The sequence below is a fragment of the Bos grunniens genome, chromosome 4, assembly GCF_055505025.1.
Source record: "Bos grunniens cultivar Pamir isolate PY7600 chromosome 4, Bosgru_T2T1.0, whole genome shotgun sequence".
Classification (NCBI taxonomy): domain Eukaryota; kingdom Metazoa; phylum Chordata; class Mammalia; order Artiodactyla; family Bovidae; genus Bos; species Bos grunniens.
The window spans coordinates 2,736,140-3,019,192 of record NC_141168.1 but is presented as its reverse complement, the minus strand read 5'-3'; the positions used below and the strand labels follow the sequence as shown (position 1 = coordinate 3,019,192).

Genomic DNA, 283,053 nt, shown 5'->3' with positions numbered 1-283,053 from the left:
GACAGGGAGGCCTGGCGTGCTGCGATTCATGGGGTCTCGAAGAGACACGACTGAGCAACTAAACTGACTGGACTGAACTGAACTCATTTTATTGACTCCTCCCAATAACCCCTAGAGTCATGTACTATTACCATCCCCGTTTGAAAGTGAGGCACAGGGAGGTGATGACTCTTGAGGTCACAGAGCTGAAAGCCGGTGGAGATGGATTAAAATCCAAGCAGTCTGGATCCAGAATCTCTCATTTTAACCTGATGTTCTTTGTTACAGAAATAATTCTTCATTTTTAAAAACATATCTAACTGTGCTTCCCTGGTGGCTCAGAGGGTAAAGAATCTGCCCACAATGCAGGAGGCCTGGGCTTGATCCCTGAGTTGGGAAGATCCCCTGGAGAAGGAAATGACAATCCACTCCAGTATTCTTGCCTGGAGAATTCTATGGACAGAGGAGCCTGGAGGGTTACAGTCCATGGGGTCACACGGAGTAGATACGACTGAGCGACTAACCTGTAAATACCTGTACAGGAACGGGTTACCACAATGCCTGTGTTTTGCTTTTGAGCAGAGATCTCACTAGCCTGAGGTGAACGACTCAGGGTCCACTCCATGAGGGTGGGGGTGGTGGGTCTGGAGCTGGACTGTTGACTTTGGGCTTCCCAGTCTCCTCTCAGACCCCTCGCCTTCCCCCAGCCTGGACCTAGCTCTCCTCAAGGTCCCAAAGCCCTCAGCCCTCAGCAGAGGTGCTGTGGACCAGCTGCAGCTCCTGGGAGCAGAGGAAAGCCCGTCCCAAAGGAGTGAGCCTCCAGCTGCCAAACTCCAGGCCCTGGAGCACCAGGAGAGGACATGGCACAGGAGAAGGGCTTTCCCACCTCCTCACCCTCAGAGCCCGGGGTGGGCTGCTCCTGGCTGCGACTGAGGACAGCCAAGCCCCAGATGGCCTGGGTGCATTGGGTCAGCATGACTGGGAAGGCCGCAGGGCCCATGTCCTGCTGGAGAACACCTCTTCTTGGCCATGGTGTCTGAATGCATTCATGTGCAAAGTCCTTGATGCGAAGCGCTGACTCATCGGAAAAGCCCCTGATGCTGGGAAAGACTCAGGGCAGGAGGAGAAGGGCGCGACAGAGGATGAGATGGTTGGATGGCCTCACCCGCTAAATGGGCATGAGTTTGAGCAAACTCGGGGAGATAGGGAAGGACAGGGAAGCCTGGTGCACTGCAGTCCACGGGGTCGCAGAGTCAAACACGACGACCAAACAGCAACAAATGCAGAGTCCCTGCGGTTGTGCACGTGGGTTTCTTCGGGCTGTTGCGTCCCGTCTCTCCTCCCCCACCAGCCTCGCCCTGGACTCTGCCCCAGGTGGGTGTGCTCACACCTGACCCAGGGTCCAAGGAGCCTTGGGGAAATCAGAGTCCTAAAGATGCAGGTACTGGATTTGAAAAGATTAAGAAAGAAACCCAGGCCAGCTCTGCCGTTTGAACACAGCTCTTGAGTGTGGGTCCCGGCAGCCTGGCAGTTCTAGATGGCTTCAGGACGCATGGGAGCATTCGTGAGCCTGTCTGCCTTTGGGTGAGTCCTTGCCTTGCAGACCAGCCTCCTCTAACAAGGACTTCCTGTCCCCTAGGCGAACTCAAGGGAGAAGGAGATGGCACCCCACTCCAGTACTCTTGCCTGGAAAATCCCATGAACGGAGGAGCCTGGTAGGCTGCAGTCCATGGGGTCGCTAAGAGTCGGACACGACTGAGCAACTTCACTTTCACTTTTCACTTTCATGCATTGGAGAAGGAAATGGCAACCCGCTCCAGTGTTCTTGCCTGGAGAATCCCAGGGACAGGGGAGGCTGGTGGGCTGCCGTCTCTGGGGTCACACAGAGTCGGACATGACTGACGCGACTTAGCAGCAGTAGCAGCAGCAGGCGAATCTCATAAGCCTGATGGACTGAGGAGCTGGTCTTTCTGAGAAACTGGCCACTGAGATTTGCTCTGCTCGGCTGGTCTCCAGGACCCCGGATCTCTCTAAATCTCAGCCTGGATGAGGCCCGTTTGATTTGCTGTGCTTTCAGGCATCCCTCACCTGCATCCGTTCAGCCTTGACTGCACACGGGTGCCCTTGGAGACGAGAGGCTCCGATGTCCGAGCTCCATCCCACATGCCCAGTGGCGCTCCGGGGCCCAGCAGCTGCCCTCAGCCACAATGGGGCCTCCTTACAGCCACGTGAACTCGGGATGCTGCTTCTCATTCTGGGGGCCCAGGGAGAACTGCTGGAAGGCCCCGAGCACCAACCCTCCCCTGCCCTGTCACCTGCCCAAGGAGTCCCAGCAGGGCACGTGCAGAGAAGATTGCTCAGCCAGCATCTCCCCTCGAACCTGTACCTGGAACCGAGGTTGGAGCCACTGGCCTGGGCAGCCCACCCACCAGTGCCCGCGTTCCGGAGAGGGGCTCGTCACTTGCTAAGCTGCATCGCCTGGGGAGAGGTGAAATTTCTCACCTGATCTGCATCCTCTCGCGACCGCCCTCAGCAGTGACGCAGCCCCTCCTCCTCCAGGCCTCAGCCACCAGCAGGAAGGAAGGAGGCGATTCTGGGCTTTATGCGCCGTTCCGCGTTGCATTCGTTCCTGCTCTAACAAATGACTTATCACAGACGTCGTGGCGTGAAGCAACAGATTTCTCATCTTATAGTTCTGCAGGTCACTTTCAACACGGGTCTCACTGGGCTGGTGGTCAGTGGGGCCCACCTTGTTCCTCCTGAAGGCTCTGGGGAGAAGCCAAGTCCTGCCTCTTCCAACACTGATGTTAAAGCTCCATTACTCTGGCCACTTGATGCGAAGAGCCAAGTCACTGGAAATGACCCTGATGCTGGGAAAGATTGAAGGCGGGAGGAGAAGGGGTCGACAGATAACGAGATGGTTGGATTGCATCACCGACTCAACAGACATGAGTTCGATCAAGTTCCGGGACAGAGTGAAGAACAAGGAAGCCTGGCGTGCTGCAGTCCATGAGGTCACAGAGTCGGACATGACCGAGCGACTGAACACCAACCACAGGGCCCCATGCCCTGCAGCGCCATGACCCTGCCTCTGTCTTCAAAGCCAGCAGCGCTGCCTTGCTGTGACCTTCCCCCAAGGTCACATCGCCCTCTGTCTGTAGCGGGCGAGGCTCTGCCCTGGAAGGGACCTGGGGCCTAGATGGGTCTGGATGGGGCTTGACCAAGTTACTTGTCCCTCTGGGCACTCTGCATCCTCCAAGCAGGCGTGATCTGGGCACCTCGAACCTCTGTCTTTCTCAGGACGCAGGGGACGTCCCCCGGAGTTAGGAGCTGGCTGAGCTCAGGGATCGTGGCTTCGACTTAAGAGGTTTATTCATTCCACAGATGCTCCGGGGGCGCTCGCCTGTGCCAGTGCCAAGGTGGGTGCCAGGGTGCAGCCTGCCCTCGCAGGCGGAACCAGTGAGCGACAGGCATCCACCCTTGGTGAGAGCTGAGTCCTGTGGGCACACTTGGCACGCGTCCTCCATTCACTTATCTGCATGGCAGGTGTCCCTTGGGGCCTCCTCTGTCCTGGGCACGGTGAACGTAGCAGCAAGCGAGACACAAGTCCAGTGGAGCTCAGCTCCTCTGATGACGATGGGTGATGACGACCGGCCTTCTCCTAGCGTTGCCTGTCCACCCCAGCCACGGATTCATCGGTGCCTGGGCGGGACATGAAAAACCCAGGACCAACTTAACTGCCTGACTAGTTCTGAAGGGTACAACCAATCACAGGCGAGGCTGAGTCGAAACCTAGGAATGAACACTTAGAAATAAATAAAAATGTAGCCTCTCTCCCCCTCCTTTCCCTGCTTCCACCTAAAACCTTTGTGTTTCTGAAGACATGGAAACATTTCGGATTTCACCAATTCAAATTTTAATTAACTTCAGTGTTTAATGCGTGGTGGTTCTACATTGTGTAAGGACCTTTTAAAAATTTATTTATGTATTTATTTTCGGCTTTGCTGGGAGCGGGCTTTGTTTCTTTACCGCAGGCGGGGGCTGCCCTGCAGTTGTGAATCGTGGACTCTCACTGCGGTGGCCTCTCTCGGGGACCAGGACTCCAGGGCACGGGGGTTTCGGTAGCTGCGGCTCGTGGGCTCTGGAGCACAGGCTCAGTAGCTGTAGTGCACAGGCCCACTTGCTCCGCCGCATGTGGGATCTTCCTGACTCAGGGATCGAACCCATGTCTCCTGCATTGGCAGGCAGATTTTCTACCACTGAGCCCACCAGCTAAGCCCTGCGTCTGGGCCTTTAACCGCCCTAAAATGATCTCCAAAGTTATGCTCTTTGTAATGAAGAGTCCGGGTGCTGTTAGAGTGTGTGAGCAAAGAAGGAGGGGCAGGCGTCCAGACGGCCGGCGTGTCTGCCCTGGGCACTGCGGCTCCTCCACGTGGGGGAGGGGCCAGCCCCTCGCTGCCTGGGGGCCGCCTCTGGACAGGCTGGACGGACGGTTGGGGTCACTCCAGTGGGAGAGGAAGCCAGACGTCCACGGGGCGTCAAGGCCAAGGGGATGAGAACTGTCCCAGGGTTTGGGGCGAGAACGGCCTTCCTCTCAAGCCTGCGACCTTGAGATTCTCTGAGGATCTGCCGGGAAGTGTCCTTCTTTACTGAAATGCAAAATATGGTAATTTTATGGCCACCTTATAAATAACACAGTGTCACCATCCTAGCGCAACGAACACAGATTTACTCGGTCTGAAGGAAGCATCAACAAAAGAAATGGGACGTCTGACCTTTTTCTCCAAATTTCTACTTCCCATACCCAACTAAACTGGCTTTTTTAAAATGCAGTTTTATGCAGAATTTCTGGAAATTCACAATCTCAATTGAATCCAGTCTCCTGATACATGTTTCAGAACCTTTTTCCTCTGTGGCTCTCTCTCTCTCTCTCTTTTTCTTAATTCTCTGACAACACAACTGTTATTTTTTCAATGGCAAAGGTTAGGTTGGTATGAGGAAATGCAGAAAATGCAAAAGCGAGCTGACTTTCCCTGACCCCCACCCGCCCAGGACACGAGGGGCCTCTCGGCTGGCACACGCTCTCCACCAGCACGACATGTACAGGGGCTCCTGCTGCTGTTTACTTTTATAAAACCGGGGTTAGTGGATCAGTTTGCTAGGGCTGGCAAGGCACTGGGCCGTCCCCCAGGCTCGGGAGCTGGAAGCCAAGATCTCGGTGTGAGCAGGGCTGCGTGCTCCTGAGGCCTCTATGCTCCACCCGGGGCGTGGTCCTCCCCACCCCTCACACCTCTGTCCCTCAGCGCCTTCTGCGCCCTCGTCTCTCGGTGTAAAGACACCAGTCGTCGTGGGTGCAGGCCCGTCCTAGAGACCTCACTGTAACTGCATTACGCCTTTAAAGGTCTTCCTTCCAAGTACAGTCACGTTCTGAGGTTCTGGGGCTCAGATGTCTGGCTGGGGCCACAGCAGCTGGCTCTCTGACCGGACCCCAGCCCACACCTGCCACAAGCTCACCCGTGTCCGCCCCGGTATGGGCCTCCAGACGCAGCACCGAGCCCAGCTCCCTGGGGTTGAGCCAGCAGGCACTGGCCCCTGTTTACGCAGAAGTGACCTGCTACAGTCCATGGGGTCGAGAAGAGCCGGACACAACTAAGCGACCTTCACTTTCACTTTTCACTTTCATGCATTGGAGAAGGAAATGGCAACCCACTCCAGTGTTCTTGCCTGGAGAATCCCAGGGATGAGGAGCCTGGTGGGCTGCTGTCTCTGGGGTCACACAGAGTCGGACACGACTGAAGTGACTTAGCAGCTTAGCAGCCTCCAGGGTACGCGTGTTTTCAAGTCTTTTGTTAAAGGTGCCAGATAGCTTACCCCAAACGTCAAGTCACCTGCCCTAAACTGTCCGAGAGAACCCAGTCCCCACATTCTCATCAGACATGCTTGAGGTTCTGCCCCATCCTTTTAAAATTCTCATTAAGGAAAATCTCAAACACACGGCAAAGTCCAGAGAATAGAACAATGAATCAAAATACGCTCACCCCCCACCCCAGCTTTAACGACCCCCTCATGGAGCGCTGCTTTGTCATGTCAAAGGGGCTTGCGTAACTCAATGAAGCTATGAGCCATGCCATCGGAGGATGAGACGGTTGGATGGCTTCGCCAATTCAATGGACATGAACTTGGGCAAACTCTGGGAGATGGTGAAGGACAGGGAGCCTGGCGTGCTGCAGTCATGGGGTCACAGAGTCAGATATGACTCGACAACTGAAAAACAACAAGACTTGAACAACCCTCCAGTCTCCACTGGTTGTATTCTGTCCGTCTCCCCTGCCATGTTTGTGGTTGGAATACGTTTAGAACAAATTTCAGTCATCAAGGCTTCACACCCAGATGCAGCCATACGCATCTAATGGGCAAAGACATCTCAGCAACATCACTATCCCGTTATCACGCCTAACAAGCTAAGGCGAGTTCCTTCCTACCAGCGAGTGTAGAACGGCTCTTCTCAGCTGATGCCAGTCAGTCTGCTGGGCCAAAAGCTGCATATCATCATTTTTCTCAGAGTCAGAAAGTCTTCTCGGCAGGCTGACGGGCGCCCAGCAGTGGGTCCCCTCTCTGCTGCCTGGGGGTCAGGGTTAGAATTTGCTCCCACTGCCTCTGGGAAGCATTTAAGTGTTGTCACTCAGTCGTGTCTGACTCTTTGTGACCACAAAAGCCTGTAGCCCACCAGGCTCCTCTGTCCGTGGGATTCTCCAGGCAAGAATACTAGAGTGTAGCCATCCCTTTCTCCAGGGGATCTTCCCCACCCAGGGATCGAACTCAGGTCTCCTGCGTTGCAGGCAGGTTCTTGACCATCTGAGCCACCAGGGAGCCTCCCTTAACCCCCAGCCCAGCCCCTGCTTGTCACTGTTCTGCTTAGAAATCAGCGCCTCGGTCTGCCCAGGGCCCGCAGTCCTGACTTGCCCCCCAAAACCCCGCTGCTCCCGAGAACTGCCCCTTCCCCCCACCCCTGGGCGTGTTCCCCTCCGCCTTTGCATTCAGCCCCCAGTCCTCGCCCCTATCGTTCTGACCTCGTCCTTACAGCCCTGGCCCCAGCCCCTGGCTGTGTGGAGATGAAGCTTACAGTGCCAGACACTTCTTAGCGTCCAGCCTGGGGAAGCGGGTGGACAGAGAGGCAGAGCTCGGACACAGCCTGCCCGAGCCTGGCCGTCCCGAGGGGGACTCTGGGGCCTGTGAGAGGTGTGCACGTGGGCTTTGGCGCCACCAGCAGCCCCCTGGGGAAGGGCGAGTGGTGAGGCTGACCCTAGAGGAGGTGAATCAGCGGGTGCCCAAGGGCCCTTTGAGGCCTGCAGGCGCCTCCTCCCGCCCCGCCCTGGGAGATGTGTAGTAAGCGCCTCGTCTTCACTAGGATTTGCAAGCTGCTCTGAATCGGGCTTCCCTGGGAGCTCAGACGGTAGAGTGTCTGCCTGCAGTGGGGGAGACCTGGGTTCCATCCCTGGGTCAGGAAGATCCCCTGGAGAAGGAAATGGAAACCCACTCCAGTACTCTTGCCTGGAAAATCCCATGGGTGGAGGAGCCTGGTGGGCTACAGTCCATGAGGTCGCAAAGAGTCAGACACGACTGAGTGACTTCACTTTCACTTCTCTGAATTTTAGGTTGAACGAGCTCTGTGTTACAAACCAGTACCTAATGGCTCGAGGCTTTGTTCTCCATGCTCTGCCCGTGAGCCCGTGAGCCACGGGGCCAGTCCTCTGACCTGTCGGGATTTGGGGGTCTCCTCCTCTGAACAGGCAGCGTCGGCTCAGTGGTCCTCGAGGGTCACTGCCGTCTGGCCTGTGGTGGAGGAGGACAGGCTTGTCTCCCAAAGCCTGAGTCACCCCCGGGACCATCTCAGATGTCCTGTGCCTGGGAGGGATGCGGGTAAGGCCCTGGGACCATCTGACACGGCCGCCCCTCTACCAGTAGCCCGGGCCCACCCAGGGGCTCCACGGGCTTGGGCTCTGGGACACACAGTCCCTGCTCGGATGCTGCCCGTAGGCCCGTCCTGGTGAAAGGCCAGCCTCGGCTCCGTGAGCGTTGGAGGGGGCAGTTGGTCTGTGCCCTTGGGGTCCCCCAGGAGACGCGTCTCCCAATCCCGTTGGGGCTGATAGACCAGCAGGAGCCGATCCTCACCCTCAGCATCTCGAGGGGGCTCACGAGGGCCCCTCGCTCTTATGTCCATGGATATATGCTCACATACATGCACACACACACACACCCACGGGCACACACACGCTCAGATCCTCAAGAGCCAAACAAGCAAAGCAACTCAAGACGAGTGCTTTCCAGAGAGACCAGGGTTCACGCCTGGAGTTGGCAGGGAGTCCAAAAGCCGAGATGGACTGATGGCCTCTGCCGCCTTAGCAGGGTCTCTAGGAGTGCAGCAAACCAAGACAGGGGATGTTTTGCAGCAAATGCTACTGTATTTTTTTAAGGCATTTTTTTCCCTATAAGGCCTCCAGTTTAATGCATATCCAGGGCTTACCTGAAGCGCAGCAGGCTCAGGGCTGAGGGCTTTGTGACGGACTTGCTACTCCTCTGAGAAGGGGCCGAAATCCCGGCTGTGAGAGCTTGATGGATGGGTTTATCAGCGCTGGGCTCTGGGGCTCCTGGGGATGGACGGGAGCTCCGAGAAGCCGGGAGAGGCTTGGGAGAATTAGCCACAGGAAGACAGGCCACGGAGGGGTTTAGAAGCAAAGCATCACGGATGGAGGGCGCCTTGTTTCAGCGAAGGCGCAGGAGGCTGGAGGCTTCCCAGGGGAGGGGGAGAATCCCCGGGCCCCTGCGGACCCCTGATCACAGGGACCCCCAGCTGCTAGCGTCCTCACTGAGGTCAAGGACGTCCATGGTCACATAGAGACCCCGCGTGCGCCTCTCTGGCGCGTTCTCAGGGCGCATCTCACATTGAGCACAGCAAGTGGCCCAGGCTCAGCTCAGGTCCCTGACGGGGGGCCTTCATCCCTGGTCCTCTTCTAGGCCCCTGGTCCCCGTCCCCATTCTGCCCAGGACTCCGCCAACCCTAGAAAGCACAGCATTCTCCACACCTCCTCTCTGTGGGTCTCTGAGCCCATTGGCTCTGGTTTGAGATGCTGTGTCCCTAGTACTGACTATGTTCCAAACCAGTACTCTCGCTGGGAAGCCTAACCCCCAGGATGATGGTGTTAGACCAGGGGCCTCAGGGAGGTGACCAGGGTGGAGCCCAGAGGAACTGAACCTGTTTCTGTAAAAGGGACCCTGATCCTTCACCCCTCCCACCAGGTCAGAGGCCTGGAAGAGGGGCCTCCCCAGACCCCGCCGTGTGGCACCCCACTCTCACGCCTCCAGCCTCCAGAACCATGAGAGAGAAACTTGTGCTGTGTGGAAGCCACCTGGCCTGTGGGGGTTTGTCCTAACATTTCTCAGCAAGACCTTCTCCGATCCACCGCCCACCATGCGTCCCTAGCATCTCAGGTCACTTCAGGACACAGGGTGGAGTCAGAATGGAAAGTGCAGGATGAAGACTGAGGCAGGCGCGCTTCTCCTGATGCAGGGGAATCTGTGCTACGTTCAGGCTTCAGGGGGTTTTGAGACAGACAGAGAGATGGGAACCCAGAGCTCCAGAGCAAGAAGGACCTGCATTGACTTCTACTCCCTGGTTCCCTGGTAGCTCAGGTGGTAAGAATCCGCAATTAATGCAGGAGACCTGGGTTTGATCCCTGGGTTGGGAAGATCCCCTGGAGGAGGGCATGGCTACCCGCTCCAGTATTCTTGCCCGGAGAATCCCATGGACGGAGGAGCCTGGCGGGCTACAGTCCAGGGAGTTGCACAGAGTCAGACATGACTGAGCGACTAAGCACGACCCTGGTTGTGTAACAGTAGCTGAGTCATTTACATCTCCTTGTCTGTAAATCCAGGACACCAGCAGAGTGGCCCTAAGGCTTAAACATTTTACGTAAGATGGTGCTGTTGTCTAGTACAACTAAATGCTCAGTGAGCGTCATTGGAACAGCCATTATGACCGCTCCATCATTGTGGATCTCAGAGCTGTGGCCCTCAGAGCTGTGAGACAGTACATTTCTGTTATTCTAAGCTACAGAGTCCGATGATCAAACCAGTCCATCTTAAAGGAAATCAACCCTGAATACGCACTGGAAGGACTGATGCTGAAGCTGAAACTCCAATATACTTTGGCCACCTGATGCAAAGAACTGACTCACTGGAAAAGACCCTGATGCTGGGAAAGATTGAAGGTGGGAAGAGAAGGGGGCGACAGAGGATGAGATGGTTGGATGGCATCACCGACTCAATGGACCTGAGTTTGAGAAAGCTCTGGAAGATAGTAGAGGACAGGGGAGCCTGGTGTGCTACAAGCCACAGGGTCACAGAGAACTGGACACGACTGAGCTACGGAACAGCAGCAGCAAGCTGTGGCCCTTGTTACAGCAGTCTCAGGAGGCTATGAAGAACAGTCAGGGAGCAACTTTGAAACCCAAGGCCCAGCCCAGAAATGCAGCTTTCCTGGCTTCAGGGTGAGGGCAGGACCCTAGGCTTTCACAATTCTGCAGTGGAGTTCCGCTTTGGGGGAAGCACTCTGGCAGGCTGTGTGCTCAGTGAGAGGACCCGCTATGATGGAAGACTCCTGGGGAGGGAGGCAGTGTCCGCGGTGTGAGCTGCAGCCTCACCCTGGTCTCAGTCTACCTGACCCCTGGCCTGGACCCCATCCCTCGGCCCAAGTACTTTTGACCACCTTGAGGCCTCCCTGAATGCTGGGTCTTCCCATGCCTCCCTCTGTCTCCATCCCTACAGTGCCTGCTTGAGCCAGATCTCAGCGAGGCGGAGGGTGCCTCTGTGCCTAAGACTGAAAATTAATTAAATTCAAGGCTTCGGGTTATATAAAACAAATTAGGTCTCCACATCGCCAGTGTAAGCCCCCAAAACTTGGCACTAAGTTTACTTAGGATGTGAGTAAAATAACATATACCTTAAAAAAAAAAAAAGAAAGAAAGAAAAGCAAGTGTGTGTAAAAGATTACGTGAATGGATTCGACTTTAGGAACTAGGTCAAAAATGAGGTTTTTGCCCTGTGCGTGGGAGAACGCAGCGGCAGTTGAATTATTCATGCAACGTAAGCCGTGCTGTTTTAAACTAGACAATTGAACGCTGGTTTGGAAGGTCATTAACACCCAGGAAAAATGCAAATGGTTTCTCCATCTTTTTAATTGTCATAGCGAGAAAAGCTCTACCCCATGGAAATGAGATGGGAGCAGGTCTCCTCCCTGGTGGGGAGACGGCAACCCCCCCACCCCGGCTCCAGATCTTCTAGGAGGCAGACCCATTCCCCTGGGCACCTGCTCTCCACAGAGACCCCTGGATGGGTGAGGAAGCAAATTGAGGTGCTATTTAAAGCCACATTCTCATACGTGAATAATCAAGAGCCTTTTTATTGGAGAGAGTGGAATTGGGGGCAATGCTCAATTAGCCTAGAAACTATCCCTTCCGCCCAGCCACCTGTGGACGGGAGCTGTCTCAGGCGGAACCACGGTGCCAGAGGGACTCTCCCCAAACCTTGTCTCGGGAGCACTAGGGATGTGGGGATTTGCCCAGAGTGCTCGGTCACTGACTGGCGGTCAGAGTGGCAGCCCTTCTAGCGCCCGGCCAGGCCCTAGTCCCCAGGAAGCACAGAATCCAAGAGCTTACATGCGGAGTATGTACGATTAGGAAGTGCAGCTTGAGAAAAATGACTTCTCCTTTGCACTCTGATCTTCAGGAGGTTCTGAGTATGCACCACTGTCAGTTTTTGTTTTCTAAATCCTTCGGGCGAGTGGGCCGTGGGCATTGAGGATGCCCCCTGGCTGATCAACATTGCAGAGGGCACCCAGGGGCTTGGGCTCCTCCACTGGGTACCTGCAGGCTCTGCGGCAGCCGGCAATGCGGAGAGACCCTGCTCTCCTGAAACCCACGGTCCGGTCGAGCAGGCAGACACACACGGGACGTGAGGCCAGGGAAATAGGGTGCCCACTGATGCCCCTGAGGTGAACGCAGAGGGGAGGGGAGGACTGGGCATCGCTGCTCCCTGGTTGACAGGTCCACGCCTCATTTGGTCTGGATCCAGAGAGTCAAATCTTAGTGAGTGTGGGAGGAGCCACCCAGCTGGTTGAAAATGCAGCTTCCAGAGTCACAGCCTGGACTGCAGAGAGCTGCTTCTGACTCAGGAGGACGCGATGAGACCAAGGCTCTGCTCAGTGGAGAACCTCCCAGGCGATCTTGCATTGTAGAAACCCCTCCTCCCCGCAGTCCAGAGAGAATCCAGCCTAATATCCGGGGACGCCGGGGTGGCTCCGACACTAACCTGTCACTCTGACGCGTGTAGGACGTGTGGTTCTCGGAACACCCGTGCTGGACCCCGAGACTGGCTGTGTGAGACAGCACGGCCCCCTAAGACGTCCACCCCAAATCCCCGGGAGCTGAGAACGTGTTACAGTCACAGACTGAATGTGTGTCCCGCCGACCTCCAGATTCACCTGGAATCTAACTGCCAAGGTGCTGGTGTCAGGAGGTGGGGCCCTCATGCTGGGATCAGCGCCCTCATAAGAGACCCCAGAAACTCCCTGCCGCTTTCCCAAGTGAGGACATGGCGAGAAGTGGCCGTCTGTGAGCCCGAAAGCAGATTCCCACCAGACCCGAAATCTGCTGGGCCCTGGATCTCACATGCCCAGCCTCCAGACTGAAGGATAAACGGTGTTTCAGCCGCTCTGTGTTCAATGTTTTATTACAGCGGCCAGGATGGACTTAGGACAGTTCATTGACCCGGGCTCCTAGGCGGTCAGCCCCTCTGCCCACTTAGGGACGAGCAGCAGGCATCGGGCGGATGGGGACAGAGCTGAGGGACCCTTCCAAGGTCCCCAGGTTCACAAGTCCCGTGCTGCCCCCTCTTCCTAGGACCCTCATGTCTATGAGTCAGTCCTTTGTGTGGAGCTGTTAACTCTTCCCCTGTGAAATCGAGAGGCCCGTGGGGCAGGGGGAGTGGGTAGGCATTGACCAAGTGGAGACCGTCTTAGCCCAGGATGAGAGGGGCAGGGAGGTGTCCACGGGACCCAGAGCCCCGAGAGTGGGGCCGGGGCACTGGAGGGGCAGGCTGTGCACCCCAGTGTGAACGCCGACACCCCGTTTCATCTCGGGCGGGTGGGGCCAGCACCCCAGTGGTAGGCTGGGCCGCCCCGTCTGGGCCACACAGGGCATGCTTGTTTTCTTCGTCGCACACCCATAGGGTCACCCGGGAAGACTCGCCGGCTGGTTCTCGTTCCCGTTCATCCTCTGCCCACCGCGGGGCCACAGTCCGTGTCACGCACCAGAGGGCCCATGGCTGATGATGTGCTACTGCAAGGGAGAGACCGCCCAGCCCACCCTTCCGGAGCTTCACCCTCGCCAGAGGAGCCAGACCTCGGTGGGCCTCCGTCATCAGGGACCTTAGTTGAAATGAAGGTTTCCAGCCCTTCCTGGTGGCTCAGAGGTAAAGAATCTGCCTCCCAGGGCAGGGGACCATGAGTTGCTGCTCCAGGAAGATCCTACACGCCATGGAGCCACTGAGCCCATGCTCCAGAACTACTGAGCCGGTGTTCTAGAGCCTGGGAGCCCCAACTATGAAGCCTGCATGCCCTAGAGCCTGCTGCTGCTAAGTCGCTTCAGTCGTGTCCGACTCTGTGTGACCCCAGAGACGGCAGCCCACCAGGCTCCCCTGTCTCTGGGATTCTCCAGGCAAGAACACTGGAGTGGGTTGCCATTTCCTTCTCCAATGCAGGAAAGTGAAAAGTGAAAGTGTAGTTGCTCAGTCATGTCCGACTCTTAGCGACACCATGGACTGCAGCCTACCAGGCTCCTCCGTCCATGGGATTTGACAGCCAAGAGTACTGGATTGGGTTGCCATTGCCTTCTCTGGCCCTAGAGCCTGGGAGCCCCCCAATGAGAGAAGCTGCTGCAAGAAGCCTGCACACCGCAGCAAGAGAGTAGTCCCTGCTCTCCACCACTAGAGAAAAATCCCTCGCAGCAATGGAAACCCAACACGACCAAAAGTAAATAAATAACTTTGTTGTTGTTGTTGTTAAAGAAGGTTTCCAGGTCTCTTGCCCAGAAAGTGGGGCTCAGGCTGGGGTCCAGGAGCCTGCGTTTTAATTCCCTTCCTGCAGATCTGATCACACCACCCTGAGCCTGAATGCTGGGTTTTGGGGGTCACTTCGTGAGGCTCCAGGACCTGGTCTGAAAACACCATCCCCCTCGGGGGGGCATGGTGGGGAGTGTTGTAGAGGTGATCACCACCTACAATCAGGTGACGTTAAGTGAAGGAGATGACCCTCCATAATGCAGATGGGCCTCACCTGGCCAGCTCAAGGCCTCAAGAGCAAAGGTGGAGGTCTCCTGGAGGAGAAGCAACCTTGCTGGAGACCACGGCCTCTGCTCCCACCCGAGCGTCCAGCCTGCAGCAGCCCCCAGGATCCTGGATGTGGCAGCCTCAGTCTGCAAACCAGCGTCTTAGTGCATTCTCTTTGGAGAGCGCTGATGGGTACAGAAGCCCAGGGGCTACTGGGCATTTCAACAGATCATTCCACAGAAGGTTCTAGAACAGCCCCAAGGACCCAGCAATTGCTCCACAGTCGTGACCTGTCCCCACTGCCATGTGCTGGGGACAAGCTGTCATGGCCTGTCTCCTTGGGACATCTCCCTGAGATGGTCCACACCCCTGCCACCATACCGGGGTCTGTGGGCCCAACGCAGACACCAAGCGGGTGTCTCTGAAGGTGAGTGACCATAAGCATGGTTGAGGACTCGGAGGTCCCGGGGGGCTGGAGCACAGGGCGAAGAGACCCCGAGGAGAGGGTGGGGAGAGCCCCCAGCCCCCTAACTGGCTCCCACCCCTCACCATCCCCATCGTCACCTTGACCTCCCCGTCCACCGCCGAGGACCTAGAGGAACTTGGATTCTCGTGGGTGAGGCTGCAAGAAGACAAGTCTGCAAGCTGGAAAGTGTCTGGAGTGTTCAGAGTGCCCCGAGCGGCTGCAGGGCAGCATAAGCAGGACACACGCAGCCTGAGCGGGCGGGAGAGGCCCAGGGCCAGGCAGAGAGGGGCCTGAGTGCCCCCGGCCTGGATGCCCGTGATCTGAGCCCTGCGTGGGGGCCGCACCTCCATCCGAGAACCACTCCTCCGTCCCCAGGGGACCCCAGGCCAGCCTCTGTGCGCCGGCTGCCCCGCGATGAGTGGAGAGAGTGACAGAGGTCGCCAACTCCAAAACCAGAACCAAAAGTCACTTGTGCAACTTATTTGGTGGCAAAACGCGATCTGAACGGACGTGCGGTTTCTCACGGCTGCTCTCCCACGGCCATGACTCCTGCGATGCTCTCACTGTGGAGACAGTCGTGTGTCTGAGTATGGGAGTCGTCAGCACCCACGGGGCTAGGTCACACATACTGCACACGCCCTGTCACCTTCCGAAGTCAAAGGAGCTCTGGATCAAGACTGTATATCCACCTCTGGAAGCCTCAGTCGAAAGCACTCATTCACAAAACCCCTCTGGGCACACAGCAGTTCTCAGAGTGTTGTCTGCAGATCCCCAAGACCCCTAACCCACGTTACAGTTGTGCTGAGCTATCGTTTTTCTTCGTCACCCCCCAGACACTGGCGCGAGGTGCACAAGCACGGGCGCCCCCGAGGCTGAGTCCCCCCGCCCCCGCCGCAGGCCACGGCCCCAGCAGCCACGCACGCAGAGCTGGGCTTAAAGGAGGGCGGTTTCACTGAACAATGTCCCTGAAGAAGCGTGGACGGTATGAGCTTTGCTAAGGCTTGGCCCCTGAGTACCCATCCTTTGAATGTTCCGGGAGAAGGAACCGGGGGCTTGTGTCCACAGTGCTGCACCCGCAAGGGTGGGAGCTAAGGGGAGTCCCTGTGGGTGAGCTCTGAGCAACCGGCCCTCTGCCGTGGGATTCTGTCCTGTGCAAAACACACCTGGCAGACACGCCGTAGCTGTTCAGACGTTTTCTCGAAAGTAAATGAAGGGAGCCTGTCACACCTACAAGGAAACAAGTGGCTGCGGCCGGGGATAAAGTTTGAGTTTTCAAGTGAAAAGGAAAACATGTGTCTGCTACTGTAAGCCAGACAACCTCCGGGTATTTAAAGACCTTTCTGATGAGCTCAGAGGTGATATTAACAAATGCGATTTTGTGATATTGTTTAAGAAAATCTGTCAACCCTTGGGAGAACGGCATAACCCCAAGAAGCACTATTTTCCAAATGACCAATGAATGATGTGGATAAAAGATCCATTCAACGCGTAAGATAGCTCCACGGATTTTAATGTAACAGAGTATGCAGCAATGGTTGATACGGTTTCAGATTCCGTATTGCAACTAACCCTCCAGAAATGTCTACCTGTTGAATTTTGTCTAATATTTAGGAAGAAAATCCACAGTCATATGACAAGGGTAATAATAAAACATTTCTCCATTCCCAGCTACATGTCTCTGAGAAGCATTTCCTTCATACATTGAACCAAAATACTGGACTGCACGGCAGAAATGAGGGTCCAGCCACCTTTAACCTTCAAGCCAGAGATTAAAGAATTACGTAAAAATGTGAAACACGACTCTTCTGATTAATTTTGCTTTGTTTGACGAAATATCGCTCAGTTGTGTCTGACTCTTTGCAACTCCATGGACTGTAGCCCACCAGGCTCCTCTGTCCATGGGATTCTCCACGCAAGAATACTGGAATGGGTTGCCATGCCCTCCTCCAGAGAATCTTCCCAATCCAGGGATCAAACCCTGTCTCCTGCATTGCAGGCAGATTCTTTACCGTCTGAGCTATCGGGGAGTCATTGAGGAAATATAGTAAGCAGTCATTAAAATATATGATTTGAGTACACATAAAGTGGGTTTTATTGTCATTATACATGAGTCAGTCACCAACAGGCACATCCCAAATACATACAGCTCCTAAGGTCTCACGACTGGAAGTAGCCATGTGTGCTGTGGAAAATATACCTGGGGGAGCAGCTACTGTAGAGACGTGGTTTCATGCTAAGGACATCTGTATCCAAGGGTCTGGGAAGGAATTCCACAGAAGGGAGAGCAAGGACGGGGGTGGGGGGGGGGCAGGGACCCCCCGAGGCAGGAAGGGCTTGGCGGCAGGCAGAGTCAGGGTGCCTGAGCTTGCTGAGTGAGGCCAGCCTTATCACCTCAGGGATAGAGGTGGCCAGGGCAGGTCACACAGGGCCCTGAGGTGTGTTTCAGGATCGAGTCTAATTCTCAGCATTCTTGGCAACCACTGGTGTGGATGAAGTGTGAAGAGAGAAGAGACTGAGGGGCCAACCAGACCAACCAGCTCTCCAGGAGGGGTAGAAGGGGCCACGGAGGGAGAGAGAGAGGTGGAGGTGGGTAACTGTGGGGTGGACGCGGGAGGCAGAGCCCGAAGCCCAGCTGAAGACCAGGGTGTGGCCTGTGAGGGACCAGGAGCCCAGACCATCCTCCAGGGTCTTGGCCAGAGCGATGGGGGGTGGGGGGGCGTGGGGATGGGAGCTGAGGACTAGAGGGGAAGGTTGAGTCAGAAATGCCAATTAGACCTGGGGTGGAGGCGGCCAGAGGGCAATCAGGTGTCAGGGTCTCTTGCTCAGAGCTGGAGAGGAATGATGCTACCTTAAGCAGGGAAGGAAATATCCCTTTACACTTGGCTCTGGTAGCTTTGGGAAGTTCCCAAACGTCAAGGTCCTCTGGTGGCTGGGGGCAGTTCACCCCAGGGCGAATTTATTCTGGGGAATCTGTGGAGGCGGGTGGAAGCAGAGGGGGGCCTTCTGGAGGTCCTCCTGAGCAGGTAACCAAGAGGGGCCAGGCGGGGGCAGGCCTGATAGAGGAGCGTGCATTCCCCGGGTGGAAGCGGAGAGGGCCGACATGGTGCAGAGAGAACGTGCCCTCTGCCCCTACGCAGAGGGCCTTGTCACGGTTGGGGGACGGGGGCGGTGCACAGTCATGAGAGTGAGCCCTCCCCTCTTGTCTCCTGGTTCTCTTCCTGCGGCTGTGCATCCCGACATCCCGGCTCCCCTGCGCGTTTCCTTTTCGGACCTTTTGGTCTTCATTGTGACCACGCCCTCCTCCCCGATCCCGTTTTCTTAGATGTCTGGATCCCCTGCTTCCGCCAGTCCCTCTCTGGGCGCCGAGGGTGAGCGGGACCACCAGGCTTAATCCCTCCTAACCTCTGACCTTTCCCTCCCTTTAAGCAAACTTCCCTGGCACCCCTACCCTATGCCCCAGCCTCCCCTCCCCCTTCACTGCTCTCCAGAAAAAAAGAGCGCGCGTATTTTGGACCCTCGAGGCTGGCAGCGCACGCGGAGATGGAGCGTCCTTAAGGCGCGCGCACCTGGAGCAGCGGGGCCCGCCAGCTGGGAAAGGGTGCGGGGGGCGGGCGGCTTTACCCTCCGCTTCCTCTCTGGGAGGCTTTCCCCCGGCGCCTCCACCCGCGAGCGGAGAGACCCGGCTCCTCTGCAGGGCACTGGCGCGCGCGCGGGTGCCCCCCAGCCCCCAACAGCGGGAACCGGAGGGAGGCATCTGAAGACTTTGGATGGGAGAAGGCAGTGAGGAAACCTTTCGAACCACACAGCCGCTTAGGGAAGCGGGTGTGGCCAAACCTGCGAGGCCGTTTGGGGACGAGACAACGCCCAGGGGCTCCGGGGGACGCGAAGGGCGCGCGCGGGGGGGGGGGGGGGTGCTGGAGACGGCCGGAAGCTCGGGTCACCCGGGTCAGGGCTGCCTGTGAGCGTCTCGCGGGTGGGAGGGCTGGGGGAAACGCAATTTCAGACCCTGCCACCCTGGAGCGCCACCCTTTCACTGAGTCCGGACGAGCGGCTTTGAAGTCGCTGCCTGGCTCGCCCCTCCAGCGTCCCCGCCGAGCGCAGCGCGGGACTGCCGAGTCCCGGCCGTGCCGGCTTTGTCGCTAAGCACTATTGCAGCGGCTCACTGGACCACGTCGGTGGGGTGACCGCAGCCCTCTGATCTGTGAGCTGCGAAGCGCTCTGCGGTTCATTCACAAATCCGCGCCGGGCCGGCCCTCGGGGTGCCCCAACCCGGGGCCCGGAACTGCGGGAGAGCTGGGCGCCGCGGAGGGGGCCGCGCTCCAGCCGCGCGCCCTTCGCCTCCTTGCGGGCGCTGGGTCTCGCAAGGCTCGAAATTGAGAGTCTGGAGGTACAGGCTGTCACCTCGGTGGAAAGTTCGTGGCCTAGAAATCTTCCTCGTGGGCCCGGGCTCGGACTCCTGGGACCGGAGCCCAGACTGTCGACTGGCCCGGGGTCCCCTCCTGGCCAGAAGGTTGGAGCCTGGCTCAGGGACATCCATCCCCAGGGGCCCGCTCGAGCCCGAGAGCGCGCGTGTAGACCGTCCCAGGTCCCCGGGCAGGCCTGGCGCCGGAGCCACAGCGCCCCCTCCCTCCCTCTCGGGGCGAAGCGGGGCACCCGGCCGGTCTCTAGGAATCACTCCTAAACCTAAGCGGGTTCGCAGCTTACTCAGATGTACAAGGGGAGGGAAACCCTCTGAGAAAACCGCCCTCGGGCCCCCCCCCCCCGGGGGCTCTTGCACTCCAAACTCCAGCGAGGAATCCCCTCACCCAACCCGAAGGCGCAGTGAGACAGGGAAGCGAGTTGGAGACGAGTGGAACCGCGGCCCCAGCAGAGGCTGCCAGTTCTGGAAGCCGGAGACCGGGTCACACCCGAGCGAGCAAAGGTCACACCCGCCCCCCGATCCGCACAGCCGACTACCGCCCCCGAAGGGAAAAGTTCGGCGCGCTTGCAAGGGAAGCCACGGCCCGCTGGCGGAGAAGCTGGGTGCTGGCCGAGACCCGTCTACGCGATACAGGGTGGGGCGGGGAGCGCGGAGCCCCTCCCCCTGGCCCGCTCTGGGGAGCAGCGAGGACCGCAACGGGTGCTGGGGGCGCTCCTGCCCCGCCACCCGGGGGTCCAGCAAGGTGGCCCTGATGAGCGCGGCGCCTGGGTTCCCGGGGAGGGGGCTCTGCTCGCGCCCGAGCTGTGACGGGCGTGCGACTTTCTCTTGGCTCCACTTCGTGCTTTCTAAGAGTTGGTTTGCCCCGAGGATAGGAAATTTCCGCCGTAGCGGAAAGGCTGGGGCCGGCCTTCGGCCTAGTCTCACGGAGCCTGGCAGCTGCTCACCTCTGGGTTGCTTCTCCATCCGAAATCCATTCTGCCCTCCGACTTCGGAGAATGTCCCCGAATCGAGGTTTCCTGGCGGTCGAGTCTTGCTTTCACATTCTACCTTCAAGGCTGAGCTTTGCCTGGCTGCTTTGCACGAGCTGCAGCTGAACTTGCATCTGCAAAATAAAAAAGAAAAGCGTCGCCCTGAAGGTGTCGTTTGTTCCGGGCGGCCCGCGCTTTACCCGCCGGCCCCTCAGATCCTCGCCCCAGGGGCCCCAACATCTGAAATCCAGAGGCTGCCCCTGCCCGCCACAGTTAGCCCTGGCCCTGCGAAGGGAGAGCTGAGCCCGGTAGTTAATTAGGACAGCTCGCCTCTCTGGCTCCCAGTAGCTCGGGAGGTGAGAATCCCCAGGAATGTAGGGGCATTAGCTACACACATGGGAAATTCGCCTGCACGTCTGCCTCTCCGACCAGCCTGTGTTTATGCTCCAGCTGGGACTGAGTTCCTGAACTTTGCCGCCTTCACAGAGGCTGCTGTGTCTTAGGGGATTAACTGATAGGAGACACACAAAACCCTGACAACTCCGTAACAGAAAATGCAACGAAGAGCTGCCTGCAGAAAACTAGGAGATTTTAAAAGAGGGACTGAGGAGAGAAAAGTTTTGGGAGGGAGGAGAAAGAGCACTTCCTTACTGTGTCTTGACTTTGAAATATCGCTTTGGTGGGCTTTGGCTTGAGTGGGTGAGGTGGGCTGCAATGAGGCACAGAAGCAGGAACAAAGGCTGAGGGTCCCGCAGAGGGCAGTTCCCCGGCCCTGGGTCCTGACAGAAACAGTTGGAGCTGCCGGGAGGGAGCCAGCGAGCACTTACCAGGTGGTGGCCACGCCCTGGTGCTCCTCAAAGGCCACCAACCCCCCAAGAGTGTTCTCCTGTCCTGGAATGTACGGGGGACACACCCTCCATGCTCTAGCACTTTCTGCTGAAGTGAAAGTCTTCACTTCATGACTGAGGCCCCCAATTGCAGAGCCTTGCGAGACCCAGGCCCCGTGAGGAGAAACGACCAGCTTTGCTCAACTCAGTGGAATTGATCAGTAATTGAATCCAATGTAGGGAATGTTTTCAGTTCATTCACACTTTAGTTTCAGTCTTTTACATCAAGCTATAAATTTTAATATTTCTATTTGATAAAGGAAAAAAATAATTTCATGACTAACTTGAACATAGGTTTAAAAAGACCTGTCTCCTCAATATGTATATAACTCTCCACATGGAGGGCTCCCCTGGAAGCTCTATTCAATTGCTGACATTTGGAGATGATGGTTTAGATATTTTCTTGCTGATATAAAACCTGGACTAATGAGTTATTTGTGTCCCTAGCTGTCGGTAGGTTGGCTGGACCGGATCCAGGTCATTTAAGTTAAACCTAAATTTGTCTAAAATTCTGGAACTCTCTAGCCACTCAAATCCTGCTTCCAAAAATAGTGTGAAGTCAGCATCTGTGAGTTTACACTCTCTGTGACTTTCTGTGGCTTTTAGGGCAAGAACAAGAAGAAAAGAAACCTCTCTCGCTCCGTGAAGGAGGCAGCTATTCCCAGAGTGCCTTCTGAAGGTCTTGTTTTCCTTGCAAAGATCAAAAGGAAGACAGTGGGTAGATACTATAATTTCTTCCACTATTTGTACATAACTGTAAGGTTGGAGAGGGTGGCTGATTATCTTCACGACTTATTATCCGTTTATATATCTTTACTTCTCGCTTTTGTGTGCTTAGCCAGCTCTTTGAATCCCAACCAAGCCCACTTATTCACTTCTGGATTATTTGGACTGTGTCACTTTCTTCTGGGTTGCCGCAATTCCGAGGGGACATTTTCTTTACCATGGAGGCCTGAGGTCAAGGGAGCAGTCCGCACGACTCCCAGCCATGACCCTGCACAGACTACTCCGTCAGCTTGGTGAGGGAAGTGAGTGGAAGTGGGCCCAGCTTCCAGAGGCGTCTGCCTTTTACTGGGATGGAGAACAGTGGTGAAAGGGGCCCCTGGGGTGCACGGTGATTCCTAAGCAATCCTAGAGCCGGTTGTTAGAGAAGAGTTGCCTGGCTCTAGAGAAAGCCAGTGGAGGGTGTGCCAAGGCAGAGGAATGAGTTGGGGTGTGGGTTTCCTAGCACAAGTGGGGCGATCCTACGATTTCCCTTTAGAAGCCTTTCTTTTTCCTGAGAAGTCAGGTTAGGGGTGATTTCTGCACCTTAGTCTCCAGCTCAGAACTGCCCACCCTCCGCCTGTCTCCCCAGCCCTCCGCCTATCTCCCCACCACTCTGCCCGTCTTCCTAGCCCTCTGCCCATTGCTGCAGCCCTCCGCCCGTCTCCCCAGCTCTCGCAGGCTGGCACTCAGGCTAAGCATCCGAAGTAGGCCCTCTCCCTGTGGCCTGGATAGGACAGCACCCACTTCTCGCCCCCAGCTCCCAGCGCCCTTTAGCCAAGCCCAAGCCGCTTCTTCTCCGGCTCTGGCGTCAGGGTCCAGAGAAGCAGTGCGGCTGGCTGCCCACCCTCTTTCTGAGCCAAGCCTCCGCGGGCGCCGACCCACCCACCAGGCTCTCTCGGGAGCTTGCCGCCCCAGGCAGGGAGAGGCGCCGGAGCCGGAGCGCAGGAGCGGGTGCGTCCCATCCCTCACGACTCTGCAGGCCCCTTCCAGACCCTCTGGCTGCTACGCTTAACCCTTTCCAGGGCTCCTCGGCGAGGTCCCTACCCAGGCCCCCAAGTTCGCCCCATGCGTCTGCAGGCCTGCGCGGTGGCTGGGAGGTAAGACACCCGCGCTTCCTCTGCGCCCCCCTCCCCCGGCCCCGCCCGACCACCCCCTCTCCTCCGCCTGCCCCATCATTTAGGCCTTTGTCTGCAGGCCGGGGTTTCGGCTGCAGCTGCAGGAGCCGAGGGCCTAAGGGGGCTCTCCGCCAGGTCGAGCCCTTTCTCCCGGATCGGCCCTAATTCCCGGCCAGGCGCCGGGATCGGCCGCGCGGAGCTGGCTCTCGGCCACGGGCGCGCGGCTCCCCGGCCTGATTCTGCAAGGGGTGAGATTTCGCTCTCTGGAATTGTTGGGCACCTCCACCAACCGAGCGACAGGGACCCTGAGAACCAACGCCGCTCATATTACATTGGTTATTATTTATTTTTTCAGTGTCCCCACGCCCACCCAGAGAAGTGTGGGGAGTGAGGGGACAGGACAGAGGCCGGAAAATTCAGCCTCCTCTGGCGTCGTTTTAAGAAAAAACCGGGAGGCTCCGATCTGCAGCCAGCGTCCCCAGGATCTGCTGCGGCCGCAGATTTCGTCTGGCTCGCGTCGGAGCTGAGGACACACCGGGTCGGGAGCCGCGTCTCCCCTTGATGTGCTCCGAGGTCCGCCTTTGTGCCGCGAGCCTGGGGAGGGCAGGGGGCCGGTTCTCCGGAAGCGGGGATGGGGGCGGGGGGGTGCTGCCGACCGTCTTCTCGGTCTGGCGGGAGGAGATAGGATCGCGGATCCCGGGCCGATCGCGGCCTCACCAGGTTGGGGAGAAGCAGATGTCCAGCGCCGGGTCGCCTGGTCAGGCGGAGAAGCTTCCCGCTGCGGGGCGGCCGCCGTGTGGGTAGAGAAGCCGAGCGGCATTGCGGGCTGGGCCCAGGGCCCGCACCTCGGGGAGCGGACACTTGGAAATGTGCCTTGCCCCTCTGCCCCGCCTGGGCGCCCCCCGGCGGGAGGTGGCGGGGGCGGGGTGGGGGTGGGGGGTGTTGTCCCACATCCTGCGGGGCCTGTCCGGCTTCAAGCATGTCTTAGAGCTTTCAGAAACGGCTGGTGCGATATTTGTAAGACTTAGGATTCCCTCCGCCCTGAGCAAATTAACTTTATGCAGCCTCCACCCAGATTCTCCCATCCTCCACGCTGTACCTTTGCATGGTGCCCACCCTCGAGGGGAGCTCTTTTGTGGAATTATGTTGAGGTTTGGGCTGGCTTTATGTGGCCCGATACCCTCTAATGACTTCTTCCTTCCCTTCTCTTTCGGTCTCCTGCAGGCCTCCCCTCTAATCACTGGAGGAGGGCAGCAGGCCATCACTCAGGAATTGTCCTGCTTCCTCAGACCAGCCTCACCTGAGGCCTGGAGACCAGTGTCCGCAGGTTGCTGCCCCCCTCTCCACAGCCCCCCAATGAGTGGGGTTAGCCTGGAGATGGTGCTGCTTTTGCACAGTTCATGCTGCCGCCAGCAGTTTGCATCTGGACCACCGCTCAGTTAATGCCACGGCACTCAGAGGCAAAAGTGCCCATGACATTAGGGAGTTTTTCTCAGGAGCCAGCCTAAGTGCTTTTCAGGGAACAGGTGGAGAAATTAACCTGGGGTGGCTTTGCAGGAGCCAGCCAGCCCTGGGCCCTCCCCCTACCCATTCTGTGATCAGGAGACCCCAAATAATTGGACATTTCCTGATGATTAAGGGTCCCCAGAGTTGCAGGAAAACTCCCCTGCAACCCTAAACGTGTGTAAATAGAGTGTTGCCATAACCTCACCAGCCTCATCTTCCCAGGAGCAGGCAGACTATGGATTTCATTTTTTGAGACACAGGGAGGGCCACTGGCAGGAGTGTGCCTAGCCAGGTAATTTGGTGAAGATCCCTCCCCTGGATCGGGGGAGGGAGAGGGAGGTGAGTCACCCCAGTGTAAAGGGTTTCCCCATCCTGACAGTCTCATCGGGGACCAATGAACCTCCCCACCTGCCTCCAGAGCCTGCCCACACCCAGCCACTACCTGCATTTAACGGCCAGGTGACCCAGCCCAGTACCTCTTTCTACCCACTTCATGCCTCTCCTCCATGGGTTAAATTCCCCCAGAAGCACCTTGTAACTGTTGCTTCTAGTTCAACCCAGGCCTCACCCTGGAGCCCGCAGTGGGTGGACCGATCTGGGGTAGAGAGACGATGGGACCCTCGTGGGGACCAAAGGAAAAGCTAAGCAAGTCAAGCCTTCAAGCCTCAAGGTGGCCTGGCGGTCACATTGCCAGGAGGGCTGCTGGACCAGACCTGCTCCATCCTCCCAGCCTGACAGCCTCCTGCTGGCTGCAGGCCCAGGGTCACCGAAAGCAGGCCTCTGTTGCTGGGCACCCTGAAGCCACATGGGCTCTCCCTTTCTCCCCATCCTTCCCATACCCCCTCCAATGTACTTTTGCCGTGCCAGTGCTCCAGCAAGCACCCTGTGAGTTGCCCTTTCGGATGTTTCTCGAACTTCAAAAATTTCCATGAAAGTGCCTTGTAAATGATGGACAAGCGTGTCTCAGGTCACAATGGGTGTTTGGTGGCGTGTCTGCAGCTGGAGGCAAGGACAGAGGAGTGAACAGGAAGGAGCCACAAGTAGGAGGAGGGAGAAGAGGAAACAGAAATTCCAGTTGGACTTTCTGACAGCAGCTGGAAAGGAAGCTTAGAAAGGATCTTGGAAGGAGGGGAGAGGAGAAGGGAAACAAATTGGGGCCCCACCCCCCATTTGATTTCTAATTTCCCTTTCATATGGGCCCTCCAGAAAAACTAATTTAAAAGATTTTAAGACGAGAAAAAGAAGTGATTGTCCTGTAGTCCCTCGGACCTTCGGTGGGGTAAAAACCTGGGGTGGGAGATGAGAGGGGGTACTTAGGAGGAGGCAGCCGCTGCGGAGTAGTTTGTTCCACGTGGTTTTGAAGGCTTGGCTGAACCATCCCCTTCCCTTCTCCTTCCAGAAAGAAGATTCGGTTATAATGCGCAATGCTCCTTTATTCTCTTTCCCCAACACGGAGTTCCACATCGCGTTCCTGAGCTCTTCCGGGTCTGCATGCACGTTTCAGGAGGATCCGTGGCCGGGGTGGGATCCGACCGCATGCACGCGGCTCCTTGCACACGCGCGCACACACGCACGCGCACACTTACAGTGAGTGTCTGCAGAAAGGGGCCTGCGCGTCAGCTCTGCGTTAAAGACGGGAAGCTGCCCGGGTTACCAAAGTCAAATGTAAGTGACAATTCCCCACTCCAGCAAGGCAGACTACCAGAAGTCTCTTTGTATTTCGGCAGCTCATTTAATGTTATTTATGCATTTTGTGCAAGGAATTGTGGGATTTTTTCCCCCACGGTAAACAACATGGAAATGTTAAATTAAAAAAAAAAAAGCACCCTTCCAGCGCTTGTCCCCGTCCGCGTGTGGGCGACCCGGCGGAGCTGTCGCGGGCGTTTCTCAGATCGCCGAGAAGCCGCGGGGAAAACGCGCGCGCGCGCGCGCGCGCGCAGAGGACGCGGCGGCGGTCTCGCGGGTCCAGGCTCCGCACCCGGAGCGCAGGGACGCGGCCCCTTTAAGGGGGGGGCGGGGCGGCGGGAGGCCGCTGTCACCGAGCTGGTCACGTGGGCGCGCGGCGCCACGACCATTGGCCCGAGGCACGTGTCCAGGAGACCGGCCCGCGACGTCACTCGAGGGGGCTCGGTTAAAAATAAGAACAAAAATCCAGAGTCCGAGTGTCTCGGGTTGCGCCGAGTGGCCTGGAAATTTCCTGGCCGCGCGGAGGCCTAGGCGCGAGGGCGCGCGGACGGCGAGGGAACGCGGGCGGCCCAGCCCGGTCCGGCCCGGCCCGGCCCGGCCCGCCGCTCACCCATGCGACTCGGGCCGCGGGGCTCGGCGGGGCTCGGCGGGGGCGCCCCGGCCCGCGGCGGGGCGGTGGCCGCGCGCAGGGGCCCGGAGGCCGGCCGAGCGCATCGCGGGCCCTTGGGCCTCCATGTGCGTGCTGGCGGCGGCGGGCGCGCTGACCGCTCGCGCCCCGCACCCTAGAGGGCCGGCTGGGGCGCGCGGGCGGGGGCGGCCGGGCGGCGGCGGCGGCGGCGGCGTTGGCCCGAGCAGGCTCCGGCGGGCGTGAGCGCAGGCGAGCGCGCTGCCTGCATGCGCGGAGCTCCAGCCCCGGGCGGCCGGGCGGCGGCGGCGCCGGAGCCGGAGGCAGCCGGACGTCGAGAGGCGCGCGGAACCCCGAGGCGCCCCGGGTCCGCGCCGGACCCTTGTGACCGTCTAGCTCCTGGGTGCGCTGCGAAGACTCGGACCGCACTGTTTTGAATCTCCCGGCGTCTGGGCGCGGGGCGACTCTTGGTATTTTCTAACTCAACTCGTGGATCGGAACGTGGCTTCGGCTCTGAGCGCGGCTGGAGACGTGTAGGACGTCAGCCCTGGCTGCGGCCGCCGCGCTCGCCCTCGGGAGAGTCGGCGGGGAAGGGACACCGGCCGGCCTCGGGAGTCTCCGCGTGCGGAGCGGAGGAGCGGAAGGCTGACTGGTCTCCCCGGAGAACCGACTCGGGATTTGTTGCGAGCAGCATGGAGGAGAATGACCCCAAGCCCAGCGAAGCGGCGGCGGCGGAGGGGCAGCAGCCGCCGGAATCCAGCCCCAGCGGCGGCGCCGGCAGCCCGGGCGACCCGGACACTGGCCGCCGGCGGGCTCTGATGCTGCCTGCGGTTCTGCAGGCGCCGGGCAACTACCAGCACCCACACCGCATCACCAACTTCTTCATCGACAACATCCTGCGGCCCGAGTTTGGCCGTAGAAAGGACGCGGGGACGTGCTGTCCCGGAACCGGAGGAGGCAGAGGCGCCGGGGCAGGCGGCGAAGGCGGCGTGGAGGGAGGCGGCGGCGCGGGCGGCGCGGAGCAGCTCCTGGGGTCGGGCCGGGAGCCCCGGCAGAACGCGCCCGGGGCGCCTGGGGCGGGCGGGCCGCTGCCCGGCGGTGGCGGTAGCGACTCTCCGGGTGACGGCGAAGGCGGCTCCAAGGCGCTCTCACTGCACAGCGGCGCCAAGAAAGGCGGAGACCCCGGGGGTCCCCTAGACGGGGCGCTCAAGGCCCGCGGCTTGGGCGGCGGCGACCTGTCGGTGAGCTCAGACTCGGACAGTTCGCAGGCCAGCGCCAACCTGGGCGCGCAGCCCATGCTCTGGCCGGCTTGGGTATACTGCACGCGCTACTCGGACCGACCTTCTTCAGGTGAGCCCTGGGGACCCGTGTCCCGGCCCGCCGTGGGGAGGCCCGCGGGGTTGCGGGGGCAATGCTGGGGCGGGAACTTACCGGGAGGAAGAAGACACAAGCATCCCTCGCCCCCAACACAAAGACGCGCACACAGCGACATTGTGTGCGGCCGACGCTGACCCGGGCCACGGCCAGGCGGAGAGAGGGGCAGGGTTGATTCACTCGGGGCTACAGATTTCTTAGAACGGCGAGCAATACCAGGACCTCTCTTCTCCCTTGCTTTTGGGGGCCTCTCCTAGCCCCTAGCGTATCCCTGCCTTGGCCGGAGTTTATTTGGTGGGAACGGGGATGGCTGGAAAACAGGCCCGGAAGCGCACACCCTCGCTTGTTCTTCCAACTCGGTCCAGACCCGGACCTACGCCCAGCCCGCCCCGATCGATACCTAGACTCATCCTGCCACCCCAGTTTCCCAGAGGTGTCCGGGGAAGAAAGCGAGGCTCGGCTGGTCGTCCTCAGCTGAGGTTGAGCAGAGGCTGGTGGAGGGATCCGCAGAGGGAAGGAAGGCAGACAGAGGAGCCCTACGCCCTGTGCCTCGTTTTATTTGCCAAGAGGTGCGCACACAGCTTGGAGGAGGAAAGCCTGCTGTTCCCAGATAGACTGGACCTTTACCGAGTTTCCTGGGTAGGAAAGGAGCAGATTTCAGAGGAAGTGCGCGGGGGAGCTGGTGAGGGTGTGCAGAGCTTCTGGGCGTCTTTTTCATAGACCCGGGATTTTTAAAAGCTGAGTCCACGTCCCTATAGAAGCATGAGCCGCAGTAAATGAGGGTCTGCGGCTGCGAACCGCCATTAAGCGCAGACTCCGTTTGTCCCCGAGCCGGCCGCGCAGACCGGACCCCCCTTTTCCCCCGAACCCTCAACGGTTTTGCGGGGGTCTTTTACACAGTTCACAGCGCGACTAAGTCACCCCCTGGTCGCCTGCCCGCAGAAACGGTCTGTGTGTATCTCTGATGAAACCCCAATTTCTCCAGCTAGATCTGAAATTTGCTCCATTGTTCTCGCCTCTCTCCTTTGTTAATATTTAATTAACATATAGGCTCACAATGCGGCCGGCGAGGAGCCGAGGCCCGGCTTTGTGCGGCGCGGGAGTCGCGGCCGCGCCAGGCCCCAGAGGCCGGGGGAAGCCCGGAGGTCGGGCCTGGCTCAGTGGCTGGTTTTCCTGGACTTTAGAAAAAAAAGCCCCGTAAGATAAGATGTGTGTTTCCGGGCGTTTACGAAAGCAGCGACGCAGAGTTTTGTTTTGTTTTGTTTTGTTTGCGGAGATTTGGTCTTTCCGAGACTCTTTTAAGTGTTTGCGTTTTGAACGAAAATCAAGAAGGAAAAGGAACTAAAATCTCTGATTTTAGGGAGATTTCCTTTCCATAAAGTGGCCCGGGCCTTTTGTGGGCTGATTGGCGTGTGGGAGCGCCCCGGGACCGGGGGAGTTTGGGGGTGGGAACAACGGGCGGGCTGCGCCGCGCGAGGCCGCGGTGGGGGCCTCCGCCGGGCCTGTAGAGGCCTCGCAGGGCCGCCCTCTGCCCGCCTCGCGCGGCGCCCCCGGGACGCGGGCAGCCGCCCCGAATCCGCACCCTCCGGGAAAAAGCCAGGCTGCAGCAGGCGAGGAGCCGGCCACCTCGGCGTGTGAGCGAGTGTGGGCGCGGTGGGGGCGGGGGGCGCGATGCGCCCGGGTGGATGTGTGCCTGAGTGTGCTTCCAATCTTGAAGACTCGGGGCTTGAGCCGAACAGTCCGGTGCCCGCTCTCCACCGGGCTCTGCCCTCCTTTTCCCATCGTGGCTCCTGGAGACAGCGCAAGGCTCGGTGGGCTGAGGAGGGGGTTCCCCGGGCCTCCTGGGTCTGCGGACCGCCCCAGATCCCTAGCTAGGGAAGGCCTGGGTGATGATCCACCCTCCTGGTCAGAGTGCCCCCTATCCAACCCCCACCCCATCTTTCCCCTGGGCTTCATCCCGAAGAGTCCGGTAGGGCGAGAGGTGGGGACCTGGGTGTTCTAGCCTTCTCCAGCCTCTCAGCCAGGGCTCCTCGGAAGAAGCAGGAGCCAGCCCCCAGCATGACTTCACACACTTCACAGACCTGCAGCCACCACCCCCTCCTGCAAAGGCCTCTTCCCTCTCTGACCCCCTTGCCCCATCTGACATTCGGAAACCCAGAAAAAGGCAACACTTGGTTGCCTTTCTCAGGCCCTTTCCGTTGCCGGGGCCCTAGGATCCCCAGCGCCACCGTCCAACACCAACCTCACGTCCTGTGGGGCGGTGAGAAGTGTGAACCTTCTGCCCAAGGTCAGCAGGGTCCCCCGTGGCCTCCTCAGCTCCTGGGCTGGCAGCAGCGTGTCCCCTCTCCTGGACAGGGGGCTGAGGGGAGACCTGGTGGGGTGAAGGGTGGGAAGCTCCTGCTCCTTCCCCTTAAAGGAAAGGATAGACGTGGGCCCACAGGGCCGGCTGGGGGAGGCAGACCCCTCCTGTTCTCAGCACCCACCTGAGGCTGGCTCCCGGGCCCTGGACCAGTGGGGAGACCCCCCTGCACCCGCGGGGCTCTTCCTGCTACTCTGACTGCCCCAACCCCTCCTCCAGTCTGTCCCGCTCATCTCTCTCCCTGCAGCCACCCCATCCTGTCCCCATTCGTGGACAGAACCTCAGGAAAGACTTGAAAAGGCCTGGCCACAGAGTTTTGGGGTTTTTGCTGTCCTGACTTTTCCGTTAAGCCTGCCCTTTACCCCCAACCCCCAAGCCCACCGCTCCTGCAGACTTCCTGGCCCCCCTCCCCGCCCCCTCCACAAGAGCTCCGCCCTGGCCCACCCCAAACCCAGCCCTGCTTTCCTCCAGCCGCCACTGGCTGGGGCAGCCTCCTGTGCGGGGTGGCAGCCCCCCCACCTCCAGCGTGCAGGCCGCCAGAGCCCTCCTAACCCGCGCTCTCTGTGTCCACTGTGCCCCCCCCCAGGTCCCAGATCTCGCAAACCAAAGAAGAAGAACCCCAACAAAGAAGACAAGCGGCCCCGCACGGCCTTCACGGCAGAGCAGCTGCAGCGGCTCAAGGCCGAGTTCCAGACCAACAGGTACCTGACGGAGCAGCGGCGCCAGAGCCTGGCGCAGGAGCTCAGCCTCAACGAGTCGCAGATCAAGATCTGGTTCCAGAACAAGCGCGCCAAGATCAAGAAGGCCACGGGCAGCAAGAACACGCTGGCCGTGCACCTCATGGCGCAGGGCCTGTACAACCACTCCACCACAGCCAAGGAGGGCAAGTCGGACAGCGAGTAGGGCAGGCGGGCGGGTGCCCCGTCCCAGCCCACCCTGGCTACATGATGCAATAATTTAAAATCAGAAATCAAGGGCCAGTGTATAAAGATTATACCAGCATTAATAGTGAAGATATCGTGTATTAGCTATGGTTCTGCAATATTCTATGTATATATAATTTACAGGAGGTGTAAAATCCAAAATATCTGACTATAAAATATTTTTTGAGTTTTTTTATGTTTATGAGATTATGCTAACTTTATGTTGGGTTTTGTTTTTGTTTTTTGCAAAGGGGGCTACTTAGGGTTTCATCTTTTTTAATCCCCTAAGTTCCATTATGGGACATCGGACACTTTTTTTTTTAATTTCAAAAGAAGAAAAAATTAAAACAACTTGCTGAAGTCCAAAGATTTTTATTGCTGCATTTCACACGACTGTGAACCGAATAAATAGCTCCTACTTGGTCCTGAGTTCTTCCACTTTGTTTGTGTGGGCTTGATGAGGCCGGCAGGAGGGTCCGCATGCCCAGGCCCGCCACTGCCACCGCAGGGAAGGGGCGGCTGGGCCTTGGTCCGGTGCCCTGCTCCCCGGGGCTGCCTGGGCCGGGCGCGCCAGCTCCCCTCCTCCCCTCTTCCTGCCTTCCCTCCCTGTCTCCTCCTCGCTGAGGCCTGGCCCGTGCCTCCCTGCATCCTTCCGTCTGCATCTGCGTCGTTGTCCCCTGTCCAGCCGCCTGCCTCCAGCGCCAGACTGTCCCACCTCCGGCTCCGCTCCTCCGAGGCTCAGGGCGCCTGTGGCTGGAGGCCCACAGGCTTCGGGGCCGCCGTGTCCCTCCAGACCTGGGCCCAGAAGCTCTCCTGCGGCTCCATCAGCTGCCCAGGCAATGCCCAGGGGGCCCCAGAAACGCAGCCAAGGTCTGCTGGGCTTGCCTCCGGGGCTGTGGAGTCCTGGAGAAGGAGCTGGCGGTTCCCCTCTTTCCTTTTTCTTCACTTTCTTTTCTTTTTTTCTGTTTTTAAAGTGGCCGCTTCTGCTATAGAGAGCATTCTTTCATGGTAAATATGTGTGTGCATGTGTACATATATCTGTGTGTGTGCTTATATACACACAGACGTGTAAGAGTCCACAGTTCTAGAACATGTGGCTACCTTGACTTTTAAAGGAACTCAGAATTCTCCAGGATCTAGAGGAAAGAAGAAAATGTGTAAATAATCATTTCTTATCTCTTTTTGTCTTTTCTTGTTTTTTTTTTTTTTAAATATACATTTTATTTTTTGAAGTGTGGTACAGTGTAAATGAAATATATTCAATATATCCCCACCAAGTACATATATATAAACGAACACATTATCTATATCTTTATCTGTAGCTCCACACTGTCTTCTGTTTATTGTATGGAAAAAGAATTGTGTCCAAATGTCCGTCTGTGCCGGGACAGCCTAGGGGGGTCCCTCGGGCCCTGCCCTGAGGACTGAGGGTGAACTTCTCTCTTTGCCTTAAACCTCTTTATTTCACTGCGATAATAGTTTCAGTTTGTACATACTAGCGTAAACCTGTTTTTTTTTTTTTTAAGGAAAAAAAAAACTATAAAAGCAAAAGTTGTAATTTAAAATTCTGTGAATAACCATCTGCTGCTTAGGAAACTCAATGAAATGATATGCCTTTTTAGCAGGAAGCAAAGTTTTGGGGTTTTTATTTTTTTATTTTTATTTTTTAGTTTATTACACATGTGCATTTTACAGTCCCAGTAGCAAATATTTATAATCTTATAAGAAATGAATGTTTCTATTTACGACTGTGGTTATCAAAATTGTGAACATTTCCCCTGCATTTTTGTGTGTTGAAATTCTTGAAAGTTACATTAAATAAAAAAAAACACTTTATTGTAAAATATCAGTTGTCCAAGATGGAATGAGTAGGGTTTTTTTTTTAAGTGTGTTTCTGAGCCCAGCTGACCTGCCGTGGTGCTCAGATGCTCAGATCTCTCCCTCCACGGCGGGTGTGCACACGCCTACCTTTGTAGCCAGAGGCATAATTTTTTTTTTAATAATGAAGACACTTTGGATGTCTCCTGTATGAGTACAGAACAACCAAAGGAATTTAAGTACACGTTTCTTTACCAGAAGGAAGTGTTCCAAAGTCCGGTGCTTTTTCTTTGAATAAATATTTAAAATCCTGCAGAACACAACAGGTCTCTGGCCCTGGCTGCTCCTGGACAGAGGCACTCAGCCCCTGGGGAGAGGAGCTCTCACTTGACCTGTGGCAAAGAGGCTCTCCTCCTGTATGTTGGGTTGTTGTCTTTTTCCCCAGAGCACGGACTGACGGACTGACGGCATCCCAAAAGGACCGGAAGTGGATGGGAGTTTTGACCTTGGGACCTGCAACTCACCTGGCCTCAGAGGACAGCCGACGTGGCCCTGTGAACCCCACTGCTCTATTTCCAAACTCTCTTGGCTACAGTTTTCTTCTCCCAGTAAAAGGAGCTCAGAGACTAGAGAGGGTCGTCTGTTCCCAAGGCGACCGACCTTTTAGGCATTTCCGTTCCACACAGGATTCCCAAGGGGAAGGACGCTGGGCCTCCAGGCAGGAGCTGAGCTGCTCCCGGGTTCTGCAAGGACACGTTCTGGGGTCTTGCTGCAGAGGCTCTGGAGCCTGGTCCCACTGCCTGGTCCCAGGAGCATTAATGGGGCAGGACCACGTCTTCCTTAGCCACCACTGTGCCCCTGTGCAGAGCTGGGGGTTCCTAAAGACAAAACCACACTAGCCCAACTTCTGTTACCTGATTGGCCTCTCCTTCCTTTTAATAAAAAGGTCACATAGCCACATGCAGCAATCATTTTTAGTTTTTGTCTTTCGTCCCACTGGCAAATCATAGGGCTGTTAAGGGGCAATGTATGGTTTTGTAAGGTAATGAGCTCCCCATCCTCAGAGGTGTGCAAGCAGACACTAGGCCTACAGTGGCATAAGTTTTGCTTTTGCTTTTTTCCCCCTCTTCCAGTAAGAAATTGGACTAAATGAACTCTCAGACCTTCCAAACGCTGAGATTCTGGTTTTGCTCCTATGTTTATTACATGTTTTTAAATTCTCTCATAACTCATGGAGAGCCACTTCGGTGCACACCAGCCACTTTCACTAGGAGCTGGGCTTCCCTGGTTGCACAGTGGTAAACAATCTGCCTGCCAATGCAAGACAAGAGACACAGGTTCCATCCCTGGGTGGGGAAGATCCCGTGGAGAAGGGAATGGCTACCCACTCCAGTATTCTTGCCTGGAGAATCCCATGGACAGAGGAGCCTGGCGGGCTACAGTCCGTGGGGTCGCAGAGAGTTGGACACAACAAAGCGACTGAGCACAGACAGTGGAGACCAGAGTCAGGCTGCAGGGCAGGCGATGCCCCTTTGTGAAGTCCAGCCACCACTGAGTTCCCCCTGGGCCCCCACAGCTCTGCCCAGCTCAGATCTGGATCCAGACTGCAGTACCGGTGACGCCCCACCTGGACCCCACCAGACTGTCACCCCCGCAGCAGGCAGGGTTCCTTTAGGAAGGAAGTCCTTGCGGCTTGCAGCTGCATGGCCCCCACCCTCCGGTTGGCTGTGTCCCCAGGCCTCCTTAGCTGCGCAGAGACTAGGCTGAGGCCTGAGAGCTGAGCATGGACGGTCACAGCCCCCCAGGCCAGTGGAACATGCTCCCCCAAAGGTGCAGGACCAAACACCCAGCAGGATTCCTTGGTGTTTAGACAGCCCTTCCTCCAGCTGCCCAGTGGGGTCGAATAAGTGAGCCTCCACCCTCAGGATGGAGTCAGAATCTGAGGGTCAACACCCGCCCAGCGAAGGTCGCAGGAAGTGGACTGCCAAGGGCTTTCTTTAGGGGGCAAAAGTGTGCGCCACCAGTCTGATCTCCGAGAAGGTTCATCGTTCCTGTTTTCCCTTTGTTGAAAAGGGCAAATTGCTGGGGTTTCTGGACCGCTTGGCACAAGTGTGCCCTGGCATGTGACGCATACGGCAAACATCACACACTATATATGCAAATACGCCTGCCGGCCGCGCGGGGCCGGATGCGAGGCCGTGTTTGCTCGCTCCGTCTCGGCTAAAAGTCATTCTGTCTCCCGCTGGTTTAATATCCGACCTCTCCGGTCTCTGCCGGCCCGGGGAAGCTCCCCAAGAGCCCCCAGGAAGGGCCCGGCTTTGCCAAAACCTGCCGCTCGCCAGGCCGGGCTGCCATGCCCCGGGAGATTAATAGCGACTGGCGCCCAAGGCCTCCGGGGAGACTGACCCCCAACCGGCACCCCGCGCCGCCTCCAGGCACCCACTGCAGCCCTGCGCCGGGCCTCGGGGTGGGAACCCCATTTCTGCTCGCTTCTCTCTCCTATCAGGGCCGAGGGCGAGGCCTCTGGCTTCAAGAGCAGGCGGGCGGGGTGGGCTGGGTGGTGGGCGAGGGGCAGCCGAAGGCAGGCCTAGCTTTGCGCTGAGTCCCGCGACCCCGTGGGCCGCCCTTTGCTGGGGGGAGACCCGCGCGCGCGCGCGCGGTGCCTGCGCCTTGAGCTCCAGGGCGCACGACGGGAGCGGGGCTGCGCAAGCCCGAGTAGGTCATTCATACTTTCATTATTAATCTCAGATAGTTCATTCTGTTTATGCTCTCCGCTCAGAGCAAATAAAAAGCCATTCTTGAAATCGCCTGAAATGTAATAATAGTCATTAAAGTGACTCCTCATTATGAGATTTAATCGAGTGGTCCGCTGCACGCCTGGCCTGGCTGCTGAGGCTGACGAGGATCGCGTTATTATTATTGTTGTTATTGTTGTTGTTAGCCTCCTGCTTAGCCATCGGGGTGACTGACTACCTCGTCATCTTAGGCCAGCCCAGGGGCAGTGGGGAGCCCCAAGAGTCTCTGGAACAGGTGTGGCCCAGCTTGCTGCCCTGCCGAGCTGGGCCCCAGCCCTCGCCAGGCCCCGGCAGCGCCTCTGGGCGGAGGGAGGGAGTCCCCAGACCCCCTAGGCGCCCCGCATCCCAGGGAACGCTAGGACCAGAGCCCCAGCCTCGCCCCATTGGCGGTCCCTCCCCACCCCTCCTTCCAGGGCCGAGCCTAGAGCTTTGCCCAGAACAAAGAGTGGCGGAGACCTGCCTCCTCGGCCGCCTTTTCGCCCCCTCAGGCTGGAAGGCGTCCCAGAGAGCCCCCACCCCCAGCCCAGTCTCCCCGGAGACACCCGGGGAGGGAAGAAGAGCACGGGGCCTCAGTGGACCGCGTCCGCAGAGGGGGCCCGAGTGGGGAGCGCGGCCGGGAGGGGCCCGCCCCAGCCCCCGCCCGGGGGTCCTCCGTGGGGCAGAGGGCGGGTGGGGGTCACCGCGGGCGCGGACCGTCTGGAGGGCTGGGCCGGGCGGGCGCGCGGCCCCATCTGTCGCGCTGAGAAACTTGGCCGCGCGGTCCGAGCGCGCGGCCTGAGCCTTTCAGCCGGCGCGTTCGGGGTTCGCTCCTCCCGCCAAGTCCTTTGTCTGCGAGAGGACTGTCAGGCTCTGCGCCGGGCTTTGCCCTCCGCCTCCCCCGGCCTACCCCCTCCGCTAACTGCCCTTTCTCCCCCCTCCCTGCTTTTCTCTCCTCTCTGGATGGGTAATCACAGGCTCCAGCTGCCAGGCGTGCCTCGAGGAGTTGCTGCCCGTTTCGGGGGTCTGCCGCCCCTCGCAGCTCCCTCTAACTTCGCCAGGACTCCGGCCCGGGCTCTCCGGCCTCATGGAGCCGCCGTGGTGGGTCCGTCCGAGTTTCCCCTTTAGGCCACAACTTTCTCCCGAGGATTTTGATTCACACTTCCCCCCAACAAAATGTGAATCCGGAAAGCTGCGTTTCTTTGGGTTCAGAAAGTGGGGGGACACGGCAGGGTCAGCAGCCTTTTGCAGAATTTACTCCTGTGGAGTGAGAAAGGTACCTGGATAAGTAATTCAGAGGCTGTCAGTTTTAAGTCTCAGATTGTGCCCCGCCCCCAGTGCCAAAACTTCTGGGTTAAATTGGGCAGATTTCAGTCTCTAGGAGGAACGACTGACATGTTGATTTCCAAACACCTGTTTCTTAGGGCTTCCCTGGTGGCTCAGTGGTAAAGAATCTGCCTGCCAGTGCAGAAGTTACAATAGACACAGGTTTGATCCCTGGGTCAGGAAGATCTCCTGGAGAAGGAAATGGCAGCCCACTCCAGTATTCTTGCCTGGAGAATCCCATGGACAGAGGAGCCTGGTGGGCTACAGTCCACGGGTGGCAAAGAGTCGGACACGACTTAGCTACTGAGCAACAGCAAATTTGTTTGGCTCAAGACTGAAGCCCGCTAAGAAAGCATTAGGCTGAGTTTCCCGACATGTGCAGGCTCAGCATATGAAGTTCCATATTTTTTCATGCAAATACTTATACAACAGCACTTCTTCTCACTGAAAGAAACTTGGGGCAAGGGAAGGGCTGAGTTTTGTGAACAGGCAGTCCTGTGCCCTGAAGCCCAATCATTCATGTCTCAGGCAGAAAGAATTGCTACCTAACAGGCTCCCTGCAAGGGGGTGTTTATGAGGAAAAGAACAGAAGCCTGTGGCACAGAACAGCGCTTGCTAGGTGGGCAGTCACACTCTCCTCCTTTAGGGGAAACTTGTACTCAGCTCCCTGGGCCTGACTTTGGTAACGCCGCCGGCACTTCTGCCATGCCAGGCGGCCTCTACATAACGGCTGAGGGGAAGGGGGAGATGATGAAATATTCACGTGGCTGTCAAAAGCGGAACAGAGATGGGAGCACTCCTACCAGAGAGCCGCAGGAGTCCCGTCAGCACTTTCTAGAATCAGGAGCCCCTTCTCCTTCCAAACACAGCTAGGTGTGCCCTTTGTGATCACAGGGCTCAAAAGCATAGGCAGTCCCATTCGTATCAGGCTCTTTCCCCCAGGCTTTCCCCACAAAATGAGCAAGATACTGTGCCTTGGGTTCCTACGGAGGCTCAGCAACTTCACACACCACTCCCTTCTCCATTCCAATTGATAATCACCACACGGAGCAGTGAGCCTCAGTCACCAGGAGACATGGGTGGACGCGGTGCCTAGGAGGTGGGTGCCCAGTGAGACGGCAGGGGCTGGGAGGAGGCCTGGGAGTCCCCCCTGCACCCCACCCCACCCGCGCATCACAGCCACCCCAACGACCACTCTTCCTCCCAGAGCCAGCCGCCTGCTCCTGGTGCAATGAGCTGTTTTGTCTAAATAGTGAAGGGTCTAAGTACCCCCTTTGAAATTAATTGCTGTTCCTACAGCTAAAAGCATAACAGGCTTTGATTACATGCTAACCAGAATGAAACATAATCCTGAGCTAATTATGTGGAGATAATTTTATAATTATATCATTCAGTTGAAGAAGTGATATGTTGTTAACCTCCCATTTCAACAAGACTGATGATTTAAAATAAAGATGGTCCTAAATTTGGACCTTTAAAAAAAAGTATCAGGGCTGCCTCTTGGTTTTTGCACATGGAGAAAGTGAGTTTCAACTCAGTCTACCTAGGGTTTGCACCTGCGTGCACCCCCACCCGGGGCGGGGCGGGGGGAACCCTGGGAGACCTCGGACAAAGGGGGCTGTCCAAGGAGGCGAGGTGGCCTAGGGCCAATCTGCTCTCAAAGGCTCAGGAAGCCCATCTGCATTTCTATTCTGTCCGGCTGGCTTGGGGAAGAAACACCCAAAGACTGGCGACCCCGGAGAGTGCAGAGTCTCAGAGACACTGTCCAGTGGGGTGTCAACAGAGCCTGGCAGCCTGGGGTGAAGGTCAAAAGCCAGCCATGCCTGCAGGGGGTTTACTTCCTCTCCCAACACGAGTGCCTGCAGGGGTGCCCCTGACCGAAGCCTGGCCAGGGTCCCCTCCCCCTGCCCGCCCCCGCACAAGCCTCCTGGGAGGCCCTTGTGGCCCAGGGCGGGAGGTATTAGGAGGTGCCCCCCTGGGGCCTCAAGGCCTGTCCTGCGGTCAGGCTGGCCTTCCCGGCAGTTCCGGGGAATTCGCCAAGGGCTGGAGGGCCAGAACTCGGCATCTGCATGCAGAGTTCAACTCTGATTCCTTCGAGGTGGTCAGAGGTCAGCCAGACACGGCCCTTTGGGGCACTGAGAGTGCCCTCGAATTTTTTTTTCTTTTTGGTGGTTGCACAGGGCCTCAAAGTGGGCGATTCCTTGGTGACATGTCAGCTCGCCGAGAAGAAGGCGGCTTTTACGCAGCAAAGGGAGCGCCCCGGTGGATTTCGAGCCCCAGGGGAGAATGAATGTAATACAGACCCACAGAGCCACAAGCCCACAGCCCCGGACGCCACGCGTGGGGGTAACAACGGCTCTTGTGCCTGGAACCCCGCGAGGCGCCCAGCCCAGCTCAGAGCTGGCTGGGTGGATGCACATTTCCACACAGGTGAGGGCGCCGGGACAAGCCCAGGCCGGGCCGGGTGGCTGCCTCCGCACCGCGAGGTGCGGCTCCCTCCCTTCCCCCTACAGGGGCGTTTCATTTGCACCTTTAAAAAAAAAAAAAAATGCTTCCTAGTCAAACTTGAATATGCAATGAGGCGCCGGAGCTTTGTGGCGGAAATATAATTAAACTGGTGCAAGATGTAAAAGATGAAGACTGAGGATGACATCAGGCCGATTTCACACTTGGCAGTCGGATAGCTGGGCCCAAGCCGCGCTCTCGCCACGCAAGGCAGATCAAAGTACCCTGCCACCGCTCCGAAGGGGAAAGGGGACTTAAGTATGCTAATCCCCAGGACAAATATATTTTAATCTTGTTAGAATACAAGTTAATGCTGCAGCTCAGTGGCTGAACTTGGTCAGACTGTAGAGATCCATTTTTATTTTAGCTATGAATGAGGTAGACCTCCTGGTTTATTCATAGGTAGTAAAAAGTACATTTACAAAACGAACCCCTCTTCGGGCGAGACTGCGTGGTCACCCCCACCTTGAGCTTTCTTTGCCGGGAGGGCGGGGAAATTCCGGAGGCTCCCGGATGGAGGTGGGATGATCCCTGATAACCATTCGGCTCTCCCCCATCCCTCCCTGCATCCACACCAGAGCCTCCTGCCCAGGAAAGGAACTCAGCTCATTTGACGGAGAAGGAACAGGGAGACTCTGGAATTAATTAAAAGATTCTCCAAAGCAATGTGCTTCCCTTTAGGCCTGGGGTCTGACAACCAAACCAATTCCTTTCCATCAGCCCTCTCCCTTTAATTTTTACAACGTCAGTTTTCATTACTATTAATTATTTGCCGAGCTCCGACTGTACATTCGCTACTGCCCTGGTTAGCAGCAAGGCTGCAGGTTCCTGACTGCCTAAGTTCCAGTTTCTGCTCCACATCTGAGCTGTGCAGGCGTGCGTGTGTAAGATGTGCGGTGGGGTGAGAAGGAGGGGTGTCAGCCTGTAGGGCCGAGTCAAATAAAACTGTCCTGGCAAAACTTGGAGATTATCGCAGGCGTATCTGTGCCTCTGACTGCGTGCATGAGACAGACAGAGCTTGAGCGCTCGCCAGCGAGCCCACCACGAGGTCGCAGAAGGTTGAGCTCCCCCAAGGAGTCTGCCTGCCAGGTATTGCCTGTGGCAGCCATCTGCAAGGCTCTCTCAGTCTTTCTGCTCCAGTGTGTGTTAGAATCCCCTCTGCCTCAGAGCTGGCCTTGCAGCCCTGTATTCGGAAGACCCTCCTCGGCCCTCCGGACCCCAGCGGAGATGGCTGGCCGCCAACTAGGGGATGGGCAGCCTCCACCCCCCAAACTGCCCCCTGGTTTCCAGGACTAAGGAATGTCCCTTTCCGCAGTGATTCTCTCAAGGCCCCTTCAGGTTAGGAGGCTAGTGGCCTGCACTGCAGCTACTATAAGCCCACAGCTGGCATGTGGTGGGAACAGCACCACATGTACAGCCAGCAGCCAGGGCTCCCCGGGAGACCCTGCCAAGCATCTCCCCCACCGGCTCTCTCAGGTCCTGTGTGCGTGTCCTTCGGCCGGTGGCTTCCTTAGGAGACATCCCAGCTCTTCCTCAGGGTTTCCTATCCCAGCAGACAGGTGACCTAGACTTTTGGCCCATTGTGTCCTTCTGTCTTAAATCATGACTGTACCTAGTGTTGCTGGAAAGAAAGTGTTAGTTGCTCAGTCATGTCCAACTCTTGCGACCGCATGGACTGTAACCTGCCAGGCTCCTCTGTCCATGGGATTCTTAAGGCAAGAATACTGGAGTGGGTTGCTGGGCCCTCCTCCAGGGGATCTTCCCAACCCAGGGATTCAACCCGGATCTCCCGCATTGCAGGCGGGTTCTTTACCATCTGAGCCACCAGGGAAGCCCTTGTGCTTACTGAAGTCCCTGTCAGGGCCTGGCTTCCTGCGGCTGCCCCAACCAAGCATCGCAAACTGGGGTTTTTTGTCTCAGTCCTGGAGAATGGAAGTCAGGAGTCGGTGGCAGGTGCCAGCAGGGCTGCTCCCTCCTGGGGCTCCAGGACGGTGTGTCCCTCACCTCTGCCAGCCTCGGTACATCAGCCCCTGGTGTCCTTGGCTTGTGGGCGCATCGCCCCAGCCCCTGTGCTCACGCGGCTTTCTCCCCACGTGCCAGTCTGAGTCCAGATCCCCCTTTTACAAAGACACCAGGGACATCAGATTGAGGGCCCACCCGAATTCAGCACGACTTCACCTTCATGTCCATCTGCAACCGTGCTACTTTCAAATAAGGTCATGTTCACAGGTTCATGAATGGACGTGACTCTGGGGGACACTCTTCAGCCCAGTCCAGCCAGTACTCCTCAAGTAACGTGGATTCTCTTAAACCATCTCCCAGTAAAGCCCTGCAGTGGACTCCGCTTTTCCCACCATGGAAAGGCCAGGAGACTGAGTCGTGGAGCTCTCCCTGGCGGCGAGCGCGAGGTGGGTCTGGGTGAGTCCTCGTCCTCCAGTCACTGGTCCTCAGCTTCCTCTGCTGGCCCGTGGCATCCGTGACATAGCCCCCCGACTTTAGAATCCGTGTGACCCAGCGAGACGCTGTCCCTCCTGTAGAACCATCCATGCAGAGGTTCTCAGTCCCCTGTGGGAGCTGCACTGCGCTGCTGTTGAGTCACCCAGTCACGTCTGACTCTCTGCGACCCCATAGACTGTGGGCTCCTCTGCCCAGGGGATTCTCCAGGCAGGAACACAGGAGTGAGTTTCCATCCCCTTCTCCAGGGCGTAGCATGCAGTTATCCTGCTGAGAGTGTTCCTTTCCCCTCTCAGCCTCCGTCTCCTCCTCTGAAACCTGGAGGGAAGGAAGCAGAGAAGCTGCCTGCGGGCTTTCGGGAGGCCCCCCCTGAGCCGCCCTGGGAGGCCTTCAGGATGCTGCCTGGAGCGAGGGCATGACATGCAGGGTCCTGATGGAGATGTCGAGGGGGTCCTGCAGGGGGCCCTGAGGTGTTGGGTCCTGCTGGGCATCCACGGGCACTGAGTCTCGCTGGGCATCCACGGGCACTGAGTCTCGCTGGGCATCCACGGGCACTGAGTCTCGCTGGGTGCCCAGGACCCCGGTTAACATGGAGCTGTTATCACGGCTGATGTTTCTACCATCTTGCCGACTCCTGGGGAGTGAGTCTAGTTCACTGCAGTGGGTCCACGGGGTCAGGACTGAGCTTCTCAAACCGGAAGCACGGGCACTGTTGGTGAGGCTGCAGAACGCCAGCGCTGGGACAGGAAAGGAGGGGGCACATTGCCGTCATGTGACAAGCCCAGCACCCTGTGCTCTAGATTCTGCTTCCAGCGGAGAATAGACACCTGTTTGATGGGAACCCTTGAGGGAAGCTTTAGATGGAGGCCCCTCATCCTGCACTTTCTTGGAGGACTGGCCGTGCAACGTGAAGCCATGAAGGCAGGCAGAGCGCCCTCCCTGAGCACGGCTCACCCGGGTCCACCCTCTGGCCTCCCCGGGACCTGCCAAGCCCTGAGCCTGACCACCCATCTATCTCAGCACGAACACTCCTGGGAGCTCTCTGCGGTCCTGTCCCACAGCCCCGGGAGCACAGTCCTGTTCCTGGGAAAGCATCCGTGAGGCCCGGAGGGCATAGGTCACCCTCCCAAAGCCGCCACTTTGGCAACAGCAGAGCTGAGGCTTTGGGTCCAGCAGTGATCGCGTTTTTCAAGCGGGTCCCGGGCAGGCAGAGGCACGGCTGGCTGCTCCCAAGGAGGGAGCCTTGGCGGTGGATGCCTGGCACCAGGGCACAGGATGATTGTCGGGAGTGGGGCTGTGGGGCGACGGCTCCCCAAACACTCTGTGCACACCCACGCATCTCCCAGCCTCTTGGTGGGCAGGTCAGGGACAGTGGAGCAGCTCTGGCCAATGGTCCTGGGGCAAAGTGACCCACTTGGACTTCAGGTCCAAGGCTTGTGACCCCCCTATCCTTCCTTTCCCATCTCTGCAGCTCTCGATACCTCAGGATAGACAGTGAGCTCACAGGGCAGCGAGCCCACATCCACCTGGACCCCTGAATGACCGTGGATCACAGCTCACCTACTCACCTTGGACCCAGAGAGTTAGGCCAACAGGACAGTGAGGCATGCAGCTAATTTGTCAGAGCAGCACAGGCCAGTGGCCGAACGGAAACCCTGTGTGTCTGATCAGCGACAGCAGCCCATCCTTCCCGACCCTGGGGCTGGCCAGTGCTGAGAACAGGGGCGGCCCCGCTGCCTGTGACCCTTCACCTCTGGGTCCTCACCCTTTCCCGCTCCTTTCAAGTGCAAACCTTGCCAGCCCCTGGGATGCTAAAGGATGTGTGTCCATCATTTTAACTGTTTAATAGCTACAGTTTGGGCTTCCCTGGTGGCTCAAGCCGTAAAGAATCCGCCTGCAATGCAGGAGACCTGGGTCCAACCCCTGGGTTAGGAAAATCCCTTGGAGGATCTGAAAGGGCAGGAGGGCCCACATGGACATCTACTTGGAGAGCTGAGAAGGCAAAGCTAAGAATGAGGCTAAAGATACTGTGATGTAACGTCTCTGGTGCAGAGGCTTATCTACTACTAGGTTCAAAGCTGCTGAGCCACGCCACACTCCCCGTAGGACGTTCTCATGTAACACCGTTCAGATGTATTGATATCGGCACTATTCTTACAATCTTCGTGTAGTGAATATTCAAGGCTAATGTCAGTATTGCTATTCCCAACCCTCTTTTGTGATCACTCTGGGTCACACTGTCCAACTCAAGTAAATTTGCATTCTCATCTCTACTATCTCAGGAAGAGAAAGTTTGAGTGAACTTGTATGAGCCCCCACTCCGAAATATAAAGTGTGTACACCCTACTGAATATGGAAAGCAATGGGAGTCATTTCCTTCTTGTTTTTCAGAGGGCATCCATTGACCTACATGTGTAATTTTGTGTTATTTGCTAGCGCAGAGCTAGAAGAGTGGTACAGACACAGGGTGCCATGTACAGTTGAGTAGGTTGCTCACTGCACAAGGACAGACTCTGAGGCGGTGGGGTTAAAACTCAACCTGTATTCTGTTTGCCAAGCTCTCTGTCCTAGCATAGAGCTGCATCCACCTCAAGAAAGGGGTGCCTTTTTCTAAATTGCAAAAAGGTGCCACCCACTCATCAAGGCTTCTACTCAGTGGGGGAAATTTTCTTTGATCTTCGCAAACAGCAGTGGCACCCGGGTAGAAAAAGAAGAGGTAAAGGAAACATCATCCTGCAGGTCAAGACAGGAGTGCCAGCACCTTAAGTTTATCTCAGCACAAACAAGGCAAGACTCAGAGACAAAACGGTAGCAACAGGAAGCACTGGCTAGGTCTGTCGGCAGTTAGGACTGCTTCTCAGTAAATACTCACCTCTCCTCCCCTTCCTCTTTGCATTGAGCGCATGCCCACTGCTTCGATGTTGAGCTTTGGATGTGAACTGTTTGCAGAGTGCTGGCTTACTTCAGCTCCTGGAATCTCAGGGGGCCTGGACTCCAGATGAACCCGTGTGACGCGGACCTGGACCCACCCACCCACACACAGCCACCCAGCTGAGCCCATCCCTGGGCAGCTGAACTGCTGCTGAGTCACAGGTAGAGGAGCAGAAGGATACACGCTTTCTCCTGTGAGCCGCTGAGTCCTGCAGAGTTCTGGGGTGCTGTGAGAACTGCACAGAAAATAGCCCATGAAAACAGCCCCTTTCAAGTCCCTTCCTTGCCCACATCTGAGATTTGGGGACCATTTCTGGAGGGTTTTCACTGATCTCCCTGTTCCGGTGTTTATTTCATATTCCATGCAAGGCGTGTGCCTGAGCTGTACTTAAATTCTTGGCCCTTGGTTAGACCATCAGTCCTTCCAGCGTCAGTCTTCCTAACATCATTGGAAGGACTGATGCTGAATGTGAAGCTCCAATCCTTTGACCACCTGATGCAAAGATCTGACTCATTTGAAAAGACCCTGATGCTGGCAAAGATTGAGGGCAGGAGGAGAAGGAGACAACAAAGGATGAGATGGCTGGATGGCATCACCGACTCGAAGGACATGAGTTTGAGTAAACTCCGGGAGTTGGTGATGGACAGGGAGGCCTGGCGTGCTGCAGTCCATGGGGTCGCAAAGAGTTGGACATGACTGAGCTACTGAACTGAACTGAACGTTTACATTCTGCCACTCAGAGTCACCAGGCATCTCACCACCCCTCACCCACTACAAAGTCCATCCGTTCTGTTTAGCATGTTCTCTGTGGGCTGGCTAAAGCCGATGTGGTCTCTGAGAACACCTGTCAAGACGCGACTCCCACAGTCACAGCAGCGACTCCCATGTCCTAAGGGTGAGCCCCCGGCAGGGGAACCCACTCTGTGAAAGCCCCTTGTGTTTTGGTGGTGACACTTTGCTGTGACCCTTGTTATCTGTCTCAGCCTCAGCTGCGCTCTGCGGGTGCTGCTTCCTAAGGTGGGAGCCAACGGTTCCCCCAGGTCGTAGCTGCTTTGGAGCATCCGCACACCCTCTCCTCAATGTGGGCCCTTCCAAAGGGCCAGCCGGGCTCCAGAGCTCCCCGGGGTCGTCTGGCTCACTGTGGCAGCTGCCCCACAGCCCAGCCGCTCCCTAGCCTCGTGCCATTTAAACCCCGGAGCTGGAAGACTCTCACCTGGCTCAGCGGCGCTGCCTGGGGAGCCCCACCTGTGACAGCCTTCAAGGATGATTGGGTTTTCCGCTTCCTAATTCAAGCCTCTCTCCAATACAAGAATACAGTCTCTCGGAAAACTTAAAAATACCCTAGAGACAGAGAAAACACCAGCGTTTTCACTGGGGGCCTGATAGCCTTCTGTCTGGCATGTGAGCTGAGCGGTGGGCGGGGGTGGCCGCAGGCATCTTGAGGGGTGAGCGGAGAAGCGTCCTGCATCCCACGTATGTGGAGGGGCTGACCCAGGTGTGCACGTGCGAGTCTGCACACCCACATTGGTATGGTGCCTGCGCATGCTTGTGACTGAGATGCATACTCATGTGTGTGTGAGTGTGCAGCGTACAAGGGAGCCCCGTGTGTGTGCACACCTGCATGCAGCCCATGCAACGGATGTGACACTTTGTGTGTGCACATGTGAACCTGTGTGTGCCCGCCCACGTGTAGCTGCAGGTGCTTGTGGGTGCACACCCACTTGTGCACACTCACATGTATACCTGATTGTGTGTGTGTTATGTGAGTCGTGTCTATGTGGGGGGCAGCCTCTACCTGTTACTGGGTTTGATGCCAACTGCTAATTGCTTGCAGGCCTGAAATCAAGCCGTGATGGAGTGAATTGGAGGTCAGAGTCTTTTCCTGCTGGCTTTTGAGGACTGACTGGGCATCTGCTCAGAGCATTAGAGGTTAGAGCCTCGCTGTCAGCAGGATGTGGAGAGCTCCCTGCTTCCAGGACTCAAATCAGGGCCGGATTGTCATCAGAGGCATGGCTGGGGCTGGGGGTGTCAGGCCTGCGGACAGGAACCAGGCTTCCTAGGCAGAACGGGGTCATGGGGACACCTGGGACCCTCTGACCAGTCTGATGCCCCTGCCATGGGCCTGGGAAGAGAGTCCAGACTCTGCAGTAAGATAAGCAGTCCTGCTCCCAGCTCTGGGCCTCAATTCCGGGAAAGAGAAGGAACCAAATCAGGATACGATTCCAAAGACCATCACTTTTTTTTCCCTCTCCTATGAAAATTCTGAGTGTCCTTGTTGGTCTAGCTACTCTCAAGACCAACAGGAGGCCTTTTAAACATCCAGATGTGAGGGCCATAGCGTGATGGTCACTGACCTTTACTATTTGTTCACTGAGATAGCCCACAAGGGGAAAATAAGATGATGAATAAAGTAAGGTTTTTAAATGCACTGATCACAACAGCATCTCAGATATCGTTATAAACATGAGACCCTCATTCACCTAGCCTGTCAGTTCAGTTCGGTCACTCAGTTGTATCCAACTTTGCAACCCTATGGACCGCAGCATGCCAGGCTTCCCTGTCCATCACCAACTCCCGGAACTTGCTCAAACTCGTGTCCATCAAGTTGGTGATGTCATCCAACCATCTCATCCTCTGTCTTCCCCTTCTCCTCCCGCCTTCAATCTTTCCCAGCATCAGGGTCTTTTCTAATGAGTCAGCTATTTGCATCAGGTGGCCAAAGTATTGGAGCTTCAGCTTTAGCATCAGTCCTTCCAATGAATATTCAAGGTTGATTTCATTTAGGATTGACTGGTTGGATCTCTTTGCTGTCCAAGGGACTCTCAAGAGTCTTCTCTGACACCATAGTTCAAAAGCATCAATTCTTCAGCACTCAGTTTTCTTGATGGTCCAACTCTCACATCTGTACATGATTACTGGAAAAACCAAACCTTTGTCGGCGAAGTAATGTCTCTGCTTTTTAATATGCTGTCTAGGTTGGTCATAGCTTTTCTTCCAAAGAGCAAGCGTCTTTTAACTCCATGGCTGCAGTCACCATCTGCAGCGATTTTGGAGCCCAAGAAAGAAAGTCTGTCACTGTTTCCCCACCTATTTGCCATGAAGTGATTAAAAAGGATGCCATGGTCTTAATTTTTTGAACAGCCTGTCAGCATTGTTTAATGTAAAATGGATTTATAGCTGTGTCATGATGCTTTCAGTCACAAAAACAGGAAAAAAAAAATTGGCTTAAACAAGCCCCAAAGTCCAACAGTAAGATGGCTTCAGGTAAGACTTGAGCAAGACTCACCAATGTCACCAGGACTGGCTTTCTTTGTCTCGCCCTTTGACTTCCAGGTTGTTGGCTTCATCCTAATGCTTCCTTTCTGCATGGATACGATTTGACTTCTGGCCAAAATGGGGGTCTCAAGCTTCCTGGCTCACACCCAGAGGACTCCCGCCCCTGGGTCCCACACTTAGAGAGAGGGAAGGTCCTTCCCAGAGGCTCCCAGTGAGCATGTCCTGATGCCCCACTGGCTCACATCAGGGTCTGTGCTTTTCCTGAGCCAATGACCAGGTGACGTGGTGACTGACCTGCTCCGTCAGAGCCCTCCCTGGAGCTGGGGGTGGGCTCCAGGTGACTGACCTGCTCAATCACCCTGTGACTGACCTGCTCCGTCAGAGCCCTCCCTGGAGCTGGGGGTGGGCTCCAGGTGACTGACTTGCTCAGTCACCCTGGAGCTGGGGGTGGGCCAGCCCCTTCCAGGAGGCACCCACGGAAACCCAGGGTCCTGGGTGGAAGGAAGTGTGTGGGCAGCGGATGCAGGAGGGGCCCATCTGAGGATCTGAGGTGAGGCTGCAGGCAGGCCACTGTCCCGGTTCTTCCAAGCCGTTTTGTCCCCATCCCCCCCTCCACCGCAGACCTGGCTCAGACCAGCCAGGTTAGTGCTGAATTAGAGCTTGTCAGCTGTTCCTCTTGGGACATGCTCATGTCCAGATAGGAGCTTCCCAGCTGGCTCAAGTGGTAAAAGAACCCGCCTGCCGATGCAGGAGACGTAAGAGACATGGGTTTGATCCCCGGGTCGGGAAGATCCCCTGGAGGAGGGCATGGCAACCCACTCCAGTATTCTTGCCTGAAGAATCCAGGGACAGAGGAGCCTGGCGGACTATAGTCCACGGGGTCACAAAGAGTCAGACATGATTGAAGCCACTTAGCACAGTGTCCAGATAACTCCTGCAGGGTTTCTGGTCTCCACCTGGCCAGCCCCCACACCATGTCCATTGTGACCCCCACTCGAGGTCAGGACCCCCTCTTTACACTGCAAAGCATGATGCCTCCTGCTACGACACAGACTGAGCTATGCCCTGGGCTCCGTTCACGCAACTCTGCTGGCCCGACAGTAACTTTCAGGGTCTCCCGTATTCCTTGCTTCAGCCACCAGCTCCTTCTTTAGCTGCGACCCAGGGGGTCACTTGCCTTGTTGTGGGTCCCTTGGGGCCCCCTTCTCCTTTCAGGGGAGCACAGCCCCTTTGCCGTCTGGACCCCCGGCCACCAGGGCCAACACCGGCCTCTGAGCACAGGTGTGATGGAGACCAGCCCACCTGTGAGAGCCAGCCACCTGGAGCCGCTCCGCCGTGACCCCTGGGGTGTCCTCGGCTTCAGTAAGCCGGTGGCTCCTTAGCTGTCCCTGCGGCCAGCTGTCCCTTTCCCTCAGCACAGTGGGGCTTCCTGCAAAGTCCCCTCCTGCCCTGGGGCTGGCACTTTCCCCATGGGCTGGTCTACCTCTTGGCAAGCCCCTTCCCTGCCCCCTCCATCACCCCTACCCCCCTGCTGGGTTGTCTGTCTTCTAAGGTCACAATTACTCTGAGAAGTTCAGGGACTCCCCGGAACCCTGACCTGACTGGTGTCCACCACACTCATCAGGGCACCACTCCCGTCTCTCCGAGACGCCTTCCCAGGCTGCTGTCTGCTCCAGGCATGTCGGGGGGAGCCCTAGATGGGGGTCAAGGAGGGGTCTTCTGAGGCTATCCGTCACAAGCCAGGTGCTGTGACCCAGAGACCCTGCTCCTGGGGTCCCAGGCCTGCGGGGGGGAGCGTGCTGCTCCATGGGTCCCCGTCACTGAGGCCGGGGCAGACCCGGGAGCTTTCAGCCCTCAGCAGAGGGTGCTGGGTGACCTCTGCAAATTAATTTCTTGGCTGCCACTGTGAATTCCCAGGGGGTGTGTCTGCACATCTGAGAGAACTCGGAGCACAGCTGCCTGTAATCTGACAGGCTGAACGGGGGCCAGGGCGGACGGGGAGACCCGGCAACGGGAGGTCTCCCCTTGGGGGGACGGCGCTGTCCTCTCCCCCCAAGGCGGGCTCTGGGGAGGCCGCAGGCAGGGCCCCGCCACTGCCCAGTATGGGAGCCGGTGGTCTTCGGGTCTGTGCCTCGGTTTCCCCATTGATGGTGCTCTCTTCATCCGTTCTGGGATGGCGACTGCATGCCCAGGCCCGACACCCTGCGTGCCTGCTGTGCCCGGAACCTCTGCCCTGAGAGGCAGTCTGGGCCTGCCTGTTGTGCCCACATAGCTCTTCACGCCGGCTCAAAGGAACTCACACCCCTCTTCCTCCTTTCCAGCCCGACCCATCCCTTTCATCTGGGTCAGTGATTCCCGGCCTTTTCAGGCAAAAAGATCTCTTTTTAACATCCGAAGATTAGATCTGCAGGCTAAGGGTTGTTACGGTGGTGGTGCTTTCTGAGAAAACGTAGACAGAAAAACACCTTTCAGCTCCGTGGGCTTTTTTAAAACCAATTTTATGTTTATTTATGTCTGGTTGTCCTGGGCCTTCGCTGCCGTGTGAGCTTTTCTCTAGTTGCCGTCCGCGGGCTTCTCATTGTGAGGGCTTCTCCTGGCGCAGAGTTCAGGCTCCAGGGCACATGGGCTTCGGTGGTCATGGCTCCAGGGTTCTAGAGCTCCGCTCAGTAGATGCGGGTCACGGGCTTAGTTGTTCCGAGGCATGTGGGATCTTCCTGGACCAGGGATCGAACCCATGTCCTCTGCACTAGCAAGCGGATTCTTCACCACCAACCCACCAGGGAAGCCCTCCATTGGGCTTTTAAATGACATTTTATCAACCACGTCAGTAGCCGCATGTATCTCAGGCATAATTTATATATGTGTACATATGTATCCGCTCAAAAATACATCCATTACATGTATACACTCCCCCAAGCGTATCCACCCTGTGAGAACAGAGCGTTACAAGGAGGCCCCCAAGCACAGGGTATTCTGCACAGGACGCTGAAGGCACTTCTCTGGAGACCCTTATGCTGCCAGCAGGGCCTAGATCCCCGGGCAGCTCTGTCCCCAGGGGCCGTGCAGAGACCTAGGCTGCTTCCCAGCGCAGTCCAGGAGGGCTTTCCATGCCGGCTGACGTGGAAGCCACTCGCCCACATGTCTGTCCAGCCTTTGAAAAGTGGCCAGGGCAGTGGAGGACCTGAATTTTAATTTTATTTAATTGTAATTAATTTAAGGGAACTCTCCCCAGGGCTCTTGGCTGCTGCGCTGGGCAGTACCCTCTGTACTGGGCACTGCCCTCGCCGGGGCGCCTCCCCGCTATCCCCCTGGTCCAGACTGCGCAACGATGCTGGAGGTGGCGGGACAGCCTGCAGGAGGCGGCCGGAGGCTTCCAGCTCACAGTCCCTCAGAGCATTTCCTCTCACGGGGGTTGGGGGGTGGGGGGAGGGCGGGGCAGCCACTCGCTGGGGTCGGAGGTGGGGCTGTGAAGGGAGAAGGAATTCCAGGGACGGTTGTGGGTCTCGCTGTGCTACTAACACCGGATCTGGATCCGTAGCGTGTATTTTGTCGTAGAACTAACTGGCGAAGGACGGGTTGGAGGCCCCTTGCAGTCACGTCATCCCCCTGGGTGGTTCGGCGACCTGGCTCAGCCCCCAGCTCAGGTCCTTCCCTGCCCACACGATGCAGCCAGCCTGAGCTCTGAGCCAGGCTGGGGTCCCAGCCTGCCCATCACTGGCCTGTCCACGACCTCCTCAGCTGGGCTCCCTGCTCCCCGGGGTCCAGCTGCCCTGGCTGCTGCAGCCGCAGGTCACACTCTGCCCAGCAGCATGACGCTCCCATCTGATGGTGCGTCCATCATCCGGGGGCACTCTGATGATTCTGGCCTCACTTCACCTCCCCGGCATCCCTGAGAGGGACAAAGGGGCCTCCCCGCTGGCCTGAGGGGACACTGAGGAGGGGTACAGCCCCACCCCGACCCCGGCCTGACGCGCAAAGCCCTGGGCAGGACGGGGAGGGCCGCTGGACGGACAGACAGCCCCTACGGGGTCAGAACGCACAGGCATGCGTTCCTGCAATGGAAGTTGCCTGGGACTCGGGCGTGCAACCCCAGCCCACAGTCCCCTGTCCCTTTGTGTTTCTGTCCTGCCCCCGGAGACCACCCCACTGCTGGGATCCTGGGCAGGGAAGCCGTGTGGGAACTCGTGCGCATGGAAGTGGGGTCAGAGATGCGGGGAGCGGGGGAGGCAGGCGTGCTCAGGGGAAGTTGGAACTGCCTGCCGGGCCAAGAGGTCGGCCACAGAAAGTGATGCTGAAGGTGGTGGCAGGGCCTGATGGCGGGGGCGGTGTCAGGGACAGTGGTGAGAGGTCCCTGGAGCAGATAAAGGGTGGCCTGCAGGGGGGTGGCCTCCAAGGGGCCGGGAGAGAAGAGATGAGGCCTGAACCCAGGTGTCGGGGGGCGAATGCCAAGAGAGGAGCCCAAGAGGCAGCAGGGTCAGCGGGCACAGTGGTGCTGGGGGCAGCCTGGCTCCTGTTTGGGCCTTTATCTCTCCACTGCCACCCCGCCCAGGCCCCGGAGTGTCCTCCCTGGAGCGGGCAGAGGGGCCCCATCCAGCAGCCCTCCCCTTGCCCCACCCAGCACAGGCCAGGAGGTCCGAGGTTCCAGGCAGGCATCGCCGCAGGGCAAGGACCACGCTCTCTGGCTGAGTGTCGCTGTGTTCTCAGCCAGCCCTTGTATCCTCAGCCTGGGTCAGCCGCCAAGTCCTGGGAAGGAGGGATGCTTCCAAACGGGAAACATGAGCTCAGGACACCCGCCCCCCACCGCTCCCCCAGGGTCCTTCCCTGCCTCCCTGCCCCCACTCCCACTCCAGGAATGGTCCTGAGCACCGCTGACCAGGACTTCATGGTTCAGAAGCCACCAGAAGGCAAAGGGCGAAGGGGCCACTGGCGGCCCCCGCCCCCGGCACGCCTGGCTGCCTCGCTCTGTGTGCGCGGTGGGAAGGGCTGGCCCGCGGAGGGATGGGGGGCGCACCCTGGGGAGAGATGGGCAGCTGCTCCTTTACATTTCTAATCAGGACCCGGAGCCAGGATGCACCCTGCCCCGGCCCACAGGGCTCAGCGGGGACCGGAGGCTACAGGGGGCTCACGCATCAGGAGGCTGACGTCCCCGGAAGGGGGACTGTCAGGAGTGTTAGTGGAAAGGGCAGCCGGCCCGAGCCAGGCCTGAAACTGTGGCATCAGGACGGCTCCGTGGCATGAAGGAGGTATTTCCAGTTGCCTGCTATTTTTTTTTTTTTTTAGCAACACTAGAGGGTGGCACTGGAGGTAAAGAGCCCGCCTGCCAATGCAGGAGACATAAAAGATGCGGGTTTGATCCCTGGCTCCTGAAGATCCCCTGGAGGAGGAAATGGCAACCCACTCCAGTGTTCTTGCCCGGAGAATCCCATGGACAGAGGAGCCTGGTGGGCTAGAGTCACAGAGTCGGACGCGACCTAATCGACTCAGTACACAGAGAGCAAAGAGCTGTTTCTCCACCGGCAGGCCCCAGAGCCCAGCACGCCGGGGGAGGGCCACCTAAGCACCTGGACTCAGGGTTGGGTGTCCACAACCTTCTTCCTCCCCCCACCCCGGAGACTGGCTGCTCGTTCTGGCCCCTCCTCTAACAAGGAGGGGAAGTCTTGGCCGGGGGCTGATCTGCGGCGTCGCTTTCCGGTCCCTTCCGACGTTGCCATGGCGGGCCTCAGGCATCCACAGGCTCGCAGGAAACGGGGCTGTGGCCTCTATAGGGCAGGAGAGAACGCGCTGACATGGAAGACGGAAATTTTTTTTTTTTTTTAATGTGCAAACAGTCTGGGGAACCCACAGCAACAAAGGGAAAAAAGAGGAGACAACCCAACAAAGCCTGGAAGGGCAGAGGGGGCTGAGAGGGGGCGCAGGGAGAGGAGCGCGCCGCCGATTAGCATCTGAGCCGGAGGCCAGGGCCGGGCGGGGGAGGCCTTGCTAGGCCTGGGGGCTCCCGGGACGTGGGGGTAGACCCTGGACCGAGGACGGGTCGCCCGATGTGGGGACGTGGGGACAGAAACACGGCTGAGACGAGCAGGCCGAAGAGGCCAGGAAGAGGACTGCAAACTGCTGCGACGGCAAGTACTTCCGTGCATCACCGTGGGCGGAGGCGTCCGGAAATTCACAGAACCGCGGGGCGGAGCCACCGTCCAGCCGGGCCTTTGCGCCCCGGGACCGGACAGCATAAGGCGACTCGCAGGCCGAGGTCCCCTGGGTTCCACCCTGTGTTGCAAGCTCTCTCCCCCAGCACCCCTAACCTGCCTCTTGTTTATTATGTGTTTGTTTTGACCGAGAGGGAATTGGCAGGTAACGTTATGCTCATCTCGGGTGTACAGTGTAAAGACTCGATATTCACGCACATCGCAAAAGAGCGTGGTGCTTGCCTTCATGACCAGAGCGAACAACGCTGCCTAGGGGGAATCGACTGAGAGAACAAGCCTAAGAATCCTCATCACGATGGGAAAAAAACGTGGCAACAACGGGAGGCGGTGGGTTTACTAGACTTATCATGGCGAGCATTTCACAGTATAGTCAGCCTGCTATTCAGACAGAGTCACACCCGAATACGGGCATCCAGACACCCCAGAGAGGCAGGAAGAATGTCGAGAGAGCGAGAGGAGTCAACACTGGAGAGAAACACCCGAGAAGCAAGAAGGGGCCGAACTTGGGCTGAGAGAGGATGGGGGGCAGCTGGAGGCAGGCTAGGAGCCTTCCTGGTCCATGAAGCCTGGAGGACCCCGGGGCAGGAGTTGGGCGGGAGGTGGTAGGTTTGGGGCAGGGGCAGTATGGCGACAGCTGAAGCAGCAGAGATGCCTGCCAGGGGCAGGCAGCACAGGGGAGGATGCCCCCAAGGAAGTGGCAGACGGGCGTCAGCTCCCTCCCTGAGAGCTCGCTGGGATGCTCAGAGCATCCCGGGCAATGGAGGTGAGACCATCCATCAGTCAGTAACTCTGCAGCCCTGGGAAGTAGGAACATGTGACTGGAAGGGACACTCGGGGTGAGGGGGGGAGTCCCACTATTGACAGATGAAAAGAGAGAACATCCAATTGCCCGCTTTCCTTTCAGATGATCAGTTAGGTGAAGAAATACCATGTACTATCCCACTCTTCTTTTCCCCCGTTTTTAAATTTGGGGCTGTGCTGGGTGTTCATGACTGCTGCAGGCTTTTCTCGAGCTGTGGCGAGTGGGAGCTACTCTTCCCGTTGCGGTGCACAGGGCTCTCATTCTGGTGGCTTCTCGTCGTGCAGCACGGACTCTCGTGCGTGGGAGCATCCGGAGTTGTAGCTCCTGGGCTCAGTGGTTCGGCTCCCAGGCTCTGGAGCACAGACTCAGTAGTCGTGCTGCTGGCGCTTAGTTGAGTGGCATGGGGGATCGTCCCGGACCAGGGACGGAACCCAGGTCCTCTGCCTTGGCAGGTGGATTCTCATCCACTGCACCACCAGAAAGGCCCCCATTCTTTCTGGTATTTATTACTGGAAATGTATGAGATTAGTCTATTTGAGGGGCCCGCTTTCCCCCAGAGCACTTCATTTTGTAAAGAATTCTGGCAACACAAGACCCAAAGACCTTACAGTCACATCTCCCTTTGCCACCAAAGTATAAGTGGAGCTTACCGTTGACTTATTTGTAAATACTTCCGTTAAGTCTGAACGCTGGTCTGAAGGATTTCTTCAAGCAGCCTCGTTACTGATTTGAGTGCTCCCGAAAGAAAGCACAGGTGGTTGGCTTTTGTGCGGTGTTTCTCACGTGAAATGAATCTTCTAATCCCCCCTGGATGGAACAAGTCTCTTTACAGGGTTCGGATTCGGGTTTTGTATCATCCATAAAATTTTTCGTATGAGATGAGATGGTTGGCTTCACCGACTCAACAGACGTGAGTCTGAGCAAACTCCAGGAGATGGTGAAGGACAGGGAGGCCTGATGTACTGCGGTTCATGGGTTCACAGAGAGTCAGACACGACTGAGTGACTGAACAATAAAGTGCTTTTGAGACCATTTTGTGCCTTTACTAACAGTAGTAAATGCAGCTGACTGGTCTTTGGGAGAGCATTCCAGGATGAAACCTGGGGTCACTTTAGGACTGGCAGGTAAGAAGGGGAGAGGCTGAGCCAGACCAGCAGGTCAGCACCTCTGGCAGGAGCCCAAGGGTGGGGCTCTAACTTGCTGTGTGGCCTTGGACCAAACAGTTAGCCACTTCATTCCTCATCTGTCCTCTCAACAAGATTGCTTATTTCTGTTTCCTTTAGGGCAGGAGTTACTCACCTGGGTTCTGTGAATTTGGGTGGGAAAAACCCATCCTTGTTCTCATCTGTCAACTAAAACGGGCCAGTTCGTTTCATCATGAAATAGGCATAGTGATGCTATGGCAAGGACTGCGTCACCTGTGACACTGGGGTATAAACCACAGATACTGCGGTACTGTGCTACAGTTGTTACAGGTAACAATACAGTTTCTGCTCTGTGTCTGCTGCTTCAAAACCGGTGATGAGACCTCGTTAGTTAACCTATCAGTAAAGAAACATACATCACAAGTGTATTTTAAAACTATTTTAAATCTAATTGGTTTCCTAGAGGTCTTGTGTATTTCGCTTTATGCATTTAAACATCTTTGCCTAATGAGGGTTCCCAGGGCTCCCATGGCATTTAAAAAAAGGTTAATAAGCTCTGCCTAGAGGGGTACTGAGGGGGTTGAATGTTGGCTACAGGAGAAGCAGCTCTTTAGGGCAGAAGAGGGGAAAGTTGAGTTCACCGGCAGTGTTCCTATTGCAGCGGTGAACTCAAGGAAGGGACTCCGAGGGGTGAAGGGCTGACCTGGGGTGACTTTGTGACCTGCCTGTGTTCAGAGAAGCGGGTTCCTGCAGGGCGGTGTCTGGGCCACTCCTCCCGGGTCTGGCTGATCTGGCACTGGTGAGCACCACATCATCCAGCAGTACCCAGCCAGGTCGGCAACCTGAACAGGATGGCACGGCCCTGCTCGCCACCCATGCCGACACCCACCCACCTACCTACCTCTCACTGGCACCACGTCCCTGCTGTGGTCCTGAGGAGAGATGTCGCCCGAGGACAAGCCGGCGGGGCTGCCCCCACGGTGCTGCTCGTGCCGATGACCCGGCGGGGCCGCCCAGGGGCCCCGGACCTGCTTCCCGGGTCTGACACTGGGGCACTCCAGGGAGGCACGCTGGCCCTGCGGTAGGGACAGCTGGGCCTCTGACCCGGTCGCATGTCTCTCCAGACACTGGTTTATTTGCCTTATTTCTTGGCTGCTCTGTTCGACCCGTGGGATATCACTTCCCTGACCAGGGACTGAACCCACGCCTCGTGCAGTGGAAGCTGAGAGTCCTAACCACTGGGCCACCAAGGAGGTCCTAGATCCTGGTTGTTTCAGCTTCAAGTGAAGGCGGTAACTGTATTTCTGAACCACCAGTGCCCATGGAAGGGTCTGGAAGCATCACCAGGACTGCAGTTATCAGAGCAGCGGAGAGCTCCCGGGGCCAGACGGGGTGGGGTGTGGCAGGGCTCATCTGAACCCTGGGTGACTGGCTCCAGCCCACAGCTTGGGGACCTCGCCAGGCGGGCCTGGGTTGGTCCAGGTTCCGTTGTCTTTGGAGTGAAGATGCAGGAATTTGCCAAGCAGGTCACGGCCCTTCTAGATGCCAGATCTCCCCAGGAGGACAGCACCGTCCTGGACTCCAAAGGCATCGTGGATACCAGAGACTCAAGGCTCCGTAAGGCCTCCCTGGACCACGAGGAACCTGGTCCAGGCTGATGGGGACGTGCCCACCTCGCAAGGGACACACAGAGACCCCGGTGATTCACATGTGCTAATGCCGGAAATCCTGCTTCCAGAAATTCATCCACAGGAAATTTCCTTGAATATGCTCAAGACGCAGCTACCAGGTGGCTCAGTGGTAAAGCATCAACCTGCCAATGCAGGAGAGGCAGGAGATGTGGGTTCGACCTCTGAGTTGGTCAGATTCCCTGGAGAGGGACATGGCACCCCACTCCAGTATTCTTGCCTGGAGAATTCCATGGACAGGAGAGCCTGGCAGGCTACAGTCCACAGGGTCATAGAGTCAGACACACGCAGATACCAAAACTCACCTCCATCTTTTTCATGATGATAAAAATACTAAAAATAATCTAAATAACCCAATACAGGAGACTAAACGAATGTGTCATGTGTGATAACACGAGGTAACACTTGGCAGCCGTCAGAGTCATGGTGTTAAAGGGGATGAGACGACAGGGAAGGAGCTCACCGCACGTTGAGGGCAAAGGCTACTCACAAGCAGGAGGGACGATGTCTAATTCACACACGTGTACACACACGTGTGCAAAGACATATATGTGTGAGATGAACAGCTAGCTGAGTGATGAAGCTGAGAAAAGTTTTATTTTCTTATTTTTTAAATCTATATTTTCTAAATACATGTATTTCTTTTTACTTATAAGAAAGAACATAGGGTTTTTTTGTGTGATTCATTTTGTTTTGTCTGGATTTTTTTTTCTTGGCCACATGGCATGAGGGATCTTAGTTCCCTCAATCAGGGATCCAACCTGCACCCCTTTCTGGGGAAGGATGGTGTCCGAACTGCCGGACCGCCAGGGAAGTCCCTGTTTTGTCTGCTTTAAAAAAAGGAAAGCTAAGTTAAAGAGGCAGAAATGCCCTTCTCTGCAGTTTCCCTGGTCGGGGCAGACGGAGGCGGCCCTGGGCACCCACCTGCCCCAGCCCTGCCTGCTCTGGTCTGAACCATACTTTCTGAACCTTCAGAGGACCGAGGACTCCCACAGCGTGCGCCCTGTGGACCCCAGAAAGGGAGACCCAGTGCGGGGCAGGAGGCTTAGGTGGTCTTGAATGTGGTCTCCCAGATGAGCAGAAGACCAGCAACGTCCACTCGGGGGCTCAGGAGCATGGAGATGGGGCCAGCAGATAGAGCAGCTGAGCAAGGCTGGAGGTCCACCCTGCCACCTCCGGATAAGGGAGGGTTCCCGGCCGGGGGGGGGGGGGCGGTCGCCAGGATGCAAGCTGGCCCAGGGGCGTCACCTGACACAGACTCTAAGGGGATCCGCGAGTGCCCATCTCCTCCCGGACACCTTCTGCTCTGCAAGAACCTAAGGTAATAAATAAAACAGAGTGCCCTCTCCCTTACTGAAATTTACCCAAACTAGATGAAGCAGCTCCACCATCAGAGCATGGCATGGCACTCAAGCAGTGCCCACAGCCCCGGCATACCCCAGGAGGTCGCAGTTCTATGAAAGCCCGGAGGGCAGGTTCCTGAAGCTGCCCAGCCCCACATGGCCCTGGGGTGCACAGCAGGGACCCTGGGGCCAGAACGGGGCCCCACGCTTCCTGCCAGTCCCCCTGCAAAACCAAGAGCAGACTGAGGTGGGGCTGGCCTCTGTCCCTTAGCTGAGGATTGCGGAGGCCCCTGTACCAAGGTGTCCCCGAGGGGGTGGGGCAAGAACACCTTCATCCTCGGCATCTGGCACCGGGCGGGCTCCAGCTTCCTCCTTCACGGCTCTGCTTCTTCAGCCTCACATGCTCTCATACCAGACCCCTTCTCTCAACCCTAGCAAAGGCCACGGGCCGGGGAACATACCTTCCAAGTCCGAAAGCTGTCCTTGGCCGTGTTTACCGCAGGCGTTCCCCAGCCTCCAGCCAAGTCTTCACCCTCTCTGCACCCGCTGACCCCCTCCAAGGGGCTGGTCGCCCCGGAAGAGGTGGTCCTCGCGGGGGGACCACAGAGCCCAACCCAGGTCCACCCGAGGGGACATCAGCTCTCACGCTGAAGACCCCGGCATGGTTTCCCTCCACACATGCCCCTCCTCCCATGTCAGGTTCCGGTTCTACAGGGCGTGGAGGGCGCGGTGCCCACGGTCACGGATGCGTTTCCCTGGACTCCTCTAGGTGCCCACTCCACTCAGGGGCCCGCTGGACCCAGGACAGTGACGAGCAGGGCAAGGCCAGGTGTGCGGAGAGCGGGTAGGGGTCGTGATGGGGCTGGCTGCCGCACAGGGACCCCACGCGGGACAGGGCGCCAGGCGTCTGGTGCGGTGCCAGCTGACAAAGCCACCTGGAGTGAGGGCCCGGGTCTGCGGGTGGACAAGGGGACATCCAGGACGGGCTGGGGCATTGCTCACTCAGGATCTGACCAGGAAGCTCCATTTCTCAGCCAAGCAAGAGCAGGGCCGCGAGCCAGGCTGGCTCCCAGGTTCAGACCAATGAGAACGAGCTGAAGAAGCTGGTGGGCCCCCCTCCACTCCCACGGCTTTCCCGCAGCGTCACGGGCTGGCCAGCTGAGGAGCCTGCTCCCCGGGGCCTCGGGTCAAGGACAGTTGGGCTTAGGGGCTGGGGCTGCTCAGGGCAAGGACGCATGAGCCCCCAGAGGGACCGCTCCCCCTGGTCCTGCTCCCCTCGCCTGCCTGGGTGCCCCCTCAGTGCCAGGGCCTGGGGGGCCCTACCTGGGCCACGTGATGACCTTGCCCGGAGGGAAGGGGGTCTCTGGTCCCACTGCCGTCCCGAGCTACAGGGTGACTGCGGGCCCTCAGCAATCGTGGGAACGCAGGAGAGAGCTTCCACCACTGGGTATGTTGTCGGGCACCAAGGCTCCCTTGGACCTGACCCGAGGCCGAGGAGAAGGAAAAGGCTTTCTGAGCGAGCAGCAAGTATTCCTTTCTCAAGGCTGAAGGTCTCACACACCCTTAGTTCATACGGACAGTCGGCAGCAGCTCGTCCTTGGGTTTTATAAAACACAAACGCTGCTTCAGACGCTTCTCTTCCTGCGAAAGGACCTTGCGTGGCACCGGGAGGAGGTGCGAGGCCGGATGAGCCTCCTGTGGTTTGACAGGCAAGAATGCACGAGCCCGTGCACAGCTGGCCCACACCCTGGAGGTTTTCACCCTCAGAACTGGTCCAGGTTTTAGCGCCCACAAAGTGTACAAAAGGCAGCTAATTTGCAACATCTCCTATTCACCATTTGGGGGTATTGCTTAAGAAAACCTACTCAAGTGACCCTTTAATCTTAGGGCATTAATATTTAATCACAGCTTTGATTGCATATAAGGGCAGTTCGCGGGTGTATTTTCACCTAAAGGTCTAATAATTTAATAACACTTATTGAAGCTGCATTTGTATGAGATCTTGCTGTGTTTTAATACCATGTTGCTTTAAGTGGGGTCCATTTTTAATGGGGACCAAATAGTCTATTTTTTGGTTCTCTGCTTTCTTCTACAAACCACAGGGCATGAAGGTGCTTAATCAACGTCCTTTGATGAAGAACAACAAAGCCATAAAGATCATTTCTACCAGACAGCGGAGCTCACCTGACTGAAGTCTTCTCTCTCTGTGGACAGTGGTGTCCCCCCAGCGTTATCGGCTCTGTCAGATCACACAGCAGAGAAATCCCCACTGGTCAGAGAGCAGCTTGGGGCAAACCCCTAACACGGAATGTCGGGAGGACATCAGCACTCTTCAGGTGCCAACTTCTCTGCTCACAAAGTTTGAGACCGATATTAACATTTTTACTTATCGCTTAGAGGATCTTTCTGACTCCCAGGCAGGCCCTTAATTAGCTGACATTGGGCTTCCAATGTTTCATTACATACCCTGCATTCCTTAGATGTTGGTTTAGTAACAATCCCTAAAGGAGAAAGAAGTCGCTAGAATCTCTGCTCTAAGGAAAGATCTGTGTGCCTCCGAGGTACACCACAGATCGACCAAGTCCGCAGTTACGGAAACTTGGACCTACACTGTAGTTCAACAGAACACGACTCCGTCTAATCGAATGGCTTACCCTGCTGGGTCAGGCTTCTGCTTTGGGCTATTGTGTTTGGGGGACGGTATACAATTTTGACCCAAGGTTCCTTGAAATTTTGTTCCATGATACTAAGCCATATTATAGTAAGATTCAAATACATTTTCCATGTAACATTGTGGCTTATTTTGTTTCTTAGTAACTTTTCCCTCCTTTTTATTTTTTAAATTATGAAAGTATAATAACACACTTACAAGAGGCTTAGGAAATAAGAACCAAGTTACGTATTGTGGCTCACTGTTCAGTCGCTAAGTTATGTCTGACTCTTTGCGACCTCACGGACTGCAGCACACCAGGCTCCCAGTCCTTCACGCATAGTTCCACTATGTATTACTGTTATTTAATAAATGAAGATTTTTAGCTGGAGTTTCAGTATCAAACTCTCAGAAAGTAACAGAATGAATACGCAGAAAAGTAGGAGGATAGAGTAGACCTGAAAAGCACCATGAGCCAATTCAACATAATTAAGATTTATATAATTTTCACACACTAGGACATGAACTCTATTCCAGTTCTCATAGACTGTAAACTAGGAGGCACTGAAACATATCCAGGGACATAAACCGTGGTGCAAAAATCCGATGGTCTCCAGGTACTGAAACCATACAGTCTGTCCTCTTTCGGCACTGCACGCCTCCCGCTAACCTTGTAACAGATCAAACGTGTCTCACGAACACTTTGCTGTTGTGGGGCAGAACATTTTCTATGTGTGTTATAGTACAGGCTACCTTTTTTCTTTCTTGAAAATCAAGATGGGCGTATAGGAATGATTTTTTTTTTTTTAAGGAATTAAAGACATTTCTGGACACTTTTTCTCTGGGATCACCCGGGTGCAGTCCAAGCTGTAGCTGGCCTCTCTGAGCCCTGACTTGGTTCCTATCTATGTACGTGGGTTTGTAGGCTGCATCTACGAGCCTAGGTTTCTACCCACCCAGCCACCTTCCGAGTCCCCCCAGGACTGGCAAGGGCAGAGAGCTGTATCTGATGCTTTAGACTCCACTTCCACAAACTGTCCTTATGAAGCAAAGCTTGGTCTTTCAGATGATGGTCCTACAGACAAACGAGCCAACATTCTATTCAGTGTAATCATCATCTGTTTGAGCAGGGCGAGTCCTGAAAACAGATGACAAGGGTGGCTCCTTCCTCCCCAGCAAATACATGTTTCAGGCAGGAGGTGCCAAGCAGGACCCCCGGAGAAGCATGTCATCTCCTGCCTCTTTTTCTGGGTAATTCATGGGCAACGAGTTTCTACGACTTTCATATTTCAATTTCATTTGTTGCGTTTGACCTTTCATTTATTTAAGTCCTTGCTCTAAAAGCAAATAATCTGAGGAATTTAAGAAACTTATAAAGGGGGATTAAATTGTAGGCTAAAGATCACAATAAAAAATGCACATATCTAATGGGTATCCTTTTTATCATGACTATATAATACTGTTAATTGCATTCTGGTATAAACCCATGGAATATGCTATGGACTGGGTGTCAAGATTAAAGATTACCTCAAAGATTTGCCTTAGAGTTTAACACAGGATACACAATCTCATCAAAGGCTGGCTTTTTCTCATATTCATTACAACATGAATTTTAAGATAGATTGATATACAGTTTAAAATATTTATTTAGATCATACTATTACATATGTGAATAAATGTCAACCAAGCAGAGAAAGAGGTATAAAAAATATAACCAGCTATTGACTCTCTTTTTTTAGGGCTTGTCTTAGTAAATCAAGTATCGATTGCTCCCATTTGGGACTCTGCTCTATTCCACTCTCCACTCCTCAGTGAAATAGATTCATTGGTCTTGGCTTATTCTTTGCAAATAGTAATCCATGTACCAAAATATAAGCTGTGCATCTCAGCCCATGTGGTCCTTCTCTTATGAGAAGAGGCTCACAGACGTCTTCCACGGAGACCCAAAGAAACCATCTCATACAAGTGCAATTTGAAACCATCCACCTCAAACACATCTTCTCTCCTCATTATTTTAATAAGTAATGTAAACCTCCCCCAACATTTTCTCTGGGAATTTCTTCTCAGTATTTGGTTGCTTTTCAGGGGCTCTGAGAAACTTTTCTGTTACACCCTAGGTGTTGTTTGCTTTTTCCTTTTTTTCTGGCTTTTTGCTTTTGTTTTGGTTTTTGGTCAATAAAAGTCATTAAAAGGCAGAAACGTGGTTGGAGGGAAGACGGAGCCAGCGGCTCCTCTCTCATTATTTTTCATTAGCAAAAGCGGCACAGCCTCACCACGACCCAGAGGGAAACCTAAGAGTCATCACAGCCGTAAGAAACGCAGTGACTCATATCCAGGACTCAAATGTAGTTTTAATCAGCAATCACAAACGTTTACATGAGTTTAACAAGTTTGATCTGGAAAGAAAAATATCTAAGTCATGAGATACTGAAAATCTTGTTAAGAGACAAGATTATTTTTACTAGGAAATAAGAAAAAAACTGAATAGCCATATTGAGCAAAACCTGAGATATTCACCATCAGAGGCGAAGCGTGTGGTTCTCGTCACAGCAGAAGCATCAACAACCACGAGAAACACCATCAGTGGAGGGAAGGCAGGCCTCCCCACGGCCGCTCAGGGTGGAAACCAAAGCCCACACTCTCTTAAATTCTATGACTGGCACGGGCACTGTCTGTGTGTGAGGGTTTGCCAGCAACACCCCCCCCACACACACACAAGTGTTACGGTTTCAACAGGGACTTCCTGCCAGTGTCTCTGTCGTGTTCCCGTGAAGAAACAGTTTAGTGTGTTTACCAAGGAAGTCAAAGGTAGGAAAACATTTATGGCTTATTATCTGATACGTGAACGAAACTTGAATAGGTGAGTTTACTAAAGTTTTAGGCACCATGTTTTAAGGCAGCTTTCCCATCATCCTGAAAAATGACACGAATGATTCTTAAATCCCATTTCCATTTGTTGTCAGCTGCAGGCGGTACAGACGCATCGGGTTATAATATGTAGGCTCCACACACTACTGAATCCGCTAAGAAATCAGAAACTTTCTCAGTGAATGAATGACGTTAACACAGAAGCCTGACTTTTAACACAAGTTGAGGTGGGAAAGGGAGAAAGGAAACCTCCTTCTCTTCAGGTTGGCCAATTTTTCTAAACTTACAAATTGTTTTCTCCCAAAGTGTCAGCTGAACGGTTTAAGTAATGTGCTTTCTAGGTAACCATGTAACACATGGCAACTAGTTTCTGCTTTTGGAGGCGGAACATCAACCCACTTCGTAAATTTCTCAGCAATAACAACGAGAATTTCTTCTTTAAAACGTGTGTGTGAAGCATGCCCTGACATTTTAAACAATTAAAGTTTTATTCCACTAAATGTAAATTTAACAGAGACAGTGAAATCTCCAAGAAATTAGATTCCCAAAGACAATGAAATCTCTAAGAGTGAGATTACTACACTCCATTATTAAGGTGGTCAAAAGGCAATTTTCTGTAAGTTTCCACCTTTCCTTCCATCTCCACACCTACAAAAACATCCATAGACAGAACAATAGTTGGTGAAGGCAATGGCATCCCATTTCAGTACTCTTGCCTGGAAAACCCCATGGACATAGGAGCCTGGTAGGCTGCAGTCCATGGGGTCGCGAAGAATTGGACACGACTGAGCGACTTCACTTTGACTTTTCACTTTCATTCATTGGAGAAGGAAATGGCAACCCACTCCAGTATTCTTGCCTAGAGAATCCCAGGGACAGGGGAGCCTGGTGGGCTGCCGTCTATGGGGTCGCACAGAGTCGGACACAACTGTAAGCGACTCAGCAGCAGCAGCAGCAGTAAAATCTACATGCTAAATGTTAGGTGAAAATCTTTAAAAAACAAAGCATGACAGGAGAGTCTGCAGCAAAATAAACGTGTCTATTGGTGTCAGCTTTTAAGAATACATGATAATAAATACATGAATAATAAATCAACTTTCTAAATCATTTCAATTCAGAAGGCGTGCGTTAGAAAGGCCAATATAATTGTTCACTATAAAAGTGTTCACTGCTTTTTATGCATTTGGTTAAATTTTAGGAATTAGAAAGTATTTAAACTTAAGGTTTCTAGAAATTTAAATTTCATTCCTGACATAAAGTGAATTCGTTTCTTTCGGTGATAGCCATACAGCCCAGGAAAATTAGCCTGGAACTTGGCAATGCATTTTCTTAATTTCATGACTAATCAAGTACTTGTGAAATCAAACCAAGTCCTTATCAAACAGGACACTATACTTCTATCTATATGTGCATGGACTATGCAGCACATGTTACTAAATCCTTATTTCATTTATGAAATGTCTTCACGTTTGTCCTATTACTAAACTAGATGCTTTCCTGCCAAGCCTGTTTGTAAATACCAAAATCCACAAAGGTAACTGTGTCATGTACTATGCCTGGAGAAGGAAGTGGGACTTGCAAGATGCCAAAGAAGGGATATTCAATAAAGTATCAAACACAAGGCCCTGCAGTATGAAAAAGAGACACAGCGCTTCTTCTCGTGAAGAAACATGAAGACAGAAACGCGGACATTGACCTTGGGGCTGTGACGTGACTCCTCTCTGCTAGCAGCGCGGGTGTTCCTAGAGTTCAGTATGGTTAGTGGGAGTTTCACACAGACCTGGGGGAAAAAATTAGATGGCATCACTCTCACATTTAACATCAGCCCATAGGTCGCGTACTTTCTGCAAAAGCACATTCTTGTGGAAGCACATTGAAAAAAAACTTTCTTACGGACATTTTCAAACACAGACAAGTAGAGGGAAGAAGGCAGTTTATTCTGCAGAGGGAAGAAGGCAGTTTATTCTGCAGAGAGAAGAAGGCAGTTTATTCTGCAGAGGGAAGAAGGCAGTTTATTCTGCTGCAGACTGCTCAACCACTGCTATTCCAATGGCACTGCCAGCCTTTTTTCCTGTAGCATTTTGAAACAAAGCCCATGGGTTGTGTCCTCCTGCCTGTGGCCATGGGAGTATTTAAGGAAAACTTGAGACAGGGAATCAGTGCGCTGGGCACTTAACCCAAGGTGCGGAGAGGCTTGGATCCCTAGCACATCTCCCACTGGAAGCAATGAATGCCAGCTCTCTAGACTCGGTTATGGATTATTCTAGCTACATAATTTATTTAAAATAGGAAATAGGCTAGCCTTTGTGTTGGTTTGTATCATGTATTACCCTTGAAAGTAATTATTTTTAATATCAGAATTTACTACCCTCTTTAATGCTTGAAAGTCTATATAGAAAGGTCAAAATGCTTTTACTTTAAATGCAGGCTAACCATTTCAGAACACTTGAGACCTTATTCCTTAGGCAGCCATTCAAAATGTTCATGTCACAAATTCTTATTGGTCTCGTTTTTTTAAATGTTAAGATTTGATACCAAAGCAGAAGTGATGTGTATATAAAACATATTTATGTATTTATATTTATAAACTCACTCTTCCTAATGAATACCTCCACAAACCAAAGAATCCATTCATCCATAATCTAGAGTGACATGTCTAACCTTGAGTGAAATATAGCCATCTTTTTAATCATGACCTTGTATCTTATTAAGATTTTAAAATACCATTTTTACTTCAAGACATTAAAATGACAATCTGGAGAAGCCTGGGTCATGTGCTACAAAACATTCAACTAGGAAAGTCTAATGAACTCTTATTTCCTGCCTAGGAAAGAAAGGAGATACGTAAGAAATAACCTATTACCACTACTGCTGTCTCACGCCCCTAAAACAGAGTGCACTTGATAATTTTTCTTCTCACCACTGAATAAGACTACAGTGGTGTCTGCAGGCCCACCTGCAAACCCACAGCACTTCACTGACATGCTTCCCACTCATCGAAAAGGTAACACATTTATGAAAATCTCACAGAAGTATTATTTTTAAAGCCAAACATAGTCATCTTAACTTTAACATATGTTTTCTCCATTATTCCCCATTTATTTGTGTACAGGGGTGGGCCTTAGACTCCTATATTTTAAACAATCATACGTGTGTTAATTAACTAGATGGATGCACATATCAAATCACCATGATGTACACTCTAAATGCCTTACAGAAATTTCCCAGGTCATTTATACCTCTAAAGCTGAAATGCTGAAGTCTGTGAATGTGCACTGATCTGCTCCCGTGCTAACTATTAAAAATAAAGTGAAAAGGTCTACCTTACCTAGAAAAAAAGCAAAATTCTCTCTCTCACACACAAATATATAAGGTGTATATAAAGTATATTAACCTTCCAACCAAACTTCTAGTTCTAAAAATATCTATCTTTGAAAAGATTATTAATCTCCCTAAAAGCAATGTAGACAATTTACGAGCCCTCAGTGTAGTGTTTGTTCATAGTATACAGGTAAAGTATTGGTCAATGTAGTTTCATAACCTCCGGTACACACACACACGCACACACACACACGGTCATCTCTTTAAAGCATCATTTAAATGTGCAGACGGATCGCAGTGAAGCTGTGGCAGAACAGGATAAAACAAAGCCTCATCTTTTCAGAACAGAGGCTGACCCTCATGCTGTCACAGGAAACTTACTGTACTTGTATTTCAGAATACATTAAAAGCATCTGGAGTTTCTCTATGATACGAGAGCCTCACCTTTTACACAGATTTCTAAAGCCATCCCGATATGTTAAAACATACTATTTCTTTGTTGGCTGCATCATGAATTAGGATTATTCTCATTACTGTGTCACTTCAGCTTTTTCCTGACAATAATTTTTAAGTTTGGAAAACCCCTGACCTTGTTATGTGGTTTACTTACTTCAATGATGCGGGGGGTGGGGGGCAGTTAGGAGGGGCGGGGACTCTTGCCTCTTTTTAGAATTAATGGATTCCTAGTTTTTATCCATAAATTGTTTAGAGTACCCGTAAGTATGTCTCACAGAGAAACAGCCCGAAGACGCTCACCCCCTTCACTAGGAAGCGGCCATGTGGCGGGGAAGCCTCTGGAGTGGCTCCCTTGCCTTGGCAATAGGTCTGGAGCGCTGATACTTACGTTTACAATGTAAACACTTCATCAGTCTTTTAAAAATCGACACTGTTAAGAATGACTTGATTGTGTTTTATTCTACACTAGTAATACTGCACATATCTTAAGTTTACGCTTTATACTGTATTTTCTTTAGGATAATATTAATTTTTATTTCCAATTATAATCATACGGAAGGAATGAAAAGAGATAGTTACTGTAATTGAAATTAAGCCAAACTGCTGCACTTGGAAACAGTGTTTCCTCAGAATCTTATTATTTGAAGCAACTCCTGCCATAAAGAGTTGGCAAAACTTTCTAGAGACTTCCATAATATCTGAGCGGGTATTCACATAGCAAAGACGATTATGACAAGCCCAAACCCTTTGAGGGAAAACAGAGAAACAAACATTCCCAATCTTGTTCATCACGTTTTTGTTTACATCCTAACAGACACATTCATCTCTGAATTGCTTGAAAACCTTCAAAAGCAATTTCTTTGGGAAACTGTGATGATGTGAAGTTCACTTCAATTATGTGATGTTCACCATTTACAACAGTACATATCCAAAATCAGTGGGAAAAGCTCTGCAATTCCTGGCTATATCCTGAGTATATCATTTCACCATGCTCTGCAAACTCCCAACCAAACTGGATTTTAAACAGAGAGCAACCCCATCAGCTACTCAGTAAGAAAACTTGGCCATGTTAATGGAAATCTACTACTTTCTTCTTCAATAACTTCGAATGACAAATATTTATCTTCAGATCGCAGTAACTATTATTTTTAGGACTTTGGCACTAAATTTGATCCTATGGATGCAGGTATATTATATTTTATTATAAACAATTGCTGCTAAACATCTGAAGCTTCCATAATTGCATAAAAGTATTTCCCCAGCTTTCAATCGTCTCCATATATGACGCTCACTTTTTCAAAGATATCTGAAAACAATGTGCAACCTGTCCTACAACCTTATAAACCTATTTTAAAGTATCAAAATGACACAGGCTAAAAGGCTTGTGTTTAAGCAGGGGGGGTCAGGGTGATCCTGTGTTTCAACTCTGTATATAGGAAATAATGTTTGGGTACTGTTTTCTAGCTTCTGGTCGTGTGTATGTATGTGTACACACATACGAATCAAATATTATTTTCCACACCAGAAAAAAAATGTTTTAAGAAGTAGATATTTGGGGAAAGGAACTTGAAAAAAAAAATTCCAGCACCAAATAAACCAACAGGAAAACATTACAAATTTCTTATTAAAGAGACCCCACTCTCTGTTGGGGCAGGTGAGCAGACAAGTCATTAAGAAATCCTTCCCTGGTCCAGGGTGGAGAACCCAGCTCTACAAGTTTAAAAGGAGAAGTGCTCCAGATCCCGGCAGGGCTGACCAAGCCTCTGCTCCTTCCCGGCTGGAAGTCAAGCATGTTTGAATTCACTTAAAAACGTCGAGGCGCAGAAGTGCAAGCAACAAGGCCTCGCAGCCCTGCAGTTTGCTTGTCTGCTTCCACTCACACGGAGTCCTCTATGATTCAGCAGAGACTGGCCGGTGGCAGGGAGACAGAGGCTCGGTTTGAAAAAAATAAAAAAAAGCTGCTGAGCGGGAGAGGGGTGGGCCTGGGAGAGGGCACATGCCACATCAGACACAGTACCTGACTTTTCACCGCACAGCGTGTCAGCGAGCTGGTGTGCCTCCTGGGTGATAAGTGAAAGTATTTCATCTTCGAACTCTTCTATTATAGTCTCACACTGCAGGAACAGAACAACAACAAACGTGGGTAGATGTGCGCTCACAGGACACCTTGCTAGGAAGGGCTTGTCATCGTTTTATTAGCTAAAAACATCATGTTACCAAGGTGGGCCATTTTTATTAGCCCTTTTGGTTTAAGACATCATTGCATCGGATTAACCCTCTCCCTAGAATGCTAATTGCAGCTGGCTGATTAGTCATGTTGAAAGACGAGGGTAAGGCAGGAAAATGGTTGTTCTTATTTGTTCCTCTTCCTCAAACTGGAATGGAATTCAAGGAACAGGATTGGGGGCGCTCCTACTTATGGAGCTGAAAAGTGTTCACTTTTTTGGTGGGTTTTTGTTGTTATTTTGTTTTTTTGGAAACGTTAAAGAACATGGCTCCTTTAAATGGTTAAACCAGTTTCCTTTATATTTAACATAACAATCCATTTTGCGGTTCTAAAGCAGGATCTGAAATGTGAAAACAATTAAGCTTTCTCAGCAATGAAAACACAAACGCATCTTCCTTTGCACTCCGGATAACAGTTAGAGATCCATCTATAAATTCACTTCGCTCCCCCCACCCTCTGCCCCCAAATCTGACATTTCTGAAAAGAGGGTGCTCAAATGTACCCATGCTTCTGAAACCCTTAAATTCTGACTGGAGTATGTGTCTGCCTTGGGGAAACACAAGCTTACACTCTTAGGAACCGTAATGCTAAACGGTGTTCACTGGAGACTTGGAACTCATTTTCCAAGTTCATTAAGTGAGACTCAAAAAAATTTTAAATGGCATTTAAAAATATTTACCTTCCACTATCACGTGCTTATGGAAGGCCTGTGAAATATAAGCACACTTCCTCTCTGCAGTCCCCCTGCTACAGTATCTTCAGCCCTGAATTATTGCCTTGGCTTTTTAATTAAAACGAAATCTTCCAAAGTCAGCTGCAGCCCTTCTATCAGGGGGTCGGCATGTCTGACATTTTGGCCACCGCGTGAATCACAGACATTTCTTAAACAGGCTTTCCCATCACTGGGTCTGACTCAACAGCATAAGTAAAGTGAAATCTCTTGCCATATATTTGGTAGGCACATTCTGAGTCAGAGGCCACCGTTAAAGTAAAATAAACATCATGAAGGGAGGAAATGTGCCACAAGGCCCACGATCATACCTAAGCCTTTGTTTAACCGAGTCTGTGCTAAAGTAGTTGAATTAACTCCGGAGGAGAAAGAATTCTCCCTCTCCTGTGAAGCCCGAGGAGAAAAAAGTGATGTGCGTCACTCTCCCTCCATCGAGTGGCTATCCGTATTTGAAAACAGCACTCATTTCATTTAGGTTTTAATCTCAGAACCACAGCCCCTGATGCCTGACACGGGAGCCTGTATGAGAGCTGCCCGCCCATGGGACCGACTGAGTCGCCTTCCCCACCGTCCCCGGGAGCAAAGCGACCTGCAAACGGTGCCTGCAAGTCACCGGGACTTGTAACACACTTTCTGGAAAATATCACTTAAGGGTCTCCACGAGATGAAAATACCACGGCCACCCAGTGTGCGAAAGGCAAGTCACTGAGCGCCTGGTTAACACCGAGAAAGCAGCAGAACAGCAACGCTAACAGACAACATTTTAATGGGCCTGTCTGGAAACTCAACAAAATCCCAAACAGCAAGAAATTCCTTTAAAGTACCAAAAACACGTTCACGGAGCATAGAATTCCTCTGCGGAAAAAGAGCTTACCGCGAATTTCAACGGTCTGTAAGCATCTGAATAAAAATAGAATTTTTTAAATTCTTTGTATATTTTGTCTCCTTTCCTCGGAGCAAATCTCTTGAAAGTCTTCTCCTTCGTCACGGGGTCTTCTTCGAGTCTGTAGTCATTCATCCGCTCGCACACTTTGTCCAGGAGGTCTGTGAGGAATGCCTCCGACTGGGCTAAGGGAATCTATGAAGAAAAAAACAAAAACAAAAAAGGCAGGAAACTTGACTTAGTGTTACTTAAGAGCCATTGCCCTGAATGCACGTGGCAGCACCCCACCCCCACCCCTCACGCGTGCAAAAGTCTTCCTGTCCGATAACTGCCAGTTATATTATTTACAGCATTTAAGAGGTTAGCTTAAATTCCTGTTTTTAACAGGTGCCTATGTTTGGAAGTGATCAGAAGAAAAACTTCTCTTCAAACTAGCAACTATCCTTCCACAGGAGATAATTTCTGAAAATCACGGAACATGCAGAAGAAGGCTCTGAGCCACAGAGAAGGGCTGTTATTATCTATTTACTTGCGAGAAACCGACAGACAGGAGCCGGAGCGCGGGCGGTCTCTACGGCCGCGCACCCCTCGAGCTGGGCCCAGGCCCGGGCTCGCGCTCCGCAGCCGCCTGGCCCCTCGGCGGCCGCCGGGGTCCTGGGCAGGGCCGGGGGCCGCGTGGCGGGGAGAAGCCGGGCGGACGGCGTGTCGCCGCTCGCCGGGCGCGGCCGCGGGCGCGTCGTCTTTGGAGCAGCCGGTGTGGGGTTCCGCGCGCCCCTCTCCCTCGGCGAGGATTCAGGGGACCCTGTGACCACCACGTCCGCCCCGCGCGGGGGTCAAAGAGCACCCCGCGCCCTTGGTAACAGGGACAAAAAAAGGAAAAAACCCTACTCGGGGGCCGTCTAGACAGGTCAAGGTGCAGGAGGCCGCGTCCCCGCGGCTCCTTCCGGAAGGGGGCGGGGACCTGCCAAGGGCGCCGCGGGCGCGCCGCGGCCCCGGCCTCCGCGGGCCTTTCTGCCTCTCCACCCTCTGCTGATCAAAGTAGGAAGTTTGCCTGACAACCGGGGTGAAAGGGGCCGGATCACAAATGAACTCGATTTCGGCGCTGTGCATATACCGCGCCTCCATTGTCCCCCTTTGAGACGCAGTGTGAACCCTTCCGGTGCCGGCGACCGCGCGGCGCTCACGGGCGCGCTCCGGGCGCACAAAGGCCCCGCGCCCCGCCCGCCGCCCGCGCCCCGCGCCCCTGAGCGCAAACCTGCTTGCAGCCCCGACCGCGCCGGCGGCCCTGCGCTCACCCCCGGTCCCAGCAAGGAGCCAACTCTGTGCGCAGGGACAGGGCACGGCGGGAACGTTCCACCGCCCCCAGCACGGGCGTGGGGGTGAAATTTCCCACCTTCTCCCCGCGAACCTGGAGACCGACTCCGAGCTGCTTTCAAGGCCCCTGCGGTCAACTTGGCAATTAAGTCGTTTGTTAAACTGGAGTCTACTGCAACATCCTTTATTCGCTAAAATATCGGTTTTTTTAAAGGAGTGATTTTTTTTCATGTCTACGATCAGAAGGCCCTTTAAAAAGTAGCTGAAAGTGCACAATAAAAACACAATAAATACAATGGAATCACACTTCTAATTGTGCCATGTAAGCCTCATAAGTTGTAAACACAACCAAAAACATAGGTTAACCAACCAAATCTATTTTATGGACTTACGGAGACGAAAGATTATACGTGTTGGGACTTAAAAGCTAGAAAAGAGAAGTCAGTTCTTAAATTACAATTAGTCAAGCAGATCGTGAACAGAATGAGTATGGTCTTCACTTTGCCAGGCGAGGGCTGCTGTGTCTCTCCTGGTCTGGTCCATATGAAGAGGCTCCTAGCACTTCCTGGATGTCAACAAAGCGGCGCTTTAACCTCCAAGTGAAGAGCTGGCGCTTTCATTTAGAAACCTGTCATCGAGAATGCCTTCTCTCTGCCCCTCCCTAGCCCTCTCCCCAGTCCCCAGTCTCAGCGTTGGGGAGACGCTGTCACTGAGAGAGAGGTTCTGCGTGCTGGAGGGTGCTGCTGGAACCCCGGACGAATACGCCACACTAGTTCCCGTGGCGCCGAGACCACTTTCGAAATCCTTTTTTACAACAGACCTGATATTCTGAGCGGCGTACGAAAACCCTGGGTATATAAGATCTGAACAAATCAGAACGTTAATAACGTGAGACCTTCCACAACTTACTTTTGAGAGCCATTTTATTTCCCGGTTGGCGCTTTTTAAAACAAAACAAAACAAAAAACCATCGCCACGTGATAACTTTCTACGAAACAGGATTGTTTTTCTTGTTTTGAAAGTGGGATTTTGTATGTCTGAATAGAGTAGTATTGCACCAATTTTAACACAAATATGTGATATGCAGGGATCAACACGTGAGTTTTGTGGATTTCATACGCCTTTGAAGGCTAACTGGCTTTTTGATGTAATTAGCTGGCTCTTTCTTTAATAGAAAGAGCAGGACATGTTGCTGGCAGAGAGCTCAGAAAATGCCGTTTTACAGTCTTCACTGAGAGTAAGAAAGAAAAACACACACAGCAGGAGACTAGTAGAGTTCGTTCCACAGGAATATTTTTTTAAAAATTGACCTAAAATCCCAATCAAAGCATCTGATTTTGCGAGAAAATTTTAAAGAAAAAGATGCTTATGCATGGCAGCTCTTTATACGTTTATTAAAATGCACACAATTAGGGTTTAACATGATTCCACTTTTAAAATGCACACAATTAGGGTTTTAAATGATTCCACTTAGCTGAACTACTTTCACTAAATTTAAAGACTGTTCGGGGAATAATTGAGGCTTTTTCTCCCCTCAAAGTGTTTTGATTTTAAGAGTGCAATAAGTATTGAGACAAGTGGAATAAAACCGAGGCTTTCTTTCTATACTATGAAGATTTTGAATAGTACTTGTCAATAAAGCAACTTCTATTGTAGTCTTAGGGGAGCATTGCCTCCGTCCTGGAAGGAGGGTCTCAGAGATACTAACCTCATTAAAATATGAATGAAAAAGGCCGCCATCATTGTATCGGGAGAAAACTGATTCACCAGCCATTACTTTTACACATGGACTCGTTTGGTGTAAGTTACGAATACAAAAACAATCCGTTATGATTTCCTTGCTGTCTCAGTGCACTCTCAGAGTAAAATTCTAACTTTTCTCTTTCTGAAACCTAGCTCTCTTTTTTTTTTTTTTTTTTTACCTTTAGGCCTCTTCTGACCATGCGCTTGTTCTGTGAGCAATGACATGGGGATGGGAGGAGGTACTCATATTCCAACTTGAAAACAGAAAAGGGTAGCTGAAAGTTTGGGCTTCAGTTTCTCTAGAAAGCTGGAGTTCGGGAATTACTCCAGCCCGTTATGACAGCACTTTAGTAACAGTCAATTCCAGGGTGCTCTCCGTGTTGGTCCATTGCTATGTCCCTGCTAATCTTGTAGCAAATGTCTTGCTTGGTAGCTATCACAATCAGGCAGCGATACGATTACGTTACAGTCCACAGTCGGACGTGAACACTGTCCTTGTGGCATGCCGTCTCCTTCATAACAGCCTGACAATCTCAGATAAATCTTACTTATCTGGATGCTTATTTCGGAATGTCCCTGAGATAGGAAACCAGCACTTAACCTGCTTAGTTTCACATTGTTGCAAAGGTTTCTTTCTGGAGGTGTCGTTAATGTAAAAAATTTAATTGCATTATAGCAAATATTACATCTACTTTAATCACTAACTTTTCATCCATAAAAATACTGAAATCACTTCTGATATTAGTTAAAAGTCAATATTTAGAAGTGAAAATTCAAACCCCCTTTGCTTTAGGCTACAACAGGGAGACCATGAATTCAGAAACTCTTATAAGTTGATGAGATATATAATTAGCTTTTATGTTAATTGACTGCTATGAGTTTGTTGTGTGACACTTCTTCATATAATATGCAAATAGCATTGACGGTTTAGTTTTATTGGACAATATAATTAGAAATCTAAAGAAGCTCATTTCGATGAAGAATAACAAAGGTTGATAAATTTTCCAGTGTTCTGTATATCAGAAAAAAATGAATCCCATCTGGACTTAATCAATAAGAGAGATTTTAAGCAGCCTTTGTTCAGAGAGCCAAAGCCAGCCAACATATAACAGAATTAATATTAGCTTTTTCAGCTACATAAATTTGATGTTAAAACAGGTGAATTTGTGCAATCAATAAAACCTTGGGGGCAAAAATACAAAGACTGCAGCACAATTTACCACAAATGACACAATAAATTTATGAAAACAACATCAAAATTTTGCCTCCTTTAATCTGAATACTGAGAAAAAGTCATTATTTGAAATAAATATTTTGCAAGTGTTTCCTATTTTTATTCCTGGACGTATTATGTCAACATAAAGTATATCCTCAGATTGTGAGAAGAATAGAAATAATAAAATAATAATGTGATTTTGGGGCAAATTTTTCCTAGAATTCAAAACTATTAAAATTTCAATCACATTTTTAAAAAATTCTGGAGCCTGTTTTCAGCTAAACGATGTAGAAAACTTGAAAGTATAGAAAAATTGCATAATGGATCACTGTTAATGAACTCCAAATGGGGGTCATTGAACCTAATTTGACTTCCTAAAGTTAAAAAATACATACTTTCTTTTCATAATTAAATAGAAAATTGGCACTGCCATTTGATTTCTCACCTTAAAAAGTATTCTATTAGTCTTGTAAGAAAGTTTGCTTTTCAAACATTTTTAGGTGAACTGAAATACAACTATCCATGTGAAAAATGTTACAATTTCTCAATCGTTGTTAAAAATCACTCTAAGAGAGGATTTAGGGCGACCTTTTCACGCTGCTTCTGAGCTTTGACCTCTGCCGGCTTACCCCGGAAGGATTTTGCAGATTAGAAAAAAAGGAAGAGAAGACAGTGGCAGTGCTTAAAAGGGCAAAGGCAGTAAGAACCGCAGCGGATGGAGGTGATGGGAATGTGTTCACTCAGCCAACAGTATTTATTCAACTCCATGTCCGTATCAGGCAAACTTACCTCTCTAATTCAGGCTTTTTAAAGGGGACTTTCTTGTGATTCTGAATAAAAATTCAAAGAAATACTTGAAAAAGACTGCCTGGAAGAGAGCCAGTAAATCCCAGTGATGATAATATGACTCCTTGTCTATCAACTTAGCTAAAGATCACATAAATACATATCCGCGTCCTTATGTTACAATTTTCCGCCCCTCACCTCCCAAATCTGCCAGTCTTTCACTGTCTTGCTTCTGAAAACACAATAGGTATCCATTTCTGACCATTTCTGCAAACTGCTTTCCTGGACTAGAAGTGAAAAGTCACCCACGGGAACTCTGCCGTGGCACTTGCCGGTTGCGTCACCCTGTGAGATCTCGTCTGAAAGTCTCAGCTCTCAGAGGCAAAGGACGGAGACTAGGGTCAGTGCAGAAACTCGAGGTGTTTCGTCTCCCTCACTGCGGAGACACGCGCACACAGACGTCCCGCTGGCCACAAAGGAATCCCTTTCTTTAAAAATAGTTTTAAATAGAAAAAGTAACATATTCACCTGATTTTTTTTTAATCGGAAAGGAACAAAAGCATAGAGTAAAAAGTAAGACTGACACCTCCCCCAGAACGCCTCCCCAAGACCCTAAAGCCCAGCTCTCCATCCTCCAGAAACAGTCTTGGTGCGCGGCTGCGTGTATGTGAGTGAATGCGTGTGCATGTGTGTATGTATGTGTGTGCAGGTCTGTATGTCTGTGTGCCTGTGTGTCCTTGGGTGCCTGTGTGTCCCCGTGTGTCTATGTGTGCTTGTGTGTATGTGCGTGTGGGTCTTATGTGCATGTGTCTGTGTGTCTGAGTATATCTGTGTGTGCATGTGTATGTGTGCATGAGTGTCTCTGTGTGTGTCCATGTGCATGTGTGTATATGTGAGTGAATATGTGTGCATATGTGTGCATGTGTGTATGTGTCTATACGCATATGTGCATGCAGGTCTGTACGTATGTGTGTCTGTGTGTGTCCTTGGGTGCCTGTGTCTACACATGTCTATGTGTGCGTGTGCACATGTGCCTGTGTGTCCCTGTGTATCTATATGTGCCTGTGTGCCTGTGTGTATGTGTCTGTGTGTCCATGTGTGTCTATGTGTGCATGTGTGTGTGTGTGTGTGGGTCTGTATGTGTCTGTATGTCCGAGTGTATGTGTGTGTGCATGTGTGTGTGTGCATGTGGGTCTGTAGGTGTCTGTGTGTCCGAGTGTATCTGTGTGTGCATGTGTGTGTGTGCATGTGGGTCTGTATGTGTCTGTGTGTGTCCATGTGTGCACGTGTATATGTGCGTGTGGGTCTGTATGTGTCTGTGTGTCCGAGTGTATCTGTGTGTGCATGTGTGTGTGTGCATGTGGGTCTGTGTGTGCATGAGTGTCTCCGTGTGTGTCCAAGTGCATGTGTGTATATGTGAGTGTCCATGTGTGCACTTCTGAGCATCTTCCTCTTTGTACAAGGTCCAAGCCCAGCACAGCCCCTGGCTTTCTCACTTGGGGATTAAAGGGCTTGGGCACATCCAGAAGGCTGAGGACGGTCTCCCCTTGGACCTTGGATAAAGGACACTCACAGCGAGGCGGCTAAACTTAAATCCATGCAGATTCAAAGATGCCCCATGTCCTGAGGACCGGTTCAAAGGGAGCTCCTGGCCAGTGTGAGCTACGGCAGAATCCCTCTGGATTGTTTGTTAAACATCAGTCTGGGGACACGTCTTACCTTATTTTATCCTGAAACAATAGTTTTGAGGGGGTGAGGTGAGTGTTTCGCCCCCTTTCCTGGCTGAGTAGCCCTGGCCCGGAGACTTCCTTCCACGGCCGTGTTGCGGCCAGGCCATCATGCTGAGGACTCAGCCATGCAGACACTGGGGCAGGAAGGCCTTGGAGACTCCCTCCCAGGTGGGGAGACTGAGGCTCCGACAGGGGCGACTTGCCAGGGCCCCACGGGCAGAGCCGTTTCAGTTGGCACACCGTTCTGCGGCCCACGAAGCGGGCAGCAGGGCCATCCCCCAGCTCCCCTAGACCTCAGGTGGTGGAGCCGGTAAAGAGGTAATTAAGGTAAAACCCTGATGCTGGGAAGGATTGAGGACAGGAGGAGAAGTGGGCAGCAGAGGATGAGCTGGTTGGCTGGCATCACCGATGTGGGGGACGTGAATGAGTTCGAACAAACTCTAGGAGATGGTGGAGGGCAGGGAAGCCTGGAGTGCTGCTCCATGGGGTCACAAAGAGTCAGACATGACTGAGCGACTGAACAACAACACAGCTAAGCTAAGGTCACCAGTTCCGAGGGCCCTGACCTGATCTGACCAGCGTCCTTCTGAGACGGGTTCAGGACACAGACACGCGCAGAGGGACAGCTTGTGAGGGCACGGCGGGGCGGGGGTGGGGGAGATGGCATCGACCAGACAGGAGAGAGGCCTCGGGAGGAGCCGGCCCTGCCCACACCTGGGTGGGGAGTCCCAGCCCCGGACTGCAGACAATATCTTTCTGCTGTTTAAGCCGTCTGGTCCGTGGGACTTCGGCTGCCAAGCTCCTAACACAGTCCCAGACCGTATTCAGCCCCGGCCTGAAGTCTTGCAAGTGCAGCCCACGCCCAAGAGGTGACCGGGGCTGCTCAAGGGCCTGCTGTCACGAGGGGACACAGAGCAACACGAGACGCAGGCTGGCGCCTTGGTGCACGTGTGCTGTGATCCCGTCCGAGCCAGGGCGACCCTGCACAGGCACCCTCAGACACCTCCACCCTGGTCGGCACTGCCTACAGCCTACGGAGGCCGGACCACACGCTGGCCCCCTCGCTCGCCAGAGGCCTGGCCTATAAACCTGGGAGGAAAGCCCCAGCTGCTCTCGTGTGTCTGACCAGGGCAAGCAACTGGTAGGAAGACCCTTCGAGAGTTCGGCTTGACACACAGATGTAAAAGGACATGATGTCTTTCCCTCTGATGGACGCCGACTGTTTTAGCATGTGGATTACCTCACAAGTGAAGCGGACTGAAGGAACGCAGACCGATCTCGGCAGCCTCCTTACCGGTGGGCTAGTAGACAGTGCTGGGACTCTGACGCAGCGCCTTGAAAAGCCAGCCTGAGGACGTCTCACCGTTCTCACCCCTTCCCGTCCTCTCAGAATCAGAGAGCTGCCAGCCACGGGCATCCAAACCCATGGCACGCAAAGCGTGGACCGAGGCCCAGCAGTCTTGGCCTCAGGACCCCGTGCCCCTACCTCAGACCCGCCGCCACTCTCCCCGTCCCTGGGCTCCTCAGGTGCTGCGTGCACAGGGAGGGGCCTCACAGTCTAGGATCCTGCTGACGCTCGGGACGGTGGCGGCAAGAGGGGGCTGCCCGCTCTGATTTTCTATTTTCTGCTTCTGTGCTCTGCCTAAGAAAGAGCAGAGACTGGAGGAAGGGCCATTTGTACAGAGAGACTGAGTCAAAGGCTTGTCCTTAGAGATGCGTGTGGGGTGACCTGCAAAGAGGCCTGGGTCCTCAGCCCGGACAGCACCTCTGGGTGGACCTCATTACCCCATTACCATGATGAGCGCTGAGCTGAGTGAGACAGCAGGTGACAAGTGAGCAGACCCAGACCCAGGGCCCTGATCTTTCATCCACAAGCAGAGAAAACTGAAGGGGCCAAGGAGGTTACGGTGAGGGGCACAGCCTTCCTGGACACCTGTCTTGAGGGGCGATTACAAGGCTGAACACTGAAAACAAAACTGAGCTCATTCTCTGTGGCATTAGTTTTCTCTCCTGTGGTTCTGGCCTTCCCTCTGTTCTGCAAACCCACACCAGGCGGGGGTGTGATCCCCGGTGTGACTTTGCTGGGAGGTCCTGGTGCCGGGAGGAGCATCCCAAGCTGGGAGTCCATGTTAGGGCACACCCTCCTGCCCCAGCCGGGCGCCCAGGCCATGGAGTAAAAAACAGTAGAACAGAAAAGGGTCATGTTTTTTCTGATGCGCCAAACTCAGGTCACCCAACGCTAGCAGCGTTAAAACAGCTTTAACACGACATTTGAGATCCTGCATCTCCTCCTGGCTCGGAAGTGCCTTTGTCTCAGAAACCAAAAAAAAAAAAAAAGCTTGGGGACTTCCCTAGCTTCCTGCTGAGCTATTTCAAGTCCTAAAAGATGATGCTGTGAAAGTGCTGCACTCAATACGCCAGCAAATCTGGAAAACTCAGCAGTGGCCACAGGACTGGAAAAGGGCAGTTTCATTCCAATCCCAAAGAAAGGCGATGCCAAAGAATGCTCAAACTACCGCACAATCGCACTCATTGTACACACTAGCAAACTAATGCTCAAAATTCTGTAAGCTAGGCTTCAACAGTACATGACCCGAGAACTTCCAGATGTTCAAGCTGGATTTAGAAAAGGCAGAGGAACCAGAAATCAAATTGCCAACATCCATTGGATCATATTAAAAGCAAGAGAATTCCAGAAAAACATCTGCTTTATTTACTATGTCAAAGCCTTTGACTGTGTGGATCACAACAAATTGTGGGAAATTCTTAAACAGATGGGAATACCAGACCATATTACCTGCCTCCTGAGAAATCTGTATGCAGGTCAGGAAGCAACAGTTAGAAACAGACATGGAACAACAGACTGGTTCCAAATTGATAAAGGAGTACATCAAGGCTGTTTATTGTCACCCTATTTATTTAACTTATATGCAGAGTAATCTGGACTGCATGAAGCATAAGCTGGAATCAAGATTGCCGGGAGAAATATCAATAACCTCAGATATGCAGATGACACCACCCTTATGGCAGGAAGCGAAGAAGAACTAAAGAGCCTCTTAATGAAAGTGAAAGAGAAGAGTGAAAAAGCTGGTTTAAAACTCAACATTCAAAAAATGAAGACTATGGCATCCAGTCCCATAATTTCATGGCAAATAGATGGGGAAACAATCGAAACAGTGAGAGACTTTATTTTCTTGGACTCCAGAATCACTGCAGCCATGAAATTAAAAGACGCTTGCTCCTTGGAAGAAAAGCTAGGACAAACCTAGACAGCACATTAAAAACAGAGACATCACTTTGCCGACAAAGGTCCTTCTAGTCAAAGCTGTGGTTTTTCCAGTAGTCGAGTATGGATGTGAGAGTTGGACCTAAAGAAAGCTGAGTGCCAGAGAATTGATGCTTTTGAACTGTGGTGTTGGAGAAGACTTGAGAGTCCTTTGAACTGCAAGATCAAACCAGTCAATCATAAAGGAAATTAGTCCTAAATATTCATTGGAAGGACTGATGCTAAAGTTGGAACTCCAATCCTTTGGCCACCTGATGTGAAGAACTGACTCATTGGAAAAGACCCTGATGCTGGGAAAGATTGAAGACAGGAGGAGAAGGGGACAACAGAGGATGACATGGTTGGATGGTATCACCGACTTGATGGACATGAGTTTGGGTAAACTCCGGGAGTTGGTGATGAACAGGGAGGCCTGGCGTCCATGGGGTCCCAGTGTCAGCCAGGACTGAGCTACTGAACTGAGCTGGCATCCTGGTGATTAAGACTCCAAGCTTCTCAGTGCAGGGGGAACGGGTTTGGTCTCTGATTGGGAACTAAGATCCCACATGCTGCACAGCAATGCCAAAAACAGAAAAAAGAGGCACCCAGTTCTGAGCCAGTCAGTCCCGGGGTGGTGACCAGGTGTCTTGTAGCCTCAGGTGTAATGGGGGCCAGAGATCAGTAAACCGCTGAACTGTGTAGGGAGCCACCACCCCCTGCCCGGGGGGAGGGTTATCGGTGCTCCTGCTTTCCTGCTAGTTCTTGGGTTCCAAGTCACAGCATCTCTTAAAGCCTCAAAAGAATGGACACAAACATGGGCCTGATTGAGATCCCCAACCTCTCTCCACAGAAGGACAGAGAGGGGACTTCTCTGGGGGTCTAGTGGCTGGGAGTCCACCTGCCACTGCGGGGGACACAGGCTCCATCCCTGTTCTGGGAGGATCGCACCAGCCGCAGAGCAGCTGGGCCCGTGAGCCACAACTGCTGAGCCTGTACTCTGCAACAAAAGAAGCCACCGCAATGAGAAGGCTGCACACCACAACTAGACTAGTGTCCGCTTGCCACAACCAGAGGAAAGCCCCCGCGGTAACAAACCACCCAGCACCGCCAAGAAAATGTTTTTAATTAAAAAAAGAGAGACGGTTCATAAGTCAGCTTTGTTTTGTCCCAAAGAACGTTTGGCTTGTTTGGTTTGGTTTTCCTCCTTGAGGGCCGCCAGTAAACTCGAGTCTTCCCAAATCAACGCCTTCACAAGCTAAGTGTGCAAGGAGGTGCTGTTTCACTCAAGCAACTGGGCTCACATGCAAGGGGGGAGACGCCCGTCATCTCAGTACTACACCCGGCCCTGGCCGGGCCCCTCCTGCGTCCCCGCTGCCCCCTTACCCCATCACAGGCCTTTCCGGGAGCCCCCGGCTCCACAATCGTCCGATTGTCCGAGTGGTGGGCGCCCATGAGAATCCACAGCCTCCTCTAAGCCCCTTCACTTCGGACATGTAGGGAGTTGCCCACATTTAAAACGAGATGAATGATTCTGCTCTGAGCATGTCTGCACATGAGATACTTTTTCTCCTGTTGGATTATTTTCTCAGGTCGTGTTCCTTAATGTAGGCTGCTGCTGCTGCTGCTAAGTCGCTTCAGTCGTGTCCGACTCTGTGCAACCCCATAGACGGCAGCCCACCAGGCTCCCCTGTCCCTGGGATTCTCCAGGCAAGAGTACTGGAGTGGGGTGCCATTTCCTTCTCCATAACTAAGTCCTATTTGTTTTTATCTACTGATGCTTCTCGTCAGACCACGAACCCCAGTCTGCCTAACAGAGAGAAACCTGTGAAAATAAACGACGAACCCAGTCCGGGCAAAGTGCCTCAGCGGTTTCCCTAAAGAGGAGTGGCTCCCTCCAGGCCTGTGTGCCAAGTCCCTAGGAAGCCTGCTCCAGGGGGACGGTGAGAGGAGGAACAGCTGGGGTTTATCACAGGGCCTGTGGCACCGCTCAGCATCCACGGGGCTCTGCTCGCTCACAGCAGTGTCTCCACTTTGGCCCTTACTAATGCTTCCAAAAGGAGCTGGGCCTGAGGTCGCTTTGTTCCATTTGAGCCAAGCTTTCTTTTTCACTATTGGATAAAAATGAACAATTTCAAGAGGTAATGCTAAAGCTCTTTCTCCCTGATTTCTGTGCGTTTGGATAAATGTTATCTTTCTGCTCTTTAACACCCAGATCTTGGAGGAGGATTATATTTCTAAATATATTCTATATTTCTAAATTGGGAGTAAGAAATGTTCGTGAGTCTCAGTGAACTCCGGGAGTTGGTGTTCGACAGGGAGGCCTGGTGTGCTGCGATTCATGGGGTCGCAGAGTCGGACACGACTGAGCGACTGATCTGATCTGATCTGATCTGATCGCTGCCAAAGGGAAGCTGTGGGTGGGACCTGGGCCGTAGGTGGGGCCTGATCTGTGGATGGGGCCTGGACCATAGGTGGGGTCTGGGTTGTGGGTGGGGCCTGAGCTGTGGGTGGGGCCTGGGGCGTGGGTGGGGCCTGGGCCGTGGGTGGGGCCTGAGCTGTGGGTGGGGCCTGGGCCATGGGTGGGGCCTGGGCCGTGGAGGGGCCTGAGCTGTGGGTGGGGCCTGGGCCGGGGGTGGGGCCTGAGCTGTGGGTGGGGCCTGGGCCGGGGGTGGAGCGAGCGTTTTGGGACCTCTACACCGGGCTCCTGGATCGCAGAGGCCACGGGCATGGCTAAACTCCACTCAGCGAGCGCAGTGCTGGGAAGCCGGATGAGTGGACTGCTCTGAGGACAGGGCAAGTTCCCTACCCGCGCGGCAGCCGGAAGAACGGTTAGGGTTAGGGCCCACAGACCCAAGCGGTGAAGGCTATCACCGCTTTACTGAGCACCTGCTGGGGTCCAGACACTGGGTTAGACGTGAAGAGACAGCAGTGAGCAAAATTAAGGTGGCCCCTGCCCTCCCAGAACCTGTGGTCTGGCCCCCACCGGAAATCACACAGGGCCATGTTGGCCTCGAGGTTTGTATCCATGAGCCAAGACCAGTTTTTACATTTACAAATGGCTTGAAAAAAAATCAAAAGAATATCTTGTGACACATGAAAATTAAATGCAATTCGAATTTCAGTCTCCATGGTAAATCTGTCTGGTTCTTTCCAGGAGACTCTTGCCCAGCCCTCCTCTGGCGAGCTGAGCCCCGGTGCCCGGGTGGGCTCCTGACCGCTGCCCCATCCCCCACCCAGCCCCACCCTCTGAGTGATGTGGTCCAGGTTCCACAGCTCCCACCACCCCAGCGTCCTCCCTGCTCTGGCGGCCCACAGTGCCTCTCTCCCGGAGGACCGGACAACAGGTGTCCCAGACGTGTTTACACGCACACGTGTGCACACAAGCATGTGCACACACACATGGATACACATGCAGATACTGGGGGAGCCTCGTGGCCCCCAGGGAGCCTAGGGCGGCTTCTACCCGGGCCTGCTCTCCCCCCGCCCGCAGTGGTGCCACCCTCACCACAGTCGTGGAGCTTCCCGCACGCTTTGGTCTAGGAGCCACCCCCCACACACACCGCTGGCGTGGGTATTGTTGTCTCGTATTGCAGGCCAGGAAACGGAGGCCTCGAGACATGTACTCAGTGATTTCAGGGGGCTAGGCCTGCCTCTGCCCCTGGTGCTACACAGCCGGCCCCACAGCGGACACAGCAGATGTCTGTGGCTCCCAGGGCCTGCTGCCCGGGGCCTCTCCCAGTGAGATGCCCTTCTCTCCACCTGCGAGGCTGTGCCTCTCCTGTCTCCTTCCACCAAGGCTGGGGTCCCTATCCCACTTCCCCAGGTGCACCACCGAGAGGTTGGTCTCTTGCTCCAGGTCACGGAACTTGGGTACATGCTGAAGTCAGAAGCTAGTCAGGTCTGTTTGAGGCTAAAGCCTGAGTGCGGGGGGCCAGAGGGCATGACCCCTTCTGAGCCTTTGTGGGGTGCACACTGCCCTGAGCAGACACCTGTGACCACTGGCACCGAGGGGGGGCCCCAAAGCTACTGTTGGTAGCGAATAACCAGTGTCAGGGGACTCAGCCTCACACCTCAGCCGTCTTTCTCAAGACTCAGCATGTTGCTTTCCCTCCAGTTTCCAAGGAGAGAACTGTTTGAAACCGCAGATGCAAAGCTGTAGTGCGTTCCACCCAGCTCCCTTGCCAAGGGCTGCACGGCGCCCACTGCCAGTCCTGGCTCCTGTTGCGCTGGGAAAACGGCATAGTCCTCTAAATGCATCCCTTTATCCCTCCCCGATTGTGGAGTCGAACAATTCTGATTCAGTGGAATAAGGAGCAATTAACGGGACGAGGGATTTATTAAGGATAAGTCATGCCAGACAGTTTTGACAGCTTGTTTTGAGTGTGACAGAATTACAAAATGCATTATGTATTTAGACTTTTGTGCAGCGTCTAATTCCAGGCTCGTGGAGTTATTCTTGCCAAATGGTCTGAACCAGCCAGGAGGAGAACAGTCTCACGTACTGGAAATGAACACAAAGATCAAAGACAAAAGGTACAGGGCCCTCAGCTGCAGGCCCAGACGGAGGCCAGGAAGGGGGCCAAGCTTCCTGAGGGTGGTGGGGGTCAGGGTCAGGGCCAGGGTTTGTTTCCCTAAAGTCTTTAGTGTGGTTCTGCCCACCACCCTACATGGGGTGGGACGTCCCAGCCCCAGCCCCGCTGCCCACGGCCTTAGCAGCCTCCGAACGAACGTGAGGGTCCCACCCGCCCTGTGGCACCCTTGTCAGTGAGGACCCTCAGCAGAAGGGCAGGGTGGGAAGGCAAACCCACTCAGCCTGGTGGAATCAGAAAGACAGAGCTGGAAGACCCCGGGGTCGCCAAGTCTAAACCTGTCTCTGGAAAGATCAGCTCACGTCCACACACCTGGCACCATGAGCGCAGGAGCGTCTTTGCAGAGGTAAGGAGCTACGATGAGGGCATATTCAGTTCGGGTGGGCCCGGATGCAGTGTGGCTGATGTCCTGCTAGGAACTAGAGGAGAGCACAGATAACAAAGGTCCGTCTAGTCAAGGCTACGGTTTTTCCTGTGGTCATGTATGGATGTGAGAGTTGGACTGTGAAGAAGGCTGAGCGCCGAAGAATTGATGCTTTTGAACTGTGGTGCTGGAGAAGCCCCTTGAGGGTCCCTTGGACTGCAAGGAGATCCAACCAGTCCATTCTGAAGGAGGTCAGCCCTGGGATTTCCTTGGAAGGAATGATGCTAAAGCTGAAACTCCAGTACTTTGGCCACCTCACGGAAGAGTTGACTCATTGGAAAAGACTCTGATGCTGGGAGGGATTGGGGGCAGGAGGAGAAGGGGACGACAGAGGATGAGATGGCTGGATGGCATCACTGACTCGATGGACGTGAGTCTGGGTGAACTCTGGGAGTTGGTGATGGACAGGGAGGCCTGGCATGCTGCGATTCATGGGGTCGCAAAGAGTTGGATACGACTGAGCGACTGAATTGAACTGATCTGAACAGACAGTAAGACAGGGGAAGGCCACGTGCTGACCGAGGCGGAGACCCGGGGGGACACATCTCCAAGCCAAGGAACGCCAAGGACTGCAGCGACGAGAGGTAGGAAATCCATTTTTCCCTGAGTCCCCGAGAAAGAACCAACCGCTGACACCTTGGTTTTGGACTCTGGCCTCCTGAACTGGGAGCCAGCCCGTCCCTGAGGCCCGGTCTGTAGTGCTTTGTGACATGTCTCGGAAATGAAGAGCTACTGAGTGAGTCCAGACGCCCCAGAGCAGGAGGGGAGCTGTGGACGGAGGCGCTGCGGAAGCCACACTCCCATCTCGTCCTGAGAGGAAGACCGCCTTCCCTCGGGGATCTGAGTGGGAAAGGGGGGTGTTCCCATGGTCTTCAGGGTCCTGGGAGGACTCAGGCCGGGGGAGAGGGAGCAGCCACCAGGCCGCTAGCCGGTACGTGAGTCGGCATCACTCCTTTTGTTTGTAGCGATCAATTGAAACGCACGCGTGGCCAGAGTTGGGTTAATTAACCTTAATTCTCTGCTAAGCTACTGTAATCTTTAACTCTCTCCCATCACTTTCTGCCCTCTGATAATTATTATTTTTATCTGTCCATGGTTACTGAATCATCTGTTTTATCTCCTCTCCCTGAGGATAGCGTGGCACTGAATCGTTCTATACGCCCAGATGCTAACGTCAGTGTTTTCTCTTGACTAACCGGACCACGGTGCCTCTGTCTGGCTCGTATATACCATCCAGCAGCACCATGATGACAGAGGACGTGGGAGCCACGGGGCCGGGGGCTGGCTGTGTGCCTGGCTGCCCCGGGGTGCGCAGGGCTGAGGGAGCAGGGCAGCCCTCCCAGGTCTGCAGACGCGGATGCTGGCGTCACAGGCTCCTTTCAGGCCCCCTTGCGCCTGCTCAGCACACGCCTGACACCACACTCACGGCATCGTCAGATCAAACGCCCAGGACGCTCAGCGGTGCCGGCCCTCTTTTATTACGTTTTTGTTTATTCATTTTTTAACTCTTTGGCCGCATCGTGCAGCATGTGGGATCTTAGTTTCCTGACCAGGGATTAATCCCGCATTCCCTGAAGTGGAAGCAGGGAGTCTTGACCGCTGGACTGCCAGGGAAGTCCCCGAATACTTTGTTTCCTTGACATTCCATCATCTTCCCAGGCTCTTCACAAAACAGTGGAAACGGTCCCCAAACACCTCGCAGAACTAAAGGAGAAGTGACATATCTGTCAAGCAAACAGTTATTCTTTTATTTCACAGAAATTGAGAATGAACACACTGTGAGCCAAATATTATGCTGTGAGGTGTAGGGAGCATGAGTTCAGGATAAAGCATGTCCTTCAGGAAGAGAAGTACGACAGAACACAAGCAACCAGGATAAATTACGGGTTTGAACAAACGCTCTGAAAAAGCTACAAAGATACTTCGGATGTTCGGATCTTGCGAGGGAATGTCTGTATTTCAATTCCTGACAAATGCATCCTTGAACAGCTGACAACATGTCATTCTAACGCAACAGGGAGGGGGAGTGTGGTTTGTTTAGTGAACAGAGCTAACACAAATGGCTTGCCAGAGCAAAGAAAGCTGGACCACACCTCACACCACATCCAAAAACCGAGTTCTGTATAGACTCAACGTTGACACGTGAAAGCACAAACTGTCGGAAGAAAACTCAGAAACAATCAGCACAAAGATGGACATGCAGCCTTGAACGAGGTGAGACACCCAAAGGCATCGCCATGTGTGGGGCAGAGGCGCCAAGGCCTCGGACAGATGCCACCCTGAACTCGCGTGGGTGGCATGGAGCCAGCCGCCCCGCACGGTACCCAGGAAATAACAACACACAAGGCAAACAGCCTCACAGAACACGGGCAAGGTCACAATAAGCAACTCGAAGCACCAGAAGTCTGCTTAACATCCTGGGAGCCAGTGAAGGGGAAACTGAGACGGGAGTGAGACACCATTTTTCATGTATTACCAGGAATTAAACAATGACATCACCCAGTCCTGGCAAGAGCACAGGAGAGCCCGCACGCGGCCAGCAGATACAATGTGGCAATAACCTGTGGGGAGAAAAGCTGGTGGCAAGGATTCGAGTCAAGACGTGCCTGCCCTGGGAGCCCTACGCCATGGAGAGTCTGTCTGCAGAAATCACGGGAACCACACATATATAATCAGGTTTCCCTGGGGGCTCAGACAGTAAAGAATCCGCCTGCAATGCAGGAGACCCAGCTTCGATCCCTGGGTTGGGAAGATCCCCTGGAGGAGGAAACGGCAACCCACCCCAGTATTCTTGCCTGGAGAATCCCATGGATGGAGGAGCCTGGAGGACATAGTCCATGGGGTCACAAAGAGTCAGACCCGACTAGGCGATTAACACACAGACACACATAATCAGGAGGCTGGTTGCAGTGTTGCTGTAGTGGCAACAATTGGAAGCAGCCTGTGTGTGCCCTTGTAGAACAGTCCCAGTAACCGGGCTGGGTCTCTGTCCACTGACCTGGGGGCCATCCATGATGTGTGCTCATTAAGGGAGTGTCTTGGCGTGGGCCGCCTTTACCAAACACCACCCGTTGGGTGGATTACACAGTAGAAGTATTTTCGCACAGTCCCAGAGGCTGGACATCCGAGATCCAGGGTGCGGCTGAGTCTGACGACTCCCCTCCTGCTTGGCCCACGGCCACTCCTCTTGGTGACCTCACGCGGCCAAGAGAGAGGGCTGGCATCTCCGACTCTTCTTACAGGGACACCAGTCCCATGCAGTTGAGCCCCACCCCATGACCTCACTTACCCTGAATCCCCTCCTCGAAGACCTCAACACAGGCACACGGTGGGGAGGTTAGGGTTCGACATGTGAATCGGGGGAGGGGGTGGACAACCATCTGGTCTACAGGGCGAGGAACGCATTTAAACTTAACATTTAAATCAGTTTAACATTTCCATGGCCTTCAGGGGAATATATATATGGCCTGATTTTACTATTATTTTTAAATGATAAAAAGAGAAAAATGAATACATATCAGATTTGTGTGTTTGTTCAAGTCTGAGGAGGATGCTGAAAAAAGGAAGTGCCCTCATCCTGGATTATTTGAGGGAGTGGGAAGCCAGCAGGGGAGGGTGGAAGGGTCACTGACAAACTTTTTGGTGTGGATCTCAAGTTAAAATTACCATGTTACTTCTATAATTTAAGTTTTCTAATGAAGAAAAAAAAGTTGAAAACCCCAAATAGTCAGCGGGCTTCCCTGGTGGCTCAGATGGTAAAGCATCTGCCTGCAATGTGGGGGACCTGGGTTCAATCCCTGGGTTGGGAAGATCCCCTGGAGAAGGAAATGGCAACCCACTCCACTAGTCTTGCCTGGAAAATTCCATGGACAGAGGAGCCTTGTAGGCTACAGTCCATGGGGTCGCAAAGAGTCAGACACGACTGAGCAACTTCAGTTCAGTTCAGTTCAGTCGCTCAGTTGTGTCCAACTCTTTGTGACCCCACTTCACTTCAAATAGTCAGCAGACACAGGTGCATCCCAGACCACCTGGAAACCGCTGAACACCCATCAGGGGCTCCCAGCCCACCTGTCTGGGGGACCCCAACCCCAGGAGGCCCCAGAGACCCAGCCTCTGGACAGCATCTCCTGACCCTCCATCGAGAACTCGACTCCTCCCCTGAAACACAGGGAGAGCTGCTCACAGAGGAGCTTATTAGTGGACCCAGCGGCCTCTGGACTATGAGAGGCAACTCTTCACCCCACATTTTCTGTAGAGCTCTCCAGACGGACTGAACTCTGACCACTCGAGGGGCCAGAGACGCCTTCTTCCCTCTGATGTTCCAGAAAGTTCAGGAGAAGAGCGTGAGAAGAGCCCAAAGAGCCTAATTGTTTTTTTTTAACCGAACTTCAACAGTGGACAGGGGAGTATATTCTCTCTTCATATAAATCTTAAAGCCTCTTGGTTGGTGCTGTGCCCACCCCAGCCCTTCCGTTCGGCCTCTTATTGTGAGCAGGGCCCCGACTTTTCCTTCTGTCCCACGTCAAACTCGACAGGGGGACTCAGGGGCTGTCCCCACCGTGGAAGTCACATGGGAGCAGAAAGGAGGGGCGTTTGGGTCCAGCCCTTGAAAACCAAGCATCAGAGCCCCCCATCCATCCCCCCAGAAGGCTGTGCAAGCTGAGGCGGTTTCTGCATCCAGAGCTGAACCCCGCAGGAGAGGAGGTGGTCTTCACGCCCACCGAGAGCCCCCCGCAGCCCTCCGCCCTCCAAGCACGGTCCTCTGCATCCTCCAGGCGTCTCTCCTTCGTCAGAGACCCGGTTACAGGCAAAGATTCTGCACCTGCTAGGAAAACTACTGCCCCCAGCAGGGGATACTGGCCCCCGAGCCTGGGAGACGGAGGACACCGTGTCTCCAAGCAGGGTGCCTGCTCCGCTGCTCCAGCCTCCGTGCCCTTGGCCGTCCCGGGCGTCTTGCCTGCGTCTCCCTCTGAGCATCTCCAGTCCTGCTGGCCCTCCTATAAGCACTCCAGTCACCGGATCAGGGCCCATCTCAGTCCAGCATGACCTCGTCTTAACTACGAACATCTCCTAAGGTCCTGTTGTCAAATAAGGTCACATTCTGAGGCTCTGTGTGGATGTGAATGGGGGGTGGGTGCTATTCAACACAGAGCGAATCACCAGATTCGCATGTGATTTTCTTCCATGCACCTTCCTCCCTGCATGTTCTGCAGGGGTGTTACACCTTCCAAAGTGGACCTGACCACAGCCGAGGTCCAACCGCTGCAGCCGGGGTTTCAATCGTAAGAGAGCCATGCAACTCCAGGGGGCCATCCTTTGTAAAGTGACAGCCACAGCTTTCTCTAAACACTGGAATTCCAAGTCTAAGTAACTAAAACTCCTGGGTTCCCCTGGTGGCTCAGTGGTAAAGTATCCACCTACCAATGCAGGAGACTCGGGATCGATCCCTGGTTCAGGAAGATCCCACAACTAGGCTGGGGCACTCCAACTATTGGGCCTGTGCTCTAGGGCCCAGGAGCCACAGCTCCTGAAGCCCATGCACGCTGGAGCCCGTGCCCTGCAACAAGAGACGCCTCCGCAGTGAGAGGCCCGCGCACCGCCACGGGAGAGCAGCCCCGGCTGGCCCCAAGCGGAGGGAAGCCCGAGCAGCAGCCAAGACCCGGCACAAACAGAAAGCACCGACTAACGAGAAAAGTCGACTCCTGTTGAACAGGGCTTCTTGAGCTCGGTGCTGTGGACAATGAAGACCAGCAAATCCTTTGTGGTGGCTGTCCTGTGCCCACAGCGCCCGCCTCTCCCCGCGAGGCCGGGTAGCTCCCTGGCCCCCCACTTGCCCGCCAGCCGTGTCTCCAGTGTTGCTCCAGGTCGCCCCCAGCGGAGACCCACGGCCGCAGACCAGGTTCTGAGCGGAAGCCTCTTCTGAGTCACCGTGATGGGGAAGGAGGCCGTCTGGCCGCCCTGGGCTTGCTGGCGGCTGCATCCGGGCCGACCCCGGGGCAGCACGTGGTAGCATCCTCGGCAGCCGAGCCCAGCCCACCCCCTGCCTCGCCGGCAGATGCACAGCAGCTCCAGGCCTCTGCTGACCGCAGGCACTGAACGCTGGTGACCACCCACATTTTATTTGTGAATAGGCTTCTCATCATAGATAGACTCTTTAAAAAAACTGGGTCATACTAGACCTAAATCCTGACGATCAGTCTTTGCTGCCTTCTCCTTCACGTTTATGTTTTTAAATTGAAATTCAAGGAATAGGGTCCATGTCAGGGCTCCCCAGGTGGCGCTAGTGGTAAAGAACCTGCTGCCAGTGAGGAGATGCAAGACACGTGGGTTCAATCCCTGGGTCTGGAAGATCCCCTGGAGGAGGAAATGGCAACTTGCTCCAGTATTTTTGTCTGGAGAATCCCATGCACAGAGCCTGGTGGGCTACAGTCCATGGAGTTGTAAAAAGTTGAACACGACTGAGCACGCATGCACTTCTTTTGTGGAGGACATTAGCAACAGCTTCCCTGCTAGCTCAGTTGGTAAAGAATCTGCCTGCAATGCAGGAAACCCAGGTTCAATTCCTGGGTCAGGAAGATCCCCTGGGGAAGGAATAGGCTACCCACTCCAGTATTCTCCGGCTTCCCTTGTGGCTCAGCTGGTAAAGAATCTGCCTGCAATGCAGGAGACCTAGGTTCGATCCCTGGGTTGGGAAGATCCCCAGGAGAAGGGAAAGGCTACCCACTCCAGTATTCTGGCCTGCAGAATTCCATGGACTATATAGTCCATAGGGTCGCAAAGAATGGGACATGACTGAGCCACTCTCACTTTCACTTGCCACTATTGCTTAACATGAAGCTAAATTAAAGAATTTCTTTCCCTCAAGATCGTGTGAACTTAGCATGTACGTCATTAGACTAGCCACGACATTTGAACTAGGGAGGTTCAGATTGGACTTAGAAGGTTAAAAATGTGTTTCGAGGCAGGAGGGCTCCTCAAACCTTAGACTGAGGGTGCGCTGAGCCCACGGCCAGGTGGTGGTGTGTGCGCGCCTTCGGCTGGGGGCCGGTGATTTCATCAGCCGATCCACCCTGCCGTCCTCGTCCTCTCCCTCTGCACTGGGACTCCAGCTCTCCCTTGTCAGGGGTGATGGCTGGTGATGCGCAGTCCGCACTCCCAGGGGCGCTGGTCCCTGATTTGTCTGCTTCCTAATCACTCCTCAGCTGAGCCTTCAGGAGCTCTGGCTGCTCTCAGCGCCTCACAGTCCATCAGGCAGACACAGCCGGGAATCCAAGCAAGATGCAGGGCCACGTGGCTGGTGGCTAGAGGGGCAGAGATCCAGGGAAATGCCTGGTCGTCAGGGAAGGGGGACACCGCCCGTCAGGTCCCTGGAGGGCTGAGCCCTGAGCCCCGCGTGTCCCAGGATATATCAGACAGACCTGGGAGAATGAGAGCTGCTCACGCGCTGTAAATCACCCAACTCCCTGGAGAACCTTGTATGAAAGTGTGAGACCCAAGTCAGCTTGGATCTCAATGACAGCTTGAGCGAATCAACCAGAATGCGTGTCAACATCTGTTCAACATCATAAATAGGAGTTTACTTCAATCAGATCAGTGTCTGGTAGGACCCTCTGTAAGTGAAAATGATGCTGAAATTTAGAAAAGGGGAAAAAAATTGGTTCTGAAAGTTCACCTGATATTCTCTAATAGCGGCTTTATAACAAAGACAGTTCCATCTGCTCTGCCTGCCAATTCATGCTCGGCCCTGAGGGCTGTTTCTTTCTCTGGGTCATTGTCCTATTAAATGGTTCTTTGACTATTTGGGGAGCAGGACACCTTTTTCTGCCATGGCTTTATGTTATATTACCAACCATTTCTTCCTCACACTATAGTCAGAAAACAAAATACACTAATTTCTCCTTTATCACTCAGTAAAACCAAAAAGATCTGCAATGGATATCCATTCAAGCCTGCTGACATACAGATCAAAGACAGCAGGACATCTCTGGGGGATTGCCCATGCCATTAGAGGAGCTAAGAATAAACCACACGCAGATCATGTGTGAGTGGTGACCTGGGCCTCGGTGTGACCACGTAGAGATAACCTGGGCCTCAGTGTGACCACAAACGGATAACAGATAACCCGGGCCTCGGTGTGACCACCTACAGATAACAGATATCCTAGGCCTCGGTGTGACCACCTACAGATAACCTGGGCCTCGGTGTGACCACATACAGATAACTACAGAGTCAGGCGTCCCAGGGTCGCGCCCGCCACGGTCACCCCTGCACGGGCTGAACCCCGGACAACACGTGTCTGTGCCTCTCTATCCCAGCCTCCTGTCCCGTCCTCAGCTCGGAAGGCGGGAGGAAGGAACAGGCCAGGGCTGGCAGCTCAGAACCTTGACACGACTTCAGTTGGCCAGCAAGTGGAACTGCTGTGGACTCACAGACCTCGAGAGCAGACTGGGGTTGCCAGGGGTGGGGGTGCAGGAGGGCGGGATTGGGAGTTTGGGGTGAGCAGACACACACTGGGGTACATGGGATGGACAAGCGAGGTCCTGCCGTGTAGCGCAGGGAGCCACGGTCACCATCCTGTGATAAACCGCAATGGAAAAGAAGACAGAAGAGAATGCATCTGTGTGCATAACTCAGTCACTTTGGTGTCCAGCAGAAATCAACCCAACATTGTAAATCAACTCTACTTCAGTAAAATAAATACATAAAAAGGAACTGCTCTATATTCAATCCTGGAACGTGCCGATCAGTCAGAAAGAGAGAAGGGAGAAAGGAAAGTTTGTGAGGTTTGGGGAGAATAGATACGTGTGTATGTATGGCTGAGTCCCTTGGCTGTTTGCTTGAAACTACCACAATGTTGTTAATTGGCTATACCCCAATACAAAATAAAAAGTGTAAAATTTGGATTAAAAAAAAAGGAAAGCTCATGCCATCCCCGAAAAGACTCTCAAAGCAAAATGAATGCTTGTTCCCTGAATTTTTAAGTACACGCCCAGGCGGCAGAGGCTGCAGATCACTCAGCTGACAACTGGGAAGAGAGAGTTCCCGGAACAAGGCCCAGAGAAGACCAGGCGACCCGCAGGGTGTTCTTTAGGACGCGCGGGACACTCGCCTTCCACAGTCCACCCCAGAGGCAGAGGTCGACCTCAACTCTGAATTCCACTCACCAACAGCGTCAAGCGGAGTGAAAATCTGAGCACCTTTGACCGGAGAAGCAATCTCTATGGGATTAAAGCAATTCTCTTCCTTAGGAAAGGAAAATAGGCGGTCTGTAATTACCTGCTCCCAGGGGCAACGGCGGTCCTTCCAGCCTCAGTCTAAGGCGACCGACTCGGCGGCTTGGCCCTTCCTACATTGTTTCAGCACCTACCAAGAGGATTAAAAATAATCTCCTTCCCTTTTAATTTTGCGTCACCCCTCTACCCTGCATGCCCTGGGGACGCTGTGGATGTTTAATCCCCGTGGTTTGGGGCTGGGGGAAGGTTAACCCTTGTTGAGGCGCCAGCTGGACGGGAAGCCCTGGGGGAAAGGGCCCCCTGGTGGCCCTGCCCGGAAGAGCACTGAGCACCCGGCCGAGGGCTCGAGGTTCGTGGGCAGAGCTGTGTCTTTGCGGTGCTCGGGGCCCCCAGGGTCCTTCTCTGAGTGGGTCCCAGCCAGGCCTGCCCACCCTGGTACCTCCCACCGCCCCCACCACACTCGGGTGACCCAGTCTCCCTCTCTGCTCTGAGACGGGCAACTGCGCCCTCGCGGATTCGTGTGTGTGTGTGTGTGTGTGTGTGTACGCTCACACCCGTGCACATGCGGTACGCACACATGCATGCACACATGCTCACACGTCTGTGCACACGCACATCACACACACCTGCATACACTTGCTCCTGCCCCCCAGGTTTGCATTTGCTCCCTGGCCTCTCGGGGGGTGGCTGAGGCTGAGGAGGAAGAGGGTTTGGCCACCGAGGGCAGTTCCAACCTGGTGGTCTGGCCAGTGGCAACGCTGCCCCGGGGATAGGCCCAGGGCAACTCAGATAGCTCGGGGCCGTCTGGCAGGGGCGGGAGGCTGGCGTGGAGTCTGCAGAGTGCAGGGGCCGTCAGCCTGTCAGCCCCGGGGGAGAAAGAAACTGACAGTCCTGCAGGGCCCAGACGTCCACCAGCTGGGCAGGGGGCGGCGAGCTGGTCAGGCAGCACCCTCCGCTGACACAGGGCTGAGGAATCCAAACTCCCGCCCTCATCCCAGGGTCCTGGCCCCAAGGCTGGAGCAGCCACAGCTGCGCCTGCTCAGCGCCAACCTTCCTGAACCTTCTGGCCACCCGGCCTCGGTCCCCAACCCTCCTTCTGGTGGCTGCATGGCAGCATCTAAACCCTGAAACCCTGGATTCAATTTCTCTCTGTTTAAAATCACCGCAGAGATTCTTACACTCGGCAGACCCCTGACTGAGACGTGATGGGTGCAAGGACCGTCTGCAGACCTGGGCTGGCCGGCCTCACCCGGTTAGAGGCGCTGAGACCGGGTCACGTGTAAAATGGGACCCTGCCAGTCTCAGGCCTGCAGTGGCGTCCGTCTGGGGCCTCCCGGGACCTCAGTGTCTGTGGAGCGAGGCTGGGCTTCGACAAACCCCAGGTAGGCGAGTGGCCCCAGTGCAGGGGAGACGGGCTTCAAGCTGCTCTGCGCTGGGGCTGCAGGTCGTCGGTTTAGGAGCCCTCACTTGGGTGACGCCGTAGATGCCTGGTGACCACCGCGGCACAGCCTGTCCCCAGCAGCCACAGGGCGGAACCTCCTGCGGTCACCTGGGCGCAGCTCCCTGGCAATCAACCAGGAGCGCATGGGTGCCAGAGCCCGAGCCAGGGCGTCCGGGCAGAAGGGAGACATTCCACTCTCAATCTGCCCCCCGACCTTCCGGGCAGAAGGGAGACGCTCCACTCTCAATCTGCCCCCCGACCTTCTGGGCAGAAGGGAGACGCTCCACTCTCAATCTGCCCCCCGACCTTCCGGGCAGAAGGGAGACGCTCCACTCTCAATCTGCCCCCCGACCTTCCCTAGGAGCCTCCTGCCCTGAAGTCCACGCCCTCCCTAGGACCATGCACGGGACCCCGAGGACTTGGTCCCCGGATGACCACGGCAGCGGCCTCCCCCGCCCTCCTGCGCCGGTGGGCAGGAGGGCAGCTCTCGTCGTGGAAGCCTTCCCTGGACTCACACGGGAAAGATGCCCGAGGCACTGAATCAACAAATCAGAACAACAGCCAGAGGGTTTCTCTTTTTAAAAAAATGAAAGAGGAACTTCTCTGGCAGTTCAGTGGGTTAGAATCCACCTGCCAATTCAGATGCCACGGGGCAACTAAAGCCTTCGAGCCACAGCTACTGAAGCCCGTGTGCCTGGAGCCTGTGCTCTGCAAAGAGAAGGCGCCGCAGTGAGAAGTCTGTGCGTCCCCAGCGGAGGGTAGCCCCTGCTGGCTGCAGCTAGAGAAAGCCCGCGTGCAGCAATGAAGACCCGGCACAGCCGAAAATAAATAAATGGATTTTTTTTTAAAAGGATTCTTCATAGAAACAAGTTCAAATGTAACTTGTTTAAAGAAAAGAAAGAAAAGGAGAGAGAAAAGAGAAGACGACACACAGTCAGAGCCGCCAACCAAGCAAACAACGGAGGCGCAGAGAGCCCCAAGCACACAGGCCTGAAAGCCGAAAAGGCCGCTCCTTCTCACTCTTCTCTGGGAGAGAAGGAAAAGGGGGCCTAGAAGGAGAGCAGCCAGGCTGCTGAGGATGGAACACACGGATTCTGCGCGCGTCCTCTGGACGTCTGAGGTAGGAGATCCGCTCGTCTCAGAGACAGGGTCCGGGGCCCCCGCGGCTCACAGAGAGAAGAATCAGCAACAGAGACAACAGCCCCCTGACTCCAGCGCTGCCTTCCCGGGACTGCTCAAACCTCCCAAGGGCGGGGATGGAAGGTGGCCCCCGCCGCTGACCCGGGGGGCCACCAGGAACCGGGAGCAGAGGCCGCATGGACCAGGCGGTGGCCACCTGCCTGCTTCTGGCACGTGTTCTGTGTAGCAGATAGCCATGTGTGCCTGCCACCTCACTGAGAGAAAGGCTACTTTTGAGAATTGGAATTCCTGAAATGACATGGAATTCTTTTGATTTCTCGGAAAAAAAAAAACCAAACAACCCAAACTTAATTTAATTACACAGTAATAATCTGTCCACGATGGGAAAACATTAGAAAGATGAGCCAAAAAAAAACCAAAGCCTCATGGCAATGCCAGGATGACCCCACCACCATTGAGGCATATATCCTGTGTCCCCATCCTCCAAGACCAGATGCTCACTCATGGGGAGTGTCTGTATACACTGAGTAGTCACTTCCTTTTTGTACTTAAAAACTGCACTACACCTTTCTGATTTTTTACATGCTGATTCACAGGTTCATGTGAACTTAATTTTATCTACAATTGTCAAAGTAATATATCGATTAAGGTGTTAGGCAACACCTGATTATTCATTACAAGGACTGATGCTGAAGCTCCAATATTTTGGCCACCGGATGCGAAGAGCTGACTCATTGGAAAAGACCCTGAAGCTGGGGAAGATTGAGGGCAGGAGGAGAAGGGGACGACAGAGGATGAGATGGTTGGATGGCATCACTGACTCAATGGACGTGGGTTTGAGCAAAGCTCTGGGAGATGGTGAAGGACAGGGAAGCCTGGCGTGCTGCAGTCCATGGGGTCACAAAGAGTCGGACATGACTGAGCCGCTGAACACACACACAACCATGGGCTGACGACGTCCATAGAACGTCAGGGATGGTCCCCCGACTCCCGCTTGCCGGTGAGGCTTCCGGCCCTGCACCCATCCGCACACCATCTCTTTCTATTGCTTGCAGGAAAATTCGAGAGAGAGCTCAGGACTGTCCCCCATCCCGCTTCAGTCCCATCGTCGCACTAGGGTCTCCGCACTGCCTTCTGGGCCCTCACGCTCACAGCACAGGGCGGAAGTGTGGACCGCCGGTTGGCCACCTGCCACAAGACCACCACCCCCCAACCCTCAGGCTGACAGACCCGCCCCTGTCGCCCCTCCTCTGCTCAGGCAGGAGCCCCCACCCCCGGGCGGGCCTCACCTCACGGGGACTCCCGGGGCGGGCACACTCCCTTGTGGTATCCTGACTGTAAGATACCATCCGGAGTGTCTGGGGGCTGGGGTGTCGGGGTCTTTTGGACAAATTCCCCACTTGTTGAAAAGGAGCGTAAGGCAACACTTTTCCATTTTTCTGTTCTGAATGTTGTCTACACGTGACACCAGGAGACGGGTGGCTCATCGGGGACCACGGGGAGAATCTGCCCACCAGGCCGAGCTCTCTTTCTGCCAAGATCGGCAGACAGGAAAGACAGAAAGGGGCTCAGTCATCCCTGGGGTCCCTGGACCTCTGAACTCACCCCCAGAGCCACCGGCACACAGACTGTCTCCTGTGTAGGACAGGAGATGCTGCTTTAGCCGGCTGGCCCATTGTTAGATGCTGAGAGCTTCCCAGGGCCGCCTTTTTGAAACGAGCAGTGGTCACACCATCAAGCTCTGATGCCGGGAGTGGGGATGAAGGCCAGATCTGTCTCTCACTGCTGTCACACGCAGTGCTCACGCTGCTCCCCTCTGAACTCCGAGAACTTCTCTCCACCACACCCAGCATGGGCTGAACACACACCAGGCGTCCTGGCTCAGGGTGGCCTGGGTCCAGAGCATAACCTCTGAGCTACAGCGACTGGGAGCCGGGAGCCAGGAAACCAGGAGCCAGGCCGCCAGGGCCCCCGTGGGCTGGGGAGACACCCATGACGCCCAGGGAGCCTTGGTTCCTGGGTCCACCGACTGCGCAGACCACCAACACCCAGCCTGCTTTCTGCCATTAACCCCTGGAGGAGAGGTTCTGTTGGTTTCCGCTTGGGGAATAGCAACTCCTGTGGCATTGTTTGGGTACGAATAGTCCTCCCGAATGAAATATCTTTAGGCTGCTGTCCCATGCTGAGAAGGGCCATCTGCTGCCGTGGCTCTCAATGTTTGGGCCATGACCCACTTTTTCAGATGCAACTCATTACATTAAGCGTCAGGAGACAATAGTTTCCGTCGTCAAGATGCACTCTGACACTTCATGTACATGCTTCCACGCCGTTTCACCCCTGGACGCTGACTGATGGCCCGCTGGCTGGGGGGCCCCGCAGTCTGACCATCACTATGGGACTGAGTTCCCCTCTGCCCCCCAGGCGGCCTGTGACTGTCCAACACTCACCCTCTCATCTCGCTGGGAAACAGGCCTCCGTGCCGCCATGAGGATGGGGTCAGTTCAAGCAAATGAGACTTCTCTTCACCTCAGCACTGTGTGCCCCTCCCTTCAGGCCTGCCCGGGTCTGGGGCCTGGAACCAGGCGGGAGCCCCAAGCTCCCCTGTCCACTGAGTCTGCGAAGCACCCATCTCAGGCCTTGCTTGGTTACCACTCAGAGAAAATGGGGCCTCTCCCCAAGGGTCTCCCGGCCCACTACGCCGGGTGGGGAGTTGATGGGGGCCTAGTGGCCCTCCTGGGCAGGGGGGACCAGAGGGGCACTTTGCCTGAGAGGGCCTCACAGTAACTCTCTGGGTCTGTGTTCCACTGGAGGCTCATTACCCCCTCCCCTCCCTTCTCCAAACACGGGTGGGGAGGGGACAGTGCCTGCAGAAGTGGGGGCAGAAGGTAAAGGTGGATCTTCTGGGGGCGGCTGGGGCCCGAGCCCACTGGGGATGGGCCAGAGCTGGGGGAGCGCTCCTGAGGGGTTTCGCACCCGGGAGTACTGGACCTCCTTCCCTGTGCTGCCCCACCCCCGGTCTGGCCCTTTCTGCTCATTGGAGAAAACTCTAGGAGAGAGCAGGGCTCCCGGAGTCAGTGGGAACCCCTGGGGATACGGGAGAAGCCACATCTGCCACAACTCCCCCACCCCAACCCTGACGTCACACCCCAACCCCAACCTCCCACCCCAACCCTGATCTCTCACCCCTTAACCTGTCACCGCAACCCCGACCTCCCACCCCAACCCCAATCTCCCATCCCTTGACCTCTCACCCCATCTCCGACCTCCCACCCCAACCCCAATCTCCCATCCCTTGACCTCTCACCCCAACCCCGACCTCCCACCCCCAACCCTGACCTCCTACCCCAACCCCGACCTCCCACACCAATGCCAACCTCCCACCCCAACCCCGACTTCTCACCCCAATGCCGACTCTCACCCCAACCCCGACCTCCCACCCCAACCCCGACCTCCCACCCCAACCCTGACCTCCAACCGCAACCCCAAACCTGACTTCGACCCTGACCTGACCCCACCCGAATCCCACCCCGTCCTCCTAGGGCCAGCCCTCCGGACGTCCCCATCTCCCAGCATCCTACAGGTGGCCGCGGGGGGCGTGTCCTGGTGCCTGTAGTCCCGTGAGCAGCCTCCCAAGCAGGCCACCCTGCACAGGTGTGTACGGAGCTGAGAGAGGAAAGAGGGGCGGAGGGCTCAAGGCCAGGCTAGCCCAGGGCCACGGGGCACCCGAGGCCGCTTGGCTGAGCCAAAGCAGGGTGAAGCCGGCCGGTGGCGGGGCCAGGCAGGTCCTAACCCTGCAGAGCCGGGCCTGCCTCCTGTAGCAGGTGTGGCCTGAGGACAGGCTCTGGAGCTCCCTGAGGGCGTCTCCCGGGCTCCCCCGGCTCCTGGACCAGAGGCTGTGGCTTCCCAGCCGGGATGCCCACGGAAGGAGTCAGGGAACAGACAGGGCGGGTGGATTTCTGCACAGGCCCCAGTGCTGCCCCTGCGGAGCGTGGAGGGTGGAGAAAAGGTTGCAGGGAGGCACACAGGGCACCCTGTCCCTCGGGCTACGGCAGCGATGGGGCATCAGGAGCTGCCGTCTGGGGACACATGGCCCCTCGGGGCCTGCCCCCGCCTGCGCCTCATCTTCCGAGCCCACCTTCACGGGGGATGGAGCACGCTGGGCAGGGCCGGCTGCAGCCCACTCACCAAGCGCAACCTAGCCCAGAGCAGCTGTCCACGTCCCTGCCGCCACGCCACCCTCCCCAGCTCTGGGCTGCACACAGGCAAGCAGCCTGCACGGACACCAGCCGCTTTGGGCATGAATCGTCCACACCACGCTGGAAAGGCCAGCTCGGGCCTCTCAGCAGGCCCTCCCCTTCCTCCAAGGAAGGCCTGTCTCTCCACCCCCCGCCACACCCAGACCCTCAGCTTGGAGGGCGCAGCACGCCGGTCAGTGCTTCCCCGCATCCTTGGAGAAACAGGACCGAAAAAGGAAACGAGAAAGCAGGATAGGGCAGGCGGGGGGGTCTCGCTGCCTTTGGCCGGCATGTTGGGACGCACCTTGAGTCTAGGCCTCTCCCAGCCGGAGCACAGGCCAAGTCCCGCCGAGCGCTTCTTGTGTGTGTGTGTGTGTGTGTGTGCGCGCGCGCATGTGTGCTTCTCAAACACCAAGCTGAGCATACACTGCTTGCTTGCAGCAGAAGGACTTGTACACCATCCCTGCCGGCAGGCCGCCAGGCCCACATCCAAGGCAGCGGGTGAAGCCCTGACTTCATGCTGCACAAGGCCCCTGCGTTTCAAGTCCGGCTGGCCAAGAAAATGGCCATGGGGCTTTGAAGCCGAGGAGCGTTTCCTGAGCGGGTGGGAGGGAAGGCCGCTGGGTTCTGTGAAGCGTAGACGCCACTGTGGTCACCAGACTTGTGTTGGCCAGAGGCCGGGAGACTGACCTCCAGCCCTGACCCCAAAGCCGCATGGTTCCAGGACACGTGGCTGGAGACCCAGCTTCTCCAGGCACTGTGGAGCCTCCCCATGCCGGCCCAGAGCATCCGGCTCCAACGCCAAGGGCCGGAGTTGAGGGGGACCTCTCCCCACGACCACTGAACATGCCCCAGGACAGCCGGGCTCGCAGTTGCCGGGACTCTGAGCTCACCCTGACCCGAGGGATGGACGCGGCAGAATGGCGGCTCTCAGGGCTCAGCAGACAGTTTGTGGCGACTTTGAAAATGTGGTTTCAAGTGGATCGTTTCAGAGCAGAACCAAGTGGGGCGAGCAGGCCTGTTGCTGCTGGAGGTGAGTCCACGTGGGAGCTCGGGGCACTCCGCACGGACCCCAGGGAAAACCCCCAGGGATGCAGTGGGAGAGCTTGTAGGGAGCAGGGCCCACTGTCCTGCGGGACCCTGGGACACCGCTGAGCTGCTTTGCGTGTTCTCATCAGAAAGCAGGTTTATTCTGCAGGTCGCTGTCAGGACAGGAAGTCACTGAAAGGCTGGCATGGCGGGGTTCTCGATCAACAGCTGCCAGCTCCCCAAGATCCCCACCCCGCCACCTCCTCCGGGACCTTCCAGGTCCCCTGGGTCGCTCTTGAGAGAAAGACTCCTTCCTCTGTCCTGGCCCAGATGCACCAGCAACGGGTCCTGTAGCCCACAGTCTAACCTCTTGCCGTAGTGACCCTCCCTTTACTTTAGAGGCCGAACTGGCCTGTGCACACACACCTTCCCTGCCCTGCTGGACGGTGGGAGACAGTGTGGCCGGTGGAGGGGCCAGGGCTGCTCCGCCCCTGCAGGTCACTGTGACCGCCGGGGCCACCTTGTCACAGGGAATCGGCCTGAATGGAGCTGCCGTGGGTGCACGGAAATGCAAGTCATCATGGTCCTTCCTGGGGAAGCACCTGAGTTATCAGAATTATCCAATAATTCTGGTGAATTACTTGGTGAAATTATGGGAGAAGGGTTGATGCGGGAAGGAAGGCCCTGCCCTTCTTGGGGTGGCTCCTGACCCAACATGTCTCTTAAAGACAACCTTCAGAGTGCCCTGCTGGGCCTTGACCAGCCCACTCTCATGCTCTCTGATGGGCAAGTGCTCCAGAAAGAGGTGGAAAAAGCCAACGGCCCAACTCGGTCATTTGTTCAAGTCCTGCACCAAACCAACAGGAAATCCAAACCCAGATCTGTTCAGCCCTGAGCGCGTTGGGTGACATTGTGCAACACCTTTTCCAGACTTGTTTCACTTGTGTGTGTTAGTCGCTCCGTCATGTCCGACTCTTTGCGACCCTGTGAACCGTAGCCCACCAGGCTCCCCTGTCCATGGGCAAGAATACTGAGCTGGGTTCCCACGCCCTCCTCCAGGGGATCTTCCCGACCCAGGGATTGAACCTAGGTCGCCTGCATTGCAGGCAGATTCTTTACCAGCTAAGCCACCAGGGAAGCCCTTGTTTTGCTTAGGATGACTATGAAATCGCTTACTCTTCCGAGCACTTACCACCTGAGCGCTGGGTGGGGGGAGAAGACAGGAGCCCAGGTTTGCCCTGGGCCCACCTAGCCCCTCCCTCCTGGATCCTCAGACCCCTGCCATCAGACACTCAGGGCGGGGCGGGGTGGGGCAGGGCTGGGCGGGGTGGGGGCCCTCCCGTGTGGGCTCCATGAAGGAAGCATATCCATCTTTCCACTCAGACAAGTGACTGAGTCTGTCTCAGAGACGGGTCTCGCATCCTTACCCCCAGGAGAATCCTCTGCGGATCTTGGCGGCAGGGGTGGGGAGCCGGGGGAGGCGCTCAGCCTCTGAGGTCCCTAGGCAGCCCCGGCAGCCGCTCTGGGTCCCCTGCAGACCTCGCCCAAGAACCGTGCAAGCGCTATTTGTATCCTGATGCACAATAGTGCCGAAACGCCTTCCGACTTGACAAGACACAAAATTTAGGTGCTGGGAGAGAGACTTCAATTTCAAGCTTAAAGATTACTTTGGGTCCCCCAGGACTCAGAAGCAATTTAGAGCTGATACCCTGAACAAGAGAAAGGTTAGAAGATTAAGACCAACTGCTGTTTGGATAAATGGCTGGTAATTGCCCGCACCCGCAATTATACACGGGGACATAATTTCTTTTCCGCTACCTTTCTCCTCTCCTGCGTCCCATCAGGATTTATTCGGAAGGAGCCCACCTTGGTCTTCTCCTGCCGAGCCTTGGTGACGTCGTGCTCCACTTCGTCCATCAGGGCCCTGCATGCTAAACAAGGCAAGGAGCGTGTGTTACTCCTGGAAGGGCCCCCCACCCCGAGCCTCAGTCCAGCTGCAGGGATGCGAGCCCACGGTCCCCGGGGCTGGGACAAGCTCCTGTCCTCTGGTTGCTTCTGCACAGGCTGAGACGCGCAGAGTTTTCAGACAGCCAGACTGAGGCTTCCTTTGCTTATCCTTTTGCCCCCTGTGTTTTTCATAAACCACATACGTTTTACGTTTTCATGTAAAACACACTTTTTTTTTTTAAAGAATAGAGAGACCTCCGCTCTGAGTCCTTCAGAGTTCCCTAAGCCCCACTGGGTCACAGTCATTACACCCTTGGAGCCTCAGCAAAGGGAAACATTTTGTCCGAAACGGGGCCCTGCTCCCAAAGACATGCTTTGGCTGAATTTAAAATCTCAGGGAACCTCTGAAACTGACCTTTCTACCCGGCTCTACAGCTGATTCTGCTCCTCTTCTCAGGCAGGGCTGCCCAGCTGAGAATTCTCTCTGAGAAAAAGTAAACGAAGTGATGATGCCTCCAACATCAGCCTCGTTTGCTCAACAGGACTCTGGTTCTGAACTTGCTGTCTTTGCCCCCATTCTGACATGGATGTTGGAGGAGCCCAGCAAAGCCTGGGCTGCTCACAGCCCCTCGCCTGGTGTTAAACGAGGCGCGCGCACATTTTCTGTCTGTTTTGAGCACTGCATTTCGGGGGCGAACAGCATAACCTTTAAATTCCCAAATCTGAACACCAGCATGGCCAACCCTGGTTTTAGCACTGTTTCCTGGTTAGCATCACCGATTCAATGGACTTGAGTTTGAGCAAACTTTGGGAGATGGTGAAGGACAGGGAAGCCTTGTGTGCTGCCATCCATGGGGTCACAAAGAGTGGGGCCCGACTGAGCGACTGAACGACAACCCGGTCGTAACACCTGAGTGGGATGGCGTGGGCTCAGCCCGGTTCAATGGCAGCAAGAACCAACCACAGTCTCACCGACGCCGACGCTACAGACACGTCCTGCCTGCCCCGTGCTGGGCCGTGAGCCACGCTTTCGACACTCCTCGGAGCCTGGAGAGTGACCCTGTGTCACGGTGAGGCTTACAGAGACTGGACGACATTCCCCAGTCCCTCTCCGCAGGCCGCCCAGCACGTCTGCGGGGGTGCGCAGGCAGGCCATGGGTCACCCGGCCCAGCTGCAGACCGGGTGACCCTTGGGCAGTGGGAGCCGTCCTTGATCGTTAGGATTACCTACTACGGAGGTGCCGGCCTCCTGAGCAGCACCCCCTCTTTCTCCATCCCCAGGCCTCTGAGAATAGCTCGTTGGTACATGGAGCCAGCAGGAGCTGGAAGGGCAGCGGGTGGTTGCCCAAAGCCTGGAGAACCTGGCACGGCCTGCTCCTCCAAGTCCAGCCTGCAGCCGCATGTCTCCTTCCCAGCTTCCGGGGCCTTGTAACTGGGCATCCCAGCACTTCCTGAAGGCCTCTGGCCCCGTGATGCCCTCCTGTGGCCCTGGACCAGAGCCCTGGGCGCTCAGGGCAGCTCTCCTGGCCCCCTGGACGGCAACTTCCTTCCTTTGTGAGGGGCCTCAGCGCTGCCCTTCTGGGTCCATTACAGTCCCAAAAAAGAGTCTCCAGGGGGTCCCTGACCTGCCGAGCCCACCGGCGGGGGTGGGGACCACACACCCCCGGCCTTGCAGCTGGCGGCTGGCCCAGCACCTTGGCCGGGAGGCCTCTCAGGAAGAAAGCACAGGTGCCTGTTGCGGCTGAGGACGGCTCAGGGTCCCTGGGGACGGACAGGTGTGAGGAAGGGTGTCCTCGAGGCTCCCGACCCCCTTCACTCCTTGCTCCCAGGAGGGGGAAGGGAGTGGGTACCAGTTTCTCGGCCGCAGGGAAGGGAACGGTCAGTGCGAAGGGGCAGTGGCTGGTGTGGCCGTGGGGCCAGGAGGTGGCTTCCAGGGGGCGATATGGGTCCCCCCACCAAGAGGGCCGCAGCAGGCCAGCCTGAGGAGCCCCACAGAGCAGGGCCCGGGGGACTGGGGGCCTCCGTGCTCCAGCAGTGCCCCCAGCCCTTCCTCATACAGCTGCCCGCTTGGAGGGCAGGGAGTCCCTGTTCACAGCCCGGGGCTTCTGAGCCTGCCCTGGGGTGCCTGCTTCGCCCACTCTGCCTCACTTAGTTCTCTCTTCATCAGAGGAGTGGATAACCTAGAAGCCACCTAGCGTCCACATCCACTCAGCAGACCAAACACCCCTCCCCAGCTGGACCTGGCAGCCCTCCCGGGACCCCAGTCCTGCACGGCTCTCTGCTCTGTGTCTGCAGACTCGGGTTCCAGGATGTTCCAGGATCTGGCAGGTCTAGGGTGCCCCAGGCTCTGTGGAGCCCATGGGGTGAACCTGGCTGCTGTGCCTACCCCTGGGCAATTGGTCCTGTTAATGTCCTGCTCCTTTCAGCTCGGGCCTAGTCTGGAAAGCGCCGCGGCAGGCGGGGAGAGGAAAGAGTTGACGGCGGGGTTGCTGTGGTCCCCACGCCCCTGGCCCTGCCTTCTCTTCTGTGGCACCAGCGGCCTGGAGTTCCAGCCTCCAGAGACCGCACTCACCGGTCAAGCAGAGCAGCTTGGGGCAGAGGTAAGCCGCACCCACGCAGAAGGCCAGGCTTCCCGGACAGCCCTGGAGGGCGTGAGGTCGTCCAGGCCTGCGTCCCGACGCTGTGCAGGGAAGGGGTGGCTCGAGCAGAACAGATCATTTCACATTTTCGCCCCAGGTCACAGAACAAGTTAACACAGTCACATTAGCGACCTGGGTCTCCAGATTTCTAGTCCGGCATTAATTTAAATGTTAATCTGAAATCTTCACTTAAGTCACTGGAGTTTCGAGTTTATTAGAGCAGGCGGCGGGCCTGGAGCCTCCTGGGGGGCTTGGCGGGTCACGTTGCCTGCCAGAGGGCGAGCCCTCCCCTCCGCTGGGCCCGCCTGTCTCCTCCCTCCGTCTGCCTCCTCCTCTCTCCTGGCCTCTTCTCTCTTGCTGGGAGTGAGATTTGGAAATGGGGAGGAGATGAGGCAGGTGTCGGAGCTGTTGGGATGGTCCCTGGGGGCTGCAGAGGGCAGGCTGGGGGCACCCCCCTCCCAGCCCTGTGGGTGGGGACAGTGCCCGGGAAGCCCGCAGCCTGCTGGCCCCCGTGCTGACACCACTCCGGCAAAAGAGCACGAGTGACCTGGGAGTCCAGACCCCTCTCCCCATGGCCCACTCCTGCACCGTGCTGGGCACACGCCCTGGAGGCTCAGGAGTCACCCGCGTTCGAGGACTCGCAGTCTACAAGGTGACGCGAGGGACAGGGGGGTCCCGGGAGTAGATCCCAGCCAGGCCCTCAAGGCGCTTGCGTTTTCCTGGAGGGCAGCGAGCTCAGCAAGGGGCACAGAAACCAGCGGTGCAGGGTGGGGGCTGCAGACACCCCGCCTGGACCAGTGGGGTGAGCGAGGCCGCCTGAACCCCCAGAGCCACCCCCAGCACTTGGTCCCGGGTGTCAGCGTGGGCGACCAGCAGATTCTCCTGGGCAGATACTAAGACACAGAGCCGAGAGGGGCCCAGGGTCTGCCTGCATCCCACCACCAAGCTACCTGTCTCCTTTAAGTGGAGCCCCAGCTGATCCGGGGAGTCGAGCCCTTACCCCTGGGTGCGAGGCTGTCCTGAAGAGGGTGGCGCCCCACCCCACCCGTCAAGGAAAGCTCAGTCTCCTGCAGGTGGAAGTGGTGGCCGTTGCTTAAGTCTTTCTTGAAAGTTTTGTCCACAAGACCCCAGAAGTGTGGGTGCCGGGCTGGGGAGTGGTGCTGTTCCTCGAGGGGTGGTTGGGAAACGAGCTGAGAGGCCAGAGACGAGCCGCCCCGGTGACCCTAAGCTGGGGCCTGGAGGAGCACAGCGCCCCGGGAGTCCTCTAAGGCTGGAGACCCCGGCAGCCCAGAGCCCCCAGGGGAGGTGTGAGTGCCAGCCAGGTGCGTGGAAAGCTGGCTGGGCTTGGGAGCGAGTCTCAGCTTCAGGCGCCTGCATCTTGCAGCCACCTTCCTCCTCCCCTCCCTCTCCCACTGTCATGGGCAGAGCTGTGTCTGCCAGGATTTGTGCCCGGCCCCAGCACCAGTGGAGGTGACCTTATCTAGAGACCGGGTCTTGGCAGATGGTCAAGCTCAGAAGAGGTCATTAGGGTGACTGGGGTCCGGGAAGGAGAGGAGAGACCGTCGCCCAGAGGGAGACACGGATGGAGAGCCTCGGGGTGGCAGGCGCAGAGGCTGAGGCTATGGGACTGTAAGCTGATGGTCATCAGCCTCAGCTCTACGTCAGTAGAGGCGGGAAAGGCCCTCCTCAGAGGTTTCGGGAGGAATGCGGCCTTGCCGACACCTCGACTTCAGACCTCTGGTGTCCAGAACCATGAGGAAATGCACTTCTGTTAAGCCCCCTAGCACCTCTGGGCACCACATCTCAGCTGTGCCAGGTGCAGAGACATGGCGTGAGGAAGGCATGGGCGAGGGCAGGGAGAGTCACAGCACGCGTGTGGCTGGACCTCAGAGCTTCCCGAGCGCCGACGCTTGAGCCAGGCTCTGAGGACAAGCAGGAGCGGCCAGGCGGGACCGACAGAGACCACCAGCTCCCAGGAGCGGGCGTTTCCCCCGGCGGGAGCAGCTGTGTCGGCGGGGAACGATGTGTCAGCATTTGAGCAACAGAATGACGCAACAGTCGTGTCTTCCATGGCCCACTTTTCTCAATCGGTTCTCTACCATCAGTATATTCTCCACGTGCTGCGCAGCGGTGACTGTTATAAAAGCTGCGTATAATATCCCACGGAGAAGATGCACCGGAATCTCCTTAACTCTCCTACCCGCTCCTGTCAAGTCGTTTCAGGTGTTTAAAGGGGGGATGATTTAGCCTCACAAAGGATCCTCATTAGCAAAATAGCTGCTTTTTAAATGAACCTGGAGACATCATTGTGTCTCATTCATCTGATCATTCAAGAAATATTAAAGCCCTTTCCCTCTTCTGGGCACTGTACCAATGCAGGAGTTACAATGGGAGATAAGAGAAGACCACCGTCCTGACCACAACCACTCAGGGTTTGCAGAGGACAGAGGAGTATGGGTCAGCTCCAGAAAGGAGAGCCTCACGTGCTCTGAGATGTTCCGAGATTACGAAAGGATGAATTTTGATGTCCTTCCATCTTCCCACACTGCTGGGCTGCCCAATAGCAATGAAGGGAGTGATGTGTGCAGGGCCGGGCCTCAAGGGGCATGGAAACGTTCACCTTTGCCCTCTTGGAATGTCTGATCGTCCCGTTCAGAGCCCAGAAGGACTGCTGACTGAGAGGTCACGTGGGGATGGGCGGAAGCCAAGAGCCAGCACCCAGGCCCCAGACCCTCCCTGGGGGGCCACTGCAGGACTCAGGCGCACAAGCGAGCACAGGGAACCTGAAGGCCGCCAACCCACTCCTGCCCACCCCAGGAGGATGGTCGGTTCACGGGCAGGCCTCTGAGGGTGGGAGGGCTGCGCATGGGCGGGTGCAGGCGGCTGGGTGCAGGTGAGGCGTGTCCAGACTCCTTGGGAGAGGGACCAGCAGATGCTAAACGCCAGCGTGAGGTCACAGTGCGTCTGAGGGACAGTGGAAAAAGAAGCCCGTCTACATGCCTGAGCAGGAGTGCATGAGAGGAGTGGGGCTTGTGAGGAGGCCACAGGCTGGGCAGGTCTGTGAATGGGTCACTAGTCTCGGTGCTGCCGGAACGCGTCATCGGTCTACATGATTGTCTGGAGGCTAAGAGAGCCTGAGGCCACCTGGACCTGATGATGGCTACACAGTCCCTGTCCACCACAAAGCCCCTGATGACAGAGAGGAGCTGTACTGCAGAGTACAGTCCTGGTGGGGTCAGCAGAAGGACGTGGGAGCGTATGGGCCCAAGACGGCGTCTGCTATGCTAACAGCCGTGCAGTAACTCATAATCCAACTTGACCAGTCTCTTATAAGAGGAACGTCGGGCTTCCCTGGTGGTCCAGTGGTGAAGAGTCCGTCTTGCAGTGCAGGGGACACCAGTTCAATCCCAGGTCCAGGAAGGACCTATATGCCGCGGAGCGATGAAGCCCAAGTGCCACAACTACTGAGCCCGCCTGCTGCAACTCCTGGAGCCTGAGCGCCTAGAGCCCGTGCTCCGCAACGAGAGAAGCCACGGCAGTGAGAAGCCCCACACGCAGCTAGAGAGTAGCCTCCACTCGCCACAGCTAGAGAAATTCCTCATAGCAACAGAGACCCAGCACAGCCAAAATAAATAAGCAAAATTTTAAAAAAGACCTTACTTCCAAATACAATTACATTCATAGGTAGAAGGGGGAGGGCTTCAACATACGAATTTAGGGGAGCGCAATTCGGAAATAACGTTTGTCTCCCAATAAAAAGACATGCCCAGATTGGTTAGCTCAGCGTCTCGGTGATACCCCGACTCTGGTTCAGCTTCTCTGCCATCCTCTTGACTTTCCTGCACAAGTATCCGATGTCACCTGTGGTTCTCAGCTTCCAATCCTCAGATGCGACACCTAGAGTCCGAACAAGTATTTCCTCGCCTGTAAACTCCTGTTTGCAAGGAAAGTTCCAGATGCCCCTGGCAGACTCCCGCTGTCATTATCCAGAACTGTCCTGTGACCTGGCCCAACTCAGTCACTGGCATGGAACGAAAATGATGATGTTTAGCTCAGACCAACTGAGATCTACCCACTGGAGCTAGAAAGGGTTAGCTCCTCAGAGGCTCTCGGTCCCTCTGTAGGTAGAGAAAATCAGAGTTCTGCCAGCAAGCCTGCGCCAGGCCCGGGGACCCCAGGAACATCTCTGTAGTGGGCAGTGATTCAGGGAGGCAGCAGGTGGGGGCGGGGCCTGGAAAGAGGAGGCCCACCAGCTGGTGCAAAGACAGAGCCCAACCCAGAGGCTCCTGCACGCATCTCCCCGCCCCAGCACGTCACCACGGCAACCCAGCGCCCCAGCGACTCCCCATCGAGTTTTAACCCAAATTACATTTTCCAGATCTAAAATCAGAGGCGCTGCGAGGATTCATGTTAACAACCTGAAGCTGCGCAAAGATGACGGCGGAATAGGCAGACCTGACCCACGATATTTTCTAGTTGAACAGGCAAACCCTGGTTGTTCACAGCCCAAACGGACAGGCCTTTTCCTCCCACACTCCTTTTAGAGAAAGAAGCAATCTTAGGGTTTTCAGTGGCAGTGCTTGTTTTCCAGGGAACATTCCGGCCTCACTGTAATTCTATTTGCCTCTCATCTCACTCCATCTTCCCCGACGTTCAGGACAGCAGGCTTCAGTCACCAGGGGAAGAGAGAATTACAGCCGGCAGGTGCTGTTTACTCTGGGAGAAATGTGGGCAGGTTCACCGCTGGAAGACTTCCGGGGCTAACAATACGAGGGTCTCGGTCAGCGTTCAGGTGACCGGAAGTGTCACCGACCCAAATGCCTCTTAAATCTCGCTTATAATCTCTTTCTTTGGTTCAGGTCCTTCTCACCTGATTACTCTGAAAGTTTTTATTCTGCGCGTCTTGAGAACAAAATTTCTCTGAGACTTGGGAATGTTAAGAAAAGTCTGGGCGAAGCATAAAACAGGCTGTGGGTCACTATTTTCACAAGGCATAGTCAGAGCCATTTGAGTGGGACTTCCGGCCCTCTAGTCCCTGTCAGTTAAAAACACCCTGATGTGATTAAAGGTCGTGAGGGATGCAAGCTATGATATCAGTTCAGTCGCTCAGTCGTGTCCTACTCTTTGTGACCCCATGGACCGCAGCACGCCAGGCTCCCTGTCCATCACCAGCTCCCGGAGCTTGCTCGAGCTCATGCCCAGGCTATTATATCTAGGATGGATAAACAACAAGGTCCTGCAGTACAACACAGGAAACTCTACTTAGTATCCTGTGATAGTGGAAAAGAATACGAAAAATGTACACACATGTATCACTGAGTCACTTTGCTGTACAGCAGAAACTAAGGATAGTGAGTCAACGATACTTCAATAGCGATACTTCAGTAGCAAAAAAGACCGTCAGGGCATTGAATCCAGCCCTGTCTGGGGAGCTGGGGACCACACGCAGGTGTGTTGGCTTCCACTGGGGGGCCCGCTGCATGCAGGCTCTGTGCTGAGGCCTCTGCCCACCATCACAATGAAAACCCACAGAAACTAGAGCAGCTCCTGTGTCATCGTCCCATTTTACAGATGAGAAAACTGAGGCTTGAGCAAGTAAGCAATTTACTTCGGGTCACACACCGGACCGCAGGGCAGAGATTCAAAAGCAGTTGCATCTCCAGAACCCACCATGGTCCCACCCAAATGCCCTCTGTGTGGAGAGATGGTAAACCAAGCCAGCGAGGGCAAGAGCGGGCAGGTGGGGCCATCCAAGTACAGTGCGAGAGTGCTCACAGGAGCCAGGTCATCTGGGAGGGCTCCGTAGAGACTGCCGCGGCCCCTGAAATCTCCATCATAAAAGGTTTGGTTGTAGAAAGAAGTTCAAATGCAAAACTCTCCTGAGTTCTAATGAGCTGATGAAGACACGCCCCGGCTGGGTCATCCTGGGTGCTCGAGAGCCCAGCCTGGGTGGATGTGCTCCCATCACCAGGGGCTCCTCGGTTCCTGCCAGAAGGACGCCTGCCTCCTGCAGAGGATGCAGACACCTGCTCTCCCCAGAAGGAAACTGACTTCCCGATAAAGCACCCAAGGACACTCAGGTCGATTCCAACAAGACCACAGTTCTCCTGCCTGTGGGTGGGGGTGGGCTGGCTCCCAGAGGGAGGTGGGTGTGGGGGGTGGATCTCATCAGGTGACCCCACTCGGTGGTGAAGCCACAGTTACCTGGCTGGTTAAGAAGCCGTTGTTTCCGGAGCAGCGATATAAACCACCCTGAGCGAGCAGAGGCTTGACTCCCTCTGCAGACGCACACCCATCTACAGAAGGATGGGGGAGAAGACCCCACTCTGACGGGGACCCTGGCTCTGCAACATAACCTTGCAGTTCTTCTCTGCCCACGTGGGGCATTGGGTCAGCCATCTGACTCCAGGGGACTGAGGTGGAAGTGACAACCTGCCAGGTCCGAGCCCAGGCTTCCGGGGGCATCTCACAGCTCCACTGGTCCTCTTGCCGCCGTAAACTGGCCAGAGAAGAGCACGTCCCTCCCAGCCCCAGTCGGAGGAGGAGAAGTCACATATGGGACCGACCTGGACTGACATTACCCGGGAAAGCTGCCTGCCGAGCCCACACACCTGAGTTAGTCGCTCAGTCGTGTCTGACTCTTCGCGCCCCATGGACTGCAGCCCAGCAGGCTCCTCTGTCCATGGAACTCTCCAGGCAAAAATACTGGAGTGGGTAGCCATTCCCTTCCCCAGGGGATCTTCCCAATCCAGGGATCAAATCTGGGTCTCTTGCACTGCAGGCAGATTCTTTACCATCTGAACTACAAAGGACTAGGCAGTTGGCCCCCATCAACCAGCAGACTTGGAGGGAAAAACGCCACTAAGACTTGTTTGTTATGCAGCAGTAGCTGGCTGACAGTGTACACACAAATCAAAGAAGAATTTAGAATTTGGACGCTGGGGGTGGATGCTAGATGCTGGCGTGGGTGTTTTGTTTTCCAGATCAAGTAAGTTATATAACAGCACAGGGAAAGTGCACGTGAAGAAAGACCCCACGGTGGTGTCAGATGCTTTAAATAAAGGAGGGTGGGCCCGGGGTGATGTCCATGGCACTGTTGTGAACCACCGTGGCATCAGGGACCTGTGCTCAGGCCTGGCTCAGTTTCAGAAACACGGCATTAGCAACAGCGCTCAGTGAACAGTTCTGGCTGCTCCTTTCCCAGGCACGCTGCAAGTGGGGCTCAGCCTCCCCTGGCTTCCTACCCTGGCTTCGGGTGGAGCCAAGTGTGAGTCACGGCTGAATTGCGGCATCTGCGTGCTGGCCAGGGCCCTCCGGGGCTCTCCGCCCTCACCTGTGACAACTGCCAGACGGCCAGGCGGCCCACAGTGCAGGGAGAAGCGCCTCACGATGGGAAGCACTGGGAGTGGTTGTTACCCAGCACGGCCTGTCCTGTCCTGACTGCCTGCCACACGGGACATCACCCACCCATCCCCCCCGGGAAAGGGACCTCACCCACACCCGGGCTCCCTGGGGTTCGGCCGGCATGGGCCTCTGGGGCTGGTTTCGGGATGCCCACTAGAGGGGACCCCAGTGCAAATCATAAGGGATGTGAGAAGCAGCGTATCAGTAGGGCCTGGGGGCAGGTGGTCCCTGAGAGTCCAGACGCACAGGCCGTCCCTGTCTGAGACTCTGCAGGTCTCCTGAGACAGACGGACGGGCCGGGGCTGCCCACGCTGTCGGCTCTGCGGCTGCCTTGAAGCCCTGGCTTGTGAACAGTGGCTCTGCATCAGCCTTTCTCCCACACCTCGTGAATTACGCAGCAGTCCTGGCCCGGGGCCCTGAGTGACCAAGGAGCTGACCGCTGCCTCGGAACGGGGTCCAGAACAGGCCAGCCCTCCGTGCCAGGCTGGGGACGTGGGCTCGGGAGGAGGTGGGCACCGAGGCTGGGCGCAGGTGGGGGCGGCTCTGCCATCGGGGAGCAGGACCCCACGGCCAGGGCGCAGTCTCAGCACCCTGGACAGCACCCCCGCCAGAGACCGTGGCTCTGAGCACTGCCCGCTCGGACACTCGGCCCCGTCACTGCTCTGAACATCCCCCAGTGGTGTCACCCAGCTACCTGTGGGCACCTGAGGCATGTGGCCTTGGGACGAGGAAGCAGCCAGGGGTCAAACTGAGGTCAGCAATGGGGAAAACATAAGCAGGAAGGACAGGAAGCCTGGTGGAACACGCAGACCTCCCCTCTCAGAGGAGCTGAGGCCTCTCAAAGATGCGGACCATCAGGGCCCGGGGAGTGGGGTAGGGTGGGGTGGTGATGGAGAAAGAATCAGGGCCCCAGGGACACGGTCTCAGGGAAGCCCCGAGTGAGCCACACTGAGCCTTTCCCAGCAGGCCTGTGGGGACCCCGAGGGCTGCACCAGGCTGACCAGAGGGTGGTGGCTTTCGGCCCCCAAGGTCCCCTACAAGCCCCCTCCTCCAGGGGACATGCCAGGAACCGAGCAGCTCTTTGCCATCACCTAATTCCCAATGAACTTGTTAAAGCATTTTTAGTGTAATGGAAACATTAGATCAATCCCGAGGAGCAATGCTTGTCACTAAATCAATAGCCTGTGTGGCGCTGCCCGCTGACGGCTGACACCCACGCATGAAGGTCTGCGAAGAGCTGTGGAGGACAGAGGGCCTCCCCTCCGGAAAGCGAGGGGGCGCAGAGGAGGAGGGCCAGGAGAGGGAAACCTGCTCAGTCCGCAGGTCGAAGCACAAGAGGACGGGAACTGGAGATCGCCTCCATGTTACAGGTGCCCCAAGAATAGCGGGTGATGGTGGAGGGGGTCAGGACCAGACACTCCACACCAACGCTTGCACAGCTGGGCCAGGGCAGCCCCACACCCGCCAGGGGTCTCCCCACCTGCTCCATCTTTATCTCCTCTCCAAATGAGCCCAACAGATCAAAGGGTCGGTGAGAGTGGAGGACGGAACAACTCCTACAACAGGAGAGACTGCCCTGGGGGTACAGAGGTTAGGAGGCTGAGTTTCCAGTGCAAGGAGCACAGCTTCCGTCCCACATGCCTCGAGGCATGGCCAAAAACTGGGGGGAAACGGTACTAAAACAGAATAGACACTGGCTTTGTGCGGAGAAGTGGGGGCCAGTTGGGAATAAATGAGGCCTGGGTGCCGGTGGCTTCCCTGGCCTGCAAGGAGTGGACAGCTCCGCACGGCCTTGGAGGAGAATCGTCAGGCAAGCCTCGGGCGGGCAGCAGAGGAAGGAGTCAAAGGTGGAGCCTGGTCCTCTGCTCCTCAGCCAAGTGGAAGGTGGAGACACTCAGGGGGTTGGGCAGGCGTGGCTGCGCAGGGTGAGGTCCGTTTCGGAGGCGACGCCCTGGTAGGGTCCACTCAGCAGGGTGGTCTTGAGTCCTGCAACTCAGGCTGCCACAGACAGAGGCCCTCAGCGCCTGACCCCCACCAACCCTGGGGCCAGCTGGGTGTTTGCCTTTTGTCCTAAGGGCCAGACTTCAAAAGTGGCTGCCTAACCATCCAGGGTGGACAGATGTTTGGGTCAAGCTCCCCAAGCTCACAGAAGTGGCCTGACATTCAGGGGTTAGGACTTTGCAGCCAAACTTAAGCATCAAATATTTAAACACACACACATACACACAAGCACATATACACACACAGACACATAGACACATATACACATACACACAAACACATACACAGACACATGTATGTATACACACATATACACAGACACAGATGCACACATCAGATCAGATCAGATCAGATCAGTCGCTCAGTCGTGTCTGACTCTTTGCGACCCCATGAATCGCAGCACGCCAGGCCTCCCTGTCCATCACCAACTCCCGGAGTTCACTCAGACTCACGTCCATCGAGTCGGTGATGCCATCCAGCCATCTCATCCTCGGTCGTCCCCTTCTCCTCCTGCCCCCAATCCCTCCCAGCATCAGAGTCTTTTCCAATGTGTCAACTCTTTGCATGCACACATACACACACATAAACACGTATACAGACAAATACACACATACATACACAAACTCACATAGAGAGACACATATACACACATACACACACAGACATATATACACATACATACACATACACCATATACACAGAGACACACAGAGACACACAGACACACAGACACACACACACACATGAGCCTCGCTGTCCAGTGCAGTAAAGTCACATCAGCCAATCTCAGAGCCACAGCCGAGGCTTCAGATGCTTTCGGGGGTAGAGAGGGGCCGGGCTTGTGCTTCCAGGGACACCGGGAGGGGAGGATGTAACTAAGGTCCTGGACGAGGGTGGTGGGGAACCAAGGGGTCACCGCGGGGCAGGCCTGAGCTCCAGCATTCAGACATGGGAGGGGGGCCACAGAGGAGCCCAAGAGGAGCGGGGAGAAAGCCAGGAGGACAGAGGGCAGGGGGGCAGAGGGCAGAAGGGCCCACGCTGCCATGGGAGTCGGGGATGGGGCGTGAATCGTCCTCTGAATTCCGTCGTGGGCATCCCTTCCCTTCTCCTCATACTTGGCCTTGTTTTTTCTACAGGTTCTCCTCTAAGGGTTCACAACCTCTCTCCAAGGCCCCTGGAGATGCTCACAGGTACAAGTGTTCACTGGTTCTGGAATCATTCAGAGACACAAGACAGCACAGGGGGATCCAGACTGCAGAACCCAGCTCCGTGGATGGGCCTGGCACTGCCCCTCACCGGCTGAATGACCTCGGAAGAACTTCAGCTTTGCTAGTTGCCTCGTCTGTCAAATGTGGGCGATAATTCGATCTACCTGTCTTAGGTTGAGTTCCCACCAAAACAAAGGAGTGGGAGGGACCTGAAGAGGTGAACAGAGAGGCTGTGTGGAGGCGGCCGTGAGATTCAGTCCTTTGTGGGCCTGGAGCCTGTCCTGAGCAGGGCTGGGTGACTGGAGCCCATGGGCCAGACCTGGCCCTCTGCTTGGTGTTATAAATAAAGCTTTATTGGAACACAGGCACACCCAATTGTCTGCATGTTCTCTACATTAGGGTTTCCCAGGTGGTGCTAGTGGTAAAGAACCCACCTGCCAATGCAGGAGACGTAAGAAACGTGGGTTCAATCCCTGGGTTGGGAAGATCTCCTGGAGAAGGAAATGGTAGCCCACTCCAGTATTCTTGCCTGGAGAATCCCATGGACGGAGGGGTCTGGCGGGCTACAGTCCATGGAGTCACAAAGAGTTGGACACGACTGAAAGAACTCAGCATGCAATGAGAGCCGGAGGTGGGTGGGGCCCAGCTCTGAGGATCCGGGGACCTCAGAGAGTCCTTGGGGATTCTCAGCAGATCCCCTGCCCCCAGGCCTCGGGGGCACCGCCCTCTCCCATCTCCCTCCTTGGCCCCCAGCTTGAGGTCCCTTCTCCACCGTGGGCTCTACGGCTCCACCCTACCTGTCTCTCTGCACCCTGTCCCCAGGCCCTGGCCCTAAGGGACTCCCTCCTCCCGTCCCCCACCCCGACCCCGTCCAGGAGCCCAGCCAGGGAAGCCGGCACAGGTCAGTGACTGCATTCTAACTGCCGGGACAGGCGTGGCTGCCTCCTCCACCCAGAGACCAGGAGCCATGTGATGGGTCTGCGCAGAAGCAAACAGCAGAGAGGGGCTCTGGCTTGACCAGAGCCAACAGACGTTTCTGCTGGCACAAGTGGCCTCCCGGTTCCACAGTCTCGTCCCCACTGAGATGGCCAGTCAAAGCCTACGTGCTCCTCCCCAGATCCCCGATTCTCATTAATGACGCCCCGCCCCTCGCTGTGACTGAAGGACCGCCCTAAATGACGCCCCGCCCCTCGCTGAGACTGAAGGACCGCCCTAAATGACGCCCCACCCCTCGCTGAGACTGAAGGACCGCCCTAAATGACGCCCCGCCCCTCGCTGTGACTGAAGGACCACCCTAAAAAGACTAAACCCACCTGCAGGTTCTACAGTCCAAAGCGCAAGCTTACAGCCAAAAGCCTGGGTGCGCAAGTATTCACATCAGCTGTAACTAACTCGTCACCCCAGGAGAGATGTCACTAAAGTGCCCCAGGTCCCATGTGCCAGCGTGACCCCACAGCTGAGCCGACACCCCAAGTTCAGTAAAGTCGCTCAGTCATGTCTGACTGCGACCCCATGAACCGCAGCACGCCAGGCCTCCCTGCCCATCACCACTCCCAGAGCTTACTCAAACTCATGTCCATCAAGTCGGTGATGCCATCCAACCATCTCATCCTCCGTTGTCCCCTTCTCCTCCCACCTTCAATCTTTCCCAGCATCAGGGTCTTTTCAAATAAGTCAGTTCTTCGTATCAGGTGGCCAAAGTATTGGAGTTTCAGCTTCAGCATCAGTCCCTCCAATGAATATTCAGGACTGATTTCCTTTAGGATGGACTGGTTGGATCTCTTTGCAGACACCCCAGACCGCCCCCAAATGAAGCCCAGAGATGGGAACTGGGCACCCAGGCTCAGGGCGGAGCTGGAAGAGGCTCCATAGCTGCTGCCATAACCTCTGGACCCGGGCCCAGAGCGGGGGCTCAGTGGGAACCGCAGAGAGCTTCCTGTTGGGGTGCCGGGGGACAGGGAAGGCGGGCTGTCCAGCCGCGGGGACGCCCAGCCTGCGCCACACCCCTACACTCACCTCCACAGAACACGTCCGGTTCCTGGGGGTCCCTGGCCGCCGGCAGCCCCGCCAGCAGGGCCAGCAGGGCCAGCAGGGCCACGGGCCGCAGTGAGCGCGCCATGCCTGCGCCACCTCCTCTCCGCACCGGCCAGCCTGTGGGTGTCCCGCCGGGAGACCCAGCGGATGCCTGGCCGCCCTGGTCGCTCGGGAGACCAGCCCTGCCCTCGGCGCCGCACCTGTGCCCGCATTCCAGTGCGCACAGCCGTCTCCTCTGCCGGGCGGGCCACCACCCCGCCCCACCCCAGCCCTGCCCTAGCCTCCAACCCCACCCCAGCCCCTGTCCCGGCCCAGGAGTCCCACCTCCTTCCCAGATTCCCCCCACACCTGCGTGCCTGTGTCCCAGCCCTGGGTCCCCACGCCCTCTCCAGGTCCCCTCACCCCAGCCCTGGTCAGGAGGCCCCGTGAGCCAGGCCACCTGCGCTCAAACCCCGTGCGTGCAGACCCTCACCCTGCAGCGAAGATGTGAGGTGCCCCGGGTCAATTGCCCCCTGAGGGCCTTGCTCCCAACACTGCTCCAACGGGCGAAAGGAATGTCCTCCTGGGCATTCCCTGGGAGTGTCCCAGACCTTCCCAGATGGGAACACTGGTCCTACCCTCCCCCCCCCAGCCCTCTCCCCCTGGTCCCCTCCATCAATCCCTTTGCTTCCCACCTTGTCCCCACACATCCCACAGGCCTGAAAGGGATGGATGAATTAAGCATCACATTTACATTTAAACAGGAACTGCCTTAAACATCAGCAGGGAATCCTTTTTTTTTTGCAAATGAGTCTCATGCAAACCCCATAGGAAAAGTGGCCAGGTGTGGGCCCGCGGGACCCGGGCCCCAGACACACCCTGCCCTCAGTCACCCAACTCCCAGCTGCAGGCTTCGGGCAGACTGTGGCGGAGAAAGAAGGATGGCGCCTTGGTTCAATGAGGGAAATGCTTTTTAATTTCCTCCAAGTAATCTGAATAATTTCCTCCATATTCCCCAGATTCCTGCTTTCTCTGAGCAAGCAGAAAATGCCAGCTCTGTAGTGCGCTTCTGAGCACCTGGTCTCTAGGATGCTGGGCCATTGAAGGTGAAGTTGGGGGCTATTTCAGGGGAATGGGGGGAGTGGGAAAGAGGAAAGAAAGAAAAAAGAAGGGTGAAGGGAAGGGGCGGGGGAGGAGCTACACTGTCCCCTCGCGGATTTGCCATTCCTCTAGGGAGCCTGGCACCCTTTAGTGGAGAAGATGTTTTTGGAGACCAAGTTCGAGGTACTCACTGTTTATTGCTACTGGGGTGTCACTGCCCCCAGGCTCTCTGGGACAAAGATGAGATTTATGTACACACCGCTATACACCCAAGTGGTGCTAGTGGTAAAGAACCTGCCTGCCAATAGAGGAGATGTAAGAGACACGGGTTCAATCCCTGGGTTGGGAAGATCCCCTGGAGCAGGGCAGCAACCCACTCCAGTATTCTTGCCTGGAGAATCCCAAGGATAGAGAAGCCTGGTGGGCTACAGTCCATAGGGTAGCAAAGAATCAGACACGATTGAAGCGACTTAGCATGCACACGTACAGACACACTCACCCCAATGCACACACATCTCCATGGCTACATCAAGATGGATGAGTTGATCCCATATCTCCAACCCAGTCCAGCCCCTCAGGTTCTTTGTAACCTTCTCCCTTTGCGGCTTTAGTAAACCCCTTCTCTGATAGCAAGAACCCCGGCTTCCGTTTCCCTCACAGGGTGTCTTTGTGGCTCCGCTTCCTGCCTGTCCCCCAAAGGATCCAGTCACCTTGTGACCCTGCTGCCCATCACTTGGCCCCCAGCTGTGCCAGGTCATCTGGGTCCAAGGAATGGGCCTTGGTTCGGATAAACAATAGCCTCGTATTATATTCACCTTCGGAGGAGCACCGAGGAATTCATGCTTCTGAATGGTGGTGTTGGAGAAGTCTCTTGAGAGTCCCTTGAACTGCAAGGAGATCCAACCAGTCCATCCTAAAGGAAATCAGTCCTGAATATTCATTGGAAGGACTGATGCTGAAGCTGAAACTCCAATACTTTGGCTACCTGATGTGAAAAGCTGACTCATTTGAAAAGACCCTGATGCTGGGAAAGATTGAAGGCGGGAGGAAAAGGGGTTGACAGGATGAGATGGTTGGATGGCATCATCGAGTCAATGGACATGAGTTTGAGCAAGCCCCTGGAGTTGGTGATGGACAGGGAAGCCTGGTATACTGCACTCCATGGGCTCACAGAGTCAGACATGACTGAGCAACTGAACTGAACTGATAATCACCTTTCCCTCCCACGGTATCACCTAAGGGAGATTCAGCCATTTGCTCACATGCATTGTTTGCATTCATAGGACGTTGACTTAACCTTTAAACGGAGCAGCAGTGTGCCCAGCTTAGAGATTCCAGTTCCCAGCTCCACTGCTCCTAGGTATGGACGCTGGACTGATTTCTGGCCAGTGAGACGTAAGCAGGACTTGGGGAGAAGCAGGACTTCTGAAAAACTCAAAAGCAGGAAGACAGCACCCTTGGCCTTTCCTTTGTTCTTCTTGCTTCTTCTTTGGAATGTGGATCTGATGGCGGGAACTCCTGCAGGCTTCCTGGACCCTGAGGCAGGCTCGAGGTGGAGAAGCAGAGAGCAGAGGCAGACCAAGACCCCAGGAGTTTGGATCCTGACGCCCTTGTGCAGCTTCCACACCAGCCCATAACTGCTGACTTTGGGCCTTCTCTTAATATAAGAGAAAAGTTCATTTCCAGAAGGTTTAAGCCATTGTAACTTTTAGAATAAGTTGGTAGAAAGCGGAATGAAATCCGTAACTGAAAGAGCAGAGAGGTGATTTCCCCCCTCCCTCTAGGGAAGCTCCTTGGTCCCCCATGCAGAAGTGGCAACTCCAAGGACCCCGGGCCCCTGGGCCCAGCTGTTCGGAAAAGGGGGGCACCCCATCCTAGAACAACCTGTCAGTAAGCTGGACGGGGTCCGTGCAGTCTTGGGAGGGAGAGCTGAGGCTGGGGAACCTGTAGGAAGAGAGGAGGACAGGGTCTGGGGCCAGGCCCTGCATAAGCCCGTGGAGGGCAGAGGAGCCAGAGAAGGGGAGAGAGCCCCCAGGCCCTGTGCGACCTGGCCTCAGCCGCAGGGGCCTGGATCTGTAGTGGAGACCCAGCTTCCTCGTACCTGCATCCCAGCACCCACACACTCCGGCCCCAGGAAGTCGTCCCTCACCCCCACCGCTCCCCTAGGCCCCAGATCTGATTTGTTATTAACTCCTTTGATTTTGTCTCCCAAATATTTCTGGATCAGGCTGCTCCTTGCCACCTTCCCCCCGCACTCTGAGGTGCAACCTTCCGGCCGCCCAGCTGCACAGAGTCCTGCAGGGTCGCCTGCGCCCCTCGGACCACTGCCTGGGCTTCGCACGTGGCCAGGAGGAGCGTTCCACAGGCCAGCCTGAGGGGCCCAGGAAGGTGGTGTTTCCAGTCAGAGACGGTCCAGTGAATCGTCTTGGGATGTACATCACAGAGGGGCTGGTCCTGACGGATTAAGAAAGGAAACCACAGGGGCTTCCCTGGTGGTCTGGTGGCTAAGACGCCACACTCCCAACGCAAGGGGCCTGGGTTTGATTCCCTGGTCAGGGAGTTAGATCCCACATCCCACAACAAAGACCCGGCACAGCTAAATAAATAAATAGCAAAAAAAAAGAAAAGAAACCATAAAGATACTAGAATAAATTACAGGAGAGTATTTATTATACACTTGTAGAGTGAGGCAAGCCTTTCTAACCATTACCGCACCTCAAATCATAGAAGAGAGCAAGCACCCCTGTAACCATGGAAAAATTGAAATCAGGACTTCTCTGGCCGCCCAGAGGTTGAGACTCTGTCCTTCCACTGCAGGGGGTGTGGGTTTCTTTCCTGATGGGCAACGAAGGCCCAAAAGTCACATGGTGCGGCCAAAAAAGAATAAAATAAAATCAATCGGCAGAAAGCAGAAGATTTTTAGGGCCACAAAATGGTTCTGGGTGATGCTGTAATGATGTCACTGCACACCTGTCCAAACCCGTGGCGTGTACCGAGCAGGAGTGAACCTCAATGGGAGCGGTGGACTCTGGACCGTGATCACATGTGATGTGTGTTCATCAGCCGTAACGGTAAACCAGACACATGAGATAGTGAATGTGGGTGCTGATAGAGGAGGGTGACTGCATCTGGGGGCAGAGGGAATACAGGAAATCTTTGTCATGATGCTCGGTTTTGCTGTGAACCTAAAATCGCTCTGAAAAATAAAGGCTATTAAAAGCAAAACCAGAAAATTAAATCTAACCACCTAATTGAAAACTGAGTAAGAATTTGAACAAAAGATGAGCAAAACAGGGACTTACCTGGTGGTCCTGGGGCTAAGACGCCACCCTCACGAAGCAGGGGGCCCCGGTTCAGTCCCTGGTCAGGGAACCAGGTCCCACACGCCGCAGTGAAGATCTGCCAGGCCACAACTGAGACTCCTGTGCAGCCAAATAGGTAAATAAACATCTCATTTAAAAAAAGAAGATGAGCAGAGTAAAAAGGCTGAGTTGGTACTGGTGAGATGAGACCTTGTGCTGGTGGAGAAGAAGCATATAGGACGCAACAGAAGGCATCCGCTAGTGTCAGAACAGTGACACAGATCACAAGTGCACACACGTGGTGGGAGCCCAGTGATTCCAAGTCCAGGAGTTTGGGCCACGCGTGCACGTGCACAGATGCAAAACGACTCACGTATGAAGTCATTACATTTACAAAAACATTCCAAACCATGTATGTAAGGTAGTAAGCTACCCTTGGGAAAAAATGCAGTATTTCTGGATGGAATCTAAGATAACTCTGAATATCCTCCTCCTCTGGGTTGGAGAACTGGTGGCTGGAGAATCAAGTAATAAAGACCAGGATTTCCTGAGTGACAGGAGTGTGTTTGTGATACTAGGCGGGCCCTGAGAGGGTATGCCAATCACGTGACTCAGAGTTTCGGGATGGGGCTGGTGTTTCGAAGACCAGCCACCCGATTGGTTAGACTGAGTAGAGGGTGGGGCTTGGAGCTAGGTGCTCCTCCTCCGTCCTGGGGGAGGGGAGGGGGCTGGAGGCGAAGCTCAGGGTGGAGCCAGCGTGTCATCAGTCCCGCTGCGCATTGAAAGGCTAAGGATATCTTTGGACACTGAGGCTCAGTGGTGCTTCCCGGCCGATTGCAGGAGAGCGGTGATGCCCCGGTTCCACCAGGAAAGGGCCCAGAGCTCTGTCTTCGAGACCCATACAGACCTCACCCTGTGTGTCTGTACTCGTCTGGTCCAAGCTTGTGTCTGTTATAATAAAACTTAAGTGATCCTAAGCTCAGCACTTTCCTGAGTTCTCTGGATCATTCGAGGGGATCGTCCAACCTGAGGAGGGTCATGGGAATCCCCACGGTTGTGGACAGATTGTCAGAAGTGTGGGTGGCCTGAGGTCTCCACTGGCATCCTAGGGGGAATGGAGCCTTGACCCCGTGGCTGGTGTCAGAGTTCATGTTGGGGGTCTTAATTGGGAAAGAAGAGCAGGGCTGAGTTTTTGCTGTGACCATTTGTACCTTTTTTAAAAGTATGTTTCGTATTTATAACCAAATATGTAAGATAAAAAAAAAGATATTTTTAACTCTAGGAGGAAAAAGAAAAAATGGTTGTACCTGAAAGCCCAGTCTAAACCTGAAACAAATGAAAATGAGGCCGAACTTTGAGCACGGGATTGAACCGGTAAATGGGAAAAGCCCTCTTACCATCGATTCGTGGCCGACCGGTCCCTGGGGAGAGGAGACGGGCTAGTGGTACTCCAGCCTGTTTCCTTGACAGCCTCTTTCTTTCATCCTGCGTCTATCTTCACTGCCTCGCCTGGAGCACGCAGACCTCCCGCCCCCAAAGTCAGGAACGCTGTGTCAGGAACGCAGGTGTCCAGGTGGAGGTGCTGAGGTGGGGAAGCGCTTCCCACCTTTCAGAAGCTGCGTTCCCAGCCTGCAGACTCCAGCCTGGGGTGTGTTTGGTCTTACCTCAGAAAGAAAAGCCCCATTCAGAAGCAACACGGGAGCTGGAGAAGCAAGCGGAACACAGGCAGGCCATCGAACACCCTCCCCACCTGTCCTGGGCAGCCCTCCTCCTGGATTGTCCTGCTCCTGGGATATTTTCTTCTCTCCGTGTCCTTCTTTCTCCTCTGGGCCCTTCTCCCACACAAAGCAGAAAAGGAAAGTGCTTAGCAGGTTGTTTCTCTGTGGCCGTCATCACAGGGTGTCACAGGAGACGGGGCCCAGGACGTGCACTCGCTTGGGGAAGACCGCAGACCCGCCTGGTGATGACCATGCTGGGCTGGGCTCGTGCCCGGCGTGTTCTCTGAGCCCATCACCTGTGTCGACTGGACGTCGGAGTCATCCTTTCCTGTAGGGGAGGCTGCCCCCCTGCTGGTGGACTTCTGCCCCCCCCCCACCTGCTGCACCCCACTCCCCCAACCCCGTCCGCTGTCCATCACAGAGGGAACCTTGCCTGCTGTCCTAGGCAGGGCCCACTGTGGTCGTTTCCTACTTCAGCTGCTCTGGCAGGTTTCCGGAGCCACAGCAGAAAGGCCCTAGCGGCCTCCACAGGAGGACATACCTGTCCCGGGAGCTCCGAGCTGCCTTCCGCTCCAGGCAAGGGACAGTTCTGAGGAGCAGAGGAGAGGCTGACGTCGTCTCTCCATCTCAGACTGTCTACCTGGACACCAGAGCATCACTTCTTCAGGGATTCATTCCTCGATATACTCCTGGCATCACTTCAGGGACATATTCCTGGCATTCAAACAGCCGCCGGCCCTTCCGTTTCCCCCTGTAGCGACCTGATCGCTGAGTTCGCGGGGCTGGGTGGGGACTGAATCCCGGTAGACGGTCCCCGGGGACTGTTCTGGTTTAAACAGCAGGGTCTTCAGCTGAGCTGTGAGTTGAGCCCCTCCTTCTTCTGGACTTGATCAACTTTACAGGATGTGAGGGCCTCATCTGGAGCCTTCGGAGATGTGACCCTGTCCTTGTATCGCAGGGTGGGGCGTCTATCCAAGACGCTTCTACCTTTCCAGAGGAAGCGAAGGAGCCGTTCCGTGCGCTGGGTCCTGGGGAGGCCTGCACGAAAAGGCACAGCTCACAGGCGGCTCAGCCACTGACCTCTCCTTGAGCCCTGAACCCCTGACTCGGTCCATCATCACCTGCCAAGAAGAACGAACTCACACCTCTGTGGGTGAGCAAGGTGGAGGAGGAGGCTCCCTGGTCCGCAGTGAGTGCTGGAAGGGGACAGGCTTCTGCGCCTGGGCACGTCCAGAGCTAGACAGGCTGTCCTCCCTGCCCCCTCGTGCCGGGAAGAGGACCTCACGCGTCACCCTGGAGGTGTCACCTTGTTCAGCTCAGTTGTGTCCAACTCTCTGCGGCCCTGTGGACTGCAGCACGCCAGGCTTCCCTGTCCTTCACCATCTCCTGGAGTTTCTTTCATGGCCATTGAGTCGGTGATGCCATCCCACCATCTCATCCTCATCCTCATAGGTGTCACCTATGCTGGGGGTAAAACCTACTCATGGCATCTGTGTAAGTGCTGCTGGAGGAGGCAACAGGGGGAACAGTGGAATTTTCCAAGGCATGGAGCATAACGTCTTAGGTCCCACTGGCCGAGTTCACGGCCTCCCCCAGCTCTGGGCAGCAAAGGCGATGGCCAGTGCTGGAAAAGCTGGCAGGGACCAGACTGGGCCTTCCCTGCCTGCCTCCTCCCACCCTGAAAGCTGCTGTGAGCTTGCAGTTCTGCTTCCAAAGCGGGGTCAATGCCAAGCAGCCTTTTCAATTAAAATCGGTATGTTCCATTTTAACTGGAACCCTTCAACTAGTATCAAGATAGCATTTCACATTTAAAGGGTTTCTGTGGCAAGATTGCATTGAGAGTTGACCCTCAGGGCAAAAAAAAGAATGAATAAGAGAAAAAGCCAGTGGTCTCCCTTGCTCTGAGGTTTAAGGGACCATCTCATTTCCTGGGACAGATATTTCTCTTCCACTGAACTGCCTCGTCTCTTTTACTTAGACTGGAAACCTCCTGGGCCGGCCTGCGTGACCCCTGCCCCCAAGCAGAGCAACAACCACCAGCAGCTTGAAAGAAACACATGTGAGCCATGGGGCAGCCTGATGGAGGTAGGAGACAGCTTGGGCAGCCCCCGGCAGGACCCCTGCCCTGTGCAAACACCTCGGGGTGTCCTGGGGACCCCTCATCTGCACCCTCACCTGCACAAGCTTCGGCTTCTAGAAAGCACTGTCCTTAAGCTTGGCAGGAAGCCATGGAGACACAGTCCTGGAGAAAGGACTCAGCTGAGACGCCGAGGAGTGCGCTTTCCTCTTTGGGCAGGAGAGGTGGCAGGAAGGGGCTTTCTCTCTAGCTCCTGTCTCCTTTGTTTCTAAGATACATTCACCAGAGAGGCTGAGGATTGGGTCAGATCGGGGCTGTATTTTCTGGGAGAAATCCTGCTGACTCTGGAACCTGTCGCAACAGAGCAGGTGAGCTAGGAACTGGAGATGCAGCTGGAAACGCGGGCCTCTTGGGAGCAGTGCCCAGGGGCCAAGCGAGGGGTCCCAGAGGAGCTGAGGGTCCTGGGGCACGGTGGGGGGCAGCCACTCCAGGGCTGAGCTCCTGTCCCCTGGCACGAGTGCCGGACCCAGGCTCCTCAGGGCCCCCGCGGAAAACACACAGCGGGGAGAAACGGGGTGTCTCGAGAGGTGATGAATGGCTGGGGCAGAGCTTAGGCCAAAAGGGCAGGGGGACGTTGTAGCCCCAGGGCCGTGACCAGCCCTGAGCCCAAATCGGGCAACTGGAACTCGGGAGGACATTTGTAGGGAATACAGCTGTTGAAAGTGACCTTCAACAAGACCTCAACAAGGTCGCAGCGGAGGGCCGCCTGAGACCTGTACCAGCCTCAGGGAGGGGTCAGGGCAAGCACCCACGCCGTGATGGCCGCCGTCCAGTAGAGGGCGCCACACGTGAGGCCGAGAAGCTGCCGCTGACAGTTCATCAGTCAGTTCAGTTGGGTCGCTCAGTCGTGTCCAACTCTGCGACCTCATGGACTGCAGCACACCAGGCCTCCCTGTCCATCACCAACTCCCAGAGTTTACTCAGACTCATGTCCATTGAGTCGGTGATGCCATCCAGCCATCTCATCCTCTGTCGTCCCCTTCTCCTTGTGCCTTCAACCTTTCCCAGCATCAGGGTCTTTTCAAATGAGTCAGCTCTTCACATCAGTTGGTCAATTATTGGAGTTTCAGCTTCAGCATCAGTCCTTCCAATGAGCACTCAGGCCTGATCTCCTTTAGGATGGACTGGTTTGATCTCCTTGCAGTCCAAGGGACTCTCAAGAGTCTTCTCCAACACCACAGTTCAAAAGCATCAATTCTTTGGTGCTCAGCTTTCTTTCTTTTTTTTTATTGGAATATAGTTAATTTATTATATTATAGAATTTCAGGTGCACATTGTAGTGATTTAATATTTTTACAGATTATATTCCATTTAAAGTTATCATGAATATTAGCTCTATTCCCTGTGAGCTTTCTTTATAGTCCAACTCTCACATCCATACATGACCACTGGAAAAACTATAGTTTTGACTAGACGGACCTTTGTCAGCAAAGTATTATCTCTGCTTTTTAATTCGCCATCTAGCTTTTCTTCCAAGGAGCAAGTGTCTTTTAATTTCGTGGCTGCAGTCACCACCTGCAGTGATTTTGGACCCAAAAAAATGACGTCTCTCACTCTTTCTATTGTTTCCCTGTCTATTTCCCATGAAGTGATGGGACCAGATGCCATGATCTTCGTTTTCTGAATGTTGAGCTTTAAGCCAACTTTTTCACTCTCCTCTTTCACTTTCATTAAGATACTCCTTAGTTTCTCTTCACTTTCTGCCATAAGGGTGGTGTCATTTGCATATCTGAGGTGATTGATATTTCTCCCAGCAATCTTGATTCCAGCTTGTGCTTCTTCCAGCCCAGCATTTTTCATGATATACTCTGCCTATAAGTTAAATAAGCAGGGTGACAATATATGGCCTTGACATACTCCTTTTCCTATTTGGAACCAGTCTGTTGTTCCATGTCCAGTTCTAACTGTTGCTTCTTGACCTCTTAAAATGTTCTTTCAGTTAAAACAGTTGAGTGCTTCACACATGCCAGGCACTGTTCTAGGTTCTGAAGATTTGGCAGTGAACAAAACTGACAAAGTCCCTCCCTTATGGGGCCTACATTTTAGAAGGTTTCATCCACACTCAGCATGGGGTCCAGAGAGAAAGCAATCTGGTTTGAATGGCCAAGTGTTTAAGCAATTCCTACATTGATGAAGGACAGTTAGCCTCCTTTGGGGTTACAGGTGGTTTCCAGAAGAACAGAGACAGAACACAGAGAGAGTTCTTCTGTGTAGAACTTTGAGGAAATGACCCAAACCTAAGAAAAGCGGGAATCCACGCTACTGTTTTGACAGGAGAGAGGGGTCTCCCTTGTGGGTTCAAGCCCTGGGTCGGGAAGGTCCCCTGGAGAAGGGAATGGCACCCCACTCCAGTGTTCTTGCCTGGAGAATCCCATGGACGGAGGACACCACCAGCTAAAGAACGTTGTCTGGGGCACCCAGGGTCCCCCAGGGAACCCCGCTCCCCGGCACAGTCACACCATCGCCAGGGAACCTGTCCGTGGGGTCCCAGGCTCCTGGCACCCTCTGGACAGCCTACTTTACGTGTAACACCCTCCCCGGTAGCCCCCAGGACTGGATGCTATGGAGTCTCTTCTTGAGATCATGTAAAGTTAAAGTATCTTGGTAAAGTATCTCAGTGGTAAAGAATCCACCTGCCAATGCAGGAGACGCAGGTTCGATCCCTCATCCGGGAAGATCCTTCATGCTGCAGGGCAACTAAGCCCAGATGCCACAAGTACTGAGCCTGAGCTCCAGAGCCCAGGGGCTGCAGCTACTGAGCCCACGTGCCTGGAGGTGGACTCTGCAACAAGAGGAACTACAACGGTGAGAAGCCCGTGGACCACAGCTAGGGAGTAGGCCCCACTCCCCACAGCTAGAGAAAAGCCCGCACAGCAAAAAGAAAGAAAGAAAGAAAGACTGTTGTCTGCTACCCAGTTCGACAAAAATCAAGTCATTAGCCACCGTGACAGCCAACTTACAGAACACCGCACATGGGATTCAGGGCCAAGATCAGGACGAGGCCCTCTGTGCTCCGGGAGAACCGGCAGAGCAGGCCTTCAGAGCATTGGGTGTTTTCAGGAGAAAAGTTTATGAAGCAAGGTTCTTGCGTCGTCCCACGCTTAGAAAAGCACCATGATCAGTAACTGAGATTTCTGTTCCCTGTGACTGACAGTGACCTTCTGGTGAGATGGGTGCTGAGTTGCATGGACCCCTTCTCCAAAATCACACATGTACTGACCCCCACCCCTTTCAAGTCGTTGCTCAGAGCTCTCTGAGAAGCTGTCTCCCAGGCCATGGTCCTCGGTGAGACAGCCCAGGTAAAGTTAAACTCAGGACTCGCGCTTTGAGTGGGTTGATGTTTTTTTTTCAGTTGACGGCACCAAACTGATAGTGACTCCCAAATTAAATATCCTGATTCCCCCGGCGATGTCTGCATTTCCCTGAGGATAATGCCCAGCCTCCTACAAGAGAGGGCCCTCCTGCTTCTCTCTGTGCTGTTTATGCCGGGCGCCTACCACAGGTTTCCTGACTGCATTGTGCGTCTTCAGCCCTGTGCACCTCTGCCCCTCTGCCCTAGACGCTGACCCTCCTTCACTTCTTCATTCACCCAACTGCTCCCGGGCCTTCGAGACTTGATCCAAGTGTCACCTCCTCCAGGAAGCCTTCCCTGAGCACTCGCCTGCCCTCCGGTCTGAGCCCAGCTTGGGCGCCCCCAGGGCGGCACCCTCCCTCCGTGTGCAGTGGAGCCCCCAGGGCGAGGCGGGCCTGTTCTGTGTGACCCAGGTCTGAACGCCAGCACAGAGCAGATGCACTGGAAAGAGACAAAACCAGGTAATACCTGGGAATTGAAGCAGTTCACAGGACCCGACTTCCCCATCACAGAGGGAGGAAAGGGAAAGTGTTAGTTGCTCGGTCGTGTCCAGCTCTTTGTGACCCCATGGACTATAGCCTGCCAAGCCCACGAGGCTCCTCCATCCGTGGGATTCTCCAGGCAGGAATACTGGAGTGGGTTGCCATTTCCTTCTCTAGAGGGTCTTTCCTACCCAGGGATTGAACCCGGCTCTCCCGCGTTGTAGGTAGACTACCATCTGAGCCACCAGGGAAGCCATGGAGGGAGGGGACGTTATTAAATGGACTCTGAGAGCATTTTCAGCTCCAACATTCCATCAGTTGTCCTCACACTAAAAACTATGAACACGAAGCTTAACATAAAAGGTCTTTCCACGGACTGCTGGCTGCGCTCGGCATTTATCACCATCCGTGTGCCCCGGGACCGCGGGATCGCGACCCAGCAAGACGGAGCTGACCGCATTCATGAATCACGTGGCACCATCGCCCCCGACCCCTGCCGCAGGCGCTGATCCTCAGACCTCAGTTCTTACCTCAGCTGTACCCAGAGTCGGGGACCAGACGTGCTTCCCAGCCTAGGGCCCCAAGGGCGTGTGAAACCCCTCACACTAGGGGACTAATGTGGGCGCCCGTCATGAACAATGTTGTGCTTGCATTTTGCACATTTTCCCTGTGTCCCTGTGTTAGGATCGTCCCTTCCAGAAGCACAGGGTCACTGAGCACATGGGGGAGAAGAAGGGGAGCATTAATCCGAGCATCCCTGGGACTCGAGACCACGCCTGGGCAGGGAGGGGAGCGACCCGTCTCCTCCTCCCGGCTGGCCCACGGCATCCCCCGCGGGGGCTGCCTTCCCTGCCGCCCTCTCTGACCTCTCAGGTTGCACTCGGCTGTGCGTGTGTTCACACTTCGTTATTTTACGCGTGTGTGGGGGTGGGGTATTACATATTCTTTTAATGTGGATCAAAGCAGCCCATGTAGAGAGTTTACAGTGACGGCACGCTGCTACGTAACAGCTGGTCCCATCGTCACTTGAAGTGTCCGTGTGACGCTCCCCAGCCTGGCTCTGGAAGGCGGGGACCCCCACGGGGTGACGGGCAGGATGATGGCACTTCTGTTACATCTGTGATCGGTGCTCCGTTCTGATACGGGGAAGCTTCTGGCAGCCGAGCAGCAGCGTGAGACATCGCTCCCCTTGCCGCCTGGTCCCCCTGCCTCGTCGGTGGTTGACATGCTCTGCAGTCACTCTGCTCCCTGTATCCACCTGGAACTCGCACCCAGAGTCCCCCGTGGAACCCCCCCTCCGTCGCCAGGGACGCTGTCCGTGGGGTCCCGGGTTCCTGACACCCTCTGGACACCCTGCTCTACGTGTAACACCCTCCCCAGTAGCCCCCAGGACAGAACACTGCAGAGACTCTTTTTGAGACCATGTAAAAATAAAGTCTCTTTATTCCACCCGCATAACCAACTGGTGATTTGATTGAGGTTCAGGGTGCGAAGTCGTTTTTCCCTCTGACCTCCTAAGGCTTTTCTCTCTGAGTTTCACCTTTGACTTTGTTGTTGAAAGTTGGGGGGCCATGGGAATGCCTCCCCCAACCTCAGCTGTCCCCAAGGCCTCCAGCCCCCACGCTCCCACCTCCATCGGGACTGACGCTGCATCCACGGGGAACACAGGTGACCCGGTCCCAGCGGCTCTGCTCGGACGCCTGTGACCGCGTGTTTGCAGCTCAGCCTCCTAGGGCCTCCTCCCACCACGGAGATTGTCCTTGGGAGACAAGGGCCCCTCTGATGGCAGACTGGCCTTGGGACCCCCGGCCCCGGGGAGCTGTCCTTGGCCAGTGGCTTCTCCGTCCTCCCTCCCCCTCCTCCACCCACAGCTGGAGCTCCTCCCCCGTGAAATCCTTGCCTTGTCAGTCTGTCCACGCCCACCGTGGCTCCTTGTCTACATCTTCGTGTGTCTACATCTTCTTAAAGTCCTCACAGCACGTTCCAGTGGGGCTCTGAGTGAAGATAACTCCTGCAATCAACCCCGTCTACTGGAAATCCTGAAACTGCAGTGTCAGGGCGACCCCGGGACTACAGCTGGCCTAGTGGGGAGACCCGGGGTTCCTCCCCGCAAGTGGGACAGCGAGGGGACTGGGGGACAGGGTCCGCAGGGGCTCAGGGTGTGCGCACATCGCCCCGAACACCACGGCCCCACGAGGGCCATGCTGCCGCTCAGTGGCCCACATGTCATTTGGTTGTCGTTACGAACAACCCCTGCTGTGACAGGTGAGTTAATAACATTTTCAAAGTAAAGAATACTGGCCACAGACTCTGCCTGCTGGAGTCGGATTTCATTGCTTTGGGAGTGGCTCCTGTGCGTCAGGGTCCCAGGGACGTGAAGCAGAATTCGTGGGAGGGAAACTGGCCACAGCCGCTGCTGGACGCGGCGGGCCTGGGTGGGGGGCAAACCCACTTCGGAGGTAAAGCAGGAACCCATTACGGGGCAGAAGGCTCCAAACTTGGGCGCATGGTGAACCTTAGTGGGGTGAGGGAGCTCGAGGGGCTGAGAAACCTGGGTGCCATAGTGGGGGGGAGGGGTAGAAAGGGGGCGTGGCCACTCCTGGTGCCTGGAGATGGAGCGGGGGAGGGGGTGTCACGGCAGGGATGGGGTGGGGGTCACCCACCCCGCGTGGGGGGCCTTCCCCTCCTACTCCTGATGTGTCCTCGTCATCGGATGTGGGAGCAGCCCTGAGCACGTCGGGCAGGAGGCCTGGTTCTCCCTACTGCCCCTGCATTTACAGTCTTCACCCAGGACTTGAGGGTCCCCGCGCTTCCCTGTGGGGCAGTGGGATCTGTTCCCTTCGGGGATTCATCTCCCTGAAGAGCAGACCCGCTCCTCACAGCTGTAGACCGTGTGTCCCCCGAGGGCTGTGGGCGGTGAGAGCCACACTGGTCCAAAGAGCACAGCCCACTCTGCAGTACCAAGCGCCTCCTGGAGGGGCTTCCACACAGACACGCTGGGCCAGGAAGGGCTGGGCCTGTGCACGGAGGCACTGGGGGTGCTGGGGACCCTGGGGACACGGCCTGGCGTCACAGGGTGCCCAAAGCCCTTTCTGCCCTGGACCTCGGTCTCCTGCCATGGGAAGTTGGGAGCAGGGGCTGTCCCCAGCGGATGTCCTCCCGGCTACCTTCTTCATCCCCGGCAGCCTGCAATTCATCAAAGGAGGCTCCAAACACACCAGGAGAGTCTGCCTGCAGATGGCAGGAGTCCACGCAGGCCCTCAGTGGACATGAAGTCGCCGTTCTTGCAATTTCGTTTTTTATAGAAATAGAGAAATGGCAAGTAGCTCAGAGACCATGCTTTCTAAACACCTGACTTTATATACCAAAGCGTCATGTGGCTTGTGAAAGGCCAGAGAAGCAGTTAGCGGTGAGACGGGACACACACACGGACAACAGCCAGACCAGGTGTAAACTCAGAGCCGGACCCACGTGCGGCAGCCAGGCCCGGAAACCAGCCCCTTCTCCACGGGCACCAGGTGAAGGGAGCCAGCCTCTTTCCCCAGCCACCAGCTCAGCAAGCCCGGTAACAGTTGGGCCGGTGTGGCCGGGATTAGGGTCAGAATGTGAGTTCTGACGGTTTTCTAATTGCTGTCTCCACTTCCAATTTAGGACCAACTCTGGAAAGCCTAAGTAATCCCCCTTAGTGGAAGCCCCGCTTGCAGGCTTGCCCCAGCGCCCGGCGTCCACAGACCCTGCAGGCACCCTGAGGCCTCCTCCCATGGGGAGGCTGTCCCCCACCGCAGCCCACAGGAGCTCCGGCAGCTCCGAGGAAGCAGCCCCCGCGGGCTCATCGGGGCCCTTCGTGACCCCCACAGCGCTGGACTGAACCTCACCGCTGGCCTCCGGGCCCTCCCCCAAGCTCTCCCCAGAGTCTCACCGCCCGGAAGCAGAACATGGGTGGCTTTCCCGAGGTAGGTCTTGGCCGCAGGTTGCCAGCTCCCAGGGCCGCTGGGGGCCTGGCCAGCGTTTGGAATTGCTCTCCTTGGGAACACTCACCTCCATGTCAAACAATCAACCTACCCCTTGACCTTCAGAGGATTACTTTTGAACTTGGCACTTCCGGACGGCAAGTAACTCAGACTCATCCATGTGTGTGTCTGAGGTCACGTCTCTCACCTGAGTGTACGCGTTACTTCTCAGAGTTCCCCAAAGCTGACGGGCCCATCCCCTCATCCCCAGGGGTGGCCGGGTCCCTTGCGGGGGCTCAGATGTCTAGGGCATGCTTTGGTGTCCTGGTTGCGTGCCCTCAGGTGTGTAGAAGCCTTAATTTATATTCAAACAAGTGGTAGATGGTTGGAATATTTTTTCAGTCACTGTCCACGATGACAATTTAAAAATGCAGGTCCCACCCTATCAATCAGAATCCTGTCATCATTTTTACAGTAAAAATTTACTAGGTCTACAATGTAGCCCACTGAAAACATTTTAAGAAAATAGTATTATTCATAATCCTAAATTCAGTTCAGTTCAGTTCAGTTGCTCAGTCATGTCCAACTCTGCGACCCCATGGACTGCAGCATACCAGGCCTCCCTGTCCATCACCAGCTCCCAGAGTTTACCCAAACTCATGTCCATTGAGTCGGTGATGCCATCCAACCATCTCATCCTCTGTCGTCCCCTTCTCCTCCTGTCTTCAATCTTTCCCAGCATCAGGGTCTTTTCCAGTGAGTCAGCTCTTCACATCAGGTGGCCAAAGAATTGGAGTTTCAGCTTCAGCAGCAGTCCTTCCAATGAACACCCAGGACTGATCTCCTTTAGGATGGACTGGTTTGATCTCCTTGCAGTCCAAGGGACTCTCAAGAGTCTTTTCCAACACCACAGTTCAAAAGCAAACCCCTCCTAAAACCAAATATTTCGGTGAACAACCTCAGAGGAGGGGAAAAAAAAACTTCAAAACCCCAACAGTTAAGGAGAAAAAGTGCTAATTTTGTGAGAAATAAATCACCTTTGATTTGTGAGGGGGAGTTCCCCTGCTCCAGGATCTGTCACTTTATGCTATGTAAATTTCAAGTACAGGAAGTAGAAGCCTTGACTCGCCACGTGTAGTTTGACCAGCTCTTTGGCCTTTCCCTCACAATGACCTTCTCAGCTCTTTATCAGGGGAGCTGGGCATGGGGAGTGTTTTACTCCAGCTGTACATGTGCCTTGTGCTTCCCCAAGAGCCTGGGGGAGTCTGGCTGTGGCCATGGCACATCCCTCTTTCTACACTGTGAGGAGAGCTCGGGGCCACAGACGTGTGTGCCAAGTGTGTTGGTCACTCGGTCGTACCCACCTCTCTGTGACCCCACGGACTGTCGCCCACCAGGCTCCTCTGTCCACGGGATTCTCCAGGCAAGAACACTGGAGTCAGTTGCCAGGCCCTTCTCCAGGGGATCTTCCCGACCCAGGGATTCAACCCGAACCTGCGTCTCTCACGTGTTCTGCATCTGCAGGCGGGTTCTTTACCGACTGAGCCACGAGGGAAGCCCAAACAGTTGTGTAAGTCCCAAGAATGATGTACTGGCCCTCTGGCCAAGGTCCTGAAGACCGGTGCTGCAGGCTTTGTAGAATCCAGATGCAGGAGCCTCCCCCCGACTCTAAGTGGAGGGAGACAGGCAACTTGGAGCGGAGAGCTCTGCCCAAGTGTTTAGACTGGTTTCCCAGCAGGAAGTGTGGCTGGCATCCCTGGCTGCCTCTCTGCCTTCTAACCCCTGGGATGAGTCACAGGGCCGGGGCCTGAGTAAGTCTCCTTCAGTTCAGTTCCGTTCAGTTCAGTCACTCAGTTGCGTCCAACTCTTTGTGACCCCGTGGACCACAGCACGCCAGGCTTCCCCGTCCATCACCAACTCCTGGAGTTTACTCAAACTCATGTCCATTGAGTCGGTGATGCCATCCAACTATCTCATCCTCTGTCGTCCCCTTCTCCTCCTGCCCTCAATCTTTCCCAGCATCAGAGTCTTTTCAAATGAGTCAGCTCTTTGCATCAGGTGGCCAAAGTATCGGAGTTTCAGATTTAGCATCAGTCCTTCCAATGAATATTCAGGGCTGATTTCCTTTAGGATGGACTGGTTGGATCTCCTTGCTGTCCAGGGGACTCTCAAGAGTCTTCTCCAGCACCACAGTTCAAAAGCATCAATTCTTCGGCACTCAGCTTTCTTTATAGTCCAACTCTCACATCCATACATGACCACTGGAAAAACCATAGCCTTGATTAGATGGACCTTTGTTGGCAAAGTAATGTCTCTGCTTTTTAATATGCTGTCTAGGTTGGTCATGACTTTTCTTCCAAGGAGTCTTTTAATTTCATGGCTGCATGAGTCTCCTTAGAACAAACGAAATGGGTGACATCAGGTTGGTTAACACCCAGGATGGCCTCACAGGGGACAGAACTTACCCAGGAGCGGCTAGATTGGCCTTGTCACCCTTGGTACCAGCCCCTGGTTCCCTTCGCTCAGCCCGGACCCCCTCTGCGCTCAGCCCTCCCCTGCTCCCTTGGCTCCTGCCCCTCTGCCCTGCTCGCGCACATGATCTGAGCTCCTTTCCTAGGTTACAGGGAGGCTGGGACCCTTGGAACAACCTGTGCCTGAGATCCCAAATTGCATAGCACCTAAGAGAGACAGTCATGTGAAAAAAATCCCACACATTAAAGCAAGGTTACAAACTTCCCTGGTGGTGCAGTGGATAAGAATCTGCCTACCAGGGCAGGGGACACAGGTTCTATCCATGGCCCGGGAAGATTCCACGAGCCGTGCAGCAACTAAGCCTGTGAGCTGCACCTACTGAAGCCCGTGCGCCTAGAGCCCGTGCTCCGAAACGAGAACCACTGCTGAGAAGCCCGTGAACCACAACCAGAGAAAGTCCTCACAGCAACGGAGACCCAGCACAGCAACCCCCCAAAACCCCACAAGACTGCAAAAGGGCAGGGAAGGAAACAGCCACAGGAATTCAGTCTTGAGATTTTGAAATCACAGTTTTCTGACTCAGAACTGAGAAACACGGGGCAGCCATGGAGAGGGGAGGTTCCGCTGGGATTCCCACACCCAGGACTAGCTGTTGGGCCAAAAGCGCTTTTATTTGTCAAGTGTTTTGACAGATTTTAAAGCCGTTTTACTTTTACTGCCTGGAGAGGAAAGCAGCACTTGTCGGAGTACTTTTTCATAATTCTCCTCTTTTTGTCCAACAAGATCAACGAGCCAACCACCTGCAAGGGAAGGAACCGCCTCTGCTTCTGGAAAAGTGAGAGTGAAGTTGCTCAGTCGTGTCTGACTCTTTGAGACCCCATGGCTCCTCCGTCCATGGACTCTTCCAGGCAGGGATACTGGAGTGGGTTGCCATTTCCTTCTGGAGGAGCTTCAAAAACCAAGGGAGGGGCCAGACTCTTCTGGAATCCCCCAGACGCGTTTTGCAAGTAGACACAGGTGCGTCCTCTACCCTCAAAGCGCTGACGAGACCACAGCTCCTCTTTGCTGAGTCGCCAGTCAGCGCCTCCTCTCCAGAAGGCGGGAGACGCTCTTTCGCCACACCAGGCAGGCAGGAGTCCCGAGACTCACCATCAGCCGTGAGCACCCCTCCATCGCCAAGCCCTCCCTCTATGCCAGCTGTGCCACGTTGGTCTCTTGGTCCTCGCTCGGATGGATGTGCCAGAGAGCAGTCACGAGACGCATCCAGCTTCGGGGCTTTTTCAGCTCCATGACGGTGGACCCACGGGAACCCATTGCCATGGGGCAGCTGGGCGGACACCTGCGTCTTGGGGTCCCTGGCATAACTGGCGACCAGTCTTAACTGGTGGACAGGGCTCCTCCTGGGCTGAAAAAGCATAAACCCTGCAACACTGAGACTTGTGTTGACGCTTGGGTTCCCAGGGCTCATTTCTGTCTTCTTTTAACATCCATTTGATGGACTGGGAGCTCCTAACGAGAGATATCTCTAGACGAAATAGCTATTAGGTTGGGAACTTGGGTGTCTAAACAGGCATATCTTTCTAAATTGCAGATGATTAGCTGGTTCACAGACTTTAGCTGTGACAAGCATAATGCGTTGCTTAAGTGGCCTAAACGGGTTTGTTTTGCTCTCGCATATCAGCCCCAATGCTCTCCCAGCAGGAAACTTAAGAGCAAAAACAATAAATAAATGAATAAAATTGTGTTGACTGGAGAGGAAAAGAAAAACGGGCATCGATCACCAAATACTACAAAGCAAATAAACTGAGAAGTGGCATTTCAGGCAGAATTGACAGCTACAATGTGTCTGCATTTGCTCCACTGTCTCACTAGGGCACAAGTGCAAAGCTTATGCACCGATACAAGAGAACACAGAGTTGATACAATTTTGTGTTTCTAAGTCCTTTTAAGATACTGGTGGTGGTGGGCTGGAAAAATATGAATGATATGGAAAATGTGTCAACTCAGCTATTTTTAAATGAACAAAAAGAGCTGATACTTAAAAAATACAAAGTATACTTTTCCAAACTGAAAAATTCCTTTGTAGTGCAATCAGTCAAGGTCTAATTTTAAACTATCACCTCTTGCATTTGGGGTGCACGGGCAATCTTGTTTCCCTAAAGCAGAATATCCTGCATGGCCTGGTTTGAGCTCACCTGCTCCCCATCCGTGTTTCCTTTTGAGTAAATAGAAAAGAGCAAGTGCACAGCATTTAATGAGATGACTCCTTTAGGAGTCTAAATTACTCAGCATTTTCTAAAGGACTATTCAAGGACCTGCTATATAAAGTCAACAAGATCCTTAGATCTCCTCCTCTGTGACTACCACCATGGGCAAAGTGGTTACAATGTTTAGACATGAAATAAGAGAAGCAGACTATGGATCTGGTTGGCTTTGGAGAATTTACTCAATTGTTAATTAACTGGCTATCTTTAACCACTAATGTTTATCAAATGTCTTACATATTACCCAGACATATGAAACAGGCTTCAAACGCAACTTCATCCCATGTTCTAAACACAGGTCCTTTCTTGGGGAGCTGTCCACATGCTGCTCTGACAGCCGCTGGTGGGGGTGGGCACCACGGCTCCCACGTGATGGTCACCGAGAGGGAAATCCAGGTGGCGCGAGGCAGCTGCAGCGGTCTTGTCAGGACACCTGAGAAGACAAATTATGTTCTCTCTTTGTTGTTTTCTTTCTAAACATATTTGACAATCGATCTTTTATTAGCATTTGTGTTCTCTGAGATGATGCTTTTGTACATCACCTATGCTATTTCAGCACAAGGTATCAATCATGGATTAAGGACAAGATCTTGTACAAAGAATATTTATGTCTTAATTGTCTTGAAAGCTTGGCATAGTAATTGAAAATTCAAAGGTCAAAAATGCTCCTTTGTTTTTCCTATTTTTCAAGAAATCAAGAGGCCAACAACGCAAAGATTGATAGAAATACATTTTCCTTGTCTCTTTGGCACATTATACTAAATGGAGACAGGTGTCAGGCTGTCAAGACCTTGTGATGGTTCCCATCTAAAGGTGAATATGCCATTGAATGCCTACTAATAGAGATACTGCCTTAGAGGTAAAAAAGACTAACAGACAAATCATGAAAGAGGTCATTATGAAGGGATGTGAACACTGGAAGATACACTTAACCTCAACAGCAATCAAATATGAATGAAAGCCAAGCCTAGATGTCATGATTTACCAGTCAAGTTATTACACACAAAAATGTGTTAATCACAAGTATTGTATGAGAGCCAATCTTTCTGGGACTCTAACTGAAGGAAAGACTCTCAAACCCAAAGATACACAGAGGAAGTTGTTCATTCCAGAAAAACACAGGACACATTCTAAATATCACCAACAGAATCGATAACTAGGTTGCAAAATAGCCATACGATTATCTAGACTTAGTCAATAGTATACTGACTATGTATCCTTTCAGTGATAAGAGGGATACACTACTATGGATAAAATAAATAAGCTGTGAGGATGTTTCGTACAGCACAGGGGATATTTTATAATAATGGCAAATGGAATATAATCTTTAAAAATTGTGAATCACTGTGTTGTAGATCTGAAACAAAATATTGTAAATAACTATACCTCAATAAAAAACAAATAGAAGTCTCATGAGAGAAAAAGAAATATGGACCCTGACCCATAACTTGCATCATAATAAAAATGAACTCAAAATGGATCAGAGACTTAAATGGAAGACCTAAAATCATAAAACATCTATCTAGAAGAAAACACAGAAGAAAATCTTTGCAGCTTTGGCTAGGCAAAGATTATGTAAAACCCCAAAACCATAACCATAAAAGGGAAATGACTGATAAACTGGACTTCATCAGACTTTAAAACCTATGCTTTTTGAAAGATACTAATGATTATGAAAAAACAAGCCACTGACTTGGGAGGAAATATTTTTAAAACACACATGTGATAGAAATTTGCTTTCATGACATGAAAAGAATTCTCAAAACTCAATAATGAGAAACAAACCACCCAAACGTAAAACAGGGAAATAGTCTGAATGAAGATACACGGGCGGCACTCAAGCATGGGACAAGAGTTCAGTGCCCTAAGTCAGAGTAGGGGGTTCAGACAGACCAGAACGAAACACCACGGCACATTCATCGGAATGGTTAAAGCTTTAACCATTTGCCCTGCGGATGTGAATGCAGAACGGCATGGTTGCTTTGGAAGCCCGCTTGGCAGTGTCTTACAAGTAGATGTATATCCCTCATATTATCCAGAAATGTCACTCCTATTTATTCAAGGAAAGTGAAGCTTATGTTCACTCAAAAACCTGTTTGCGAATGTTGACAGTGCTTTATTTCTAATCACCCACCACTGAAAACAACTCAGATAAGCTGTGGGATGCATAAGCAGCCAGGCCCATCTTTCCAGTGGAATCCTGCCCACAATGGTCCTTTCAGCTGTGCATGAGACTCTCCCTGCAGTGTGCGATGAGACTTAGGAGGCTACTCATTGCATGATGCCATTCTGTGCATGAGACTCTCCCTGCAGTGTGCGATGAGACCCAGGAGGCTACTCATTGCATAATGCCATGCATGTGACTCCTTTCACATAACATTCTGGAATGTTATGGACCTGGGACCTTTGTCAACAAAAGTCCATATAGTCAAAGCTATGGCTTTTCCAGTAGTCATGTACAGATGTGGGAGTTGGGTCACAAAGAAGGCTGAGCACCGAAGAATTGATGTTTTCAAACTGTGGTGCTGGAGAAGACTCTTGAGACTTCCCTTAGACTGTAAGCAGATCAAATGAATCAATCCTAAAGGAAATCAACCCTGAATATTCATTGGACGGACTGATGCTGAAGATGAAGCTCCAGTACGTTGGCCATTTGATGCGAAGAGTCAATCTATTGGAAAAGACCCTGATGCTGGGAAAGATAGAAGGCAAAAGGAGAAGGGGACAGCAGAGGATGAGAGGGTTGGATAGCTTCACCAACTTAATGGACATGAATTTGAGCAAACTTCAGGAGGTAGTGGAGGACAGGGGCACCTGACGTGCTGCCATCCATGGGGCTGCAGAGTCCGACACAACTTATTGACTGAAAAACAACAACTAGAAAGGGCAAAATAAAATGTAAAAAGCACATCAGTTGTTTCCAAGGACTGTGGTTGGGAAAGGCATGACTGAAAAAGAACAGGAAGGAATTTGGGGAGATTTTAACTACTCTATATCTGACTGAGGTGGTGGTTAGGTAATTCTATGCGTTTGTAAGAACTCAGAGACTTGTACACTAAAAGCAGTGAATTTTGCTCTTTATTCTTATGAATAAACTTTCATCATTTGGGTGAAGATGACAGGTTCTGGACACGGATAGTGCTGATGGTTGCATAACAATACGAATGTACTTAATGCTACTGTACATTTGAAAATGCTTACAATGGAAAATTATGTTTTGTATATTTTACCACTATAAAAACAAGATTTCATAATTGCTAATTTCATTAATTTTTTAATATTCTATTTTACCTTTTGGCAATAGCGATTGTACTGTCAACTGAAAAAAGTGCATAACATGAGAGTTGTGTGTTAAGTTTTACTTGGGGCAGAACGAGGACTCTGGCCTGGGAGACAGCACCTCAGAGAGCTCCAAGCAGCTGCTCCACGGAGGCGGGCGGAGGCCAGTATATGCGTGATTTGGGCGACGGGAGAGCCCACAGGGAAGCACAGATGTTTTGCAAGAAGTCTCTGCTGGTCATAAGCAGCAGATGTCACCAGGACGCATTTTAGCGCTTTTCTAGACACGAGGAGATGCAAGAACTGGATTCATAAAACCTCCTGAAAGTATCTAAATATCCAAAGACCTGTTCGGCCTGTTTTTCCCAGAGTACAGAACACCTCATTCCTGATCTCCACTCTGAACTCCTTTCAAGGAGTGTTGAAGGTCAGCAGCTGCAGCGGCTCACGATTTAACCCAGCCACCAATTTGTATTGGTAGTACTTAAAGCACATTCATCTCTGTCGTATTACTGATCCCCATCTCACTAAAGCCCACTGAGCTTCAAATGTTCAGTCACTAAGTCATGTCCGACTCTTTGTGACGCTATGAACTGCCGCACGCCAGGCTTCTCTGTCCTTCACTATCCCTCAGAGTTTGCTCAAACTCATGTCCAATGAGTGGGTGATTCTATCCAGCCATCTCACCCTCTGTCATCCCCTTCTCCCCCCGCCTTCAATCTCTCCCAACATCAGGGTCTTTTCCAGTGAGTCAGCTCTTTGCATCAGGTAGCCAAAGTATTGGAGCTTCAGTTTCAGCTTCAGTCCTTCCAATGACGATTCAGGGTTGATTTCCTTCAGGACTGACAGGTTTGGTTTGGCTTGGAATGACCCCCTTTAACTTAGAAGACAGGTCCGGTAAGCAGTCTGATGAGGTGAGGCACGCTGCCTGCAGGTGGCGCCCTTCCCCTCCCAGCTATCCGCCCCCATCTGGCCGGTTCATCTCCAGAAAGCTGAAGTGCTCCTTGCTTTTCCTTTGCTGAGTGACAGCAAGGGTATTTCCTGAAGCTATGCATGGATTTTTGGAAAGAGGGACAGTTTGATCACTAATTAATTTTATTCAGTAGCTGGAGCAGAGATTTGAGTCAATAAGATTCAAAACTCACATATCAAATGCCTCGGTTTCCTTAACTTTCTGTGACACAGAAAACAAAACTTTCACGAAATAGCTATTTAGCTAGGTTCAGCACTCGCTGATGGTTTGCATTCTGTTCTATACTAAAGGACCGGTTACATTTTTCAAGTACTGCTCATGACCCACTAAGCCGACTTCGTCACCCACTGCTAAGAAGTGAGCATGCTTTGAAAAACACCCCTAGTGAGCTTGGCTACCCATCCTTTGCACGCATGCCAAGTTGCTTCAGTCGTGTCTAACTCTTCGTAAGCCCATGGACTGTAGCCCACCAGACTCCTCTGTCCATGGGATTCTCCAGGGAAGAATTCTGGAGTGAGTTGTCATGCCCTCCTCCAGAGGATCTTCCTGACCCAGAGATCAAACCCTCATCTCTTGGGTCTCCTGCGTTGCAGGTAGATTTTTTTTGTTCCACGCAGATTCTTTACTACTAGAGCCACCTGGGAAGTCCACGCTTTAGTCTCATTAACAACTTTTGTAGGGGAAAGACTGAAGGTCTTTTAACTATGTGTGTGAACTGAATATTTCTTAAAAGTTAAAAACTGTATTAAAAAAAAAAAAGTCCTTACCTCTTAGACCCTCATTTCCTATCCCTGTGACTAGCACCAAGGCTGCTTCAACCACAGGACCATGTCACTGGTCCTCACACCTCCATGCACCATCCTGCCTCAGGGCCTTCGCACCGGCTCTTCCTTCCGCCTGAAGCATCTTCCCCCAGATGTCCCCTGACTAGGCCCTCTCCTCCTCCAAGCCTCGGCCGCAGTGTCGCAGGGCCTTTGCACTGGCTCTTCCTTCTGCCTGAAGTATCTTCCTCCAGATGTCCCGTGACTAGGCCCTCGCCTCCTCCAAGCCTCGGCCGCAGTGTCGCAGGGCCTTTGCACTGGCTCTTCCTTCTGCCTGAAGTATCTTCCTCCAGATGTCCCGTGACTAGGCCCTCACCTCCTCCAAGCCTCGGCCGCAGTGTCGCCTCAGTGAGGCCCTCCCTGATTACTGGTTGAGAGCTGCAGCCACACCTCAGTCAGGCTTGCCCTGCTCTTCACGTCCCATCATGTCACCCTCACTATTTAGTACATTTATGTGTTGCTTATTGTCTGTTTATCCAAGTTAGACCATAACTCCAGAAGGGCTGGGGTCTTTCTGTCTCTTCACAAACGCCTGGAATAAAGCAGCATCTGGAAGATACTCAGCGGGTGCTGACAGAGTTTCTTGAGTATTCTCTACAGATTAGAATGGGCAGGTAGACGCTTCACATCGTATCTAGTCGATGAAGAGAAGCCAGGCACGTGGCTCTGCTCCCACCCGTGCCCCCGACCCCCAGGCTCAGGCCGACAGGATGCTTCTCAGAGGGCGGGCCTGGAGCAGAACCACTCATCACACTCACCAAAAAGGCAGGTTCCAGGGCTCACCCCAGACCCGCTGACGTAGAGTGTCTAAGGGCCGGGGCCAGGAGTTTGTGCTGTAGATAAGCCCCAGCCCCCACTAACTAGCTGTTTGGACTTTGCGGTTACCAGCACGCCATCTGACTAACCCCGACTGTGCGCGTGCTGCTGGCAATGCTGAGTCACGATGGCAACCGAAGTGGTGGCCATGGCGGAGGAGTAATCAGGCTGCAGGCTGGTTAATATGCGCCCAATGCCGAGCACCACCTAACGCAGTAACTCATTTACTCCTCTCCACAGCCCCAGAGACCAGCATGTTATCACTCACCCTAAAGGCGAGAAAGGGGGCAGAGAGCAGGGACAGTTTGTTTAAGGCCATGGGCCAGTCCAAGTGAAGCCCTGTGTACTGATCTGGTTTCCTGGGTGTACTATTTCACTGAGTACAATTTGATTCCAACTGCTACTTCTTTAAAATAAAAATAATGTGGAGAGAGGAAGAGAGGGTGAGATGTCTGGAAAGAGTAACATGGAAACTCACATTACCATATGTAACATAGATAGCCAACGAGAATTTGCTGTCTGGCTCAGGAAACTCAAACAGGGGCTCTGTATCAACCTAGAGGGGTGGGATGGGGAGGGGGATGGGAGGGAGGTTCAAAACGGAGGGGATATGTGTATACCTGTGGCTGATTCATGTTTAGGTTTGACAGAAAACAAAATTCTGTAAAGCAATCATCTTTCAATTAAAAAATAAATTAATTTTTAAAAAATAAAGAAAAAAGGGAAAAACAAATAATCGTATTTTTTGCAAAAAAAAAAAAAAAATCTACAACGAGGTCAAATAAAATTGAGAAGGAACTATTCAAAGAAGGCCAGTGCTTGTAAACTCCCGTGAGCCCACAAGAGGTGGCCTGGATCTCCTGTCCTCCCTTGTCCGAGATGTGCAGGAGGGTGGGAAGGTGGCCCCCCATGCTCTCTGGCCTGGGGAGCAGCCCTGCCGCCAGGCTGCCTGGGCCCTTGGTAGATTCTTTACCAGCTGAGCCACCAGGGAAGCCCAAGAATAGTGGAGTGGGTAGCCTATCCCTGCTCCAGCAGAACTTCCCCATCCAGGAATCGAACCAGGGTCTCCTGCATTGCAGGTGGATTCTTCACCAAGTGGGCTGTCAGGGAAGCCCTGGGAGACTGCAGGTCGCTTCAGTTCCCGCTACCAGCTGAGCTGACACCTGGGCTTCAAGTCTGAACAGACTTTTCCTGGACATCCCCGCCCGTCTTCACACCTCAGGGCCACCTGGGGGCCCAGACCAGCATTGGCTCACCCCCGAGGCGCAGCTATTCTAAACTCCCTGAGGGCAAGCTCTCCACGTGGGGTGATGGAGGAGTGCCCCCTGAGGCGGTGTGGGCTTCCTGCCTCCCTCCGCTCACCAGACCCCAGCCCTGGGGCCTTGGACTTCCCTGAGGGACACTTTCAGAGTGCTTAGGGCAGCCGCAGTAACCGTCTCCCTTCATCCTTCCTTTGAAGACTTTGTATCCATGCTCACGGTTTTACATTTCAGCAGGGCTCACGGCCTGTGGGCTGAGAGCTGTGTGAACTGCATGGAATCGTGAAATTGCATATCCAGGTCGGGCAGAGAGTGAGGACGTCCGTGGCACTGACTAGCACCCATCTGTTTCTATCATTCCACAGGAGAACTTCAAAGATAAAGGGATTTCTTCTGGAGCATTTACTCCCCTGTTTGGAGCAACCACATGTTAATGGTCCAGCCAGCAAACTGCCAACTGCAGCTTTCCCATCTCAGAGCATCCTCTGTGCTCCAACACGACCCGACAGGGACAACGATCGAGGTGAGTGTCCAGCGAAAACAGCCGAAGGAGCGGACCCCAGGCCGTTACCTACCCAAGGGGTAGGTGTCAGCGCTGCTGACAAGCCCCAGATGCTAAATAACACAGAGTGCCAGCCCACGAGAAAGAGGGAAATGGTGTGTGTGTGTCTATATGTGGAGATCCTTTTATCTGAGAACTAAGAATAAAGAAACATGCAAGTTGTCTGTTGCAAAGTAGAAACCCAGAAAAGGGAAGTCAGAGACCATTGCAGAGGATGATGAGTATGGGGTGCAAAAGATGGGGGATATGGAGGGGTGTCAGGGATGGAAAGCGATACTCTGCTGATTATGCCCTTAGCAGGCTTGGGGTTAGAACCAAGTTAATGTCACATCAATCAGTAAGAATGGAGGGAGACTTCCCATGAGATGCGAACAAACAAGAGAACCAAAAGGTGTGTTCCAAACAAATAACAAAGCAACACAGAAGAGGTGGGACAAGGAAAGAACTAAGACTAGCGTTCTCTGGCTCACCTCGCTATCTTTTTTTTTTTTTTAATTTTATTTTATTTTTAAACTTTACATAATTGTATTAGTTTTGCCAAATATCAAAATGAATCCATCACAGGTATACATGTGCTCCAAAAATATGGAACGCTTCACGAATTTGCGTGTCATCCTTGCACAGGGGCCATGCTAATCTTCTCTGTATCGTTCCAATTTTAGTATATGTGCTGCCGAAGCGAGCACTCGCTATCTTAACAGAGTGGACTGCTATGATAAAGTACCGCCCGACTGGGCAGCTTGAAGAAAACATTTATTTCTCTGGGTTCTGGAGGCTGGATGTCCAAGATCAAAATCTGGCCGCACAGGTTCTTGACGAGGACCCTCTTCTGGCGGTCAGACGGCCGCCTTCTTGCCGCATGCTCACGTGGCAGAGGGTACGTGGCCTGAGCTCCAGTATCCTGAGAATGCTGACCTGTCGTGAGGGATCCATGCTCACGACCTTACCTAAACCCAATCGGCCCTCAAAGTCTCGTCTCCTAACATCACCACGATGCTGGGTAGGGTTTCAACACAGGGACTCAGGGGTGGGCGTGACGTACTCTGAAGCTCAAGGCGAGAGGACACGGGGTACAACCTGAAGGGTTTTCAAATGGCCAAGTCTGTGACAATTCGAGCAGGATGAGTCAGGATAATAATAGATTATGATCCATGGAATAGAATATGATTTCTTGAGTCTGTCCTGACATAAATAAATAAATAAAGAGCCAGTAGTGAAAGCCCTTCCTTACAGCAGTGTCACAAGGGATAAATGTAGAATGTGGAGTTAGAAAAGCATCCTTTAGCACCCAATGTCTTCAAAATGAATTCACCCAAGAAGAATCGATGAACAGGCAAGGTTTGAATAGAGACGGTACACGTCCATAGTCCCGGAGTAGCCCCCTCCAGGCAGCTGTCAACTACAGAGGGGAGAACCAGTGGAGAAGCCTGGAGGACGCCTCTAGGGGTGGACCAGCTGGGCAGTTTCCTGAGGCGTCAGTCTACATGGGACACACATATCAAAAAAACCCTCTAGAAATGTAGAGGTGGGCAAAAGTTACGTTTGCTGGAATCCCGCTGAAGAAGAGTACTGTTTGCGGCTAGAAATACACTCCAAGCCACTCCCTCCCTAATCCCAAAGACTGGCAAAGGCAGCCCCTGACGGGGAGGGGTGGGGAAGGGTAGGGTGGGGGTTTGGGGGAGAAGAGTAGCTTCAGTTCAGTTCAGTTCAGTCGTTCAGTCGTGTCTGACTCTTCGAGACCCCATGGACCACACACAGCACGCCAGGCCTCCCTGTCCATCACCAACTCCCGGAGTCTACTCAGACTCAGCTCCACTGAGTCGGTGATGCCATCCAGCCATCTCCTCTTAGGGCTGCTCCAAACCCCAGTCGAGAAGCTGAGTGGTCGCTCTCAGATCTCCATCATAAAGACCTCAGTTCCTTCTCTCAATACATTATTTTTAAGCATTAAAAACAAATTGGGTCACACCTACTGTCCAGCACAAGGAACCATATACCATATCTTGCAATACCCTATAATGGTATTCTTGGGTATTCCCTATAACGGACAAGAACCTGAAAAAGAATATTTGTGTATGTATAATGAATCGCTTTGCTGTACGGCTGAAACTAACACAACATTGTAAACTATATTTTAAAATGGTTTAAAAATAATAATACATTTTTAGAAAATAAGTGAGGAAACTAAAAACAACTGGTTCGCAGAAGCAAGGAATGAGGACGTTGTCCCCATCTGTTCCTGCATGAAAACCACCCCTCCCAAACCCCTCATCCGCCATCCTCAGGGATTTCTGCAAAGCTTGGCTCCCCCTCCCTGGCCGCCCCGTTTGGGTTGGAGTGTCCTGTTCCCATAGAGCTCTGCACACCACCCCTCAAACTTCTGATTCCTTATTTCCTCATCTGTCTTCTATTTGTCTATCTCCACGTGAACACAAGTTTCCACTCCACTTCCCACTTAGCACCTATGCAGGTGCGCCTATTTCACACCTAGTCACACAACACGTGCTCAGCACGTATGTAGGTGCACACTCTGCTGGTGGAAAAATATTTGGACCTTAATTTTTTTGATCATTTTTCCCCAGAGAAAAAGCTAAATGCCCTCTTTTGGGATTACTTTTTAGTTGGAAGAACACTGAACAGATCTTTAGTTTAAAAAATAAGCTGGAAGAATCCGACAAAACTCAAACCAACCTAGAGAATGTTCTTAGGCAGTTCTGATTCAATAAAACCTCTTTTTTGACCCGTTACATCACAAATTAGCCTTAAAAACCAGCATTTGGGTGAAAAATCAGCAGCTGACTTCATTCTGTTTCTATATTTAACTCAAAAAACAATTTCTAGTAGAACATTACCCTGATTTTCAAGTGTTAAAAATTTCAGACTAGTAAATCTGAGACTTTTGATATTTATGATGTCAAATGTTTACAAGTAAAACAGCTCAATGGAAAATAAAATATCGCAAGAAGAAAGTAGTCAGAGAATTCAGAAGATTATATATCATACAAGTGGGAAAAAAGCCTGATTTATTATGATGTGATCGTTCAGATATTCAATACATTTCAGAGACTGAAGTCTGCAACACGCCCAGCACAAAACACATGGAATTCCACTGTGACTGTGCAGCCTGTGCCCCGTCCCCCGCCCAGAATATCTGCCACGCGTGTGCATGTCTTTATACCCTGGCTTTATAGGAAAGTCTTCTCTATATACACATTTTAGTCTTTTTTTGTCCAACTCTCTGATCTGAGGTCTTTCCATTTTGGCATGTCTAGCGGTGGTTAACCACTTTCACTTCATGAGTATATCACAATCTATTCATGCATTCTTTTTAAAAAATGTGCATTTCACAGAGAACTATAGTCAATATCTTGTAATCACCTATGCTGCTGCTGCTGCTGCTAAGTCGCTTCAGTCGTGTCCGACTCTGTGGGACCCCATAGATGGCAGGCCACCAGGCTCCCCCGTCCCTGGGATTCTCCAGGCAAGAACACTGGAGTGGGTTGCCATTTCCTTCTCCAATGCATGAAAGTGAAAAGTGAAAGTGAAGTCACTCGGTTGTGTCCAACTCTTTGCGACCGCATGGACTGCAGCCTACCAGGCTCCTCCATCCATGGGATTTTCCAGGCAAGAGTACTGGAGTGGGGTGCCATTGCCTTCTCTGAGTAATCACCTATAATGGAAAATACTTTCAAAAATAGCATATGTGGATATGTATGACTGAATCTCCTTGCTGTGCACCTGTCACAGGATAAGCCAACCATACGTCAATAAAACGTATATATTAAGAAAAAACATGCATTTGACCCTGTGCTTGTTTGGGTTTTTATTCTTTTGGGAGTTCTGTTGGTTTTTGCTATAATCAGCAATGCTGCAAGCACGTTCTGGTTTTTTTTTTTTTTGGTGGATTCTTTTTTTTTTTTCTAATTTTATTTTATTTTTAAACTTTACATAATTGTATTAGTTTTGCCAAATATCAAAATGAATCCGCCACAGACGTTCTGGTTCTTAATGCACATGTGTGAACATCTCTTTCGGGTGTGTACCAGCGGGAATATTGCTGAGTAGAAGTGCATATTCTTTTCTTCACTAATTAATAACTTTACCAGATACTGTCAAATCGTTCTAAAGAGCGGTTGTTCTACTTCATTCTTCCATCAGCACCACCAGCACTTGGTACTGTTTACGTTCTGAATCTCTACCGATCTGGTGGGTGTGAGCTGGCTTCAGTGCGTATGCCTCCTGCACAGTCAGGCTCCCCAGCTTCTTGTATTGTCATCAGCTATTTCAGCATTCTCATCTGTCATCTGTGCGTTTATGTGCTCAGCCGCTCAGTCATGTCCGACTGACTCCTTGCAACCCCAGGGACTGTAGCCCGCTAGGCTCCTCTGTCCATGGAATTCTCCAGGCAAGAATACTGGAGTGGGTTGCCAAGCCCTCTTGCAGGGTATATTCCCAACCCAGGAATCGAACCCAGGTCAGCCTTTGCCCATTTTTCTAATGGGCTATTGGTTTTTATTATTATTACCAATTAGTGTGTATGTATTCTGGGTACTAAAACTTTGTTAGTCATACACAAGTATTTTTTTCCTAGTTTATTTTTCCTAGTGTCTTTTCACATTTAAGTGACATTTTTAGATAATGAAGCAGTTTCAAATTTTAATGAGCTCTAGTTTACCAATCTCTAGCTGCTTTTGTTTTTATTGTTTTAATTCTTTTTCAAAAAAAATCATTTACCCACTGAATTAATATAATTCTATGAGACAAACATTTATCAAAGCATTATTTTTTTTCCTTCTAATTTCCAATGTAGTTCAATAAGAGAGATTTATTAGTGGCTTTTAGGGCTTCCCCGGTGGCTCAGACAGTAAAGAATTCGCCTGCAAAGCAGGAGACCTGCATTTGATCCCTGGGTTGGGAAGTTCCCCTGGAGAAGGGAGTGTCAATCCACTCTAGTATTCCTGCCTGGAGAAGTCCATGGACAGGGAGCCTGGGGGGCTACAGTCCACGGGGTGGCAAAGAGTGGGACACAACTGAGCAGCTAACACTTTCACTTACACTCTTTGCCGATGGATGCACTTCGGTCATCTCCACAGTCAGTCCTATAATGTTCTAAATGTCAACACTCTTTCTAGCAGCAAAACCTTTTTATAGGCATTTTTCAGTTCAAACAAGATATCTTATATATGAATGATTATTGTAAAAAAAAATCTTTGAAGTGCTTAGGGACCTAATTCAATACTGAGAGCTTGAAAATTAACAATAGCTTAGTGTATGCTCTTAGATACAGTGACAGCATAAACCAGGACCTGTTGCCCTGGATCCAGACAGGCTGCTGTTCCCTGAAGGTCTCTCCCTCCCCCGCTACTGGCACTGCTTTCTGTTGCTTCACATCGATTTCTCCCTGGTCTGTTTAGCCTTGTTTAAAACTCCTTCTGGCCAGAGGAAGCGTAAACTGCTCTTCCCTCCCAGCGCTTAAGTGTTGTAGCTTATAAATGGCAGGTGGTGAACGAAAAATTGAACAAACATTTGGGGTACGCCATTAGGACAGGATTGTTTAGGCTTTATATAGCTGGTAAATGTTTATCTATGGTGCACAAAGCAGCGATCTACATTCCTTTCATTTTCTGCTGATGAAGATTCCTTCCTTTGCATTGCATACTATATTAGCCTGACTTTGAAGTGGCGAGTAGTTATTTTTGGACTCTGTCATTCCTGCCTCTTCCTTCACATCTGAGCCCAAGGCTCAGAAGGACACAGTCACTGGCATCTCTCAGGCCACCTTGTTCCAACCTCGCTGTGTGGAAGGATGAATGCCCCCAGGTTAAGTGCCCACCCCTGGGGGCAGTATGGAAGACAGAGGGCGTGGGAGACAGTGCTAGTGGCTTCTGTTCTCTGCTGCTGCTGCTGCTGCTGCTGCTAAGTCGCTTCAGTCGTGTCCTACTCTGTGCGACCCCACAGATGGCAGCCCACCAGGCTCCCCCATCCCTGGGATTCTCCAGGTAAGAACAGTGGAGTGGGTTGCCATTTCCTTCTCCAATGCATGAAAGTGAAAAGTGAAAGGGAAGTCACTCAGTTGTGTCCAACTCTTCGCGACCGCATGGACTGCAGCCTACCAGGCTCCTCCGTCCATGGGCTTTTCCAGGCAAGAGTGCTGGAGTGGGGTGCCATTACCTTGGAACGGGCCTAGTGTTCCGCCCTTTTTAAGCCCTTTGCAGGACACTGACCCTTCCTTCCATTTCAGAAGCTACAGGAATTTTGTGGCACATTTTTTGTGCTCCTGGTACAGCTCTCAATGCCCTTTGTGCATAAAGGAGGAAATGAAGGTCCGGACATGTGCCTGCCGCCAGGTTCAGTTCAGTTCAGTCGCTCAGTTGTGTCTGACTCTTTGCGACCCCATGAATCGCAGCACGCCAGGCCTCCCTGTCCATCACCAACTCCCGGAGTTCACTCAGACTCACGTCCATCGAGTCAGTGATGCCATCCAGCCATCCCATCCTCTGTCGTCCCCTTCTCCTCCTGCCACCAATCCCTCCCAGCATTAGAGTCTTTTCCAATGAGTCAACTCTTCGCATGAGGTGGCCAAAGTACTGGAGTTTCAGCTTTAGTGTCATTCCTTCCAAAGAAATCCCAGGGCTGATCTCCCTCAGAATGGGCTGGTTGGGTCTCCTTGCAGTCCAAGGGACTCTCAAGAGTCTTCTCCAACACCACAGTTCAAAAGCATCAATTCTTCGGCGCTCAGCCTTCTTCACAGTCCAACTCTCACATCCATACACGACCACAGGAAAAACCATAGCCTTGACTAGACGGACCTTTGTTGGCAAAGTAATGTCTCTGCTTTTGAATATGCTGTCTAGGTTGGTCATAATTTTTCTTGCAAGGAGCAAGTGTCTTTTAATTTCATGGCTGCATTCACCATCTGCAGTGATTTTGGAGCCCCCAAAAATAAAGTCTGACACTGTTTCCACTGTCTCCCCATCTATTTGCCATGAAGTGATGGGACCAGATGCCATGATCTTCGTTTTCTGAATGTTGAGCTTTAAGCCAACGTTTTTTCACTCTCCCCTTTCACCTTCATCAAGAGGCTTTTGAGTTCCTCTTCACTTTCTGCCATCAGGATGGTGTCATCTGCATATCTGAGGTTATTGATATTTCTCCTGGCAATCTTGATTCAAGCTTGTGCTTCTTCCAGTCCAGCATTTCTCATGATGTACTCAGCATATAAGTTAAATAAGCAGGGTGACAATATACAGCCTGGGCATACTCCGTTTCCTATTTGGAACCAGTCTGTTGTTCCATGTCCAGTTCTAACTGTTGCTTCCTGACCTGCATACAGATTTCTCAAGAGGCAGGTCAGGTAGTCTGGTATTCCCATCTCTTTCAGAATTTTCCACAGTTAGACACCATAAAAGGCTCAGGGCTCAAAATGCTTAGGGCTCAGGCGTGGCTTCACAAGATTTGTCACTAGTCAAAATGATAAACAACAATTTTCAGTTGCAATACACAATGACCATATTTCTTTTTCCAGTCTGCAGTCAGTACTTGAGGATATTAGAGTTAATTGCCAGCTTTGCAACAGGGGGATGGATGTCTAACTTCCTTCAACAAGAAAGTGTTTTAATAATTTGGTCTTATACGTTCACCCTGGGACTGGGCTGTTCTTATGTGAACCGCCTAGAACTGTTGGTGACACCAGACGGGGACCCCTGGGGCAGGGCAGCATCATGGTCATTTTTGTGCCTCCACTGCCGCACCCCATGCTTGCACACGTCTCGTGGTGGCTGGTGGGCAGCTAATGTTAACAGGAAGCAACTAAGCTAGAAATATGTATGGGTCCTTCACCCTCAGGAAGGTAACCCCGAAGGTGAGGAGGGCACACCCAAATGACTACTTATCAGTTGGCACAATGGGACAGTGACTGTAAGGATGATGGGTATTCAGACAACACAAATCGTTTGGACTTGGAAAGATTAAACAATGTTAGCAAGAAAAAAGATGGGAGTTGAACTCACACTGAAAGCTAAGGTGTAACAGGGACCAGCAGGAAAAGAGGAGTTCGATTTATAAGCGGCTAGAAGAATTAATTTAGAAAGGTAACATTCCCATTTCCAGGAGCACTGTTTTTCTTTCTGCTTTTACACAGATCTCAGTTTCATTATTCATACTGTACAGTAACTGCACAAAGCTCTCCACAACGTGGGGCAAGGATCAGACTGGAAGGTCTCCTGGGTGGACCGCTTGGTAGTGGGGGAGCCCTGTGAGTGTCGTTTCATTCTCTGTTAAAACAACAAAGGAAGACGGTAACAAGGTTGGGAGGCCAGCCACTGCCAGCTGTGATGCCCATGAGCACTGTCCAGATCGACATTTTAAACATGTTTCTGAAGCGTGATTGAACAACAACCAAAAAAGCTAGGGCTTTTTCTTTCTCTGTCCCCTTCCCACAGTGAAAATGGGTTCCCTATTTCCTCAAGGCCACGCTTTTGTTGCTTTTCTGCCCTGAAGATTACAGTTTATTTTCGGGGGAAGAAGAGGAGTGTGTGTAGGTGTGTGTGTAGGTGTGTGTGGTGGCTGTTCCCTTTCTCAGCCCACACAAGGGCTGTGCCCGGGACTCTGCCTATCTTTCTGGTCAACGCCTGATGTGGTTCGTGGAGAAGAAGCCTGCAGGATGGTGCAGGTCTTTCTGCCTCTGCAGCTCTGAGGGGCTTCATACTCTCATGTTAGCCCACATGTGGACTTCAGATGTCACTGAACATTTTTAGCTGAATCTTAGTTCCAGCTTCTAAGATACCTTGACTTGTCTGCTCCAGGTAAGCAAAGGCCCAGGTCCTGTTCTTCCTTGTAGATGTCTGCGTCTCCATTTTCCGTCGGCTGCTTTGGAACCCTTCGGTTCTCTGATGGATTGAGAAAATTGCCATTGCTTGTAATTTTTTATTGTCATGAGCTTGGCAGTGATGTTCTTTGCAGCTCTCTGTATATCTGAGATGAAACTGGAAATTTCTAATCTGCTTTTGTTGTTCTCCACTGAGTATTTAATTTCAAATATCGCATTTTCACCTCTAGAAGTTCCACTTCATATATTCTCTGTCCTTCCTCATTAGGGTCCCATTTACCTTAAGCCCTTGAGCATATTTATATCAAGTCTTAGAAATCCCTGGGCTGATAATTCTGTTGTCTCTGTTACGTATGTTTCTGTTTATTAATTTTTCTCCTGGTATTGGTCATATATTCCTGCTTCTTCTTTTCGTTAGTAATTTTTCTTTAAATGCTGGCCTCTGTGAATTTTACTTTATTGAGGGCTAGGTTGGTTTTTTGTTAAAGAAAACTGAAGTTTGTTCTGGTGGGCCATTAAATTATGTGCTGATTGGCATAAACCATTTCAAGAGTTGTTTTTTAGGAGATTCTAGTGCTCCTTTGTCCTAGTTCTAATGCATGGACCCTTCTTGGATCTTTCTGAAGGTCCTGGGTGGTCAGCCAGGGTTACCCCCTCTGGGTGGTTGAAGTTTAAACGTTGCCCAGCTCTGCCTGAGCTCCAAGAACGGTTCAGTTGATAGCTTTCTGGTTGTTCTGGTCCTCTGTTGATATTCATGGGATTTCTCCACGCAGCAGCACATTCAAGGTGTCCCTGTGTGGATTCTTGGAGCTCTTCCTAAGCATTGCTGCATCATCTGCACTACCACCCCCCACAATGTCCCATGTTAGCCCCTCTAAATTCTGGTCTGTCTCCTCAAGTCTTTAAGACAGCTGTGTTTTATTTGAGTGTCCTCTCCTGCCTCATGGTCCAGAAACTGTTTCCAGGCAGAAAGCTGGACGATTATATAGTTTCCTTTCTCTCAGTGCCCACAGGCTTGTGCTGCCTGTGGCCCAATGTCGGAAAGCAATTTTGTTTTTTCAAATGCGTCTTTTCAAGTTATGGAGTGAGGGGAGTCTGTCCCTATGTCTCCATCATGGCCAGAAGCAGTTTCTTTATGTCTGTGTTAAGATCGCCTTTGTGGATGCTGTTCAGTTTCATCATATATGTCTAGGTGTGGCTTTATTTTTCTTGCTTGTATTTGTTATGCCTCCTGTATTTGTGGGTTTGTATCTTCCATCTCTTGTCAAACATTGCCTCTTTTCCGTTCTCTTTTTTCTCTACTTTTTGCAATGCAATTTCTCATGAATTTGATTTTTTCATTCCAAGCTTCAAATGTTCAAACCTCTCCTTCATGTTGTCCCTCCACCCCCATCCCCCACTTTTGTGGCATATTCTGGGAAATCTTTTCCTGTCTTTAATTTTCTCAAGTCTCTTTTCTGTTTAACTCCTGTTTTGCATTTTTTACTTCAACAATGAATTTTTTTTGCAGTTTTATTGAGTTATAATTGATATACAAAAAAATGACATAAACTCAATGTATACAATTTGATATGTTTGGGTATGTGTATATACCTGTGAGACCATCATCACAAACAATCTACTCTTTGGTTCTCTCATTAAACCTTAACTTGGAGTACAACTGCTTCACAGTGTTGTGTTAGTTGTGCTACACTGTTTTGAAGCAATTAGAATTTTCTAGAAGTTTCATATAGAGTAGAACCCTTTTATTCTGAACCATTTGAGAATAAGTTCCTGACTTGATGTGCCATCAGGTACTTTTGTAAGAAGGAAGAAAAAATCTTGAGTCCATGTCGGATCTGTTTCTGTTAATCTTTGTATTCTATTGTTTTTGCTGTAGTTAAGAATGTTGCCTATAGCCTGAACTATTCAGGACAGCCCATTCTCAAGGATCTGACCTTTAACAGTATAGCACTTTGCCGTTTGTGTAGAGATAAAAAAGTGGCAGAACAGAGAGTAACATTTGTCTTGCTGGGGTGGTTTATAGAAACACTGTAACCAGACCTTTGCAGAGAGCTGCAAGAACAAAGGATTCTAGTTTGTAATCATCACTTCCTTCCCTTTAATATAAAAGAAGCCTGAATTCTAACACATGCTTCTTTGGGACACTAGTCCATCATCTTCTTGGGTCTGTAGGCTTTCCAAATCAAGTGTTAGTCTTTGCCCCAACACCTTGCCTCTTGATTTATTGGCCTGCCAGGCAGCAAGAAACACAAACGTGGACTCTGTAATAGTATTTCCAACAAACACTTTCTTCCTGCATAGTACGTGCAATCATCAAAATAAGGAAGTGAAGTCTGCTACGTAACTCCCATCTTATTTCCAGACTGATTTTTGCAAATTGTTCCAATAATATTCATTAGCGTGAAGGATCCAGTTCAGAATCATGCATTGCATTCAGCTGTCATGTCTATTTTTTCTTCAATCTGAAAAAATTTCTCAGTCTTTTCTTGACTTGCGTGACTTCCAACACTTCGGAAGACCTTTGTGGTACGTCCCTCAATTTTTTTTGTCCTTATTTCTTCAAGGTTAGACTCAGTTACGTATCTGCGACTGGATTACCACCGGAGTGACACTGTTTCTTCCTGTTGCATCCTTTCAGGTGGCACAAAATTCTGATTTACTCCGTTACGGGAAAACGTTTACTATCATCAGTTAAGGCGGAGTTTTCTAGGCTTTTCCACCATAAAGCATTCTTTTCTCCTAAGAGCGTCCACGAGTACTGCTTGAGGATTCATATGAAGTCCTTTGGCATCTCTGCGCCTATGTTCGGCCTTCTCTTCCTAGCTAAAATGACCCATTTCTTTCCCCATATTTCTCACATTCCTTGTTCTCGCACCAACGTCAGTAGCTCGTCTGTACTTAAAGGCCTAGCTACATTCACCCCACCCACCCGCCGAGTGAGAAGCCGTCTTCAGACGCCTTCCCCCCAGCAGCCCTCAGCCTCCTCCGCACCCTGATGCCCTTTCTGTCACTCGTTAGCACCACGCTCTCAACCCTTCCCGCTCCTCTCGCGCTCTCGTTCAGCGCAGTCTAACAGTCTCAGGGCCCACCCGCTCAGCGAACCTGCCGCCGCCCCGCAGCCCGCAGAGCGCCAGCCGGGCGCCGCCCCGCCCGCCCTCGCCCCACGCGTCCGCCCCTAGCGCCGTGACTCCGCCCCCAGCCCGCGCCTCACAGTCCAAACACAGAAACCCGGCTGCCGCCCCGTAGCGGGGCGCTGGGCCTCTCCCACTTCCAACGGGACTTCCGCCGGGCGTAAAGCTCGGCGCCAACTGCTGCAAAACGCCTTACGACAGAGCTCGGGCCGCGCTACGGCCGGCAACCGCCCCGGCCCCCGCGTTCAACACTGGGCTGTCTGGAAGCCCAGCGAGGCGGCCGCTTGCGAGTTTGCCTTCCACCTTCGGCCTTTGTTTCCCCGGGGGCGGCCAGGAGCCGCCGCGGCCGGCGGGAAGGGCCCGCGCCGGCGCCTCCCGGCCGCCATCATCCCGGCGTGCACAGCGGCGGCAGGCGAGCCGTCCGCCATGTTGCGATAGTTTGTTGTTTTCTTCCTGCGGAGGAGCAGGCCGGAGGGCCCCCACCCGCCGGCCGCGCCGCCTCCGGCACCCAGGCCCGGCCAGCCGCCCCCGTCCCCCGTCCTCCCCGCCCCCCGCCGCGCGTCCCCGGGCCCCGGCTGGCCCGGCGGCCCCCCCCAGCTGGCTTGGTGGGGCGAGGCTGAAGGCCGGGCCCAGCGAGCACCATGGCGGCCGCCCTGGGAGCGGGCGGAGGAGCGGGCGCCGGAGGTAAATGAACGGCCGCGCGCGGGAGGCGGCGGCGGCGGCGCCGTGGGGGGGGGGGGTGGGGGCGGCTGCGGGCCGCTCCCGGCCGTCGTAGTGCCCCCGGGAGGCTCGGGGGGGTCGGGGTCTATGGTGTCCTTGTCCTGAGGCGGCGGGCGGCCTGCCCGGGGGGACAGCGCCCGCCGCCGGGCGCGCTCGGGAGGGTCGCGGCCCCGCTGGGGTCGTTCGGGAGGGCTCGGCGTGGTTTCCAGCCCCTTACTGGACCTGGCTGAGGCGCACGGACCTGAGGGAAGGTGTTTGCGGGGCATTTCAGAGAGTAAGGAGTCTGAAAAAAGAACCTCCCGCGACTGCTCTAATTTACCTGAACTCCTCAGTTGTCTGAATCCGGACCCATTAGTGCTTGCTTGTCAGCGTCTTGCAGAGGGTGGAACTGGGGCAGAAACGGCAGTTTTTTGTCTTGTGTTCCAAACATAGATAAGTTTGGCAGAGCACCTAACTCACACCTGATTTTTTCAGGCAAAATCACTTTCTGCTTGAAATCACATTTTTGTTGACTGAAGTTTTTTGTTTGTTTTTAATATGAGTAAAACACTTGGAAGTGAGTTTTCTGATTGTTTGGAAACTCTGATAAAGGGGACCCTTAGGTGGAAAAGGGTGAACACCACCTGCATTCGGGCGGAGTTCTCATTATTGAAACGTTAGGCCATTCTGCTATATACTCTTCAGTAATAATGCTGATTTAAGACTACATTGTAGCGATCCTGTCTAGGAGTTTTGGCCAAAGTATCAAAGAGTTCCTATGGCAAAATAGAAAAACCTAAGAGACCAGCGCTGAAATGTGACTTCAGGCAATATGATTTGTGCCTGCCTTTTTTCTGTCACGTGGTCCCCCCCCCCCCCCCCCCCCGGCTTTCTAGTTAGAGTTTGAAAATATTTGCTTTACTTATTGTTTACTTGCTGGAGTTTTGTATCATTTTCAAGAGGTAGGTAGTCTGGATACTCCTGGGTCAAAACTGTTTTCATTAGTAATACTAATGTAGCCTGGCATGTTTCACTCTTTCACGTGACTGCAGAGGAGTTTTCCAGAGGCTGTATGTATCACACGTGAAGACGTTATCGTACTGATGGCTAATGTAATGTGTGCTTGCATGTTTTTTCAAGTTTCTCATGTTTTGAAAATGGCAAATACCAATGAATGCAATTGACATAAAAGCTGGGTGATGTCCTCTAATAAGTTTGAATCCAGAAAGTTTTTGAGAATTGCCGTTTTAGAGGATTAGGCTTCATCCTTGATGATTTGGAGTTTTCCCTTCCATTTTGTCATGCACATCTGTTCTCCCATTGTTCTTAGACTAAAGCCAGGCTGCTTACCAAGGTTTGTTTGAGTCGTGCATGGCTCAGCCCCCAGCCTCAGCCAACTCCTGTCAGCCAGCTCCTCATCCCCTAGGTCTCAGGCTCCTGGAGGCCTTCCCTGAGCATTCTTCTTTGTGTCTCAAGTATGTCCATCTCTTGCTTATGTGCCTCCCTCAGATATCTTTATTCTGTTGCAACCTTGTTTCTTATTCTGTGGCAACCTTGTTTCTCGAACATTTGTGGAGTTTGTGATTGTATTTGGTTACCTGATCGCTTCTTTTTTTACTCTCTCTTCCCCAGTAGCCTGCAAGCCCCTTGAGGAAAGTAATGCTGCCTGTTACACCTGCTGTGTATTCCAGGTTCCTGGCATGTAGTATATGTTCAATAAATACTTGGCAGCTACCCTTTTCTGTGCATTTGTAAGTTGCACATTTACAGCAGTGTTGCCTTTTATGGTATGAATGGAGTCATGTAGTGTTCCCCAATTAGCTTTGTTCACTTAATAGTAGGTCTTGGCAATCTCTCCTGTGTTAGTAGGTGAGAGTTATGTGGTTCCACCATTTATTGATTAACGATATCATATTGATGGACATTTCAGTTATATGTCCTTTTTCACTGCTGTGGAAGATTCTGCACTAAACATCTACAGACACAATCGTGATGTGCTGAAGCAAATATTTCTGGAGGTTTGATAACTCCCGAAGTGGAAATAAGCTGCATATATTTTAAATTTTGGTAGCTATTTTCAAGTTATCCTCAAAAAAGCTGGTACCACTTTATCTTTCCAACGGTACTGTATGAAAGGACAGTTGCCCCATGCTTTGAGAATCTTTGTTTAGGCAGGAAAATAGCCTCAGTGTTGTAATTTGTATTTCCCAGATCTGTTGAAATTAATCATCTTTTCATGTATTACATTTATTTTTCTGTGAATTGTTTATATAATTTGTCTTTTTTATTGAGTGGTTGACTTATCATTTTAAAGAATTCTTTGTGTATTATGTTAGGATTATAGACTTTTTTTTTAATTTGGCTTGCCCTATGAAAAGTGAAAGTGAAGTCGCTCAGTTGTGTCCAACTCTCTGCCACCTCCTGGTCTGTAGCCTACCAGGTTCCTCTGCCTGTGGGATTTTCCCGCCAAGAATACTGGAGTGGGTTGCCAATTCCTTTTGTTTTTTTAAGCTTTTGATTATGGAAGCTTTAAAATTTTACCTTGTGAAAAATGTCACTTTAATTTTTTTTTTGGCTTCTTCTCATGGCTTGTGTGATCTCAGTTACCTGACTGGGGTAACCTGAGATCAAGGTAGTTAAAGGCTAGAATCATAACTACTAGGTCACCAGGGAATGGTGACCCCCTCTTCCCCCCTCCCGCCAAAATATTTTTTATATTGACGTCTAGTTGATTTACAAAGTTGTGTTAGTTTCTGGTTTATAGCAAAGTGATTTATTTATATATGTATCTTCTCGTTCAGATTTTTTTTCTTGTCACTTGTTTTTGTAAAATTTTTTTCCTAACGTTATCCCCATGCCAAGAGTTCTCCTGTGCTTTTAACATTTTATGTCTGTGCTTTTTTATGTTTAGCTTTTATTCCACATGGAATTTTATTTTGGATGTTGTGTGAATTTAGGGCTTCTAACAGTTTTAATACAATTTATTGAATTATTTTTTATTTTATGATATATTTAAATTCTCATTCTTTCTTTTGTTGTTCAGTAACCAAGTCATGTCCGACTCTTTGTGATCCCATGGACTGCAGCACATCAGGCTCCCCTGACCTTCACTATCTCCTGGAGTTTGCGCAAATTGATGTCCATTGAGTCAGTGATGCCATCCAACCATCTCATCCTCTGCCGCCCCCTTCTTCTGCCTTCATTCTTTCCCAGCATCAAGGTCTTTTCCAGTGAGTTGGCTGTTCGCCTCAGATAGCCAGAGTATTATAGCGTCAGTATCTGTCCTTCAGTGAATATTCAGGGTTGATTTTCTTTAGGATTGACTGGTTTGATATTCTTACAGTCCAAAGGATTCTCAAGACTCACCTCTAGCACCATGGTTCAAAAGCATCAATTCTTTGGTGATCATCCTTCTTTGTGGTCCAGCTCTCACATCTGTACATGACTACTGGAAAAACCATAGTTCTGACTGTATGGACCTTTGTCAGCCAAATGATGTCTCTGCTTTTTAATACACTAGGTTTGTCATAGCTTTCCTTATTGAATTCTTTCTTTTCCATTTTGTGATGTATTTAAATTCTCATAATTTTAGAAAATTACTGTTTCATAGTATGTGTTTGTCTATATACATTATAGAAATTTTTTCAGAAATTTCTTGATTAGCTCTGCATTTAAAATAAACTTCAGAATTGTCACATTCTATAAAGAATTCTGCTGAAATTCTTTGACGTTGCATTGAGTTTATTAATGCATTTGGGGTTTCCAAGGTGTTAAAGAATCTACTTGCCAATGCAGGAAATGCAGAAGACATGAGTTTGATCCCTGGGTCAGGAAGATCCTCTGGAGGAGGAAATGACACCCCCCTCCAGTATTCTTGCCTGGAGAATTCCATGGATAGAGGAGCCTCGTGGGCTACAGTACATGGGGTTGCCAAGAATCAGACACGATTAGCACACACACAATGCAACTTGGGGACGATGGATATTTTTACAATATGTATTTTTTCATTCAGCAATAAGAATGTCTCACTGTCAAGCTCTTTTTTGTCCATCAGTCATCTACCACATTTTTGAGTATTTCCTCCATGCTAAACACTGATCTAAGAGGTTGGGTTATATAAATATTGGAATAGAAGAGATTGCAGATACGAAAACAGTTTTACTAAGGTAACTTCCAGAGGAGAAAGGATCTCTGCCATCTGTCTAGTCAAAGCTATGGTTTTTTCAGAAGTCATGTACGGATGTGAGAGTTGGACCATAAAGACAGCTGAGTGTCAAAGAATTGATGCTTTTGAACTGTGGTGTTAGAGAAGACTCTTGAGAGTCCCTTGGACTGCAAGGAGATCCAACCAGTCCATCCTAAAGGAAATCAACGCTGAGTATTCATTGGAAGGACTGATGCTGAAGTTCCAATACTTTGGCCACCTGATGCGAAGAGCCGACTCATTGGAAAAGACCCTGATACTGGAAGAGATTGAGGGCAGGAGAAGAGGGTGACAGAGGATGAGCTGGCTGGATGGCATCATGGATCCAATGGACATGAGTATCCATAAACTCCGGGAGATGGTGAAGAACAGGAAACGTGGTGTGCTGCAGTCCATGGGATCGCAGAGTTGAACGAGACTTAACCGAACAACAAATGGAACTTAACCTTCGTAAGATTTTCTTTATGTAGTTCTATTTTTCTTGTTAGTGTTATTCCTAGATATTTTGTATTTGTTGTTGTGGATGGTACAATTTTTTTTATCATACAGTATTCTGGAATTTTTTGCTGATTTACCATAGAAAAACTATTTTCTTTTTTTGGTCATTATATATAACTGGCTTACTGGAATTTTGTTTTAATATTTGATGCTTTAGATTTTCAGACTGTTGTATCTGCAGTCTCCTCTATTTCAGTATTTATGTCTCATTTCTTCTTCTTGTACTTTTTGTTCTAGAAGTTTTCATTGTCAAGTCCTTCTATATAATGTCTGGTAGTGGGCTGATGACAGGCATCTCTATCTTGCCATCTTGTTAGGAGTTTAACGAATGTTCGTTTAATGTTTTACCAGTGCGTATGGTGCTTGCTGTAGGTTTCTGATAGTTACTGTTTGTTTAGCTAAAAAAGTGTGTATTTTGAATTAGGGTTTTGATTTTATCAAATGCTTTTTCTGCACCGTGATCATGAGGTCCCTGCTTTTTATTATTCGTTCCTGTTTCTTTACCTGGCTGCACCAGGTTTTAGTTGCGGCACGTGGATTTTGGATATTCCTCCTGGCGTGTGGGATTTTAGTTGCAGCGTGGGATCTAGTGTCCCAGGCGGCCAGTGGTAAAGACTCCATCCACCTGCCAAGCCAGAGATGCAGGTTCCATCCCTGGGTTGGGAAGATCCCCTGAAGAAGGCAATGGCAGGCCACTCCGTACTGTTGCCTGGAAAATCCATGGACAGAGGAGCCTGGCAGGCTGCGATCTGTGGGATTACGGGAGTCGGAAGGCAGTGACATGTGGGACCTAGTTTCCTGACTGCCGATCTAATCGTGCACTGGCAGTGGGCTGTCTTAGCCACTGGACCACAGGGAAGTCCCGTGAGGCCCCTCTTTAATACCTTACTGTGACGTATCGATAGATGTCCAGTGCTGAATCAGCCACACATTCTTGGGTTCACAGTCTTCTGGTTGTTCAGGTTTTGTTCTTTTTGGTGTTTGGTTGCTTTTCATTTTAGGACTGTCTGATCATAAGAGAGATTGGCTTATAGTTTTCTTTGTGCTCTTCTGTGTTTTTGTAAGATAGGCTAACTGCCTTGAATGAGTTGTGAAATTTTCTGGATATTGTAAAAATCTCTTTGTTAAATGTTGAAAGAACTCTTGTCTGCAAAGCCATTTGGGTCTGTTGCCTGTTTAATTTTTTTTTTTTTTTATTATTGGTCTGTTTAACTTTTTTAAATCCACAGGTCAATTCTGATAATTTTTTCTGGAAAAATTATTCTTTATGTTTATATTTTCAGTATAACAAATGATAGAGTTAAACGTTTCAGCTTCCTAAGTGGGTGTGTTGAAGGTAAATTTTTTGAAAACCCACGCATGTCTGAATGAAGTCTTATTTTCACACTTGACTGATAGGGTCGAGTCTTCAAGTCTAGCTGTGACTTAGATCCCTTTTCCTCAGAGTTTTGCTGGTACTGCTGTGTTGTTTTCTGGCTTCTAGGTCTGCTCTTGAGAAGTCTGATGACATTCTGATTCTTCATCAGTTGTGTGACCTTTTTTCTCTTCCAGGAAGGTTTTCACAGTTCCTCCTCATTGTTACAGAATTCATTAGCATAGGTCGAATTATGTTTCTTGTACTGCATTTGGTGGATACGTTGGTCTGGAAATGTGTGTCCTTCGGTTCTGGGAAATTATCTTGGGGTACTGTTTTACTCTCTTTTTCTCTGTCCTCACTTTCTGAAATCCTTGTTATTGAATTTTGATGCTTTGTTTATATACAAAGCATGAGCATGATGAAGCAGTTCATTGAGAATCTTTTGGAAGGATAGGTGCTTTGGCAGTTCACAGACTCAGAAAGAGCTGGGCAGCTCAGGCTGTGGAATATCAGGCGTCAGGGTCAGGGCGGTCTGGGCCCCGGGCAGGCTCGCAGCTGCTGGCGGGGCTTCTGCACAGGCTCCGGCTGCCACTTCCTCCTCAGTTCCTTTTCTTATGGAAGCAGAAATGTTGTTCCTGTTTGGCTGGGTGCCGCATATCTTCACTGATTTAGCTACACCAAAGTGTGGGTCTACTTTCCAGATCTTTTGATAAGATTTTTTTGTTTTTTGAGAGAAGCTGTAACTCTGGTAGTTACATATAGTTATATTTTAAAAATGTTGAGAATCAAGTTGATTAAAAAAAAAAAAACATAATTCAAAGATAGCATGTTCCTTATAGGCCACAGGATTCCAGCCTGCAGGTTAATAGGTTAATAGTTGATTCTGCCTTCATGATTTTGTAGGTTCCATGGATTAGTGATCTTTCTACCTAAAGACTGAGGAAGTTATGGCTAGCTACCCTTTAATATTTTTATGTATCAGAGGGTTTGTTACTATGTGAAGTGAAAGTCGCTTAATCGTGTCTGACTCTTTACAACTCCATGGAGTGTAGGACTATACAGTCCATGGAATTCTCCAGGCCAGACTACTGGAGTGGGTAGCCTTTCCCTTCTCCAGGGGATCTTCCCAACCCAGAAATCAAACCCAGGTCTCCCACATTGCAGGCGGATTCTTTACCAGCTGAGCCACAAGGGAAGCCCAAGAATACTGGAGTGGGTAGCCTATCCTTTCTCCAGAGAATCTTCCCAACCCAGGAATTGGACCGGGGTCTCCTGCATTACAGGCGGATTCTTTACCAACTGAGCTATTAGGGAAGCCCAGTTGTTACTATAGTTGCTTCCTAAATAAACTCAAGAGCGTTATACTTAGTGTTTGGTAGACCTGAGTTTAAATCTGATTTTGCTGTTTACTAATTTTTGGTTAGTCTTAGTTTTCACATCTGTAAAAGGAGAGTATGGGGCTGGATTAAATGAGAAAATGAATATAGCTAGCTTGTTGAAGTACAATGAAGCTTCTCTTCAGTGCTTCAGTAGTGCTAGACTTATTTGAAGTTTTATTATTAGTCTTATTTCAGTTAGGAAGGAAGTCATGCTTAGCACTCCAAGTATGAAGGCTTTTAATACAGCAGTTAGAGGCTTCTACAACCCTTGGATAGCATCACCGACTCAATGGACATAAGTTAGAGCAAACTGTTGGAGGAAGTGAAGGACAGGGGAGCCTGGTGTGCTCATGGACTCCTGGCAGGGGAGTCCATGGGGTCGCAAAGAGTCTGGCGTGACTGAGTGGTTGAACAGCATCATCCACCCTTGGTGGTCAGGAGCACTTAGTCTGAGGACCAGAGCCTGATGGTTCAGAGTTCGTCTGGAGGCTCTTGGAACTGAAGACCCTTGTGGAAGCGTCAGTGGTCAGTCTCAGTCTGCAGCACTGGGTGCTGACTTCTGATGGTGTTGAGTCTCAAGAGGCCCCCTCTGACCGTCACAGCCCCTGCCAGCCCGGAGCCACGCATGGTTTTCAGTAGCCCATTCTGACTTATGAGAACCTCATATCTGTGAGGGGGTGTGTGTGTCTGTCTGTCCGTCCTGTGCCTGTCTCATGAGAGTAACTGAGATAATTGTGACTCAGACTTCCTGTGACTGCCTTGCCTTGCGTTCTCTAACTCAGAAGCGCACAGGGAAGGAGGCTCTGGGAAGTGTAGCATTGTCTGCCCTGTTGTGTAGAGTGATGGGGACCACAGTCTCAGCATAGCTGTGGCTTCTCTCTGTGGAAGGAAGAGCAGCAGTTGCTGGAAGGACTTTTTGTCCTTTTTTGTCCCTTTTTGTGACATTTCTTCCTTACACTTCACGAAGTTAGCAACTAACCATTAGCATTTTAGAAGGTTTCACTTTTAGAAAGAGGGTCTAGATTCTTGGGAAAAGAAGTGGGGCATTGTTTCCTCTAGATTCTCAGTCATGATGGGAACGTTCAGTTGGCTGAGCTCAGACCATTTTCCTTTCCCAGGTTCCTCATGCTAACAGAGCACCCAAGAGTCTAGCTTTTATGGCTTGCATATCAGAAGGCAGAGCCCTGTCTTCTTTCAGGACTCTGATTGATTCCCAAACACAGGAAGAGAAGATTGAGTTGTAAGACAGGCAAACAGGTCAGTGTGTACCACACTTCGGAAGCAAAGTACAGAGTTTATTTTAGGGAAACCTGTCCAGGGTCCCATGCAAATAAGAGAGTTTTAAAACAAGACTACAAATTATTTTTCAAGCAACATAATGTATGGGCTCTTTCTGAAAATTTGCCTGGTGGTTACTCAGAATTTGAGTTATTTTGTAAGACAAATATGCTTACTTGGAAAGTTCTTGAATGTTAGTTTGATTCTTTTTTCTCATTACTATAAAGTTTAAATAAATACTGTTTAAATAAAGGGTCTGGATTTCCTCACCTATAAAATACGGAATTTTGAGTCAGTGATTCAGAATATGAGGTGTATACATGAGAATGGTGTCGAGGCAAAAAAGAAGGTTGAGAACCTTTGGACTAGAGCAAAGACAGGAGAACTTTGTAAAGGGCCAAATGGTAAATATTTTAGATTTTGCAGGTCATAGGGCTTCTGTTGCAATTCTCTGCTCTTCGCTTGTAGCTTGAGAGCTGTAGACAGTGGGTAACTGAATTAGCATATAGTGTTCCAATAAAAGCGTTTTTACAGAAATCGGGCAGTAGCTAAATTTAGACTAAAACAGGTAGCAGAGCCTATGTATGGGGGCTGTAGTTTGCTGAGTCTTGGATTAGACAGTTGGTGGAACCCTGTTCCAGACAAGTATTGTATAAAGTTTCTAATCTTAAATTCCAGGTTCCTGGAAAAGATGAGGAAGTAATAAGAATGCTAAGTAGAAGACTTGTGTTCGTTACAGAGACCTAATTGCTGTGTAATTGAAAAGTGTAAAAATTCCAGTAACTGTTTCTAGTCTTGCTGATGGGGAACACTGATTCCCTCGGTAACATGTATGTCTAGTGTAACCTTTGGCCTTGGGGTTTCTAGATTTCAAGATGCAGACCACTCTTCCCCTTGGGATCCAGTGCTGTGCTTTCTTCCTGTGAAACTGTGGACTAGTGTGGGCACATTTTGTTTTCTTGGTTCTACTCAGTATGACAGACAGAAACTTAAAAAGGACTTGTCTACATTCCAAATGAGAACAGAAGGAAAATGATGCAGAAAATGTGAGAGGAATAAGAACAGGCACACAGAGTTCAAGGTCTTGGTTTGTTTCTTAGAATTTTGAGTTACGGTTCTTTTTTATCTGGTTTTGCATTCCATAATCCAAGTGGAAAGAAAGTATGTTTTTGTTTTCTGCTTGATCAGGTGTTTGTTTTTTTCTTTGCTTATTGTACTTTTGTCCAAGCAGAAGGTTGCCCACATTTGCAATCATTCTTGTCTCCTTTGGGGAATTATGGTGATTTTGCACTTTAGGTATTTAGTTTCTCTCAGCAGTGTTTCATAGTCCTTAATTTACAGGTCTTTCTCGTTTTTTTATATTATGGTTATCCCTAGTATGTATGTCCTATTTTTATGTTACTGCAAGGATTTGTTTTTTAATTTCCAGTTGCTCATTCCTTGTATGTAAAAAAAAAATTGTTGACTTTTTAAAACTGATCTCATATTTTGCAGCCTAATTCAGTTCACTTACTAGTTTTCGTACTTTTTCCCCATAGATCCCATGTGATTTTCTGCATAGCTGATGATGTTTGCTGTGAAGAATGGTGGTTTTTTACTTCTTCCTTTTCAGTCTGAGCTCCTTTTGTTTTTCCTTGTCTGGTCGCACTAGGTAGAACTTGGATTACAGTGCTGAGTTGCAGTGTTAGGAGTCACAGCCCCATCTTGTTCCTGATTCTAGAGGAAAGCATTGACTCTTTACTTGGGGTGGTTGCTGTAGTTTTTCTATACAGATGCCCTTTGATCAGCTTGGGGAAAGTCCCTTCTATACTTAATTTGTTCAGAGTTTTTAGGAATGTGGATATTCGGTTTTGATTAACTTTTAAATTGATTTTCCTCCTTATGTAGAGATGATAATGTAATTTTCTACTTTGTAATATGATCTGTTACATTGATTTTTAAAAAGTACTGATTTTTGAATGTTAAATGAACCCTTCATTCCTGGGATAAATCCATGTGATTGTGATGTAGGGTATCCTTTTAATATATTGTTGAGTTCTATATGCTAATTTTTTAAAAATCATTTATACGTGTATGTTTTGTTTTTCTAGTCTGTTTCATGTGCCTCTGCTCTAATCTTTATTTTCTTTTGCAATCTTTGGTTTAATTTCCTCCTCTTTGTCTAGTTCCTCAGGACTTAAAGTAAGGCTGTTGATTTGAGATCTGTCTTCGTTAGCGTAGGCAGTAAAGTTCCTTCCATGTACTGCTTTTGCTGCATCCCATAAACTTAGGTGTGTTGTATTTTTGTGTTCACTTTCCTCAAAGTATATTCTTATTTCCCTGGTTCTTATTTCTTCTTTGACCTATTGGTTGATGAAGTGTGTTGTTTAATTTCCATGTACTTGTGCATTTTCAGTTTTCTTTTTAGGATTGATTTTTAGCTTTATTATTACAGTTGACCCTTGAGCAATGCAGGGGTCAGTTGCACCCCTCTAACTGTTCTATCAGCGAGCTTTCATGCCTAAGAATGTTCAATAAATTGATTTTCTTTAGGTAGATGTGTAGTTTAAAATATTTTAATTAATAAAAATGGGCTTTTTTTTATTAAGCATTTATGGGCTTCCCTGTTGGTTCAGTGGTAAAGAATCTGCCTGCCAATGCAGGAGATGTGGGTTTGATTTCTGGGTTGGGAAGATCCCCTAGAGAAGGAAATGGCAACTCACTCCAATATTATTGCCTGGGAGATCACGTGGGCAGGGGACTGGGGGCTGTAGTCCATGGACCTGGCTTAGTGACTCAACAACAAACAAACAACGTTTGTAATGGTTTAATATTTTAGAATGTCCTGTTGGGAATCCCTAAAAGAAACATTGTTTCAATATATAATGTATCTGTTTAAATTGAGTAAGACTGACTCATGGCCTCTCCCTCACAGATGATGACTTTGACCAGTTTGATAAGCCGGGTGCGGAGCGGTCCTGGAGGAGAAGAGCTGCGGACGAGGACTGGGACAGGTGCGGACCCCCCTGGTTACATGCAGGGCCCTTGCTGGCTCATCTCCTTCTGCCGCTAGGCCGGGCAGAGCTCTTTCCTGAGAACACTGTTAGCCGCCCATGCTCTTTCCTGAGTAGGTCTGCCTGACTGGGCTAAAGAAGGGCAGGGGTGGGTGTTCCAGGCGGAAGGCGTTGTGCGGAGCTCCTCCCCTGGCGGTGCTGCCTCCGGCTGCCAGTGGAGCTGTCTGTGTGTTTATACAGTGACGATGTTGAGTTGGTGGGCACTCGGAGCTATTTGGAGTAATTCTGTGCCCGCAACAACAGTAACAACAGAGTTCCTCCACATGCTGCATTGCTGCAAGGACTGCCCTCCAGCTGCGGCGTGCGGTTTGTCGTTGCGGTGGCTTCTCTGGCTGCCGAGCACGGGCTCTCGGTGTGTGGGCCTCAGTGACTGTCACCTGGGCTCGTGGTTGCGGCTCCTGGCCCCGGGCTCAGGCTCAGTAGTCGTGGTGCTTGGGCTTGGCCGCTCTGCAGCGTGTGGGGTCTTCCTGGACCGGGGGTTGAACCTGCTCCCCTGTTAGTGGGTTCTTTACCACTGAGCCACCAGGCAAGCCGGGTATCTTGTAATTTAGTTTTATATATTTCTGACTAGTAAAGATGGAAAAATATATTTGGAAATCATTTTCAAACTTACAGGAAGATGTGAAAGTAACACGGAAATTCTTGCAAGGCCTCCTCGATCAGACTTAGGGTTGCTTTGCGTCATGTTTATGTTATCTTCCTCTCACTCATTTTACACACATACACACAGGCACGCACACACACACACAGACACACGCACACACACATAGGCGCGCGCACACACACACACACACACACACACATAGAACACTTTGTTCTTTCCTGCACCATTTGACAGCGGTTTGCAGGTGTCATGCCGCTTCCAAATCTGCAGTGGTCACCTAGGTTTTGTCAGTTGTCCAAATAACATCCTTTTTAGCAAAAGTGAGTTTCTTTTTCTCCTCCTTGTTTCTTCATCTGTAAGAGTTCTGTCTTTAAAGGCTTCTGTAAAGGCTCTGTAAAGCCTTTGTGTTTAATGACTTCTGACTTTTTTGAAGAGGGTGCACCATTTCCCTGTGGACCAGCCCTCAGTGTGGGTTTGCTGGTGTCTCCCTGGGACTAGACTCAGGATGTGCTTTTGGTCAGGAGCGCCTTTTGGTGACCCTGTGGCCTTCCTGAGGGCATCTCTGCAGGGGGTACATGATGTCAGTCTAGCTGCTTTCTGCCTTATGTTGGTAAGAAATTCTTCCCTACTCTGTATTCTCTATGTTCCTAGGAAAGCTTTGAAGTGTGTGTGTGTGTGTTTAATAGTTACGTATATAATCTACCTGAGATTGATTGATTTTTTTTAAACTTAGAATTTGAAGTGTACATGGAAGTAGACTAGTACAGTGTAGGTAGCGTTCCGCCCTTCAGCTTCAGCAGCATCAGTATGTAGCTCGGTTGTGTATCTATGATCACAGGCATAATTTCATCCGAAAACATACCAGATTGTGTCTCTCTAAAAAATAAACGATTTACAAGTATAGCCATAGTAGAGTTCTATCCTAAGTCACTTAATATGAGTGTCTTATTAGTGTTCACACTTCGCTGTCTGTCTCATGTATATACAGTTTTCTGGTGGCTCAGACGGTAAAGCATCTGCCTGCCATGCAGGAGACCTGGGTTCGATACCTGGGTCAGGAAGATCCCCTGGAGAAGGGAATGGCAACCCACTCCAGTATTCTTGCCTGGAGAATCCCATGGACAGAGGAGCCTGGTGGGCTATAGGCCATAAGGTCGCAAAGAGTCAGACATGACTGAGTGACTAACACTTTACGCTTTCATATATATTACAGGTATATACACATGTGTATTGTGGGTATGTTTCTGTGTTCTCTCTTACAGTTTGATTTGAGTGCAAAAGATGCAAATCCCATAAGTTAGGGGCTCTGCAGTGTTGTTCCTCCAGCAGGAGTAACAGTCTTGTTAGCTTCTTGTTGCCCTGTTACCAGCTGTTAGATGGTCCAGATGGTGATGCTCTCATTCTGTCATTCCTCCTCATTTCTGTTGTGATAATTCTGTAATTATACTTGGTTCTTTTGAGGTATAGAGTAAGTGCTTGATTCTTTAAGTTTTCAAAATAATGGGTCAGTTCCTTAGCATCTTCCAGAGGTGTTTTGTTTTTGAACCATTTTGAATTCATAGATTTAAATACTGCATGTGCGATTTTATAACCCATTATGATTGTTTTCTTATTAATGCTTGAATTGCCCCAGTATTTGTTCAGTGGGAATTTATTTTGGCTGTCATGACATTAGTTGGCTTTCTGCTATGATGGAGCTGGGTTTTGTTTATAGTGTGAGACAGGGTTCTAATTTTCCTTGCCCTTTCCAGTGTGAATAGCTCTTGTCCCAGTGTTGTTTACGAACAGTCTCTTCTTTTCTTTACTCGTCTTCAGTGCATGTTTGCATGTGGAGGTGCAGTATCATGTATATTTCTTTATTTAATATTGCTAAAGTGTAAAGTAACCTCTTTTGTGTACTGGGTGATAGAGGGTGAATTTTGAAAGTTAGGGAGAAGAAAGAGTCAGAAAGTATAACAGGCTGTATATTCACATAGGAAAGAGCATGTTCAAAAGGTTTTAACTGAAGGTCATTTGATGAAGGGTTTTTTTAAATGGGGTAGTGTTAAATAAGCAGGGAGAGTCGATGAGGTGTCCAGAATGTAGCAGCCGGTCTCACATGGGAGCAGTGATGTCCCAGGATCCAGCCGGAGCTGCTGTGGAGAGAGCGGGTGGTACTGGAGCGGTGCAAGTGGGAGGGAGCGGCCGTCTCCTCTGCCTTGGGACATTCTGTTGAGACCTCCATGGGCCAGTCCTATGGAAGAAGGGCCAGAGCTGGGAGCTGGCAGGGAGGGAGCTGCTGCGGCGGCCTGGGGTGGGGAGGTGTGTGGAGGCTGCTCAGGCGCAGTGTTGGCACTCGCATTCCTGATTTTGAAAGGCTGCAGCCAGGTGAAGAAAAGTGAAAGTGTCAGTCACTCAGTCATGCCTGACTCTTTGCCACCCCATGGACTGTAGCCCACCAGGCTTCTCCGTGCGTGGGATTCTCCAGGCAAGAGTACCGACCCAGGGATCAAGCCCTGGTTTCCTGCACTGCAGGCAGATTTTTACCATCTGAGCCATGACTACCTGCAAAATACCTGTTTCCTGAAAAGTTTCCTGTGTAATTCTATCGGTTAGTAAACATGTACCTGCTCCCAAGGATCTGATTGTCTTCCTCAACTAGTGGTCGCTGGCGAAGCCTCTCAGGTGCTGTGCAGTGGAACGCAGAAAGCCACCTCATCCTTGCGGTGCTCCTGTCACTTTCTAAGTACCTCTACTGTCTGCGAGCATTACTGCTCCCCCCTTTGAAAAGAGGCGATTTGGGCCACTCACTCCCTTTAATTCATTGTTTTTGGTGACCATTGGTGTCATTTTGGTAGTGTTTGATATTTTAAAATTTCTTCCCTTTTGTGTACCTCTTTATAAGGATCCTGCTTTATGATAACAGCGGAGAAGTACATTTAATTTTTGTGTGGTCTGTGTGTAGTAGGTAGGAGTTGGACTCTGGCGCTAGACTGTCTCAACTCATCTGGTTTCTGACTTGGTGGCAGGGTGATCTTGGGCCAGTTATTTAACATCTTGAATCCTTGTTTTCACGTGTAAAAAGTGGAGAATGACGTGTCTGCTTGATGGGGTTGTGTTCTAGTTACGGAGATGTGTGAGGGGTCGGGCCGCTCGCCACTCAGAAGTCAGTAAACAAACCAGGCTTGTGGAAAGGCAAGTTTGCTTTACTTCAGGTGCCGGCACCTGGGGTGGGGAGGGTGGCGGACATCTGTCCAAAGGCCGACTCCTGCCCCTGCCCAAGAAGCAGCGAAGGAAAGCATTTATAGACAGAGTGGTGATGAGGGGTTGCGTGCAGAAACAGCACAGTCATCTCTAACGGTCATCTTCAGTTGGTCATCAGTGGTCTGAGTAGCGTCATCTTGGTTGTTTTAGGTACACTTAATCTTCAGTTCTGGGGTGTCAGTTCAATTCAGTCGCTCAGTCGTGTCTGGCTTTTTGGGACCCCATGAATCGCAGCACGCCAGGCCTCCCTGTCCATCACAAACTCCCGGAGTCCACCCAAACTCCATGTCCATTGAGTTGGTGATGCCATCCAACCATCTTATCCTCTGTTGTCCCCTTCTCCTCCTGCCCTCAATCTTTCATTCCCATTTCTTTGCAATCAGTTCTCAGAATTATGGCAGCTCAAGTCCTGGGTACAGTCTGGTCGTTGTGTAGTTAACTTCTCCACCTGGGCTTTTAGTATCTATAAGACAGCTTACAAGATATGGCTCAGAATGTTATCTATAACCCTTGAGAAAGATTCCCCGGTGGCTCAGACTGTAAAGACTATGCCTGCAGTGCAGGAGACCTGGGTTCAATCCCTGGATTCAATCCCTGGATTGGGAAGATCACCTGGAGAAGGAATTGGCAACCCACTCCAGTATTCTCACCTGGAAAATCCCATGGATGGAGGAGCCTGGCAGGCTACAGTCCATGTGGTCACAGAGAGACGTGACTGAGTGGTCTCACTTCACTTCGGAAGGAACTAAAGGTCCTGACTCTGCTCAGCGACTGCATTGTTGTTATTTAGTCTCCTTTGACCGTTTTCCTTTGTTTCAGCATTTCTCGCTTCTCTGGTTAAACTTACTCTTGACTAAAGTTTTGCACAGGCAAGAGGCGGGCAGAGGGCATGGTGGGGGGCGAGGGCCATATGGTCCTGCTCCGTTTCAGCGTGTCAGCACAAGAGTGAGTGTGTGTGCAGCGCCTAGAGTGACTCGCCAGCAGTGTATGGAGTGGGCGTCAGTGATCGCTCGAGCTGCAGCTGATGTGTGTTGCTCTGTGCGGTTGGTCTCTCCTCTTGCTTGCTTATTTAACGCTCTTTCTTACTACCTTTGTTAGTCAAGGAAACAACTGTTCATCTCTGTGCACTGTGTTCATTTACAGCTGATACAATTTTCATTTATCTTTTAAAAAATGCTCTTGTTTAGGAAAAATACTCATCAGAGTCACTGATTGCTTATTTCCATCTATGTGTCAGCAAAAGGCACCAACACTTTCTAGATTTTTGCTTATGTGATTACCAGCACCTGTTCATACTATGGTTTTTAAGAGTTCTTCCTAGTTAGTATCCCCTGGGCAAATGATATTACCTTCTGTTTTCAGTTATTTAGAGTGATGCTCCAGAGGGGTGCTTGTCCTCAAAGAGGTGCTTATATTTTTTGGGTCATCTAGAATCAAATTCTCAAAAGCAGTTATTGTAAATATTGTGACTAGCAAGCGTTTATTTCCTCACCATTGGAGAATGAATGTAAAACAATGAAGATACAGAAATTGTATCTGAAAGATGATTAAATGATTTGAGGATTGAAAATGTTGAAAGAAGTTATACATTGTTCTCTGATAACTGTTGTATTTATGCAGGTCCATGAAAGATTTTTTCCATGAGCTAAGTTCTTGTCCTGGATTTGTCTCTGCTGTGTGACCTTGGGCAAATCATTTAATCTGTTGTCCCTATTTTCTTTATCTATAAAATGATGGTATAGAATCTATGTAAGGTAAACTTAAAGTGATAAAAGAGATACTCAGTGCATGAATGAAATAATTTGTTGTTTCTAGTTCTAAGAGATAGTACATTGAATTTCTCTTGTAACTTCAAATGTACCTTCCAGGATATTCTGTCATTCTGCAGAGTAGCGCACTGGAAGTAAACGTGGGTTTTGAGTAAAATAGTGCTCGAAGCCTATGGAGTCTATAGAAGTGTGTACCCAGAAGCCTTATGGAAAATAACAGTTGTAATAACATTGGTGCAGTTGAGTCTCCATTGGCGTTTGTACCTCGAATCGTAGTCTAATTGTTTTCTTCTTCTAGATGTTAGTCCTTAGACATTTGCTTTAAAAAGACATAACTTAATAAGAATAAATACAAAAGTAAGGAAAAAAGGACATAATTTAGTGGTAGCTATCTTCCATCAGTTTAAAAATAAAAAAAAGGAAGCAATGGGAAATGTCTCCAGGTTTCTCATCTGCTAAGGGTTTCTATTTTAATTATGAGAAAATCTGCTTTTGATCACTTCAGAACATAAGCATGCTGACTAGAAATTGCAGACAACTGACATGACTTCATTGTTATACAAAAATAATTCCTTTAGTTATTATGCTATACTTGAATGTTCTCATAAGCATTGATTTTTCATTTTTTAAGTTTTTACTATTGATGAATGTTAAATGGTCTCCCAGTGGTTTTGGTTTTAATTTTCCTAGTTAATGATATTGGGGCATGTGTCTTTTCCTGTTTCATTATAGGTTTTGAAAGGTAAGAGAAAGCATAGATATTACGTATGGTTTCTTTTTGCTCATTGATGAACAAGTCCAAAGAAATGAAGATCTCATATTGAGGTGAAAAACTAAGATTAGAAGTCTGGTGAGAGCCACTAGTTGCAGCAAAGACTCCTACACTTAAAGGATTAGATGTTCCCTGTCTATTTGAAAATACTTTCATTATTAATAGAGATAAAGGAAAAGATAGCAAACTTAACGTGAAAGTACCAAACCCTAAAGTCCTGGGTAGATTTCCCCAGTGGTCTGCAAACTTTCCAGTGTTTAGTGGGAATAAAGCATTGTCATGTCTTTTTTTCCCCCACAGTGAACTTGATGATGACTTACTTGGAGAAGATTTGCTATCTGGCAAAAAGGTAACGATACAGTTCTTCCTGACATTAAATGATATTTAATTGTATTTAAAATAAGGAGTACGTCTTATGCATGGGATGTGTTACTGGAAAGTTGGGTATAGATTAAAATATTGTGAATTGATTACTTTTTATATGCACAAAGAGTTGACTGTATATCCGTAAATTATCTGATAACTTGTAATTCAGGCAGTGAATCCTTTGAAGCAAATGTTTTAGTTTCTGGCATGTCAAGGCATTTGAGTGTATGAAAGTTGTAACAAAACTACCACTTGCCTTAAAGGAACTTAACATTTGGTGGTTAATATTTTGAATGCTGAATCTGAAATTTACTTTTTGGGATTCAGAGATAAGGATAAAATTATTCTCATATATGAACTTCTTTGATCAGTAAAAACTTGGAAGCTGTTATCGCCAATGTGTATATTTATGTATCGTGTTTATATGTATAACTTAACTCTACCAATATATTTTGAACATTATGAAACATACATTAAAAATAGAAATAAAAAGCCAGATATTAACGTGAAATACTAATTTTCTTTAACTTACTAACAATTTAAAGACACTTGTTATTCTACTAAATATCAAGGTAGCCTCGTATGCTTAGTTTTTTTAAAGTCTTCAGACTGTGATGGCTCCTTACTGTCAGCAGTTACACTCAAGCTCATTGTTCTCTTAGGTGATTGGGTCAGATCAGTTGTCTGATTCTCAGATCTGATGAGGTTTTCCTTTTCATCTCATTTATAATTCGGTTGATGAAGGTCCAGTCCTGGCAGGAGTGCCAGTCCCGCCCCTTTCCTGTCTCTTACTCCGCTGCGTCTGCATCTTCTCTGACACATGAGTTGCTGTAGCTGCTCTCCTTTCCAGTCCTGCCCCCGAGGCCTGCACGCGTCCTGGCTTTGGCTTCCCCCAGCCTTTCCTTTGTCATCCCCTGTAACTCTAAAGAAGAATTCGTTCTGTTACCTGTAAACCTGTGTGGTCAGAATGACTGCAAGGGAAGAACCCGTGAGCGTGCCCCTCAGCCTGCCCGTTTGTGAGCTTGGGCTGGCCTCGGGGTGCCCGTGCGTGGTGTGATTGGGGCGGGGCAGGCCCGGGGCTCGTGCTCCTACGGGGTGGGCACAGAAGGAGCGGGGACGGTTGTCTGCCTCTGGCTTAGTTTGCACTGCCTTGACGTGCACTCCCTGTATTTGGGAGCTCACTTCCCTGAGGTAAACACGTGTTTTCCTTTGTAAGTATTTAAAATGCTTTCGTGAGGGATACCAGTTAGATGCTAAAATGTTTAAATGTAGTAAAATAATTTTACCTGCGGTTGGATTTCTACTCTTGGGCAAGCCTGATGTACTTTGCCCTGTGTTTCTGTCAGGGAGCCCACCTGGCCCTAATGATTTCACAAGTGTTCATGGCCGGTCTCTCACTCGCCTTGCCCTGCCTTCCTGCCGACCACCCTGAGCGGAGTCCAGCCTAGCTGTTCCCCTCCTGCCTGAGGAGACGCCACTGCAGCTCATCGGCACAGAGTAGTTAGGAATCAGCTGTGGCCTCAGGGCGGAGTGTGGCCCTCCACTCCAGCTTTCCAAGTGACGTTGGTGTTTTGGTCATTTTCTGCCTCCTGTGTCCATTGCTCATCAAGTTCAGAGCCGACATAGAGAGTTGAATCCTCAGAGCTCAGACAGTGAGACGTGATGACCACCAGGGCCTACTGCAGCACACACTCTTTTTTGTTTGGTGTGTGATTTAATGGGTTTTTGACCAATATTTAGAAGTTTACCTAAAAACCTGAAGGGAACAGCCTATTACTGAATGAAATTTGGCTTTATTGAATTGTTATTTTTTTAAAGATATCTTGTGCTTTTATTTAGTGATTCTGGGCAGCTAAATTTGAGTTCTCCCATAGCAGGCCTGGCCTTCCCAGGTGGCACTAGTGGTAAAGAACCCACCTGCTAATGCAGGAGACATGAGAGACTCAAGTTTGATTCTTGGGTCGGGAAGATCCCCTGGAGGAGGGCATGGCAACCCACTCCAGTATTTTTACCTGGAGAGTCCCATGGACAGAGGAGCCCGACAGGCTACAGTCTGTGGGGTTGCAAAGAGTTGGACACGACTGAAGCGACTTAGCACGCACATATGCATAGCAGGCCTGGCTCATCCCTGTTAATGGATGACAGGTTCTGTGGGCAACTAATAAAAACTACAAATAAGATGGATATTTTTTGGGTTATATCAAAACTACCTTAATGAAGGGTAAATAGAGATATGTTTGAGAAGCCTAGGTTTATAATCTATAAAATGGCAGGAAAAGATTTCTGGTTTCTTTCTTTCATCCTTAGGTAGAAAATCAAGTCTTTTTTTCCCCCCTTGGGTGCATGTTGTGGAGGAATAGTAATTTATATATACCATAGAAATAATTTTAATAAGGTAGGAAAGTGTGAACTTCCCCATCTTAAATCTAAGATACTGGTATGTGTTAGCTTAACAAAACCTGTAACTTTAGAAATTTGGCCAGTTGGCACACTCAGTAGACTGCCTCTGCTTATTCATAATATGAGTAGACAAACCTGTCAGGAACAGGAGAGAGAATCCAAGTTGTACTTATTTTCATGTATCCATCTACTGGACAAACCAGAGTTTTATTTTAGTCTCTTATCATTTCAGTTGGGCAATCTAGTTATCTAAAATCTGCTTTTTTCTAAAATTCCACTATTTTTTTCTTTTGTTTATGTTAAATTTAATCAAATCTTAAGGATACCATTTTTTTGGTATGATAAGAAAAAATTGTTTGTATCATACTACCAAAGGACTTGTCGTTTTTTTCCTCCTTTGTTAGAGTCATAATATGATTCTTATGCTTGCTCCTTCTGTATTTACTTGTCTGAGCATCTGAAAATTAGTCTGGGGGAGTTAGCTAGTATGCCATGTGTAGAACCTTGACTGTCCCTGGTTATATCAAACTGAGAAAACTTTGTGAATGGCAGATGTTTTAATAACAAGGTTAGAAATAATCCAGTCAATGTAATTTTGCAGTTTTGTAACAAGTTTTCTTACGGAAGTGACGTGCATTAATTAGATTTCTTGCTTTAATTAGAATCAATCGGATTTGTCAGATGAAGAGCTAAATGATGATCTCCTACAGAGCGATAATGAAGACGAAGAAAATTTCTGGTACTGAATATTATCTCATTAAAATGTTCTTTGTTTAAATTTCTAGTAACTGATTTATAGTTATAGTGGGATATAAATGATATTGTACTGTATCTTTACCATATGATTATATTCTAATATAATTATATTAATAAAGTATGTTACTATATTAATATAACTGATGTGGAAGCCGTATGTCTTTTACTACAAATAGATCAACTATCTAAAATCATTGCTGGTCCTGCATTTAATAACCTGTGAACTCTGTTGAGTGCCGGTTATAGAAGTTCCAGATAGGTTTGTACTGCTCTTTTAGAGAATTCCTTTATTTGGATGGGGCAGTGGCCTCTGACTCAGTAATGTTGGTTGCAGTTTGATGTTGCTGCTTTTGTTTTCATTTTAGACATTTTTTACTTGTGCATATCAATTAGCTAAATTGTCATTTTGGAAATTCGTTTGGACTGTACTTTAGACTGTAGTTGACTATCTGAATATAATTGATGTAGTCAGTTTGGGCTGCCATAACACGATATCATAAACTGGTGGCCTGTGAGCAGCAGATACTTATTTCTCACAGTTCTGAGGGCTGGGAAGTCCAGGGTCAGTGCTGGCCCGGTGGGGGGCCATTGAGGCCCCCGGCCCTCTCACTGTGCTCACGTGGCTGGTGGGGGTGTGGGAGCCCTCTGCGGTCCCTTTTATAGGGCACTGATCCCATTCATGAGCTTCCACCCTTGTTCAGCATCTCCCAACGTCTGCACCTCCAGACACCATCACGCTGGGTGTTAGGACTCAACACATGAATTTTGCGGGGGATACAAATATTCAGTGCATGGCAGTAGAGAATATCTTTCTCTTGACTAAGAGCTTATAATAGTAAGTTCTGTTATAAAAAGAGGAAGAGGTATTTACTATACTCTTGTTAAGTGAAATATTTTCAATTTTATGAGGAAACATTTATTGTGAAAATAAAGACACTTCTTGTGTACAAATGTAATTAACAAATACATGCAATTTATTATTGAGCTGTAGAGGTGTAATAGATGTTTTTTAATATAAAGTAATTTTTATGGGTAACAGTAAGTTTTAAATTATTTATTCTACCAGTTATTTGTTTCCCAGTTTCATTCTTTGATATCATTATTAGATTTTGATCTTTTGAATTGCGTTGCCCTTGGAGTTTTTAGCCATGTAGTATCTCACGTGTATGTGGAATGTTCAGTTTTTTTGTTAGGATTGTATGCTTAATGGGTGCAAACTTAGATTTAGCCCTAAAACCTTGCCTTTTAAATGTTGTTGTTATGCATCTTAATTGTTTGACATTTGGCCGTTGTGATTTAACAGGTGGAATATGATTTTTTTTTCAGTTTTAAAATTGCCTTTGTTTATTTCACTCAGAAATTAGCTATTTTTTAAAAAATTTGAGGCTAGTGTGAACTTGATTTAAACGTTGAAATGTATTTACATGCTAACTTTTAATGTTTTATTTTTTTAAAATACAAGTTTATAGTGTGCATCATAGATACAGAAAAGCTCTTAAAATTCCATTGGTGTGGGGAGGATATATGTAGACTTATGGCTGATTCATGTTGTATGGCAGAAACCAACACAACATTGTAAAGCAGTTATCCTCCCAATTAAAAAAAAGTTCAATCCATGATTTCCTATTTATAGAGTAATACTCCTGGTTTTACTTGGATGTCTTAGAAAATGGACACCACCCTTATTCTGAAAGATAGAATGAAGAGTGGTCTGTTTCAATCCTGGACTTCTCCCAGGCAGACCTGTCTCTCACAGTTGGTCTGATTCTCCTGCTCAGGTCACTGGAGTGACGATCGTTCGGGCGCTCAGGGTGGCAGGAGTCTGGTGCTGGCTGAGTGTGTAGTACGTGCGTTTCACTTGTAGTCTCTCTTGTAGTCTGTGTGCATTATCAGTTACTGGTCTCTGATAACAGTTAACTTAATGTGATGATTTAGTTTTGAGCTCCACTCCAGTTGCATACTTTTCTTTGTATTTTTGTCCTCTGTAGTACTCAGGATGTCACGATCAGTCTGACTGCCACGTCAGACATGGTCACATCATTTGAGATGTCTGACACTAACGACCAGTCTGCAGAACAGGAATCCGAGTATGAGCAAGGAGAGGACGAACTCGTTTATCACAAATCGGATGGGTCTGAACTGTATGCTCATGAGTACCCAGAAGAAGGGCAGTATGAAGGCCATGACGCTGAGCTCACAGAAGACCACATTGAGTACGTGGAGGAGCCCGAGGAGGAGCAGCTGTACAATGACGAGGTCCTAGACATCGAGATCAATGAGCCTTTAGATGAATTCACAGTGAGTCTTTCTCCTTTGTATGGCTGAAGATAACATGGCTGCCTGGGCATAGGTTTCTAGACTGATTTGAAATCTATTTCCCTCCCCTGGGAGGGAGGGAAATTAGACCTTATTATCACTGTCTGCCAGTTTCTTTATCTGAGCTATGACAAAGTTTGTGTTGACAGCTTGTTTGGCCGGAGCTAATGCTCCTTTGTCATTCTGGAAGGCTGCACAGAATTGTGACCTTGAGGATTGCACCCTAAGGAAGAAAACAGCTTTGTGTGGTGGAGATACACTGTCAATTGTTAGAAGTACTTAATGCAGCGCTTTTATCCAGGCTTTAGACAAGATCTGATAAAGTCCTTCTAAGGTGAAAAGATTATTGACCTGCTAAAGACATCTTTAAGGTGCTAATATTCCAGAGTGATTGATGTCCTGCTCATTCATCCTTTTTTGTAACTGAGAACTGTCTAAACATGAATAAAGAGATTGGAGGTTAGTTTAGGAAATGTCACACACAATTTGTTATCTGTAATCAGGAAGCAGAGATTGTGCTGATTTTTATTTCAGAAAGGTTTTGGTGGGTAGGTTTTTTTTTTTTTAAGGTTGAACAGTCAAAAAAGAAAAAGGTAGAAAAAGGTAGTAGTGAAAGATCATCTGTCTTAATGATTCATTATTGGAAGAGATTTGTTTATGAAACAAGCACTTAGTGAAATTTCTGTTGGAAGGGTGAGATCTCCATAGATGCAGTGGAATCTTAGGGTTTTCAGCATGTTGGGCTCCTGTGGTACCATGTTGGGGGCTGCTGGGAAGGGGTGGAGGTCAGCAGATTTAGGGCAAGAATTCTGCTTTTATGTTTTCATTCAGAGTAAATGATTTTTCATTTGAGAAAAAAATGTGTGTGTGTAGTTTTGAAAGAGATTGTTTACATGGAGCCTTAGAATATTTAGTTCCAGACACAGTTGTGTTTCCATATCTCAATAGTTATTTTTAAGGTTTGATTCTTTTTGAATGGTTTTTCTTTAGTAGACATAATCACTAAAAGATGTGTGTAGTTTTGGTAAACAGAATCGTATAAAAGGCATCGTGACTCCTTGTTCTTTCGATAACTCTGTAATGGTTTGTTTTGGTAATAAATCCTACAGTAGTGTGGACTGGTGATCTCTGGTTTACAGTGTGTTCATATACTGTGTTAAAGTGAGACACCGTAGTTTAAAATGCTCCTTAAAAATTAGGCCAAAATCTTTTAAAGTTGTGCCCAAGTATCTGCTGGTTAGTGTTGTGTTATTTCTACTACTCATCTCTAAAATGAGGTGCTTGGTCAGTCGTATCCCTTGTAAGTTCAGCATTTCAACAAATCTTTACCAGTGTGGAAGCAGTGCGGCCACGAGAATTGTTGAAACATGAAGCATGGCCCCTGCCTGCTGAGAGCTTAGAATTTAGCAGAACAGTCACCGTCTGGGAAGTGCTTGGTAGCACCTATACATGGTCACAGAAGAGGCCCTTCTCTCTGGTGTTCTTGCAGAGTTTGTTGTACAGAGGATTTCTAGCAAGTGAGGAATTTCTCTCTCTCGTTTTCCAAACTTGGGGTTACATTAGGCTCCTCATTGTATAAAATCCAGCTTAAACCATCTGACATCTTGTGTGTAAGATTCAGGTATTGAAAAAAAATATGCAAATTCAATACAGTCACAGTACTTTTCTACATTAAAATTAATTTTTTCAGAATTTAAAAAAATCTTGAAGTTTACTTAAGAATTCTGAATGCGTCTAAATATTTTTATAGAGAATTATAAAGTTTAAAGGTGAGGTAAAGGTCAGTATCTTTCTGGAGCAGTGTCAGCCACCCTCAGGATATCCAGGTTTATCATCATGCTCTTTCTTTTCTTCCCTGTTTAAGATTACTGGTTTCTTCTTTATAGTTATCACAGTGGTAGACACGGGCACTGCCACTTCTTTGCATGGGGAGAGGAAAACGCACTTAAGCTGTGAAATACTTCTCCAGCTCTGCAGTGAGGGCCTCTTCCTGTTTTCTTAGGCTGTCACTGGTGCACAGATTAATTAATTATTCATTATTAGACTAATGAACATATGAGTCGATTGTGTCCCTGTATGTCCCAGAGGTGTTTTAGTTTATTAAATGGTTTATTTAACTGTGGTTTGTGTCCTGGTTAGGCCATGTTGACTCATACACTGGAGCTGGAGTTGAACTCTCTACTGATCCTGAGTGTGTTCTATCTGTTTGAGCTCACGCAGGCCAGACGGAGGGATTCTGTAACTGGGAGTAGAATTATAATATTGCAGAATGTTACAACCAGAAGGGACACTTACCTAAAAAGTTGATAGTAAACTGTAGTGTTCTTTCCTGTCATACTCAGAAGCAGTTTTTTTGACTTTTGCTGTCCTAATCCTGAGAGTGAATTGAGATTTGATATAAAAAATTGTATTCTTGTATTAGGAAGGGATGTAAATTCTTTATTATTCAACAGGATATTTGGACTTTGTTAGGTGATTTGTACTTCTGAGCATAACTGGATTTACTTAGTGCCTTTAAAGTTAACATAGATTGAGATTTTGTAAAGCAGTGTTCTGTAAAAACAACTTGAGATTGGTAATTTGTGTAACAGCAGATTTTTGTTTCCTGGTGAAAATTCCGTGGTGTGGACTCTTCTCCCTTGTATGTTTACTGAAAATTTCGCTTGCCTCTTATGGCCTTCTTTGAACTCTGACAGTCCTGCTCTCAGTGAATCTTGGGTAGTGATGGTTGCTACTTTGGGTGGAATGGCAGCAGTTTCCTTGGGGAAGTAAATGCAGTATGTAGGGGCGGTCTTGAGAGACAGTTGAGGGGCCTCAGAAGGTCCATGCCTTGTGTGCTGCTGCTGTGCTTTGTGTCGAGACTGGGCCCCAAGCGGTGAGCTGTGCAGGCCCCACTGCTTGTCTGCTCTCCCCGCTGCCTTGCAGCTGCCGATGGCTCACTTCAGCTGGTGGCCAGGGACGCTGGGAGGTTCAACTCCCCTGGAGGGGAGCGGTTGCACGTGCCTGTCGGAGCCCTTCTTTGCTTGCAGTTGTTTCTAGCCAGTTTGCCTGTTTCCTTCCCTGTGCTTTTAAGAGCTGCCTGCCTGCTACCATGCTCCTTACATTCCCTGCGAACCTGAGGTCATCCTTCTAATTCAAAGGAGCGGCTGGTGGAGAAACTAACATGCAATTTTAATACAGCTCCTGTGTTGAATTGAATTGCCCATACTTATGTTGGCTTCTGCTGCTATGAAAATAGTTCAAGTTGGGCATGATTCCAGCCCCAGTACTGCTGCTGAGCTGCTCTGTGCAAGCGCATGCACGCTTTGTTTTTTAAGATTCCATCTCCTTGGTGTTGATTTTGAGAAGAGCTGTGTGTTGGGGTCCTTGGAGGTTGAGGCAGAGTCCGTGTCACTGCCTGTATCGACCAGGTGGGCACGCTGCGCTTTGCTCTCGTTAACGCTCAGGGAGGTCCCGTTCTAGTTCTGTGCTTCGTGCTTTTCTGCTCGGTCTGGTAATCGTCATAGTAAAGTGTGCTCACGTGGCTCAGCATGAGTCATGAAGAGGAAGAGTGCTTACGAGCCCCAAAGCAATACGAGAAAAACTTATTTTCTGTTTAATGGCTGTTAGGATGAAGAGTACTTGCAGGCTTGTGGGCAACAAGGGATGAAAGAGCAGGAAGACTGTGTTGCTGAAGAGGAATTAGATGAGATTACTGATTCCCAGGTTGATCCTGAAACTGAAGAGGTATTTGTTCATCTTTTTAAAAAGAGTCCAAAAGTTTGCTGGTTTTTTTTTTCTTCCATATTTAAAAAGAGCATCTTTTTAATGTTGGTGAAAAGTTAATACAGCTCCTCTTTGAAGTATGAGTGTAGCTAAAAAAGCAGAAACCAAAGTCCCTGAGCTTGCAAGAATCTTTGGACAGTGACTTCTGGTGAGCTGTGGTCTCCAGATAGATGTCTGCCCTTTGAGTGTTAGAATGTCTTAGCTGTTCTATGGGGTGTAGGTAGGAATCTTTTGAAATGCGTAGTATATGTTAGTGCCTTGAAAGAAGTACTGGGATTATCTTAAGTTAATTAGCATCAGTTAAATTTGACCATTATTCAGAAAATATTGCAGACTTCCCTGGATTTAGGTGCTGTGTTAGGTATTGAAGAAGCGGATGATTGAGAAGCTTGGTTCTGGTGCTCACGGAACTTGCAGTCTAAAATAGGGGAGAAAAGACGAGCACCCATTCCAGTGAGGGAAAGGCAGAAGACCTGCCGGGAGGGAGGCTTGGGCCTGCTCAGGAGCACGCGCTGGGGCCTCTCTGTTTGGGTGTGTGTCTTGAGGGTGGGTTGGGGTGTTGAGGCTTTATGGAAGAGGTAACCTGTCAGGCACGTCTGGAGAACTGCGTGTTGTCGGGACAGATTGGGGTGTGCTGTGAGGTGGAGGCCATTGAGTTCTGTTTCCAACCTTAGAACTTGTCCCATGGGCCAAGCATGCAAGCTATAAAGCCATCCTGTAGTCTTAGAACTTGTTGGTTTAAGATTTTGTTTTCTTCTTAATGTGTTTTCTCAGTTACTTTTCTTAATACCTCCCCCCTCTTTTCCCTAAGAGGTCATGAAGAGTGATGCTTCACGGGCTCAGGTCATTTATACTAGGTCTTACAGCAGTGCTCTATGAACTCAGTGTACAAAGCACCACCCTTTCTTTTCCCTGATACATGGGCTGACAGAGCGTGTGGACGTGTACAGACACTTTCTGGGACACAGCCTTGTTCTTCTCCAATAAGCTAAATTTGATTTTTGTGCTTTCTCTCTCTTTTGCTCTTTGAAATACTTGAAACTTAAGAGAAAAGATAGAAAAGAAGTAGAAAGATCGCTTTGCTCAGATTCTTCAATTTTAGACAGATACATGTAATCAAAGGAACCGAGACAAAGCTAAAGGAAATGTTAAGAAGTGGTTCTCCTACTGAACTGCTCTGTTCTGAGTAATGAGCCCCCGCCCAGAGGTCCAGGGAGACGGATTTATGCGTGTCGTGCTTAGCACCATATCCTGTGTACTCTTTGCCCAGTGCAAGGCCAGTATGAGCCTCGATTAGGTCAGACTTGTGGAAGGCTGATTTTGGCAAAAGATGTCTGAGAGCGAGCTAAAAAGTCGTTAAAGGATGGTGTATGTGTGGGGGTGCTGACGGAGGTGGCTGTGGGGGTCATTCTGAGGGTGAGTAGTTGAGAGGGAAACAGGGATCCAGCGCCCATTAGTTAGTTCATGTCCTCTTCATTAATTTGTAATACTTTGTAGTTGGAAAATTAATTCCATTGATTTTTTTTTTCCTGTAACGTACTCTTTCAGTATTCTAGGCAGTACTTCTTACTGTGACAACATACTGTCTTTGTAGTATATTTTAGAGTGAGAAAAGGTTTTGTAGGTATTAATCTTTAGATTATCTTTGGAAATATAAACTATTATTATTGTAAAGCAGTTAATAAGAATTCTAATCGGTGTTACACTTTAGCTTGAATGCCTTCTGGAACTGATAGAGGGTATGACTTATAGATTTAGATATTTCAAACTTTTGTTCTTGAGCTGTAGTCATTAAAACATTGAAGCAAAAGTGGGCTATTATTTAAAAATGGTAATCGCTCCTTCCATTTTCAGTGTCTTCTGAACAGAGAGATTTAGGGAGAGAGAGAGGTGTCTTTGGAGGAACATTAATGATCAATCCCAGCCCTTAAAGTAAATGAACTCGTGACATGTATGAATTAATAAGATAATAGCTCAGATATATTAATACTTAGGAACGCTTAATCACTGGGACAGAAGTTAGACCCCTTCCTTGAACCTTAATGCCAGTATTGATCTGAGATTAATTAATGCCAGATTTTATATGTACTCAAAGAAAATGTTTTAATAATAGTGTGCTAGCTTTAGGCTCACCTACGAAACAGAAAACTCACCAAATAGTACAAGTTCATTTCTCACTAACGTAAAAACATTCCCCAAAGCGTTTCAGATCTGGTGTTGGCCTCACTAGGCAGCCGGGTGCCCAGGCTTCTTTCAGACTTCCATGCAATCCCAGGGCTCTGCGCTTGCCATGGTCCGCGTCCAGGCAGTGATTGCAGCAAGGCTGAGCAGGCCCGTGCCCACCGTTGGAGGAGACATCCCAGAGTTCTCAAACAGCACTGGATAAACGTCTCGTTAATTATGCATTAGTCACATGGCTGTGCCTCCCAGCCAAGGAGGCTGGCTAATACAGCGTTTTAGTAGGTGACAGCACCTCACGTTCAGCTAAAGCGGGGAGTGTCATGATCAAGGACGTCACAGGGAACGGGGAACAGGTGCCCGCCAAGTCGTTTTGCTTTTACTCTACTGTTGTTGGTATCACACCTTTTTAAGCCATAAAGGAAAAGAATGATTTGATCATACACAAATACCCCAAAACAGTATAAACAAGTTCAGAGAAATGACAGTATGGGGAAAGAATATACATATAAGACTAGAAATTAATGTATTTAGTAAAGTTAACATATTCAGTGCGTTCTGTATATTTGTAAAAAGAAGGGCAAAAAATGTGAGAAGGTAGTACAAAAATAAGACAGATGATTACTAAGTGTATAAAATATATTTAATAAAATTGAGGCAGTTGTGAATTCTAACCTGTCTTAATATTGGCAAAAATAAATATACTGGTCAGGTGTTGTTTATTCTGTTGGAGGATTATCTTGGAGATGGGAGATAGTCTTCCACGACTCTGTCATGTCTGTGCAGGTTTGGGGAGCAGAGCACTGACTGCCCTTTGTTCCTGTCTTTTCAAGGAAAGACGTGTCTGTCTCTGGAGCAAGGGGCGGGCCTGCTTTCTGTTCATGATGACAGTGCCCTGAACGCAGGTCCCCCCACAACACAGCTCCCTCTGTGCAGGGTCAGCTGCCCTCTTTGTCTGGTAGCCCGCCGGGAATTGGGGCTCACGGAGCTGGCCCCCACACGGCACTGCTGCTGTTAAAAGTAGTAAATTGTCCTCATCTGTGACTAGGAGTGTCGTGCCTTCTCACAGCCTCCATGAAACAGTGGCAGACCTACCTTAGTAGCCTGCAAGAAGGGTGAAATTTCAGACCCTTCCCTGTTTGTGACAGTGTCAGAAGCCTGAAAGTGCCTTGGCTCAGTAATCCCAGGTTAATGAAGTTACTCAAGAGCCCCTAAGATGTGCTCAGGGACACACGTGCCAGCTGTTTGTCTGCAGCCTTGAAAACAAGTGGGCCCAGCGTGGATTTTTCTGCAGGGTTAGATGAATGATGGCCAGGGGGCTACACGTTCCTAAAGGATGCCCTTGCCCTCTTGGACATGGAAAGAGACTTGTGATGTGTGACACGAAAAGAGCAAGCTAGTGGGGTTCCTCTGCTAGGTCCTCCATGCTGTGCATGTATAAACGTCTGTGTGTGTGTGTGTGTGTGTGTGTGTGTGTGTGTCTCAAAACGTGTCTGGGAGGATCAAGACAAATGGTGACAGTGGTCACCTCTGGATGGTGGGATTATTATATATTTTGTACATCAAATACTGTAAAATATTTTGCTGTGAATAAGATAACTTTTGTGAACAGGGAAATACTGAGCGGTTAAAATTTGACCCGTGGTAATTTGGAAGGCAAAGAACTGGGATGCATTTGTTTAATTCCTGTGATTTCTAGTTGATATTAACCCTAACTTGAAACATCTTAATGGTGGTTTTCTGTATGTACATTTTTATAGAGAAGAGAGTAAACTCTCAGCCAGATTACATAGTTTATCTTTTTTATACTGTCTCTTAAGAGGTATATTGTTGGGTTTGTCTTCCAAGATGTATGTCCCATAGTTTTAAACAAAATATTTCAAAGTATTTTTTTAAAAGTTACACGTTTTTCTTACGCTCTGTCCTTGATTGCTGGTTTGTTTGCCTTGTTTGTGTTGCTTGGTTTTGTGTTGATGGAAACTTCTTCGTATTGCTCTTTGCTCTCAGGTCTTAGTAGTCCTTCTTGGAGGCAGGTAATATGCTGGACTTTGTCCTGGCAACAGGTGTTTTGGTGGTGTTTTCTTCCTCATACTGGGATCACTGAATGTCCGTCAGAGCATCATTGTTGAGAACTTGTATGCGTGGTACTTTTGTAGGTGCTGGGAGTGAGTGTTGTACATTATTTCGGTACCTTTTGGTAGGCTTTGCTTTTGGAGGGCTGTCCTCCCATCTTTTTTAGACATATAAATAAATTACATAGTCCTCATGGGAGAACAGCAGTTTTATTTTGCCACATACACCTGTGTTCTGGTGTCTTTCTAGTCTTTTGACTCGTGTTCTGGGGATTAGCTGCAGGGTGTTGTGGAACCAAACCGTTGCACTCACCTTGTGTTGTAGTGTGCATGCTCTGGGTTGCTTAAAATGGACTGGAAAGCATATTGCAGTTTTTCAGATAACTTCTTTCTCAGAGTTATGTTTAAGTACACACTAGATTCTGAATTATGGAACTAAAAAGAAATTTCTGTTGAAAAGTCTATTTTCAGTGACTCCTTTTATTTAACTAATGTTCCTTCTTGGTTAATACAAAAAGAATCACTGTACTTGGAACAAGTTAGAAAGATCTAGTTATGAAAACTAACTCTTGAGCCTTTCTAATTATACAGTCTTGTCAGTGCCAGCGATGCTTCTGTCTTCAAACGTGGTTACAAAGGTTTGCTATTTGATAGTTTTGGCTTGTATAGAGGAACAGGTGAGAAGTTTAAATAACATCTTTGTACCATTTAAATTTGAAATACTTTAGAAATTGTGGTAACATTTACATGCAGTGGTATTTACATCTGAGGTATACAGTTCAGTGTATACTTGAAGATCAAACAAGATCTTCACGACCCAGATAATCACTGTGGTGTGATCACCAGCCTAGAGCCAGACATCCTGGAATGTGAAGTCAGGTGGGCCTTAGAAAGCATCACTACGAACAAAGCTAGTGGAGGTGATGGAATTCCAGTTGAGCTATTTCAAATCCTAAAAGATGATGCTGTGAAAGTGCTGCACTCAGAATGCCAACAAATTTGGAAAACTCAGCAGTGGCCACAGGACTGGAAAAGGTCCATTTTCATTCCAATCCCAAAGAAAGGCAATGCCAAAGAATGCTCAAACTACCGCACGATTGCTCTCATCTCACACACTATTAAAGTAATGCTCAAAATTCTCCAAGTCAGGCTTCAACAGTACGTCAACTGAGAGCCTCCAGATGTTCAAGCTGGATTTAGAAAAGGCAGAGGAACCAGAAATCAAATTGCGAACACCTGTTGGATCATCGAAAAAGCAAGAGTTCCCGAAAATATATCTACTTCTGCTTTATTGACTATGCGAAAGCCTTTGACTGTTGTGGACCACAACAAACTGTGGAAAATTCTTTAAGAAGTGGAAATACCAGACCACCTCACCTGCCTCTTGAGAAATTTGTATGCAGGCCAGGAAGCAACAGTTAGAACCGGACACAGAAGAACAGACTGGTTCCAGATAGGGAAAGGAGTACATCAAGGCTGTATATTGTCACCCTGCTTATTTAACTTATATGCAGAGTACATCATGAGAAACGCTGGGCTGGATGAAGCACAAGCTGGAATCAAGATTGCCGGGAGAAATATCAATAACCTCAGATATGCAGATGACACCACCCTTATGGCAGAAAGTGAAGAACTAAAGAGCCTCTTGATGAGAGTGAAACAGTTGGCTTAAAACTCAACATTCAGAAAACTAAGATCATGACATCTGGTCCCATCACTTCATGGCAAATAGATGGGGAAACAGTGGAAACAGTGTCAGACTTTATTTTTTGGGGCTCCAAAATCACTGAAGATGGTGACTGCAGCCATGAAATTAAAAGACGCTTGCTCCTTGCAAGAAAAATTATGACCAACCTAGACAGCGTATTCAAAAGCAGAGACATTACTTTGCCAACAAAGGTCCGTCTAGTCAAAGCAATGGTTTTTCCAGTAATCATGTATGGATGTGAGAGTTGGACTGTGAAGAAAGCTGAGCACCGAAGAATTGATGCTTTTGAACTGTGGTGCTGGAGAAGACTTGCGAGTCCCTTGTACAGCAGGGATATCCAACCAGTCCATCCTAAAGGAAATCAGTCCTTGGTGTTCATTGGAAGGACTGATGCTGAAGCTGAAACTCCAAAACTTTGGCCAGCTGATGCAAAGAACTGACTGGGAAAGATTGAAGGTGGGAGGAGAAGGGGGCGACAGAGGATGAGACGGTTGGATGGCATCACTGACTCAGTGGACATGAGTTTGAGTGAACTCCAGGAGTTGCTGATAGACAGGGAAGCCTAGCGTGCTGCAGTTCATGGGGTTGCAAAGAGTCGGACATGACTGAGTGACTGAACTGAACTGACTGATACAGTTCAGTAATTTGATAGATGTGTACAGCCAAGCTACCCTCATTATCCCTGAAGGTCCCTACCTTGTTCCTTTCCAGTCAGCCCTGACTCCTCTCAGAGGTGAGCCATGCCTGTGGTTCTGTGTATTTAGTCTTTGCTAGTCTAGAACTAGCGTTGGCGACTCAGTAGGTGTGACTGTGAGCAGACATCAGGAGACAGTGGAGGACAGAGGAGCCTGGCGTAGTGCAGTCCATGGGGTCGCCAAGAGCCAGACAGAGCTTAGCAACTGAACAGACCAGTGATGGTGTGCTGGTGTCTAGCTTCTTTTGGCCACCATAATGTTTTTGAGGTTCATCCAAATAGTCATTTATGCCCACAGTCAGCAGTTCATTCCATTTGATGGACATACCTTGTTTGTTTTCTCTTGATAATAGGTAATATTTGGGTTGTTTTCAGTTTTTCTGTTATCATGGATAATTAAAAGAGCTTATTGTACTTATGTTTTTGTGGATATATCTTTTTTCCCTGTAGCATTAGGTAGAAGTGGTACTACTGAAACAGGGTCGAAGTATGTTTGATGGTGTAAGAAACCGCCAAATGGCTTTCTTGTGTTTGTACTGTTTATACTCCCACCAGTCATGTATGAGAGTCTCAGTTTTCCCACTTGTCTGTCTCGTGTTTGTATCATTTTTTTGTCTAAAGGCTTTCCTTCCCCGTTGAGCCCTTAGTGCTGTGTGAGGCTCAGGCGCCGGTGGTGTCCGAGCCTCTTTCTGGAGCCCGCTCTGCCCCGTCGCCAGCGCTGCGCTGTCTTGGCCGCTGTGGCGTGAGATCAGGCAGTGCAATCCGCCAGTTGTGGCGCCTTTTCAGGGTTGTTCTGGCAGTCTGAGTCCTTTGAATTCTGTATATAAATTCTGCAATTGACTTGTCAGCATCTATTAAAAATCTGGTTGGCATTGTTTTTGAACACTGCATTGTATTTTCAGTCCAGTTGGGGGAAAACTAGCATCTTAATAATCACATTGCCTGCTAATAACCACAGGCTTCCCTTGTGGCTCAGCTGGTAAAGGATCCGCCTGCAATGAGGGAGACGTGGATTCGATTCCTGGGTTGGGAAGATCCCCTGGAGAAGGGAAAGGCTGCCCACTCCAGTATTCTGGCCTGGAGAATTCCATGGACCGTGTAGGCCATGGGGTCACAGAGAGGCCTGACTGAGCGACTTTCCCTTTCAGTCACTTACTGATTCTTGGCATTGGGCAGGCCACTTAATACTCCATTGCCTTAGTTCCCTTTTCTGGAAAAGTTATAACCACTTAATACAGTTCAGGGATCTGATACATGTGTACATCCAAGTTACCCTCATTATCCCCAGAGATCCCCCCTTGTTTTCTTTCTAGTCAGTCCTGACTTCTCTCGAGCAGTGTCCTTAGTTCTGTTTAAATTAGTCTTTCCTAGTCTAGAATAGGAAAGTTAATAACCACAGTTTAATGGTTCTCACTTGTGTTTTTATTTCATTCTTTTTGCCTTGTTGACCTTCAGTATTCTGTAGAGTAGAAACATTGAAGGCATTTATTTTTGCTTCATTCTTCATGTTAGGGGTGAAATATTCAGTATTTTATCAAGTAAGTAATATAAGCTACCTGGAGGTTTTTCAGTCAGATTGAAGCAGTTCTTTTCTGTGTCTAGTTTGCTGAGTTTTGTTTTTTTTTTAATCAGAAATGAGTGTTGAATTTTGTCAGTGCTTTTTCGGTTCCTATTGAGATAATCTTGTATCATCCCTCGTTTTTTTAACGTGCATTAAATTGACTTTAAAAACTATTGCCTATATTGCGGACTTAACTTCTGTTTTGCAGATTTTCCCGTTAATGTCCTCTTTCTATTCTGGGGCCCAGTCCAGGGCACCACATTGCTGTCCTGTCTCCTCTGGTCTGCGGTAGTTTGTAGGTCTTTCCTTGAGTTCCACAACCATGACAGTCTAAAGAAGTGTCCTGCCCAGGTGTCCCGTGGAATGTCTTCTAACCCATCCTTGTCTGGTGCTTTTCTCATGGTTAGACTGGGGCGATGGGATTTTTGGAAAGAATACCATGGAGGTTAGGCGTCCTCAGCCCATCCTGCAGCTGTGTGCAGGACTCCCCGGCAGTGTCCGCCTTGGTCAAGTGCCGAGGTGGCCTTGGCCAGTAAAGATCGTCATTCCGTGAAGTTCTGTCTTTCACATTCTGTTCTCTGTTCTTTAGAAGCAAGTTACTAAGTCTAGTCCTCACCTGTGTTCACGAAGTCCTGTCTGTGTTCACGAAGGTGAGTGAGAGGGACTTAGGTGCCACCTCTGGAGAAGGAGAGTGTGTGTACATATATTTGGAATTTTTGAAACGAGATTTGTTAAGTTGACTGGTTTTTGAATGTTAAATCAATCGTATGCTTCTGTCTAAACCTTCACTTGGTCATGACATATTTTCCTTTTTTGTGGGATTCCATGTGGACAGAGAAGCCTGGGGTGCTAGAGTCCATGGGTCACAAACAGTTGGATGCTACTTGGTGATGGGGCAACATAAGCGATTTTGTGTCTGTGTTCATGAAGGAGATGGGTCTGTAATTTTCTTCTCTTGTAATTTTTGCACAATTTATTAATAACTGCTAGTCTTTTCAGTTTGTAAGTTTTAGCTCTTGGTGGAATTAGAATTGATTTTTATTTATGATATAGATATGATAGTATAGAATTATTCTCTATCAAATATTTTGTAAGCACTAAAAACGTTTGGGAAGGTTTTAGAAGCAGTGTTCTCTATAGCTTTCTATTTCAGAGAACTACCCAGTTTCCCACCCCACCCCTTTCAGATTTGGGATGGAATATTGAATTTTCTTTTAGAAACTGAGATCACAAGTTCATTTCAGAGTTAGCTAGAGAATGTAACAAAACTGGGTCTTGCTGCCTCTTAGAGTTTCTAATTATGTATGTATGTTAAGACTTTGGTGGACTTGTCTGTTTTGTAAAGAACTTTCATGATCATTTTCATATGCATCCTCTGTTAAGCATTACAAATGCATCTTTCAGGTTTTTAAGATAATTAGCTAAAAATCAAACCTTTGAATATTTTTGGCAGTGTCTATATAATGAAGTCAGATATTTACATACAATTTAAATTCTTACAAAATATAATCAGGGTAACTTGATCTTTATATTGGTATCCAACACTGCCCTTCAGTGGAATTTTACTTGTGAATGAAATATTGTGAATATATGTGAATATTCCATTCATAAGTATTTCTCTGCAGAGAAAGTCAACATTATGGCAGATAGGTAAGTTAATCCTAAGTCCATGGCCAAAGAAGATGCCCTTTTTTTGAGCCTAGTATTTAGAGTAAGAGGTAGTGACCAGTGGCTGAAAGAGTGAGTCTAACTTGGTCAGTGTTGCCAGGTGACCTATACTTGAGGCAGCTGAAGCCAGCAGTGTTTCAGGTTCAGCTCAGGGCTCGTGTAATCCTTGATGAAGTTCAAGTGGAACTGGACCCTGAGTGTGAACCAGAAGTTTGCGTCCTAGGATATTCTGTCTCTCCAAAAGTTGACCTTGTGCCACCCTTTTTGTAGTCAGGCCCTCCCTCCATTGCTCATCCTCGGCCTCTTGGCAAGTGTCGTGTGTGTGGAGGTGTGGCGGTGTGTCCCCTTTGTGTGGAGGTGTGGCGGTGTGTCCCCTTTGTGTGGCGGTGTGGCGGTGTGTCCCCTTTGTGTGGCGGTGTGTCCCCTTGGTGTGGCGGTGTGTCCCCTTTGTGTGGAGGTGTGGCGGTGTGTCCTCTTTGTGTGGCGGTGTGTCCCCTTTGTGTGGCAGTGTGGCGGTGTGTCCCCTTTGTGTGGCGGTGTGGTGGTGTGTCCTCTTTGTGTGGCGGTGTGGTGGTGTGTCCCCTTTGTGTGGCAGTGTGTCCCCTTTGTGTGGAGGTGTGGCGGTGTGTCCCCTTTGTGTGGCGGTGTGGCGGTGTGTCCCCTTTGTGTGGAGGTGTGGCGGTGTGTCCTCTTTGTGTGGCGGTGTGTCCCCTTTGTGTGGCAGTGTGGCGGTGTGTCCCCTTTGTGTGGCGGTGTGGTGGTGTGTCCTCTTTGTGTGGCGGTGTGGTGGTGTGTCCCCTTTGTGTGGCAGTGTGTCCCCTTTGTGTGGAGGTGTGGCGGTGTGTCCCCTTTGTGTGGCGGTGTGTCCCCTTTGTGTGGCGGTGTGGCGGTGTGTCCCCTTTGTGTGGAGGTGTGGCAGTGTGTCCCCTTTGTGTGGCGGTGTGGCGGTGTGTCCCCTCTGTGTGGCGGTGTGGTGGTGTGTCCCCTTTGTGTGGCGGTGTGGCAGTGTGTCCCCTTGGAGTGACTTACTGCACCTTTGACTTGCGGCATGGTGCCTCTGTGGCTTCACCTCAGTTTTTGTGTAGTTGCTTCCTCTTTTATTGCTGAAAGAGCATGCCATAGTTTGGATGTACAGCAGTTTGTGTATCCATTCACTGTTTTTCTGTTTTTGGTCATCCAAAATAGAACTGTAATACTTTCCCTGCAGGTTTTTACACGAACATAAGTTTTCATTTCCCCTGAGTAAGTGTCTGGCAGTGGTAATGCTGGGTCATAGACTAGAATTGTTTGCTGATGTGTTTCTGGTAGCCTGTAGTATTTGTTTCAGAGAAACAGTTTTCAGCTTGTCTTTGTTATATTTGGATTTCTTAGATGGAGACTGTGTGTAGAATAAACTGTTATTAGTTTCAGTACTGTCATGTTTTACATTAAACTTGCTTGTAAAGTGTTTGAACTGTAATTATTGTTAATGATTGAATTAAAAATGACTACTGTAATAAAATCTTTGCTTTATTGGTAGTGATTTCTTTTCCTCCTCTCGCCTTGCTGCTTAAAGTGTGGTCTGTGGACCTGCATGTTGGCTTCACCTGGAGCTTGTTGGAAATGCAGAATGTTAGACCCCCACCTGCAGAATCAGAATCTGCATTTTGGCAGGATTCCCAGTGATGAATATAAACCTTCAATTTGAGAAGCACTGCTCTGGAGCATTAAGAGGTGGAGAAGAGTATTTTGTAAATGAGTTGACTTTTTGCTCGGTGTGAGTGTAGTGCAGCACACACATAGCTGGGTCCATCTCACACGTCATTCCTGTGGTTTCAGATGTTCAGTCAGACAGAAGTAATGGTATCAAACCAGCAAAACAACAAAATGCCAAGGTTCTGGTGCTTTAAAATTCTACAGTATACTGAGTATCAGAATACTGAAAGGTGGTTTTGCAATCATTAGGCTAAAAGTTATAGTTTATATTCAGTATTTTATTTTCAGGCATTGATTCTCTACTGTAGGGTTTATAGCAATGAATGTGTGCATTTTTTATGCAGAAAATGTTGGGGAAAGAGTCCAAAATGATTGTATCATTTTCTTTCCCTTGCACATTTTCTAGTAAAGTGGTTCATTTTTGTTTCTGTTAAGAGTAAAGGACATGTAAGAATTATGAGCGATGAGACTAAAGGAGCAGTTTTTAAGTTTGCAAAAAGCATAAATGAATCTAGCCGTCAGTAGGTACCTGTCTTATTACCTGACAATAGGGCACTAAGATCTAACATGAGATGAAAGTGATCAGTGTCAGACGGAACATGAGTTAATACAGTAAGAATTGTTGATAAATTATTTTAGTTTGGGACTAGATTAAATAAAATTTTTGTAGGAATCCTGACATAATGAAATATAAGATAAAAACTGGTTTTAAGGACTCGGCTGGTGGCACAGTGGATAAGAACCCGCCTGCCAACGCAGGGCACACAAATTGCAAACCACTTGCTACTGGTCGGTTAAGCCCACGTACCACAACTGCTGAGCCTGTGCTGCAGGACCTGCGAGCCGCAACTGCCGAAGCCCGTGTGCCCCAGAGCCCACGTCCGTAACAGGACGAGTGTGTGTACTGCAACAGAAGGGTCGCCCCCGCTCTCCACAGCTAGAGAAGGCCTGTGCAGGGCAACGATGACCCAGCACAGCCATAAATAAATGAATTTAAAAAAACCAAACAAACCGAAAACTGGTTTTGGTGTGAAGCGAATGGAAAAAAAAATAGTCTTCTGGTTAATAATAGTGGTTAATAGTCTGAACCAGAGGTAGTAACTCACAAACCCTGGACAGTGGGAGGAAGTAGAAAGGGGTGAGAAATGATGCAGGAAAGATTGTACAGGCTGAGAGAACCAGAGAAGCCAGGCGACCCAACAGTGGATTCGGAGCACTTGGCTGCCTTGAAAGTCAGAGTAGATGGGGTCGGGAGTGCCAGGAAATGTGGGGCCTATTGGTGGGCAGGAGTGTGCTGTCATCTAACGGGAGCCACAGGTGGCTTCTATGCTGAAATCAGGCTCAGGGACTCTAGGGTCAGTTTAATTAACATACTGAACTTTGTTTAGATCTGAATTAGAGTCTAGGCCAGCACGGGTGTTTGGAAATCATGTTTGTTCTCTTAGAAGTATGAGTGGTTACAGTGTATAAGACTGTGTGTATTAACTAGGAGTAGGAATTTGAGTTTTTTCTAACGTCGTTAATTTTTAATATTAGAGGTTTTTTCTCCTAGGATCAGTTTAATGTTTCTCATGGCTTTATAAATGGGACATTGTGCTGTATTTTTACGTCTTAATTATAAACAGCTTTTATGTGCGTGTACACATACGTGTATGCGTAACCGTTGTTCAGTATTTAATTCAGAAGAGTATGAGCTCACTTTCCCTCCTTGCTCTTTTGTCTGTCTGCCATGTAGGGAGGCATGGAGACTTTGGAGCTGCAGAAGGACATCAAAGAAGAGTCAGATGAGGAAGATGATGATGATGAAGAATCTGGACGATTACGTTTCAAAACTGAAAGGAAAGAAGGAACAATTATTAGGCTCTCAGATGTAACTAGAGAGAGAAGGAACATTCCAGAAACTTTGGGTAACATTTTTTACCTGTCTCACATTCTCTTGCATTCCCATTTCAACTTCCTGTATAGTACTGTTACGATTAATGAAGTAGATAAAAAACAGTTGACTTTATAGATTGTTATGCATGGTGTTCAGAAGGTGGATGGTCTGTATGAGGTGAGAGCTGAGTTAATAGTGCTGTAAAAGTCGCTCTATAAAAATGACTTGTCTTCTGGATTAAAAAAATGTTTGAATAAAATATCTGTTGTTTTGAAATAGTTTTCCTTTTGTAGTCTGTGACTTAGACTTGCTCTCCTGCATGCCGCGTGGTTCCTGGCTGGCTCTGGGAACATGATGTCGGGTGGTGCAGGGGCGTCTCGCCTTTCCCAGGTTGCCAGGGCTCCTTTTGGGCCAGATGGGCTTCATTCTGTGCCTTTTAGTGTCATTACAGCCGTGTCTGCGGTGTGTGTTTTCCTCTGCGCCGCCCTGCTCAGTGCTCAGGGAAAGGGCTTGTCTGTCGCACCATCAGTTGCACGTCGTTCTGTTGCAGACCCACAGCAGGCTGCTGCTGCTGAACAGAGCCTTTTCCAGTGTTCACCCTGCCCACATTCTTCTGGAGTTCTTTCCAGTGCCCACTGCAAGGAATAAAGCAGTGGTTCTCAAATTTGAGCAACAGAATCCCCCAGAAGACTTGTTAAAACGCATACTTCTGGGTGCACTCTCAGCTGCTCCGATTCAGTAGGTTTAGGATAGTGCCCAAGAAAGTTGAATTTCTGACGAGTTTGCAGGTATTGTTGTTCCTGTTGCTCCAAAGTCCATGCTTTCAGAACCACTGGGCTACTGTCCTGTATTCCAAGGAGTAGGGTGGGTGGGTGGAAGAACAGAGAATTACACCTGTTCTCTGGTCTTGGTCAAAGTAAAATCAGTTACTACCTTTATTACTTTGTAAAACCGTTATTTGTAGCCACTTACTGTTGGAGGCCTGAGCATGTGTCTCGCAGTGGCAGAAATGAATTCTCTGTGAGAACACCAAGCTTTCAAGGTGCACATCGTAATAGTAGTGAGCCCATCTTACCATGTTACATCCCTAGGTGAGGTTTGTGGAGAGATTGATCTGGAGTCTTAGTGTTCTCTGTCTTTCCCTTCTGGTTTCCTGCTTCTAGCTTTTGGCCCAGGCTCTTCCCTGGACTTTGCTCAGGTTATGGTATTAAGTTGCTTGTTGGTTTGAACCAGTACAATATAGGCTTCTAAGAAAGAGCTGAGAAGTTGGCCTTGGGTAAAAGGAGATGGAGCCAGCTTAGGTCTTAAAACAGGGGGATGGGAAAAAATGAAAAGTGTTGTCATCAGGAGTGATTGGCAGCGTCACACAGCAAGCATATTGAAACAGACATCTCAGTCTTGGACTGGGGTAAGACGGGCAAGGGAAAGATGGCGCCCTCGCTGCTCACAGACAGCGGTGGCTGCGGCTTGTTAGGGAAGGAGAGTGCCGTCGAGGGGCGGGGTGCGGTGAGCGTCCCTTCTGCTTCTGTGTAGCTGGGCTGTGGCTTTATTACATAAATCTGGGAGCTGTACGTTATGTCTTAATAAGTGTTAGCTGCATGTTCTAAGTGTGTGAAGTCAGCTCTCGGACACCATTAGGAATGGTGGCCTTTGCTCTCTGCAGCCAGCTGCTTATGGGCTCTGGTACACTTTATACATCACCCTCTCTGCACCCCCAGAGCCCCTGCTCCTCCTGTCCCCTGATCCTCAGCTACGGTTATCTCGCCTCTGTTCACTTGAACTTGACCCAAGCACTGACAAGTTCTGAAGTGTCTGAATTGCCTGTGTTCATAATTTGTACTTGTTTTATCCCTGCGTCCCTTTCTTTTCAGGATCTTTGCCTCATTTGGTTCTTCACAGGGTCATTTGTACTTCTTTTATTAAATAATTTGTGTTGCTTTTTTTTTTTTTAAGTCATTTCTTAGTTCTATAGTCATGTCATTCTGAGACAAGAAGCTGGAAAGGGTTATTGATGGGTAGGTTGGCCCTTTAAATATGGGCGGAGAGGCAAGAGTGGCTGAAGCATTAACAGTTCGACCATTTACCATTCTTTTAAACGTTAGGAAAAAGCCTTTAAATGTATTTGTGCAGAATGTGATTCTTTGGCTAGATAATAGGGCAAATAAAATTGACACTAAAGAAGTATCTTTCTCTGTTCCCTATTTGTAAGCCCCGTGTAGGAAAGCTGCAGTAGGAAAGCTCCGTGTTTAAAAACAGGTTTTCATTTTTCTAGAAAAATTAGGATTATTCCCAGTATAGAAATGATTTTTCTATCTATTTTAGAGTTTGGTTTCCTAAAGCAGTGAGCTCCTTTGTTTCCTTAACACCTCTCACCCCAACAAAAAGTTAATTTTATACAGAAGAAAAATATTCATTGAGAGAGAGAAGCTCCTATAGTATTTGGTATACTAGATATTCCCATGAATTTTTACTCATCACTTTGTGTACTCCTGGTGATAGAAACACCAGTTTCAGGTTTTGTATACAGATGCTTGCATTGATTTGACTGTAAAGCTGCTCACATACTCTTTGTAATGGGATTAAAATATCTTGCTACCGGAGTATGTATATCTCCTGTGATGGATTTTTCTTGACAATTGATCTCTTTTAACATTCTGAATACAAATAAAGGCAGTTATTTTGTGATACCATTGATTACTTTTGAGAACATTCTGCTCTACAAAGAAGAATGAAATAATGCTCTGGCCTGGGAATAGTGAGTTCTCTTCAGAATCTGGAAGGGCATTCAGTCACTTTTAGTCTTCTTCACGTTCAAATGTATGATGTCATCCTTAAGTAATTCATATTTGTGACAGTCTTGACCATTATGGAGCCTGAGACACAGATGTTGATCTGTATTTTCAGTTCATATTGGATTAGGCATAGAATTTTGGGCTGTTACCTGAGTTATGATCTTAAGTACTGAGCTTCTGTCCTCAACGAGGATTCTGGGAATTAAATACCTTAGAGAAAATGTGACATCATCAGTTTTCCCAAGGATACAAAACTATATACTTAAGAGACAAGTTTTTCATTATATAAAAAGGATCCCATAGGATATGAGGGCTTAATTCTCTCACAGAATGCAGTTGAAAAGGGTTTCTAGAACATGCATGTGTAAGAGAAAGATTTATTTTGAATGGCAAAGTCAAAAGCCGTCTCTAAAACATGGGTGTCACTGACCAGTTACCCTGAAGTGTCAGCACAGAGGTTCAGAGGGGCCAGTTCTTTTGCCCTAGGAGGTGGACCTCAGATTCTCTCTGGAAGCAGTACCAGTGGAAAACGAAAGGCTGTGCTTATTTTAGTTAGGCTTTTATAATTTGTGATCTGTAAGTACCCTGCTGGGTTTTGCTGTATTCCAAGTTTCACTGGGCACAGGTAATACGTTAAATTATGTTTCATTGCTTTAGCCTGAAGAACATTGTTGTTAGGCCCACATAATGTTCTCTTGAAATAATATCCTTGGTTACTTTTGCTTAAGGCAAATGATCTTTGGGGAAAACAGTTTTTTTTAATTGATATACAAATTGTGTATTTATACAGCAGAATACTCCAATAGAGAAAAGAAATAAACATCTGCAATAACATACAATTTTTTCATATATTAATAACAATTTAAGATCACTAGTGCCAGCAGTAAGATAACTACCTTCAGTTTACACAATGGTCCGTGCATTTGCAAGGTTTTCAAAAATTTCTTGATTCAATTATCTTATTTAAAAAAAAGCCACAACCAAAAATAAAAACCTCAGACTGTCATTTGTTGTTTCTGTTTTGCCAAATAAACTGTATTTTGTAGACATTCATTATGTATTAGTTAAAGTATTTTTAGGTACATATGTTTTTCTTAAGCACATTTTAGAAGGGGACAACACAATGTAAAACTTTGTTACATTACACTCTTATCTCTTTCCTTTGGAATATGGACCAAGTTCAGAAAACACTTAAGCAGAAATTAACATTTCAGTTGAAGTTACAAATGTAATTTCCATCCTGTCATATTTTGGTGACCTTTTGTGACAGCTTGTCTCAATTGGAGGAATGCATTTTTACTTGCTGATTAAAGATGTCATTTGAAACCATTTTATTACTGGGGATAGTGAAATTAATCTTGACACTTAGACCACTAGAAAAATAATTGCTGATTCACCACATAAAATGTGTATGTGAACCTGTCATGTAGTCAAGATTAGAATAAAAGTCTGTGCTTGTTAAGAGGAGATTAAATTTTCTTTGGAATGGAGTCTAGATCCATTTGAAGGGAAGGGGGTTACCTTAGAAACAATTTCCAGAAAATGAAATGTGGCTTAGAGACTTTGGAAGAGTGTGGAGATGATTATGGAATCCAAGGTAGGAGAAAAACTGGTAATATTTAAAATGTACCCTCTGCTGTGGAAGAAGGCATGCTGCTCAGGCGCTTCAGTTGTGTCCGACTGTGCGACACTATAGACGGCAGCCCACCAGGCTCCCCCGTCCCTGGGATTCTCCAGGCAAGAACACTGGAACGGGTTGCCATTTCCTTCTCCAATGCATGAAAGTGAAAAGTGAAAGTGAAGTCGCTCAGTCGTGTCCGACTCTATGCGACCCCATAGACAGCAGCCTACCAGGCTCCTCCGTCCACGGAATTTTCCAGGCAAGAGTACTGGAGTGGGGTGCCATTGCCTTCTCCGGGAAGAAGGCATGGGAATGCTTCTTAGTAGAATTCAGTGAAATCTTTGAAAGGTGTTTACTAATAGAGCATATATTATCATAGCTTAGAACTGTATTTGAATAAGTTACTTTTTCTTCTAAGAATTCAGAATAATGTGCCTACTGAGTAGGGCCAGAAACTTTGATTGTGGCCCCATAGCATTGATCAGAGAGGAGGGCATGTTCTGTGGCTTTGCTCGCATTTGCTGTAGCTTCCCTGTCAGGTGGTATGGATGGAGGTCTGTCTGCACAGAGTAAAGTTGGTGTTGTTTTTAAATAAATCAGAAAATCTGGCTTGGTGTAGTACTAAATGAGTTTCCGTTCTTTATGAAATTTAAGTACTTGGCTTAAGAGTGATTTTATTAGTAGTTTTGCTTTTAAAGCAGAACAATCAGTGATTTCTAATTTTTGAGTCTCTGTGCCACTGTGAATTAATACTTACACTGGATTCGCATAGACGAGTGTCCTGGTTACTGGGGTAGCCAGGTCTTGACCAACATCATCTGCCATCAGTGAAAGAACGTGATGCCTAGCAGATGAGGAGTGGTGGTTGGGTTGAACTTCTTCAGCTCCTCCTTTTTAGCTTTCCTCAGCACATTTTAGTGGTCTCAAATGAAGATTCAGATTTACAGGAGGTCCTCGTATGTTAAAGAAGAAGCATGTCTTCATGTAACAGGCCTCGTTCATGGCGTCCGGGTGTCTCTGTACCCTACCCCCGGCTGCTTACTGCTGAAGTGGAGTTGTTTGATGTTGGTGAAGCACCCGCTGATCCTGAGTTTCCTTGTCACATACTTGTTTTATTTTGTGTCTCCCTATAGATCTGATTTCGCCTCTTTGAAGGTATCTAACACATATGCATCTTTTCAAATAGAGCTTTCAGCAGAAGCCAAAGCTGCGTTGCTTGAATTTGAAGAGAGGGAGCGACAGCACAAGCAGGGCCGGTACGGCTCCAGGCGGGGAGGAAGGAGAGGAGGTGCGTCCCTGTGCCGTGGCGTTGGAGACCAGAGGAGGGAGAGCAGCGAGCGGGGGCGCGCCAAGGACCACAGGCCCGCTCTGCTGCCCACGCAGCCCCCTGTGGTGGTGAGTTGCTCAGCTCCGTCCTGGGAGCCTGCACGCTGAGAACAAGGGAAAGTTCTCTCTGGTATGGGTTTCGTATTTTGCATTTGCCTTAGTCTGAGATGAAAATTTAGTAAAAGGCGTCACAGCTAAAGTTTCTTTATACCCTGTGGTATGATTTCGTTGTTCAGTTGCGAAGTGGTGCCTGACTCTTTGTGACCCCACTGACCGCAGCGCTCCAGGCTTCGCTGTCCCTCAACCATCTCACGCAGTTTACCCGGGTTCATGTCCATTGAATCGGTGATACCATCCAACCGTCTCCTCCTCTGTGCTCCCTTTCTCCTCCTGCCTTCTTCAATCTTTCCCAGCATCAGGGTCTTTTCCGCTGAGTCTGCTCTTTGTATCATGTAGCCAGAGTATTGGAGCTTCAGCATCAGTCCCTCCAATGAGTATTTAGGGTTGGTTTCCTTTTAGATTGACTGGTTTGATCTCCTTACAGTCGAAGGGACTCTTAAGAGTCTTCTTCAGCACCATAATTCGAAAGCACTTGTTCTTTGGCACTCAGCCTTCTTTATTGTCCAGCTCTCACATCTGTTCATGACTACTGGAAAGACCATAGTCTTGACTTTACAGAAGCCTTGACTATACAGACCTTTGTCAGCAAGGTGGTCTTTGCTTTTAAGTCTGGGTTTGTCATAGCTTTCCTGCCAAGAAGCAATTGTCTTCTAATTTCATGGCTGCAGTCACCATCCGCAGTGACTTTAGAGCCTAAGCAGAGGCAATCTGTCACTGCTTCCACTTTTTCCCTTTCTATTTGCCATGAAGTGATGGGAGCAGATGCCAAAAAAATCCTAGTTTTTTAATATTGAGTATTAAGTCGGCTTTTTTTCACTCTCCTTCATTCTCATCAAGAGACTCTTTAGTTCCACTTCACTTTCTTCAATTAGAGTGGTATCATCCGCATATCCAAGGTTTTTCTTCTGGCAATCTTGATTCCAGCTTGTAACTCATCCAGTATATGGTCTTAAAAATCCAGTCTTCTAGTATTGAGGTGGTGAAGACTGATTCTTTGCCAGTACTGAGGAAGAAAGAATCAGTGAGAGAGCTGATGTCTTCCACGGGTTAAACCACACAGGAACCTTGCTCGTCTCTTCTGCTGGTGGAGGGGCGCTGCTCCTGTGAACACCATCCTGAAAACACAGACTGTGTTACATTGAGAATCTAGCCATAATGGTGTATTTTATAAAATATTTTTTCTTATAATCTGCTTACCATAGGTTTTTCCTTAAATGTAGCAGTTTCTCTTACAAATAACTGTCATCTCCTCTCCATAGAAATGGAGATTGTCATATCCATTAAAAATTTTCATAATTTAGGACTAAATCATGTAATTGTAATTTCAGCTTCGTTTGAATTTCTCAGGAACAAAGACAGGAAGTGTAGTGGTTTTTTTGGGGTTGTTGTTCTTTCAGTTAACTGTAGTATTTTACAATTTTTCCTTCAGAAGTTAGTCTTCAAGGACAGATTTATTTAATGTAAATATGTGTTTGCACTATCTACCCTCCTACATTATTACGTGCGTGTAGGGGAAAATCACACCTGACCTCGGAGTAGAAAATTGTGTTTTAGTAGGCATTCATTTGTGAAATAACAAAATAGAAAAGGTGATATACTGTTTTTGCATGAGAATTCTAATTTCAGTGAACAGGGAAGAAAGGCTGGTGGGTTGATCACGGCATAAAGAGATTGATGATACTGATAGCTGCTCTCTGCTCATACCCATTTGTTTTTAAGCTTCTCTGATAACAGGAAGATTGGCCCTTCAGTTTTTTCCTTTTCTTCCCCATCTTGCGTCCTCGCCCCCAAGTTGCATTGTGTGTGTTGAACTGCCAGCTCCATGATTTTGGCCTCCGAAGCGGGGAAACAGCCAGTAGGTGACGAGTTTTTACATAGCTGTTCCTCCATGATCCTGGAAAAATAACTGAACTCCCTACTTTCTTACCCAGATAGAGAGGCTCAACTGGGAGCCCTGAGTGCTTTAGAAGTGTTACCCAAGTGTCAGTTGGCCCAAGTCCCTCCTGACAGCAACATCGTGTTTGGAATTCCCTAGGTGCTAGCGGGCTCAACCTACTGCCGGCCCGACTCCGCCTGCCGGAGCCTTGGCCTGTGAGCTGTACGTGCATCTTTGCTAGCAGTGGTATTTTAAAGCTGCAGGTTGCTGAAGCAGTCACGGCTTTCTGGCATGGCCTTAACCTTGCTCTGCTCATGTCCACCTTGGTCCCGGCCGCACCCCAGCCCAGAGCCGTCTGTGTCTCCGGCTCCTTTTCTGCCGTGGCTCTGCTTGTGTCTGTTTTCTCCTTGGTCCATCTGTTGGCGCTGGCACTTTGCTCCTGCCGCTCCCGAGCGTGCTCTGAGGATCGCCTCCTCACCTTTGCAGTCTGTCCTAGTAGACTGCTCTCTGGGCCCTTGGGCGTCACCTGTGAGCTCCTTTCTTGAGCCTCTCTTACTTTGAGTGTCTTGAGATTGGGGTGTAGTCTCATCTCTTCCAACGGGGCCCCTTCTCTCTCTCCTGTTTCTTTGGCTGCATTGTCCTCAGGCCAGTTTCTGATCAGAGCTCTCACTCGGCAACATTGTCCTTCCTGCCATCTGCTCTCTCCACATGAGTCTGGGTCTCTAGCCTGCACCTCTTGCCAGCTCAGTTTCTTCATTTCCTAGCTGCCCTGGGCTTCTCTGCATGGCTGTTGCCCAGGCTCTAAATTCCCCTTGTTTAGAACATGTGATCTCCTTAAAAGTCCTTCGCGTGGTCGAGTGCGGGGCCCTGCCCTGTGTGCTTTCCCGGTTGAGTTCAGGTTTAGTTAAGCTGCCCCTCTGTCAGCGCGCTGCCCGTGCGGATTCAGTGCTGATGGGATGGAAGAGGCTGCTTTACGCACAGCTATGCACGGTACAGATGCCGTGCCTCAGAGGAGGGAACGGACCAGTCTCTGGGAGCATGTGTGCCCATGGATTTATGCTAGCTCTGCATCTTCAGGAAAGCCCTCCCCGAGGAAGGACAGGTTCGACAAGGTCGTGCACACTTGGGTTTCAAAATTCTCAGACCACGGCTGTTTCTTTCCTTTAGCTCCCGGCGTCTGTAGCCTGTTAAATGGTCCGTCTTCTTCTGTCCCCTTTCCCCTCGTCTGTCACACACTGTTAGTCATCGTCATCAGACACTGTAGAGGCTCCGGAATGGAATTCAGAAGCCTCTGAAGTCTGGCGTCATCCCAGGCGACCAGTGTGCAGGGTGCCCTGGCTGGTGGCAGCCTGTCGCCTCTGCCGCCCTGTGCGGCCGGTTGGATGAGTGCTCATAGGCAGGGCTTGTGGAACCAGGTTCTCTGCTCCTCTGCTTGCCAGCCGCGAGGAGGATCACGACGGGCCGGCTTCGTAGGCTTGTTGGCGGTGAGTTACTCCACATACAGACCTGTCAGCGCGTGCTTAAGACACCGGCGGAGGGGAGGAGGCCCAGTGCTCTTGAGGCTGTGGTGGGGGTCTCCTCCTCTCTCAAGACTGTTGCGCTAAGTAACCCCGAGATCCTTGACCACACAGAGGGTGTGTGTTCCCACTCTAGCACCCTCCGATCTTCGAATGTGGCTGCAGCCACGCTGGCCCACGAGTGCGCCTCCGGGCGTGTGTTCCGCCTCCGCTGCTCTCAGGCGATGCCGTTCCACCGCTTGCCTGGCTCCTTCCCCTCCTTCCTGGTTCAGAGGCCACCTTCTCAGGAACTGTCCCTCCCCTCTGGGAGCCCTTGGCCCTCTCTGCCACCTGCTCTCTAGCGGGGCTGCCCCTGCACTGCCCGCCTGTCTCTTAGGCTTTCTGGAGGAGGAGTGGGCCCGCCCAGGCAGCTTGTGCTCCGCCCACAATGCGTGGCTCGTGGCAGGCAGTTCTGATGGTTGAGCTGCAGTTTTTCCCTTTTGGAATCTATGCGTTATGTTCGGGGGCTGCGGTCTTCCCTCTTTGTCCTGATTTTGGCTCTCGTCGTCAGACGGTAGCCATAACTGTGAGCAGGTGGAGCAGCTCATTTATCCTGCTGTTCTATACGTTTGTTACTAATAAACTTACTTCTGAGTCAACTCTTACAGTGCAGTCAGTGTGAAATCTGTAAGGCACTGGCATTTTTCCTTGTAAGTGTTGATTGTTGTGACTTTGTCTCTTTTGGTGGTTTTAGACGTACTCTCCAAGATTAATTCCTCCTCCACAGCCTCAGCCACCGCCCCCGCCACCACCGCCACCGCCTCCGCAGCAGCCGATCCGCAGTCTGTTCCAGCAGCAGCAGCTCCAGCCCCTGCTGCCCCTGCAGCACCCGCACCACCCGTCCCCTCCGCAGGGGATGCACATGCCGCCCCAGATCGAGGCCCCCCGGGTGATGATGACCCCTCCTCCCGTGACCCCACAGCAGCCCAAGAACATACACATCAACCCCCACTTCAAAGGGGCCGTGGTGACGCCCGTTCAAGGTACGTGTCTCCTTTGCTGTGGTCAAGTTCCAGGTGACTGCCTAGTCCGTTATCACTTCCAGGTCCATAAGGACTCCGGGGGCTCCCCGAGTCCTTCCCACTGCTCACATGCATGCCGGCTGCCGGGTCAGGCTCCTCTCAGCTTGTGTGTCTCCTGTCACGGTGCTCCGGGGAGGGCATTGCGAGCGTGCGGCAAAGGCGCAGGGCCTTAGAGGCCACTGTGGAGGGCTCTGGGTGGCCCTCCTCGTCACTTCCTGGTGGGGCTGAGTGCCAAGGGCCTGTCCCCTCAGGTGCCACTCGCGCTGCTTTTTTGAGTTCCAGAGGTGCACACCCGTCTGTTCATGGTCAGTTCTGATAGTATGATCACAGACGCACGTTCCTCAAGCGAGGAGACTAGTTCTGAGCAGTGGACACGGAGCGTATCTTCACGCACCCGCTCAGCGCAGCGTTGAGGCAGACGCCGTTCTCCGTGGGGTTGGAGATCTGCCGGTGAACACAGCGGTCAGCGCTTGCTGTGGGTGTCATCTAGCACCTTAGCAGCGACAGTGAGCCATGAAGACGGTGAATGAAGGCCCCGTGTGGCGCGTTGGAGAACGGAAGCGCAGTGCTGAGGAGAGCAGGGGAGCCCTGTGGTGGCGGGGCCGACTGCGCTGAGAAGGGAAGACCCGAAGGGGCGGGGGCTGCTGCCGTGCCTGTCAGCGGAGGGGTCTTCCAGGCAGAGGGGCCGGCCGGCGCAGAGGCGCCTCTTTCTGACGAGGCTGTGCCTTTTGTGTTCAGGTAACTAAAGAGAGACCAGGTGACAATTAGTGGAGTGCAGCGGTGGAGAGAAATGCGGAGCCTTGTCGTGTGAGACCTGGGAGCCTCCTGAGAGCTTTGCTTTTGTTCCGAATGAAGTGGGCCGTGATTAGAGGAGTCTGAGCACAGGAATAGCATCGTCGCTGTGTGTTTGACAAGGGTTGTTCTTGCTGCTGTGTTGAGAGTGGGCTCGTGAGCGGCAGGGGTGGAAACCAGGTGTTGAGTGGGGAGGTGAGTGCAGTGGCCCGGGTCAGGAGCCGGGCGTGCCTCAGGGCAGGACTGATGGATGGGCTGAGTGTGGACGGGAGAGAAGACGCAGCGACGCTGAAGGGGCCCGAGCGCTGGAGGGCGGGGTTGCTGTCACGGAGCGCGCTGGAGGCCCAGCAGGTTTTCAGGGGAGACCGCGAGCGCTGTGCTGGAGACACCTAGACACGCAGGCGCGCGTGTCGGGGTGAGGTGACCAGGAAGCGTGCAGACGAGGTCTGGGTGCGGAGCTGGAGTGGGGCTCTGTGGCATCTCGATGGACCTGGGGCCTGGAACCTGGGGCACGTGACATGCCAGGGTGGGGGTCTGCAGGGAGGGGGAGCCCAGTGCTCGGGCGGCTGGGGGCGGGCTGCAGGCTGGGTGCTGGGCCCACAGTCGCCGGGTCTGTGGGGTTCAGGCAGGGTGCTTTTGGTGATGTGGTGGCGGTACACGCCTCATTGAGGTGGGCTTGAGCGGGAACGGGGTGCAAGCGTGGGAGACGATTGTATTGACAGGGATGATACAAGATGGACGTTGCCAAGATGGACGTTGGGGAGCCGGAGAGTGGGAGTACTGGGCAGCCCTAGCACCCCCTGGAGCTGTCGGCCATGAGCTTGGATAGACCTGGCCACCTGCATGGTTCTCTCCAACCACACTCCCCTTTCTGCGTCAGGTGTAGCCTAGACAGCATTGGAGTTGCTGGAGTTAGGCTGTTGACGAAGCAGTAGAGGAGGCGTCTTGCTCACAGTGAAGGCCATGGAGTGTATGATGATAAGGGGCCAGGAGATGTTTGTGGGGTTCTGCAGTCGGGAGGTTAGGGTCATGGAGGGAGTGAGGCGGGAAGGTTGAGGTGGTGTAAGGTCATGGAGAACATGCAGGTCTCAGGGCTGGGGCAGCTCTGGAAACAGCAGCTTGACTGTGCTTAGTTAAATAGAAAACCACTGTTGTTCTTGAGAGAGACTGGTTGTCTAGTTGTCTCCTGTACGCAAAAGATAGAGTAACCCAGTGATTCTCAGCCTCACACAGTCAAAAGGTGTTTTAAAAAATTAAAAAGATGTGTGCATACCTTTGATAGCACCTACTTTCTTTTCAAGGATGAAGAGTGTTTTATCATATTGTAATCAACCAGTTTTGTTGGAAATTTAACATGTTTTTGAGATTTTCAGTATTAAAATTGAAAACCTAGTCCATTAATTCATGGGACAGTGTGGGATATAACTATTAAATGCCAAATGTAAAGAGTTCAAGGTTCAGCTGGAACGGTCTCTTAGCATTACAGGTTGTAAATTGTCTCCTGTTCACAGCGGAGGAGGAAGCAGGTAGGGAGAAGTGTGATCTTAATCAGAAGTCTAATGTACCGATTTCTTTGCTTAATCATAATAAGCAAAAAATAGTTTATCTTAGTGCTCTATTTTAAAAATAATGTTGATTGACTTTTAAGCTGTATTACTTCTGTGGTGCTGATTTACCAGAACTTTTTCAAATTAAAACTAAATGCTGTTACATTGTTCTTGCTGAGTTCTCCATGGTATCCCTTTGTGTCTGTCTGTGTTTGATCTTCTCTTATAAGCACATTGGTCATGTTGGATCAGGGCCCCTGCCCTGCCCCCGTGACCTCATTTTCCCTCCATCACTTCTTTAAAGGTGCATTTCCACATGACCTTCCGAAGTCCTTGTGAGGAAGATTCCGGGGTGTGAAGCTGAGAAGGGGCTGCCCTTCAGCCCTTGCACCTGGCCGTCCGAAATCTTCCTGGACGCGTCTGGCAGGACATTTTAATGGAGGGGTTAGCATGCTACCATAGAGTGGGCACCTCTTGCGAGGGGATTTTTTTACCTCCCAAATCAAAATCAGTATAAGGCTCGTGTATGAAACAGCTTAAACATGCAGGGTGTGGAGCTAGCATCTGGCCTTTTCCCTGTTTTTGAAACTATTTGACACTGTTCTGGCAAGTTGCTGGAACTGTGCCTCTTGAAACACACAGACGACAGGTCTCGGCGTGGCAGGCTGTCGGGTCGGTTGTCCTGCGTCACAGCAGCCGGCACAGATAGCCACACTGTGCGTGTGCGTTTTCTTCTCTGCCCGCTTCACTCGTCTCCCACCTCCCTCCCTTATGAGCCTGGAGGATTGGGATATAAATTTGTGTTCAATGGGCGTCGGAAAATGTAACTCGGATTAGATACCCTGGATCACCTGCATATGGATGTCGGAAACAAAGGAGGTTTCTTACTGTAGAGGAATAATATCTTCTCTGGTGCGGAGTATTTTAATTCTAAGTAAGAATTCACCGTTGAAATGGAAGCTTCTGCTTGTGCTGTTGTACACTGAAGACAAAAGTTCTCTCCCCGTCCCTTTATGGAATCGTATCAGTACAAACATGCAGCCTTTGCTTAAGTGTAAACCTAGCGTGTTGTGCACGTGTGTGTTCCGTGTGGCGCTCGGTGTGCTGTGCTCCTCTCCTGGCGGGTTCAGGTAAAGCCAAGTGTAACGAGTGCTGTTTTCCTCACAGTGCCCTTGCTGCCAGTCCCGAGCCAGCCGAGACCTGCGGTGGGACCCCAGAGATTCCCAGTGAGTAGCAGCTGCTCCTTCTGCTCTCGTAGGGATGAGCACACATTTACCAGGAAATATTAATACGGCAAATACAAGTGGTGCCAGCCAAATATAAGTTTAAGGATTTGTAAATATTGACAATAATTTTTGCAGTGGAAAATGTTTGTTAAAAGCTTAAGGTCAATGGATTTTTGAGAATGGAATTAATTTTGTTTAACTGTAAAATTGTTGAATCAGGATCATCAGTAGAATGCCTTTTGTCTTAAAGAATGTGAATTTTGATTTTATTGTTGCCTTATGTTAGGTGAGGAAGGGCCTTTATTATCTTGTGTGTGGAGCCATTTGTGCACTTGGGGGAGTGTGAGTGTGTGTATGCCATTTTAGGGAGTAATAATGAGATGTCTACTTGTTTAAAAAAACAAGCGCAAAGGTCTTCATGAGCCATTGGTTTTATATTTTAAAAATGCGGGTTTTCTTTTTAAAGTATCTTTAAGACACCCTCGCCCCACTTTCCTGTGTTCCCATAATTTTATCCATTCTTCTGATAATGTTTTAATTAGAAGAAAAATGTCCATTAAATAGTTATCCATTTAAATAAATAAATTTCATTTTATTTGACTTTTTGTTTGATTTGTAGTTAGTTCATAGTTTTATTAAATCAGTGAGAATGTGTTCTAAGAACAATTTGAGAAAAAAAAAAGGACCAGACCATAACATTTTAGTTTGTATATAAAACAGATGTAGTTTTGTTGATGCTAAATAATCTGATTTCCTGGAAATACCTAAATGACCTGTTTGACCCTAGCTTTGATCCTCAGTAGTAGCTACCATGTTAACCCACTCCAGTGTTTTTGCCTGGAGAATCCCAGGGACGGGAAGCCTGGTGGGCTGCCGTCTCTGGGGTCGCACAGAGTCGGACACGACTGAAGCGACTTAGCAGCAGCAGCAGCAGCAGCAGCAGCTACCATGTTTATGTGGGTCATAAATGAAAGATCTCAATGTGTAGTCAGATGATTATTCAAAAAGACAGTATTGGATTTAAAGGTTCAGAATATTTTTTAGGAACTTTCTTGATTTGTAGTTAATCTTTATGACATCATATTATTTCTAGAACTGATTCTTACTGGTTTCATATGCTTTATTAGCTAATTTTAAAAAATTAACTGATAAGTTCTAAAATCTAGTTATTTTAAAAATTAGGTGACATTTATTGAGCACAGATCCTTGCTTGAAACAGGTGTCTAAATAGTTAGGATGTATTAATTTCATTACTCAAGGGTAAATATGTGTGTTTGGTGAATAATTTAACTGCTAGTTATTATAAAGCACTAACATTTTTTAAAATGTAGTTTTTCTTATTTTCAGGGTTGTGAGCTTTTGCATTAGAATCATAATTGATTTTGTGTTTATAGTTTATTAGAAATGCCGAGATAAAATTTGATGAAAGCAAATGTAGTTTAAAATTATAAAGCAGGGTTGTGTGTAAATATAAAATTAGAATAATCATTTGCAGTTTTCAGCTACTTATAATTTCAGTTGTGCAAACATTTGTATCTGATACTAAAAGAAACCTTGTATTACTTGAAGTCATTACAAAGAGGATAATAAAATAATTTGTGAGAAATTAAACTAAAAGTTATATAATACTCTGAGGATGGTAAATATTACTGAACTGCCCTTGGAGCAGTTTTTGCGAGGTGTAATGTTTTGTTATTTTTAAGGTGGGTTATGTGTACAGATGATGGGAAACAGGCTAGAGGTTAGTCATATGTGTGATGTAATTTGAGAAATAGTTACTGCCATTTAACATGTGTCTTTAAGCCCCAGTGCTGGTTCTTAAACTGCGTGCTCAGTTGTGTCTGACTCTTTGCACCCTGTGGACTGTAGCCTGCCAGGCCCCTCTGTCCATGGGATTCTCCAGGCCAGAAAACTTGAATGAGTAGCAGTCCCCTTCTCCAGGGGATCGTCCCAATTCAGGGATTGAACCTGCATCTCCTGCACTGGCAGGCAGATTAAGTTACAACAGAGGGTTTTTTCTGAAGTGCTTCAAATTATTACTGGGAAGGAGGCTAACTCTAGACTGGCTCCTGTTGTTTTACATACACCAGATTTTTTTTTAGTTTTAAAACATCTTAATGAGTATCAATTTTTATATAATTTTAAAAGTTATTTTTCTTTTACAGTTATTTCCAAGTTTTGGATATATTCCCCTTGTTGTCCAATATATCCCTGAACCTATGTTATACCCAGCGGTTTGTATCCCCCACTCTCCCACCCTTATTCCATCCCTGCCACCCTCTGCCTTGTAAGCACTGGCTTATTCTCCATATTTGTGAGTCTGCTGCTTTTCTGTTACATTCACTAGTTGTATTTTTTAGATTCCACATATATGTGATTTCGCACAGTATTTGTCTTTCTCTGTTTGATTTATTTCACTTAGCTTAATATCCTCCACATCCACCTACATTGCTGCAGATGGCAAAATGTTCTTTTTTATGGCAAAGTACTATTCCATTGTGTGTGTACATGTATATACGTCTTCCTTATCCATTCATCTGTTGGTGCACATTTAGGTTGCTTCCAGTCTTGGCGGCTGTAAATACTGCTGCTGTGAACATTGGGGTGCGTTTATCTTTTTTGAGTAACATTATTTCTTTCCTTTTCTACTCATCGATTCTGCTTGGTTTTTTAGTCAATGTAGATGTGGTTTCGTGACCACTTCGTCTCTCATGTGCTGAGTGTTCTGGATAGTGCTAGTCCTTAAACCATAAAGCGTATGAGCACAGGCCCACAAAGCCTAGTTTCCTCCTGAAGAGAGAATACTGTTGGGGCTTGAGAAAGCCCCTTGGGGATTTCCTACTGATGGCAGTGTACCCTGCGGGCTCTTTCTTGGTTCTTTTCGATAGAGGAGTTTAGTCTTTATTTGTTAAACTGAATTTTGCTTTGTAAAGTGACCACACACACACCAATTGATAAAACATATGTTAGGAAGGCTAGCTTCAGTTTCATCATAGGGTCTGTGTGAATCAGTGTGCTTTCTTGCTACACAGGATAAAGATTTGAATTACAGATTGTGTCAAGCAAAGCAAAGTGCATTTTGACTTTGTCTTTCCCCTGCCTAAACCCCTTTAATGAATTTCCATTGCTCTGCTCCTGGACAGCTTCGTATGCTTACTCGTCTTGTGTGAGAAGCAGATTCATGTCTCTGTAGAGTCCCAGTCATCTTGTGCTCAGTGGAACCAGTCTGACCCCGGACCTCGTGTGCCCAAGTCCAGATGAATAGTTGTTCAGTGCGTGTGTGCAGGGATGTGACTGTGTGCTGCCTTGCTGTTTATTAGGCACCTGTGTGAAACAGTATAGAGAAGGGGTATATCTTTTGCACAGTAGAATTCCATAATCCACATTTAACTGTACAAGAATTCAGGTGTATCAGTTGACTAGAGAGTAAAAAAGGCAGACAGTAGTTGGAAGTAGCTCTAGGTTTTCAGATTTTAACGGGATTAGGATACAGTTGGTATAAATGTGAAGGTATTCCTTCTCCTCTCTCAACACTAGTAAACTTTACTTTCTCTTGTTCTTAAAACTTTGTTTCGGGCTGTGCTGTGTCTTTGATGATACGCATAGGCTTTCTCTAGTTGCGGTGAGTGGAGGCTTCTCGTTGCAGTGGCTCCTCTTGTTTGGTAGCACGGGCTCTGGGCACGCGGTGAGTGGAGGCTTCTCGTTGCAGTGGCTTCTCTCGTTTGGTAGCGCGGGCTCTGGGCACGCGGTGAGTGGAGGCTTCTCGTTGCAGTGGCTCCTCTCGTTTGGTAGCGCGGGCTCTGGGCATGCAGGCTCAGTAGTGTGGCCTCGGGCTCTGAGCAGGGGCTCACTCGTTGTGGCACATGGGCTTCCCTGCAGCATGTGGGGTCTTCCCAGACCGGGGATCGAGCCCGTGTCCCCTACATTGGCAGGGGGAGTTTTAACTCCTGGGTCACCAGGGAAGTCCTCAATTTTACTTTCTTAATAGTCTATTTTGTTGGACAGTTTTGTAAAAACTTGAGAATTCTCAATTTAGCACTAGTGTGCCTAGAAACTGTACTAAGTGATAATACCTGCAGTCTTAGAATTAAACAATTAGAGAGAACTCTAGGGGCCTGGCGGGCTACAGCCCGTGAGGTCAAGGAGTCGGACATGCCTGAGTGAGTGAGCACACACAAGCTACGCTTAGTGTAGCAACACTAATATTTTAATTTCCTGTTAATGAATTTTATTTATAGAATTGAATAAACATTTTCTAAAAACAAAGATTTGAATGTCAAAGTAATATCCTAAGAAAGGGATGCCTTCCTTTTGATCGTTTTGGAAACTCCCGCTCAAGCTCTCAGCAGCGAGCCAGCGCGCCTTGTGTCAAGTCAGCCTCTGTCCAGACGGTGTTTTTCCTTCATTCCTTCGTGCATGGGATTTAGTGAAGTGCTTTGTCATTTAGGTTTCTGTCTAAAAATTAGATTCACGTATTTAATTTTAGTTACAGATATAGCCATTAGTGCTTTCTTCTCACTTAAGCCTTTATTCCCAGGACTATTTTATTTTTTCAGGTCAGAATTGTGAATCTTTTTTTAAACTATAATATGTCTCAGTTGATAGCACACATATCAGAGAATGAATCCTTTTCATGCTTACTTTCATATCAGAATATTAATCTGCTGAATGTAAAATGTGCCTTGGAAGTAGTGACTGCTTACAATCGCGGACAGACACAGGAAGAGAGCGTGTGCTCAGGAATTCAGAATGCCTGTCGGTCCCTCCTCCCTTTCAGCTCCTTCTGTCCTGTCCAGTCCTGGCATCTAGCCACCTACCGTGCCCCAGTCTGCTCCTGAAGTGTTTCCGTTCCTGCCAGGACCTTTGAGTGGGATTTTGCAGGACAGTGTGGTTTTCTCTTTTGTTTTGTTTTTGCAGGGGAGTGGGGCTGGGGAGACTGTTCACCTTTCTGCAAGTAGGCTTGTGTTTCTGTGTCTGTTAGAATTCTGTTCTGAGTTCCAACATCTGTGTTTTACACGTTAGTTTCATAGGTTTCTCTTTCCACAGAGGCTGTCTCTGATGTTTTTGTCATTAAAGTTTTAAGTCCTTTCCTTATCTGTAAGTATGGTTATTCATTTATGTATTTGTCCTCAGATTTGTTGTTTTTAAAAGTTTGTCCACTTAAAGTAACACTGGAGTGTTGATTAATGATATTTTCAGAAGTGTTGCTTTGAGATTTTGCTAATGTAATTTATTTTCAGTGTCAGATAAAGCGTATGGATAAATTTTAACTCCCATTGTGAAGATTCTTGACTTAGGGTATTTTAAAACCTATTCATTCATTTTGCATTGGTGTTTCTGTCAAGGCTGGTATTTCAGGGTAGCTAGTTAAATACTTAGTAATTTGGCTGCTGAATAATTTCCTAGTGATCTTTGTTTAAATTAAAACTAAGTTAAGTTCAGAAAGGACTAGCATGCCGAGCTTGAATTAGTCTTCTTAGTGATGCCTTTGTGAGGTAGACCCCGATACCTGGGGCTGAGATTTGTGTCTCCCGTGTGATTCCAGCACCTCTCAGGTGGGTCTGACTGCGCTGTGCTTCCATGGAGCAGGGGGCCTGGTATCAGGTGGTGGTGATTGACACTTCTGGATGTGTTTTATATGGCGTTTCATGCAAATCATGTTTGATGAGACTGCTGCATCAAATTACATTTCTTTCTGATTACAGCCCTTGCAGATGTGAATCCAGACTTTATTCCATCTAGGAAAAAGAAGTCTTTCTTTTGAACCCTCACTGTTTTTACAACTTGCCTTCAATGCTCTGTAATTATTAGCACTTAAGATGGGGAAGTCATGACGGGCATTTTCTCTGATCAGATCTGTGAGTAGTAGCAGGCAGCTGTGGGAGGAGACTCTTCCCGCTGTCAGACATTGTCAGGCTTGCAGCACGAGAATGCATTTTAAAATGCAGGTGACATAATACCCAACATCCTCCATTTGCTAGTGGGTTTCTGATTAATCATGATTACCATACATTATCATACCATCAAATTTAATCATATCAGTGAATTCCCATCTGCAGCAGTAACAGGAGCAGCTTAGCACTGTGGTAACAGCTATTAAATATGGTGGCTATAAAGCTGAGCGCCCCGTGGACTTGACTGCGTGCCCTGTCAGCGTGCATTGTGTGTGCTGAGTGGAGAGACGGTGGTGCGAGTCCACACCCGTAGCGCGAAGGCAGGGAGTACGCAGGTGTGCTCAGTCTGAACTCCTTGTGATCCCATGGACTGTAGCCCACCAGGCTCCTCTGTCCATGGGATTTCCCAGGCAAGAATACCGCAGTGGGTTGCCATTTCCTTCTCCAGAGGATCTCTTGCACCTCCTGCATTGGCAGGTGGATTCTTAACAAACCTGGGATCCCATAGGAATACTCAAGAGATCAAGTCAAGCCATTAAGTCTCAGTGTAAAAACTGCACTGTTAAAGTGTGATATACTATTTTATTTAATTTTGGGCTAAGTAAGAACGTCAAATTGAGTTGAATACCTTTCATAAATCCCGAGATATATAGTTCCATTGTAGAGTAGACTTAAACTTTGAGTATGACTTGTCCATCTGTAATTTAATAATTCAGCCAATGAAATACAATAGCACAAATTTTCAAAGTCTTAGAATGACTTCTGTGCAAAGAAAATCTCTGTCCTATTTTTACTGATTTCTCCTGCAAAACATACCATTTTTTAAATTAATGTTATTTTTCCTGGAGTCCTTGAAGAGCCATAGTTCTTTTCAGATAAATTTCGAAAGTGACCTTATTTTAAAGTCCCTGAAAGCGCTTCTTACAAAAGACTAGAGGTTTTTTTTTTTTTTTTTTAACTTGTGAAATTTAGTCCTTTTGATGCACAGTCTGATCTTTCACAGCTACACACAGGAGCGTCACCACTGCCGTAGACAGGAGTTCTGTCTCCCCAGACGACATTGTGTGCCGCCTCTTGTAGGCAGCCCTCTCCCAGCCCAGCCCCTGGCAGACCCTCATCTGGCTTCTGCTTCTGAAAATGTGGGTGAAGGGAATCGCGTGCCGGGCTTCGTTGTGGGTCCTGCTTCCTGCACGCAGCGCAGTGCGTTGGAGACACGTGTACCCCTTGTCACAGCAGCCAGGGGCTGTCCTCCTGCACGGACCAGCAGTACTCCTTGTGCAGTGTGCCCCCGTTAGTCTCCCCAGTTGCTGTTTGGCCAGAATTCTCTGTGGTCAGAGTGGGTAGTTAGGAGGGCGGGTTGTGAGCCACATGGCAGATACGTTCAGATGAGAGTTTTGAAACAGGCTGCATGCTTTCAGTCCATGGAGCTGGTCCTGCTGCTGTGCTCAGTCCTTGATTCAGTGAGGAAATACCGTCTTTCTGGAGCACGTACTAGTGACTGATTGGTCAGTGGAAAATGAAGAGTATCATTGAGTAATTACAGTATACCAGATTTTGTGCAAAGCTTGCATTCCACAACCTTAAGAGGGTATCATTTTCTCCACTTTACAGATAGAGAAACTGAGTCTTGGAAAGGGTAAAAGGTTCAAGTTCACATAACTGGTGCAGGAGGTAGGATTGGAACCAGGTCAGTCTGAGTCTCTTGATCGTGCTGAACCTTCTCCTTTTTTCTGAAAATATTAAAACACACCTCAGTAAACTGGAGAAAGATAATTGCATCTGGTAAGTTGACTCATAACCATAACATATAAGATTGTGCTTGTCAGGAGTGCTGCAGTGGAGAGAGTCCTGTGTATGGTAGGGCCTGTCATTGGATGAGCTTGTTAAGAAAGGGTAAAGGAGGGGTGAGAGGCAGGGATAAAGAGTTTTTCATTTTATGAAAAAAAGTAGCAAATAGTCTTTAGTAGGTTCCTCAGAAGCAGTATTTTGTACTGAAGTGTTACAACTTGCGGTGCCTGCTCCTCCTTGAACCAATAATGTTACCATGGCGCATATAAGTTCTGGCCCCCACCCCAGTAGGAAACCTAGGGCTGGCTGCTAGGAATATGGTGCTTCGGAATGTTTAGAATGCATCTGCAAATAAGCGAGTACCTTCTAGGAAAATGAATGTAGACATTTAAACAAGGCATAACCTGAAAGAAAAAAGAAATCTATGGGAAACACTGAAATAAGAGGATTAACATTGTGACAGTGGGCTCTAATTTTAATTGTGTTGGGGGTCACCAGTGGTCTTTATTCCTTGCGTTTAACCCATTTAATCAGAATTAACTGAGAGGCATTATTTAGTGTCTTTTGGTTTCTTATATAGTTCTTTGCATTTTAAGTGAGATTAATAAATGAAAACACGTTGAAGCAGCAGGCTGTAATTTATTGAAAGATTCACGAAGTTTCAATGACATTGTTAAGGTATTCAATTAGTCTTACTAAAATATACCAACTGACCCTTTCAGGGAAGCTGATAAGTCACATAATAGCTATTAGAACCTCTTTATTCTTTGCATTATACGATTAACTTTGTGCTAAGCAATTTATGCAAAGTTTTCATCTTTTTTTTTTTTTGTAACCAAAGTTATCAGTTCTTCCTGAATAGGATTAACATAGATAACATCATATAATTAACAAGAGATGCAAAAAGGAAGTACAATTTGTATAAGAATTATATGAGGAGGATGATAATTTCTTACCTTGGACTTTTAAAGGGATTAAAGGAAAGCAAAGCAGAGCAGTTACGTGAAAAGATCAAGGCCGAATGGCAGCAGTGCTAGAAACTCTGTTGAGCGAGGTTCCAGCTCCCTGATAGTCTTAGATCCTGCATTGGCTAGAGGTAATTTATTACCCTTTTACTTGTGAAATGATAGACATCATTGAATGACTGTTCACATCAAGAGAGCGCCCGACTTGGGAACCTTGGTACCTGAGGACAGATCGGTCCGGGAGAAGCAGTGTGTGAGAGGAGAAAGCACTTTTAAGCCAGGAGTCTGACAGTGTGAGTTCATGCCCTATTTATTGCCACTGGTGGTGGTATTCACTTGCTCAGTTGTGTCTGACTCTTTGTGAGCCCGTGGACTGCAGCAAGCCAGGCTTCCCTGTCCTTCACCGTCTCCTGGAGCTCGGTCAAACTCATGTCCGTCGAGTTGGTGATGCCATCCAATCATCTCATCCTGTCGTCCCTTTCTCTTGCCCTCAGTCTTTGCCAGCATCAGGGTCTTTTCTAGTGAGCCGGCTCTTGGCATCAGGTGGCCAAAGTATTGGAGCTTCAGCTTCAGTATTAGTCCTTCCAGCGAATATTCAGAGTTGATTTCCTTTAGAGATTGACTAGTTTAATCTCCGTGCTGTCCAGGGGACTCTCAAGAGTCTACTCCAGCACCACAGTTCAAAGGCATCAGTTCTTCAGCACTCAGCAGATAGTCCAACTCTCACATCCGTACAGGACTACTGGAAAAACCATAGCTTTAACTGTGCAGACCTTTGTTGGCAAAGTAATGTCTCTGCTTTTTAATATGCTGTCTAGGTTGGTCATAGCTGTTCTTCCAAGAAGTAAGCGTCTTTTTACTTTTGTGGCTGCCGTCACTGTCCAGTGATTTTGGAGCCCAAGAGAGTGAAGTCTGTCACTGCTTCCATTGTTTCCCCATCTGTTTGCCATGAAGTGATGGGACTGGATGCCATGACCACGGTCTTCATTTTTTGAATGCTGAGTTTTAAACCAGCTTTTTCACTCTCCTCTTCACCTTCATCAGAATGTTCTTTCGTTCCTCTTCGCTTTCTGCCATTGACAGTGTGACTTTGGCTAATTCAGTTTAACCCTGTAAACCTGAGCTTCTTCATCCCTTAGGGGAAAAGCGATTGGTTCTGCTGTGTATGAAAAACACAGTTGCTACTAGGGTTATCAGCCAGGATGCGAACGAGGCTGCATGTAACGGACAGCTCGGGTAACAGTGACTTAGAAACCTGCTGTCATATTTTTTGCATAAAAGAGAAAGTTCTTCCGGGTTGGTGTAGCAGTTCTGTATTGTTTCCTCTGTTGTTATCGGTTCTGTGTTGTCATTTTTTCCCAAGTTTCGGGCTGAAAGAGGAGAAGGAGCAGGAGGCAAAGGCATGTGCCCACTGAGGCCGCCCCATCCAGCAGCCAGCTCGTCTTGTCTCAAGGCGGGTCTGCTGATCTTGCAGCTGGGCACCCTGTTGTCCTTCCATTACTGAGCGAGAGGTGAGAGTTTATACTAGGGAAGCAACGCGCAGGCTTTTCCACACGGACAAAATACATGGTCCGAGGTTAAGTTGTATAAATAGAGAAAAAGAAAGTGACATGTGTATTCAAAACAGAACAGAAAATGGTGAGGGAAAAATGGTGTTGTGAGCTTAACGATACCTATTTGTTAAAGTATTTTATACAGCCAGTACTTACTGGTAACAGTCGGCAGCTTTGGGGACCTTCGAGCTGAAAATTTTTCTGTTTAGATATCCACACTCCAGTTCTGTCGCCCATCGAGGCGAATGGAGGCAGTTAGGGGCCTGTGCGTCTCCCCAGATGGTCTCCCTCGCGTCCAGCACTGGCTGACATCGCCAGAGAGGGAGCCCTTGTCACTGTGTATGTTGAGTATCAGCCACTGTCTGTCTGTCTGTCTGAACCATCTGTTGTTTTACCTGCCCTCTTCCCAATTCTGCTTCCACCTGGCTCTCCTGCAGGTGTTTGTCGTCCTGGAAATGGGCTTCTTCCCAGTTGGACAGGATTCGTTTATCGTTAAGCTGGCTCTGTCCCGGTTTTGGCCTCCCTCGTTTGTCCTCCTCAGGGTGGCTTTCCTCTCCTTTGGGGCCCGTGTGTGACCTGCCACGACCTTCCCTGGCACCCGCTGCCCCCACCTGGCTGTCCTAGGTTCCCGCACCTTGCCAGTGTCCCTTAGTTTCAAGGTTAAGCCCACAAAACCCCTGTCTCCATTGTTACTCTGTTGAGCCTCTTCCAAAGGCAGAGATTTCCTTGTTTACTCAGCTTGAGTCAGCTGTTTCTTTCTAAGCTGTAGATCGCATCTGTGGCCGTCCCTCCTTTTATCAGTGTCTCAGGTTGATCAGATAAGCACCCCTAATTTGTTTTGCCCGTTCAGGCCAGCTGTGGAATCTCCACGGCCGTCTGACTTTTGCCTTTAGAATTTACTGTTTTTCTTGACTCTAAAGCATGCACACGCTCTCCCTCGAGTCAGACACTGAGACGGAAAAGGGGGTACGAACGGAAGCCCCTGCCCTTGCTGTTCACAGCCCGCAGTCGGCAGCGTTGTGGCTGGGCGTCCCTGTCTGTCCTTGGGGTGAGGCCTGGCTCCGGTGCGTTCCCGCCTCGTGCTTTGTGCAGGGCGGGTGAGTGCTCAGAAGAGTGTCACGAGCAGGAGCTGCCCAAGCGGAGCTCTCTGTAGTGTGGGCAGCAGAGCCTGGAGGGTCGGGGTGCATGGCTAGGAAGGGCACGGGGGGTGCAGCACAGGAGTGGTGGAGCCGGGCTGGCATAGAGTTTCTGGTCAGAGGCCCCCACCCTGGCCTGACCTCCGGGGGCGGGGGCGGGGCTCCGCAGTGTGAGTCCGACCTGAGTTGTCCTTCCTGGGTAGAATGTGTGGCTATGGCAGGGAGTCCTCGGTGAATCCGCCACCGTCTGCCAGGGTGGCACATGCGTTGCTGGGATGTCTGGCCCTGGCCAGTGAAGGTGGCATGGCGACGGCCCCGGAGTGCCCAGCATGGGAGCATCAGTGGAGTGGACTGACTCCACAGCCCTGAGCCCTCGGTGGCTCACCTTAGGAAGCTTATTTCTCACTCAGGTCCCGCTCTGGGCATCTTCCTCTGGCCCCCGGGTCTCTCTCCAGCCCTGGCAGGTGGGGAGAGAGGGAGGGCTATCCGTTGGAAGTTGTCTTGGACTGAGTGGGCCTGTAGCCGGCCCCCATCACCTGTGCTCGAGCGCCGTCTGCCAGAAGGTGGTCGCGGGGCCATGTGGCTTTAGGATCGTCATGTGTTTTCCAGAGGCATGGTTCTCCAGTAGGCTCTGCAGCCAGGAGGAGGAGGACACTGGCCTGGGCTGTGCTCCTTCACAGCCGTGTTGGAGAGTACCCACCCACTTCCCACTTCCGTCTGTTCTGCAGGGAAGGTCCCTCTTCTCTAACCGTAGGGACATGGTTGCAGGGTGCGGACGCGAGTCTCCAGGTTCGTGTTACCTTCTCTCTAACCGTATGACATCATTACGTGCAGGTTACAGCATGTTGCTCTTCTGAAGTTAGGTTGGGGGGCAGGGGCTGTCGGTCTTGGCTGCTCTCTGTTCTGACTGCCCTGTCTGTGCTCCGAACCTACCAGGGTCAGGAACCGGGGGCCGGTCGCCGGCTCCTCGGCCAGCACGGCCTGCCTCCCTCCCTCTCCTCCCTGAGGCTCCCGGCCGCCCCGACTGTGCTTCCCGGCACCGGGCACTGGGTGTGCTGTGGTGTCCTCGATGGGTGTGGGCCTGGGACGCGCGTCCCTCGGGTGTCAGCACCTGGGAAGAGCCTGAGTGTCAGTGCAGGAGACGGAGGTTCGATCCCTGGGTCAGAGAGAGTCCCTGGAGTAGGAAGTGGAAATCCCATAGACAGAGGACCAGGTGGGCTACAGTCCCTGGGGTCACAAAGAGTCTGACGTGACTGAGCAACTAAGCACAAGCCCAATATAATCATTAATTATGTGAATAATAAGCTAATACAGCTGTAACGTGTGTGTTTGTGGGGAGTGCCGTCTGTAGGAGTACCATGGAGGGTGACAGTGACAGGCATGATGAGCCGCTGCTGCTTGCTGGGTGCTCCTCAGTGCTTGCGTGTGCTTCGTCTTCCCCTGTGAGGTGGGTCCTACCCGTCTCCCCTGTCCTATGGAGCAGGAAACCGAGGCCCAGAGCGATTTGATGGTGTGTGTTGGGCTGTGAGTGTGATTGTAATGGGAGGGCTGGGAGACACGGGCCGAGACTGTCAGTCCAGCCCTGGAGTCCACTTTCTCAGTCACTTATGCTTTAGGCTGGAGGATCGTTTGGAAGTTCCAGTTCCAGGTAATATTACTGATGCAGAAAGAATTCTGCGGCTTTGCTGTGTATTGCTAAAGGACAGCTGAATGCATGTGTATGTGCTGTTAGCGCAGGGCTGATCAGTAAAAGAGAAGGTTTGGGGGGGGAGTTGAAAATCACAGTCTGAAGATTCCAAGGGGGGCAAGATTCATGATCCCGTATATGTTCAGTTTAATATCAGAAATTGTCCTTGCTACTGCTAAGTTGCTTCAGTCGTGTCCGACTCTGTGCGACCCCATAGACGGCAGCCCACCAGGCTCCCCCGTCCCTGGGATTCTCCAGGCAAGAACACTGGAGTGGGTTGCCATTTCCTTCTCCAATGCGTGAAACTGAAAAGTGAAAGTGAAGTCACCCAGTCGAGTCCAACTCTTAGCAACCCCATGGACTACAGCCTGCCAGGCTCCTCCGTCCATGGGATTTTCCAGGCAAGAGTACTGGAGTGGGGTGCCATTGCCTTCTCTGAAAATTGTCCTTAGAAGTTAGAAATATTCAAAATAATCTCCCAGGAAATCTGAAAGTGCTTAGAGACCCTCAGGCAGCTTGAAATTTTTCCTGAAAACTAGCTCCATCAGTCTCCTTCGAGCTCATTCTTGTAACTCTGTGACTGCTTCCTTTTAGGAAAGGCTGAAGGGGTTAAGGAGAGGATGTGTGCCCTGATCTCCTCCTCTGCAAAGTGAAAGTCAAAAAGTAGCAAGCTTCCTACTAACACAGTGGGGAAAGCCAGTGTGTTTCTCCACGGATACTTTGCCTAATTTGTCATGAGAGAACCTGGGTTTGGGCGGACTTGAAATCACTTGTGTGACAGAAGGAGAGAGAAGGTTGTAAAGAGCCCCATTGCAGCAGCCACATGACCAGTGCCATTCAGAGCTTCATCTGCGGGGGTGAGACTTGTGGCTCTAAGGTGCATTTATAAACAAAAGGCAGAGTTTATAAATAACCACAGATGGCAGAGGAAGCCTGAGTGTTTTCCCAGCATGATGTGAGCCTGATAGGAGAAATGCTGTGAAGTATTGTGACTTCACGTGTTAAGTAATGAAGAAAGCTGTGTTTGTAGGCAGGACAGAAAGGTTAGGAAGTGCTTCAAGCTTCTCTGAACTGTGAGCAGAATCAGGGAAGCAAGACAGAATCCGCCACTGCTGGCTTCTGGGGAGCTGAGCGGAGGCGGCAGCTCTGGAGGATTCTTTGGCACCTGGGGCTGAGTTCCGCCTTCCAGGTGTTGACGGTACAGCCAGCAACACTGCAGACCTCGTGTGTCCTTCAGTGGCCACTCGGGACTGAAGCGGAAGTGGGCTGGGCTGGGCGGGGTGCAGGAGGCCCTGGACGAGGGACTCTGAGAGCGTTGCTTCTGAACAGTGGAAGTTAAGCTTTGTCTTACTTCTTGGGGGCCGACCGGTGAGAGTCTTTAAGTCAGTAAACGTTCCGGTGAGCGCCGCCGCCTTCCCGTGGTTCACCCGGATCAGCACTGAGGGCTGAGTGGAAATAGCCGTACAGGACTTTCTCTCTTTCTCAGAAAACGCTTTTACTCTTCCCATCCTTCTTTCTGATACCGTTTCTCTATGTCTGTCCTCTTTTGTCAACTCGCTAGCATAGCAGTGACTGATACAGCTAATGAGCTGTGAGTCCTGAAGTGTGCTAACCGTAGTTCAGATTGAAAGCTTGTTAGCAAATCAGTAGTGTAATAGTTCCAACTGCTGTTGTAATTCAGCATCTTGTTCGTGTTTTTTACGTGAAAGCTGGCCAAATGCAGTATCAGAATGTGAATGAAAATTTCTAGAGTACTGCTAACATTAGCCTTGAGCACATGATTCATGGCAGAAAGTTCTCTGTGGATGGAGGTGCACCTGGGGAGGAAGCTCGAGGGGCAGGAGCATGGGAGAGGGTCGCAGGCAGCCAGGGAGCCTCAAGGGACGCTGCTGGGCCCATCAAGAGGAAGGGGAAGCTTGGCAGGGGTCTGACGTGGCGTGTGTAGAGCTCCACCCAGCAGTGCCGGGTTCTGTGGGGATGCGGGCTTGGGGGCCAACCTTGGCCCGGGCACACACAGTGTCTCCCAGGACAGACCACTGGCAGGAGAGTGAAGGAGGGACAGGGAAGAGGGAGTTTCTGAACCAGGGGCTTATGAGAGGGCTCACATTTTGGTTGAAACAGAAGCACAGAGTGAACATCCTGAAGAAGTCAGGATGTGGACATTTGTACAAAATGCGATGGTTTCCAGAATTCATGTTTTGCATAATAGTTATAAACTGTGATTTTCACATCTGAGTCGGGAAAGTGTCATTTTTAGAATCCCCAGATTTAGTCATTTTGATGACTTATATGCACTGAAACTTCCCCTACTGTATTTTCACTTGTTTTTCTTGGGTACTAAAATCTGTGATTAAAAAATAAAATATATAATAGTGTCACGTGATTGGATTCCCTTGGCTGTGAAGCGGGGCACGTCCCTCTGCCCTCACCGTGAGTCGGGGAGCTCAGGCGTACAGGGTGGGAGCTGGGGCGGTGGAGGCTGTGGCCGTCACGTCTGGTCTCCGCCCGTCCTGCCTGCGACACAGGTGCTCGCGCCAGCTTCACAGAGTGACTTGACTCCCGTGCCGATGGCTGCGGCCACTGCTGCTGCCCCGCGGGAGTGCACTGGAAGCAGGGGCTCTCGCGTGGAGACTGAGTCCTGGGAAGGAGGGAGGGTTCTCTCTCCCTCTTGTGACGGTGCCCAGACGCGAGCCTCGGTGCCGACTCCGGCTGGGCCTCACTCATCCCCGGGTCTCCCACCACGTGCCCTTGGGGCTGTCAGACTAGCCAGGGAGGCAGGGCATCGACCCCAGGTCCCGGTGACAGCTCCGGTAAGCCCCCCCAGGTCCAGCCCAGGCGTCTCACGCCCACTTCTCAGCACACGGGTGGGCCGGCCAGAGTGAGGGCCTTTCCTGGCACAGCCGTCCTCCTGCCATCGACGGGCACTTCCACAACCACGGGGCTTTCCTGAGGCCTCTCGGGGTGCTGTCTGCCCCGCCAAGCCTGCACCCAGGCAGACCCTGCCCTGGTGGCCTGACGCAGGCCATACACACTGGCTTACACGTGATCCCCGTGCAGTTATCTGAAGGGAGCTAACATTTCTTAGGATGCTGTAAAGGTTGAAAAAGTTTTTTTACTTGTCTTCAGGTATGTGTTAATGTTTTACTATTTGTAAGCTAAAACCTCATGAAAAGTTCATGTGTTTTATTTTTATAAGGCTTTAAATTTAGTGGTTTCTTTTACCTTTTACACCCAGTGCCTTGTTTGAGGCTGTGGTGTATGTAGTTAATGTCTCTTACCTGTCCCTTCTGTGTTGGTCTCTTTGAAACTGTCTCTTGGTGCTCCTCTTCCGGAGGAGGGACAGGCAAGTATACTCCATAGTAGGCTGAGGAGCAAGCTGTGCAGCTGGACCCTGGTTTTACTTAGGTGAGCGTTGCTAATTTGTGTATCACATTGCACAGATGGGAGGCAGCATGACCAGTCAAATCTTGTCGTAAAACAGAGGGCAGACAATTTTAAATTTTATTATCTGGGCCACTCCAAGAAAAATGATTTAAGCATTAAAAAAAAATGATTGGACCTTGATTGCTAATATGTTATCATCCAGAAAGTTTTGAAATACATTTACATGTGAGGAAGAAGGTCTGTAAAACTACAGACAGGATACTAGTGCTGTATTTCATAAATACTTTATTAATAATTGTTCTTTCTAAGTTACTTGACAAAATACCCATGTAAATGCACACTACATATTCATTGACTGCACACAAAAATACGAGTCGTTTTAAAACGGGGGGAAGAGTGGCAGTGGAAGGCAGAAGGCGAGTCCGTGGGGATTCCTAGTGTGGTTTGACCAGTCGGTGTCCATGTAGGATAGCTGCTGCTGGTAGAAATAGGCTTTTCCAGCATTGTATTGGGTTAGTGCAGAAGAGTAAATATTGAAGAGCATCCATATCACAGCATCATATTCGAAGTTTCAAATTAACATTGTGATAAAAATATGTACATTTATTAGGGGTACAAAAATGTGATGATTTAGTCTGAGAGTATACGGTCATGTATTCTCAGTTATAAATCCGACATTTGTCAGTTCCCAGTATTTAATGCTTCAGTTGTGTCTTAATTGGTGCCTTTATCTAGAATGAGAGGTGATGTTCCCTTACGTCAGATGCCAAACATTGTAAGGTGAAAGTGTCCTCGGTTTCACCCACATAGACACAGACTTCAAGAATTCCATCCTTGCGGCTTTCTGACCACATAGCTCTGTGTCTGTCTATGAAGAAGTCATGTTTGTGTCTAAATATAGTTTTGTTGATGTCATATAGCCAATGGTCTTACAGGTTTGTGATGTTTATTCTGGTGTTCATTTTGCAGTATCCTTAAAACACTGGATAGAGCAGCTGTTTAAAGAGAGAAGGAAAGCAAATGTAGTTTGCAAAAGTGTTTTCAACATTGTAATATAATGCCACAGTTAGAGAGACTCGCTAGTTGTATTAGTAATAAAAGGACAGGAGAATCATTAGAATTTCAAGTTTGTGGGAAATGTGATTTTTTTTTAAAGTTGAGAAATTCTTAATGAAGTGTTATTAAATGATAGGATATATAGTTAATGAATTTCTGGAAAAATAAGTAGGAAAAAATGGGGCTTTCTTAAGTAAATGTATTTTTTTTTTAAAGTAAATGTATTTTTAAAAATTCTCCATAAATACTTGGAAAACCAACTGAAAAATGACTTTTTAAGAATCAAGATATAGTTGATTTACAATATTAGTTCTGGGTGTATAATATAGTGATTTAAAATTTTTATAGATGATATTTCACTTAAAGTTATTGTAAAATACTGGCTGAAAATTATTATAAAATACTGGCTGAAAAAGAAGTAAGTAATTTTAGGTTGTTTTTTTTTTTTTTCTTTTGTAAATTTTTACTGGTAATGTGTTCTTGAAAAATGGTAATCTGTAAGAGTTCAAAAGTTTTTAGCCAGTAGAGTCTGACTGTAGTATTTCTTTTGTAGTAATGTGGTTTCTTAAACATTTTCCTAAACATTTTCACATTTTCCTATTTCATCAGACGTGGCTGATTTTTGTTACAGTACACATTCAATTTCTTTTTCTTCTTTTGAAGTAAAGCAACTTCATAGCTGTGGCTTATGGTCCTTTCAGAAAGGTAGCAAAGAATAGCATGTTTGAGAAGATAAATGTCAGGAACGCTGGAAGTAGACATTTAGTCTTTCAGATTAATGGGCAAGAAGGTCAATAATTGCGTGGATTTCAGTAAGCTTAAAATACTCTGCTGGTTCTGTAGTACTGTGCAAACATTGAATTAATTTTTAGGTGTTGCATTTTGATGGTTGACTGTTTAATTATGGGAGAGATATACAAAATCACCTATTTTGTAACATGAGGTTGTATATAGATGGGGGTGGGGCTGCAGGAGATCAGTTACTTGATGTTTTCAGAGGAAAACTCAAAACAGATACACCTTTCTGAACATTGCCGTTTATTTTCCCGCCTTCCATCCTGTTTTCCTGCTGTTCTTTAGGGCCCTCCAGAGTTCCCGCAGCACACACCTGGCCCCGTCCCCAACAGCTTCAGCCAGCCCCCTCGGCTTCCTCTTCAGGACCAGTGGAGGGCCCCGCCCCCGCCCCAGGAGCGAGACCCTTTCTTCTTGGGAGGTAAAAGGGGGTGCGGAGGACGGGAAGAGAGCTGTGTGGGGTCCTGTGCCTGGCCACGTTTATGCTTCATCCGCGCTCAGCCCCCAGCCGGAGCTTCTGTGAAGAGTGTCCGGTTTCTGTGCCATAGCCTGCCTGTCATTTCAGATGCTGTGATTGGCCACTAGTGGCATCTGAAATGTGAAGACCTCACAGGAAGGGGGCCGTCATCTATAGAAAATAACGAAGGAAGCGATCTAGAAACAGGCAAAACCTAGAGTTCTTTTCAGATACTCACCCCCAGCCATCACTTGTAACTTTTGTCCTTAGTAGGACAGTACATAAAGCTGATTGCTACGGAGTGTTCTGTCTAACTAGAGGTAAGTAATGTTGTAACTCCCCTCAGTTTCAGGTGAGCCGAGGTTCCCGAGCCATCTCTTCCTGGAGCAGCGAAGTCCCCCGCCACCGCCACCTCCTCCCACGCTCCTCAGCAGTGGTCACCCTGTGCCCACGCCCAGCCCGTTGCCGTTCACCCAGCCCGGCCCAGCGTTCAGTCAGCAGGGGCAGCAGCCTGTGTTCCCCAGAGAGAGGCCCGTGAGGCCAGCCCTCCAGCCGCCAGGGCCTGTGGGGCTCCTGCACTTCAGCCAGCCGGGGTCTGCGGCTACGAGGCCCTTCATCCCTCCTCGTCAGCCCTTCCTGCCAGGCCCGGGACAGCCCTTCCTGCCCACCCACACGCAGCCCAGTCTGCAGGTGAGTGGCTTGTGGTTCAGAATCCAAAGGACAAGCTCCACCTTTTCATTCTAGTCTTTTGAGATGTGGAGAGTGTTTAGAGAACAGGGGCATTAACCTTAATGTACTCTTGATTAAAGACAACTTTCTTAATATTGCTTCTTAACCATAGGAAAAATGGAGATAGTGATTGTCATTTTTTGGGGAAATGAAAAAATTCAGTATTAAGATTTTGTAAAGGATGTTCTATATACTGCTAATAAAATTACGGCATATTTTGATAATACCTTCGCTTATCACTGCAAGATTCTCAGAAGGTTAACAGGAAGTCGGGTTCTTTGTCAGATCACATTCCTGCAGTGTGTAGTGGGGAAAAAGGGGTTGCTGCTGCCTCCTTATTTGAGAGATTAGTGTGCCCTCTGCTGGTGGTTTTTTCATCAGCTGCTGGAGTGTGCTCTCATCAGAGCGTTTCGTCCTGTATTTTAAGTTTCCTCTTGAGGTGTGTAACGATGATGTGCTTGAACTAATTGTTTAGAAACCACATAGAATATATACCTGAAATAAAAACAGGTAAACGGTTATTTCTTAAGATGTTAAAGTAAGATAAACATTTTCTTCCTAAATTATTTTATTAAAAAACTATAATTTTGGAATTCCCTGGTGGACCAGTGATTAGGACTCCTCTATTTCTGTGCTGCAGGCATGGGTTCACTTTGGTTCCACCATCTAGAAACAGCCCAGCTGGGGTGACACATTGTTCAGTCTTTTCAGTGCTTGCATCCCCATGATGCTTTCTTTCCCCAGTGAGCTTGTTGCCATCTCTCATGGTGGTGAGTATCTTTCACCAGGCAGACGTTGGCATTATCTGGCTCCCCAGCTCAGGCACGTGCTGGCTCTTTCAGTGCGTGGGGATTAGACAGTGTTGCAGAGAGCGTCCCTGAGGTTGTGTCTCCTTCCTCCTCAGTTATTTCCTCAGGATGCATTCCTGGAAGTTCAGTATTTGACGGTTTAGAGCAGATGGAAAATGCCAGATAGTAGCTTTTGGCAAATTACTGCCTTTAAGGTATTATTCACCTTCATCAACCAGTCTGAAATGAAATTGGTGCCACTTGAAGTTCCTTCTGGTGTTGGGTCTTCAGGGAAGTGGCTGCACTGGAGCGTGACTGGTTCACACGTGGTAAACTGTCGTCTCTCTCTCTTTTGGCCTGGAAGGGGCCGCTGCACCCCCCGCTGCCCCCGCCACACCAGCCGCAGCCGCAGCCGCAGCCGCAGCCCCCGCTCCAGCCCCCGCTGCAGCCCCCGCTGCAGCCGCCCCCACCGCACCAGCCTCCGCACCAGCCGCAGCAGCACCACCACCACCTCTCCGTGCCGCCCCCTCCGCTGATGCCTGTGGCTCAGCCCCAGTTCAGGCCTCACATGCCGGCGGCCCAGCCTCAGCCCAGCAGCAGCCGGATGCAGTGCCCCCAGCGCCCGGGGCTGCGGCACGTGAGTGTCCCGTGTCCTCAGCCAGCTCCGGGAATGCCTGTTCTGGCGCAGGACTTTGGTGTATCTGCCTATTTCTGTAGTGATAGATGATGAGGTTATTGATTGATGCATAACTTTAGAGAATATTTTTGGGTGATAGTCATGCTGCCTTTGCCAGTGGCTTATTACTTGCTACTGAGATTCTAACTCCTCAGGCAACTAGTGCATATGTAAGTGAATTCAGGAAGAATTTATTGAATATCCTTTGTTGTCAGGCGCTACTCTAGTTCCTGGCAATAGACCAGTGCATAGAAGAGATGCATTTCCTGCCTTCATGGAGCTTAATCATTGGGGAGAGCCACATTGATTCAAGTGCTGTCAGCAGATGTGTGGCTTGTCAGGCGTCAAAAGAGACTAGAAAATGCGTGTTGCTCTGAAATTCAAAGATTAGTCATCATTACTGTCTTGTCCCCCATTAGATGGACGCATGCTAAGTCATCTCAGTGGTGTCCGACTCTTTGTGACCCCATGGACTATAGCCCACCAGGCTCCTCTGTCCATGAGATTTTCCGGGCAAGAGTACTGGCATGGGTTGCCATTTCCCTCTCCAGGGGATCTTCTCCACCCAGGGATCGAACCCGGGTCATGTCCATCGCAGGTGGATTCTTGTCTGAACCACCAGGGAAGCAAACCTGTGTTTTTCTCTAAGTAACGTTGAGACTAAAATGATACAAAAAATTGGAAAGAATTTCCAGATCTGGAAAGGAGGTGCTTTGTAACCTGGACTTATAAGCAGAGCGGCAGACGATGCCCTCAGCCTTGCGCTGAACTGCCTTGGGTGCTCCCTCGCTGGCTTCTCACAGATCTGCACGCTCCTCTAGGTGTGCGGTCTGTTGAGAATCCTGAGAACGAACATGACTGACAGGTGTCCTCTCTGATGAAACCTTGGGGCATCTTTCTCCTCCAGAGTGTAGTTTTTTTAGGGCACTAACTTAATGCTTCGTTCTTTGTTCTAACTGGAATTTAGGGGCCCGTTGACCATGGAGGTGCCAGTAACCCAGCTGACTCCTCATGCAGGAGTTGATTGCTCTGTTGATTCTGTTAAAAAATGTCCCAGTCCTGTAAGGCAGCCACTGCAGTCATCTGGTGTAATACGCATCAAGAGGAGGCTGTTCGCAGGCTGGTATGGTGCCTTTCCCAGTCCCAGGGCTTAGCTGTAGGCTATGCTGCTACATAGAACAAGAGACATTTATGTAGGAAGAAAAGGTTTACCAGCGGGACAGTGTCCGCCTCCCAAAAGAGAAGTCACTCACTCACTCAGATTAATCTCATGTGCCCAGTTTCTTCTCCCGAGTCTCCAGTTGTGATTAGAATTTCTTTCTTCCTGTGACAGAACACTACTTCTCAGAATGTGACCAAGCGACCAATGCAGCAAATGCAGCCAACTGCTCCGAGAAACAGTAATTTGCGTGAATTACCGATCGCGCCGTCTCACGTTATAGAGATGAGTACCAGTCGCTGCTCCTCCACACCCGCGGCTCAAGTGAAACCCATCATGAGCACGTCTCCCGCCCCGAGGCCCGGGGTGGGGCCCAGGAACACACAGGGGAAGGCCGAAGGGAGAGCCAAGCCGCTTAGCCCTGTGGGTCAGCCTAAAGAGGAAGCCAAGACCGGAGCAGAGGTGGGGCTTCTTTTTCTTTTTAATTAAAAAATAATACTTGGTCTCAGACAAGGAGATCTTACAATCAACCTGTACCTCTTAGGTAAGAGGTAAGCACTTCTTCCTGTTTAGAACACACTTAGCATCCAGTGTGTTCTTCCCAGAACCTTCCCACGTTCTTTTCACTGGTTTCTCCTTGAAGCCTAACCACCATATTCAGAGAAGGCAGTTTCATTCTCACTGGCCCTGTCTTAGACTGTGTTTATGTATTTATACAGTTGCAGTTACATGTTGCACAATCTGTGTATATCAGGAATCTTAGCGGACTACTTCTCTAAAAGGCCCAGATGATAAATATTTCAGGTTTTATAGTCTGGATGGTCTCTCAGAATGACTCAGCTCTGCAGGTTTAGCGCAGAAGCAGTTATAGACGGCCCTGCATGGATGGGCGTGGCTGTGCGCGGTGAGCACTTTGTGTGAAGAGTCGGTGCTGGGCCGAATTTGGCTCATGGGCCTTGGTTAGCTGACCCCTGACATACACGCTTACGTTCCTGAGACTTGTTCTGCTTTTACACTGTGAACTACCAGAAGAGGACCGGCTTTACTGTGGACCTTTAAATAAGACAGGGTGGGTGTATTTTGTTTTGAATTGTGTAATTATTGCTGATTTCTAAGCAGGTATAAATAGGTAAGAATAAATAAAAATGCACGTCCGTGTTCTACGTGATTTCCGATTGAGATGTTATTTGATACAGTTCTGGTTGCTTGGTTGTGTTTTGCTTAGAGGTGGCTCAGTGTTAATGCAGTGTTAGTCATGAAGCTTAAAACTTTTAGGGTATTTCTTTCCATTAGTAACATGTATTAGCTTACTCCTGGGACAAGCCTCTTCTGTCCATTGGTCTCCTGTCCAAGTAATGAGTGTGCTTATCTAGCACTTCCCTGCAGCTTCTCTCTGGGTTCCCCTACAATTACAGACACGGAGGCTGGGCAGGGTCTCGTGTGACGCAGCTTTCACAAAGCCGGGGTGTCCGGTGTAGTGCAAGCTGGGGCACACCCCTGAGCAGCCCACTGCCATCGCCAGCAGAGCGGCTCTGGGCCTGTGACTTCACGCATGCTGCTGGGTGTGTGTGTCAGAGATGTGCCAGAGACCTGTATGTGAAAGTTATGCTAATTTATAGTAGTGTATAGAGTGTAAGAAATAAGTATTGTGTATTCACTTAATGTTAATCGACTTCATGTATAAAAGAGTAATGGCACAAAGACTTTCTTCAGGTAAGAATACAAGCAAGTCGTGTTTTCTTATTAGATTGTCTTCTAATAAATTATTGTAGCAGCTGTTAGGGTAATGCTTCCAAATCAGAGGTGTAAATATAAAGTAAAAATATTGAGCTAACATTTAAAAACATATTATTAGAAAAAGGATGACATTATGGTTTTAAAATCAATATATGAAAAAATAATGTAGATTTACAAAGTGGACTGAGATAATTTAGAAATCTTTGCTAACAGTTTTATCTTGCTTTTATTTTATGTAGGTAGTTCCTAACTCACGTATAAATGGATTTGGCTCAGAAAAGTGAGGTCACACACAGTTGTATGATGACAGTGGCTAAGTAAAATGAGCAAGGTGGCTTTTGAGGCTTGCTGTTGGGCAGTCTGCCCGTCCCGTCCGTAGTGGCTGGTTCAGTAGGCTTCTGCGGACGCCTTCCCTAGAGGAAGACGGGCACTCCGTGCGTGACGTGGACTTGCGGGTGGCCACAGTGCAAGTGGGGTGGAACCAGGAGTGCGGTTTTTTGTGGGGGTTGTCTTCTATTTGTTTTGCTTAGGTAAACGTGAAATGTGATTTCTCTTGTATTCACCCAGTTGATAAAGATATAATAAAGGACAAGTCTGTTTTGAAATATTTCTACCTATATTTTTGAACATACTGTAACTGTTTTTTGATTCCTTGGGGAAAAATCCGAGTAGGTGGTACCTGTCCTGCCTTTCAAACAGTGCGCCTTCTGGACCTGTTACTGCTGCCCCAGAATGACCTGGCTCTTGGGCTTTTTGAACATCTGTTTTCCTGTCTTCCCCTAATGTCCCTTCCAGCTCTGTGTAGCCCTCATCTAGCTTCAGATTTGCTGTTTGAAGTTAGATGGCTGAGTTGGTCAGAATTGCTTCTGAGATGCAGGTAATGAGGCTTTGGCTCTGTGCCTTGTAGGTCCAGTGCACGGGCCCTGGGGGCACCAGCAACTCTTCAGCGGTATTTTAGCCTTACGCTGGTGGTTTAGTCGCTCAGTCGTGTCTGATTCTTGCAGCCCCATGGAACTGTAGCCCGCCAGGCTCCTCTGTCCCTCGGATTCCCCAAGCAAGAATGCTAGAGTGGGTTGCTATCCCCTTTTCCAGGGGACCTTCCCAGCCCAGGGATCGAACTCGGGTCTCCTGCGCTGCAGACAAATTTGGTCTTTAATCCCAAACTTGTAAGGTTTATCTGTTAGCAGTGGGTTCTGGGCAGATTCAACCCTGTTATATTCTCTTGTAAAGGGTCTGTGTGTGATGACATCTATGATTTTTTAGAAATAAAATTATTACAATTTTAAACATGCTTAACTTCTAATAAAGTTTCCTCTCTGAATGCTTTTTTTTTTTGAAAATTATTGGACTTTATAAAGATTATTTTGATAGACTTAGAGTGGTTTGAGGCTGGCATATTAAAGGCATCCCTTATATACCATTAATATTCCAATACTGCAATTGGCAGCATTTTGATTCTGAGGAGAGTGCATGAGTTCAAGGTCAGAGAGATTGACTTGGCTGTTCATTATAAGCAATTATTCTGTGACAAATGAGTTTGAGATCAGACTGAAAATTCTGTACGAAAAATCAATAGTTCTAATCAGGCCCTTTCAGGTCATTTACACCCACCTTTTGTTGGTTCGTCAGAGAAGAGCCAGATAAAACCTGTGACAGCAGGGCCTCCCTGCTGCTGCAGTTTCCATTTCAAACATATTTTGATATCATAAATGAATAGTTTAATTGATTTAAAGTTGTAAATGAGTGGAAATTTACATTATTTAATTTTTAATATTCTGATAAGATTTTCCAAATTAGCTTTAGCTGTGTAAATTTTTTTCCCTCCCCCGGGGAAGGAGTTCCACTTAAAGTGTATAGGCAGATTTGAATGGTTTCTTTCAGATCCTGAATTAAAGGGTTTTTAGAAAGTGCCTTTTCTTAAGTTTGTTGAAACAGACTAGAACCGTAGCTCGCCTCGTACTCCAGAGTAAAGCACTTGTGTTTTTGGTTTCAGTTTCCTGATGAAGACGAAGAAACGAGGTTGTACCGCCTGAAGATAGAAGAGCAGAAGCGCCTGCGAGAAGAGATCCTGAAGCAGAAGGAGCTGCGGCGGCAGCAGCAGGCGGGCGCCCGGAAGAAGGAGCTGCTCGAGAGGCTGGCCCAGCAGCAGCAGCAGCAGCAGCTCTGCGCCCCGCCTGCCCCCGCCGCGCCCGGCGAACCAACGCCCGCCCCGCCGCCCGCCAACGGTAACCCACTGCTCCCCTTCCCGGGGCCTCCGGTCAGACCCAATGTGAAAAACAGACTCCTTGTCAAAAACCAGGATGCGGCCGTTGCAAACGTTCCACCAAAAACATCGGGTTTTGTGCCGTCTGGTGCTCACACACAGTATCCAGGGCAGCAGATGAAACCACTGAGACACTTGAGACAGGCCAGAACCATACCTCAGAGTCCAGCTCAGCACAAAGCCCTGCAGGCAAAGCCCGCCGATGCGGAGGGGCCGCCGCCGCCCTCGCAGGCCGCTCGAGCCGCATCCCTCCAAGGCCGGCCCCCGGAGGCCAAGCCCGGCGCCAAGAGGACTGTCATGCACCGGGCCAGCAGCGGCGGTGGAGACGGGCCGCACGTCAGCTCCAAGGTCAGGGTGATTAAGTTGTCAGGCGGGGTAAGTTGACGAGGTCACCAGGGCCTCTTGGACTCTGTGTTTCTCCGAGTGTGTCCCAGCTCCCAGAGAGTCTGTGAAGGTGGAGTCAGGTCACCCTCTGCGGTCCCGTGGGCAGCCCCTGTCCCCCGAAGTGCTGGGACCCCTGCTTCAGGTCTCTTTGAGTGTTAGTGGAAAACCAGTGTGACAATTCCTAAAGTCCCGTTTTAGGAGTTTTGTAGAATTTTTAACTTCTTTTTGTAGATAATTTATAATAGACTCTTCAATTTTGTTTTAAAAATTAAATTTCCTTTACCACAAAAGAGGTAATCTATTGCGTGTAGCTTTAGATTTAGCGGTGCCTACGGGTGGGGAGGGGACAGTGTGTGTTGCTTTTAAGCAGCTTTGTCCCAGACACCATTTCCTGTCTTCCAGTTCAGGCTGGTTGCCCCACCCCTCCATCCCCATTTGAGGAGAAAGGGGATCGACCAGATCCTGGCATGTAATCACGGGGGTCTTCCCGCAGTGTCCTTCGGAAGTGGGGCGCACGTTGCTCCTCGCCTCACCTTAGCTCGGAACCCGTCTTAGAGCGTCTGTAGTGAAGCAGCCTGCCTCTGCAGTCTGGGTAAACCCAGCGCTTAAACCGAGCAGACTGGCTGCAGACAGACCCTGCTGTAGGAGACCCTCCTGTCAACCCGCGTGGAATGCTGTTGTTGTTCAGTCGCTCAGTCGTGTCTGACTCTGCGACCCCATGGACTGTATAGCTGGCCAGGCTCTTTTGTCCATGAAATTTCCCAGGCAAGAGTACTGGAGTGGGTTGTCATTTCCTTCTCCAGGGGATCTTCCTGACCCAGGGATCGAACCTGCGTCTTCTTCATTGCAGGCAGGTTCTTTACCACTGAGCCACCTAGTGCTTTCTTAACCCTGCCGTGCAGTCTCTACTTACTGTAGAAGGTACGCCCATCTCTTACTTTAATTGTCATCAGTTAACCACAAAATATTTACAGTAGGGAAAATGCGTGCTTAGTCGCTTCAGTCATGTCCAACTCTGTGACCCCATGGACTGTAGCCCGCCAGGCTCCTCTGTCTATGATACTCTCCAAACAAGAATACCGGAGTGGGTTGCTATGCCCTCCTCTAGAGGATCTTTCCAACCCAGGGATCAAACCCATGTCTCTTACGTCTCCTGCGTTGGCAGGCGAGTTCTTTACCTCCAGTGCCACCTGGGAATCCTGTAGGAAAAGTAAAGGACCTCAGATTCTCAGTCCCTCCGGGGACGGCAGAACCACTACAAGTGGAAGGAGTGTGGAGTCATTTGCTGTGCTGAATCAAGGGCAACTCGTCCTTAGCCCTTTAATTAGATGAGTTTCCATTGCTTTTGTTTCTCAGTTTGTATGCTAAAGATGTGAAGTATTTCAAATGCCGTAAAAAAATTTTTGATAAACCAAATCTATTTTTTCTCACCTCCATTCATTGTGATTCAGAATGTTGATAAGTAACTGGCCTGTGTTGTATCAGATTGTTTTATCTCTAGGTGAAAACCCAAGTGTTCATCAGTTTCTAGCGCCTTTGTGGCTCCTTGCTTTTGACCTTGTTTTAATCATAGTCTTTGTCATGTTTTTACTGGAGTTATAAACTCAGAGCATGGGCCCTGGGGCCGAGGTTGGGAGTAGGCCTTTTGCCCAGGCAGTCAGGTGGTGCCCTGTGGGCCAGTGCACTCTGGGCTCTGGGGGACTAGGAGGTGCAGGGCGCGGCTCTGCTGTTACGGGCAGTCTTCAACTGATGAACGCCTGGTCTTCAGAAGAATTTATTTGCTTCAGTTTTTGCTCTTTTGCGCTAATGGAAGACAATATGTTTTTTATATCAGATCATATTCTGAAATATGCTGTATGATTTTACAATACACAGGAAAACAACAGGAATTTTACATGGAAGCAGTTATCTGCCAAACGTTGAAGTGGGTTTTTAGCTCTTCTTAATCCTTAAGTTTTAAGGTAACTACCCAGCGTGTTCTGTGAATTAAGATTTTTTTTTATTCCAGTTCATTTCAGTCACTCAGTCGTGTCTGACTCTTTGCGACCCCATGAATCGCAGCACGCCAGGCCTCCTTGTCCATCACCAAGTCCCAGAGTTCACTCAGACTCACATCCATCGAGTCAGTGATGCCATCCAGCCATCTCATCCTCTGGCCTCCCCTTCTCCTCCTGCCCCCAATCCCTCCCAGCATCAGAGTCTTTTCCAGTGAGTCAACTCTTCACAGGAGGTGGCCAAAGTACTGGAGTTTCAGCTTTAGCATCATTCCTTCCAAAGAAATCCCAAGGCTGATCTCCTTCAGAACGGACTGGTTGGATCTCCTTGCAGTCCAAGGGACTCTCAAGAGTCTTCTCCAACACCACAGTTCAAAAGCATCAATTCTTTGGCGCTCAGCCTTTTTCACAGTCCAACTCTCACATCCATACATGACCACAGGAAAAACCATAGCCTTGACTAGACGGATCTTTGTTGGCAAAGTAATGTCTCTGCTTTTGAATATGCTGTCTAGGTTGGACATAACTTTCCTTCCAAGGAGTAAGCATCTTTTAATTTCATGGCTGCAGTCCCCATCTGCAGTGATTTTGGCGCCCAAAAAAATAAAGTCTGACACTGTTTTCCACTGTTTCCGCATCTATTTCCCATGATGGGACCAGATGCCATGATCCTCGTTTTCTGAATGTTGAGCTTTAAGCCAACTTTTTCACTCTCCACTTTCACTTTCATCAAGAGGCTTTTTAGTTCCTCTTCACTTCTTTCATATGGGTGGTGTCATCTTCATATCTGAGGTTATTGATATTTCTCCCAGCAATCTTGATTCCAGCTTGTGCTTCTATTCCAGTAATGCCTCCATATTGGCAACTTCCACCTTTTCAGAGGATAGTGGTCTCTTGTTTGTATCTCTGGAGTAGAATAGTGTTTCCCTCATGTCCTGGGTTGTTGTTGTTGTTGTTGTGTGTGTGTGTGTGTTTTCGTGGGTAGGAACTGTTTGTAAGAGAACATATCCGTTGTGCAAAAAGGAGACCGTTTAAGTGCTAAACTAAGTACCCTCTCATTTTCCCTCTTCCTCCTGCCCCTGCTGGTCTTTGTCCCTTCGCAGGGACTGAGGTGTTAATGCCCAGGACTGTGTTGTGTCGCGCACCTGGAGCTGAACTGGCCACCCCGGTGAGGGTCTGGCAGGGGCTTCCTCTCTGGGAGAATTGACTTGTGTGCTGCATCTGTGGAGAATGTTATTTATGCATTTCAGGTTTATAATTACTCGTTTAATAAAAGCATCTCATTGTCAGCCAGTCCATGTTCTTGTATTTTGCTATGATTCCAGGCCTTCTTCACCTTCTGTTAGTACCAGAGTGTATGTTTTGTTTATAAGATTTCCTACAGAAATTTACTCTTCAGAGAGTTTTATTTCCTTCACTTTTTTTTTAAACCTAAACTGGCATCTAATGTATTAATTAAATTATTCTTTGCATTCATTGGTCTCTGTACAGGACACTGAATTATCATGGTACGTAAAGCTGTTTAGAAATTATGCGTTGGTGGTGATCAGAGTCAAAATATGCATCTACAGAATTTTTAAAGAAGACAGAATTTTCTTGGCAGTCTTATTCTGATATACAAATTGAAAATATATTACAACTTAAATTAGGTTTCTCTAGGTGAGCTTTTACCTGTGAGGCAATGGTGAATCAACGAGAACTTCTCTTTTTGTCATTTTCCATATTTTATTATCTCTAATTAAATAATTTTTCTTTGGATTTTATTAAATTGGGTTTTTTAAAAGGTGAAAGAGCCTGAGTCTTAAGACTAGGATTTTCAGTCTGCCCTTTCATTAATCATATTGTCTTTAAAGTGATTTTAATTCATACTGATCATCCAGGGAGACTCTCTGGTCTTTTTGTATTGTTCCTCTTTGTTAGTTAATGCATTATGGACATGGGAAGCGTTTTCAGGAAGGACGTAACAGAGAGTCTTTTTTGATGTTGGCTCTCGCAGTCAGGTGAGCAGGGTCGTGGTCTGGGTTGAAAGCTCACAGAGCCGGCCCTCACGTTCTTCGAGGGCGGTCTTGGGCATTGTGTGTGTTGTTGGCCGTCCTGAGGTTATGTGTGTGGAGCGTGGGGATTGAGGCCCTTGTCACCAGGGCAGAGTGCACACGTGTGTACCTGAGGGCGGGGCGAGGTGAGAATGACAGGGCTGTGGATGAGAGAGGCCCGTGGCTGGATGCGAGGTGAGAATGACAGGGCTGTGGATGAGAGAGGCCCGTGGCTGGATGCTGGTCTCTTATGTATTTCTTTGGGACCTTTCCAACACAGAGAAGGTACTTTATAAATGTCCATTTTCTTTTCAGAATGCTCCTAAGGCCCTGTCTAGAAACACATTTCATGATTTTATGCCGTATAAAAAGTGGTGGCTACTGCTTATCAAGTATTATCAAGCATACTGCTTACCAAGTACAGTCGCTGCTTAGCATGTATTCACAGCAGCCTTACAGGTTAGCTCTATTATTTCCCTTTTACAGTTAAGTAAATTGCGTGTCGGAGAGGTTGTATTAGTTGCCCAGGGCCACTCAGCCACTAACTGGTAGAGTGAGGCCTCTGAGTCTTGTGCTTTCTACTGTTATTTATAATAGTTGTTTTGCTGCTCCTCTTCCCCATGTGTTCCTTAGTTCTAAGTTAGGGAGAATAGTCTACTGTTTCCAGTGAGTATATGGTAATCAGGGTTGATTCAGAACATCTTCAGGGGGCTTTCTAGAGTAAGGGAGGGATCATGTTTCATGTCGCTTGCCAACCCTGGTTGGTGGCGACCAGCCCTGAGAATTTTGGGAAGTGTTTGGAGGTACAGCAGAGTGCCCTGAGTGGTGAGTGTGGAGTGGCCTGGTGCGTTTGGGTGATCACCTGGCCACTAGCCTGGTACGGTGAATTGAAGTGGGTGACGGTGCCCGGTGGAGGGCGCTGGGACGTGCTCTGTGCTATAAATGTGTCTTAGAACGTTTCTGTATAAATCAGAGTGGGTCAGATTTTTATTTAAAACTTTGGGTTGAAATCATGACGGGAACTTGAAATTTAGAGAGACCTTTTGTTATGAGGCACACGAAATCTCTCTGTGAATTTTCGTTTTCCCCCACTTATATTTTATTGTCTGGATTTATTAGGTGAGACTTAAAAAGGAACACATTAACACTGCCTTTAAAGAGTATTACATATCATCAACTATTGCTTGTAAAATTTAGTGTGCCTCCCCGAATATTGTAATCACCTTAAAGAATTTCATTTGATGGAATGGTTCTATTTTTATTACTTAAAACATAGGAATATTCTCCATTTGCTCACTTCTCAGAAAGCTACTTTTAAGTATTTAATTCTCAGAAAGCAAAAGAGAGCAATCTTGTTAAATCATAGCTGCTGACGTCCCCTGGTGGACCAGTGGCGAGGACTGCACCCTTGCTGCCCAGGGACTGGCTTCAGTCCCTGGGCGGGGAGCTGATCCTGTAAGCCCCGTGGCATGCCCCTCCTCCGAGCGTCACAACTGTTCATGACCAGCGCATAGTCCAGAAAAGCTCCTCAGGTTCTAACTGAGCATACGTAAAAATACAAACTGATCAGTGTAACTTACTGTAGTCTTCCCCGGCCATGATTTGTGATTAAACACCAGAAAAAAGAAAGAAGAGCATGTGCCAGGAGAAATTCAGGAGTTTAATTGGGCCTGCAGCTCTGTCTTTCAGTTTAGGGGAAACAGGGAACCTGTGAGGTGTGTGTATCGGGCCACCTGGCCTGCGTGAGCACCAGTGTGACCCGGGGTCTCAGTGTCATGGGGAGGCGAGTGCCCGTGCCCAGCCCAGGGTGCTGGTCAGTGCCTGCGTTCCTTCTGTGACCCGGGGTCTCGGTGGCACCGGGAGGCGAGTGCCCGTGCCCAGCCCAGGGTGCTGGTCAGTGCCTGCGTTCCTTCTGTGACCCGGGGTCTCGGTGGCACCGGCGCTGAGCTACTTGCCTGTGTTCCTCAGGGGTGCTCAGTCTCACTACCGTTCCTTTGGTTAAGGGCAGGACGGATGCGTTCTCCCACTGCGCTGTACTGGAGGAAGAAATGGCGGCCCGCTGCATCTTCTTGCCTGGAAAATCCCACGGACAGAGGAGCCTCTGGGCTACAGTCCATGGGGTCGCAAAGAATCAAGACGTGGCTGTTCTTTAAGAAAGTGAAAGTGGAATTCAGCTGCTTTATTCTGATTGAGGTAATGAAATGTTAAGAATTTGCCAGCAGATTAAGGGAGGAGCCCTTAGTTGTGCCGACCACTCAGGAGGAGAGGGGCACCGAGCGCCTGAGCAGGGGAGCCCGCCGTCCGGGCGGGAGACTCAGAGCTCCATGCCTACGGTCCCAGCTTGTGTGGGGCGCTTGCTTCAGGGGGTTGCCCTGCATTTGTAGATTTCTTCTTCCTCGAAAGTTATTGTCAGGTTTTCTTTAGAGGTGGTAGAGGAGGTAAAATGTGTACAATCCTGGTCCTCTTTTGTGGAGTAGAGGCATTTTTTGATAAAATACAATCTCAATTTAAGAGGCGTTGCAAGATTAGTAAAACATCTGCTGGATTTACTAGAGAGAGCAGCATTGGTCCACGCTTGGGGACTCTGGTCTGAGGAGGAGTCACCGGCAGAGGTGGAAGCGGCCCCGCTCGCTGCCCCGTCGTCCCTGTGGTCCCGCGGTCCAGCCGCTGCTCCCGAAGTGCTGTCTCTCTCTCGGCCCCACCCACATGCACATGCCTGGGCTCCCGGTGCAGCCTCTGCCCTCTCTCAGAGCTGTGTCCCAGTCAGTGCTCCTAACTGAGGCTGGGTTTCCTCCTTGGTTCATTTAAGAAGCAGCTGTTGATGACACTAGTAAGTAAGGTTGCTCTGTGTGTGTGTGTGTGTGTGTGTGTGTGTGTGCGCGTGTGTGTGTGTGTGCGAGCGTGTGGGCGCGCTCAGTGGAGTCCCGGCTCTCTGTGACCCATGGACTGTAGCAGGCTCCTTCCTCTGTCCCTGGGATTCTCAGGCAAGAATGCCAGAGTAGCTTGCCATTTCCTCCTCCAGGGGATCTTCCCACCCAGGGATCAAATGCAGTCTGCTTGACAGGTGGAGCCACCAAGGAAGCCCTCTCTAGTAAGCAAAAGTAACGCCAGAAGTACCATGAATCCCTGTTAGTTCTTCTGGCTGCCTTTTCATGCTGAAATTTACAGTCTGCTCCCACATTCCTCTACTCCATTTACAAGATGGGATCGTGTCACGCATCTGTTTGGTGAGTTGGCGGTGCTGACACGTTCTCAGGGAGCCCCAGGCCAAGGCAGGGCAAGGCTGAGCTTACGGGTATCACTGCATCACGCAGCCAGCTGCCCGACCAGGAGGAGGGCTCAGCTGACCACCTCACTGGTTTCTGGCAGAAGCCTACTTGATGCCATGGTTTTGCACAGCACCTGGGAGCCGAGAACATTCTAGAGGACCAGGGTAAAGCAGGTCTGGTGGAAGTGAGTCAGAAACAAGGCAGTCAAGGACAGGCCTGCAGCAGGCCTGTGACAGGGAAGCCCTTCTGGGAGGAAGCCCTTCTGGGAGGCCGAGTTGGGGAAACTGTGCTGACACAGGGAAGAGAGCCAGGAGATGCCCTGCCTGGGCAGACGGGGCCGGGGGAACGGCCCGACTCCCGGCTTGCTGACTGCAGTTCCCCTTTCCCTGCTGTCCATCCCTCTCCGGTAGGCAGAGTGGTCTCTTCTGTCTCCTGATCATTTCCCTGTTAGAGGTGCTGGTGAGTTCAGATGGTGGGAAAGCAGAAACACAGGCCCGAGGAAGAATGGGTCATGTGTCTTGAACAGTCACTTGTTCGGTAAGATGTGTATTCTAGACTTTTCTTGGAGGAGAAGCCGCTGTATGGTAATACTTATTTTTAAGAACTTTAAAATACTTTAGTGGGAAGAACTGATAACTTCTAGAGACATGACCTTTTAATCATTCTTAAACACGTGACCTCTTCATTTGGGCAAAGTGGACTGTAGTTCATTGGAGGACAGAAGTCAGTCTTAATGAATCAGAATGTCTGCACGTTCATTTATGGGTGTTTTTATGCATATGCTGTTTCCGAGTGAGATGAGTGGTTAAATCAGAAAGAGTTCATCTGTAATTAGAAATCAGGATTTGCTCACCCACCTTCTTCAGCAGAAAGAAATCTGCTTCCTCCAGTGACCTGGGTGCCTCCCCTGTCCTCACACCTAGCAGCTGGCAAGAGCGGGAGACGGGTCTTCTGCACAGGGATGTCGCCTCGTGCTCTGAAGGAGGTCCTTCTCCACTGCCCGTCCTGGGAAACTGGAGACGCCTCGTCGGCCCGGCACCTTGCTTTGTTTCTCCAAAGGCCAGTCAATTTTGCTTTTAAACGATTTCCCCAAACCTGCCTAGTCTCAGAAAGTAGAATGTTGAGAGTGAGAGCACTTGCGTCACTGTGCAGTGGTAGAGCCCTGCAGAGAGGTCAGTGTGCCTGCCGGTGGGTCCTTTTCCTTTCTCCAGGAAGCCAAGCCCTGGGGCTGTGCCTTTAGTCTCAGCGGATTTTGTTTCAGTTCAGCCGATGTATACCTATTACTGATTAGGAAGCGTTTTAGGTTTAAGTTGCTGGTTACACGTTTTGCATGCTTGCCATATATAAGGATAATTTATTGTAGAGACTAGGTGAACACTGCACGTTCGAATTGTTCTCACCTTGAATCATACTGTAGCAGTTTAAGTAGGGGATTGACCCAGGAGCCTGGAGAACAACGTTATTTCTATTCACTTCTCCTTTAAACAGCAGTCTCAAAGACAAAATAGAGCCTTAAATGCATTGGTGTTGAGAAACTTTGCGTAGCATGCAGATCATTTATTGTCCAGATTCCGAGTGAGCTCTCTAAAGAGCACAGGCTAGACCCAGTATTGTTGCAGCTAATAGGAGCTGCTCGTGAGGTCTGTGGGCTGCAGATGAGCAGCGCTGCGCTGACAGTGAAGCAGGCCTTATCGGCAGGAGAATTCATAAGAGGCTGCCCTGGGACCCCAGCCACTGTCCTGCCGTGTGTCCCGACAATGTTATCTGTCCTCTCAGCGCAGAGTATCACGTGTCTGTCATGAGTACAGAAATTAATTTAATGTCACCTGAAGACATGCAATTAATCTTTTAGAGGTTTTCATAATACCTTTACAGAAAGAGTTGCCAGTTTGGCGGATTTGGATTTTAGGGTTTAGAAGAAGATAAGGAAAATTAATTTTTCATCAGGGTTAATACAAGCTAGCAGGGCCACAAAAGCTGAGAAAAATGGTTGGGGAATTTGTCAAGTGTTGTCACTCTCGAATAATGCTGCTTAACGTCTGATAGGTGTAATCAAGAGTTGAGATTTCTATAGAGAGGGATTAATCAATTTGCTCACCAGTGAATGCAAGTCAGTGATATCACTTCTTCATGGGATTTAAGAATGAAAATAAGATTTGATCTGTCAAACTGCAGGACGCCCTGACAGTATCAGTCGGCATTTTTATCTATACATTTAAGCCATTTGTTATAAGTAAATTTGTCCTGCTAATGTTGGTGGCTGCAAACCTCATTTTTGGGTAACGATGAAGCTGATAAAAAGTATTCCTTAAGCTTACTTAATTCAGGAAGTGCCTCTTATATTTAAGAAAAACTACTCTCAAAAGGCACTTTTTACAGTATTCATTAAAAGATAAATCATTTGTGGAAAAAAGCGAGCAAAATATTTCCAGTTTGGTCTAAGACGGGCCACTTCTTTTCTCTTCATCTGTTCTGGAGGAAGTAAAAGAAGTTTAAGGTCATGTCTAAACACACTAGTGTGTAAGGAATTTAAAGCGGTACCGTGCTGCCCTAGAGAAATTCACTTGCAAGGTGAATTTCCTTTCTTTGAGTGGCTAGAATCTGCCATGCACAGACGACTAGTAATTTCCTTACATTAAGACAGTATGTTTCTAAAAGTCCTCGTTTGAATTGACAGTATCTTTAAATTTACATAACTGAACACTAACAATTTTGGGATGTCTTTTCAGTGCTGTTAACTATTATGTGTGAGTTGTAGAAGACTTGTAAGTCAATGGGTAGGTTCCGTTTGGGTTGGTTCTAAACAGTCACCGTTTTTCTTCTGTGTCTCTGTGTGAGAATAGGTGTGAAAACATGTTTCTGGCCGCAGCCTAGAAATTTGCAGGTTGACTGTTTGCTAGTGTTAACGGGAGTGACTCTGGGATTTAGAAATTCCCCTGAGAACTAGCTTTTCGTAGTGCTGTTTTGAAAGAAAATAATTGTTCTCTCAATTGGAAGAAAAGCAGCACTGTCTTTCTTACAAAATAAAAAAACTTGTTACTTATATTTAAGGCTTGAGTCCTCAGCATGATTTTCAGAAAAAAGTCAAAGCAGCGTATTACAGTAAGCCTTCATTTCCTTAAAATGATGTGACTGAGTGATGGTCAGTCCCTTTGTTTCCAGCCCTGCTAAAAATCGTTATGTTGGATGTTAAGAATAAGCTCCTGCCTACGAGGTCGTCTGAAGTCCATGCTTTGGACCCACCAGGACAGGAAGTCCCGGTAGCACTCAGTGTGTGACCAGTGAGAACAATAGTGTTTACTTTGAAGGAGATCGAGGGAAACAGACCCAAGTGTACTTCTTGTCAACTGGGAGACATTCAGAAAGCAGCTCTGTGCATCCTCCCTGGGCAGAGCATGGGGAATGATACCAAGACTCTGGTGACTAAGAGCCTAGGGGGCCGTGGGCATTGCTGTTTTGAAGTTTCTTCCGTCATCTGTAGCTACAGGGGGTGTAAAGCACTGTCCTGTTGTGAATGTGAGTAACTCTAGAGCTTGCTCAGGCCTCCCCCCACTCGTGTGAGCAGATGATAGCTGTTTTTCCTAAAAGTTGGGCTTTTGTCATAACCCCTGCCTGAAACATCACTGTATCTTGCTCCTCGCTGACTCGTTAAGTGCTCGTCGTCTGCCTGCTCTGTGCCGATCGTCTTCCGTTCCTCTTCGGTCCTGAGGCTGCGTGGTGACCGGTGTCCCTGTGGGCTCCCCTTCTCGTGAGCGTTGAAGAAAAAGAGTGCAGCTCCATGGCCTGGGCAGCCCGAGGACTGGAGGCGCTGCTGTGGCTCCCCACGAGGGCGGAGTCGGGGTGCTCACTGTGCTGGGGAGATGCAGGCCGGGCGAGGAGGCCCGTGTGGAGGAAGGAGCATGGTGCGGCCCAGACACGGCTCCTGTGTCATCTCAGGTGGTCTCAGAGAGTCCTAGACAGAGAGGCGCTTGTGACACTTGTTACCTGTGTTTCTGAGCTGTAGATGGAAAACAAGCCTACTTTAAACTCTTTCTTGAAAGGACAATAAAAGTTTAGAACTTGGGTTTTCAGGGTTTTTACGTGACCTAACATTGTCAGGTGTGAATTATCAGTCTCTTACTCAAAATGGCAGTAAAGAGAATTTGTATTACTTGCCAGTGTTTATTGACTAAATGTTTATGTTCTCAATTCCTAGTTTAAAAATCATCAGATCACCACAGTATAGTATATGTATCATCCAAATACATATAGTGTATACCTTAAAACAGGCACACCTTACTTTTGGTACAAGCTCTTCGTTTTAAATAAAAGTGACTGTCTGGATTGTCTACGTTTTTAGTTTTGGGTTGCTAAAGAAAAATTTTATGACAGTACTGCTCATTGTCCGTCGTATATATAGACATCATTCCTTTTAGGGCACTTGTAGTAGCTAACTGCTGATTCTGGCAGCGTGGTGGAATGTTTGCTGAGGCCCGCATCATCGTACTGACAGGGGCACTGCCCCAGGATCCTGATAGCACAGGCTTTCTTCATAGCACTTTTAGACGACTTAGTTTTTAGATGCCTGGTCTACTGTTTATTGTTTTATTCAGTAAATATCTCAGTGCCATCTGCATGCACCAGAAATTTTGGCTTGGTGAATAAAAACAGATTCACCAAAGTGCAAATCACTGGTTTCTCTAGACACTTAAAAATGGCATATGCTTTAGTTGTCCTCAGACTTTACCCTCCTCTCGGGAGCTTCCAGTGAGTCCATAAGTGGAGGACTTTCCCATAGAGGTAACCATACACAGCTGGTTCATTTATCCACATTCGTGAGAAAGGCAGACGTTGGAGGAGAATCAGTCAATAGACTGTTCGGGAGCTGAGCTGTGTGGAGAATTTAGTGACCCAGTGCTTCCTGCGTGTAAGACACAGCCTCTGGTGGGACCTGGGGTCTAGTGTGATGTGTCTGCCCCTGTAGAAAAAAAAAAAAAAGATGTTTTAAAGAACAGCAAAACTTAACCCTTGCAGAGTGAATTTATGAACCATATACTAACATAATTTCAATGTGATTTTAGGTAGATTAATAAATAATAGATTACTGGCTCTTAACAATTAGGAATATGTGTGTATATCCTAAAAATGTTCAGCTTTTTACTATAGAAAAATTTCAAGCATATACAGAACTGGAGAGAGTTCACATAGCTTTTCCAGACTTCTCATTAACTTTATGTGAATTGTGGTCCCACAGAACGGCCTGGCCTGCCTTTCCGTAGGGCTTCCATTTTCCTTTGGGGGTGCTTCTCCATCAGGCTGGAGTAACTCGCCGCAGGATCACATTTTAGGCAGTTCCTGATGACAGAATGTAGGGGTACCCTCCGCTTCAGCTGTCCTCAGCCCTGGCTGGACGTCACTGGAAGAGCCTTAAGATACGCTCGCGTCTGGGCTCCCACTCAGGACAGTGTGACTGAGTGGCTCTCGACTAAAGCCCAGGAACAGTAATATCTGAAAGCTGCCCAGGTGACCGACGTGTAGGTTGAGACTCTTGGCTTGTCTTAGGCCAAGTGTGACGTGAGCTCTCGGCTTTGGCAGATGTCCTTTATCAGGTTGACAAAAGACCCTTCTGTTCCTAGTTCATCAAGAATTTTCATTATGAATGCCTTTCTTGTATCAGTGCAGATGGTCATGTGGTCTTTTCCTCCACTAATGTGGTCTGTAAATTGATTTTTGAATGTTAAACCAACCTTGCATTCCTGGGATAAATCTTACATGGGTATGGTGTATGATCCTCTGAATTTAGCTTGCTGACATTTTAATGAGAATTTTTTTCATATATATATATATATATACACATATTTATTTATTTATGAGGGATAGTCTTCTGTGGCTTTTGTTTCTTTTTTGTCTTTGATTTTTGTATCCCAGAAAAACAGGCTTCAAATATGAGTTGGAAAGTTGTTCCTCCCCTTCTGCCTTCTGAACAAGACTCTGTAGAACTGGTAGTCTCTCTGTCTTAAATATTTGATAGAATTCACCAGAGAATCCATTTGGGCCCGGGTTTTTCTTTGTGGAAGATTTTTAATGATCGATTCGGTGTCTTCTTAGATTTCCAGATTTTCTCTTTCTTCTTGAATCAGTTTTGGTATCTTGCATCTTGCCTGGAAAATCCCATGGACAGAGGAGCCTGGCGGACTGCAGTTCATGGGGTCTCAAAGAGTTGGACGCGACTGAGTGACGGAGCACACAGCACATCTTTTATGGAATTTGTCCATTTCGTCTAAGTTCCCTGATTCTGTTGGTATAAAGTTGTTCAAAATATTCTTTTACATTTCGGTAATGCCACTTTTCATGCATTGGAGAAGGCAATGGCAACCCACTCCAGTGCTCTTGCCTGGAGAATGCCAGGGACGGGAAGCCTGGTGGGCTGCCGTCTGTGGGGTCGCACAGAGTCGGACACGACTGAAGCGACTCAGCAGTGCCACTTTTATTTCTGATTTCGGTAATTTGTGTCCTTCTTCTCTTTTCCTTAGTTTAGTGAAGCTTTACTGGTCTCAGGAAAGTCAGTGATTGACTTTTCCCTGTTGTTTCTCTGTTTACCATGCCCTTGCTTTTCTCTGTGATCTTATTTCCTTCTCTTCAGTTTTGGATTTGGTTTCCTATTTGTTTCCTAGTTACTTGTGATAACAGGTCAGGTTCTTGATTTTAGATCTGTTTTCTTTCCTGATGTCACTGCTTTAGTTGCAGCCCCTCGATTCTAATGTGTTGTATTTTTATTTTCATTCAGAATGCCTTCTGCTCGGTGTCTGTCCTCTTTCCACCTCCGAGCCCGGTCTCCTGGCTGGCGGCCGTGGTGCCCCCGCGCTCAGGGGCCGGCCGGTGCTCAGGAGGCAGCGCCGCCCAGTGCCTGGCCTCGGCCCTGCGGTCCCCGCTCCACTCAGCTCTTCTCCCTGCTGTCCCCCGCGGTTCCCTGTCTGCCCTGGGGGGCTTGTCTAGGCCTCCAGTAACTGATTTCTAGAGTTTCTTCACACCATTTTGTGGATTCCCAGCTCGTCTGTTTTTGTCCCAAACAGCACTGAGGCCGGAGGCCAGCGTGCATGTGGGGACTTGTGACTCAAGAGGGGAGGGGTGACTGGGTGCTGTCAGCCTGTGGGTGCTGCGGGGAGCCCCACTGTTGAGGGTTGTATCTGTAGGGAGGACGTGCTAGGATGTGCCCAGGGGCTGTCGGGAAGATGACCCACTTTCATGAGGTTTGAAAGGGAGTTAAAAGTTCAAAGCAACTGCTGATGCATACTATCAGATTTTCAAAAGGATGCTCCTAACAATGGAAAAGGCATGTCAAGCGTGAACTATTTTTAAAGTTAAGCAGTATTTCATTGAACTAAAGAGGACCTACTTTAATAATTACAGATCTCTTGAGTGGATCCAGTAATTAAAGGTCTTAGATTTAAATTTGATAAAGGCTCTTTAACCTTAACGCCTGTCAGGTGAGCGTGTCCTTTCCGTAGTGGCCCTCATGAGATGGCCGGTGGGTGGGCCCGCCCTTGGTTGAGCAGTGATCGAGGTGGACCCCGGTGCTGGGGAGGGAGGCTTGCTTGTGCAGACACTGACCAGCGCGCTGCCTTGTCTGTTTCAGCAGGGAGGAGAGAGCGACGGCTTTTTTCACCCAGAGGGCCAGCCTCAGCGGATCCCTCAGCCCCCAGAGGTGAGGCAGCAGCCCGCCCGCAAGGTGACACTGACCAAGGGGGCCCTCCAGCAGCCCCAGCACCCTGCATTGGGGGCCCACATGCACGCAGCCGGCCCGCCAGGCATCAAGAGCATCCAGGGGATCCACCCAGCCAAGAAGGTGCGGCCCAGCCCCGTCCTCGGGAGTGCTGGGAAAGGAGCTAGAGCACCTCCGCCCCTGGGTTGAAAGCTGATGTGCTCACAGGCGTGCTTCCCTCCCTCGGCTTCGCGGTGTGACTCTGGAAGCTCACCGGGGCCCAGGGAGCGGTTGTCTCCTGCAGCTCAGAGTGCGCTATGGGCGCGGCTCTGCGTGGCCCCCTGCCCTCCCAGCTGCTGCTCCAGAGGCTCCTCTGAAGTTTCCTCCTCAGCGCCTCGTTCACAGATGGGAAGCATTTGGGGTGAAGTCCCCTGCCCGAGGAAGTGCTTCTGGCCCTGGTTCTTTCTGCACCGAGGGATGCCTTGTCTGAGCTCCGTGTGTGAGATGAGAGCCGTGGCCACCTTTCCAGGAGAGGAGTGTGCGCCATGTCCCATCATGTCCCGGGGGGGCACCCCTCCCCACAGCTTCTAGTGAGGGGCGTCTTCATGGCCCTCCCAAGGCCCCTGCTCTCTGCCCGACAGCCGCACACGTGTGAGGAGGATGGCAGACGCCTGCTCTGAGTTCTCCTGGAAGCGCTTGGACCCTGCCAGTCCCTCCTCTGCTGGTCTTGCTGCTGATACTGAGGAGTAGTGTTAGTGTGAAGACCAACCTAGGTCTTTGAAATGTTTAAATCACTTCGTGTGTGTTATCTCATAAATACCTTCTGACGCAGGAGCAAACAGACTGTCCGTTTGTGCTGCGAGAGGCACCCCCACAGTCACATTCATCGTGCCTTCGGGTCAGAGCTTTAAAGAATGTTCCAGTCTGAGTTCCCTTGAGTCGGGTGTTGTCCCTGGATGTGTGATGAGAAGGCCTTAGGAAGGGCCCCCCCATAGCTGTGAGCACAGATACTGCCCTCAGGCAAGGGCCCCCCCATAGCTGTGAGCACAGATGCTGCCCTCAGGGCTCTCTAGTCACTGCAGTTGGGGTGCCAAGGAGTGTTGTGTGGTGGGGGTGGGGGACCCCTGCTGCAGAATCTGCCTTTCAGGACGGATACTGCCGTGGCCCGCAGTGATGGGGAGTGGCTGGGGGCAGTGCCGCGCACCTTCGCTGGCACTGCCTCCCACCCCCTGCGCGGGCCTGAGCCACAGTGGGGAACTTCGGGCTCTGGGGCCCGTGAGGACCCGTGTCTTGGTGTCCGCCGAGCGCCTTTCTGGAGCCTGTGGTCCTGCTGCTGCATGCACAGGACGACCGTGTGAGCAGGTCGACTGTGGCACACAGTGCCCCCTGGCACCGTGCATGCTGCCCAGGCTGACCGAGACTGCACCGCTTCCTCTCCTCCTCATGCGAGTGTGCTGGCCCTTTCTGACAGTGGGGAGCAGCTGCAGAGGACCCTGCAGCCCGTGGTGTATTTTGGTGGACTCTGGCGGACGCGCTCACGCTATGTCAGACATGCAGCCTGACCCTGAATGGTTCTTCTCTCGTTACCAGGTGCTCGTGCATGGGAGAGGCCGGGGCCTGGCGGGAGCCATGGGCCGGGGCCGCCTGATGCCCAACAAGCAGAACCTGCGGGTGGTGGAGTGCAAGCCTCAGCCCTGCGTTGTGTCTGTGGAGGGGCTCTCCTCATCCACCACCGACGCCCAGCTGAAGAGCCTGCTGACGTCGGTGGGGCCCATCCAGGTGGGCCACCCTGTGCCTTCGGTCTGTGCCCTCCGTCTTGCCCTCCCAAGACTCAGTTCTTTAAAGCCCCTGAGAAGAAAGCTGAATGTTTTACCATTGTGCACGCTTGGTACCAGAACTTTTTGCCTGAGGGTTAGAGTGTTTGGAGTTTTTCAGGTGCTCAGAAACTTCATGAACTGTTTATTCCAGCTGAACAAATTATCCTTTGAAATCCTGAAATTATCCTTGAATTCTTGAGGAGTGGCTTGTCTGTTATCAGACACGTTAAGCTTGTATCCACAGAGAGCTCTTCTTGGACAGCCTGTCATAGAACGGGTTAACCTGCAGGAACACAGCTGGCGTCAGAGAGCTTACGATGCTTTTAAAAATACAGGTTTCCTGAGTGGAGATTCTCCAACCTATGGTAGTTGAAAACCTGGGATCAGATCACAGTTGAGGAGTGAGCCTGGGACCCCAGGCTGGGCTGGGGTGGAGTGGGGTGGGTGGCGAGTCCAGGCTTGCCCTGGGCCCTGCTCCTGGCTGGCTCCCAGCCCGGGTCGGGGCGGGAGGTGGTGGTGCTCTTGCTCTCCACGTGTGACCCCGGTCGGTCTGGGCTGTGCTCCTGCCCCGCGGTCCCGATGATTCTCCTGTGCGTCCTTGAGAGTGAGCCTGCGCTCAGGGTCAGCACGTGATGGCAGAGCCGTTGCTGCTCAGCGCTGTGCGGCTAACCTGCAGAAGTCGGAGTTTGAGTGCTGCGTTCTGGGGGCCATTTTTCCATTTGCCTTTTTTTCTTTCTCCTGTTCTGGAAAGAAGGATTAGAGATCATTGTGTTAAAGTTTAATGGAGGGCACTTTGTTAAAGCAGAGCAAAACTAATACTGGGTATTTAAAGGCTTCTTTTTATTAGAGAAGAAGATGGGAAGATAAGAGTGGTTACATCAGGTGCCCTTAGAATGCTGCTGGAAGGAGTCCCCAAGGGTGAGGAATTCAGCAGCTGCCCAGGAGGGCCTGTGGGCCATCCCAAGGGTCCCAAGGAGCCAGCACCCCTGTCCTTGCCAGTCTTAGTCCCGAGGGATGGTGTTGAGGGGCGTCCACAGGTCTGTAAGCACTGAGATCACACAGTGCTGACGTAACAAAGGTTGCCAGTATTAGATAGCTGAAGACCAATGTTGGTAAGTTTAAATTGTGAGAAGATGCTTATAACAAGACTTGCATGTGGTTTAACTGTAAATACCGTTCAAGGCGGGTGGTAAGGAGGTCCAGGCCTCCTGGCTGCGAGAGAGGCAGACGTGAGGCCTCTGGTGGGCTGGGCTGTGGCGCCACCTGGCGCCCGCGTGCCCTGAGAGCAGGCGGTGTCTGCACCCAGAAGGCCCTGCCCGGTGCCCACCAGCAGGGCTGTGGGAGGAACCGGAAAGAAGGGCCTGTCTGCCTGTCCACCACGCCAGGGGTCCTGCTCGTAGGGAAGGGACAGGCAGTCTGGGGTGGAGTGAGACTGCGGTGGCTGGCTTAACGTTGGGGGTCGTGGTTGGGGGCTCCGTGGACAGGTGAGCCTCGTCAGCTGCCGGGCCTTCTAGGATGTGGTGGGGCCGCGGGCGTCGGGCGTCGAGAAGGCTTCCGTCTCGGTCCCGAGTTTGCTATTTCCTGGAGTGCAGCTTCCCAGCCGAGGACTTACCCCAGGCACCGCACAGTAGTGCACATTTCGTCTCTGCCTCTGCCTCCGCTCTGGAGTTACCGCGGAGGTGGGGTGAAAGAGACGCGGGTCCCCAGGCGCTGCAGAGGGAAAGCGTGTGCCCTCAGAAGGAGGCCTGTCTTCCCTGCGTGAGGTCTCTGGGGTCACTTCAGGCCGCCAGTGCGGCTGTTACGGGGCACAGGCACAGGGGAAGCCCTTGTTCTTGGGGTATCTTGGGTTACCTGGTGAGGAGGAGCCCCTTAGAGCCATCGTGTGAGGTGGGATTGTGCTGAAGCATCTCACCTCCTGTGAGGAGCCCTCCTGCCTGCCTTGTCTGGTTTTGACGGATCAGGAGCGTCTGGGGTGACCTGGAGGAAGTCGGGATCTCAGTGGAAGCAGTTCAGTTATTTTGGAGTTGAGGACGTTTGGGGAAGAAAAGACTAGGTGTAGTTAAATGTTGCTGTTCAGTCGCCCAGTCGTGTCCGACTCTTTGTGACACATGGACTGCAGCACGCCAGGCCTCCCTGTCCCTCACCGACTCCCGGAGCTTGCTCAGACTCATGTCCATTGAGTCAGTGATGCCATCCAAACATCTCATCCTCTGTCGTCCCCTTCTCCTCCTGCCTTCAATCTTTCTCAGCATCAGGGTCTTTTCTAGTGAGTCAGTTCTTCACATCAGGTGGCCAGAGTATTGGCACTTCAGCCTCAGCATCAGTCCTTCCAGTGACTATTTAAGAGAAATGTAGATATTCCCAAAACTGATGTTTTGAGCTTTAAAGAAAACAGGCGTGGCCACATGATCTGAAGATTGTTAACCGGAGGCTGACACGCACAGTTCTGAAAACACTGTTGTAAATAATTTTCCCGAAAAAGAGGATTCCAGGCAGAGTGCATGGTAACCCAAGGGCTGTGATCTGTAGGGTAAGTTTGTACAAGATGAGAGTGGAAGGGGAGCCTCAGAGTGTCTCTTAACTGTGTGAGAGCAGAAGGGACAGCACTTATGCTGTGGGTGAGAGGAAGCCCAGACATTGGAATTGAGGAAAAGACACAGACTCGGCGTCAAAAAAGACCACATCTCGTGTAAACGTGAAGAGGAAGCAGCGTGTGATGGAGTGGTCTGAGACGCCAGAGTCGCTGTTCCAAACACCCCATCACCAGCAAGAGGGTCGGGTGACCTGCGTCCAGAATGAAGAGGGCGGTGCCCCTGCACTCCAGCCCAGCCGCGGGCCCTGGGGAAGAGAGCTGGAGTCGGGGCAGGCCCGCCGCCTGGCACGCCCCAGGGCTGCCGTGTGAGAAGGGGGTTCCCCAGGTGCCCCTGGGGCCTGGCTGCCCAGGGGCCGCTGTCACTATAAATCTGATGGCTTATACCTGGGGCTCTGTTTGAGCATTTTTGTGTGTGTCTAAAACACCGAATATCAGCGTCAGTTTTGGCTTCAGTCGGTTCCCGAAGGCACTGGGAACCGTTGGCCAGAGTAGGGAGAGTAGTGTAGGTGATTTTCAGGACTGCGGGTTCACTGCAGAGTCCCCCCAGCGTGGTCGTTTATTCAAGCACACAGACACCAACGCAGGCTCTTCCTGGAAAGAGGGGGAGCTTTCCCTGAACAGGGAAAAGAGACCCAGAACGGTGAGGACAGTTTTCTGGACTTTAACTGCCCGCTGCCCCTGCGGTGCTTGTGGCAGCTCGTCCAGGGGCCTGAGTGGGGCCACTGAGCCCACGTGCAGGAAGCCACCCCGGGAGGGCGTCGTGGCTTGTGTTCTGCTGTTCACAGTAGCGCAGGTGTTCTCGGGAATCGTCTGCAGGTGTCTTGTCTCTGAGAAATGACAAGTATATCTGGGTGAGGTGGGCAAGTGAGCCTGTCCCCATGGGCCAGTCAGAGAGTGTAGAGTGGAGACAGAGTTTACCTCTCAGTTTGTTCTGGGTAAACTAAAGTGCTTACTTATTTGGAAATGGGCTGCTGATTCGCAGGATGTATTTTCAGAGTGGAAGCTGGTGATTATAATGCATGCCCTTTAGTTTATAGTCCACGGGATCTTCTTGTATCTTCCCAGTAGAGGGATCGCTAGTATTTGTCACTTTGGTAGGTCAGAAATGGTTAAATATTCAGTTTTGGCAGTGTATTAATGTTTTATCTGAAAATAGCCTCTGTATTTTGAAAAAAAAAAGAAAAGGTGCAGAAATGTCAATAAGGGGAGGAAAAACAGATTTTAAGACGGTGTTCTTACTGCTTATGTTGACTGTTGAGAAGTAGCTCACGCAGGTGATTTAAGAATTTCACTGAAAGTTTACACTCTTTTGATTGATACTTTTTCAATTAAATTGAGCTTTAAACCAGGTAGATACAGATAAACAAATCTTACCTCAGATGCCATTTTATATGATAAGTGGTAAACAGGAAGCGTCATGTTTCACTCCACATTGTGAAGTCACCCAGAGGAAATACAGCCTCAACATTCTTTTTCTCAGAAGAAGAGCATGGTGTTTTCAAAATCTAGATTCCATCTGTGAGTCGTAGAGTGCGGATAATTATCTGTGCCATCGTAACAAATTAGTCTTCCTTGTCTGTTCCTAGTTGAGTGATTTTTGTAGCTTTCGACAGAATAAGTCTAGTAAGCTGTGGTTCTTGTGTTGAGAACTGCCGTGGTGTTGGCAGCAGTTGGCACGAAGCTGTGCTCGGCATCCTTGAGTGCTGCAGCCGCATGGCGGGAGTGGGGACCTGGGTCAGGAGGCGGGCCTGGCAGGGTGTCTGCTGCAATGCGGGGCTGTTCTCATGACCGGAGGATAGCTCCTACCATGCTCCCCTCAGGGCTCCGCGGGTCACGGGACAGCCCGGCGTTTCCTCTTGCCTCTTCCCTTCGGGGGCAGCTCTAGAGTGTCAACAGTTGGAGATGGTTGGAGGAAAAGACAGAGAGCGGGTGTGTGCTGAAAGCTGGGGCCGGCAGGTGTCTGTCGAGTAATGCAAGTGGGATTTCAGAGGCCAGGAAAGCTGTGTGCTGCCCGTGTGTCCCAGAGAAACTAATATTGAGCTTTTCTTGTCCAGCTTTACTTGGAGAAGGAAATGGCAACCCGCTCCAGTACTCTTGTCTGGAGAATCCCATGGACAAAGGAGCCTGGCGGGCTACAGTCCATGGGGTCGCAAAGAGTCGGACACGACTGAGTGACTTCACTTTGTCCAGTGAACTTAGTGATCAGTGAAATTATCAAGAAAATTCTTGTGCTTCTGGGTTTTGTATCTGACAGAAGAGGTGAATCTGCTGTTTGCTGAGCTGGCGTCAAGAGGGCCTGCCGGTGGCTGCCCTGCACCTGGCGTCCTGGGCCTGCTGCCGGTCAGGGTTGCCTGGCGGCGTGCCGGGCGACCTGACTGCCCTCCGCGCGGCCGGTATGAAGCTCAGCGCCACGCCAGCTGGGCACTGGAGACTGTTTCTGTGTAAGTGCCGGAGAGCAGCTTTTGGGAAAGCGTTTCCTTAGTACTCTGCTCACCGTGCTTACTCGTGGGGTGCTGTGTTTATGAGAGTGGGGGGCGCCTGTTCTGTTACACAACGTGGCTTTCTCAACGTGTTTCAGAGAATTGATGTTTTGGCTAGGTACTTCTGTTGGAGGTCTTTGAACAAGTGCTCTAAAACGAAACCGCCACATGTGTAAACTCTTGTCAAGGGTGGTGTCTTGCTGCTGGTTATGTTTCTGGCTGCTGCACTTCACTGGGCAGAAGCCCAGACACAGCAGATGGCTCTCAGTTGCTGAGTCCTTGCTGCTTCCTCGGGTCGGGTCCTCCAGGGAGCAAGGTCTCTGCCACCCCCCACCCCACTGGGCACTTTGCTCACTGCCCCAGAGACATGTGGCCAGTCACGAAAATGCTTGAGAAGGGTCAGACTCTGGAGAGTGGGCTGGCTGAGAAATCCGAGTCCTCCTTCGGCGTGTCCCTCCCAAATCCTAGAGTGCTCTGTTGGAGCACAGAGCTCCTCTCATCCTTGGGGCAGGTGTGAGGACCATCTGTCCGTTCACGGTCCTGGCACTGGTCTCCTCGCTAGACAGATCTGTCCACTCCACGCACGCCTCTGGTCTTCACTTGGGAGAGTAGCCTCGGAAATGGTGTTTCACATCCTAGGATTTAATTTAAGGTGCCGCTTCATGCTCCCCGACATTTTAAAGTGCAGAGTGTGAGCAGACAGAGCTGAGGGCTGCCCCGGTCCCAGCCGCGCCCCCTGGCAGCCCCGCTCTGCGTGAGGACCTGGGTCTGCCCCAGCGGTCCTCGGGGGAGCGCCGCCCCTCCGCCCTGAGCCCCTGGCCCACCTCGTCCCTCCTGTGTGAGTGGGGCCCGGGGAACGTCGCCTAAGGGGAAGGAAGTCTCCGAGGGTGGGCGCCTGCCTTAGGCCTGCGTGAGCAAGTGGAGGGAAGGGGGGCAGCTGGCGAGCAAATGAAGGAGGGTCTTTACACCGGGCCTGGAGGGTGCTGAGTGCTGCTTAGGGCCGGGGCGCGGGGCTGTTTCGACGGGGAGCTTGAAGTACTAGTTTGTGTCAGGGACCTGCGGTCCGCCTGGACTGGAACCTCGTGCTAACCCCGATGGACCAGCGTGTGCGTTACACCCTATGCCGCGGTGTCGCGTGATGCACAGCCCCGCTCTGACACGCTTCTGTCCTCTTCCTGCAGAGCTTGCAGATGCTCCCCCAGCAGCGGAAAGCCATAGCCAAGTTCAAGGAGCCAGCCCATGCGTTGGCGTTCCAGCAGAAGTTCCACAGGTAGCGTGGAGTCCCTGGGGCCAGACGAGGGTGGGCCGGCTGCAGGACGCGGTGCGGAGCGTGCCGTGGGCGGTCCCACGGGGCAGGGGGCTTCACGTGTGTGCCGTGTGCCCTCCCGCAGGCACATGATAGACCTGTCCCACATCAACGTGGCCCTGATTGTCGAGTGACCTCCGCGGACGGGCTGACCGGGACGCCGCACACACACTGTGGAACTCCTCCGGAGCTGCGCGCAGAGGCCCCACGAGCCGAGTCTCTCCATCCACAGCCCTGCCAGGCCGTTGTCCGAGACGCCCGACGGCCCGGGGTCGATTCCAGAAGAGCTGGACTTGAGGGACGTGGCAGACTCGCGTCGCCGTTAGAGCGCTCACGCTCTGTTGCCACCACAGAGAACTGCAGTTCCGTTTTCTTTCGTTTTCCAAGTGCTTACAATGCATGTAGACGTTGTTGTTTGTGATCTCACTGTATGACCGATCCCAGTGACTTAGTCAGGAGAGACCATCACCGTCACAGATGCTCAGTATTTTTCACAGCAAAGAATATTTGATAATGGTTGCACTTATCTTCAGTGCAGGCTAGACGAGTGTGTTTCTCACCCAGCTTCACTCGCGTTCCTTTCTCAGAAGGCCCTCCAGGGCATTTGTGAAAACGTAGAGGCAAATTCGGGTGGCGATATCCTGGGAAGCAGGGTGTGCGGGTGGCTGGGAGTGGTGCCAATTGTGCAGCAGATTCTGCTTCTTGTAAATATTCCCAGAGCGCCAGCCCAGTTCCAGAGGGAATGCCCCTTTCTACACTCTGCCCAAACACCATGGAGAAGCTGGTGGGCACTGGCGTGAGCCCCCGGACTAAGCGCAGGTTTTGGGGCCCTGCTAGGTGAGGGTAGGCCAGCTGGAAGCTTGAAAGGACCTGTTTGGTTTTTTCCTCTTTTTAGACACAGCCCCAAGAGGCATAGTCATGCCACCAGCTCTGTGATACGTATGTGACTGTTGGGAAGCCTGGTTATCACTGCTGTGACGAGCGTTTTCTTTTCTGAAGGCCCTTTGAGCAGGGGCCTTTGAGCAGGGGCTGCACTGTCCTTGAGCGGAGCCCGGAGCAGGGGGCTGCTTGCACGGGCGTGTGGGCGGGCGGCTGCAGAACTTGGGGTAGCTTCATGCAGGTGAGACGCTTGCACCCCGTAAAGTCATCTTCAGTGAAATCCGTTGTGGGCAGACGATGGCAGAAGTCCTTACTGTATTTGTGCTCGTGAAGGAGTCTCACTGTTGGGTTTTTCTAACATGGGCCTGAACTACTGGGGCAGGTGATAACTGGGGCGTACTCAGACTTTTTAGCTGAATTTTATACGTAAGATTTCCTGTCACGTTTATTAGTAGAATTAAGGGAAACAGACGCCTGTGCTGGTTAGCGCAGCGAGGACCCTCAGCAGGGCACCCCTTTCTCAGCTTTCTCGTGGGGAGCTGAGACACAGGTCATGTGATCTTGTATCTTCTTGTTTTCACAGTTGAAATTTTATCTTTTTCAAATTAAGTCACCAGAACTGCAGGGGAGTGTTGAGACCTGCGAGCCTCTGTAGCGCTGACTCCACAGTGCGCCACGTGCTAGGAGGGAGCCTGCAACGTGAAGGTGGGTGCTCATGGCCGCTGCTCAGAGGCTGCAGTTCCAGGAAGCGGTAGGCACTGGTAGAACACCCTCGATCACCTGTCGCTGGGGGCGCCTGGCGCGTGCCCCCACCCCCCCTCCCCGCCCGTCTTCACGAGTAGATGCAGGTGTGTTCACACGAGCATGGCTCGTGTGGCTCAACCACAGCGAGCTGGGTTGAAGCGGCAAGTGGGGTACTGCAGGCGCCATGCAGCGGGGTCCAGGCCACCTCCCCCTCAGGCGGCAGGAGGCTCACAGTTAAGGGACTTGTTCAGGGCTTGATGACGCAGTGAAATGAGCCTGCCGATTTTACCGCTTTTTGAAATAGTCTAAGTGTGCTATGACTTTGAAGCTAAAAATCTGCCCGTTGTCTCCATAACGTAGCTAGGCACCCTTTTTTCTAGTTAGTGATAATAAACGAATCCTATTTGGGCACCTTGTTCACGGCTACCCTAAGGGCTGCTTTTGTGTTGTCTGAGCCCGATATGGTGCCCCGGGACACGTGTGCGTCTGTAACTGTCTGCACACACCCGGAACATGCTTTCTCTGGATAGAACATTCTTGAACGGCCATCGGCCAAGTCGGCCAGGCCTTCCGTCAAGGCCTGGTTAGAGAGGCTCCCCGTGGTCGCCTCCTGACACGCTGGGCCCGTGGGCACGGGCTATCAGTGCCGGCCAGGCCTGGGGACGCAGCCTCGGTTTCCTTGAGGAAACTGGGAAAGGAAGGGAGCAGAATTAGAAAGGAGCACTACTCCCGCCTCGCGCAGTGCAGTGCAACCAGACCACCGCACGATGAACCCCCTGGGAAGATCTGTTGCAACCATTATCTTTGTTCTTTATTTATCATGCATTTAAAGTGAGATGCAGAAGCAGTTAACACACTATGTAAATATGGACCTTTTAAAATTAAATCGTTATGGGAAATGCTTTCAGTTCAGCAACATCGTAGCTATTTGTTAGTTCTTTTGTGTTGTCTTATCAAAGTTTAATGGATACAGTTCCATAATGTTGATGTGTTTGTGTGTATATTCGATTTTTATAAAGATGGTAGTAAGTCAATACATTTATCCTGATCTGTGTATTATTTGTTCACAAATTCAAGAAGCCAGTAAATATCATTATATCTCATAAGGTAAAGACTTTAGCGATTATGTGGAGCTCAGGTACCCTTTCTTTTCGTATTATCTTGTTTTGATTTTAATGCTGTAATATAAGTTCACTTAGCTACTTACTGAGCTAACCTTGCATTTCCGTTGGTCTGTCCATATCTGTTAAGTCTTACGTGATATCCTTCTAAGGGAGAAATACCAGCTCTTTTTTCCGAAAGCAATGTTGAGGGTTCCGCCCTTTCTGGCCGGGCAGCACCCTCAGCAGGGCCTGTGCCCTCTCTGCACCGGGGGTGGGGGGTGGGGCGGGGAGGGGGGCGGGGGGACTTCATCGTAACTATTTCTGACTGGGGTCTTCTCATGATTTGTAAAAGGTCCTAGATGAACAATTGTTTGTGCTTAGTTCTGTAGAGTTTCTGAATTGTGACAGAGCTTTAGATCCTGCACTCGGGGATCTTTTTTTTTTTTTAAGGGCGTTTTGCTAAATGATGCAAGCAGACTTTGTTGCTGGAGGGAGGCTGGGAGAGGTGACCAGGGTGAAGAAGGACAGGACGGAGTGCAGGGAGGTAGAGCATGCAGGGTTGGCCAGGAGCCTGGTCCTGACGCCCGGCGCTGAGGAGGAGGCAGCTGGGGTGGGCGGGCGGGTAGTGGTCACAGCGACGGCCATGCCAGGGCCGCGCGCTTTGCGTGCAGTGGACCGCCGAGCTGGTGGACGAGAGGAGGCCCGGCTGGCTGATCTGGATGGTAGACGAGACTTAGGGCCAGGTTGTTCTGAGAACCTGTCACTTCTTTCCTTTTTTTTTTTTTTTTTTGAATCTTTTGTAGTTTTTGTTGTTTGTTTTCTGCTTTTTATTTTTTAATTTCTCTGTTGTTTAATTGAAGGTAAGCTCAGTGTGCTTATGGACCATTGACTGCCAGGGACCCTGATGAGGACAGTCAGGTTTTGGTTGAGGTCTGTGTGCAGAGCGCCTAGAGCCACGCGTGGGGTGTGGAGCCCCCGAGCCCCCTAGCTTCTGGCCCCCAGTCCCTGGAGTGGCAGCGTGCCCCCCGGCTGCACCCCACCGGGAGCCCTGCTTCTGCAGACCACACCGCCGCCTTCTGCAGACCATGCCCCAGCCTGGACCCCATCCCAGCCCCCCACCGCAGCCCAGCTCCTTTGTCTCTGAGTGGGTGGGTGCTTGAAAGGCATGGTTGACTTTTTTACAGGTTTTTCTAAGTGACGGTGTTCTGAAAGGGGATTAACTAACTGAAGGGGTGGATGATACAAAATGGGACCAGGAGACACCCCTGTCCTCTTGGAGGAAGCCATAGGAATTACATCCGTTACAGGGAGAATGTAGATGTTCTCCTGTACTTAATGAGCATTTAAATTAGCCTTTTCACCTCTTTTTAAATCATGTGAATGATGTGTTGTTTTGGACATCAGTAAATATGAACTCTGCAAAGGCAGTGAGCCTTGACTTACTATTAAATCCTAAGGATTTTGTGTAAGGTTTTTTTGCAACCTGTTTAATTTTCCTCATTTAAAGGGCCCATGGTTCTGTGTCCTGGAACCAAGCAACCCTCTGATTCATATTGGATCCCGGGTATACCTGCTGGTAGCGTTTGGTGGGGAAGGGTCTTTGGTTTTACACGTGTGAAAAACCTGCTCTTTTTAGAAAATGTGCAAAAAATCTTACGTCTCTTTTCTGTGCTGTATTTTGGTAGGAAGTCTTTCATTAAGATGAGGAGGCAGTACAGGCGTTTCTAGTGAGAACTTGCTTCTTGCTCTCACTTCTCACCAACTAAAATGTAAAAAGGCCTTCATGTCGGCGCTTTAGTTTACTGATTTTGAAAGGTATGTAGAAGAATACAGGCCTTTAAAAAGAAACATGATTGTAGTCTTTGAATTTTAATACTTTCCACAGAATGGACAAACAGATGTACTGTTTTAATATATTCTGTATTTAGTAATTTAATATACTCTAGAAAGTAGACCTCTTGACATTCTTCTAGCATGATTTTCTTTTAAACTGTTTTTCATTTTAAGGGCACGTAATGGAACCTGATTTTTAAAGGACTGTTTAAGTTCTGTGCTCTCTGCAGTATTGTCTCAGGATATATAATTTATGTTTTTAAAGCAACATTTATATGACACACATTTATAGCTATTGACGGAAGAGCAAATAACCACTTGTTTTGATAACTCAGCTTTGCTTTTCACAGGCGTGGGATCCAGAATTGTTTTTTCCTCTGTGAGGATTTTAACTCTAAGGCTTTAATTCTGCTGTTTAATTTTCAGGTTCACCAGCAACACAGCCTGAAATCTTATTTGTTTTTTTTCCTTTTCATTTCTGAGCTGGTTCTCTTTGCTGGGCTTCCTGTCTGGTCTCACTCCTGCTGCTGAGAGTCTGGGCCCCATCATCCAGGCCTCCTGCACACCCCTTCCTCCCCTCGGGGTTCCCTGCTAAGCCCACCCCCACTGTCCCCACAAGCATGCCCTTCTCTCACTTGCGTTGCCGGCTGACCGTTCTCTCCTCCTGCTGCCGCCTCCGGTGACTCTGTCCTGGCCGCTGTGTCCCGTGTTGGCGTTGAGAATTCCACTCAGCTGTCGCGAGTCCCCTGTGCTGCGTCGTCTCACCCTTTGCTTTGACAGGTCTGACTCCCCATTTGTTCCCGCAGGTCTCCGGCTGGCAGAGTAACCTCTGGGTTCTGTTGTTTGCAGGCGCTGCACGGAGGCCGGCCCGCGCCCGGGCACTCACCAGCCCTCTGTTCCTCCCTCTCCTTTTGCAGGACCTCTCTTGCGTGGGTCAGTGTTAGTGGTAGCGCGCTCTTCTTCCGCTGGGAGGCGACGGCCCGTCGGGCTCTGTCGCGCTCTGGCTGGCTGTGACCCTTCCTAAGCGTATTGCTAAGTGCTGCGAGCTGGCCTGGGCCGGCTCGGCACGGCGTCTGCAGCTGTGTTTGTGGGGCGCACACTGGGATTGAGGAATCAAGAGCTAAGCGAGTTGCTTTCTTCTGGGTGATCTGCTCCGTGTCTCCACCCAGCGCACCACTCTCACGTTTGCGGGCGGGGATGGTGCCTTGTTTTACCCCGTTTTCCACTTTGCGCTAATCACTGTGACAGCTTTATCAGGAATATGTGTGAAGAACCGTTGTGACATAGTTGGAGAAAATGTATTCTGTGTGTGTCATCTATGTGATTCCATGCCAAGAAATGTGTTTTGAACTGTATTGTAATTCGAGAGATGTGTTAATAAATACCTTGCACTTTCTGCTTTTGTCCGTAGCTTTTATTCCCTCTCCCACTCGGGTTCGGTCCGTCCCACGTCTTCCCCACCGGGACCATCCCTCAGTGGATGGGGGTTGTCCTGAGGCCCCCCAGGCCCACCCGCTGTGGTCAGCTCTTGCCCTGAACAGGTGTCCAGCCAATGGCCAACGGAAGGTCAGTGACCGACTTGCTCCCAGTCCAGGTCTCATGAGGCGACAGTGACCAAGCAGGCAGGCCACTGTGTTTCGTCAGCCAGAAGTGGGAGACGCACATCCTCCTTTTAAATGTTGTGGAGCATCAGAGCTAATCTGTAGCGTTTTTCAGAGGAAGTCGGTGATCGTGACACCGAGAGTGGGGAAGGTCACTTGCCGTTGCCCGCTGACTCCCTGCTTCTGTCACGAGAAGCGGCACGCGCCCATGTGCCTGCGCTGCGTGGCCGTCGCCCGCTGACTCCCTGCTTCTGTCACGAGAAGCGGCACGCGCCCATGTGCCTGCGCTGCGTGGCCGTCGCCCGCTGACTCCCCGCTTCTGTCACGAGAAGCGGCACGCGCCCATGTACCTGCGCTGCGTGCCCGCCCTCCAGTTCAGGCGCCCATGGCCCTTCCCAAGTTGCTGCAAACTGCTCATAACCCATGGTCTTTAAATACTTTAAAAATAAAGCGCCCCTCAAAAAACATCGTTCAAGGAAAAGCTTGAGGAAAAAAACCCAGAGGTCCCCCCGCCCAACACCGTCACTCCCCCCAGCGCTGTACAGGCTGGGACTGGGCTGCAGCCGCACCTACCTGCCTCACTAAGGACAGAAGGGAGACCTGTCCCTAAAGGTAGCCTGAATCTCAGCGCCGTTCTCCCCAAGGTACGGGTGAGAACGCGCCCAGGTTTCAGGTAAGGAAGAAAGGTGGGAGAAGAGGCTGGTTTGCGGGAACACAGATGAAGAGGAAAAAGTCCACCTGAACAAAGTCCAAGATCCCCGTGGGGGCACAGGTGGGCGAGGGTGCAGGTGGGCGAGGAGGGCAGCGGTTTGGACGGAGAACAGCCCACCTGGGCCTGATGCCCGGCTTAGGTCCCGTGCTGGTGGCCTGGTGGGGTGGGGCCCTCAGGGTCACATGGGGGCCTACCTGACCAGGGCGAGGCCCTGCCCCTGCGGCTTCCAGCTTCGAGCCCTGCCTGAGGGTGCAGGCCTCCTGGGCTGCTCCGGCCTTGGTCACTGGGCAGCTGGGAGGGCGAAACCATGGGACCTGCCCGGCACCTGCCCACCTGAGTCCCCCAGGACGTCCAGTTCCCAGCCCTCCATCAGGCAGACCTGGAAAGGGGACTGCGTTTCAGCGCCACAGCCCTGGTTCTTGGTCTGCGAGACCAGGACCCCCTCCTTTCTCAGGGCTACTTGCCTGAGGCCCGAACCCTTGGAGGAGCTACCGGGATCACACCTCTAGGGCACTGCCCATCCCATGGTCAGCTCCCACCCAGGGTCACGCCCTCCCTTAGGGCCACACCCCCAAGGGTCATCCCTTCCAGGGCCACCAGCCACCCCCAACCCAGTCCCTCCTGCCACAGGGTCACACCCCTTGGGGTCACACCCTCCCCCAGGGCTGCCCCCTTCTCTAGGGTCACACCCCCAGAATCCCATCCTTCTCCCAAGGTCAAGGCCTCCCCGATGGCCACAGCCCTGAGTCACAACGTCCCCTAGGGTCACACCCCCGGGTCACACCCTCCCAGTTGGCTGACCTGACTCCTGTCTCTCCACCATCACTCTGGACATTAGGAAATGTCTTTCCCCAACATGATCGGCGAGGAGATCCAGCCAGTCAATCCTAAAGGACATCAGTCCTGGGTGTTCTCTGGAAGGACTGACACTGAAGCTAAAACTCCAGTACTTTGGCCACCTGATGTGAAGAGCTGACTCATTGGAAAAGACTCTGATGCTGGGAAAGATTGAAGGCAGGAGAAGGGGACGACAGAGGATGAGATGGCTGGATGGCATCACCAACTCGATGGACATGAGTTTGAGTGAACTCTGGGAGTTGGTGATGGACAGGGAGACTTGGCGTGCTGCAGTCCATGGGATTGCAGAGAGTTGGACACGACTGAGCAACTGAACTGAACTGAACAACATGATCTGAGATGGAGACTCAGTCCCGTGACTCCCTCTCTTCCTCGGCCGCCCGTTATGCAGGCCTGGGCCACGGCCTGTGTGGGCCCCTCCTGGACCCTGACCTGCTGAGCTCGACTAGCAGGTTCTTAGGGGACCGGGACCCCCAGTCCTCAGCCCCGCCTCCCCTGGCTGCCTCCGCTGGGGAGCCGGCTCTTTGGGCACCTTCCCAGTCCACTCCCTGCCCTCGTGCTCACGGAGCCACACCCCGCTCCTCAGGACACTTGCCTGGCATCCCGATGGTGGGCAGCCAGGCTGGCGAGCCTGCTTTGAATTGGCAGCCGCGGACCTCAGGGAGGAGCCCAGGTGCCCTGGGAGGCCCAGCTGCATCTCCCGGTCAAGCCAGGGTCACTCTCAGGGGGATCCCTCCCACCTCCTCCCCTCGGTGTCCATGGCCTCTCGGCCTCCCCTTTCAGCATAAATTCACCTGCTCCCTCACCACCCAGCCTCTCAGCCTGCCCCGCGGTGCTCCTGTCCAAGGCCAGCGCCCTGTCGGCACGGCCGCCACACAAAGACCCGGGGCCTGGGTGGGTCTCTTCCCCTCCGGGACTTTCCCTTCTGCCCCGGACCTTTCCTTTCAGCAGCAGACGTGCAGGAAACAGCCTCCAGTGGAAAAAAGAAAATGTCCTCCTTGACCTCGTAACCACTTTCAGCAGCCGATGCACAATTCTTTCCCCGTTTTTGTAAAGCTCTGGTGGCTCAGGCAGTAAAGAATCTGTCTCTAGTACAGGAGACCTGGGTTCGATCCCTAGGTCGGGACGATCCCCTGGAGGAGGGCATGGCAGCCCACTGCGGTCCTCTTGCCTGGACAGTCCCCAGGACAGAGGTGCCTGGGGGCCTCAGGTCTGTGGGGAAGCGTGACGCTGTCACTGAGAGTTGTCTCTTTTTGCCGCCTTCATTTTCTCTTTTGAAAATTCTCTTGAATCCACAATAATGTGGCTTTCGACCCCTGCATTTCCCCAAGACTTCTCTTGCTAAAAATGTTCCTGGTACCCGTGTCACCAAGTTCAAGGATAGAGCCTCAGGACTCGTCTCAGGCCATCGGAGCATGTGAAGCGGTTGATGTCCCCGGTGTCCAGGGCGCCGCCTTCTCTTCCATCTTTTCCTACCCCATCCCACCACTCTGGGCTTGCCTGGTGGTTCAGCGGGTGAAGAAACCGCCTGCAATTCAGGAGACCTGGGTTCGATCCCTGGGTCAGAGAGAGCCCCGGGAGAAGGGAAAGGCTGCCCATGTCAGTATCTGGCCTGGAGAATTCCATGGACTGTACAGTCCAAGGGGTCACAAAGAGTCGGACACAACTGAGCGACTCTCACTTCACTCACTGCCCCCTCTAGGTCGTCCCCAGAGCTGCTGCTTGGGCTCCCGGTGGGGCCTCACCTCCAGCTAAAGGCCGGAGCCCTTGGGTCTCTCCTGTCTCAGTCCCCGAGCACTCCCCATGACCTCAGGCCATTCAGTGGCCTGAAAGGTCAGCCGGAGGCCCCTGAGCACCCCCATCCTCCCATGGACTCTCTCCTGAACTCCAGATTCGAACCTGTGTCCCTGCTGAGACACCCAGATATCCAGCTCACACTTGGTCCAGCTGAACTCTGACCTTCAGCCCCATCTCGGGACATGGCAGCTCATTTCTTGGGGGTGCCCAGACCCCGAACTCCGGCGCCCTCTCTGCCTCCCCCTCGTCTCGGACCACGGCGCATCCAGCGACCGCACCCTCCAACGCCCCTGGAATCACACCTCTTCTGGCCCGCAGCCGCCACCCCAGTGACGCCCGCAACCTCCCACAGCCTGGGCTCCAACAGTTTCCCTGCACTCACTCTTCCCTTCCACCCACCGGCCGTGAGCAGACGTCAGCTGGAAATGTCTTCAAGGTGCAGGTCAGATGACCCCACTCCTCTGTGGGGGCGCGCCAGGCATTCTCATCTCACCCAGGCTGAACCCCCGACCCCGACCATGGCCTCCAGGCCTCGGTCCGCAGGTTCCCCGCGGGACTGCGCTCCCTCGTCCTGGCCCTGCGACGCTCTGCCTTCTGCCCACGGACGTTGTCCCGGCCTCTCCACGCTCAGGCCTCTGTGGAGGCGGCCCCCTTCCGATCGCTGTCTCTAAATGATCTCCCCTTCCCTCGCTTCCGTCATTTTCTGTCTCCTTATATGTTATTCTCCTGGGGGCTTTTGCCCCGCTTTCTTCTTTCTTACAATGTCCAGCAATTTTGTATTGTATGTGGGGCACTTTGCACACATTTTTGGGAGCCTGAATTTTGTTGTCCTGACATGTAAAGAATGTTCATTTTTATTCTGGAGGCAGCCAGCCTTAGGGAGGGCTGCCATGAGCCTCTTGAGACCTGGTTTCCAGCTTGGTTTGGCCCATTTCGGATGGCCCTTGTTCAGGGTGCCTGTGGCCGGGGTCTCGCACGGGCCACCAGGACGTTCTGCAACATTTCCACTGGGTCGGCTCTGAACCCTCTGAAAGCTCATGGGGACCCTCTGCACAGGTCTGGAGTTCCTCCTCTGGGTAGCTTTGTCCTCCCCAGAATCCTGTCCCACAAATCCCAGTCTGCCCTGGGGGTCCTGGAGCCGACCCTGTATGGTGACAGCCCGGGTGCCCGTGTCCAGGGCCTGGAAGAGACGCCACGTACATTTTCCCCTACCTCACACCTGTCAAGGGGCATAGCCAGGCGGTCTGTGGTTGTCTGCTTGGGGTTAGAAGCAGAGCTCCTATCCTGTTGGCTTATCTCTGTAGACTTTATTACCAGGAGACCCAGGCTCAATCCCCAGGTCAGGAAGATCCCCTGAAAAAGGGCATGGCAACCCACTCCAGTATTCCTGCCTGGAGAATCCCATGGACAGAGAGGAGCCTGGCGGGCTACGGTCCACGGGGTCGCAGAGTCACACGTGAGTGAGCGACTAACACACACTCAGTAACACGTTACCTTCTGTTTATTTTGTTGATCACGTGCCCATCTTCACTCTTTAAGCACGTTCTAGAAAGGAAGGACGTGTTTTCTGGGTTTTTCCTGATGTATCTGGAGGGAGTGAGCAGGCAGGACTTGTCCCCAGGTGGTGCCCCAGTGGCACCTTGGAATTCAGGGGTCCCGACCTGGGCAGGAGTGGTGGAGCCTGAGCTGGGGCCCCACCACCCACAGCCACGTCTTCCTGTGTTCGGGGCCCAGAAACCGACGTGGCCTGAGGCCCAGGGACCAAGCAAAGCTGTCAGCCCTTCAGTAGAGAGCAGGTGCTTTCTGAGATGCCCGGTGGGGAATCTTGACGTATGAAGGGCCCTCAGGTCACACTGGACATCAGTGACTTCTGGGCCTCACCTTCCACACTCCTCCTCCTGGATTTCATGGTGACTTGTAAGCCCCAGGTTTCAGGTTAAAAAAGCATTTTTAATATATGTATGTAAATTTCCATACTGATTTTTATAAAACATGGCCTTATGTTTCTTGTCCTTTGTAAAACAAATTTCGAGTTCTCTAGAGAAGACATCTATGGGCTTCCTTGGTGGCCCAGTGCTTAAGACTCTGCCTGCCAAAGCAGGGGACATGGGTTCAATCCCTGGTCCAGGAGGATCCCACGTGCTGCTGGTCAATTAAGCCGTGCCGCAACTACTGAGCCTGTGCTCTAGAGTCTGGGAGCCCCAACTACTCTGCAATAAGAGAAGCCACTGCAACGAGAGTCCTGTGTCTTGCAACGAAGAGCAGTCCCTGCCCCTCACATAGCAGCGAAAACCCAGCACAACCTACAAGAAAAGAAAAGGAGACAAAGTCTACAGCGTATCGAGTACACTGATCGTAAGATACTTCTCTCACCCTCGACGTCTCTGAGATGGGTGTGTCTGACACTTGCCATGGAAGCACTCAGGGCACAGTTGCACACATTGTTAATCTCGAAGGCGTCATCCGACAGCGGCGGCCTTGACATTTCAGAAAGCAACCACCGAGGAAGGACCGTGTTGTTCAACTGCTAAGTCGTGTCTGACTTTTTGCGCCCCATGGACTGCAGCACGCCAGCCTTCCCTGTCTCTCACCATCTCCCAAAGTTTGCTCAAACTCATGTCCATTGAGTCAGTGATGCCATCCACCCATCTCATCCTCTGTCATCCCCTTCTCCTCAGTCTTTCTCAGCATCAGAGTCTTTTCCAATGAGCTGGCCCTTTGCTTCAGGTGGCTAGAATATTGGAGCTTCAGCTTCAGCATCAGTCCTTCCAATGAATATTTGGTGTTGATTTCCTTTAGAATTGTCTGATTTCATCTCCTTGCAGTTCGAGGAACTGTCAAGGGTCTTCTCCAACACCACAATTTGAAAGCATCAATTCTTCCCTAAACAGCCTTCTTAACATCCAGCTCTCACACCCACACATGACTACTGGAAAAACCACAGCTTTGACTACGCAGACCTTTGTCAGCAAAGTGAAGTCTCTGCTTTTCAATATGCTTTCTAGGTTGTTCATAGCTTTCCTTCCAAGGTGGGTGGAAACTCCCGCCTGCGCCCTCACAGATAAGTTAGGCAGCTTCGATTGGATAGCACGTGTAACAGCTGCTGTCTACCGGATACTTGTAAGTGCTGGGCACCTGCAACGTGTGCCGTGTTACTTATAATCTATAGCACACGCACACACAGTGTCCAAGGTGCGTTGTGAACTTGTGTCAGCGACTGCTGCGTCCGAGTGGAAGCCACGCAGTGTGGCTCAGTTGTCAGGTTAATGCCGTGAAGAGTCTTAAGACACACAAGAAGCTCATGGGGAATTCGGAGCTTTGGAAATCCCGCTTTGGGGTTGAAGATACAGAATCTTTCTAAGCGGGGGCCCAGGAGCGGATGGAAGTGCAGGGCTGGGCGGGGTCTCCCGGCCCCCCTGAGGCTCCTCCCCTCCGCTCTGCCGGGCCCGGGGCCCCCAAGTGTCCCGGCATCAGTCCCCTCCCTGCTCCGTTCCTCTCCAGACCGGTCCTCAGAAGAGCTGATCCTGAAGAAGTGAGGACAGGACAGCCTGCACTCCCCCGAGGCACGGCGTTTCTCTGCAGGGGGACGGCTGACTTCCGCACTGCGGGCAGAATCTGGAATCTGGCTGCCCCCCCCACCCGCCCCGAGTCTGGAGCGCTGTTCCCTCCCCTCTGCGGAAGGAGGATGGGCCTCGCTCTGCGCCCCCAGACAGCGCCAGCAGGCTCCTCCCCCACCCCGCCGCTCGCGCAGACACACGTGTGTATACACACAACTCAGGCAGCATACTTGCAGACATGCCCACACTCCAGTCACACAGGGCACACGCTCAAACCCACACACTCACACGTACACACACTCACGAGTACACTCACATGCTCAGACCCACATGCTTATAAGTATGTACATTCACGCTCACAGGAACACACACGAAGACACACACACTTGTGTGTGTGTGGTCTGAGGACCCACACACTCCCATATATGCACACTCACGAGTACACACACATACACTCAGACCCACATACTCACACATAAGCACACTCATGAGTACACTCTGAATGTGTATTCAGACCCACATGCTCCCACACTCATGAGTACACTTACATGCTCAGACCCACATGCTCACACATGTGCACACTCGCAAGTACACTCACATGCTCAGACTCTCACACATATGCACACTCATGAGTACACACATATGCTCGTGTGTGCAGCCACACCCTCAAACACTATCATGATGCCAGTGTGTTGAGCTGTGTATCTGCATCTTACTAGGGTCAGGGCAAACAGCAGGGCCTTGCCCTGGGGGTGTCTGTCTGCCCTGGGGGGTTGTGTCTGCCCTGGGCGTGTCTGTCTGCCCTGAGGCGTGTCTGTCTGCCCTGAGGGGTGTCTGTCTGCCCTGAAGAGTGTCTGTCTGCCCTGGGGGTGTCTGTCCACCCTGGGATGTGTGCCTGCCCTGGGGCAAGTCTGTCTGCCCTGGGGGGATCTTCTGCGAACCTGGGGACTGAAGTCACAGCTGGTAGGAGGGCCAGGAGGCCCCTTGGCCTGTACCCTTGAGGAGCAAGGGCCCAGGCGTGTCCCCCCACCTCCCTGGGTTCAGTGGGGAGGCTGGCCCCCGGCCTGGGGTCAGGGGGTCCATCTGGAAGAGGCTGAGGCCGGGGAGGCTGTGCCCTGCCTGGCACACTTGCAGACAAGGTATTTTTAAACTCATTTCCATGACCTAAAAAGGCTCTTTTTGGACTGAACACCTAGTCTTTGGGACAGACCCCGACACCGCCTATGAATAGCTTGGAACACCCAGGGAGGCGGTGATGGCGTCCAGGAGGCCCGGTGTGGGGTACCCCATGGGGGTGCCCGGGTAGATTTCCTTTATTTTTCCACTGTTGCACTTCATTTATTCCCTTGTCTCTGGCTGTGCTGGGCCTTCCTTGCGGCTCACACGTGCGCTCTCTGCAGGAGCGGCACACAGCCTTCCCGTTGTGGAGCGCGGGCTCCAAGCGCATGCGCGTGGTGACCAGTGGGCGGCTCCGCGGCTCGTGCGATCCTCCCGGACCGGGGACCGAACCTGCGTCCCCGGCGTTGGACCCCTAATGAAATCCACAGGCTGTTTTGAATCGCACAGGCTGGAAGAGACGAAACGGGGCCAGCCAGGCCCGCGAGGGCATCCCAGGGTGGGACGAAGGGCTGCAGGGCAGAGGGCGGCCTGGCTGCACTGGTGGGACCTGAGTTCCTGGAATTTACAAACACGCGATGGAAGTGTGCTCCTTACACTGAACTAGGAGAAAGGAACACATCTACATATATCCACAGAGCTCCTCACGCCCTGGCCTGTGCCGGCTGTGTTCCGGAGTCCCCGTCCCAGTGGCGCCCTAAACCCCCCACCCCGGGGCTTCCCCTGCCCGTCTTGGCCACCTGCCCACTTTGGGGCATCTGGGCTTCTTGGCTGAGGGCGGGCC

The 283,053-nt window shown here is 50.8% G+C and overlaps 4 protein-coding genes, 3 long non-coding RNA genes and 1 other non-coding gene across 21 annotated transcripts; 3 read left to right on the top strand and 5 right to left on the bottom strand.

Moving 5' to 3' along the window:
• Window positions 1-27,345: 27,345 nt before the first annotated feature.
• On the top strand, window positions 27,346-31,881 carry EN2 (engrailed homeobox 2). Its single transcript, XM_086398141.1, has 2 exons — window positions 27,346-28,149; window positions 31,119-31,881. Exons 1-2 carry the CDS (start codon window positions 27,492-27,494, stop codon window positions 31,433-31,435), a joined length of 975 nt encoding a protein of 324 aa, XP_086254267.1. The 5' UTR covers window positions 27,346-27,491; the 3' UTR covers window positions 31,436-31,881.
• A 32,820-nt stretch (window positions 31,882-64,701) lies between these two features.
• On the bottom strand, window positions 64,702-74,025 carry LOC147373392 (protein canopy homolog 1-like). The gene is made up of 4 exons (XM_086398139.1): window positions 73,742-74,025; window positions 72,845-73,048; window positions 71,031-71,127; window positions 64,702-67,016 (listed from the first exon to the last, which is right to left on the bottom strand). Exons 1-4 carry the CDS (start codon window positions 73,976-73,978, stop codon window positions 66,979-66,981), a joined length of 576 nt encoding a protein of 191 aa, XP_086254265.1. The 5' UTR covers window positions 73,979-74,025; the 3' UTR covers window positions 64,702-66,978.
• Window positions 74,026-106,676: 32,651 nt separating this feature from the next.
• Window positions 106,677-122,479, bottom strand: LOC147373390 (protein canopy homolog 1-like). Its single transcript, XM_086398140.1, has 2 exons — window positions 122,214-122,479; window positions 106,677-106,929 (listed from the first exon to the last, which is right to left on the bottom strand). Exons 1-2 carry the CDS (start codon window positions 122,314-122,316, stop codon window positions 106,784-106,786), a joined length of 249 nt encoding a protein of 82 aa, XP_086254266.1. The 5' UTR covers window positions 122,317-122,479; the 3' UTR covers window positions 106,677-106,783.
• On the bottom strand, window positions 117,842-120,522 carry LOC147373391 (uncharacterized). Its single transcript, XR_015163074.1, has 2 exons — window positions 120,178-120,522; window positions 117,842-118,986 (listed from the first exon to the last, which is right to left on the bottom strand). It is a non-coding gene; the product is annotated as an uncharacterized LOC147373391 (long non-coding RNA).
• LOC147373389 (uncharacterized) lies at window positions 120,642-124,074 on the top strand. The gene is made up of 3 exons (XR_015163081.1): window positions 120,642-120,828; window positions 123,230-123,316; window positions 123,972-124,074. It is a non-coding gene; the product is annotated as an uncharacterized LOC147373389 (long non-coding RNA).
• Window positions 124,075-143,146: 19,072 nt separating this feature from the next.
• LOC147373387 (uncharacterized) lies at window positions 143,147-164,905 on the bottom strand. Its single transcript, XR_015163083.1, has 2 exons — window positions 163,699-164,905; window positions 143,147-143,421 (listed from the first exon to the last, which is right to left on the bottom strand). It is a non-coding gene; the product is annotated as an uncharacterized LOC147373387 (long non-coding RNA).
• On the bottom strand, window positions 151,278-151,384 carry LOC147373388 (U6 spliceosomal RNA). The gene has a single exon (XR_015163300.1). It is a non-coding gene; the product is annotated as a U6 spliceosomal RNA (small nuclear RNA).
• On the top strand, window positions 162,776-274,024 carry RBM33 (RNA binding motif protein 33). Of its 14 annotated transcripts, XR_015163071.1 has the most exons (20): window positions 162,776-163,343; window positions 174,989-175,067; window positions 181,816-181,864; window positions 184,944-185,020; window positions 187,026-187,335; window positions 190,963-191,079; window positions 204,430-204,601; window positions 210,170-210,378; window positions 214,556-214,844; window positions 218,390-218,448; window positions 236,992-237,124; window positions 237,507-237,850; window positions 239,042-239,314; window positions 240,687-240,974; window positions 244,243-244,887; window positions 250,927-251,116; window positions 259,811-260,017; window positions 261,464-261,652; window positions 267,945-268,033; window positions 268,155-274,024. XR_015163071.1 is itself a non-coding variant. In XM_086398133.1 (19 exons), the coding sequence occupies exons 1-19, from the start codon at window positions 163,301-163,303 to the stop codon at window positions 268,201-268,203; spliced, it is 3,453 nt and encodes a 1,150-aa protein (XP_086254259.1). In that variant the 5' UTR covers window positions 162,776-163,300; the 3' UTR covers window positions 268,204-274,024. The 14 variants fall into 14 exon arrangements, 13 of the variants coding, with proteins under 13 accessions (XP_086254259.1, XP_086254258.1, XP_086254254.1 ...); XM_086398133.1 differs by lacking the exon at window positions 250,927-251,116 and having other exon boundaries at window positions 244,243-244,860; window positions 259,811-259,876; XM_086398132.1 differs by lacking the exon at window positions 250,927-251,116 and having other exon boundaries at window positions 244,243-244,860; window positions 259,808-259,876.
• Window positions 274,025-283,053: the final 9,029 nt, after the last annotated feature.

Coding starts and splice junctions, on each gene's coding strand:
- EN2 (XM_086398141.1), top strand. CDS start 27,492: ATGGAGGAGAATGACCCCAAGCCCAGCGAAGCGGCGGCGGCGGAGGGG. Junction 28,150..31,118: donor CTCGGACCGACCTTCTTCAG/GTGAGCCCTGGG, acceptor GCCCCCCCCCAG/GTCCCAGATCTCGCAAACCA.
- LOC147373392 (XM_086398139.1), bottom strand. CDS start 73,978: ATGGAGGCGCGGTATATGCACAGCGCCGAAATCGAGTTCATTTGTGAT. Junction 73,049..73,741: donor CCTGTCTAGACGGCCCCCGA/GTAGGGTTTTTT, acceptor TTTTCTTCATAG/ATTCCCTTAGCCCAGTCGGA. Junction 67,017..71,030: donor GCTGTGCGGTGAAAAGTCAG/GTACTGTGTCTG, acceptor TTTTTCCCCCAG/GTCTGTGTGAAACTCCCACT.
- LOC147373390 (XM_086398140.1), bottom strand. CDS start 122,316: ATGGCGCGCTCACTGCGGCCCGTGGCCCTGCTGGCCCTGCTGGCCCTG. Junction 106,930..122,213: donor ACCGGACGTGTTCTGTGGAG/GTGAGTGTAGGG, acceptor TGCCTTGTTTAG/CATGCAGGGCCCTGATGGAC.
- RBM33 (XM_086398120.1), top strand. CDS start 163,301: ATGGCGGCCGCCCTGGGAGCGGGCGGAGGAGCGGGCGCCGGAG. Junction 175,068..181,815: donor GCGGACGAGGACTGGGACAG/GTGCGGACCCCC, acceptor TTTCCCCCACAG/TGAACTTGATGATGACTTAC. Junction 218,449..236,991: donor TGGGACCCCAGAGATTCCCA/GTGAGTAGCAGC, acceptor GCTGTTCTTTAG/GGCCCTCCAGAGTTCCCGCA.